The sequence below is a fragment of the Dryobates pubescens genome, chromosome 15 (assembly GCF_014839835.1).
Source record: "Dryobates pubescens isolate bDryPub1 chromosome 15, bDryPub1.pri, whole genome shotgun sequence".
NCBI lineage: Eukaryota > Metazoa > Chordata > Aves > Piciformes > Picidae > Dryobates > Dryobates pubescens.
This window is the reverse complement of record NC_071626.1, coordinates 2,581,994-2,833,193: the sequence shown is the minus strand read 5'-3', so window position 1 is coordinate 2,833,193 and position 251,200 is coordinate 2,581,994. Positions and strand designations below refer to the sequence as shown.

The window sequence follows — 251,200 nt, the reverse complement described above, 5'->3', positions numbered from 1 at the left end:
CCAGCATCTGGAATTCTTTCCTGTAAGCTGGCTCCTGTCCACTTTTGCTTGAGTATCTCAAGTGAGAAAGTGCTGAAGGGAAACTAAATGCTAAATGTGGAGTCCAGTGTAGTGAATATTTGTGCAGATGAAAGGAAATTGCCTCTGTTACAGGGAGACAAAGAGGATACAAGCATAAAGTTTAACTGAATTTTCTCCAGTCAGTCCAAAGGAGAGCTTTAATTTCCCTAGAAAGGACAAAAGAAAGAAAAAAGCATAGCCCCAGGGAAGGGAGGAAAAGACAGACATTATAAACCCATAAGACAGTATTTCCCCTTCTGAGAGGGACTTTTTTGGAGGCATTATGCTCAGAAGTCCATTATTACAAGATTTCTTGTGATTTATGACAAATCTGAGAGCTGACAGAAAATACTTGACATAAATCAGTTAATATTGCAGAAGGCCTTGGGGAACAAGCTAGCACAGGCTTTTGACTTGTAACTGCAGAGAAACTCCACTTCTTACAGCCAGACAGCTCATGAGCACAGCATCAGAGAGTGGCTCAGGTTGGAAGGGGTCTCAGAGATCATCTGCTCCAGCTCCACCACCATGGCCAGGGACACCTCTCAACTAGACTCAGCTGCTCAAGGTCTCATCCAACCTGGCCCTGAACACCTCCAAGGAGGGGCCATCCACAGCCTCCCTGGGCAACCTGTTCCAGAGTCTCACCACCCTTGTACTGAAGAGCTTCTTTCTTAGATCCAGTCTGAGCCTACTCTCCCTCAGCTTCAAACCATTCCCCCTTGTCCTGCCTCTAGACACTCTCATGAAAAGTCTCTCTGCAGCCTTCCTGTAGGATCCCTTCAGCTATTGAAGGCAGCTCTAAGGTCCCCACGGAGTCTTCTCTTCTCCAGGCTGAACATCCTCAGCTCCCTCAGCCTCTCCTTACAGCAGAGCTGCTCCAGCCCTTGGATCACCTTTGTGGCCTCCTCTGGACGCCAGCAGCTCTGTGTCCTTCTTGTGCTGAGGACACCAGAACTGGAGGCAGGATTGGAGGTGGGGTCTCAGCAGAGTAGTGAACATTATGGTTGTGATGTGGACACATGCAAACCAGTTGCTGGGTTTGGGGGGGGATGTTTGTGCTTTAGTCAGCTTTGCTTCCTTTTTTCCCTTTTTTTTTTCCTTTTTTTCCCCCCCTTTTTTCTTCTTTTTTTTTTCCTCCCCCCCCCCTTTTTTCCTTTTTCCTTTTTTCCCTTTTTTCCTTTTTTCCTTTCCCCCCCTTTTCCCCTTTTTTCCTTTTTTTCCCTTTTCCCCCCTTTTTTCCCTTTTTTCCTTTTTTTTTTGCTTTCCCCCCCCTTGCATCTTTTTTCTTTTTACTTTTTTGCTTTTCTTTTTTCCTTTTTCCCCTTTTTTCCTTTTTTCCTTTTTCCCCCTTTTTCCCTTTTTCCCCTTTTTTCCCTTTTCTTTCCTTCCCCCCCTTTTCCCCTTTTTTCCTATTTTCCCTTTTTTCCATTTTTCCCCCTTTTCTTTCCTTTTTCCCCGTTTTCCCCCTTTTTTCCCTTTTTTCCCTTTTCTTTCCTTTCCCCCCCTTTTCCCCTTTTTTCCTATTTTCCCTTTTTTCCATTTTTCCCCCTTTTCTTTCCTTTTTCCCCGTTTTCCCCCTTTTTTCCCTTTTCTTTCCTTTTTTCCCCTTTTCCCCCTTTTTTTCCTTTTCTTTCCTTTCCCCCCCTTTTTCCCTTTTTTCCTATTTTCCCTTTTTTCCATTTTTTCCCTTTTCTTTCCTTTTTCCCCCATTTTTCCCTTTTCTTTCCTTTTTCCCCCCTTTCCCCCTTTTCCCCCTTTTTTCCCTTTTCTTTCCTTTTTCCCCCCTTTCCCCCTTTCCCCCCTTTTTTCCCTTTTCTTTCCTTTTTTTCCCCTTTTTTTCCTTTTTTCTTTTAGCATCATCTCAGAATTTAACTGGGCAAAAGAAAGCCAAACTGTGCTCAATATCCCCTCCTGCTCTCCAAAGCAGAAGCAAGCACTGCTGCTCCCTGCATGCTAAAAGTCTGCTGTCAGCCTGCTCAGTGTCAGCCCCAGCAGGCATCGCTCTCCCCAAAGTGCAGAGCTTCTGTGCTTAGGAGGCCACAGACAAACCCACAGAATTATTCACTGAATAAAAAGCAAACCAACAACCAGGCCCAAACCACATCATCCCAAGATAGAAAATATAAATCACTCCCCTGAAGATGAAGACTGAGGACTAACCCTTCACAAATGCAACCTAATGAGTCACCGCTGGCCGCTCTCCAGGCTCTGTTTTGAACTCGGTTCTGCTTCTGCCTTCCTTTGCAGCCTGAGCTAATTTGATTATTTTCATTGTGCCTCTACTTCTGTTCATAAAGTGGATCCAAAAGAATGTGTTCCACTTCTCCATGCCTTTCACACAGTGAAGCTGGCTCAGATTTACCAACGCATTGCTGCAGCGACAGGGAGCGTGGTGTGTGTTAAATAAAGCAGCAGGTCAGAATGAGTAGAATAGAATAGGTTAGAATAGGTTAGAATAGAATAGAATAGAATAGAATAGAATAGAATAGAATAGAATAGAATAGAATAGACTAAACCAGGTTGGAAGAGACCCTCAAGAACATCATGTCCAACCCATCATCCAACACCACCAAACCATGAACTAAACCATGCAATCAAGCACCCTGTTAAGTCTCCTCCTAAACACCTCCAATGATGGTGACTCCACCACCTCCCTGGGCAGCACATTCCAATGGCCAATTACTCTTCCTAGGAAGAACTTTCTCCTCACCTCCAGCCTAAACTTCTCCTGGCACAGCTTGAGACTGTGTCCTCTTGTTCTGGTGCTGGTTGCCTGGGAGAAGAGACCAACCCCCACCTGGCTACAACCTCCTTTCAGGTAGTTGTAGACAGCAAGAATGTCTCTCCTGAGCCTCTTCTTCTCCAGGCTTAGCAACCCCAGCTCCCTTAGCCTCCCTTAGCCTCATTTAGATGCTAAAATACCTTCCAGGTTGTGGTCTCAAGTTGGTCCTGGCTGTCCCCTCCCTTGCAGGGTGCAGTGCTGTGGTTACACAAGGCTGCTGGAGCCCATGGCCAGACTGTGGCACGAAAAAGGGACCTGGGGGCACCCCACGTCCCTGCCAGGTTTGTTAGAAAGTCCCTCCCCAAAGCAGCAGGTTTCTAGAGGACATCAGAAATATTTCTGTGCCTATAGGGGGGCTGAGGGTATCACTCGCCTACAGGAGCAGTAGAAACTCATTCCCAGCACCCAGACCTGCAGGGGGGGGTGGGACATGGGGAGAATGTTGTTACCTCCTTGCACCCCTACGCACTTGGGAAATCCTCCCCTTGCCACCGGTCTCCAGCCTGGCTGCCAGAATGTTTCCCTGCTGAACTTCTGGCAGCTTACATGCAGGACTCTGTCCAACTCTCACAGGCACTCCAGCTGTTGGAAAGGTCTAAATTTATCAGCACATATCTCTCCAGATGTTTGGGGATCTCATCTCTCAGGAATGTATTTAGACATCCTTTTTTTTCCCAGTGCCAGAATTGCAAAGCTATAAAAAAATCTTCCCAGCCTTAGTAACTCCTGAATCATTCTGAATTTGCCTCTTAAGCCTTGCTTATCTCTCCTCATGCTCTCAGGGAAGAACATTAGCTGGGTCATTATTCAGTCATTCAATATCCCATCTCTGAGAAGGGCCAAGACCTGGTGAAGAGCCAAGAATGGTCCAAAGCCCAGAATGGAAAACTATGAAACGATTTGACCATAGTTAGAGGTAGTCCTCAGAGTTCTGTGTCTGTTCTGTGTCTTTAAAAAGGTTTTGCTCCTGGCTGTTGATACCAGACTCCTCATTCACATCCCACTACATGTGTGTGTTTTCTCCCCTTCAAACTCCTGGCTCTGCAGGTCAGCAGGTGCTGCTTTATGGTCTGTAGAGACACAGAGATCGGACATGGAGACAGGAGCCTCTCATCTCCCTCACTCTCTAAGTGCTGTGATGTTCCTGCATTGTCCATTCTCATGGGTTTTAATGGAGCTGGAATTACCCTAAACCTCTTCTTTCCTTCCTTCTTTCATTCCCTTTTCCCTGGCATTCAGTTGTGATGCTTTGTGCTCAGCCATGCACTGTACTGCCTCAAGCAGCCATACTGGGACTCATACACAGGTGTGGTTCAACCAGATCAAGCTTGGTTCTCCCTTTGATTCCACCTTCCCTTGGCCTTTAAGAAGGACTTTGAGGTGCTGGAGCATGTCCAGAAAAGGGCAGCAAGGCTGGTGGGGGGTCTTGAACACAAACCCTAGGAGAAGTGGCTGAGGGGACTGGGGTTGTTTAGTCTGGACAACAGGAGGCTGAGGGGAGACCTCATTGCTTTCTATAACTGCCTCAAAAGGAGGTTGTAGTGAAGTGATAGGATGAGAGGAAAGGGACTGAAGATACACCAGTGGAGCTTTACACTGGATATTAGGAAAAACTTTCTTCACCAAAATGATCATCAGGCACTGGAACAGGCTGCCCAGGGAAGTGGTGGAGTCACCATCCCTGGAGGTGACTCCAGGGATGCCTGGATGAGGAGCTTAGGGAATTGGCCTGACAGTTGTGTCAGGGAGATGGTAGGTCATGGCTGGACTTGATGGTCTTAAGGTCTTTTCCAACCAGGTGAGTCTATGAATCTCTTTGGTATGTCAGCATCTTTTCAACAGTGGGGATCCCTGGAGGTGTTTAAGAAGAGACTGGATAAGACACTTGGTGCCATGGTCTGGCTGATTAGTTAGGCTTGGGTGATCATCTGGACTTGATCTTGGAGATCTCTTCCAACCTGGTTGATTCTGTGATAAGCAGCCCTCTGGGTCCTGTCTAAGGAGGTATTTTCTACTATGGACAAAGTCTTGGGCCACAAGGAGCACTCATTCATTGCCTGTGTTCTGGTGGGCAGTGAGCCTAATCCCCTTGGCATCATAAAAGTCAAGCTAAAGGACTAGGCTTGAAAGGCTTAGTGGTGCTTCAGGCAGTAGGAATGCAATTTCCACTGGGACTGGGGCCACAAATAGACAGAAGTGTTGCAGATCTGAGTGTCCTGTCATCTGCTTTGGAGGCATCTTGCCATCTTCTTGTCCTCACTGTCCTGAATGACCTGTCTGTGCTCCCTGTGAGGGAACAGACAGCCTTAGGTGCCCAGGACTGGGACTGGAGTGCATTAGAGATCCAGGACATGAACAGGTAACTCCTTGTGATCAGTAGATCAAAGCAGCAGGCACCCTGCACATGTCCAAGGGTATTTCTTTAGACTCTGGTGCCCCTGCCATGCATGGGGCTCAGAGCTGCCCAAAGGAGTGGTTGTTTGTGTGATGGAAGCTGGTGAAGGGTCTAGAGAATGAGTCTTATGAGGAGAGGCTGAGAGAGCTGGGGCTGTTCAGTCTGGAGAAGAGGAGGCTGAGGGGAGAACTCATTGCTCTCTACAACTCCCTGAAAGGAGGGTGGAGTGAGGTGGGGGTTGGGCTCTGCTCCCTAGTATCAGGTGATGGAATGAGAGGAAATGGCCTGAAATTGTGCCAAGGGAGATTAGGGAAAATTTGTTTGCTGCTGGAGTGGTCAGGGATTGGCACAGGCTGCCCAGGGAGGTGGTGGAGTCCCCATCCCTGGAGGTGTTCAAGAGATGTGTGGACATGACAGTTTGTGCCATGGTTCAGTGGCCATGATGGTGTTGGGCTGAAGGTTGGACTTGATGATCTTAGAGGTTTTTTTCCAGCTGAAATAATTCCATGATTCTGTGATTTAAGGCTCACCATATCAGCCTGGCTCTAGCCTGCTGGATAAGAAGTGGCTGTGCAGAGTGAAGCTGGCTCAACTCCCTTTTCTCCTCTGAGAGGTCCTAGGAGCTGCCTCCTAAACCTAAAGGCATGTGGCCAGTGTGTCCTCTGGAACAATCTGTCATTTTGCTGGTATGTACTGCAAAATGTCTCCAGACCCCCTTGTTCTTGCTGGATACTGTGGAATTCAAAGCACACACAGCAGGGCCTGGAAATCTGAGCTGCCTTGAGGAGGATGGAGATCCCCCAGAGGACTCTTGGAGAGATCAAGCTTCATTCTGGCCATGCTGGTACTTCTTGTCTTCATTGCTGCCTGCAGCGTGGTTCAGAGGCACCAAAACTAGCTGTAAGCAAGAGCTTAATACAGGTTAATTTAGCTTAATTGCTCAATTTTCAATCAGAGCAAAAGCCATGAGGCCCCTGGCATCTTTAATGTAAGGCAGCTGGGAACAGGGTTACTCAGGCTGGCTCCCTGGCTGCTTTCCCTCTCTGCACATGTCCAACTCCATGGACACACTCAACAACCAGGGCTGTCATCTTTAACTACCTACAACAGATGATGTTTAAAAGCTCCCTAGTGATCCAAGCTTGAAAGCAGCCAAAGGGTGACTGGCCTGAATGAAGCCTCACGTGCCTGAGCTGCGTGAATCGGTAGCTCTGCTACGTTCTGTTGTCACAACAGACACAGCACACTCCACATTTGTGTGGAGCTAAGTGGTCTTCCACTTCTGAGGAGCTAATTAATGTGACCAGATGATATACTCCAGAGAATTTGCTGGATGTGTTTCAGAAGTACCAAGGAAGAGGAAAGGCTGAGAGCTGGGTTGGTTCAGCCTGGAGAAGAGAAGGTTTAGGGATGACCTTATTGCCATGGACCAGCACATAAAGGGTGGCTGTAGGAGGGTGGAGACTGCCTTTTTACCAGGAGTGCCATGGAGGAGACAAGAGGTGATGGGGACAAGTTCCTCCTGGGCAGATTCCCATTGGACCCCAGAAGAAAATGTTTCCCCATGAGAAGAGACACTGGAATCATCTCACAAGGGAAGTGGTAGAGTCCTCTCCGTTGGACAGTTTTAAGGCTCAGCTTGTGAGAGTGGTGGGCCAGCTCATGTCAACTGCACCATCAGCTAGAATGGTTGGACCAGATGCAGATGATCCTTGAGGTCCCTTCCAGCCTGCCATGCTGTGATTCCATGAACTTCCCAGTTGAAGGTGTATTTCCCACTGTAAAGTATGCCAGCACTCAGCGACACTCACGTCCTGTAACCTGCAGCACCTGAGTGCTCCTGGGCTAGCACAGAGCTCATGCTGGTGCCAAGTCTTTCTTCTCCCTAGTATCAGGTGCTAGAACAAGAGGAAATGGACTGAGCTGGTACCAGGGCCTGGGGGTTAGGTTGGATATTAGGAAATATTTCTTTGCTGCAAGAGTGGTCAGGGATTGGCACAGGCTGCCCAAGGAGGTGGTGGAGTCACCATCCCTGGAGGTGTTCAAGAAACCTGTGGCCGTGGCACTTTGGGACCTGGTTTGATGGCCATGGCGGTGTTGGGTTGATGGTTGGACTCAATGATCTTGGAGGCTTTTTCCAACCTTAACAATTCTATGTTTCTGTGGAAGAGCTGGATGCTGTGAGAGTCCCCAGGGCACTCAGCCTGCTCAGCAGCCCAGGGGTGAAGAGCATTATGGAAGGGTGATGCTGAGGGACTGAACCAAAGGGATGGCATAGCCCCACAAGCATCTATACTCTCATAAACTTGAGCTTCTGTAGACAGCTCCTGCTGGCAGATGCACCAGTTGAGACAGGAGCAAATGCTCCTTTGCCACAGGAGAAGGCACAGAGTGGAGCATGGCAGAGTGGTCTCTGTCTCCACACATGTATTAACTGCAGATGGCAGAGGACATCTCTCTTGGTCGCCCTGAACTCCAGCATTGGGCTTTTGTCTCACCTTACATCAGGGGTAAGGTGGAGCAATGCTGAGGATCATTCACCCTGCAGGACCTGGCTGTGGTAGGCCACTGCAGGAGAGGTGGTTCTCAGAGAGGAAAGATGTGGTGACCCTGCTGCTCTTGGTGGCTTTCCAGCATAAGACAGGATCTGGACCAGCTCCTGGTGCAGCTCAGAGTGCCATGGAGAGGCAAAAGCAGGCATCCTTGCCTAACCTCAGCTTCACTCTTATCCCACCACTGCAGCTGCCATTGGATGTGGGGCTGCACTTCAGCATCCTGCTCCCAGCTTTTGAGCTGGATGCCAGGGCTGAAAGGAGAGCCAGTGGGGGCCTGGGAGGGCTGTGCCCAGCCTCATCCCACTGCCAGCCATGGCTGGCTGCCTTGCAGTCCTGGCCATCTCTCAGTGCTGCAGCTGCTCTCCTTGCCTGCTGGGAGCATTTTGGAGGCTTTCTTCTGACTAGCTGCTGAAGTTGGCAGAGGTGGCATTCAGGAAGCAGACAGCAGGTTAATCCTTCTAATAATTCATAGCATGCAGGATGGAGTGGAGAACTGACACAGAAAGCATTGGGGTGCTCTGGTTTTTCATTGTCTTCATATCTGCATATCAATTACCCAGGAAAGGAGGGAAGGAGAAAGGGCAGAGGTTACATGGGAGCTAAGAAAACAGTGACAGCAACAATGCAGCACTTTTCTTTCTTTAGCAAGTCCTCTCCATCCCTTTCTCTCTTTTACTTTACTTTTTTTCCCTCTCCTGAATCACTTATAAATGAACATGGTCAGATTAGTTGGGCCCCCTTCCTTCCTGCTTGTCCAAAATAGATGGTGAAAAATAAAGGAAAAGGAAAATAAAAAGGAAAAGGAAAAGGAAAAGGAAAAAAGGAAAAGGAAAAGGAAAAGGAAAAGGGGAAGGGAAAGAGAAAGAGAAAGAAAAAGAGAACAAAAAAAAAGAAAAAGAAAAAGAAAAAGAAAAGGAAAGAAAAAGAAAAAGAAAAAGAAAAAGAAAAAGAAAAAGAAAAAGAAAAAGAAAAAGAAAAAGAAAAAGAAAAAGAAAAAAGGAAAAAGAAAGACAAAGAAAAAAGAAAAAGAAAACGATAAAAAGAAAAAGAAAAAGAAAAAGAAAAAGAAAAAGAAAAAGAAAAAGAAAAAGAAAAAGAAAAAAGAAAAAGAAAAGAAAAAGAAAAAGAAAAAGAAAAAAGAAAAAGAAAAAGAAAAAGAAAAAAGGAAAAAGGAAAAAGAAAAAAAGAAAAAGGAAAATGAAAAGGAAAATGAAAAGGAAAAGAGAAAAAGGAAAAGGAAAAGGGAAAGAAAAAGAGAAAGAGAAAGAAAGAGAGAAAAATAAAAAGGAAAAAGAAAAAGAAAAGGAAAAAAGAAAAAGAAGGAAAAGGAAAAGGAAAAGGAAAAGGAAAAGGAAAAGGAAAAGGAAAAGGAAAAGGAAAAGGAAAAGGAAAAGGAAAAGGAAAAGGAAAAGGAAAAGGAAAAGGAAAAGGAAAAGGAAAAGGAAGAATAAGGAGAAAAAGAAAAAAGAGAGACAAAGGAAAAATACCCAAACTCAAAATGCCTGGAGCCATGGCTTGTGGATAAGACCCATGCTCAATCAGTGATGTGGGGGGTTGAGCCATGGTTTGGAGAATAACATTCCCAGCTCACTCCTTGCTTCCAGAACAGCCTTTTAGAGGTGGTGTTGGCAACAGGGAGTCGGGCTGCTGTGTCCAGAATCTCATGCACCTGGGTCCAGGCCGGTGTGCTGCCAGGCGAGCCCCTGCAGCGCTGGGCTCGAGGGCTGACCTTCCTTTGCTAAAACAAATCCCTGCCAGAAGGGATTTTGGTGCTGTTGGTCAGAGATGTGTGGCAGCTACAGGACCTCCTGGACACGTGAAGCAGCCTTAATCTTTTCTTCCTCCCATGAATCCCAAGAGAGGGTTGTAAGTGGAAGCAATACCTGAAATTGTGGCAGGGAAGGTTTAGGTTGGATGTTAGGAACAATTTCCTTGCTGGAAGAGCTTTCAGGCATAGGAATAGGTTGCCCAGGGAGATGGTGAAGCCACCATGCCTGGAGGTGTTCAAGGGAGGTGTGGCCATGGCACTTTGGGCCATGGTTTAATGGCCATGGTGGTGCTGGGTTGATGGTTGGACTCAAAGATCTTTAAGTTCTTTTCCAAGAAAACCAAAACAATTCTATGTTTCCATACATGAGTGTGGTTGCTCTTTCACAACACAAAAGTTTGGACCAGTGGAGATTCTCTCACCCCTCTCTCCCCCACCAGCAACCTGCAGTGTGTGAGGTGCCTCCAGTCCTGCTCAGAGGTCAACCTGAAGATCCCTTGGTGAAAAAAAGCTAACAAACTAAAAATAAGCATACCTAGAGCTAAAGCACCTCAGTAATTGATTGTTCATCTGGAATTGCTGCCCTGCAGAGAGCACTTCCATCCCAGCACTCAGCTTCAGTTAGAATAGAATAGAATTAACCAGGTTGGAAGAGACCTTTGAGATCATTAAGTCCAACCTATCACCCAACACCATCTAATCAACTAAACCATGGCACCAAGCACCCCATCATCACCTCCAGTGATGGTGACTCCAGCACCTCCCTGGGCAGCACATTCCAATGGCCAATCTCTCTTTCTATGAAGATCTTCTTCCTAATATCCAGCCTAAAGCTCCCCTGGCACAGCTTGAGACTGTGTCCTCTTGTTCTGATGCTGGTTGCCTGGGAGAAGCTTTCCACCAGCTAACAATGCTCTGCTTGGGTATCACCTCTGTTCCCTGCACAGAACCAAGGGGGCCATGCCCACTCCATGGAGGAGCAGGGAGAGCATGGCACAGTGACACCACTTTAACCAGCAGGCACGTCTGAAGGGCTGCACTGGCCCCAGGCACCTCCTGTTAAACTGTAACAGGAGTCCTGCATACCTCCATGGATGCCACCAGAGAAAATGGTGATCTTTGGACAAGCCTCTAGTTAAAAAGTAAATCTGAATTTTTGAGCTTTTTATGACACAGGTCTAAGGCAGACAGCTCTGGCTAAGGCAGCAGGTGAGGTATTGCCCCCATGGTTTGCTCCTGAGATTGACTTCACACACTGGCTTGAAAACATCAATCTCAGCTCATCCCTACCCTTGGCAAGGGGCATGGGGGAAGAGATTTGCAGAGGATCCTCTCTCGCCACCCAGTTCAGGGGCCAGGATTTCACTCTGAAGGACTTCTGCTGCCTCTCCCCAGGGTTGGCATCACGCCCTTAGGGACCTCTGCCAAATCAGCAGGCTCTGATTCTTTCTCCAGTTTGCCTCCTCAGCATCTCTGAGGAGGGAGAGGCCATCTCCTAGGCCTGTCACTCCTGCCTATTGCCCTCCAACTTACTGGGGCATGTTCAGGGAACATCATCACTCTTCAAAGACTACTTAAGTATGATTGACAAATGATATCAGACAAAGCCAGGTGATGTTCACATTTCTGGGCCTTTCCATCTACCTGGGTACCTCCAACCACACTGCATGAGTGACAGCTAGAAATACCTCTTGCTTTTCCTTAGCCAGCAGTTATGAACCCAGAGGCTTCATGAACAAAGTCTGGGGAGAGAGAGGTGGACACTCTTCTCCTCATAACTATGTCATTTTCTCCTCTGGCCCTTCAAGATGCTCACACCTGGGGCTGGGGGGCAGTGAAAACAGCAGTGGCAACTGAAGCAAAACGCTTCCCTGTGGGTACCAAAGTCAGCCCTGAGAGATCAGAAAGGTGACAAAGATCAGCCTCCCTGCGCCTTGGAAGGCACAGAGATATCACCACCCTATGAGTCAGGTGTTTGGCTGCTGTGGGTGGATTATGGATTAAATACCCCTGGGGGAATGTTTTGATGATGGTACAGTGCTGAGCAGCCCTGAAGGTGCAGCCTTTCTGAAACACACTGCAGGAGGAAGCACAGTGGTCTTGAGATATCACCATGCTGTCTTGTAAAACAGGGTTGTTCTTAAGTTCTCCCAGTTCAAAGTGCAGAGAAAGAAGTAGGAAAGATTTAGTAATGCTTGCAACATGTTCACCTCCCGGGTTCAATTCAGGTAAGCGAAAAAGGTGGCTGCTGAGAAGGTCCCCACCCTTGCTCTCCTCATGTCCCTCTGCTGACACCTGGAAAGGTAACACTGTGGTGGTGAAAAACAGACGTACCTTGGTCTTGGCCGATTTTCTGAGCCCAAAGCTTGTGCTGAGGTTTGGTGCTGTCAAACAGTTATACTGCATGGGACCTATGAGCCAAGCCACGGATTGCCAAGTCCTGGGAAAGAAAGGAGAAGCCTGGAGAAGGATCCCAGGAGACCTTAGAGCTGCATTTCAGTATCGGAAGGGGACCCTCAGGAAGGCTGGGGAGTGACTGTTTAGAAGGGTTTGGAGTGATAGGACGAGGGGCAATGGCTTAAAACTGGAGCAGGGTAGATTTAGGTTGGACATCAGGAGGAAGTTCTTCACAACGAGGGTGGTGAGACACTGGAACAGACTGCCCAGAGATGTTGTTGAAGCCGCATCACTGAAGACAATCAAGGGCAGGCTTGATGGGACCCTGAGCAGCCTGCTCTGGCGGGGGAGGTCCCTGCTGGCTGCAGGGAGGTTGCACAAGATGATCTCTGAGGGTCCTTTCCAAGCGGATGCATTCTATGACTCTAATGAAAAAAAGCCCCCTTAGGGGCAGGTGTCTCCATCGCTTGGTCCTTCCGAGATGAGAAAGGAATCCACAGCACGAGAACCGTGGTCAGAGCTCTGAGCACCTCGGGTTTAGCTGCTCGGTTAAAGTCGAGCCATCCCGGGGAACGGCAGCGCCGTGCTCGGGAGCCAGGACCCACCGCGGGGGCGCGGATGTCTCTCCTGGGCATCATCCCGCCCGTCTCGGTGCCCTCCGCTGCAGTACCGCTGCTCGCCGCGCACCGGCAACCGTCCCCGGTGGGAGGGCAGAGTAGCGGCGGCGGCGGCGGCGGCGGCGGGGCGGGGCGCGGGGGAGGCGGGGGGGGGGGGGCCGGGCCGCGGCGGGGGCTGCGGCGCGGCGCGGGGCGGCGCGGGGCGCGTGTCGGCGGTGGCGGGGCGGCGCGCGCCCGCCCGCCGGTGCCGCGCGGGGCGCTGATGCCGCGCGGGGCCGGTTGCGCCGCGGGGCGGCGGGGAGCACGGGGCGGGCGGGAATGGGGAGCGGGATGTGGCCGCCGCTGCCGCGCCTGCCGCCGCTACTGCTGCTGCTGGTCTCCGCCGCCGCCGCTGCTGCAGGTGGGTTCGCGACCGTCCGCTGCTCCTTGGCTTCCGTTCTCCGCGGGTGGGCGAGGTAGGGACGGGGCTGCCTTCTGCTTGTGGTGTGTGCGCAGACACGCGTGTGCGCAGATGCGCGTATCTGTACGCGCGGCGTGTGCCAGTACCTCGCCGCGCGTATCTGTACGCACAGCGTTTGTGCACATCGCCCTGCCCGTGCAGCCGGTATCACGTACGCGGGTGCGCGCCGCGGGCACACGCGTGTCTGCGCACACGCACATACGATGTGCATGTGTGTACGTACGTGCTGGGTATGCCACTGTCCCCACACGCTGTCGGTGTAGGTACGCGGGTGCGGGTGCGCGGAGCGGGCAGGAGCACTGGCCGCGGCTGCGCACCCAGCCCCGCACCTCTCGTCACAGACAAAGAGGGGACCGGGACTCCGGTGGGGCGGCGGAGGGGAGCCCCACGGGAGCTGGGGATCTGGCTGCTCCTCGCCCAGGAGCTGTTCGGTGCACGGGAGGCGGAGGAAAGTCCGCGTTTGGGTGCCCCGAGCCGTCGGGGTGCGGAGGGCGGCGGGCAGGGTGGGTGAGGGTGGGTAAGGGTGGGCAGGGTTTTGAAAGCGCCTTCCCGCGGCATAAAGGCTGCGCTCAGATCACAGAATCGTAGAATTGTTAGGATTGGAAAGGACCTCAAGGCTCAGCCAGTTCCAACCCCCCTACCATGGGCAGGGACACCTCACACTGCAGCAGGTTGCTCACAGCCACATCCAGCCTGGCTGCAAACACCTCCAGGGATGAGGCTTCCACCACCTCCCTGCCGCAGCGGGGTCCTGCCGCCTCGCAGCAGACAATTGGGCATAAACAGTTTGCATAACGCTTCCTCGGCCGGTCAGAAGCTGGCTGCCAATTTTCTTCTCTAAAAAGGAAAAGAAAAGGAAAAAAAAATCCAAAAAATCCCAGATGGGAAACAAATATTTAATCAGGCACAAGACATAAATGAAACATCACAAGGCTGAGTGTTGCTAAAAGGCTTCAGCAGGAAGCATATGATTTTCCATGGATGTTTTACAGGTGAGTCATGGGCTTCACTACTTCACTACATGCTCTTACTCATCACAGAAGACCTCAGAGGGGTGGCATGTACGGTGTATGGTCTGGGTTGGGGCTGGTGGTGGTGGCTTAGTTGAGCAGATTCATTAAGAGCAAGAAAAGCACAGCACCTTTTCCAGGGCTGCGGCAGAGCAGTCGTGAGCTGACGGCGTGGAAATCTTTGTGCTCTGGCTTGTCCCTGTGCTGAGTCCCCCTGGCAGCCAGCGTTAGGTTAGGAAGCTGTCACTTTTCATAACTGCATCCCTCATGCAGCTCTTTCCAGTTCAAGTGAAAACAAACACCCTTTTCACAAGGGCTTTCCTCTCCCTCCTGCCTGCCCCTGCGCTGGGAAGTGGGGTCTGTGTGCCAGCAGTATTTCTCAAACCCCACTGAAGCCAGGGCCAGCCCCAGGTGAGGAAGGGACCCTCCGTGCTTGGTGCAAAGACAACTGCAGTCAGCGGCCGTGTGTGACCAGAGCCGTGAGCAGTTAATTACTTTGTTTTTACCATTCTATCGGTTTACTTTTCTCATCTCCCAGAGTCTCACATGGGAGCTTGGTAGCCAGCCTCTCCTGGCTGGGCTTAGGCAGAGCCTTGCATTCTCCTTCACGCCTGGGACAGCCATGCCAAGTCCTGCCACCAGTGCAGTCACCAGGAGACCTCCCACTGACCAGGTCCTCCTCCACTGCCTCCCCGGAGGCAATAATCAGTGGTGTGCAAAAAATCCAAAGGGACTTGATGAAGACAAGCAATAATCTTGGTCTGTCTCAGGGTGCTGACTGAGCCCTGCTCTTTTTCCCCTCCTCCCAAACCTGCTTTGCACTCCCACACCTGAGGGAAGCACAGTGGATGTGCATCTGTTTGTTCAGTGGCTAGCTGCACCGTGTTACACATAGCCCAAGAATCCAGGAAAGCAGCCAAAGACATAAAGGAGGCCAGCTGGTGGCAAGCCTGACTGATAACATGATAATAGCACTTACCTACCCCTCAGGAGAGCTGTGTTAATGTTTAGACTACGATTTGAAAGGGATGTTCAGGAGATGGAAGTGATATTATATCATTTTGGCAGTCAGCTTTGCTTTCCTAGAGTAAACATATTCTGCCTGGTTAATGGTGACCATCTCAGGCACGGTTTTACCTGGTCCCTGTAGAAAACAAACTTAACTGAGCTTTTCTTGCTCACCACAAACTTCCCAAGGCTGGGTGAGAACCAGAGACTGGGTTCAGGAGTGCTTTGTAATGGATGCGTGGCAGCTAATGGGCCACATCCGTTCTGAATAATTAGTGTAGAAAACGTGTATGGACCTTTGGTGGCAGAAATATTTCCTTTCCAGGGTGTTTCTTGAGGAGCAGAAAGAGTGGGGGGCACTGTCAGGCTCTGAAAGCTTTTGCCAGTGTGCAATATAGCTTAATTGCAGCTATGACACTGCAGGCAAAAGCTGAATAAACCCCAAATAAAGGATTTATTGGATGCTAAACTGAAATGACCTTTGGACATAGCAAGGATGCCAAGAAGAAGCCATACTAATTGGTGCACAAAGCTGGCTGTATGACTGGCCTGGTGATAAAGAAGACATTATGCACCTCAGATGGTTTGGCCTGCCAACATACAAATCATCACAGCTACTTGCTTCCTTTCTTCCTTTCTCCCTTTCTTTCTTTCTTCCTTTCTCCCTTTCTTTCTCTCTTTCTTTCTTTCTTTTTCTTTCTTTCTTTCTCCCTTTCTTTCTCTCTTTCTTTCTTTCTTTCTTTTTCTTTCTTTCTTTCTTTCTCTTTCTTTCTTTCTTTCTCTTTCTTTCTTTCTTTCTTTCTTTCTTTCTTCCTTTCTCCCTTTCTTTCTTTCTTTCTTTCTCCCTTTCTTTCTCTCTTTCTTTCTTTATCTTTCTTTCTTTCTTTCTTTCTTTCTTCCTTTCTCCCTTTCTTCCTTTCTTTCTCTCTTTCTGTCTCTTTCTTCCTTCCTTTCTTTCTTTCTTTCTTTTCTTTCTTTCTTTCTTTCTTTCTTTCTTTCTTTCTTTCTTTCTTTCTTTCTTTCTTTCTTTCTTTCTTTCTTTCTCTCTTTCTTTCTCTCTTTCTTTCTCTCTTTCTTTCTCCCTTTCTCCCTCTCTCCCTTTCTCTCTTTCTTTCTCTCTTTCTCTCTTTCTCTCTCTCTCTCTTTCTTTCTTTCTCCCCTTCTTTCTTTCTCTTTCTTTCTTTCTATTATTTGTAATGCTTTTTATGCTCAAATACAGCCTTGACCTAGTGTTACCTCCATTAATAACGAGGTGGAGAGCCTCTAATCAAGCATTCCTGCACCAGGAGGGTTACATTGCAGATGGTTTCACACCAAACCCCATGGTGATTTTTATTTTACTTTTGACACTTTTACTGTTGATTTTTAACTCAACAAAGCTTCCAGAGAATCTGGAACAGAACCCACAGCGCCTCAGCTGTGAGGCAGCTTGCCAGCATCATTTCAACCATGGATTTATTATTATTTCTTCTTTTTTTCCCCCCCTGCCTTCACACACATCAGGGACAGCCTTCCCAAACTGAAGCTATGCTTCCATTCAACCCTGACCTCAGCAACGGTTTGGGATTGTGAGGAGGTTTGGGGTAGGGATGGAAGGGTGGGAAAAGAGGTGAAGATTTGAGGTCACTAGTGGCAGGAGATACTCCTCTGTCTTGCAGCCCTGAGACCTGATCTGCTGCACGGTGAGTTGGGGTGCAGCAATGCTGTCCCCCACAGCCATCTCCTGGCATTCTGCCAGCATGGTGTCACCAGCAGCCCATCTTTCCTGAGCTTTTATCCCAGCCCTAGGACCACCTGGATCCCCTTGGAGACCTTGGGGAAGGGGTGGCATGGCCACAGTCACTGCTAACAAAACCTCAGCCCTGCTCTGCATCCCTCAGGGCAGGAAGGTGAGGCGGAAGCATCTCCTGCTGCCTGCTCTGCAGTTCTTGGTGTCCAGTGTCACTGCCAACAAAGCCTCAGCCTTGCTCTGCATCCCTCAGGGTGGGAAGGTGAGGTGGAAGCACCTCCTCCTGCCTGCTGCCTGCTGTGTTCTGTCACTCTTGGTGTCCACAGTCACTGTCCCCAAAGCCTCAGCTCTGCTCTGCAGCCCTCAGGGTGGGAAGGTGAGGTGGAAGCACCTCCTCCTGCCTGCTGCCTGCTGTGTTCTGTCACTCTTGGTGTCCACAGTCACTGTCCCCAAAGCCTCAGCTCTGCTCTGCAGCCCTCAGGGTGGGAAGGTGAGGTGGAAGCATCTCCTCCTGCCTGCTGCCTGCTGTGTTCTGTCACTCTTGGTGTCCACAGTCACTGTCCCCAAAGCCTCAGCTCTGCTCTGCAGCCCTCAGGGTGGGAAGGTGAGGTGGAAGCACCTTCTCCTGCCCACTGCCTGCTCTGTTCTGCAATTCTTGGTGTCCACAGTCACTGTCCCCAAAGTCTGGACCACCTGGATCCCCTTGGAAGCCTTGGGGAAAGGGTGGCATGGCCGCAGCCACTGCTAACAAAGCCTCAGCCCTGCTCTGCATCCTGCAGGGTGGGGAGGCAAGGTGGAAAGACCTCTCCTGCCTGCTTCCTGCTCTGCTGCACCTCTCTTGGTAGTGATTTTCCCAACTTTAGAGAAGCCCTGAGGGTTGGGTTGGTTTGGGTTTTTTTGCTTTTATAGACACAGTGAGCCTCACAGAGGGGAGAGCACATTGGAATGTGCTGCCCAGGGAGGTGGTGGGGTCAACATCCCTGGAGGTGTTTAAGAAGAGCCTGGATGAGGCACTTGGTGCCATGGTTTAGTTGATTAGATGGTGTTGGGTGATAGGTTGGACTTGATGATCTTGGAGGTCTCCTCCAACCTGGTTGTGATTCTGTGGCTCTGTGACTGTGATTCTGTGAGAGCTGAGCAGCAGTGCTGTGCTGTCCCTTGCTGGGTACCATCAGGATGTGCTCTCATCATCCCCCCCAAAGCACACCGTGGGGCACGTCTGCTGCCGCCGGGTCGGAGCGCGCCCACCCCGGGGGCCAGCTCCATCCCTGCCCTCTTTGCCTTGCAGGTGTGGGCAGCGCGGCGGGGGCAGGGCTGGGCAGCCCCTGCGAGAGGGCCTGCAACCCCCGGATGGGTAACCTGGCGCACGGGCGGGCGCTGCAGACAGAGACCGCCTGCGGGCGCGACGGCCCCGAAGCCTTCTGCGCCTACGCCGAGGATGCCCAGCGCCGCTGCGGGCGCCTGCTCTGCGGCCGCTGCAGCGGAGCCCAGGCCAGCCTGGCGCACCCGGCTGCTGCCATGGCCGACTCGCCCTTCCGTCTGCCCCGCACCTGGTGGCAGTCGGCCCGGGACACCCCCCGAGAGACCATCCAGCTGGACCTGGAAGCCGCCTTCTACTTCACTCACTTGATCCTGGTGTTCAAGTCCCCCCGGCCGGCAGCCATGGTGCTGGAGCGCTCCCAGGACTTCGGCCAGACGTGGAAGCCTTACAAATACTTCGCTGCTAACTGCTCGGCCACCTTTGGGCTGGAGGATGATGTGTGGCAGAGAGGAGCCCTTTGCACTTCCAGATATTCCAGCCCTTTCCCCTGCACTGGAGGAGAGGTAGGTGTGCTGGGGTGGGGAAGGGAAAGCCCTTGCTCCAGCCATGCTTTCCCTCTGCAGCCTTCACTCCAGTGTTCACGCTTCTTTACTGTGCTGCCAGCCTTTGTCATCACATCTGGTTCACGGGGGGAAGAACACAGTTCATTCCTGGGGGATGTAGGCATCACTCTGCCCCTTGTTTTGCTAAGCTCTTAATTGCCATCTTCTCTAAAAATGAGGAAGTCCTCTTTCCTCACCCAGTGAAGCTCCCCATACGACTACAAATCATAGAGTCATGGAGTTACTTCATCTGGAAAAGACCTCTAAGGTCATCAAGTTGACCTAACACCGCCATGGACATTAAACCGTGTCCCCAGGTGCCATGGGCACAGGTTTCTTGAACACCTCCAGGGATGGGGACTCCACCACCTCCCTGGGCAGCCTGTGCCAATCCCTGACCATTCTTGCAGCAAAGAAGTTTTTCCTAATCTCCAGCCCCTAAGCCTCCCCTGGCACAATTTCAGGCCATTTCCTCTTGTCCTGTCACCTGATACTAGAGAGGAGAGATAAAGCAGTCAGATGCTGCTGATTCCTTGGGAAAGCCAAAGGGAACATCACTCTTGATGGTCCTCTCCATTCCCTGCAGCCATGTGGTTTTGGGGTGATGCAGACTGGTCCAGTTTTGACCGAAAAGCAATGGTCACCAGATTCACTGCCTTCACTCAGAATTAAGTATACAACCATTCACTGACCACACTTTGGATTGTTCCCACCACCCACACTGGCCAGGTAATTAAGGAGCATTTTTTTCTCTTTCCTCTGTGCATAATTCTTCTCTGGTGAAATGAGCATGGAAAGAAAAAGGAAGGAGGAAAACATCACATTTGCTAAGAGAAAAAATAGATGTGAAAAATGATTTCCCCCAACAGCAGATAAGAAGCCATGCACTTGGAAGTGCTACCAATAGAACTCTATAGACTCTTTGGTGCCTAAGTCTGCCCTGGTGGTGCAGACCCTCGCCCGGGAGCCGTGGGGTCCTCCTTGGGAAGGTGTCCGGAGCGAGCAGCTCTTGGTCTCTAAGGACTGCTCCCTCTAGTGGCTCAATGGAACGAGCGCGCTTGGAAGCGGCATCCAAACCTCGCTCTGACCTAACACACGGAGAGCAGCAAATCTGAGCACAAGGGCAGAATTGTTTCGGTTGGGAAAGACCTCTAAGATCATCCAGTCCAACCGTCAACACCACCCTGGCCATGAAACCGTGACCCACAGTGCCATGGCCACAGGTTTCTGGAGCACCTCCAGGGATGGGGACTCCACCACCTCCCTGGGCAGCCTCTGCCAATCCCTGACCCCTCTTGCAGGAAAGAGTTTTTTCCTCATCGCCAACCTAACCCTTTCCTGGCACAATTTCATTTATATATGGATTTTCTGTGAGGGCAGATCTTATGATACCTTCCTCCTAGATGTCCTTGTCACTATTTAGTGCATTCATTAGCTGCAACAGCTTCTACATGGTCCATGCTACCTTCTACATGATCCATGCTACCTCCTACATGATCTATACTGCCTCCTACATGATCTGTGATATCTTCTACATGATCCATGCTATCTTCTACACTATCCATGCTACCTCCTGCATGATCTATGCTACCTCCTGCATGATCTGTGCTGCCTCCTACATGATCTGTTAGCTGCCTAATGCAAAGTGGTGTTTGTGCTCCAGCACACACATGGTTAGCAGTGGAATTAGGGAAACTGTTAGCTGATTCAGTTCTGTCATTGTACTTTCTGATGAGAGCTTACTTTGGGGTTCTTGGAGGACTTTGGAGACCAGCATTCATGCCTAAGAAAAATAACCTCCTCCTCAGACCCCTGTGCAGTCATCTGGGGTCACCTCTGTCATTTCTTTGCTTAGGAACCCCCGCTGCAGAAAGACTGAGAGCTATTTGTTCACCAGAGTGCATCTGGTGTCCTGCTCTAGGAGATTCTGCTCCATGATCTCATCAGCTCAGAAGCAAGGATCTTCAAACCTGCCAGATAGACCCAGGGTGGTTACTTCATTAGCCCAGCAAAGGGTTTAAATCAGGTGGCTGGCAAGAGAAGCTGCTGTCTTCCTCTCTTCTCCTGCTTCCCACCAAAAAGCTGCCTGAGCCTCCTTTCACAGTTCAATAGATTAAAAGGGCTTATAAGAAAGATGGAGAAAGACTTTTCACTCTTCTGACAGGACAGAGTTCCATGGTTTTAAACTGGAATGTATTTACATTGGATATAAGGAAGGTATTTCTTATGATGAGAGTGGTGAGACACTGGAACAGGATGCCCAGAGAAGCTGTGGGCTTAAGTAATCAAGGTCAGGTTAAATGAGGCTTTTATCAACCTGGTCTAGTGGAAGGTTTCTCTGCCCATGGCAGAGGTTGGACTTCCAACCCAACCCATGGTGTGGTTCTGATTCAGGGGTAATTACAAAGTGGGATCTGCTAAAGAAAGAAGGGATGTCCACAAGTGGGAATCTCTCTGCCAGCCTCTGTGTCTCACCACCTGAATCATGAGGCTGTGCCAGCTTGTGACACAGGGAAGGAACTGAAATCTTGGGCCAGCCCATGGGACGTGTCTGGGGTATTCACAGCATCATCCCCATGGTTGGAAAAGACCTTTAAGACCATCAAGTCCATCCATTACTTAGCTCCACCAGGGCCACTACCTCACCGTCTCCTTGGGCAGATTCCAGCTTGTGCTCTTCTCTTTCAGCTTTCCTAGGGACCTTTCTGAGGGATGAGGAACCCAGGGCATCACTTGGGGCACTATTTGCCTTGTTTGTGCTGAGTCCTGTGTAGGCAGCACCCCAGTGTAGTTCTCACTGCAGTCACCCACTGGAGTTCCTGCACAGCAGGATGGGGACCCTGCCTGCTGAGAACCTGTGCAGATACCAGCCTCGGGCTGGCTCCTCTGCAGTTTGGTGCAATGGATGGGGACAGCAGGATCAAGGATTTGTGTGTAGACAGCAGTGCCTGTCTCAAGAGAAAAAGGAATTTGGTGGTGGTTGGTGCATCTGCAGTAGCATGCTGCAAGAGCAAGCTGTTGCCAAGCTTGCTCCTTTGGGATCTCTTCTGGCATGGCTTTAGTCTGTGTTACTGCAACAGTGCTGTGAAAGTCAAAGTCATTTATTTATTCCAGGTTTTAAGCAAATGTTGAGACCAAGGGGCTGGAGCTTCTAAGTTTTTATTTGCAGGGCACACTTCAGTCCCCTGCACTTAAACACCATTTTTACCTGCACCAGCAGTAACAGCAGCTTTCTGGTGACCAGATGGCAAGGCTGCATGCTTAGCAAATATCACATCTAATTTATTACAGGGTGCCACATTCCAGCAATTACTTGCAACTGCCAATAGCAACATGTATCTCACCTAAAGAAACAGCAGAGTTTTGTGTTCTGTTTGCAGTTATGTTGTGCTTTACTCCCACTTCTGGTAGCACCTAATTTCAGACATATGGAAACAGTAATTCCCCTTGAAACGCTGGTTTCAAAGAAGTCCTCATCTGAAGTGTCCAGGGCTGAAGGGGATTGTTTAACTGCAGCTCAGTTGCCACAGCTCTCTTTAAGAGCACGAGCATAAATTCTGCAAGTGCTACTGGATGTCCTGGTTACATTTTTAGAGGGTTTGTTTTATTTCACTGTATTTTTAGCTGTGATACAACAACTGTAACCCATGACCCAAACTGCGTGCTGCGCCATCTGCCTACCAGTTTCCCCCACTTCAAACGTTTCAAAGCCCCACCTGCATTTCCAGGCACAAAGGAGTGAGGGCTTGCAGGGGTTTGCAGGGTGTTGGGACCTCTGTACACTGCTGGCAGCTTGGTCACTGCCACCTGTCACAGAAGCATAGAATTGGTTTGGTTGGAAAAGACCTCGAAGATGAATGAGTGCAACCATCAACCTAAGATCACCATGGCCATTAAATGGTGTCCTGAAGTGCCAGAGAATCATAGAATGGTTTGTGTTGGGAAGAACCTTAAAGATCATCCAGTACCAACCCCCTGCCATGAGCAGGGACCCTTTCCACCAGACCAGGTTGCTCAAGGACCCACATTTCGAGAACACCTCAAGGGATGGTGACCTTCCCCCTGGGAAGAGCAAGGTGCAAAGCTCAGTGGAGGCCTTAGGAGATGGTGGTCCACCCTAAACAGCACCAGAGCTTGGCACAGAGCTGTGGCTGGTTGGGCTGGTGGTTTCTGGTTTTAGCCCTCTGCAAAGAGCAAGTGATACTGATCCACCACTGTTTCTGATCATGATGGTGCCTGCCAGCCCTGTCTCAAGGCAGTGGTATGCAGAAGCTCGTAGTACTCAGGGGCTTATGGCCTCTTTGTTACTAATTACCGGTGTTAATTTGGAGCAAGGGTGTATCTGCTTCAGTTTTTATTGAGCAGGAAGATCAGGCTTTGTGCATTTCTTCTGCCCTCATCCTCTGGAGTCATTCCTTAGATGCCTGGCCCAACTCTTATGGCAAATATCCTCCCTCATCCCAACTTGCTGCGATGTTGACCTTGAGGAGATTTATGGCAGCACAGAAAGCAAGCTGCCAAGCCTCTGGGTTCATTTCAAAGATCCAGAGCTCAGTGCTGGGGAAGAAATGAGAGGTGCTGAAGCTGCTCGTTTCATCTTCTGCAGCAGAGCAGCTCTGAGCTTCCATTGGTGGTGGTGGGACCAGGGTAGTGGAGAGCAGCACCATGCTGCAGTCATCCAAGCTGGGTGTCTCCACAGTGCTGGGAGCCAGGTGCCAGGTCTGCTGATGGGGAGGGACATGGCAGGTATGTGCTCTTCTTTGCTACCTCTCCCTGATGCTGCAAAACCAGCAGACTCTGGTTATCCTCTGCTTTGGATGCATCTCAGTCCTCCACCTTGAAGCAGGTATGAGCTGGAAGATAACAGCCCAGTGGTGAGATTAGGAGGGCAAGAACAGATCTGAGCAGAACTGCAGAGGAAAGAGGCTGAAGGCTGCATGGCACAGCACTGGTGTCAGGAACACTGCACCAAAGCCCTGGGTTTGCTCTTAAAGGCTTTCTCAGTGGAAGTAAGCTTGAGCTGACAGGTCAGCACATGCTCAGAGGCTTTGTTGAGCTGAGTCCCATGCCAGAGCAGCCTGGCTGTGGTTTGACCTCATGCAAAGCAGCATCCTTTCAGCAGCCAGGAAAGCTGCAACTTCTCTGCAACAGTCCAGGAGCTGAACAAAACAACTGAGCCCCTCCTCAGCAGGGAGCAGAGGAAAAGAGGCAGATGGCAGGTGCCCACATCCTGCTCCCTGCTTCCTGTTCAGAAATCCACCCACAGGCTGGCACTGCTTCCAGGACCTCTCCCAGCTCAGCAGCTAGGGCCAAGCTGTTCCCCACCATGGAGCCTGTGCAGTTTGGGTGAAAGAGAGATGGGAAGGAGGAGGAAATCTCAGCACAGCCTGCCTGTATTTCCATCAAGCCTCAAGCCTGTGCCAGTTTGAGGGGTTAGGTTTGCAACACTGTGAAGGAGACAGAAAACTCCTTCCTTGTCAGGGAATCATTTGGGATCAGCTGCATGCAGAGGGGTCACTAAAGGCTTTCCTTGTGCTGAGTTTAGTAAGTTAACAGTTTCATAGCAGCAGCTTCTTCTGCACAGGCAGGAACCTCTAAATGCTGGCCTTACATCACCAGTGGTTTAAGAGAAAGGCTAGAGCCAAATTTTAGGCTGGATCATACAAGTGTGCTATGAATCCAGAGTATTCCCACTTTTCCAGGGTGTGACCCTTCAGCCAGATGATTGCAGGGGAAACATCATCTGATCTAAGTAAACAAGCTGCAGAAGTAAACTCTTTTGGCTCCATGCTCAGACAGAAAGGGCAATGGTATCAGTAGGCACAAAAGCCAGTCTTCCTTCCCTCCCACAGCTCAGCTCAGATTAATATTTCTTCTTTTCCACTCTAATCTTCCAGTTATCCTTGGCCAGAGACCACAGTTTGGGGCTCATCCCCCAGGGGCCCTGAGCAGATGTTAATTCCTTCCCCGTGAGCCAGGCTGACTGTCCACTCTGCAATGCAATTATCTCACTCACTTTACATCCCCATCTGTGGTCAATTCAGATTAGCTCGCCTGAGTGTCCCCATTTAGACAAGCTCCAGGATAAAAGGACTTACTGAAGCAGAGTCCCCTTGACAAGATTTTAGTAAATTGGTAACTTATTTGAGTGTTCATCTCTTCAGAATACTGCTAATAAATCATTTGGAGACCTCAGCTATTGTTGCTGTTTGCTATTAATAGGAGAGACCTATTTGCAGCCTGCCTATGTTGCAGCAACCAAGTCTAGCATGCTTTTAACTTGTGGAACACCACATGCCACTGTTTTGCTGTGGGCTGTGTGTGTAACTGAGCATTTTTATTGATCTCAGATGCCCTCTGGAGCAGAAAAGTCTTCAAGTGCTTTGCCTTGAACTGGCGCTGCAAGCAGCCTGCTCCCCCCCCCCCCCCCCCTTTAACATCAATCCTGCTGATTCTACCTGAAATGAGCTGTGCAGAGAAGAATTGTGTCCTGCTTCTCACAAGCCTGGCCCTGATGGACAGTGAGGAGTTGTAACACTTGCAGACACAAAGAGGATTTAATGATGCTCAGTGATTTTCATTTGGAGCCCTAATTCTGGGTTGTAGAAACACTCTTGAAGCCTAAAAAGCTTTTGCCCCTTTATTTTCCTCGCCTGTCTTCTATGCCTGTCTAAGCTTGATTTTGAAGCTTATCATTGATGCCCTTAACTGATGCTACATCTTCATTGCTCTGAGATCCTTCAAGGATCTCATGGATCACAGGAGATTTGTGGTCAGACATTTGCAGGGCTTGGCACTCTACAAAGAACCTAGGCAAGAATAACCTCAAACCCCCTTGGGATCTCAGCCCATTAGAAGGCTGCAAATGGCTTTTCTAATCACCCTGTGCCACTAATGTCTGCACAGAGAGATGAATCAAAGACCCAGGCTGGTGAGAAGGAAAGAAAGAAAGATCCTGGCTGGTGTTCAGCAGTGCTCAGGACATGTGAGGACATGGCTAGGGGAATATGTTTTCTAGTCCCATTTCTACACTTTGTAGAAGTGCATTTTGTAGGGGGGAAAAAAACCCCAACAACAACTCTTTAACAGCATCTTCCTGATCATTCTGTCTCTGGGGAAATGGGAATTGCCAGGCTTTGTGCAGGAACACCACATGCAAAGGGGAGTCTGTTCAGCTTTGGGCCAGGGATGATGAGGGTGACAGCCAGACTCAGCCCAGCTCTTTGCATTGCATCAGTGAACTGAGCAAACCTTGGGGGCCATTAGTTCATAAGCACATGAATAATGATTTCTAGGGGAATTGTTAATGAGATGCAGTCAGGCTGGAGTCAATGACATCATAGAATCATGGAATGCCTCAGGTTGGAGGGGTCCCTCAAAGGTCATCATGCCCAGGGCTTGAGAGGAGCAAAACACTTCTCCAGCCTGCCCATTGGCCCTCTACATGATTGACCCCACTGCAGCTAGCCCACAGGAAGGTCTCATTGTCTCCTTTTCTCCCTGGCTTTTCCAGTGCTTTGGGCACTTGGAGGTTGGTCCTCTGCTTGGCCAGCTCTTGCAATGCAGCCACCTCTGGGATGGAGGACAGCCAGTGTGTAACAGCGCCTATCGGCGGGGCCCTGTTCAGAACAGCAAGTTTCTAACCAGCGAGGATCAGGGCTTCTGGGTTGGCCTCCAACTATGGATAAGACAGATTCTTCCTCAGAGAGAGCTTGACCAGTCTGTCAAAGGGACTATATTGTGGGCTGCCAACAGCAGGAGGGAACGGGTCCCAGTGCTCCAGGAGACCCTTTCCAAACTTCTTATGTAGGAAGTGAAGAGCACTGTACCCACATGAAAGAAGAGCACTGTACCCACATGAAACAAGAGGAATCTGGGGAGGCAGAATTTAATGCTCTAAACTGGCATCTGGCCCTGTCAGTGGGGACAGTGCTTCCCTTGAGAAAAGTGCCCCAGGGTTTCAGTGGTGCAGCCAGAGCCCCTCTTCAGGCACTGCACCCCACTGCTTCATTTCGCTGCTCCTTTTGGGCACGAAGGGAGGACTGACTCACTAATTCAGCTCTCAGTTTGCTGGCTGGCAGGCTGGAACTGCCATGTTCCTCTTTGGGATTCCTGGGTGCAGCTGGTGACATGGGAAGTGTGTAACCTAAAGCAGGGAGCTGACACATCTCAGAAGGTTTTGGATCAAAAGCTCCCGGGGACTTAATCTGAAGATTAATCACCAGGCACAATGGCTGTCGCCGTCAGGCACCCCAAGTCCACCAACCTTCAGAATCCTGCACAAGTGGGGAAGCTCTCAAACTCTCCCTGGGCAACATTTCCAGGAAGAAAAGAAGTTAATGTCTGCAACAAACTTACTAGACAGAGCCTGCCCCTGGCTCTCTGTCACCGGTCTCTGCAGCAGCCCTCAGTGCTGTGGGCACCATAGGGGCTCCAAAGCAGGGGGAGGGGAGGGTGCTGTTTCTCATGGCCTTTCTGGACAGTGTGCATTTACACATCATTCAGACAGGTTGTTCTTTTCCCCCCAAATTAAATGTAGCCCGTGGTAGCTGGGTGGTTTAAGCAGCCAGTTGGACACAAATAGACACAAAAGACACAAAACCTTCTTAGACACAGACCCTTTTCCCTGGAGATAAGAGCAGCTGCAAAAAAATACTCCATGAAATCAAGTTACTCTTAGGCTGAAAGAAATCCCTTAGGGTCCTTGGTACTGCTGCAGCTCCTGAGATGCTTAACCTGCTGCCTTTTGCAGGCTTTTGCAGTGGTGCTTCATGCTCAGAAGCTGTCAAAGGGCTTATTCTGCAGCTCTGGAGAGGGAGCCAGCTTTCCCTACAGCCCTGCCTATGAACAGGCAAGTCCAGCTCTCTGTCTGGCTCTTTGGAGGTAGCTCCAGGTATTCTTGGTCCTCCATATACACAGCAGGTAGGGAAAAGGGCTGGGGTTGTTTAGCCTGGAGAAGAAGAGGCTCAGGGGAGACCTTATTGCTCTCTACAACTACCTGAAGGGAGGTTGTTTAAGGCTGGAGGTGAGGAGAAAGTTCTTCCCAGCAAGAGAGATTGGCCGTTGGAATGTGCTGCCCAGGGAGGTGGTGGAGTCACCATCCCTGGAGGTGTTCAAAAAGGGATTGGATGTGGCACTTGGAGCCATGGTTTAGTTAGTCATGAGGTGTTGGGTGATAGGTTGGACTTGATGATCTGTGATGTCTTTTCCAACCTGGTTGATTCTATGATTCTGTGGTTATAGCCAGGTGGGGGTTGGTCTCTTCTCCCAGGCAGCCCGCGACAGAAGGAGAGGACACAGTCTCAAACGGTGCCAGGGGAGGTTTAGGCTGGATGTTAGGAAGAAATTCTTCCCAGAAAGAGTGATCAGGCATTGGAATGTGCTGCCCAGAGAGGTTGTGGAGTCTCCGCCTCTGGAGTCCTTCAAGACCCATCTGGATGTGTTCCTGTGTGACCTGTGCTGGATTCTATGGTCCTGCTCTGGCAGTGGGGTTGGACTGGATGATCTTCGAGGATCCCTTCCAACCCCTAACATCCTATGATCCTGTGAGGAGGAAGCTTTCTGTGGATCACATGTTTGTCCAATGGTGTGAGCATCCCAGAGGGCCTCATTTTATCCCTGTGGAGATTTGCCTCTTGACAAAGGTCCAGGCCCTTGCAGCTGGGGCGGGGGGAGGCCGCAGCAGGCTGCGATGCGCTCGGGACTCCTGGAGAAGGTTTTGCTGGTGGCAAATCTTTCCTTGGGTTTTTTTTTCTGTTGACTTCCTCATGCAACTTTCTGACTTCAGAGCCTGTTTTGTTACTCTCAGCATCATTCATTAGCATTTTCCTTCCCACTGTGGAGAGATATATATAAAGATGTCCTTTCATAGCCTGTGGCATGTAAACAGGCTGGGGTTCTTCTGCATGTATTTATAAGTCGAGGTCATTGTGGAGCAGGCGGTCACTGGAGTGCACCACATCCATGGCTGCTGCTGCTGCTGCTGCTGGATACATGCACTCAGCTGCAGGACTGCCTCTCTGCAATGGCAAGAAGCAAAGGCAAAAAAAAGATGGGTGCAGTAATCACAGAATCACAGAATCGAATCATAGAATTGTCAGGGTGGGAAGGGACCTGAAGGCTCAGCCAGTTCCAACCCCCCTGCCATGAGCAGGGACACCTCATCAGGTTGCTCACAGCCACCTCCAGCCTGGCCTTCAAAACCTCCAGGGATGAGGCTTCCACCACTTCCCTGGGCAACCTGTGCCAGTGTCTCACCATCCTCATGGGGAAGAATTTCTTCCCAACGTCCAATCTGAATCTACCCATTTCTAGGTTTTGTTCCATTCCCCCCAGTCCTGTCACTCCCTGACACCCTAAAGTTGACAGAGCAAGAGCTGCAAGAGCTGCTTATGGATATTAGGAAAAAGCTCTTCACAGAAAGCATTCTCAGGCTGCACAGGGAGGTGGTGCAGTCACCATCCTTGGAGGTGTTCAAGAAACATAAGGACATCGCACTTTGAGACATGGTTTCCTGGCCAGGTGGCCTTAGGTTGATGGCTGGACTTGATGATCTAAGAGACCTTTCCAGTCAAAACAATTCTGCCATACTATGAAAGCTGCCATCCATGTGTCTGTAGGTGGCTGTGGGGTGTTAGGCAGCACAGGGGAGCAGACCCATAACAGCTTTATGGGGTTGGTGGAGCCCCAGTGATGTGCTGACTCCTGAAAAAGCCTGGGAGAAATCAGAGAGGTTGATGACTGAACAGGGAAGTCCTGCTGGGAAACACATCCTTGACCTCATTGACTCCAACTCAACCCAATCTGCCCAGCAGACAATTGCTGTTTGTCTGGGGTCCTGCATGTTAGAATGCCTGGTTTGTATTTCACTCCAAAGCAGAGCTACTAACGTCTGGGACAGAGGGCTGAGGACATTCACTGTGCTGGCAGTGCCAAGACCAGGCTTGCCCCGTTCCCTGGCACTGCTGCAGGGTGCAGCATGGCTGTGGGGCTGCTGGGCACAGTGGGAGTGAGACAGGACAGCCCCTGGGAATTACAGAGAGGCCTCATGTTTAGCATCACTGTTTTCAAGTAGAAATGTTTGCAGCATTTGGGAATCCTGGCTCCACTGAAATCAGCAGCACAACTCCCCCTGAATTCCACACAGACAAGTTTAACTCTCTCCATGGGAAGGCACTCAAGGGTTATTGACTCCCTTGCTGTGGCTGCCTTTGCTGGAGCTGCAAGCAGCAGTCAGGTGCATTAAGTGAGGCCAGACAAACAAGCAAAACTGGAAACCATGGAGCAAAGTCTGCAGATGGATTGAGCAGAAATTGCTCTGATTTCCTTCACTGCTCTCATCTGAATCAGGATGAGCAAAGTGCATCTCTGGGATGCACTTCATGGGACAGCAACAAATCCAAAGTGCCAGTTTTTATTCAACATTCTCAGCCTGGCATTCTTCATCCAGAGCCCTCAACACAGGACCTGATGGAGTGATTCCAGAGGAGGCCACAAAGATGATCCAAGGGCTGGAGCACCTCTGCTACAAGGACAGGCTGAGGGAGCTGGGGGTGTTCAGCCTGGAGAAGAGAAGGCTCCAGGGAGATCTAATAGCAGCCTTCCAGTACCTGAGGGGGGCTACAAGAAGGCTGCAGAGGGACTGTTTGCAAGGGTCTGGAGTGATAGAATGAGGGGCAATGGTTTGAAGTTAGAAGAGAGGAGATTTAGGTTGGGTGTTAGGAACAAGTTCTGTACCATGATGGTGGTGGAACACTGGAACAGGTTGCCCAGGGAGGTAGCTGAGGTCTCATCCCTGGAGATAGTCAAGGTCAGATTTTTGGCTGTTGTTTCCAACCCAGAGCATTCTGTGATTCTGTGATTCTATGAAGTGGATGTCTCCAGGTTGAATTTTCTTTCCATCTCTGAAAGCATCTTGTGTTCACAAAGCCCCTAACAAGTAAATGTGATCAGAGTGACACTGACAGAGTCTCACCAAACCCATCTGGACAAGTTCCTGTGTGGCCTGCCCTAGCTCTGGCAGGGGGCTTGGACTCAATGATCTCCACAGGTCCTTTTCCACCTCTCCCACTCTGTGGTTCTCTGATTCTCTGGTTTAAATTTGGATGAATAACAAACCTTAGGGAGAGATGCAGGTTGTGACAGTTGGCTTCACTTGGGTTTCTATCCATATCTGCTTGGTATTTTTATGTTAGGGATGAGGGAAGAAACAGAAAAAAATCTTTGTATGCTCCTGAAAGAGAGGTGGGAGGGGAAAAACCCTTCTGAAAGGTGTGGGGATTTATTAGACTCCACACTGCTGTTCAAGGGGCATATTGGTCACCAGCCCTGCTCCCTGACCACCTCCCCTGGTTAACCTTCTCCCTTATTGATGTCTTTTTGGCAGGAGATGCTAGAATACCTGTGGGAGGGAGAGTCTGCAGGATGGCAGCATGGGGCTGCAGTCTCAATGTGCTTGCCAGTGTGCAACACCTGGCACCAGCAAGCCCAAGCCCTGCTGTCACCACTGTGCTACTTGTGACCCTGCTTGGCAGGCTGACAGGCTGTGCAAAAGCACACTGCCATCATTCAGCTCCAAAATGAGCTCTAAATCTCCTTCCAGGCCAGGACAAAGCTTCCTCTGGCTGGATCCTGGCAGCTCTGGAGAAAAGCCAGGTCCTGGCCAAGAGCAATGCCAGCAGTGGTGGGGCTGGCAGAGGTGGCAGCCAGCAAGCAAAGCCTGCAGACAGGCAAGCTGGCACTGCTGGGCTCATTATTTCTGCAATCCCCGAGTCCTGGTGAAATAGAAGGGAAGCCTTCATCAGCTGTATCAGCTGCATCCCTCAGAGGGAGTGGCTTTAGGGAGAAGGCTCTGATCACTGTAAGCAGTGCTGGCAGGATTCATAGAATGCTTTGGGTTGGAAGGGACCTTAAGGATCATCCAGTTCCAACCCTCTGCCATGGGCACCTTCCACTAGCCCAGGTTGCTCAAGGCCTCATCCACCTCCAGGTGTTCAACACCACCCCCACTTTGCTCCAACCTCCTTTCAGGGAGCTGTAGAGAGCAAGGAGGTCTCCCCTCAGCCTCCTCTTCTCCACACTAAACACCCCCAGCTCCCTCAGCTACTCCTCACCAGCTCTGTTCCCCAGACCCTTCATCAGCTTGGTTGCCCTTCTCTGGACACTCTGCAGCCCCTCAATGTCCTTCTTGGAGTGAGGGACCCAAACCTGAACCCAGCATTGGAGGTGCAGCCTCACCAGTGCTGACACAGGGGCACTGTTGAACTGCTTGGAAAGTGTCACTGCAAGCTGACTGTACTGGTGACCAATTCGTGTGTCAGAAATGTGTCATTTTATTCCACAGGCAGTTCTGCAAGGTCTGTGCTGGCTCTGGTGTCTCACTGCAGCCCAACAGCTTTAAAATAAACCTCTTCAAGAAAGATACCTCTTCAAGAAAGATAAAAATCTACTTCAAGAGCAGATTTTTATCTACTGCTCTCAATTTCCAGCTTAAGCCAATATTTACCTGTTCAATAAGGCTGAAATTAAACTAAAGACTGACTGATAAGTATTTGTTGACACTTCAGAAGCCCTCCACTTCTCTTTCTTGCTTATCTCAGTTTTCTCCACTATCAGCTTGCTGTCACTAATTGCTACACCTAATTACTTTTCCACTAGAAAGCAGCCTGGCACTGATAGGAGCCAAATATTTGGAAGCCTGAGCTTTATTTGTTGGAAGAAAAAAACATCACCCCTTCTTGGAGAGGGCAATGAACCAAGAGTGCCCCAGCTCAGCATGGGCTGGTCCCTGCAGTGGGACACGCTGCAGAGCACTGCCACCAACTCTGCTTCAAGTTAATGGAGAAATGTCACTTGTTCACAGATTCATAGAATGGTTTCAGTTGGAAGGGACCTTGAAGCTCATCCAGTTCCAACCCCCCTGCCTTGGGCAGGGACACCTCCCACCAGCACAGCTTGCTCAAAGCCTCATCCAACCTGGCCTTGAACACCCCAGGGAGGAGGCATCCCCAGCCTCCCTGGGCAACCTGTTCCAGTGTCTCCCCACCCTCACTGGGAAGAACTTCTCTCTAATCATTTCCCTTGCTGCATTTCCCTGCCCAGGTCATCTATCGAGCCCTGTCACCGCCTCACACCGTGGAGGACCCCTACAGTGCCGAAGCCCAGGCACAGCTGAAGATCACCAACCTGAGAGTGCGGCTGCTGGAGCCGCAGGGCTGCCCCTGCCTGCCTGCCAGCCCTGCCCTGCGGCCCCCGCAGCCCCCAGTGCCCCTGCACTATGCCATCTACGACTTCATGGTGAAGGGCAGCTGCTTCTGCAACGGCCACGCCGACCACTGCGTCCCTGTCGCTGGATTCAAGCCTCTGAAGGCAGCTGGTGTTTTCCACGTGGTATGTACAGGGGTCCCAGCGTCCACCCCACGGCACAGGGGTGCTCTAGAGTCTGGTGCTGGTCCAGGCGTGCAGTGTGGTGCCCTGGTTTCCAAGCACAGTGAGCAAAAGCAGTGATTCACGTCAGGGAATCATAGATTGGTTCAGTTGGAGAAGACCTCTGAGATCACTGAGCCCAAGCAGTAACCAAACACCACCGTGGCCATTAAATCCTGTCCCCAGGTGCCATGGGCACAGGTTTCTTGAACACCTCCAGGGATGGGGACTCCACCACCTCCCTGGGCAGCCTCTGCCAAGCCCTGACCACTCTTGCAGCAAAGAAACTTCTCCTCATCTCCAACCTAACCCTCCCCTGGCACAATTTCAGTCTATTTCCTATCATTCTATCACCTGAGACTAGGGAGAAGAGACCAAGCCTCACCTCACTGCAACCTCCTTTCAGGGAGCTGTAGAGAGCAATGAGGTCTCCCCTCAGCCTCCTCTTCTCCAGACTGAACAAGCTCAGTTCCCTCAGCTGCTCCTCACCAGCCCTGTTCTCCAGACCCTTCTCAGGACCCCCTCCAGCACCTCAATGTCTTTTCTGTAGTGTGTCAGTATATTGCCCAGGGAGGTGGCAGAAGCCTCCTCCCTGCAGGTGTTTAAGGCCAGGCTGGATGTGGCTGTGAGCAACCTGATCTAGTGTGAGCTCTGAGCTCAAATCCCTTGGGAGTCACCAAGACTCTGTTGTCCTATGGCCCAGAGGAGCAAGAGCCACTAGCTTGTTGTGGAGGTGATGGGCACGGCAGCAGCAGCCAGCACCTTGGGTACCTGTGGCATAGCATGCCTGCTCCCTGCCAGTCCAGGGACACCCATTGTCCCCAGCACCTCTGGTCCTCTCTGCCCATACTGGCTGGCTCTGAACACGTTGGCTTGGCTGGCAGAGGAGCAGGGGAAAGCCAGGGCAGTCAAACAGATTTTGCTGAATAACGTTAGAAAGGGAAAGAGCATTCAAAAGCTCATACAGCAGTTCCTGGAGGTAAGGAGGTCTGGCATCCATCCAGCTCTTCAGGGAGCTCTCCTTTCACCTCAGTGATGATCTCAGACATGAGGCAGACAGCACACTTCCCTTCAAACAGACCCAGCCCTGCACATCTTGAAAGCACAGCGGTGTGAAGGCGTGCAGCACTGTGATTGATAGGACTCTTCTGAGCAGCATCTGCTTCCCACAGATGTTCCCTGAGCAGAACTCTTGGAAGGAAGCTGTTTGCTCAGGGTTCTTCTGGTGGGTTCAAATGGCTCGAGATCACAGCCCAGAGCACTGCTGAGAGCTGTAACAGAGCCTGCAGTCACATATGCATCCAGAATAGTTACAGCTGGTGGAAACCATGGTGTGCAGGTAACAAGTGGGGCTGTGGGAAGGAGCCAAGTGCCAAAACTGTACTGAAAATCAAAGCAAGAATTAAAAACAAGCCCCTGCACCTAGGGCAGGTCACACAGGAATGTGTCCAGGTGGGTTTTGAATGTCTCCATTGAAGCAGACTCCACAACCTCTCTGGGCAGCCTCCTTCAGTGTTTTGTCACCTTCACCATGAAAGAGTTCTGCACTATGTTACTGTGGAACCTTCTCTGCTCCAGCTTGCACCCATTGCTCCTTGTCCTATCATTGCACATCACTGAGCACAGCCTGGCTCTGTTCTTCTGGCACTGCCCTGCACATCTTTATAAACATTAATGAATATAAACAGCCCCTCAGGCTCCTCTGCTCCAAGCTGAAGAGCCCCAGCTCGCTCAACCTGTCCTCAGCAGGGAGATGTTCCACTGCCTTCAGCATCTTTGTAGCTCTGCACTGGACTCTTTCAAGCAGTTCCCTGAGGTCCTTCTGGAACTGAGGGGCCCAGAACTGGAGTCAGTATTCCAGACGTGGCCTCAGCAGGGCAGAGTAGAGAGGAAGGAGAACCTCTCTCAACCTACTGACCACAGCCCTTCTAATCCACCCCAGGATACCATTGGCTGTCTTGGCCACAAGGCACATTGCTGGCTCATGTTCATCCTTCTGTGCACCAGGACATTCAGGTCCCTCTCCTCTGTGCTGCTCTTTTCCAGGAGCTCTTTTGTTGTTGTTGTTGCTGGTTTGGGTTGGTTTGGGTTTTGTTTCATTTGTTTGGTTGGGTTGGTTTTCCTAGGCTTAACAGAAAACATGGTTCAGGAAGCTGACCAGTGGATGCATCTGCACCTGATTTCTGGCAGCTGCCTGACAATGAGGCACCAAACCCCAGATGTACCTCACCTGATTTTGGGGCATGCATTAGATGTAACCAAGTTAGCCAGCTGTGATGGCATAGCCTAAAACTACCACACCAGCTGCTCTCCCCAGGCAACCTGAAGGGGGGGAGGGGGATACAGTATGGTTGGGATCTTGTGTAGACTGAGTTGCCATGCTTTAAACACTTCTATATAGTTTGGCAGGGTGAATATTCCACCCCCACCTCCCACCCCCTCCCCACGTGGTCAAGCCGGTGGCTGTTATAAATTGTTATCATGCTCCCAACATCAAAAGATGCTGAAGGTCTTCTCCAGAAGCCCTGACAGAAGCCTGTTGTACAAGGAATTAGAAACAAAACAAAACAACACACACACACAAAAACTCCCTTCCAACCCAGGAGAAGGCCCCCACACCCTGGGCAGCAAGCTTTGTATTCTGCCAGCAGAATGAAGATAGGATATGAGAATTTTCTCATGCATAAATTTGGTTGTCTAAGTGCTTTGGGGGGAAGAATACCTCCCCCCATGTGCTGACAGCAGCCAGTGGGCACCGCTCCTAAAACTGGCAGAGTGGCTGAAGCACGGCACACGGTTTAAAAGCCATCCCTGGAGACTCAGCATGAGGGCTGTCCATTTTCCTTCAGGCTGACAGCCTGCCCATTTTCCATGGAAGTCTAAATAAATAAATAAATAATCCTAGAGAGAAAAAAAAAAAAGCCCATTGGAGCAGCTCTAAGGCAGAACCTCCATGAAAAGCAGCTTTTCCCCCTCCCAGCTGGTCAGCCTTGCTGGTATCATCAGGGTCTTCGGGACATTGATTTTGCTCTTCTAGCCTGCATTTGTGTTGGACTCCACAAAGCAGAGCTCTGGCAAGGCAAATCACTTCAAAACAGGTGACTGAGAGCATCTCTTTAGTTGGCCTCGATCCAGCATTTCTTTCTCACTGCCCGACGATAAAGAGGGGGAGAAGTGTTCTAGAGGATTTGACTAAAGGAGAACGAAACAAAACTGAGCTAAACCAAACCAAACCAAACCAAACCCAAAGCAAAACAACGAACCCGGTGTGTTTGCAGCGTGAAAGGAGGCACTGGAAGGCTGTAATTCAGCAACAAAAGGCTCTGGAAGGAAGCATGGCCTAGCGGCTCTCTTTGTATAGAGAAATCAGTCGCTCGTTTATCTTGCAGAAGGCGACTTTTGTAACGCTGTTTGCATTGTGCCTGAGGTCGTGCCGGGGCTGTTGTGCCGAGAAGGGAGGCAGTGTGAAAGTGCACTGGGATGTAAAGCCCCCACGACACAATGAGAAATGGTGTGAGGAGGCTGTGCTGCTGAACACGAGGCAAGAGCAGTGCGGAGGCTCGAAGGAGGTGAGCCGGGAGCTGTGTTTGTGTACTTAGCGCCGCTCCGGAGTGACACAAGCGGGCACGCCTCGCAGCTCAGTGCGAAGGGGAGGTGAATGAAATGGGAGGGGATAAAAGCGGCCTCTGTCCTTTGTTGATGCCTGGGAGTCACATGCTGCGGTCAGAAAGGTGCTGAGGTGCCAGAGAAATCCCCAAGGACAAGGCAGCCCGGGCTGGTGGAAGGTGTCCTTGTCCGTGGCAGGGGGGCTGGAACCAGAGGATCTTTAAGGCTCCTTCCAAACCAAACCATTCTGTGAATCTGTGACAGGTGCATCATTTCCTCACTCTGCCCTGGGACTTTCCCCAGCTTTGTTGCCCTTCTCAGGACACTCTCCAGCCCCTCAATGTCCTTCTTGGGGTGAGGGGCCCAAAACTGAACCCAGTATTGCAAGTGTGACCTCAAACCACTGTGAAATCAGAATTGTGCTGTTACCTCTTTAGCTTTCCAGGGAGTCCATTCATTTCCTTGCCCTCAGGTGCATCACACCTTTACAAGTGATCTATGGCAGGAGCAGCAGCAGCATCCCCTGCTCTGCCTTGGAATCTACCTAAACACCAGCTGGCTTTACTTGCACCATCTCCAAATGGGACTCTTTGGCAGTGCTGCTTGCCACAGCATCTCAAAGCCCACCAGCCTGCCAAAGCTGCAGCAGGTTTTCAGCTTAGAAAACCTCTTTCTTTGGAGTCCCCATACAGATTAATATGAACAAGGAGGCTCACAGCTATTCAGTGGTTCACTTATTAGCTCTGCCTGCAAAATGAATGGCTGCACATCCGGGTTTTTTTGGATACCCATCCTCTTCTGTTCTGTTTTTGCCCACCTCCCTATGTTCTGGCAACAGGACATGCCCTGTTGTGCAGGACTGGGGCTGTCAGTGCAGGCTCTTAGGCCTTGGGACTGTGAATGCTCCTCAGCAGGGAGTTCTGCCTCATTCTGTGCTGCTGTCTTGGGATGCTTAATCCTTTGAGGGTTTCTTAGGTGCTGCTGAGTTTCAGAGTTGCACATGATTCATTCTGAGCAGCCACAGGCTGATTGATTGAGTCCCCACTGATTCTTTGTGTAGCTTTGGCAAAGGGGAGAGCTGAATTTGAGGGGTGAGGCTGCGGGCTGTGGGCGCAGGCAGAGGGAGCATGCATCCCCCACTGTAATCCCAACAGTCCTCATGTCTGAGACATATCCCTCTTTGCAAACCTTCTCCCATGTCCTTCTTTCTTTGGCACCACCATCACCAAAGCACCAAGGGACACCTCATTTTGACCGTGGTATCTTCTGGCTCCCACAAGCTGCTCTCCCCTCCTGCATGTCCAGGATCTGGTGGCTGAGGAACAAGCTGAAGGATTTTTTCTGGCCACAGATGTGGTTCAGGCTACTTTGACCAGTTTAGCCCTAATCACTCAATGGCCAAAGAAAACCCTACCAAAAATGGCTTCTGAGACTTAGGGCTTTGTCAAGACCACAGCCAGTACAGGCTTAACCAAGTCCTATTTCCTTGCAGGTGGATGCTTTAAGATGTCTGTGAAGTAGCTCTGCACCCTTCACCAGCTTTGTTGCCCTTCTCTGGACACACTCCAGCACCTTTCTTGTAGTGAGGAGCCCCTCCTGCACATTTGCCATGTGAGATGTGGTGCTGAGGGCTTAGCACCAGACTTGGTAGCGTTAGAGAATGATTGGACTTGATGATCTTCAAGGTCTTTTCCAACCCAAATGGTTCAATGGTTATTCTATGATTCTGTGAGTATGGAGCCACACTGACAGGACCCAGTGAGGTCTCCATCTCATTGCTGAGACACCAAACCCTGCTCAGTTTGTTGCCTTCCTTTGTTTATAACTTGCCCCATGACTGGTGAAGGAAGGGCACCAGCATGGGTGGTGGGGCACCAGAGTGGTGAAGCAGCACTCAGTTTGCATTTCAGCAGGCACAGGATGCCCATCATGCCTTCAGCCTGGCCATGCATCACACATCTGGAGAGGCTTGCAGCTGAAAGGCTCACAGTGAAACTGCATTTAAAGGCAAAACATCGAGCAGAGTAAAGCTGCAAGCACAGGCAGCCACCAAAATAGCTGTGATAGGTAGCTGCCTGCCACGCTCCCCAGGAGAAGCCAGGGCCTTTGGCTTTGCCAGCAGAGTCATGCTGCTTTAGAGCTTGATTTCATTGCAGCCAGGGACTGCCGAGCTGCTCTTGCCCTCTGGCTACGTCCTGTTTGCTTTGTCTTTGCCAACAGTGTGAGTAATGCCAGCGGCTGCCGGGGCAGCTGGCACCAAGCCCGCTCTGCTGGCTTTTCAGCTCTAATTACCCCCTCCCTCTAGGCTGCCTAGCTGCTAAACTGTTGGCCTGCCATGAGCATAGCCACTCATGGTCCTTGTGCCATCCCTGGTTCTTCCTTTGTGGGGCAAAACTTTTGCCCAGGATGAGTAGATATCTATGGTTTAAGGGCTTGAATTGATTCCCCCCTCCTCCCCCCCCTTGTACTTATTTATGCTGATGACTGGGTGCTGAGCTTGTGGGTGCTGTTCCTGGAGCTCTGCAAAGTTGAGGGGGGAGAAAAAGAAAAAGGCTTTACAGAGGCTCCCAAGGCTGCTTTTGGTCTTGGCTTCTTTTACTTAATACCTTGTGGACATTTGTGCTGCAGCTGCAAGTTTTCTGCTAAAGATCATTTTAGATCTCAAAGGAAAAAAGTTGGGTATGGATCTTTGGCTATGATCATCCAATACTGTGACATGCAGCTCCACAAATACTGGTCTAACTGAAGGAGTCACTGCAGGAATGTTACCTCTGACTGAACTGGACATCATTGAATCATAGAATGGTAGGGGATGGAAGGGACCTCCAGAGATCATCCAATCCAATTCCCCTGCCAAAGCAGGATCATCTAGGGCAGGCCACCCAAGAATGTGTCCAGATGGCTCTTGAGATTCTCCAGAGGAGCCTCCACAACCTCTCTGGGCAGCCTGCTCCAGTGCTCTGCCACCCTCACAGCGAGGAAGTTTTACCTCATGTTGAGGTGGATCTTCCTGTGTTCCAGTTTGTGCCCTATCACAGGACATCACTGTAAAGAGACCATCTTCTTGACACCCGCCTTCAGATCATTATAGGCATTAATAAGATCTCCTCTCAGCCTTCTCTTCTCCAGATTAAGCATCCCCAGGTCTCTCAGCCTTTCCTCATGAGGTTGTTCTACTCCAGCCCTCCTTCTAGTCCATGCAGTAACACCTAGCTGGCGTGATCTCTCGTGTACACAGGCATTGCCCGTGCCCCAAAGACTCCTTGAGTGTTGCTGTGTGTGACCCTTGCTCTCTTTGCCCTGCCAGGTCCATGGGAAATGCATGTGCAAGCACAACACAGCAGGGCCCCACTGCCAGCACTGTGCCCCTCTCTACAACGACCAGCCTTGGCAGGCTGCCGACGGCAAAACCGGAGCCCCCCGGGAGTGTCGCTGTAAGTAGCCAGCTCTGGGCGCTGCCTCCAGAGCCTCTTTGGAGTGAAATGCTCCCTCCTCCTCTGCTTTCCTCCTGTGTTTCCAAGAGGCAGCAGATACTGAGGTGGTGGGCAGGCACTTGGGAAGCAGCTCAGTGAGTGGAGAGCCAATGCCCCGCTCCTGCCCAGCGCCCACCTGTGTCTGCGTGGTGGGGATGGTCCTATGTGCACAGCTCCTCGCTGGGCAATCCCCACCAGACCATGGTCCCTTCTGTGGGGCTCAGGTGCATCTCCTGTGCTGGAGGCAGACTGCAGCACCTTGAAGCCAGGGGCATCATCACTGTCCCCTCCAAGTGACAAAGATGTTTGTGGGAAGTATGGACTTTGGCAGGACCTGGTCCTGGGCTCTGCTCACACCCTGGGTGTTGGGGGTAAGAGGAACCAGGGACTCTGGGGAGGTTTGAGGACTGCTTCTGCAGCGCCAGGGAGCAATGATCAGGGTGATTATAGGCTGCAGGGGACTGCAGAGGACACAGAGTGGGCTGGTTCAACAACAGCAGCAGTCTAGCCAAAAGGACACTGAGGATCAACCACACCACCTCAGGAAGGTTTGCAGGCTTGCTGAGTGCTGTCCTGCCCTCTCAATGATGCTACCAACACAAGCTAGCATCAGGCTGCCTATGTGAGCTGCAGTGTGTGAGCTCCCCAAGGGAATGACAATGAATCCCTCTTCCCAACAGCAGCATTTGATGAGCAGAGTTTGGAGCAGACCTCACTTGTCCCCTGACTTCAGGCTGCCAGCCAGCACAGGGAAAGGAAGATGCTTGCCCTCTCTCACACACTTCCCCTCCACATGCCTTCTTCCCTCCATCACATGCTGAGAGCATCTCATAGAGCAGATGCTGCAGGAGGCACTGCTGACTTCTAAAGCAGGGTGAGAAGCATCCTGCCCCAGCAGGGCCACTGAATGTGAGAGGTCTCCCTGCATCATGTGCTGGAAATAAAAGAGTTAAAGAAATGAATTTTCCTTTCCTGTCCTCTCTAGAGGTTGGGAAGCATGAAAATGTGATGATGCTTCATGCATCTGAGTCACTAACAAGTTCCTTGGGCCAAGGCTTCCATTCCAAAACGTGGCTTGGGCTTTTGTGTCTGTCCTCCTTTTTTTTCCCCTGTAAAGCAACATCTTTCACTGCCCTAATGAGTCTTTCTCCTCCCTTTGGCATCACCTCAGCGTGCAAGTGCAATGGGCATGCTGACACTTGCCATTTTGACCTGGATGTGTGGCTGGCCTCGGGCAATCGCAGCGGTGGCATCTGTGACAACTGCCAGCACAACACGGAAGGGCAGCACTGCCAGCGCTGCAAGCCAGGCTTCTACCGGGACCTCAGGAAGCCCTTCTCTGCCCCAGACGCCTGCAAACGTGAGTGTGGAGGCTTGAAATGCCACCCCCCAACATGAAATTCCCTGATCCTGCCCCTGTGCTCAGCACTGGTTAGGTCACACCTTGGTCCTGTGTCCAGTTCTGGGCTCCTCAGGTTAGGAAAGATGTTGAGATGCTGGAAGGTGTCCAGAGAAGGGCTACAAAGCTGGGGAGGGGTCTGGAGCACAGCCCTGTGAGGAGAGGCTGAGGGAGCTGGGGTTGCTTAGCCTGCACAAGAGGAGGCTCAGGGGAGACCTTATTGCTGTCTACAACTACCTGAAGGGAGGTTGTAGCCAGGTGGGGGTTGGTCTCTTCTCCCGGGCAAGCAGCACCAGAACAAGAGGACACAGTCTCATGCTGTGCCAGGGGAGGTTCAGGCTGGATGTTAGGAAGAAGTTCTTCCCAGCAAGAGATTAGCCATTGGAATGTGCTGCCCAGGGAGGTGGTGGAGTCACCAACACTGGAGGTGTTTAGGAAGAGCCTGGATGAGGCACTTGGTGCCATGGTTCAGTGTTGGGTGATAGGTTGAACTGGATGATCTCAAAGGTCTTTTCCAACCTGGTTAATTCTCCTCTTCCTCTTCCCCTTCCCTTCCCTTCCCTTCCCCTTCCCTTCCCTTCCCTTCCCTTCCCTTCCCTTCCCTTCCCTTCCCTTCCCTTCCCTTCCCTTCCCTTCCCTTCCCTTCCCTTCCCTTCCCTTCCCTTCCCTTCCCTTCCCTTCCCTTCCCTTCCCTTCCCTTCCCTTCCCTTCCCTTCCCTTCCCTTCCCTTCCCTTCCCTTCCCTTCCCTTCCCTTCCCTTCCCTTCCCTTCCCTTCCCTTCCCTTCCCTTCCCTTCCCTTCCCTTCCCTTCCCTTCCCTTCCCTTCCCTTCCCTTCCCTTCCCTTCCCTTCCCTTCCCTTCCCTTCCCTTCCCTTCCCTTCCCTTCCCTTCCCTTCCCTTCCCTTCCCTTCCCTTCCCTTCCCTTCTCTTTTCTCTCCTCTTCTCTTCTCTTCTCTTTTCTCTCCTCTTCTCCTCATCTACCCTTCCTCCTATAGGGATGCTTTCCTTTCTGAGACTCTATTGCTAGAAACACAGAGATGATTTCTCTCTAGCTTCTTCAAACCCTCACCAATGCTGTCCTCTCAGGGACACCTTTACCATTTCATTCCCCATCTCCTTCTGCCAGGGCTGCTTCATGGTCCCAGCATCTTCCAGGGAATCCCAGCAGCTTGCAGGGCCATAGCAAATTGCTGTTAAATTAAATGATGTAAAAGCAATTGCAGCCTGTGCCTGGCACATTTCCCAGGATCATGCCATGGTCAGCAGGGAGGGACATGCATGGAGCCCTCTTAGTCCTTCTGGGGAGGCCACAGCCTTGCCTGCTCACTTCTGGCTCAAGGCACCATTATTGCTCAACCATGAGGTTGCACTGGAAACTGAAAAATACCAAAGTCAAGGTAAACAAAGGGAGTTGCTCAGCCATAATCTTTAAGGATACTTTAAAGATCCTTGTAGGCAAAGAGTGGAGATAATATTTGCTATGGGGTAGGTGTGTAGCTGATCAAACAAGATGTTCTGCCACCTCTATCAGCCCTCTGATGACTCTTTCCCCTCACCATTCCTCTGGGTCTTTTATCTTTGCATCCCTCATGAATTTTTCGGCCTCAGCCACAGTCCAATTGCAGACCATAAACTGAGGTTGATAATTGCTGAGTTTACTTACAACAATAAAACAATATAATATGTAATTATATAATACAATAATTATATATATAATAATAAAAAAGGAAAAGGAAAAGGAGAAAAAGAAGAAAAAGAAAAAGATAAAAAGAAAAAAAGAAAAAGAAAAAGGAAAAGGAAAAGGAAAGAAAAAGGAAAAGGAAAAGGGAAAGGAAAAGGAGAAAAAGAAAAAAGAAAAAGAGAAAAAGAAAAAAGAGGAAAAGAAAAAAAAGAAACAAAGAAAAAAAAAGAAAAAGGAAAAGGAAAAGGAAAGAAAAAGGAAAAGGGAAAGGAAAGAAAAAGGAAAAGGGAAAGGAAAGAAAAAGGAAAAGGGAAAGGAAAAGGAGAAAAAGAAAAAAGAAAAAGAGAAAAAGAAAAAAGAAAAAATAAAAAAGAAACAAAGAAAAAAGAAAAAGGAAAAGGAAAAGGAAAGAAAAAGGAAAAGGGAAAAGAAAGAAAAAGGAAAAGGGAAAGGAAAAGGAGAAAAAGAAAAAAGAAAAAGAGAAAAAGAAAAGAAAAAAAGAAAAGTAAAAAAGAAAGAGAAGAAAAAGATAAAAAGAAAAGAAAAAATAAAAGTAAAAAAGAAAGAAAAAGAAAATAAAAAAGGGAAAAAATGAAAGAAAAAGGAAAGAAAAAGAAAGGGGGAAAAAGAAAATAAATTAAAAAAAAAAGAAAGAAAAAGGAAAAAGAAAAAGGAAAAGAAAAAGAAAAAAGAGAAGGCATAAAAAGCTAAAGGGCTGGGTGTGAAACCCAGCTGAAACCCAAGTGAAACGGGATCAAATGTCTCACTGAGCAGCAGGGGTTTATCTCACTGACTGCAGGAGAACAGAAAAGTTTTTCAAGTGCTTGATATTTCCCCTGAAGGGGCTGAGGAATGCCAGAACTATCCACCACATCTAGCAGGGGGGGAGACAAAAGCCCCAGAGAGAGCATTGGGCTACACGTGTCAGGTGTAAAACACTTCACAGACTTCAGGGGAAAGGTATGCAAGGCTCGGTGAGTGCTGTTGAAAACTATGCTATTACAGCTCCCAGAGCTCACTGCCTGCAGCTACTTCTGCAGTTTGTGGAGAGCTTTCCTAATCTTTTAATTTTATATAATTATATAGAGGGGAGGGGGAGGGGAAATGAAAAGGCTGTGGAAAAATTGAGGATTACTTTGGGCAGAGATTTCGGATTGGTAGTTGGGCTCCCAAGGTAACTGCCAATATTAATCTATCCTTCAGCGTTCTGAAAGGGCACTGCAGCTGTTTTCATGTCCCTGAAACCACAAAAATGATGTGAGAGCAGAACTGAATGTATACACTTTGGCCACAGCAACCCCATGCAGGGCTGCAGGCTGGGGTCAGAGTGGCTGGAGAGCGGCCAGGCAGAAAGGGACCTGGGGGTAGTGGTTGATAGTAGGCTGAACATGAGCCACCAGTGTGCCCAGCTGGCCAAGAAGGCCAAGGGCATCCTGGCCTGCATCAGGATCAGTGTGGCCAGCAGGAGCAGGGAGGTCATTCTCCCCCTGTACACCACACTGGTTAGGTCACAGCTTGAGTCCTGTGTCCAGTTTTGGGCTTCTCAGGTTAGGAAAGATGTTGAGGTGCTGGAAAGTGTCCAGAGAAGGGCAACAAAGCTGGGGAGGGGTCTGGAGCACAGCCCTGGGAGGAGAGGCTGAGGGAGCTGGGGTTGCTTAGCCTGCACAAGAGGAGGCTCAGGGGAGACCTTCTTGCTCTCTACAATTCCCTGAAGGGAGGTTGTAGCCAGGTGGGGGTTGGTCTCTTCTCCCAGGCAACCAGCACCAGAACAAGAGGACACAGTCTCAAGCTGTGCCAGGGGAGGTTTGGGCTGGATGTTAGGAAGAAGTTCTTCACAGAAAGAGAGATTGGCCATTGGAATGTGCTGCCCAGGGAGGTGGTGGAGTCACCATCACTGGAGGTGTTTAGGAAGAGACTTGATGAGGCCCTTGGTGCCATGGTTTAGCTGATTAGATGGTATTGGGTGATAGGTTGGACTGGATGCTCTCTGAGGTCTCTTCCAACCTGGTTTATTCTATCCTATCTTATCCTATCCTATCCTATCCTATCCTATCCTATCCTATCCTATCCTATCCTATCCTATCCTATCCTATCCTATCCTAAATATATATATATGTGTGTGTGCCCCCCTGGGCAACCTGTTCCACTGGTTGGCACTGCTGATCTGTCAGTCTTGCAGCCAGCTTTGGTGCACTCACAGAGGCTTTCTCCCTCCGCTGTGCCCCCTGCAGCTTGCTCCTGCCACCCGCTGGGATCGGCCACACTGCCCCTGGGTCCCCGCACCTTCTGTGACCCCAGCACTGGAGACTGCCCCTGCAAGCCCGGGGTGGCAGGGCCCCGCTGTGACCACTGCCTGCCTGGCTACTGGGGCTTCGGGGACCACGGCTGCCGGCCCTGCCACTGCCCCCGCGGCTGCCACCCGCGCACCGGAGACTGCAGCAGGTGAGTTGGGGTCCCCCCCGCCCCCTCTTAGCCTCCCTGTGCCCCCCTGAGCGTTGTCCCAGGGAGGGCACTGCACTGGCCCTATTTGTATATGGCACATGGGCTGAAAAAGAGCCATCAGGGAAGAGATGTGGGGCTTGGTGTGGTGAGGAACTGGGGACAGAGAGGGAGCTGAGGCTGCAGTTCAGCTGGGTGCCTGGCACAGCCTGGCAGGGCACTGGTGATGGTGCAGCTCACATGGTGCCTGGCACAGCCTGGCAGGGCACTGGTGATGGTGCAGCTCACCTGGTGCCTGGCACAGCCTGGCAGGGCACTGGTGATGTTGGGTTATTTGCTCTCCATACTGGTGTTTTCCATAACCTTAACAGTTGCTTCCTCTCCATGAACTAAACATGAGCCTCAGGGACCTCTGCATGAGAGGAGACCCAAGGCTTGAGCCTTATTGTCCCTGCTGCAGCTCAGCTTGACTGTGGTGGCCTTAGAGTCAGGCTCTGACTTTCAGAAGAGAGCACATTTTAATAATGCCCCCCTCTCAGGATCTTGTGTGTTGAGGTTATTTTACCACACTGGGACTACTTAAAGCACACAAATCCCAAACCATGACCCACTGTGGAACACTCAACCTGTTCACATTGCAAACCGGCCCCTGTGCATTTGGCAGCTCCAAGATGCACGTTCACATCGTGCCCAGGAGATGGGTTGGTGGTGGCCCTGCCTCCCAGGCACCCCAGGAGGAAGCCTGACCCCGTGTCTTTTGCCCCAACAGCTCAGACGTGACCTGGCACAACGCAGCACCTCCTTTCCAGGCGGCGGTCAACGAGAGTGAGCCTGCCTGGGGCTGGGAGGACGAGCAGGGCTTCTCAGCACTTCGGCACTCAGGTGGGACAGCAGCTCTCTGTGTGCCTGCTTCCCTGCTCCATCCCTTCTGCCAGCACCCAGCACAGAGCCTGTCTTCTGCACTGCCTTGCAGTGAGCACCCTGGCAGTTGCAGGAGGGGATGGGAGTTCATGTCCTGTGTGACCAGCCACAAGCTGGAGGAACCTTGTGGCGCATCCACCATGGGTTTGATTGGGAGCCAGCAATGTGCTCTTGTGGCCAGACAGCCAGTGGTATCCTGGGGTGGATTAGAAGGGCTGTGGTCAGTAGGTTGAGAGAGGTTCTCCTCCCCCTCTACTCTGCCCTGCTGAGGCCACATCTGGAATATTGTGTCCAGTTCTGGGCCCCTCAGTTCCAGAAGGACCTCAGGGAACTGCTTGAAAAAGTCCAGCACAGAGCCACAAACATGCTGAAGGCAGTGGAACATCTCCCTGCTGAGGAGGTAAGGAGAAAGTTCTTCCCAGAGAGAGTTGTTGGCCATTGGAATGTGCTGCCCAGGGAGGTGGTGGAGTCCCTGTCCCTGGAGGTGTTCAAAAAAGGACTGGATGTGGCACTTGGAGCCATGGTTTAGTTGTCAGGAGGTGTTAGGGATTAGGTAATAGGTTGGACCTGATGATCTCTGAGGTCTTTTCCAACCTGGTTGATTCTCTGATTCTATGGTAATAGCCAGGTGGGGGTTGGTCTTTTCTCCCAGGCAGCCAGCAGCAGAAGGAGAGGCTCTATGAAGCCTGACCCCCACCTGACTACAACTTCCTTTTAAGTAGTTGAAGAGAGTGATAAGGTCCCTTCTAAGTCTCCTCTTCCCTGGGCTGAACACCCCCAACTCCCTCAGCCTTTCTTCATCAGCCTTTCCCTCCAGCCCTCTCCCCAGTCTCCTGGTTGCTCTCCTCTGGACCCGCTCCAGCACCTTAGTATCCTTCCTTGAAGTGAGTGGCCCAGAACTGCAGACACAGAACCTCCTTTACAGCAAGGAGGCTGTCCTCCTGTCCCTCTAGCCTGGACGAGATGGGTGCTGCATGAGGTGGCTGTGAGGCAGGTTGCCCCCCGAGGCACAGCATCCGACTGTCCTGCGTGCAAGCTGCCGCGCGTCATTTCCTGCGGCTGCAGAAAGCCTCCCTGATAACATCTCGAAGATACAATAATTGAGTTAATTGAGGGGAAAGCTCCATCATTTGTCTGGGCAACTCAATTTTAAACATAAATAAGTCTCTCATGTTATCCTTTGTTCTGAGATCACGGAAGTCATTAATCTGCCTTAACCTCTGCAACATTTCCTCCTTGAGTTTCGTCTGGTACATGATGGTGTGGAAAACACCACCGGGAGAGACACGCGTGTTGTTTGCATCCCAAGGCAAAATAATAAGGCCTTTGTTTCTCTTCAGATTGTAAACAAGGAGTAATTGCCCTTGGACTAAGATTGGATCTGAAAACAGGACTCTTTTTTTGGGGGGTGCACGGGCCTTGTGGACCACGTGGAAGCCTCTGGCAAGTCCCAGGCTCTGCCCGAGGAGGCTTCTGGCTTTTAAGTCTACAGCTCTTTGTTTCCTTCTCTTTCCCCAGGTAAATGTGAATGTAAAGAGCAAGTTTTAGGGAATCCCAAGGTCTTCTGTGGGATGAAGTACACCTATGGTGAGTTGTGGGTGAGGGGGAAGGGCTGCCAATGCAGGTGCTGCATGGCAGTGCAAGATGGGAGGTGGTGCTGCATGCAAGGCTCTGTCCCAGCAAGCCTGTGGGGTACTTAGTCTGGGGGCAGGTATTTGACCTTCCCCAAATGTATGGGTATAGGTATCATGGTGCCAAGGCAAGGTGGGTGAAGCATCTTGCTTTGTGCACAGAATCACTGAACAGTAGGGGTTGAAAGGGACCTCCAGAGATCATCTAGTCCAAGCTCTCTGCCAAAGCAGGATCACCTAGAACAGGTCACACAGGAATGTGTCCAGGCAGGTTTTGAAAGGAAACTCCACAACCTCTCTGGGCAGCCTGTTCCAGTGCTCCATCACCCTCACAGCAGAGTTCTTCCTCGTGTTGAGCTGGATTTCCAAAGCTGCTAAGGAAGCCAAGGTCTTTGCTGGACACTGGGTGAAAATGGACACTGGACCTCTCCCACTACCCACATGGCAGGTCCAGTGGCCATGGCCAAACCAACTGGCAGCACATGGAGATGTATGCACTCCCCTGGCAGCTGCACTGACTCCAGGCTCCCCAGCAAGATGCACCAGGCTAGCTCCACTGCAGCCAAGTCTTCAGTCTTCAGTGCTTCACTCAGACACCTGCATTAGACCAAAGAAAAAGAAAGCACTGTAAGCAGTTTGACTCTTCCTGGGTTTGTATTTGTGTCTTGCCAGTGATCAAGGCAAAGATCTTGTCAGCTCATGACAAGGGCTCCCACGCAGAAGTCACTGTGAAGATCAAGAAAGTCTTGAAATCAACAAAGCTGAAGATCCTTCGGGGCAAGAGGACACTCTACCCTGAATCATGGACTAACAGGGGCTGCACTTGTCCCATCCTCAACCCAGGTAGGTTTGACTCCCTGAGCAGCACACCCCCAGCACATCTACACAGATTTTGTTCCCACCCTTCCATCCCCTCAGGCCAATGAGCCGAGTTTGCATTAAGAAGTATTTGGCTTTTGCAGCATTTGGATCCCAACAGCACTCTCCATCTAATGGGAGGCTTGTAGAGAAACACTTGGTTCATTCTGTAGCCTTTCAGACACAGATTCTCATTAATGAAGCATAATTGCAGCCTTGCAGCTTGACCAGTCTCAGTTTCTTGCCAGAAGGAAGAAGGTGCACATCATTCCATGACTCCATGGCATATCTCTTCAAAGCTAATGCTGATTTGGAGCCATAAAAACACATCTCTGTCTAATTTGAGTTGTAGACTCTCAGAACTGTCTCAGTTGGAAAAGCCCTCTAAGATCATCAGGTCCAACCACCAACCTAAGGCCACCATGGCTGTTAAACTATGTCCCAGAGTGCCATATCCACACATTTCTTGAGCATCTCCAAGGACAGAGACTCAAGCACCTGAAACAGCCTGGAATTGTGCCAGGAGGGGGTTAGGTTGGATATTAAGAAAAAAAAAGCCTTTGCTGCAAGAGTGGTCAGGGACTGGCACAGGCTGCCCAGGGAGGTGGTGGAGTCCCCACCCCTGGAGGTGCTCAAGGAATGTGTGGCCATGGCACCTGGGGACATGGTTTAATGTCCGTGGTGGTGTTGAGTTGATGGTTGAGCTGGATGATCTTAGAGGTCTTTTCCAACCCAAACAACTGTGATTCTGTGATTCTATGTCTTTGCCTGCAAGGGAACATTGGCCATTATGAACAGGACACCAGCACTGGGCCACTCTGCACTGGGACATGCTGAACTGACCAATTTCCAGGCTCAGCTGTGTTCAGGGAGGAGTAAGGCAGGTAGCTGCCAAATGAAGGTAATAGCAGGTCCCAACCAAGCTATAAAAGCTTGTAACACAGCCTCCAGAGTTTAGCTTCCATTTGTATTTAGAAGCTAAGAAAATGGAGGTTTGTCTACTGCATCTCACTGACAGATGTGGCACAATCTTTCCATAGACACAGATTTGCAGCTAAATGAGAGAATCAATAGAGAATCACAGAATGGTTTGGTTTGGAATGGACCTTAAAGATCATTCAGTTCCAACCCCCCCTGCCATGTGCAGGAACACCTCCTGCTAGCCCAGGTTGCTCAAGGCCTTGTCCAACCTGGCCTGGGAACACCTCGAGGGAATGGGCATCCATGACCTCCCTGGGCAACCTGTTCCAGTGTCTCACCACCCTCACTGTAAATGTGATAAATAGACCTATAAATATTTCTTTGTATGTTGTGGTTTTTTCACTTGAGACTAAATATCCAGGCTGATCACTAGGGTCTCTTAAGCAGAAGGGGCTGTGCATTCTCACTGCTTTGCTGCTTTGCAGGCTTGGAGTACCTCGTGGCAGGACATGAGGATGTCCGAACGGGCAGACTCGTGGTCAACATGAAGAGCTTTGTCCATCAGTGGAAGTCAGATCTTGGAAGAAAGGTCCTGGAGATTCTGAAAAGAGACTGCAACTAGAGGTGTGCAGCTGCCTAGGGCATATCTGTAGGCACGAAAGGCAACAGCCTGCACAGAGAGAAGACCTCTAGGACGAAAACTGGAATGTAAGCAAATAGTGCCAAAAGGTGTAGCGAGGCACTCACAGTTGTAGGAGCTGTCTAATCGAATCCTTCCTGGCCAATGTTCATTCACTTGCCTGTAGCTTCCTTGCCAGGAGCTGGCATGAGCCTGGCTCATCCTTAGGCTGAGGGAGAGCAAGGGAAGGGCAGATGCTTGTCTCACCGCACTGCGATGGCAGAGCCACTCCTGTGAAGCCACTGATGGCCCCAGGCTAAATTGCCACCCTCGGGAGGGAGAGCTGAGAAGCGAAACACCACCGCCAGTGCCACCAGCGTGGATCCTGAGCCACCTTCAGAGGCTCCCAGAGGATGCTGTGGGGAAGGTGACAGCCACAGCATAAGGCAGGCACCGGCAGCAGCCTGGCAGCGGCGACCGCTCTTTAGAAACAGCCCCTGGGGTTAGGACGTGGCACCTGCCCAAGAGAACCAGTGCCACTTGCTTTTCACCTGCTCACCCCACCGAAGGCTTTTGGGGACTAAATTCCCTGCTGGTGCTGGTGAGGAGGGAGCTGCTGGAGTGAATCAAATCCCTCTTCCTTGGCACAAGCACGGTGCAGGGCAGGGGCCGGCTCTCCACCCACCGCATGGCTGCAGGGAAGAGCTCTGTAGGTGGTGCAGCATCTCTGAGCTTTTGTCTTTGAAGTGTTAAAATATGAACCTAGCCCTAGTGTAAATATTTCATTGTATAAAGCACTTTACTGCCTGCCACTTCACAGTGTGGGAAGTCTGATTGTGTTGGGGAAAGATGAGGCTGAAGGTGGCACCTGATACAAAACTCCTTGAAACAGAAGCACTCCTGAAGACCCCCGACCCTCCCTCCCTTAGGTGGACAGTGTGTATGGGATAAAGGGAATGGCCAGCCTGGCTCTGGCCACTCAGAGGATCTGAGGATGCAATCTGAAAGTTATTTGCACTGAAGTCTCAGCTTCAGACCAGAGCTTGGAGCCCATGGGCATGGCTCCAGCGAGACTTCGCAAACAGTCTGAGACGAAGGAGAAGAAAAAAGAAGGAGAAGAAAAAAGAAGAAGAAAAAGAAGAAGATGAAGAGATTTTGAGGTTAAAAACAAAGAAATGCAATTGCCAGAGGAGAACAACTCTGCCTGGAAGATGAGGAGTGGATGCTGAGAAGGGGAAGGCCTCGCATTCACGTATCACAACCCAGACGTTCACAGTGGGCCTGGAGTTTATTTGGGGGTTTGGTTTTGTTTGTTGTTGTTTGTGGGGTTTTTTTGGTTAGTATTTAAAACCTGAGCATTTTATTTGTTTTCTCATGGTATCATTTGCAATATCCATGGCCATTATGCTTCCTCTTTAACACCAGTATGGACTAGAGCACAGTTTACTGCAGGTGTTTTTTTCAGCACTAAAATCTCTTTTTTTTCTTCCCCCCCCCCCCCTTTCCTGTAAAGTATCTTTAAGCCACATTGCATAGAATGGGTTTTGTTCATGAGACTGAGGAGGGATTGAAACAAGAAAGGAAGAGCAGAAATGTCACAAGTCTACCAACCCACTTCTAAGTGTCTATTTTGTTCTTTCAAGGTCCTGTGGACTCAACACACACACAAAAAAAAAACCAACAAGAGAAAGAGTAAAACCAACAAAAAAAGATAAATGATGCTATTTTGGTAATTTGGTTTTGTATCTCCTGTATGTAATAAATATAAATATGATTTCAGCAACTTCTGTTTCTCTTCTTGCTGCCATCACTAAAAATTGCAATCTTCGTGCCCGCCCCGAGGAGCGCAGCAAAGGTGGTGCCGGGTGAGCAGGAGCTGCCACGGGAGTTAGTGTCCTCTCTGAGGGGGGAGGGGGGTGTTAAGATGAACTCTGTGGTGAAAAGTCAGGCAGCGTGGATGGCTCTCAGGAATCTCACTCCATGGATTCATAGAGTGCTTTGGGTTGAGAGGGACCTTAAAGATCAGCCAGTTCCAACCCGCTGCCAAGGGCAGGGACACCTCCCACCAGCCCAGGTTGCTCAAGAATAGAGTAGAGTAGAGTAGAGTAGAGTAGAGTAGAGTAGAGTAGAGTAGAGTAGAGTAGAGTAGAGTAGAGTAGAGTAGAAGTGGAGAGGAGAGGAGAGGAGAGGAGAGGAGAGGAGAGGAGAGGAGAGGAGAGGAGAGGAGAGGAGAGGAGAGGAGAGGAGAGGAGAGGGGAGGGGAGGGGAGGGGAGGGGAGGGGAGGGGAGGGGAGGGGAGAGGAGGGGAGAGGAGAGGAGAGGAGAGGAGAGGAGAGGAGAGGAGAGGAGAGGAGAGGAGAGGAGAGGAGAGGAGAGGAGAGGAGAGGAGAGGAGAGGAGAGGAGGGGAGGGGAGGGGAGGGGAGGGGAGGGGAGGGGAGAGGAGAGGAGAGGAGAGGAGAGGAGAGGAGAGGAGAGGAGAGGAGAGGAGAGGAGAGGAGAGGAGAGGAGAGGAGAGGAGAGGAGAGGAGAGGAGAGGAGAGGAGAGGAGAGGAGAGGAGAGGAGAGGAGAGGAGAGGAGAGGAGAGAGGAGAGGAGAGGAGAAGAAAGAGAAAAGAGAAGAGAAGAGAAGAGAAGAGAAGAGAAGAGAAGAGAAGAGAAGAGAAGAGAAGAGAAGAGAAGAGAAGAGAAGAGAAGAGAAAAAAGAGAAAAGAGAAGAGAAGAGAGAAGTAGAATAGAATAGAGTAGAATAGAACATAATTGAATTGAATTGAATTGAATTGAATTGAATTGAATTGAATTGAATTGAATTGAATTGAATTGAATTAACCAGGTTGGAAGAGACCTTTGAGATCATCCAGTCCAACCCATCACCCAACACCATCTAATCAACTCAACCATGGCACCAAGCACCCCATCCAGCCTCTTCCTAAGGTCTCATCCAACATGGCCTTGAACACCTCCAGGGAGAGGACATCCACAGCCTCCCTGGGCAACCTGTTCCAGGGTCTCACCACCCTCACTGGAAAGAATTCCTTCCTAATCTCCAGTCTATATCTCCTCCCCTTCAAGATTCAATCCACTCCCCCTCATCCTATCACCACAAGCCCTTGTTAAAGTCCCTTCCTTTCACCTCTCTCTTGGGAGCTTTGTAAGCTCTTCTCATAAGAAGGGGAATTAGACCTAAATATTTCAGAAGCTGGCCATGTCCTCGCATCCACACAGGCCTGGTGGCTGAGCTGCAGAGCAAGCCAGAGGTGGTGGAACTCAAGCTCCCTCCCTACCTTCGTAACACTAAAGGAGGAAAATAACAAAGGCTGTGGGAAAGGAGCACTGCAGCAAAAGGTCCATAAAAACACCACAGAGTGAAGTCAAGCATCAGAAATGAGTGGCCAGGGGGTCGAGGCGTAACCCACAGCGTGGGGAGCAGCTCCCTGGGCAGGTGGTTAATCAGTGACTGCCAGGGCACCACGCTGCAGCAGCACCCTTCTCCCCCATGCAGGAGAGGGCAGGAAAAGCCTCCTGTGGAGACTTTGGGAGGTTGAGAGCCTCCAGTATTTTTGCTTTAGAACTTTGCAGTTTTACCTGCTTGACATGTTTTCAGCATCACTCTATCTTAATGCCATTAAAACTGCCTTTGCCATGGCTAGCTGATTCCTGTGGCATCGTGAAGGCTCTGGAGGGTGTCAGTGGAGATGTCCACAGACCCAGCTGGCTCAAGCACCACAGGGATCCAGGACAGCTCTGGCAGTGGACACCACTTCTGGTACCTTGTCTGACCCTTGTCCTAGCCTTGGGTCTGGACACTGAGAGCAGCTGAGCTTTTGCAGGACAAGTCTGGCCACGAGTGATTTCTGTGAGGGGATTTTGGCTGGAAGGAGGAATGTCCCTTCCCAGAGGTCACCTCACAGTGAGAAGATGGCTGGGCAAAAGCTTGTGAGAAAAGCTTGTTTGGACAGCAACTCTGTGCCACCAAATGACTTCATGGAAGTAGCCTGCCTGCTCTCTGCTTAATCCCATGTTACACATAGGAGAATGTGAGGTCTTGTGCCTACCCATGTGAGGAGTTCATTTATTGCTTGATGACTCCAGGAACAGAAATGCCTTTGACCAGTCCTGCTGTGTGATAAATTCAGTGTCAGGAAAGCCAGCCTGGTTGTAATGAGTTGGCAGCAGCATCCACAAGAGAACTCTTCCTCCAAAAGCATCCCTCTGGCCTTACAGACAAGAGCTGTTGATGCAGGCAAAGTTGACAGCTTCACAGAGGCTCTCTGGATTGTGCTGCTCCTGGCAAGTGGAGAGCAGAGATGTGTGACAGGGCTTCAGGGAGCAAAGTGGTGGCAGTGCTGCCAGGAGCTGCAGCAGCCTCCTTAAAGGATCCCCTGTCACTCCAGGCCTTTGCAAACAGTCCCTCTGCAGCCTTCTTGTAGCCCCCTTCAGGTACTGGAAAGCTGCTATTAGGTCTCCCCAGAGCCTTCTCTTCTCCAGGCTGAACACCCCCAGCTCCCTCAGCCTGGAGCAGAGCTGCTCCAACCTTCTGATCACTTTTGTGGCCCTCCTCTGGACCTGCTCCATCAGGTCCATGTCCTTCCTGTGTTGAGGGCTCCAGGGAGTACTCCAGGTGAAGTCTCACCAGAGCCAAGTGGCAGAATCCCCTCTCTGGATCTGCTGGGAACACATCTTTGGATGCAGCCCAGGCTGTGATTTGCCTTCTGTTACCTTGCACACCCAACTGCTCCTCAGTAACCAGTGCCAATGGGCTGAGTGCTCCTGCAGCCCAGCCACATCCTGCCCCTCAGCAGCATCTTGCTGGGCAGCCCTATGGACTCTAGGAGCTCCTCCTCCACTTCCCAGGAGGTGCCATTGATGGGGACCTCCTCCATCCTTGACACCTGCCAGACAAGCTCCATCAGGCTGGAGAAGCAGCGTCCCAGGAGAAGGGCTGGGGACCGTGGCTGCTGCACGTGGGTGAGGCCCTTCTGGCCAAGCACCACTGGTCCCAGAGGAATGTGATCTTCCAGGCACAGTGGAAAATTACAGGCATGCTTGATAAATAAAGAGTTGCTCCAGCAGGCTGAATCTGCTGGGACAGGAGCTTGTTGCTGAAAATGACTGATGAACATCTGGTACTAGCCAGTGGCCTGGATGGAAAGCTGGGCTGGTGTGGGGTAAACACAACCACAGAGGGGAACAAATAGCTGCAGTGTATTTATGTGCATTTATTTATTTATTACTCTTTATTTTTAGTTACCATGTTGACTGCAGGATCAATGCTGGGTGGAATAAACATCTCAAACACGTCCGGTGGCTGCTGCCCCTGCATCCAGAGGAGCCCTCTCTCTGATGAGGCAGGAGGAGATCAGCTGCCTGAGGGCCTCCTGGTCTGATGTGTTGATTTTTTTTTGATGACAGCGTTTCCAAAGCATGCCCTCACCCAGGGGTCACAGCTTCTTGCCTCTCTTTTCCCACAGTTCAGCACAGAGACATCCTGAATGCCTTGAACTGCTCCAAGGGAGGGCAACGAGGCCCTGGCAAGGCTCACAGGCTGGGAAATGTTCTCTAGATGGGAAACTTGTTGGCAGTGACTGGCTTGAGAGCAGCCCTGAAGAAAAGGCCTTGGGGGTGCTGGTGGAGGAGAGGCTCAACAGGAGCCAGCAGTGAGCACTTGCAGCCCAGAGAGACAACCACATCCTGGGCTGCAGCAAGAGAAGTAGAGCCAGCAGGGCCAGGGAGGTGATGCTCACCCCTCTGCTCTGCTCTGGTGAGACCCAACCTGGAGCATTGGTCCAGTTCTGGAGCCTCTGTTACAGGAAGGGTCTGGAGGTGCTGGAAGGTGTCCAGAGAAGGGCCATGAGGATGAGCAGAGGGCTGGAGCTGCTCTGCTATGAGGACAGACTGAGGGAGTTGGGGCTGTTCAGTCTGGAGAAGGCTCCAAGGAGACCTAATTGTGGCCTTCCAGTATCTGAAGGAGGCTCCAAGAAAGCTGGGGAGGGACTTTTTAGGATGTCAGGGAGTGATAGGACTGGGGGGAATGGAGCAAGTTGGGTAAATTGAGATTGAATGTTTGGGAGAAGTTGTTCCCCATGAGGGTGGTGAGAGCCTGGCACAGGTTGCCCAGGGAGGTGGTGGAAGCCTCATCCCTGGAGGTGTTTGCAGCCAGGCTGGAGGTGGCTGTGAGCAACCTGCTGTGGTGTGAGGGCTCCCTGGCCATGGCAGGGAGGTTTGTCGTCTGTTCACATGTCCATACCTCCGGAGAAGCAGCAGCACATCCTGCCCCGTGACTTGGCCCCCGCCGCAGCCAACAGCTACAAAGGCAGGAGGTAAAAAACAACAACAAGAAAACAGAAGCCAAGTTATGCAGCGGCGGGGGGGAAGGGGAAAGAAGGGGAAAAAAGTATTTCCCCGGTGGCGGCTGGTGACCGGCAGCGACCCCCAAGGCACCGTAAATACAGCGCCGGGCAGCAGGGACAAACAGCCCTGCCTCGGGGCCTCCCGGAGCCCGGCAGCCGGTGGCAGAGCTCTGGCGACAGCGGTGGTGCCGCTGGGACGAGCCAGCACTCGCAGTCCTGTTTGGGGACATAAACAGGACACCCCACCTCGGGCTGATACCAATCAGCTGGACGGGGCGCAAGAGGGAAGAGGCCAGGTCCCTGCTGCGGACCGCTCGGCTCCCAAACGACAAAGCAGCACGGCGAGCGACGACAGCCACGGAGCAGCGAGAAGGGCTTGGAGGACAAAGGAGGAGAGGAGGAGGTGGCCGGGGGGGGCTCCTGCCACGGACCTCCCTTTGCCCTGTGTTGGTGACCGTTTGACACATTAGGAACGATAACGACCGAACTCAGTTCTGAGCTCAGAATCACAGAAACCACAGAGACATTCAGGTTGGAAAAGACCCTCAGGAGCACCAACTCCAACCCAGAACCCTCCTTGACAGAATCACAGAGACATTCAGGTAGGAAAAGACCCTCAGGAGCACCCAGTCCAACCCAGAACCCTCCTTGATAGAATCACAGAGACATTCAGCTAGGAAAAGACCCTCAGGAGCACCAAGTCCAACCCAGAACCCTCCTTGACAGAATCACAGAGACATTCAGGTAGGAAAAGACCCTCAGGAGCACCCAGTCCAACCCAGAACCCTCCTTGACAGAATCACAGAGACATTCAGGTGGGAAAGGACCCTCAGGAGCACCCAGTCCAACCCAGAACCCTCCTTGACAGAATCACAGAGACATTCAGGTTGGAAAGGACCCTCAGGATCACCAAATCCAACCCAGAACCCTACTCTGCAAGGGTCACCCCTAAATCATAGCCCCAAGCACCACATCCAAACCACTTCTCAACACATCCAGAGTTGGTGACTCAGCATCTCCCTGGTCAGCACACTCCAATGCCTGACAGCTGCTTCAAATGGGATAATGGCCACTGAGCATCAGGAGCTGGGCTGCCTAATGCCTGAAGGAAAAGCAGGAGAAGTGTTTGGGGGTTTTTTAATACCCACAGACCTATTAGGAAGCTGCCAGGGTCCTGCTTTCTGCAGTCCCCATTCATTTCCCTGCTGGGCTGGGAGATTGATGACAGCTTTGTCTGCCATTCCTGAGGCAGCCAGGTATTGTCACCTGCTGCCATGAGCCAGGGAGCAGCCCTGGGTTGTTCTCCACAAATGACTGCACCGCAGTCAGCTTTGGAAAACTCCTGCCTTTTGTACAGGGAAACAATGACTACATGAGAATGGGTTTAAATGCCAGCCTCAGGCAACAGGCATCACTGCTCATCCTGTATTCAAACAGCATCACAGCTTAAATCCTTAGGCTGCCCAGGGAGGTGGCTGAGATATTCAAGGTGAGGCTCTGGGCAACCTGGTCTAGTCGAGCACTCCCCTGCTTACTGCAGAGGGGGTTGGACTGGATGACCTTTGGAGGTCCTTCCAGCCCAGACCATTCTGGGATGCTGAAATCCTTGGACACCCAACAGATGCTGACACAGATGCAGAGGGCACCCCATACCTGCCACTTAAACCCCTCTGGGATCTGGAAAAAGTCAAAGATGCAGCAGTTGGCTCAACCAGGAGCAAGGGAGGAGTGACCAGCTGGCATCCTCATTCTCCTCCTGCCAGGCCTCTGTTTTCTTTAGCTGTGCAGAATACTTTTATTTATTTTTTTTTTGCTTCTCTCTGTAACGTCCAAAACAGAGAGCAAACAAACAGACCTGAAATAGCAACAGCCCAAAGAGAAAATACTATCAGGAGTTCCTGTTCACAAGGCTATCCTGGCATTGATCTGGGGCTGTTGACATATTTAACAGCCACCCTGCCCCTGCCAGCTGGATGCCAGCTTCGAGCTCCAGCCCACAACTGAGAGAACTTCTTGCTTCATGCTGCAATCTCTGCCCTGGTATTTTCCCTGCAGTGTTGAGCTAGCAGCACAGCATATTCCAAGGGCACATTATGCAAAGGCATCCCTGAAAAATAAACCTTTGTGGATAATCCATGAGTTTCCCTTGCCTGGGGAAGCAAAGGTTTTGCTTTCATGCTATGTTAAGGATATTTCTTCTTTTCTGAGTGAATCACAGAATGGCAGGGGTTGGAAGGAACCTCTGGGGATCATCCAGTCCAACCCCCTGCCAAGGCAGGGGCACCTAGAGAAGCTCACACAGGAACGTGTCCAGGCGATGTCTCCAGAGATGGAGACTCCACCACCTCCCTGGGCAGCCTGCTCCACCACCCTTAAATGAAAGAAGTTCCTCCTGATGTTTAGATGAAACTTCTGATCGAGTTTGTGCCTGTTACCCCTTCTCCTGTCACTGGGCACCACTGAGCAAAGCCTGGTCCCATCCTCCTGGCACCTACCCTTTCAGTATTGATCAGCATTGATGAGATGCCCCCTTAGGCTGCTTTTTTCCAGAGTAAAAAGCCCTAATTCTCTCAGCCTTTCCTCATCACAGAGATGTTCCAGTCCCAGGGAAAATGTGAATTTGGAGCCCACCACAGCCCAGTTCCTGCAGGGTTGGGGCAGGGAGGATCCCTGACTGTGAGACTGTGGAGGTCTGAGAGCCAGCAAGTCTCACCTATCAAAAACCAGTGATACCACAGGTCCCACTCACTGCAGCTGAGTAGGTTGCTCTTGATGCTCCTCAAGCTGCTGAGCACTGCCCTCCACCCCAACTGTCCCCTTGCTGCTCTTTGAACAAACAAGAGCAGCAAGGACTATTTTAACAATCATGAGCCATAAAGGTTACTGACTCATCCTTTCTCTTCCAGCTAAGGAAACGAATTGCTCACTTCTCTGGTCACATTACCCAAGAAAAGGCAAAGATTCCTGTCAAGGCATCCACTGTGCTGCCCATTTGAGAAGCAACCTTCAGGCTCCCAGCCAGCCCAACATTCCTGTGTGATACCACTAGAGATTGGGTTTGTTGCTGCACAGTCCTGTGCATACAGCACTTTCCACTGCAAACCCACCCAAACTGTGTGGCCTGGCTGATGACTCTGACCTTTTCCCATCGATGAAACACAATGTAAGTTATTCTTGAGGGAGCTGCTGCCTTCACATGCTGCTTGCTTTTCTTTTTCCCCTCCTTGATGCTGTCATGCAACCAGGATTACTTTATTAAGCAGGGGGGGAAATAGCAACAGTGGCCCTATTGTGGTCTATCTCTGGAAAGATTTGTTTTTACTGCAAGTGGTACACAATGAAGTCTCTCACAACAAGAGAGTGAGCAGAGATATCTGCCCACCCTTCCCATGCAGGGCAGAGCAGAGATAGCTGCCCACCCTTCCCATGCAGATAGCTGCCTTTCCCATGCAGATAGACACACACAGAGAATAGCACAGTTAAGAGTTGTTTTTTCCCCCCCTTGACTTCTCCTCCCTCGCATTCACAGCCTTGGAGCTCGCTGGTATCTTCAGCTGCTGATACGGTGGCAGCTCTCCCCAGGACAGACAGTGAATTGCAGGTCCCCGGGCAGTGCCTCTGCCTTCAAGACTGCCCTGGGAAGGTTTCCTTCCTCCAGCACTGGCCGCTGTCACAGCCCTGACACGGGAGCACCACACCAGGTCCTTACTGATGGTTATCTGCCGCATTCACAGCACCTCGGCACGCATTTCAAGGCCACCTTCACGGTGGGCAGCAGCCCTGCTGAGGGACCTCCCTGCAGGCAGTCCTCAGGGCAATGCTGGAGCTGAGGGTGAGCTGGGATGCTCTGGTTTTGCTGGGGGTGGGGGTGTCAGGGCAATCCTCCAAACCTATGACTGCAAAAAACGGCAACAGAGAAGGAGATGAAGAGATAACAGCGTCCAAGTGGGACAGAGATTATTGCTGTAGGCAGAAATGCTCCCCATGAGGCATGAGTACCATGCATGGGCATCCTGAGCTTCTGGCCACCTTCAAGTACTACAAGGTCACTATCAGGTCTCCCCACAGCCTTCTCTTATCCAGGCTGAACACCCACAGCTCCCTCAGCCTGTCCTTGTAGCAGAGGTGCTCCAAACCCCTGATCATTTTCATGGTCCTCCTCTGGACCTGCTCCATAGAATCATAGAATCAGCCAGGTTGGAAAAGACCTCAGAGGTCATCAAATCCAACCTATTAGCTAATACCTAACACCTCCTGACAACAAAACCATGGCTCCAAGTGCCACATCCAAGCCTTTTGTGAACACCTCCAGGGATGGAGACTCCACCACCTCCCAGGGCAGCGCATTCCAATGGCAGTCTTCCTGGGAAGAATTTTCTCCTCACCTCTAGCCTGAACTTCCCCTGGCACAGCTTGAGACTGTGTCCTCTTGTGCTGGTTGCCTGGGAGAAGAGACCAACCCCCACCTGGCTACAACCTCCCTTCAGGGAGCTGTAGAGAACAAGAAGGTCTCCCCTGAGCCTCCTCTTCTCCAGGCTAAGCAACCCCAGCTCCCTCAGCCTCTCCTCCTAGGGCTTGTGTTCAAAACCTCTCCCCAGCCTCATTGCCCTTCTCTGGATGGGTTCAAGTGTCTGAATGTCCTTCTTGAACTGAGGAGTGTCCTTCCTACACTCAGGGCTCCAGAGCTGGACGCAGTGCTCCAGGTGAGGTCTCACCAGAACAGAGTAAAGTGGCAGCAGTTTTGTTCGACATGAGTTGTGTGGAGAAGGCAGCCTGGGACACAGCTGTCCCCCAAGCCTCTTCATTCTGTGGCTTTGCCTCCAGCACAAGCTGCGCCCCCGGGGGCAGGGGCTGGGCGCTGCCCGCAGCCAGCCGGGCGCCAGCCAGGAGCGATGCTGGCAGTGAGAGCGGTGGCCTGGCTGGCACCTCGCCGGCATGGCTCCCGGGCACCCCAGGGCACTCCAGGCAATCCCAGGGCACCCTAGGGTACCCTAGGGCACCCCAGAGCACCCCAGGACAGAGCTCTGCTCCTTTGGCCGAGCGTGGCACCCAAGGGCTGCAGGTGGAATGGCACCATGCTCCCTGGCACTCCGTGGGGGGCATGGATGTGCAGCCACAGGCCTGCAATTTCCATTTAAACAATGCATAAACATTCCAGGCCAGAGAGCTTCTGTGAGCTTTATAACCTTGACTTCTTTTTTTTCCCTCCCCCCCCTTTTTTATTATCACCCCCTGGCTTGTTTCTTTTTCCCCCTTTACAACCAAACCAACCCCTAACAAATTAGTGATTTGAAAGTAAGCAATTAGCAAACTGCTCCTGCAGCTATGCAGTTCTCCTGCCACCCAGTTCCCCCCCCTACCAATGGAAGGGGAGGGGAGGGGGTGGGGGGGGTTAGGGAAGGAAGGGGGTGAGGGAAATCAACAATCAAGAACAAAGAAAAGAATTTGCTGCCTCATATTCATGGCTGCTGTTTGAGGACAGCATTTGTATTTTAAATGAATAGCTTGCTGAGGACAAAAAGGTCAGATCTGCGTTTTATGGTAGCGATAGGAGAGCAGAAGAAAGGCAGCAAGCTGCGGGCAGACAGGCGGAACAACACGCTCTGCTTGCTGGAGAGCCTGGCACCGGCGCCCAGCCATGCTGAGGCCACACGCTCAGGAGTCAGGGCAGGGGCATGGGCCTGCAGGGGGATGAGGACAGCATCACCTCCCAGTCACAGAATCACACAGGTTGGGGAAGACCCTCAGGATCACCAAGTCCAACCCAGCACCCTACGCTACAAGGCTCACCCCTAAACCATAGCCCCAAGCACCGCATCCAAGCCGCCTTGAAACACAGCCAGGGTTGTCCTTGGAATGTGCTGCCCAGGGAGGTGGTGGAGTCACTGTCCCTGGAGGGGTTCAAGAGGGGATTGGATGTGGCACTTGGTGCCATGGTCTAGTCGTGAGGTCTGTGGTAACCGTTTGGATTTGATGATCTCTGAGGTCTCTTCCAACCTTGGTGATACTGTGATACCACCTCCCTGGGCAGCACATTCCAATCCCTGACCACTCTTGCTGGGAAAGGTTTTTTCCTAATCTCCAGTCTAAACCTACCCAGTGGCAGCTTGAGAACATTCACACAGTATCACAGTATCACAGTAACTAAGGTTGGAAGAGACCCCAAGGATCATCAAGTCCAACCTGTTCCAACAGACCTCACAACTAGACCATGACCCTCTTGTTCTGTCACTAATTACCTGTGAGAAGAGACCAGCACCAACCTCTCCACAAGGTCCTTTCAGGGAGTTGTAGAGAGCCATGAGGTCTCCCCTCAGCTTCCTCTTTTCTGCACTAACCATCCCCAGCTCTTTCAGTCACCTTCCATCAGATTTATTCTTCAGGCCCTCAGAGCTTCCTTGCCCTTCTCTGCCCTGGCTCCAGCACCTCCACATCTCTCTTGTACTGAGGTGCCCCAAACTGGACCCAATGCTCAAGGTGTGGCCCCACCAGAGCTGAGTCCCAGGGGACAATCCCCTCCCTGCTGCTGCTGGACACAGCACTGCTGATCCCAGCCAGGATGCCTTTGGCTTTCTTGGCCACCTGGGCACACTGCTGGCTCCTATTCAGTAGCTTGTCCATCAGCACCCCCAGGTCCTTTTCTACCAGTCAAGCCAGTGTGGCACACAGAGTGGTCTGGGAATGATCAGATCAGCCCAGTGGTCCCCCTCAAGCCTTCTCCTTCCACATGGAATTGTTTCCATCAGCAAGTTTTCATCAGCAGGTTCTGCATGGGACAGCAATGTGCCCTTGTGGCCAAGAGAGCAAATGGGATCCTGGGGTGCAGCAAGAAAAGTGCAGCCAGTAGGGCTAGGGAGGTTCTGCTCCCCCTCTGCTCTGCCTTGCTGAGACCACAGCTGCAATCCTGTGTCCAGTGCTGGGCTCCCCAGTTCCAGAGAGACAGAGACCTGCTGGGGAGAGTCCAAGGGAGAGCCAGGAGGATGCTCAGGGGACTTGAGCATCTCCCCTGTGAAGAGAGACTGAGAGCCCTGGGGCTGTTCAGTGTGGAGAAGAGAAGGCTGAGAGGGATCCGATCAATGTCTATCAATAGCTGAGGGGTGGGGGTCAAGTGGAGGGGGCCAAGCTCTTTTGAGTGGTGTGCAAGGAACAACAGGTACAAGCTTGAACACAGAAGGTTTCACCTCAACAGGAGGAGAAACTTCTTTACTGTAAGGGTGCTGGAGCCCTGGAGCTGGCTGCCCAGAGAGGTTGTGGAGTCTCCTGCTCTGGAGGCTTTCCAAACCCTCCTGGATGCATTCCTGCGTGACCTGCCCTGGGTGACCCTGCTTTGGCAGGGGGGCTGGACCTGAGGATGTCTGGAGGTCCCTTCCAGACTCTAATGTGCTGTGACATCCTGAATGTGCTGTGTCCCTCCCAAAATAAGCAATGGAGCCTGCCAGCATCCAGCAAGAAAGCCTGAGGAGCGCAGCTACCTGGGAACGTGCCCTTTGCTACCCTCATGACTTCAAAGTGCCTCCAGTTAAATCTGAACTGACAAACCCTACCAAAACCTGATGCTGGGTCAAGTTATGCTGCACAGCTCCAGCCCTTACCCATGGGTACTGATCAATACCCTCAGGATAACTTAGCCTGCTGGCTCTCTAAGGTTTCAAGGTAAAAGATGAGCCAGTATGGGATTATTTTAGCCAGTAAGATGCAATGAGAATGAATTAGCCATACTACACCTGATATAGAGCTACCTAGATAGGAAAGACAAAGCCTCCAAAGGGGACCTGGGACCCCTGAGGTGGACATCCCCTCAGGGTATTCTCTGAGGTGAGCAGAGCCATTTCATAGCCAACTTCTAAAGAGCTGTTGCGAGGAGAGCTCTTGAAAGGAGCTGTTGAGGCTTGGCTTATCCAAGCACAAGGGCTTGGGCCACTATCCTGTCCCACAGCTACCCTGGGCTACAAGGACTGATTGGTTCCTTCCAGGGCTGTGTCTGTGAGGTACAGCTCACTGATGGGGTGCAAGAGGTATCATGGGCAAGAGGCATCATGCCTGGCACCTGCAGGCCATCTGGCCTGTGGTGGGTTGAAATTCCTCCCCCCCAACATTAACTTTGCCAGACTAACTCAGGTGGAAGCAAACTACCACATGCCCTCATCTGCATGGTTTGCCTCCAGGCTTCACCCAAACACATCCCCAGCCTCCTGGAGAGCCTCCTTGCTGCTTTGGGCTGTGGCACTGAGCTGTGCAACATCAGTGAGGACCAGGCCATCAGTGAAATCACACCAACCAGAGAGAGGGTGAAATCTGGAGCCTTGTCCCCACTACCCCTTTCTATTTCCACCAGCTGTCTTTCTGGAGCTCTTCCATGCCCCCTTCTCCTCCTCCTTGGGCTCCTTGGCTTTGCTGCTATCACCTCCTGCTCCCTGCACATCTCCTGGCTGCTTTCCCAGCTGCCTAGACTGGCCAGTGGGGTCTTGGCTCTTTTGCACCCTTTTAGGACCTTCCTTGGAGGACAGATGTCCCTCTTGCCCTAGCCTCACTGCAGCTTTGACTGCAGGGCAGACCTTTGGAGGGAAAAGTAGGCTGGCTTAAAGCTGGGTGACTGCTGAGCTCTGCTATTGACTGTAATAAGAAGGAGAATAACATTTCATTAAGTGCATGTTTCTGCCAGCTCAGCAAGCCTTTACCTGCAGTCGTGTGTGAAGCACAAATGGCCTGGAGCCATCACACCTGAAGGAAAAATTCCAGGCTGTTCAATAATGTATTAACATTTTTAGCATGCATTCAACATGTTTAATGCAGCAGGAGAAAAACACATGCTCTGGTCTTGGTGGCCTTGGGAATCCACAAGAGACAAGAAGGAAGGCTGCAGATCCCCAGCAGGGACATCCTGGCACACCTCCTCTTCTGAAATGTTCAAGGCAGGGCAGAAATCAGAAAATCAGCTGGAGAGGAAGGATGGCTGAGCACCTTTGGAGCCAGAGGGGGCCTGAAAGTACTCCTGGAAAGAGTGACTGTAAAGCTGTGAGCTGGATAAAACCAGTCCTCTGACTCTCTGACCCCCACACACCAGTGTTTCTGCCGCCCTGCCTCCCACATACCAGCACTTCTGCCACAGCCAGATTCATAGAATCATAGAATGATTTGGGTTGGAAAAGCCCTCAAAGATCTTTGAGCCCAACCATCAACCCATCAGCACCATGGCCATTAAACCCTGTCCCCAAGTGCCATGGCCATGCATTTCTTGAACACCTCCAGGGATGGTGACTCCACCACTTCCCTGAGCAACCTATTGCCCAGAGGCTCAGAGATGCCTGAGAACCACTCTTGGCTTCTCTCCAGGCATTATGGCTATGAAAAGGAGAAGCTAAAAAAGTATCTCTTTAAATAGGTGTTCCCATGGGACAGCTCAGTCCTTGTGCTGAGCACAGCTGGCACTGTGAGGCTGGTGAGACACTGGAACAGGTTTCCCAGGGAGGCTGTGGATGCCTCCTCCCTGGAAGTGTTCAAGGCCAGGTTGGATGAGGCCTTGAGCAACCTGGGCTGGAGGAAGGTGTCCCTGTCCATGGCAGGGGGGTTGGAACTGGATGACCTTTAAGGTCCCTTCCAACACAAACCATTTTGTGACTCTGTGAACTTCCCCTGGGAGGGGAGGGATGGGAAAAGGTGTCCTCACCCTGGACTGCCAGGATGTTAATGGAGTATTTTCAGCTCTGCTGATGCTGGACAGGATGCAGGACTGGGAAAGGCAATGATCCTTTCCTGCTTTGTCCTTCCATGGTGGCATCCAACATTGCATGCAGCATCCTGACTCAGGTGTCCCCAGCGCTGGCAGCCAAGCACAGCTGGGACACCTTGCTCTGGGCCTTCACACAGACCACTGCTGGCTGCAGGGAGCACCAAATGCACCTGCAGGAGAAAGGGAATGGCTGTCACAGCTTCAGCAGCATTTTCTGGGTGTCTGGGGGGACAGCTGGGCATGACCTGCAGGCAGAGTCTCCCTGCCCCTTCTGGTTGCTGGAGCCCCGCTAAAACCAGGTGGCATCACATCATGCAGTGCTGGGCTCCTGCCCCATCCCTGCCACAGGCTTCTGGAAGCAAAACAACTGTTGTGGCCTTGATTTCTTTTAGTTCCTCTTGTCCAGAAATTGCAGTTCAGTTCTGCCCTATCAGTAGGAGAGAGGTGCATGGCTGCAGTCCAACCACTGTGCAGCTTGCAAAGCCCACACGGTTCAGCCTTTTCTTTTTGCTTGCATCAAGCTTCCACCAGTCTGCAGCCCAAAGCTCTGCCTGAAACCTCCTGCAATACTCTGCACAAACTGTGCTGAAGCCCAGTGGAAGCATTCTGCCTGGCAGAAGCCAGGGAATGGGAGCAGGAATTCTTCAAAAACGCTAATAGTGACTCAAACCTGAACTATTTTTCCCCTTCTCTGGGAAAATCATTCTGCTTGAAATAGAGCAGGCTGTGAGGTGGTTGGGCTTGATGAGCTTGGAGGCCTTTTCCAACTGAAACACTTCTGTGATGCTCTGATTTTGTGGTAGAGAATGTTTTCAGCAGCCCCTGAGCCACAGGGCAGGAGGAAATTTTGTTCTGGTTTCTTTTTTGGGGAGGGGGCTGGCTTAGGAAACCCTCCCAGCCCTTGTGTGTAGGGGAACTCTCCACTGGGTGAAGGCAAAACACAAAGACTGTTGGACTCGAGGGTCATAGAACCAGAGAATCAAAAAGGTTGCAAAAGACCCCAGAGGTCTTGGAGATCTTTTCCAGCTGAAACAATTCTATGGTTCTCTGGTTGCACTTTCAGCCTCTGTGCTGCTGTGGAGATGGAGACACACACAACCTGCATCCATTTTCCTCCACACTGCATTAATGTGAATGAAATACATTTGCAGTGTGTAAATAGTGGACTTAGCCCAGCAGCCCTGCTTGCATGAATAAGTCTTTTAAGCTCCTCTGCCCTCTCTGACCCATGGCTGCATAGATATATAAAGAAAAGGCCTTATTATATTTGCAGTGGCTAAAATTAAAGGTCTGTGCTAAACCAAGTAAACTAAGCCTTCACACTTGGCCCCTATCACTTGCTGCTCCTTAAATCCCTTGGCTTAGGCTCTGCAACCTGGTGGGAGAGCACCATTCCTATTCTGGGAGGGTGTGGGAGCTGGAGGCATGGTTGCATGCTGACAATGGTGAGGGCTTTGTCAGATCCACAGCCCAAAGTCTCACAGCTGAGGTGCTGCAGCCCACTTGTTTGTGTAAAAAAACCAGAGAGTGTTTTATCCAGGGTTGGGGGTTGGGGGTTTTTTATGGGGGGGGGGGGAATTGGGTTTGGGGTTATTTTATGTGTGTGTGTGTCTTTTGCTTGGGTTTGGTTCTGGTTTGGTTTGGTTTAGAGTTACTGAGATGTTGTGAAAAGAGAAAAGCTGTGACAAATTTCCACAGGAAAACACTTGGAAGCCTGTCTGCTCTGAACAGAGTCAGCTGGGATAGGATTGTTTGGGGAGTTATCCTGGAAGAGGACAAGCCAGGCCAAAGCCCTTGCCAATTATTCATCCATCCATCCAAGGGAGGATGCTGTGGGGTTCTGGAAAGAAAAATAGAGAGGAGAGGAGAGGAGGAGGAAAGACTGCTCCACCCAAACACAAGCCCTAGGAGGAGAGGCTGAGGGAGCTGGGGTTGCTTAGCCTGGAGAAGAAGAGGCTCAGGGGAGACCTTCTTGCTCTCTACAACTACCTGAAGGGAGGTTGTAGCCAGGTGGGGGTTGATATCTTCTCCCAGGCAGGTAGCACCAGAACAAGAGGACACAGTCTCAAGCTGTGCCAGGGGAGGTTTAGGCTGGATGATAGGAAGAAATTCTTCATAGAGACAGTGATTGCCCATTGGAATGGGCTGCTCTTGGTGCATGGAATGGTGCTTGGTGCCATGATTGAGTTGATTAGGTGGTGTTGGGTGATAGGTTGGACTTGATCTCAAAGGTCTCTTCCAACCTGGTTAATTCTATTCTATTCTAGTCTATTCTAGTCTATTCTTCCCCTTGAATCCTTTATCCTTCCTGGCCCAGAGCCCCCAGTCCCCATCCCACATGCTGCAGAGCTCAGGCTTGCCCCTCACATGCTTCTCCCTTCCCTGAAAGGGTGATGGAAGTCCCACATCACTAGCACTTGCCTGCACCACCTACCTCACCTCTCTCTGGTCCCTCTCTCCCTTCCACTGTCCAGGCTTGCACCATCCTGGTTCTTTCTCCAGGAGAACAGTTTGGTTTCCTTTAAGGAGTAGGAGAAACTGCAGGGCTCAGACCTTCAGCCTTGCACTCAAGCCATCTGCAAAACTTTTAGGAGTCAGCATGAGGGGCTGAAGGACACAGTGGAGAAGGTGCTGGTGATGGGTGGGGTGAGCACTCTTGGAAAGCCTCTGAGAAACATGCAGCTCCACCAAGATGATCCTAGCACCCCTCTTCAAAGAGACTGAGATAACTAACAGCTAAGTGGAGCTCTTGGTGGGCTTGGCAGAAGGTAAGTAGGTGTCTGATCATAGATCATAGAATGGTCTAGGCTGGAAGGGACCTCCAAAGCTCATCCAGTCTCACCTCCTCACACTCAGCAGGGACATCCCCAACTAGATCAGGTTGCCCAGAGCCCTGTCCAGCCTCACCTTGAATATCTCCAGGGAAGGAGCCTCAACCACCTCCCTGGGCAACCTGTTGCAGTGTTCCACCACCCTCGTAGTGAAGAACTTCTTCCTGATACCCAATCTAAATCTGCCCTTCTCCAGTTTGAAGCCATTGCCCCTGGTCCTGTCACTGCAGGCCCTTGTAACCAGTCTCTCCCCATCCTTCCTTGCCACTCCCAGGTAGCAATCAGCATCTTTCTCTCCCGGTGCCTTTCAGCTGCTCCCAGAAAAAGAAAACTCCTCCCAGCTGGCAGACCTCAGGGTCTGCAGAGCCAGAGCACCTCCAGCTTGCTGTTGACACCTGGCTGGTGTCACCCTGTGACAACCCTGTGGCCACAAGCCTTGCCATGCCTTGGAGCAGCTCAGCTCCCCATCAGCACACAAACAATTCAGCTGGGGTTTTTTTTCTCTTCTATCATTCCAGTAATTCCTCAGGGGATGAGGTTGTCTTAGTGTGAGGGCAGACAAAGAGCCAGCGCTAACGCAGGGCTTCATCCTTTCCGCGCTCGCCCTCCTTGCAGCAGAAATATGCCTGCTGTGCTAATGGGATTATAAAAGATGGGTATCCAGGCACTGAGAATTAAGAGAATTTGGGTTCAAAATGCCAGGGAGTTTCCTTTTGAAAGGGCTGTGTAAACACAGGGATGATCAGCAGAGCGGGATCAAAACTTCCCCGGGACGGAGCCGGTACTTCGCCTTGCGCTGAAACGTTGCGGGCGGAGGGAAGGCTCCGTGCAGGCTGAGGAATAACTCCAAGAGGAGATAAGCTGCGAGGAGAGGCAGTTATCTGCATCATAAATCTGTCCTTACTCATTAGGAAACATCAGCAAATCTCTGCTGCAGATGCCAACATCGGGAAGGGTCGGGTACAGTGGGCTCTTTGTGAGGGAAGGGGCTCCCTCTGAGAACTGGCCCGCTGGTAATTAATTATCTCCGTGCCTTTGATCTATTTACTTTGCACATATTTCATCTGTTTTGGTTTGTTACTTGCATTTCAATCGTCCCTCACATTACAGAGCCATTCCTTCTGTTGGGAAAATTGCCTTTCCCTTTCCCATGGGAGCAGAGCAGTGAGCTAACTGCTGCTCAGAGATGACAGGTCCGGGGTTTTTTGGGGTGGGTTGGATTTTTTTTCCTTCTGTGAGCATGACTGCACTGATTTAAGGAATCTGCCTGTGTACAGCTGAGGAATTCAGCCTGCTCTTCTGAAGCCTCTCTGTGCATTTATAGCAAACTGCCAGCTCTTTGGGGAGCTTGCAAAAATATTGGCCTGTTCCCTCAGCTTTAAAGGCAAAGTGGCAGAGGAGTCGCTGTCAGTAAAGATCTGACTTCTGCTCCTCAAAAGCAAGAGAATAGAATAGAATAGAATAGAATAGAATAGAATAGAATAGAATAGAATAGGATAGGATAGGATAGGATAGGATAGGATAGGATAGGATAGGATAGAATTAATCAGGTTGGAAAATAACTTTGAGATCAAGTCCAACACCATCTAATCAACTAAACCATGGCACCAAGTGCCTCATCCAGTCTCCTCCTAAACACCTCGAGTGACAGTGATTCCACCACCTCCCTGGGCAGCACATTCCCATGGCCAATCTCTCCTTCTATGAAGAACTTCTTCCTAACATCCAGCCTAAACCTCCCCTGGTGCAAACACCTGGGCAAAGGCTTAACTGGTTTTAACACACTGATTACAGCAAGGCTGAGTGTTTATTTGATTGACCTCAGCTTTTCCCAACAACAGGTTTATTCACTATTATAGATATTATTCTATTCTATTCTATTCTATTCCATTCTATTCTATTCTATTCTATTCTATTCTTTGGTGCCATGGTTTGGTTGATTAGATGGTGTTGGATGATAGGTTGGACTTGATGATCTCAAAGTCTTTTCCAACCAGGTTAATTCTAATTCTAATTCTATTTCTATTTCTAATTGTAATATAGAATATATATATAATAACATACATAATTAATAGAATAGAATAGAATAGAATAGAATACTATAGTTAATAAAATAAGTTCTTCCCCATGAGGGTGGTGAGACACTGGCACAGGTTGCCCAGGGAGGTGGTGGAAGCCTCATCCCTGGAGGTGTTTAAGACCAGTCTGGATGTGGCTCTGAGCAACCTGATCTAGTGTGAGGTGTCCCTGCCCATAGCAGGGGGATTAGAACTGGATGATCCTTGAGGTCCCTTCCAACCTTGACTATTCTATCCTTCCCTTCCCTTCCCTTCCCTTCCCTTCCCTTCCCTTCCCTTCCCTTCCCTTCCCTTCCCTTCCCTTCCCTTCCCTTCCCTTCCCTTCCCTTCCCTTCCCTTCCCTTCCCTTCCCTTCCCTTCCCTTCCCTTCCCTTCCCTTCCCTTCCCTTCCCTTCCCTTCCCTTCCCTTCCCTTCCCTTCCCTTCCCTTCCCTTCCCTTCCCTTCCCTTCCCTTCCCTTCCCTTCCCTTCCCTTCCCTTCCCTTCCCTTCCCTTCCCTTCCCTTCCCTTCCCTTTTCTCTTCTCACCCTAATGCTAAACTACTCTGTTATATGTTTATATGTTATAGACAGATACACAATTCTCCTATTATTGCCTGTTGTCAACTTAACCTCAAAATCCAAGGACTGCTCTTTCATTTTTCCTCGATGACAGACAATAAACTCCTGCTGGAAGCACTGGGAGTCAAATATCCCATGCCTTTTAACTCCTTTCCCCCCTCCAAACTCCCTTGAAATCAGTGTGGAGGGGTTCTGTTTCCAGATTATTAGGGCTGGGACAGGCTGGGAAGCTTTCAATCCCTTCCTCCCCCAGGCTGCTGTTCTGGGTGTCTGGTGTTTTCTCTTTTCAAATGCATGTTGCCTCACTGTATGTGATGGTAAAAGTAGGCTGGAGGAGGATCTAGAGGATATTTGATGCACTTGTAGTTTCCTTCCTTGAAAACAGCACTGAAAAAGGCACAGCACAGCCTTTAGCCTGAACTACTAAAAATCAAACCAGGGCTAATTCTGCATCCCAAAGGGATGTCCAGTTTGAGCTTGCTAGAGCACTGCCCATTCCCATACCAATCAGGCCCTCACCTCAGACAAAATTAGCTCTGGGTTGACCTGCACTGGAAAGATTGAGCTCAAGTCAAGAAGAAGCTGAGGGTACAGTGCAGAAAATGAGTTTTGTCACCTTGTTGCTGCAGGGGAGGGACAGCAAGGCTCTGCTAAGGGGCTTGGAGTGCAGGGTCAGAGAGCACAGGGAGCAGAATGCTCATCCAAGCGTGCTGGGAACACCAAGGGGCTTCATGCTCTCTCCATGCCAGAGCAGGGGGGAAGGACTCATGCAGCCCAGAGGTCCATCACCAAATAGTGGTGAAACAGGAGAAACCCAGAACCAGCAACTTAAACTAGAGTCAGCCCTGGCTCAAAGCTCCCTTCTGACGTTCAGGATGCATGAAGCCAGATTTTGCAGCCCTGCACATCTCATCCATACAGAGGCACCTCTCCAGCAAACCTCCTAAGGCAGAGTGATCAGGGGAGGGTCATGAGAACTTGTGTTTCTTGAAACCTAAGCTGTATTTCACTGAATCACCGAGTGCATCAGGTTGGAAGAGACCCTCACAGGTGATCTTGTCTACCCCCTCTGCCATCAGCAGGGACATCTCCAACTAGATCAGGCTGCTCAGGGCCACATCAGGTTTGACCTTGCATGTCTCCAGGGCTGGGGCCTCCACCAGCTCTCTAGGCACCCTGCTCCAGTATCTCACCACTCTCATTGTGCAGAACTTCCTCCTAAGGTCCAACCTAAATCTACTCTGCTCCAGCTTCAAACCATTGCCTCTTGTCCAATCCCCACAGACCCTTCTGAACAGTCCCTCCCCAACCTTCCTGGAGGTCCCCTTCAGATATTGAAAAGCAGCTCTAAGGTCTCCCTGGAGCCTTCTCTTCTCCAGGCTAAACAGACCCAACTCTTTTAGCCTCCAGCCCTCTGATCATCTCTGTGGACCTCCTCTGGACCCTCTCCAGCAGGTCCATGTCATTCTTGAGCTGCCCAGTTCAAGAAAGACAGGGACTTACTGGAGAGGGCACAGAAAAGGGCTACACAGACACTGAGGGGTCTGGAACATCTCTGTGAAGAGGAAAGGCTGAGAGAATTGGGGCTTTTTACTCTGGAAAAGAGCAGCCTGAGGGGGATCTCATCAATGCTGATCAATACTGAAAGGGTGGCAGTCAGGAGGATGGGACCAGGCTTGGTTCAGTGGTGCCCAGTGACAGCACAAGGGGTAATGGGCACAAACTGGAGCAGAAGTTCCAGCTAAGCATGAGGAGGGATTTCTTTAAGGGTACTGGAGCACTGGAGCAGGCTGCCCTGGGAGGTGGTGGAGTCTCCATCTCTGGAGACATTCAAACACTGCCTGGGTGTGTTGCTGTGTGAGCTTCCCTAGGTGCTCCTGCCTTGGCAGGGGGCTGGGCTCAGTGATCTCCAGAGGTCCAACTCCTACCTTTCTGTGATGCTGTGGTTTGGTCTCCTGCCTTTGAGCACTGCTGTGGTTTAAACCTGAGCCTGCTTCTGTACTCCAGCTTCACACTGCCAGCAGCCACCTCTGGTGTTTGGTTCCCTTCGTGGTTCTTCTTGAAGGAGAGGCTGACACTGACTATTTTTGCCCTCCAAGGTGATACTGGGACAGAAACAACATTTGCTCTCTCCTTAGTTTTCAGTGGCTGAACAGCTGCCTGTGAGCTGCATCCTGAAGCAGATGTGTTTGTGTCTGAGCTAATCAAAGCATGAAGTATGCCCTGGATTGCATAAAGAGCATAGAAAAAGGATATTTTCACTAAAAGATATTTTGGGCTTGCTTTGAGCCACCATGATCCCCAAGCAGGAGGGAAGAAGAGTGGCATCCCACCAGCTCTCCCAGCTCTGGAGCTGAAGGTGGCAGCCAGCTTAGGGGTTGTCATCTCTGCCACTGCACCACCAGTCCCTCAGCAGTACCTTAGGAGGCAGCAGATTCCACAGCTCTAATCCTCTTTCCCCCTGGACCTATCTTTTGTGCCAGAGGATGGTGCAGAACAGCAACCAGAGGCTGGAGTGGCAGTGCACTCTGTATCTGATGTGGAAGGGCAGTGGTGGTGGCATTTTAAGACACTCTGCAAGAGGGAGCCATTGAATGACACTGTGGGAAGTATCCTGCAACCATTCACTAGTGGCTGATGCTTAGGGGAACACAAGTGCCTTGCCCAGCATCTCAGGAACACAAGCTGGGGCTTTAAAAGGATGAGATTTTCTCCTCCAGGCCCTAGCAATCAGGTTGGCAGCAGGTAACCTCTCAAAGCCCTGTGCCAGGCTGCCTTTTACAACTCTAGAGAGTAAGTGCACTACAAAAATCCTCAGCTGGTAGTGGTTGCCAGTCTCCTTTTGGCAGGACTTGGGCTCCCCAGCAGGGAGCAAGACCTGAGAGCTCCTTGTAAGTCACAGAGTCATAGAATTGTCAGGCTTGGAAGGGACCTCATGGATCATCTAGCTCCAACCCCCCTGCCATGGGCAGGGACACCTCTCTGGTGATAGTGCCCCACACCTGCCTTGGGGTAGCTCTGCTCTTTTACCATGAATATAGAATTACAGAATCATAGAACTATTTGGGTTGGAACTGACCTCTCAGGTCATCCAGTCCAACCTTCAACCCAACACCACCATGGTCATTAAACCATGTCCCAAAGTGCCATGGCCCCCTGAGAGACAGTCACTCCACCACCTCCTTGGGCAGTCTGTGCCAATCCCTGACCACTCTTGCAGCAAAGAAATTTCTCCTCATCCCCAACCTAACCCTCCCCTGGCACAACTTCAGGCCATTTCCCCTCCTTCTATCACCTGAGATTAGGGAGAAGAGACCAAGCCCCACCTGACTGGAACCTCTTTTCAGGGAGCTGTAGAGAGCAGTGAGGTCTCTCCTCTGCCTCTTGCCATGGTCTGCTTCCCACATCAGGAGACACATTTGTTTTTCCCTCTGAAGGGAGAATTCAAACCCCAGATTCCTAGCAGGAGCATACAGCTGTACAAAGCTGAGTCTCATCCCTCTGCTGACTTTGGGGCTCAGACTCATCACCTGGAATTGGTGGTTTTGCTGCAGGAGCTCCCCTTTTACACTCATTCTAAGGCATTACTTGCCAAAATCAATCCTTTGCGAAGTGAAAGGCAAAACTTTGGTTTGAGACAAGTCCCTCACTCCTCTCAGCCTTCTCTTTGCTTCTTGGTACGGGTAACTCCGGGCTGTGCAAGGTCTCTTCCTTCTGGAGCTATCTCAGACTGCCCTCTGATGGCAGCATTTTAAACCGTAGGTTTCCTTCTGCTCACCCAAGGTTTTGCCCTCTGATGGCAGCGTTTTAAACCGTAGGCTTCCTTCTGCTCACCCAAGGTTTTGCCGGCTGGGACTGAAGGTTCTGGTCTTGGAAGTGTGTCTTTGATGTAGGATGAAGTCTGTGGATGGTCTCCAAATCCTGCCAGGCTGGAGGACTAGGTGATCCCTGAGGTCCCTCCCAGCCTGGTATTCTATAAATCTACTCTCTGAATCTATGAAGATCACAGAATGTGTTGTGTTAGAAAGGATCCTCAGAGGTCAGCTTGTCCAGCTCCCCTGCAGCCAGCAGCGACATCCCCAGCTAGAGCAGGCTGCTCAGGGCCACATCAACTTTGACCTTGAATATATCTCCAAAGATGGGGCCTCAACCAGATCTCTGGGCAGCCTGTTCCAGTGTCTCACCACCCTCACTGCACAGAACTTCCTCCTGATGTTCAACCTAACTCTGCCCTGCTCCAGCTTCAAACCATTGCCTCTCATCCTAGCACTCCAAGCCCCTCTGAAGGGGGTCCCCTTCAGATATTTAAATGCAGCTCTAAGGTCTCTCCAAAGCCTTCTCTTCTCCAGGCTGAACTCTTTCAGCCTGTCCTTGTAGAAAAGGTGCTCCAGCCCTCTGATCATCTTCATGACCCTCTGATCATCTCCATGGCCCTCCTCTGGACCTGCTCCAGCAGGTCTCAAACCCAAGGGCCAGCTGCCAACAAGACTTTGTTGCAGCCACAGGTAAGCTCCAGAGTCCCAAGGCAACAAAACTCCTGGCCACCAGAATGATCCCAGAGAGCATCCTGGCTAACTGTGGATCCAGCTGTGGATGTGAGAGGGCTCTGCATGGGTCAACAACCCCAGACATGAGTGGAAATGACCAGAAAGGGAGGGTGCCCACAGACAGGGCAATTGGCAGCCTCCTCCCCAGCCCTTCAAAGCCCTTCTTGCCCACTTGGATCCTGGCTGCTCCTTCCCAGGGGACTCATCTTGCCCTGTGAATGGAGGGGGCCACACATGAAGGAGTTTCTCACCATGGCAGAGCAGGAGTGGGGAGGAATCCATCTAACCTGTGCATTACCAATGTTCATTCAATGTGCAAATGCTTTTGAAGGCCAGAAGTCACTTCAGACATGGAGTCTGCACCAGTGGTGGAGAAAACACTGGAGAGTGCAGTTGCCTGGTCACCTAAGCCTTCAGCATCCCTCCTGGAAGTGATTGCCTGGACACTCAGAACCTTGCAGTGGTGGCATTGACCCCTCACATCCCTCATCTCCCAGGGCTGTTTGTCTTGGGGCATTTTCACCAGAGATGGAGCCCTGCAGTGTGCCTGAGCTCTTCTGAGGCCATCCACTAGAGGACAGCAGGAGGGTGTCACATCACCAGCTCTTCATCACAGCCTGGGGACACGGTTTCATGGCCGTGGTGGTCTTAGGCTGATGGTTGGACTTGACAAGGTACTCTTCCAGTATGACACCACCCTCATTGTGAAGAACTTCCTCCTGATGTCCAACCTAAATCTCCCCTGCTCCAGCTTTGATCCATTGCCTCTCATCCTATCACTCCAAGCCCTTCTAATCAATCCCTCCCCAGCTTTCTTGTAGGCACCCTTGAGTTATGAAAATGCTGCTCTAATGCTGCTAATGCTGCTCTCCTTTGTCTCCATAATTCCTTCTTTTCCATTCTCTGCTGAGCATAAAGCAGATATGGGGCAAGCTGGAAAACCCCACTCAAAAATCTTCATTCAGGGCAGGCCAGTTCAATGCAGTGCAATTGCCACTCATAGTGAGCATGAGGACCTGCCTGTACTCCAAGTTAACCTCTCACCTGGGCCAGCTAGGCCCACATCTGTTGAAAAGGGTCTGCAGGAGGGCCACAAAGATAATCAGAGGGCTGGAGCACCCCTTCTACAAGGATAGGCTGAGGGAGCTGGGGATGTTCAGCCTGGAGAAGAGAAGGCTCTGGAGAGACCTTAGAGCAGCCTTCCAGTACCAGAAGGATGCAAGAAAAGTGGAGAGGGACAGTTTAGAAGGGCTTGGAGTGATAGGATGAGAGAAAATGGTTTGAAACTACAGCAGGGCAGATCTGGGTTGGACATTAGGAAAAAGATCCTCAGTGTGAGGGCAGTGAGGCTCTGGAATGGGTTGCCCAGAGAAGCTGTGGACACCTCATCCCTGCAAGTGTTTAATACCAGGCTGGATGAGGCTTTGATCAACCTGTTGTAGTGGGAGGTGTCCCTGCCCGTGGCAGGAGAGGTGGAACTAGATCATCTTTAAGGTCTCTTGCAGCTGAAGCTGTTCTGTGAGTCCATGAAATCTGCCTTTGTCCAGCCTCACCCAGCAGCACTTGGGTACATTCAACTTCCTCATGCATGCTGACTTCCAAGATAGCTGAGTCATTAGAGGTTTTCAGAGCCCCAAATGGAAACACAGCAGAAAGACACAGCAGAAAGACACAGCAGAAAGACAGTGTCCTTTGCCCATGAGCTAAGAGTGAAACCTCTGCTCCAGCGGTCCCAGGAGCCTGCAGGGATGAGGCCTTGGGCCACGTACCAGGGAGCAGCAGTGGACCCACAGGGGTCAGCTGATACCAGAAAGAAAAAGCAAAGTCAGGATTTCATAAAAGTTGGTTAGTGTTTAACAAGATTGCATGGGGGGGAGGGAAAAAAAAAAGGGAAAGGGAAAGGGAAAGGGAAAGGGAAAGGGAAAGGGAAAAAAGAAAACAAAGAAGAAGAAAAAAAATAAGAAGAAAAAGATGAAAAAGAAGAAGAAAAAGAAGAAGAAAAGGAAGAAGAAAAAGAAGAAACAGAAGAAACAGAAAAAGAAAAAGAGGAAAAGAAAAAGAAGAAAAAGAAGAAGAAAAAGAAGAAGAAAAAGAAGAAGAAAAAGAAGAAGAAAAAGAAGAAGAAAAAGAAGAAGAAAAAGAAGAAGAAAAAGAAGAAACAGAAAAAGAAAAAGAGAAAAATAAAAATAAAAAGATAAATTAAAAGAAAAAGAGAAATAAAAAGAGAAATAAAAAGAAAAAGATAAATTTAAAAAAAAAAAGAAAGAAAAAAGAAAGGGAAAAAGAAAAATACAAAGGAAAAGGAAGAGAAAGAAAAAAGATAAAATAAAAAGGAAAAAGAAAGAAAAACAGAAAGAAAAAGAAAAAAGAAAAAGACTAAAAATTAAAAATAAAAATAACAAAAAGTGAAGACAAATAAAAGAATAAAAATTAAAAGAAAGACAGAAAAAGAAAGAAAAAAATAGAATAAAAATGGACAGCAGCGAGACAATTTAACCAAAAAGAAAAGCAGAAGAGTCCGGACAGGTATTTTTCATTTTAGAAGGAGCTGTGTTAACTGAGGACACTGGCAACAAGAGCAGAGAAGAAAGGCCCAGAGGGGCACTTTCTGCAGCCACAGCGACTGCTCTGTTTGCCACACAGCAGCCTGCGTGTCTTTGCAGACGCCCACAGGCTCCTGCTGGGCTTTACCTTTCACTTTAAACGACAATCTCAAAGCTCTTCGCTGCTGTTCTCCTTCCAACCACAAGCTACCTACAGAGGTCCGCGCTGGAAGGCCCCAGCGCTTATCACCAGCGCCCATACGGTTGAAGGTCTGGATGCTGCAGCTCCCTGCGCAGCAGCAGGCCAGCAAGCCCGTGCCAGCCCCTCATGTCGTGCCCAAGACACCACAGCATCTATAATTAGAGCAGGAAATGCCTGTGGCACTGTGGTGAACATTACCAACAATTTCCTTTCTGCTGCTGCTTGCAAGATGTTGCTGCTGACATAGCCAAGGAATTATCAGGGAGTGAGGGCTGCAAAAGCTGCTCACAGTCTGCTGGGAGGATTGAGAGGCAGCAGGCATGGGATGAGAGCTTCAGACAGGATGGAAGAACAGATCCTTTCCTCAGGAAAGCACTCAGTGGGGTGGCCTGCCCGAGCAAGCTGTCCAACCTGCACCCTGGGAAGTTTTCAAGTCTCAGCTGGGAGAAATCCTGAAGCGACTTGGTCTGATCTCACAGCTGCTCCCGCTTTGAGTAGGAGGTTGGACCCAGTCCCTTCTGGCATGAAGTAACCTGTGGCTCTTGGATCCTATGATCTTCCACATGACAAAATCAAACACATCTGCTGCACAAGCCACTCCTCACAGGGAATATCCATTTGAACCTGGAGCAGCAGGATGCTTGAAATAAGGTTCAAGAAGGACCAGGCTCAGTGCTGCACTCCCAGATCAACGTTTCAAGGAGAGGCCCTGCCAAAAAGATGCACTTTGGTGAAAAGCCTGGGAAGTGAGAAAGATCTCCTTCCTTTGCAATTGAAGTCAATTAAAGCAATCAAAGAGGTTTGAAAGGTCATGCCTGCCGAGTGCCCTTCGCCACCAGCAGAGGTTTCACAATCTTCTTTACCCTCTTTCATTTGCAGCGTTTTCTTTCCTTGCATGAACCGCTCACTCCTGTGGTGGAGCACCCAAAGCCTCCCAGCAGCCCAAGACAGGAGAGAAGCAGCCTCTCATTAAACCCACAGCATTGCTGAGGCTTTGAGCTGAACAAACAGGGAAGAGGCTTTCCTCGAATTGCTTCAAGTTCCAGTACACTGAGGAGGTGCTTTGACCCACAGGAGGTGAGATATTGGCAGCACTGGATTTTCAGCTGTCCTTTAGAGCAAGAGGGAATGGCCATGGCATGGCATGAGGAAAAAAGTCTTACCCCAGCAAGAGTGGTCAGGCATTGGAATGGGCTGCCCAGGGAGAGGATGGGTGTTAAAGGTCGTTTAGATGTGGTGCTTGGGGAGATGGATTAGGGGTGAAGGTTTTAGAGTAAGGTCAATGGTTGGATTTAAGGATCCCAGGGGCCTTGTCCAACCTGAATGCCCCTGTGGTGTGATTTCTTCAAGAGACATCTTGAACTTCCCACTGCTCCCACAGAGCACATCAGAGTCACCAAGGAGCCCTGGCTCCTGGCTTTCTTGGCAGTGGGGAGCCACAAGCATTACATCAGGGCCTCCTCTGTGTCAACCAGAGTGCTTCACCTGTTTTGTAACTGCAGCTTCCACGAAACTTTGTCACACTGAGTGACTGCCCAGCAAACTGTCAGCATCAGGTAACTGGAAATGGTCCCAAAACCTAAGTTAGGCTCCAAAATCGATGCTTTCTCTTTACATCTTGCCCTGTGAACAACAAAAGGTGAAGGAAAGAGAAGATTCCCAAGAGTTTACAAATGTGAAGCATTCCAGCACCAGGGTTATTCAAATAGCATCAGGCATGGATTTGAAATGGAGCCAGGCTCTTCCTGGTGGTGTCCAGCGAGAGGACAAGAGGCAATGGGTGCAAGCTGGAGCAGAGGAGGTTCCATGTGAACATAAGGAGAAACTTTTTCACTGTGAGAGTGCTGGAGCCCTGGAGCAGGCTGCCCAGAGAGGCTGTGGAGTCTCCTTCTCTGGAGACATTCAAAACCCACCTGGATGTGACCTGCCCTAGGTGGGGGGTTGGACTGGAGGATCTTTCAAGGCTCCTTCCAATCCCTGACACTCTGTGATGGTTACAGGCAGGGAGCTGTGTGCCTTCACAAGTGTGTAAGGTGGTGGGAAGTGGCTTTAGATGTCCCACCTCCAGGGGCTGTCTCTGGAGGCTGGGGGAGCAAGCCTTGCCCCTGGATCTGGCCTTTCTTCCTCTTCTCTCCTCTTGTTTGCAGCCAAGGCTAGAATGAGCAGAGACCACCTGGTGAGCTCCTTCCATAGCGAATTCCAAGCTTTACTCCACTCCCCCTGCTCCTCCCTGTCATCTGGGGAGGGAACTTCCAGCCTCTGGAGAAAACATCAGCATGTTTCCCCACGTTCATTCTTCCCCTTTTTTCTTTCTGTGGGGGCATCCTGGAAGGCATTTTACACTTTGGGAAGCCAGATGTCACCCAGGAGAACTTACTGGTACTTGGCTCCATGAAGGTAAAGCAGCCTGAGAAGCTTGACAACCACAATAAATTACCACCATGCACTTCCTCTCCTATCCTGTGTGTCTAAATCATCAGCTTCAAACGCAGGCTCCTCACTGTAGGAACTTCCTCTTGCTACACATTTGTTCCATCCCTAAAGGAGCAGGATGCTGCTGCCAGGCTATCACATCTTGTGGGAGATGAACTCTCTTGGTTGCTTCACATCTTGTGAGAGATGAGAACTCTCTTGGTTGCTTCACATCTTGTGAGAGATGAGAACTCTCTTGGTTGCTTCCTCCTTGTGCTCTTCTGCTGTGGAGGTGCCTCTCACGCTTTCGTATGCCTACCCTGCAGTTCCCTACCTACCCTGTGAACCCTTGCTGTCCAGACACAGTACTGACATGCCAACAGCTTGGAGCTGCTAGGGGAGATCTGAAAGGCATTGGCAAGACCACCTGAGTGTGCATTTCCTCACAGACCTTCCAGGTGGGTTTAGAAGAGCCTGGATGGGAGGCATGCACAGAGGCACACCTGGCAGTGCCCCCTCTGCTCCAGGATCTGGTGGCATCTGTCCACACTTGGTATGCATTGAATCATAGAATCATGGAACTGTTGAGGTTGGAGGAGACCTTTGAGATCATTGAGTCCAACCACTCACCTAGAGCTCACAACCCCACCAGTGATGCTGACACTGCCACTAAACCATGCCCCTCAGCACCACCTCCATATGTCTTTTAAATGCCTCCAGGGATGGTGACTCCACCACCTCCCTGGGTAGCCTGTCCCAGTGCCTGAGAACCCTTATGTGCCCCCTCTTATGTGCCCCCTATTCTGGGGTTGTTTTCCCCTCTGTGTAATTTCCTCAGCAGGAGAGCAGCATATAAATTTCCTGTGCATGCTCCCAGCAATTTTTGCCCTTGAAAGCTCAGATTAGCAAGGTAGAGAGCTGGGGGCTGCTTGGGCTCCACACGGGAGCTGCAAACCCAGCACAGGGATCTGCAGGGAGGCAATGAAATGGCATTAGCTGGCCTGGAGTGTCACTTAGGAAATCTCTCCTCGTAACCTACCATAAGATGTGCAAGGAGTGGGAGTGATAGCAGCAGTGGATGGTGGCAGCTTTAGAATTCAAGTTGAAAAAAGGGAAAGGGAAAGGGAAAGGGAAAGGGAAAGGGAAAGGGAAAGGGAAAGGGAAAGGGAAAGGGAAAGGAAGAAAAAGAAAAGGAAGAAAAAGGAGAAGAGAAAAAGAAAAAAGAAAAAGGAAAAAGAAAAAGAAAAATTAAAAAAGAAAAAGATAAAGATAAAAAGAAGAAAAAGAGAAAGAAAAAGAGAAAGATAAAGAGAAAAAAGAGAAATCTAAAAAGAGAAAGGGAAATAAAAATAAAAAGAGAAAGAGAAAAAAGAGAAAGAAAAAGAGAAAGATAAAGAGAAAAAAGAGAAATCTAAAAAGAGAAAGAGAAATAAAAAGAAAAAGAGAAAGAGAAAAAAGAGAAAGAAAGAAAAAGAAAAAGAGAAAGAAAGATAAATAAAAAGCAAAAGAGAAAGAAAAAGAAAAAGAGAAAGAGAAGAAAAAGAGAAAGAGAGAAAAAAGAGAAAGAAAAAGAAAAAGAGAAAGAAAAATAAAAAGAGATAAAGAGAAATAAAAAGCAAAAGAAAAAGAAAAAGAAAGAGAAGAAAAAGAGAAAGAAAGAGAAAAAGAAAAAGAGAAAGAGAAGAAAAAGAAAAGAAAAAGAGAAAGAGGAAAAAAGAGAGAAAGAAAAAGATAAATAAAAAAAAAGAAAGAAAAGGGGGGGGGGGGGGGGGGAAGAGAAAGAAAAAGAGGAAGAAAAAAAGAGAAAGAACAAGGGGGTGTGTGCAAAAAAAGTGAGCAAGGCAGCCCCCAAACAGCCTCTCATTGTTTCCCAAGGCTGGTCTCTTGCATCTCGAAATAAAGTACTGGAGCAATATACTGTTCTCTAGGGGTGAATGTTACATTAATCAGAAGTGACAAGCATGAAAATCATTCTTTGTCGTCTTTAAATTGCTAATTTAAGATTGAAATCTAAAACGCTTGAGCGCTGATCGTTAACGCTGGTGCTCCAACCCCCCCCCCCCAAAAAAAAAAAAACATAACAAAAAAAGAAACCCAAGTCCAATCTTCTCTCCTCTGGGCCCAGCTCCACAATTGTTTCACATTTGGTTAAGAAAACAAATGCAAAGCCTGTAACTAAACCCTAATGTATGGTTTAAGTGTTTCCATTCACAGGCTGCCGCTCTTTCGGGGCTTTAAACTTCAAGGAATTGTTGCTAGAGTTTAATTGAAAAGCAGCCCTCCGCGGAGCGGTATTGCCATCCGCAGGCAGAAGTGCTGGAGTTCGACCCCGGCAGCAATAATTCCTCCCCCCACCAGATCCAAATAATTTCATTTTGCAGGTATTGCTTCCTCCGGTCGCAGAGGCAGTTCCACGAGCTGGGGTACCCAGCAAAATCGGAGACATTCAGGGACAGAACGCTCACTTAGTAAGATTATTGAGGTTGGAAACAAACCAAGCCGAGCCGAACACCTCTATTAAACAGTCTGAACTCAGTGCAATGATGACAGAGGCCAGAGAAAAAGCACGGGGGATAATAAACCATCGAATGTGTGGCTACAAAACTAACCACCACCACCCCACCCAAAAGAAAAGTACATGACAAAACGAAGGGGGACAAGTGTGTCGCCTTTCTGCCTCTTTAATGGAATTACAGATTGGGTTAGGGGCTAAATCAAGTCCAGTTTCTTTTGACAGCTGAAGTATTTGCAGGCTCAGCTCTGTTCACAGACAGAGCTCTCCCACTACGGACCTGCAGCTGAAATCCGATGAATTTTCAGCTTGGTCGGAGCAAACCCCCATCTACAACAATTTTAATCCAAACCCATCAGCAGATCTGGTTTCACCTGGCCCCTTGTGATACCTAAGGAGAAATGAGCACATCCCTGGTAGTCCGTGACGGTATTGGATGCTCCAAGGGATGCTGAGGCTGTGGGCAAAGCAAGCTGTGCCCTCATTCTTCCCTCCGAGGAGCCAGCTGGCTACAGTAGCTGTGATAGCCAGCATCTAGAGCGAGGAATGATTTATCACATCGCAGCACTGTGCTTTTCTTTGCTACTACAGTAAAGCAGGGCTTGAGCTATGCAGACATACTTACCACATCCATTGACCTCGATGGGAGATCCATAGCAAATCTCGGGGCAGAACTTGCCACACAAAAGACGTGTTAAAGACACAAGTACTGTCATGCAGAACAAGCTCAGAGGGCAGAAGAAAAGGACTCAGCATTTGGCCAAGAAGTGGGGTCATGCACTGAGGGTGCTTTGTATTCTGAGGAGGATGTGGGAAGATGGTTCTCCAGGCTCACGCAGAGCAAAGGCAGAGGAATATAGGAGCTTGGGGAAAGAGAAAATGCCAGATACACTGAGCACTCTCATCTGGCAGCTGGCCCCAGGATGGGAAGGTGCTTGCAAGCAGAGCTTCCTTCCTCATGACAGGAGTGTAAAACCGCCCCTGAATTAGGAGTTAATCAGAACATTGCTAAGAAATCTCCTCCTGGCGTCTAGACTCCAAGTCAGATCGAAGGATAACAAAAGGAGACGTTGTTCAAGTTGCTCCTTTGCCTCACCCCTTGTGTATAGTAGTAGAGTGGTCCCCAGATGAAGAAAACGCTGGCATGAAGGTTTTCACCAGGATCTGCTGGATGCAGAGCTGTAGAAGGCAGCTCCTGGGTTGGAAAATGAAGAACATTGCTCCCTGTTCACTCGTCCTTACAAGGAGCAGCAGCAAGATTTGGCTGATAGATTTTGTTGTTGTTGTTGTGGTTGCCTTAAATGCTGTCTCTTGGCACTTCCAACACACCTCTGGTTGGCTTCTCTGCAAGACTGGCAGGAAGAGGACGTGCCTGAGAACTGTTAGTAACAACATTTGTGCCAGAGCTGGGACTCAGAAGCTCCCCAGTAGCACAAGGGGAGCAAGCTGGGGGCCTAAAAATGAAAAGGAACCTTAGAGCCTCGGAACTTCCAGTCAAAATCACAGCAGCTGCCTAAACAACTGGTTCATTTCCACTTCTTTTCCAAGATACTTAAAAATAAGGAATAATAAGCAAAGCACCCCAAAGTGTCATCAAGCATTGTGGTGAATTTAGCATGGTCAATAGGCCTGCAAAGCCCTGGGCTCAAACACTTCCTTACTGTGAATCCATCGCAGCCAGGAGGATGGATTTACCTGAATACCGCCTGGCAAAGCCGAAGTGAAGTCAAAAGGGAGGGAGAGGAGCGGAATGAGCGTGGCATTAACCCTGCTAATGACAATTTCCCCTCGAATCAGCATGAAAATGAGTGCTTTCTGGGGTTTTGTTGTTTGGGGGTTTTTTCTTATGCAGAAAAGTAGGGAAATGCTTGGGGAAACATCCAGCGATTCCTTAAGCCATGTGTTAAGTTTTGCTGTGGTTTTAAACCCCCAGATCAGTGGAAGACTCAGGAATCCTCCCAGATTTTCATCCTATTTGTGAAACATAGGGGTTTGGAAAAGACATCTGCTAGGTTTGGACACCGTTGAGGTTTAATGAAATGAGTTAGAGGAGAGCAGATTTAGACTGGCTGTTAGGGACAAGTTTTGTTCTATGAGGGACAACTGGAATAGGTTGCCCAGGGAGGTGGTTGGGGCCCCATCCCTGGAGATATTCAAGGTGAGGCTCAAAAGCGCTCTGGGCAGCCTGATTTGGTTGGGGATGGCCCTGCTGAGTGCAGAGGGGATTGGACTGGATGAGCTTTGGAGGTCCCTTCCAACCCAGACCATTCTGTGATTCTATAATTCTATGATTGTATGATTATGATTTTATGGTTCTATGATTCTATGTTTCTATGATTCTGATTCTATGATTCTGTGATTCTATGATTCTGAGTTTATGACTCTATGATTATGATTCTATGATTCTTTGATTCTATGATTCTGTGATTCCATGATTCCATGAGTGTGGGTGCTTGGTGCTGTGGGTTAGTTGTTTGGGTGGTGTTGGATTGGTTGATGGGTTGGACGTGATGATCTTGAAGGTCTCTTCCAACCTGGTTTATTCTATGTATGTATATTCTATGTATGTATCCAGTACACCAAGCAGACACTCAAACCTAAGTATCTGCACACAGGCTGAGTGCAGGATCCTACTGCATAAGGATGTTTGTCATCACTGAAGGACCTGTGCTAGGGAGAGGTGCCTAGCCCCACAGGCAGCTCCAGGGAGGTTTGGTTCTTTTGCAGAATCTCCACCACACCAGTCAGATGAATTGGTGCCCAAAGCCATCTTTAGGGCCTATATGTAGACAACTAAACATGCCTGCATACCTGTTAGAGCCAGTGGAAGTCCAAGGCTTGGTTAAGCTGCTTAGATGTTGGTGTCTAAAGCAATGTGAGAACCTTTCTGGTATCTGAGACACCTCCCTGGAGCTAGCAGATATGGCACAGGACATATGGGAACTGATGCCTTTCCAGAAGGGTAGCCTGGAAGCAGGCAGGACATCCCAAGCCTCAAGTGGCATTAGATGTTCACACAATTGATTGAGCTTTCAGTCAGTGTGTTCAAAGGAGTCTAGAGATTGATTCTCTTAACTGGACATCAGCTGTGTGCTTGAGGTCTTCCTAAGGAGACCTCCAATGCTCAGTTCTCGCTCGGTGACATTTTGAGAGGCTCCACGTTGCCTGGGGCTGCTTCTCCAGACAGTCCCCTATGTTGCATGCCAGGTTGGCCAGCCCTGGCTGAACGCCTCACACATCAGAAGTACCTCAGCAGTAACTGATGCAAGACCTCCCCACCCTCACCCACCTCCCACCAGCTCTGCTGGGAAGGAAAACATCTAGCTTGCATGTAGACACCCACATCTACGTGGTCTTCATCTTGAACTGGACTGCTGCTCAGAAGCTTCACAGAGAAAAATGTGTGTCATTTTCAGGGTGACTCATGGAATTTCTGTTTGAGTCCTGAGATAAGCAAAAGTCTGGCTTGTTTGTGTCAAGAAACCTGGCAACACTACAGATGCACAACAGAGGCTGTTGCGTGAAGGTAAGCATGCAAATGGTTTTAGACAGAATCATAGCATCACAGGATCCCTTTGGTTGGAAAAGACCTTGAAGATCATCAAGTCCAACCACTCTCTAACTCTACCAAGTCTGGTGCTCAACCATGTCCCTTAGATTGTGTCTTTAGCTGCAGAGAGGAGAGATTTCCAAGATGCCCAAGATGCTGTGCTAAAATGCTCTCACTGTTTTAGGGGGGGGGAAATGGTATTTATCATCGAGGGCTGGACTGGAAACTGTCAAGCTGCTCATATGACTATATGTAACTTTGTGATTTATTACTGCTCCACTCATCCCATCTCTTTCTGTGCCTCAGATGTGCAATTAACTCCACATTGTCAGCTCCATCTGCTCATGCCTGCAGAGGACATGTCTGTAAAAGCAAAAGTACCATATCCAATGGCAATTTATTTACCTTTAACTATTTTCTGCTCAAGGTCTTTGGACTTTTCCTAGGCATCAGCCTATAACTGTAACACTAATAGTGCCTGGATCTCCAGGAGGAGAAGTTTTATAGAGGAGCAGCTGGAACTCCAAACCTGGTGCAAGCAGTGTGGGTGCAAGCAGCTTGAGACAAGGCAGTGACAAACATGACCTCACATCTGAGCAGTGTGGTTGCCAGGGTGACATTATACCCTGCAAGCACCATGGGCACACAGGGGCACCCTCCTAACTGGGGGGGGGCTGCAAACAAGTAACAAGGTTCACATCAGCCACAGCAAGAAGTGGCTGCTTGCTTGAAACTCACTTTTCATTTCATAGATTCATGGAATGGGTTGGGTTGGAAGGGACCTTGAAGATCATCCAGTTCCAACCCCCCCTGCCATGGGCAGGGACACCTCCCACCAGCCCAGGTTGCTCAAGACCTCATCCAACCTGGCCTTGAATGCCTCAGAGGAGGAGGCATCCACAACCTCCCTGGGCAACCTGTGCCAGTGTCTCCCCACCATCACTGGAAAGAATTTCTTCCAAATTTCTTCCTAATATCCAAGTGGGTTTTTTTCTTCCTAATATCCAAATTTTCTTCCTAATCTCCAGCCTGAATCTGCCCTCCTCAAGCTTCAATCCATTCCCTCTCATTCTATCACTACAAGCCCTTGTAAAAAGTTCTTTCTTGTAGGCTCCTTTCAGGTACTTCTTTTGCTCAAGTAAGGCTTTCTCTCTGCCTCTCCCTTTTCACCAGTTCTGGACTCTCAGACCACAAAACCAGACCCAAACTTAGTAAATATATCCTGTTCAATATCTTTATTGAAGATCTGGACAAGGGGATTGAGTCCATCATCAGTACGTTTGCAGATGACACCAGGCTGGGGGCAGGAGAGCTCTGCAGAGGGACCTTGCCAGGCTGCACAGATGGGCACCAAGGGCATGAGATTGAACACATCTAAGTGCCAGGTTCTACACACTGGCCACAACAACCCCAGGCAGTGCTACAGACTGGGGTCAGGGTGGCTGGAGAGCAACCAGGCAGAAAGGGACCTGGGGGTACTGGTGGACAGCAGCTGAACATGAGCCAGCAGTGTGCACAGGGGGGGCAAGAAGGCCAAGGGCATCCTGGCCTGCATCAGGAACAGTGTGGCCAGCAGGAGCAGGGAGGTCATTGTGCCCTGTGCTCAGCACTGGTTAGGCCACACCTTGAGTCCTGTGTCCAGCTCCTCAGTTTGGGAAAGATGTTGAGATGCTGGAAGGTGTCCAGAGAAGGGCAACAAAGCTGGGGAGGGGTCTGGAGCACAGCCCTGTGAGGAGAGGCTGAGGGAGCTGGGGTTGCTTAGCCTGGAGAAGAGGAGGCTCAGGGGAGCCCTTCTTGCTCTCTCCAACTCCCTGAAGGGAGGTTGGAGCCAGGTGGGGGGTGGTCTCTTCTCCCAGGCAAGCAGCACCAGAACAAGAGGACACAGTCTCAAGCTGTGCCAGGGGAGGTTTAGGCTGGAGGTGAGGAGAACGTTCTTCCTAGAAAGAGTAATTTGCCATTGGAATGTGCTGCCCAGGGAGGTGGTGGAGTCACCATCACTGGAGGTGTTCAAGAGGGGATTGGATGTGGCACTTGGTGCCATGGTATTAGTAGTCATGAGGTCTGTGGTGACAGGTTGGAATTGATGATCTTTGAGGTCTCTTCCAACCTTGGTGATTCTGTGCTTCTGTGGTTAGGAGAGGAAGGAGGACTGTGAGAAAGGTTACAGGAAGGTGAAGGATTTTCAGCTGGATGTCTCTAAGGGCACACACGGAGCTGGATAGAAATGGTAAGAGCAGCACACAGCAATTCAGTCATTTACCTGCTATGCCAGAGCCAAATCCCAATTCCAAATCAATGGATTAGGCAACGTGGCAGGAACAGAGATTAAAGGTGGCCCTAACTCAATAAAGTTATTAAGTGACCTTAGTGAAAATCAGCATGGGGAACCCACCCACCTCCCCCCCAAAAAAAACCACAACCCCCTCCCCTCCAGCTTTATCTATTCTGTCTAAAATCAGATCATGCAGAGGCAGCAGAGATTTTGAGAGATAGGTGGTGTCTGGTGAAAAAACAGCAAGGAGTAGCACTGTGCCTTAGAGAGATCTTTGGGTACCAAGAGATAAAACCAGCCTAAAGAGGTAAGAATTTGTGAGGATCAAATTTGCTCTGGGAATGGTGGCTGAAAGTGGCCATTTAGGGGACAAAGGGGGTTGGTGAGAAGGCCTCAGGCTGTGTCTGAATGAGCAATGGGCTCTGCAGTGGGGCTGAAATGTATGCATGGCTGAGAGCTACCATTTGCCACTTACACTGATGGCCTTCCTGTGAGCAACGCAGGATCAAAGTCTCTCCTGGATGCTCAGGGGGAAAAAAAACCAACAGGATTTAGGATTGCTTCTCAGTGCCCTGAATGGGAATACCCTGAGCCTCACCTCAACTTCATCCACCCAGACCTCCGGTGAGTGCAGAGCAATCAGGAGCTTGGGGGTCTCCCTCCCCTAGAGACTTAGAGGGGCTGAGGAGCTCAGGTGAAAGCAGGCAGGGTGGTGACTCAGTCTGGTCCTGAGAGCAGATCCAAAATACATCGAAGTGACAGACAGGCATGCACAGAGAACTTGATTTAGACGCCAGAAGAGGATCCCAGCCACATACCGCTACGGGAGGCTCAGTTTGCCAACCAGGACTGAAGAAGAAAGCGCTGCTGTTAAAAATGGAGGCAGTAACTTGACAAAAAGGAATGGTGGTTTGAAAACTGTGAAAGCTGTCTTTAAAAACACAGGAGAGGGATGTGCCAGCATGTGGAATCCCTCTGCACGAACAGGTTTTGCAAATATTTTTCACTAGGCAACAGCATTGGAAGTCGAAAAAAAAAGCTGCAAGTTGGAATCAAAGAGAGAAGCCTGGCGAGTTTATGGTCTCTGTATACTCTTCTTTACGAGCTTCTGAAAGCACCATGATAAAAGTGACACCACAGGGAGAAAAAAAAAGTTGAATTGTGCCTCTTGGCCACATCCTGCTCATGCTGCCTCAGCAGTGTCATTAGAAACAGCATGGGCTGGGAAGCACGGCCAGGAGATCGCTGAGGCAACTGGGGGCCGAGAGGTTTCAAGTTTTAAACTGAAACACATTTTCTACCATGAGAGAAACACAGAAACAGATGTGCAGGATTTTGATGCTGTCATGAAAACATCCTGATGCAGAAATGGATCCAAAATGAGAGTGGGGGGGATCTGAAGGGCTCCTGCTCTGCAGCTAACCACCCTCACTTATCGTGGCTGAGAAGCACCACACATGCACCATGCCCATGTGCTGCAGCCCTGGCTGAGAAGCAAGCAGCACACACACCCCATGCCCATCTTCTGCAGGTGCACCATGCCCATGTGCTGCAGCCCTGGCTGAGAAGCAAGCACCACACACCCCATGCCCATGTTCTACAGGTGCACCATGCCCATGTGCTGCAGCCCTGGCTGAGAAGCAAGCACCACACACACCCCATGCCCATCCTCTGCAGGTGCACCATGCCCATGTGCTGCAGCCCTGGCTGAGAAGCAAGCACCACACACACCCCATGCCCATCCTCTGCAGGTGCACCATGCCCATGTGCTGCAGCCCTGGCTGAGAAGCAAGCACCACACACACCCCATGCCCATCTTCTGCAGGTGCACCATGCCCATGTGCTGCAGTCCTGGCTGAGAAGCAAGCACCACACACCCCATGCTCATGTCCTACAGGTGCACCATGCCCATGTGCTGCAGTCCTGGCTGAGAAGCAAGCACCACACACCCCATGCTCATGTCCTGCAGGTGCACCATGCCCATGTGCTGCAGTCCTGGCTGAGAAGCAAGCACCACACACCCCATGCTCATGTCCTACAGGTGCACCATGCCCATGTGCTGCAGTCCTGGCTGAGAAGCAAGCACCACACACCCCATGCTCATGTCCTGCAGGTGCACCATGCCCATGTGCTGCAGCCCTGGCTGAGAAGCAAGCACCACACACCCCATGCCCATCTTCTGCAGGTGCACCATGCCCATGTGCTGCAGTCCTGGCTGAGAAGCAAGCACCACACACCCCATGCTCATGTCCTGCAGGTGCACCATGCCCATGTGCTGCAGTCCTGGCTGAGAAGCAAGCACCACACACACCATTTTGCACTCATTAGCAGCACTGTGCACCAAGGGCAGGTTCACAGCCAGCCTGCTTGAGTGTGGATGCAAAAAGTGATGTTGGCCCACCCAGGAAGTTTTCACCAGGTACCTATTGCTCCAAGCACCGGCAGCCTGTGCACAGCTGCCCAGTACATCCCAGGGCAGAGCAGAAGGCATGGCCAGGTCTAAGTTCAGGAAAGCAGCTAAAGAGAGCTGTCTGCATTTCAGCAATGTTAGTTTCAAAAGGACTAAAGACACCTCACTCACGTTCACAAGCCAGGGCATCTGCAGGATGTGAGTTTACAACTTTTTGCCTGTTTAAAATACTCTAATGAAACTCGAGACTGAAAAGTACTCAATAGGTAGGTAACAGGGCCCTGAGAAGAGGGTGGGTGTGTGTGCGTGTACAAACTGCCCTGCGTAAGTTTCAGCAAACACACGGAGGGATGTGAAGGAGTTTCGCCGGCAGAGACGCCCTGGACACTGTGTCCGACCACAGCTACGTCCCGGCACAGACTCCGGCAGAGATGCCCTGGACAACGTGCCCAACCACAGCCACGTCTCGGCACAGATCCCGGCACCCTGGACACTGTGTCCGACCACAGCCACGTCTCGGCAGACAGGGCAGCGGCGAGGCCAGACATGGCTGCTGGTAGCACCTGCGAGCCCGGGGTGCCGCCGGGCCCGGCCAGCCCAGGGCAGCTGTGCTGAGTCCGCCTGGGGAAATGCGAGCGCAGGTCGTAACCCCGGCCGAGCACGGGCGATGCCGCAGAAGACCGAGCACGAGTGAAATGTGAGAAGGAAAACAAGGAAACCCTCCGCGGCGATGCCAGAGTCCTCTTTTCTCACCGGCAGGTACAGACCCGCCTCTGCACAAACAGGTGCCCTGCGGGCACTGGCCGGGGACAGAGGCAGCTCCTCGGTGCCTCGGGAACCGGCGCCCAGCGCCCGCCGGCGCCGCCTGCCTCAGCCTCCCTCCGGGGGCAGCGGCCCCGCAGCGCCTCCGTCGCTCCCCGCCCGGTTTCCTGCGCCCGGCCCCGCGGGACCAGCCCGCTCGGACTGGCGGCGGTGGGCGGGGGAGGCCCGGGGGAGGTGGGAGGAGACGTGGGAAGGACTTGGGTTGCCACTACAAATCTGGTGACAGAGCCGCCGCCGGCACATGGCGATCGGCGCTTCCCATCCCGCGCTCGGCAGGTGGGTGTGGGGTGGCGACACGGCCCGGCCCGGGGCGGCCGTGTTGGGGGGTACCTAGCAGCGGTTCCCCGCCGGCTCAAAGCCTCTTTTCCTCCGCTTCCCGCCCGCCTGGGGGCGGCGGAGGGGCGAGCGGCGCGGGGATCCCCGCGCCGGGGGGGGGGCTGGGGGGTGACGGTGTTTGGCCTCTGCGCGGCGCTGACGTCGCGGAGGGGCCGCTCCGAGGCGGCTGCAGCTCGGGGCGCCCAAGATGGCGGCAGCGGCGGGTGACGGGTGCGTGCGGGGGCGGCAGCGCAGCCACGGCTCTGCCACCCCTCCGACCGGGAGACTCCTGCGGGGGGCAGGTGCCCGGCGGAGGGGGCCGGGGCGGCGGGGGGCGGTGGTACAGCCTTTCCCCGGGGGAGGGGTGGCGTCGCGGTGCCCGCGGAGGAGCACCTGAGGAGAGGGCGCTTGTTGCCACGGGGGGCGAGCCGGGCACGGCGTGGGGCCGGGGAAGCCGCTGGGGCGGGAGTGAGGGGGGTTTGGCCGTCCTAACTGCTCCGGCGAGGATCGGGGTCTTTCGAGACCGTCCTTCCCCGCCGGCTGCGGGCGGGAGACGTCCCGCCGCCTCCCCGCCGCGCTGGGCAGCCCGCCGGTGCCCTCAGCCTTCCTTCCCGGAGGGGGTCGGAAAGGCGTTGAGGTGAGGCAGAGCGAGAGGAGGTGGCGGTGAGCTGCGCCAGGGGGGGCAAGCCACTCGGGTCTCCTACGTGCCGCTTCTTGTCGGCGAGAGGCGGAGAGTTGGCCATGTCGCGGGGCTCGGCGGAGCGCTGGACCTGCCTGCGGAGTCAGCCGAGGGAGCCCAGCTGCGGCCGCTGCGCTCGCAGGGGGCCGGAGCGGGGAGCCCCGCGGTGCCCGAGGAGCTGTCAGCAGTCGGAGAGCGTTGTTGTCGTAAAAGGGAAGAACTGTCAAGTGTAAATCCAGACTAACAAGAATCGCGATGGTTTTTACTTTATCTTTCCGTGAAAGTGCTTCAATCTGAACGGTTTGTTTACCTCGAAGTCTCAACTGCCGGAAACGTGCGGTTATTTGCAGTAAGGAAACGTTGTTGCCGGTGTCTCGGGTGCCCTGGTGGCTTCAAGGCAGCGTCTCTCTTTCGGTAGCCAAAAGAGAAGTTAAAGGGATGCTCTGTGGCTCCAGAGAAAGGAGGCGGGGAGGAGAAGGATTTCTTCTCAAAGGCTGTGCTGTTACAAAGCAGCTCACAAAAATTCTCTTTGAGATGCTGCTTTCCTTTGTAAGTCATAGAATCATAGAATCGTGTGGTGGTTGGAAGGGACCTCAAGGATCATCTAGTTCCAACCCCCTTGCCGTGGGCAGGGACACCTCACACTAGATCAGGTTGCTCAGAGCCACATCCAGCCTGGCCTTAAAAACCTCCAGGGATGAGGCTTCCACCACCTCCCTAATGTTACGCCTGGCAGGACGGTAGGGCAGCTTGAAGTTCATCACATCGGTGTCTTCTTGGGTTGAGGAGAAAAATGGTGTAAGAAAGCAGTACATCTGCCTTCTAAAACTTAAGAGTTGCTCAGGTACCTACAGTTTCTCTCTTTTTTTTTTCCCCCCCTCAGATTTTGAACAGGTACTCTGCAAATCAGTTGGTAAACTGGATGCGTTTCTGTGTGATCCTGCTCTGGCAGGGGGAGGTTGAACTGGCTGATCTTTCAAGGTCCCTTCCAACCCCCAGCGTTCTGTGATTCTGTGACATGTTCATCTGATTTAAAAGCCACAGTGCTCATGGCACACACACACACACACACACACACACACACACACACACACACACAAGCACACTGCAAAAGTATATACAGATCTGTTAGTAAAAAACTATGTGCTGCATTTCTAGTCTGGCACTTGAGGTGATAAACTTGGATTAATTTGGTTTGCTTTTTCATTTACATGCCAAGCAATTAATTATGAAAGTAGTGACTAAGGGGGAGTGTGTGTGTGGAATATTTCCTTTTGTTTATATTTAGAGTTGCAATTGACAAAATTATCAGCTTGTGAAGATGAATCTTAGTTTCTTGCTTACGTGGAACACAAATGGAAGGAAAGAAAATAATCTGTTTTCTTTGTTGCTTTTTTGGGCACTGAGTACTTTGCCAGCTCGTGGACTCAGCCTAAAATACACATTTTTGACAGCTATTCGTTGGTGGAACTAAAGAAATGAGCACATCCATTAAGGTTGAAGTATTAAGGTTCAGTGAAAAAAAAAAAACCCCAAACTTCTTCAGTTCTACCTTGTGAAGCTTTGGCACAAAATAAGACTTTTCTGTCTCGCTGTTTCCCCAGATAGAGTGCCTGCAGTAAGTGCTGTTCTGTGTCTTAGAGCTTGCTGTTTTGCTGACTACTTCTGTGCTGAGAACACAGTGGGGGCTTGATCTCTGAAGTGCTGGTCGGCTCATTCACAAGTTTCTTTGTGTGTGTGCACAGAACTGAACCTCGGGAGAGAAGAATGCCGAAAGTAGCGCTGAATAACATTTCTTTAAGGAATGTTCACGTCGGAGCTCTTACTCGGAGGTTTTTTCCCGACCTTAATGACTCTCTGATTCGTGCCATTTTACTCCACTGGCAGCTTTCTAGCAGGCGTGGGAATGAGTTTAGGTTTCTCTTTTACCATTATGTGTCACTTAACTCCTGTTTCCCCCCGAGCTATTTATTCTGTCTTGCCAATTCTTGCTTCTGAGGGAAACTTCCACGATTTTGTGACTCAGTGTAGTCTCAGCACTCCGCATCCTGCAGCGTTCACCCTGCCGCTGTGCTGCTGGAAGTTTTCTTGCTCTCGGTTCCCTCCTCATAGCTTTTCCACAGCCTTTCCAGAGACTTCTGTCTTGTCTTCTTTTTTTTTGACCAAACCACATTTTGATTTCTTCACGTTTTCTTCAAAGAAAGACTTCTCCCCCCACGCCAAGAGGTTTCCTTCCCCTCCCCCTCTCCAGCCTGTCGCATCGGGGTAGGTAGGTGGGGAAGCGCCGTGCTGGCTTGGTTGCTGGTGGGGGAGCCGGGCTTTAGGGGTTTTTTCCCTCCCTTCAAGGCGCCGATCTTGTGCTTTCGTAGAATCCTGTTGCTTTTGCATGAGGAGCCTGATTGTGCAACCCTGGTTTTTACACAGTGGTCTGCCTGAAACCAGCAGCCTGCTTTTGTCCTCAGTCCAGTATCTGCTTACATTGAAGTCCTGCCCTTGAGAATATGATTTCCAGTGGAGAGAAAACACAATTTCTGATCATGGAATAATTAGAAAGAAGGGGAAATAAGGAACAGTGTTTACACAGTGACTTTAACACAACCAGAAAGGGTTTGACCTGAGTCCTCTGAGCGTGGCAGCATTGCTGGATGTGGCAGCCCGGTGGGAGAAGGCAGGGTTTAGTGTTCACTTCTGGCCTGCTGGCGAGGACTAATATGGTGTTACACAGGAGAATCTATTTCCCTTAGCCCAAACCCACAAAGATGAGTTTTGCCTCTCAAAAATCCTGCCTTAAAAATCCATAGTGAGTTCTTGCAGCACACTTTACAGAGGTCTTACTTTAATAGTCCAGGGAGAATTAAAGGTAACATAGAACTGACTCTGAAATTGATGTGAATTTTATCAGTGTTAGTGTTCTGGTTTTTCCAAACCAGTCTGCTCACACAGCTGAGTTTTGGGGACAAGTTGTCAGACTAGGAGAAGACTTGGGATAGCACAAGTGGTCTTACTGACACAGTACAAAAAGCAAACTCAGTTTGCACAGTTGTGTAAAAGACTCTCATTAGCAGCCTGCAAATAGGCTGCAAGCTGAAAAAACTTCCATCTGCCTTCCAGTACCTGAAAAGCTGCAGAGGGACTTTTCCTAAGGGTGTCTAGCAATAGGACAAGGGGGAGTGGTTTTAAGTGGAGGGAGAGTAGGTTCAGACTGGATCTTAGGAAGAAGTTCTTCAGTATGAAGGTGGTGAGACCTTGGAATCAGAGAGGTTGTGGCTGCCCCCTCCCTGGGGGTGTTCAAGGCCAGGTTGGATGAGGCCCTGAGCAGTGAAGTCTAATTGAGAGGCATCCTTGACCCTGGCAGGGATGTTGGAGCAGGTGATCTCTGAGGTCCTTCCAACATCAGCCATTCTATGACTTCTGTAGCATGGTTTACATACCTGCAAAACACGGAGTCCATGATGCTGAGAGTGTACAGCCTGGGCTGGGTCCACAGCTGCATGCATAGCCTGGAGATCTGACAGCCCCCTGCAACTCCTCGGGTGAATGAACCATTTCCTCTGGCAAGTGCTGCCCATAGTGGTGCTGCTGCTGCTGCTTTGTGCTGTTTAAACCCTTCCAGTCAATGGCATGGTGGGCACAGCACCCCAGATCAAATACAGTCACTTCCTGGTGCATTGTTTGTCTCAGCTACAGCTAGAAAGGTGGTAAAAACGATGCCTAAATCACTGTCTCTTTAATTTTTTTGTGTGTCAGAGCCTGCCTGTTTGTTTTAGATAAATTGCATCTTACAGGAGAAAGCAAACACAGCAGCTTTGAACAAATAAATGCCACCATACAAGCTCAGGAAGGGAGGTTAACCAGATTTTTAAGTTGCTTTGGGGAGATGTGGATTAGGAAGACCAAAACAGAGGGTTTCATAAAGCTGGCAGCAGCTGGGGAAGATAACTTCGTGGCAGTGCTGCCTTAGGAAGGAATCAGTTCTGCTTTTCCAGCTCACCCTTTGTCTTTCAGAGGTGTTAGGATGACACCTTAAAATGTACTTGTTAAAGACACATTATTAAAGCAAGCTTTGGCACTAGAGGCTTGCCTGAGCACCAAGGGGCAGTGATTTAATTAGAGGTGCGGCTTAATTAAGGGTTTGAGTTTCATAAAGCCTCATTTGTCTGAACTGTTGGCGCTGTGTAAACAAACGTGAGGCGAACTTTGCACTTGTGCACCTGTGTGCTGAGGGATGGAATGAACTGGGGGGGATTTTGGAATCCTAGAGTCACAGAATGGGTTGGGTTGGAAGGAATCTTCCAAGACCATGTAGTCAAAAGCTCTCCATGGGCAGGGATGTCTTCCACTAGGTCAGGTTGCTTAAAGCCCTGTCCAGCCTGGCCTTGAACACTTCCAATCACAGAACTGTTTTGGTTGGAAAAGACTCCAACATCAAGTCCAACTGTTAACCTAACACCACCATGGCCACTGAACCATGTCCTGAAGGGCCATCTCTACCTGTTTCATGAACACCTCCAAGGGCAGTGACTCCACCACCCCCCTGGGCAGCCTGTTTCAGTGCCTGGAAAACAGTAACAAAAGATCTGCATGTTGGTGGCCCTCCACCCAGAGTGTTGCTCACCAGCATGTTCCTGACTTTTCCACTGCTGTGGAACTGTGGTAGGGCATCCACAGCATCTCTGGGCAAACTGTCCCATGCTAAGTTGTGTTTGTATCCAAACTCCCTAACCCTGCCTGCTAACTACATCAGTCCTGCTTTGGGCCTGGTTTGTTACTCTCTCAATCTAGAGTGTAACTTGTATGCTTCAGCTCAGCCAGAAGGTACTGGGAAGATAAACAGTGGTATTCAGACCATCTAGTCTGGAAGTCAAGCTGCTGTTGATGATGTTGATTGTGGCTCCACACCACTGACTGCCTTTATGTGTTTGGTGGGACTTAGTTGGATGGTGATCATGATCTTAACCTCAAGTATGCATTTGGTATGCTGGCAGCTGTAGAAGTGTTACAGTTGGGTATTTACAAATGCATAGCATGGTTTGAGTTGGAAGGGATCTTAAAGATCATCTAGTTCCAAACCCCCTCCCGTGGGCAGGGACACCTTCCTGTAGACCAGGTTGTTCAAGGCCTCATCCAACCTGGCCCTGAATACCCCCAAGAAGGGGGCATCCGTGACCTGCCTGGGCAACCTGTTCCAGTGTCTCCCCACTTTCACTCAAGAGTTTCTTTCTAATCTCCAGTCTAAATCTCCCCTCTTGCAGCTTCAATACATTCCCTCTTGTCCTATCACTACAAGCCCTTGTAAAAAGCCCCTCTCCATCTTTCTTCTAGCCTTCTTCAGGTACTGGAAGGCTGCTCTGAGGTCTCTCTGGAGCTATCTCTTCTTCACACGTGGCCCAGCTCTCTCAGCTGGTCCCCACAGGGGAGGTTCTCCAGCCCTCAGATCATCCTTGTGTCCTCTGGCCCTATTCCAGCAGTTCCATGTCCTTTGGCGGGGGCACCAGATCTGGATGCAGTGCTGCAGGGGGGGTCTCAGCAGGGCAGAGCAGAGGGGCAGAATCCCCTCCCTTGTCCAGCCTTTCACACTGCTTTTGAGGCAGCCCAGGTCACGGTTGGGTTTTTTGTCACCTGACCCCTCTCGTGTTTGCTTTTCAGTTGCAGACCGAAGCACCATGGGCAGCAGAGAGCTTGGACGATGAGTTCTGCCAGAGCGCCTCTGCAGGGTGAGCTGTGAGGATGGACAAGTGCAAGCACATAGGGCGCCTGCGCCTGGCCCAGGACCACTCCATCCTCAACCCCCAGAAATGGCACTGCGCGGACTGCAACACCACGGAGTCGGTCTGGGCCTGCCTCAGCTGCTCCCACGTGGCCTGCGGGAGGTACATCGAAGAGCACGCACTGAAGCACTTTCAGGAGAGCGGTCACCCAGTGGCGCTGGAGGTCAACGAGCTGTACGTGTTCTGCTACCTCTGCGACGACTACGTCCTGAACGACAACACCACCGGCGACCTGAAGCTGCTGCGCAGCACGCTGAGCGCCATCAAGAGCCAGAACTACCAGTGCACCACCCGCAGCGGCAGGACCCTGCGCTCCGCGGGCGACGACTCTTACCTCTCCCACGGCGGCGCCCAGGCCTTGCTGCGCAAGGAGGATCGCATGTTCACGGCGCTCTGGCACCGGCGCCGCGCCTTCCTGGGCAAGGTGTTCCGCTCGTGGCTCGAGCTGACGCCTTCCGGCAAGAGGATCTTGGAAGAGGAGAGGCGTCGGGAGGAGGAGGAGGAAAGAAGGGCGAGAGCCAGGGAGAGGAGGCAAGAGCGGAAGCGCGAGTTGCAGGCAGAGCTGGAGAAGATGCCTCCCAGGAAGAGCAGTCGTTTGCAGGAGCAGCTCAGGCTGTCCTCGGGAGCGGCGCTCGGCCTGCAGAGCCCGCCGCGCGGCGCGGGGGCCGGGGCCGACGCTCCTACCTCGGACGAAGTCAGGTTGACGACAGCGGGCGACTCTCCGGTGAAACGCAGGCCCACGGTGACTCCTGGGGTCACGGGACTGAGGAACCTGGGCAACACCTGCTACATGAATTCCATCCTGCAGGTGCTGAGTCACTTGCTTATCTTCCGAGAGTGCTTCCTGAAGCTCGACCTCAACCAAACTCAGGAGCTGCTGGCGACGGCGACCAACGGCAAGACAAGAGCTTCAGCCAGGCACCTGCCCGCAGCCGCCTCGGCGCCGCATGGGAGCGGGAACCCAGAGAAAGTCAAGGGGTCCTCCTCTGTGAGGCGGCCTAGTTTCTCCTCTGGATTAAGTGGAGGAGCATCCAAGAGCAGAAATATGGAACTTATTCAGCCCAGGGAGCCCAGTTCAAAGCATATTTCTCTCTGTCATGAGCTGCACACTCTGTTCCAAGTCATGTGGTCTGGCAAATGGGCTCTGGTGTCTCCTTTTGCCATGCTTCATTCCGTGTGGAGACTAATTCCAGCCTTCAGAGGGTATGCCCAGCAAGATGCTCAGGAATTTCTCTGTGAACTGTTGGATAAAGTGCAGCAGGAACTGGAGACTACGGGGGCTAGGTACCCAGCTCTCATCCCTGCTTCTCAGAGGAAGCTTATAAAACAGGTTTTGAATGTGGTTAACAACATTTTTCATGGCCAGCTGTTGAGTCAGGTATGGTTTTACAGCTCTGGTTGGGTTTCCTTTTTGAGGTGTGTGACAGTATGTAATTGGTGGGTTTGTGCAGGCCAGCGATGAGCATACTTCAAAGGCTAAGTTCCTGGGGGAGGATGGGGAGGGTACAGTCCCCACGGTTTCAAAAGGAAGGTAATTTGTGTGCTGCTGAGGCTCTGACTACCAGAGGCTGCCCGATGAAAGTGTTGCCTTTGGTATTTTAAAGCAAGTCCTTTGCAAGTCCTGAGAAACCTCTGACGGTGCTCCTGAGCACCAGCTGATTTGCAGGGATGGAGCATTTACAGTTCTAAGCATCTAGCTTATCCCTGCAGTGATACCAGACAAAAGGAGTTAAGGAAGGTGTTAATCTCCTCTGAGTGGAAGCATTAGCTGATAGGTGCCAAGCAGGAAATCATTTCATTGAATGGCTTGAATTTGAAATTCATTGCTGCAGAGTGGGTGCCTGTCCTGCTGCTGTTGTACAGGAATCCTCTTAAGGCACAAAGATAGGGAAGGCTCTGTCAACACAGGAACCCAATTTGTGGGGTGGAGGCAACAGCTGTTTTCCTCTTTTTTCCCCTGCCTATTCCTTTTTTCTTCTCCTTTTTTTCTGGGCTTCCTGTTAAGTACTTCAGTATGTCCGTGTCCTGCCATGCATATCCCAGCTGTGTGTGTGCAGATGACAACTGCAGCCCAGGAGGCAAATCACCTCCTAGGGTGCAGCCAGAGGAGTGTGGCCAGCAGGGTGAGAGAGGGAATTCTGCCCCTTGACTCTGCTCTGCTGAGACGTTACCTCCAATCCTGCCTCCAGTTCTGGGGTCCCCAGCAGAAGGACACAGAGCTGGTGGAGTGAGTCCAGAGGAGGCCACAAAGGTGATCCAAGGGCTGGAGCAGCTCTGCCCTGAGGACAGGCTGAGACAGCTGGGGGTGTTCAGCCTGGAGAAGAGAAGGCTCCAGAAGGACCTTAGAGTTGCTTTCCAGCAGCTGAAGGGATCCTGCAGGAAGGCTGCAGAGGGACTTTTCATAAGGGAAATAGGACAAGGGGGAATGGTTTGAAGCTGAGGGAGAGCAGGTTCAGACTGAATCTTAAGAAGCAGCTCTTCAGTATGAGGGTGGTGAGACTCTGGAATAGATTGCCCAGGGAGGTTGTGGATGCCTCCTCCCTGGGTGTGTTCAAGGCCAGGCTGGATGAGGCCTTGAGCAGAGAAGTGTAGCTGAGAGCTGTCTCTGCCTGTGGAGGAAACTTTGGAGTAGATGATCTCTGAGGTCCCTTCCAACTTGAGCCATTCTATGGTTCTGTGAGCTGCCTGAGCTAACAAATCTTGGGGACTGTTGCATTGATCTGAAAACTGACCAGACTGCAGCAGGAGCAGAGGTTGACAAAGTCCCTGCCCTCTGGAATTGGCCTTTAGGTTTTACTGAGGGACTGCAGAGGCATTTCATCAGTGTCATGAATTTAATGTGTGAAGGTTTGGAGGTTGAGCTGAAAGTAGCAGCAGGGATGTTCAGTGCAAGAACATTCCTGTTGGCTCATTTCCTTGCCTCTGGGTAACCTATCTTGTATCAGGGTTGTGCTAATTTAAGTGTCCAGTATATGATGTCACTAAGCTTTCTCTGGCAGTCACATTCCTCTCCAAAACAACAACTTTGTTAGTGAAACAAAGTCAGTGCTTGCGTCCCAAGGCCTGCTTGCACTCCAGCCTCTCTAACAGGACTCCTTTCTTTCTGGCAGAACTCTCAAGGCAGCTACTTCCCTCTCCTCAGCAAGATTCCTGCACCATGGTTTTGCCAGGTGTTTGCCAGGAGCAGCAGCCTGGAAAAGGGCAAGAAAAGATCCATGCAGGGCTGAGGAAAACCAGGAAGGATTTCTTGCTCTGCCCTTCCCTCTTTGACAGCACTAGCTGGTAAAGCAAGGAGTGTACCCTTTGTCCTTGTAGCTCTACCTACCTACAAGTTACCACAGTATTACACTTCCTCTCTGGCAGGTACTTGGACCTCTAGCCTGCTGCCTCCTTTGAGAACAGGGTGGGATTTTAGTCTGTTTAATCAAATATGGCTTCCTTCAGTGAATAAAGGGAGTTGAGAAGCTTGCTGTCTGGTTTAGGCTCACCAGTGAAGCTGTTACATTTGCTGTCCCTTTGTACTGAATACACCAGCTGGAGATATTTGGTTCCCTGAGATACTCAAGTGCTGTGAAGGCAATCTTCCTGACCTTCAAATGTCAGGAGTACTATGGAGCTCCTCTTGATAGAGTACACAGGGGATCACTTACAATGCAGGTCAGCTCTGTGTTTACTTGGGTTTCGTGTTACTTTCACATGTGCAATAAACCATTTCCCCTCTTCCTGTGGCTACTCTTAACCTGAAGGGAAGTCCTAAGCCCCAGTTTGCCATCAGGCTGGCTGCCTGGTTCAGCACTAGGGTATAAAAGGAGAGAATTTGATGGCTGAGAATCTTTCACAGGTTACTTTTTGATGACTGGAGAAAGCTTTAGGTGATGTCAAAACATTTGCATGGTTTAGGAGTTTGGTTTAGTGTGTTTTCAGATCACTTAAAGTCAGTTTGCCTCATCTACTACTTGAAGGCATAGAATTGTCAGGGTTGGAAGGGACCTCAAGGCTCAGCCACTTCCAACCCCCCTGCCATGGGCAGGGACACCTCACACTACAGCAGGTTGCTCACAGCCACCTCCAGCCTGGCTGCAAACACCTCCAGGCAGGAGGCTTCCACCACCTCCCTGGGCAACCTGTGCCAGGCTCTCACCACCCTCATGGGGAACAACTTCTTCCTAATATCCAATCTTAATCTACTCACTTCTAGTTTTGCTCCATTCCCCCCACTCCTATCACTGCCTGACACCCTGAAAAGTCCCTCCCCAGCTTTCCTGTAGCCCCCTGCAGATACTGGAAGGCCACAGTTAGGTCTCCTTGGAGCCTTCTCTTCTCCAGACTGCACAACCCCAAGTCCCTCAGTCTGTCCTCATAGGAGAGGTGCTCCAGCCCTCTGCTCATCCTTGTGGCCCTTAGTCTTTTTTTGTTTGATGGAATACAGGACTGTGTAATGAGTAACTCCAGGAACACCCTGAGGGGATTGCCTGAGTGGATTGCCTGAGTGGATTGTATGAGTGGATTGCCTGAGTGGATTGCCTGAGTGGATTGCCTCTTCTGCACTTTTGAATTGATTTCCTTTTTTTTAAATTGAATCCAGTATCCTTTGTAGAATTACAGCTTTTTACTCTGCCATGCAGGCTGCCTAGAGCCTCCTTCTCTGGAGGCTTGCCAGCCCCATCTGGACCAGTTCCTGTGTGACCTGCCCTAGGTGATCCTGCTTTGGCAGGGAGGTTGGACTGCATCTCTGGAGGTCCCTTCCAACCCCTATCACTCTGTGATTCTGTTACACCTGCAGCTGGTTTGGCTCCTTCAGTGCTTGTAGTCATGTGGAAGTACCCTCTGTCTACTCAGCCCTTCAGTGCTTGTACTCTTGTGGAGGGTACCCTCTGTCTACTCAGCCCTTCAGTGCTTGTACTCTTGTGGAGGGTACCCTCTGTCTACTCAGCCCTTCAGACCTCAAAGATCATCAAGTCCAACCTGTCACCACAGACCTCACGACGAAGCCATGGCACCAAGTGCCATGTCCAGCCCCCTCTTGAGCCCCTCCAGGCCACTCCAAGAGCTCCAGAAGGTTAGGTGCTGCCTTGAGGAGTATTTGACTTGTGGTTTTTAAGTGGTCAAATAGCACAGCATGCACCATGATTTATTTTACTGTTTTTTTACCTACTTTCATTTCCCACCTTGCCCATTTGAAGCACAGAAAGGGGTAGGTACAGCTTGGAAAAAGGCAAACCCTCCAGGAACTGAAATAGCAAATTTCAGCTGGCAAATTTCAGGCCTGCTCTGGGAAAGTTGTGTCCCCCGTGTTCACAGGAGCTCTGCTGTGTGCATGGAGTTGTTTGTCAGCATGGTTTGTGCTGGGGAGGAAGGGAGGCAGGGAAACTACTTTGAAGTATTTGTGAAAGCTGATAATTGTGGCTGAACAGCCAGGCTGATGTAGGAGGAGGCAGCTTCTCCTGCTCTGCTCTTCTGAGACCCCACCCCCAGCACTGCATCCAGTTCTGGTGCCCTCATCACAAGAAGGGCATCAGACTGTTGGGAGCAGGTCCAGAGGAGGGCCACAAAGGTGATCAGGGGGCTGGAGCACCACCCCTGTGGGGACAGGGCTGAGGGGGTTGGGGCTGCTCAGCCTAGAGAAGGGGAGGCTCTGGGGAGACCTTAGAGCAGCCTGCCAGTACCTGAAGGGGGGCTACAGGAGAGCTGGGGAGGGACTTCTTACAAGGGCTTGTTGTGCTAAGATGAGAGAGAATGGATTGAAGCTGGAAGAGGGGAGATTTAGGCTGGAGATGAGGAAGAAATTCTTTGCAGTGAGGGTGGTGAGACACTGGCACAGGCTGCCCAGGGAGGCTGTGGATGTCCCCTCCCTGGAGGTGTTGAAGGCCAGGCTGGATGAGGCCCTGAGCAACCTGGGCTGGTGGGAGGTGTCCCTGTCCAGGGGGTTTGGAACTGGCTGATCTTTAAGGTCCCTTCCACCCCAAAACTGCTCTCTGATTGTGTGCTGGGTGGTGATGTTTCTTTCCCCATGAATACATTTCTGTTAGAGTGCCTGGCAGGAGCTCACCTGTGGGATCTTTAGGCATACTTAAACCACCCCCAGACTGTTTGATTACTTCCTGATCATGTTTGAGGTGCAATCAGAGCAAAGTGCCACCCCCAGCCCTGCTCAGCATGGCAGAAGGAGAGTCTGCAGTGCTCAGAGAAGTGAATACCCCAAGAGAAATGGATACCCCAAGAGCTAGAGAGTGAAGCAAGTTCTCCCCAACCTAGAGTGTAAACTGTTTACACTTTTGGGAGGCAGTGCCTCTCCTTGTAAGCCTTGCCTCATTTCCTTGCTCAGTCAGTGTGTCTCAGGAAGGTGCTGCCTGAGAGAAGTGGCAGTGTGCAGGCTCTGGGTGAAGCATTTCAGTTGTGGATAGTGTGCTTGGTTAAAGTTTGGGGGAGAAAGCTGAGGGTGACTCTCAAGCAGTGCTGGGTATTAAATCTTACCCTAAAGAGACTTGAGAATGATGAGGGCTTGAAGAAGGAGGTGGTGGAGTCACTGTCCCTGGAGGTGTTCAAGAGGGGATTGGATGTGGCACTTGGTTGCCATGGTCTAGTAGCCATGAGGTGTTGGGTGACAGGTTGGACTGGATGATCTCTGAGGTCTTTTCCAACCTTATTGGTTCTGTGATTCTGTGCCCTCAACACTGATCCAGTTCTGTCTTTGATTCTGGACTCTCTGCTTTCCTGTGCTACCTGAGTCACAAGATGTTTGCCAGATTGTTTTGCAGCTAGATGGAGGTGACATTGGAAGTTCATTTATTACTTCACAGGCCCCAGGGTGCTGTGGTGATGCTTCTGTTACACAGGGCCAGGTCATTTTTGCTCACCACTACAAAGTTCCTTTTGTGACTGAAGCAATGCAGTGTGGACTGGCATGGGATGCTAGAAATCCCCCTTCTGCTTGGATTGCTGGGGGAAGATGAAGTGATTGCTCTTTCTGGACCTGCCTCTTCAACAGTGAAAGCACAGAACAAGGGATTGGCCATCTTACTGCCCTTACAAACCAAGCCAGAGGTGGGAACAGCTGTCTTCCTTCCATGTGAGCACAGGGAACATAGGCAAAGCAGCTGGTGATGGAGCTGGCTGCTTCTGCAGCAATGTCTTAACTCTTTTCTCTGGCTGTGTTTAGGCTGAATGCCACCAGAGGCAGTGGCTGTCCATCAAATTACTGTGGGCACAGTGATGCTTGTCTGAGTGGCCTCCATGCTTAGCTTGCATCAAGCCATTTGATCCAGCTCCTTGCAGCCTGGCCTTTGGCCCATGATGGAGTACTGAGTTTTGAACCAAGCAATTGTTCATAGTCCCCAGGGTTCAAGGCATGAGAGGGTGGTCAGGGCAGAGCATAAAGGTAGAGATTTCAGACTGGCTAAAGCCAGCCACTGACTTTGCTCTCATGCAAACTTCTCATGCAGCTTTGATACCAATGACATCAATAAGGCTTCCTAAAAGAGTAATTGTGGCATCCAGTGGGGAGTTGAATTCAAATGTTGTACCATGCAGCAACAGCATGTGAAACAGAGCCCTGGGAAAGCACACAACCCCCAGCTGCAGCAGGCTCCCTTCCCTTGGTGCTCATCCCATGGAAAGGCACACTGGACAGAAGCAGAAAGCTTTTGCCAGCCCTTCTGAGTTCAAGGCTGAGTCTCCTGTTGTTTTGGTGAACATCTGGTTCAATTTGTGTGCAGTTTATACCATGGGAGGGCTTCCCACTGGGGAGGGGAAAAGCCACTCTGGGTTGCATTGTGTGAATGGTGGTGGAGCATGAGAGAAGGGAGCCCTGTCTTGGGCAGAAAGGGAACCCTGTGCTGATGGACAGGCCAGTGCAGATGGATTCCACAGCAGGGCAGGGATCCTCCTGCTTGTTGAGTAATCCAACTGCAGTGAGCTCAGGCCTGGCTAAGAAAAATGCTTCCCTTTTTATATTGCAGCCCTGCTTTACCACTGAGTGAGGCTGAGCACAGGAACAGTTAGCACACAGTGGCTGACAGGAGACAGGGATCTACTGGAGAGTCCAGCTGAGAGGAAGGACCTGCAACAGCTGTGGTCTAAAGAGACCTGAGGCTGTTTAGCCTGGAGAAGAGAAGGCTGAGAGGGGGTCTTATGAATGTCTGAGGGGTGGGTGTTAAGAAGAAGGGGCCAGGCTCTCCTTGGTGGTGCCCAGTGACAAGGAACAAAGGGTACAAGCTGGAACTCAGGAGGTTCCACCTCAATGTGAGGAGAAACTTCTTCACTGTGAGAGTGCTGGAGCCCTGGAGCAGGCTGCCCAGAGAGGCTGTGGAGTCTGCCTCAGGAGAGATTCCTAACCCACTTGGATGCACTCCTGTGTGACCTGCCTTAGGTGATCCTGCCCTTGGCAGGGGGTTTGGACTGGATGATCTCCAGAGGTCCCTTCTAACCCCTACAAACATGTGGGGTTCCTGTAAGGCTGCTGGCAAGTGTGCAAATCCCAGACAACTCCTGGGAGGTTAACTCTGCTGCAGCACCCTGGTGAGGACTGCCCTGGAGCTGAAGTGCAGCTCTGTATCAGCGCAGGCTTTTGTCAACACAGACCAGCTTTGCTCACAGCTGCATGGCAGGGTGATGCCTGGATGTGCTGCTGTGTGACCTGCCCTAGGTGGTCCTTCTTTGGCAGGGGGGGTTGGACTGGATGATCTCCAGAGGTTCCCTTCCAGCCCCTCCCCTTCTGTCATTCTGGGACTATTGCACCAGTTTGGCTTTTTCTGAGAGGCAGAGCTGGAGGCTGGACCAAGGATTTGTTTCTGATTCTTTGGGGTAGTGTGAGCCAGGTGGGGAAAGATCTTCCAACACCCTGGATGATTAGTGTTCCACATGAAATGTAACCCTCAGGACTCCTCAGACTCATTGGTGCTGAGCTCATGTATGTGTTTCATCCTGAGCCTGCTGCTCTGCAGCGTGCATCCATGTGCAACAGATTCTGAGCCCAGCTCCTCAATGAAACGAGCTGCTGGCTTGCAGAGAATCAGCCATTTGTACAGCAGAAGTCTATTAGTCATTCTGTGTTTATGCTGGGGTTAGCTTGAACTGTGGCCAGATGTAGCATTCTGTCTCCTGAGCCTGGATTCCAGCTCTGAGTTACTAACAGTTTGTGGCTTTGAAAGGTTGCCAGATGTTAGCACTTGGGGAGAAAAAAAAAGGCAGCTCCTGTCAGTGTGAATTAAAGCAGAAGATTCTCCTCTTCTCTGCCATGGAAGTTCAAAGGTGAGGTTTCTAAGAACAAGGCAGGAGGGGTTTCTTCTTCTTGGTCATTAAAGGCAATTAACAGCTTGCCTAACTGAGGCCGCTGCTAAACGTGTCTGCTGGTGCGCCAAGAGCCATGAGGTGGCTCACAGGATGTGTAGAGGGTGGCTCACAGATCATTATGTAGGAGGCAGCATGGATCATGTGGAAGCTGTTGCAGCTCATGAGTGCACTAAACAATGGCAAGAACATCGAGGGAGAAGCTGGCCTCAGATCCTCATGAAAATCCCTACATAAATGAAACTGTGGCAGGGGAGGTTTAGGTTTGGAGGTCAAGAACAACTTCTCTGCTGCAGGAGTGGTCAGGCATTGGCACAGGCTGCCCAGTGGAGTCCCCATCCCTGCAGGTGGTCAAGGAATGTGTGGCCATGGCACTTTGGGACATGGCTGAATGGCCAGGCTGGTGTTGGACTGGATGATTAGAGGTCTTTTCCAACCTTAATGATGCTATGATCCTTTAATAGCTTTGGTGAAGTAAGCTTGTACAGTCTAAAGAGACTTTTCCCTCCTGCCTATGCTCAGCTGCTGGTGGAAGTTACTCCTGCACATGGCTCATGGAAGGGTGGAGGTCCTTTGGAGGAAGACTCCAATGATGTGGTGAACTCCTCCCAGAGCAACTTGAGCTGGCTTTTAGAGGAGTGCCTTGCAAAGCAGCACCTCCTGTGTTGCCATCCCAGCACAAAGAGCCACTGCTTCTGACTTCCTTTCCTGCATATTGAATGTTGCCATGAACTGGTTGTCCCCTGCTCTTTTATCTGCCCTTTCCAGGCTGACTTCACTTCTTGACATGTTATTTGTGTTGCCTGGCTGCTTGTCCTTTCCCTGGTGTGACACTGGACCCACTGAAGAAGCAAGAAATGCTTTTTCCCTGTTACTTTTTTTCCCTTTGAAGAAGTGTGCTTCCTAATGCAGGCTTCCCTGGGAGACTTACAGAGTAAGGAGGCTAGGGCTTTAGAATCCCCAGCTGTTGAGTTTATGCCTTTGTTTGTTTTGCTTTTCAATTAACCTCAGCTCAGGCCTCTCTCTTCCATCTGGAGTTTTCCTTTTGGAGTATTTCTTTCAGGAGAAGAGAGTCCCCAGGCTCCCATCAGCTGCTTTCCCTTGGACCCTCCCAGGCAGAGCTTTTCTTTCTCAGTTGTAGAAAAGGAGGATGCTTCATCTGCCAGTCAAGGATTTACCTGTGAAGCTCTCCAGGAGATGTTTGGGGAAGGTCTGGAGGCTGCAGATTGACTTAAGGCACAGATCAAGTGAACCACTGACTGAAAGTAGAACCATAGAATTATTAACGCTGGCAAAGACCTTTAAGATCATCTAGTCCAATCTTCAAGCCACTAAACTAGGCCCTGAAGTGCCATGCCTACACAGTTTGTGACCACCAGCAGGGATGCAGACTCCAGCATCTCCCTGGACAGCCTCTTCCAGTGCCCAACTACTCTTTCAGGAAAGAATTTGCTCCTAATCTCCCCCCTGAACATTCCCTGGCACAACTTCAGGTCATTTCCTCTCATCCTTTTGCCTGTTCCTTGGGAGGAGAGACTGACCTCCACCTGGATCCAGTCTCCACTCAGGGAGTTGCAGAGAGCAATGAGGTTTCTCTTCAGCCTTCTTTTAGCCAGGCTAACCCCAGTTCCCCCAGCTGCTCCTCACAGACCCACTCCCCATAGCCTTAAGCAGCTTTGTTGCCCTTCCCCAGAGCCCCCTCAGCACCCCAACGTCCTTCTTGAAGGGAGAGCACCAAAACTGAACCCTGTACACTACAGGACACCATGAAACAAACCCAGCTTTGAAGCTGAGTTAAGCCTGAGAGCACTTCACCCATTTGTGCTGAAAGCATTGGATGTGCTGCCTCAGGGGCCAGGAGGTGGCTGTGCCATTTCTCTGCTGCGTTTGACTCTCCTGGCCGTGGCTGCAAGCGAACAGGAGCTGCCGTGGCTTTGGCTCTGGTTTAGAGCTCTCTCACGGCGAACCTTCAGCAAAGTGAAGTTCCTGAGTGTCAGCCCCTGCTGAAATGCTGTTTTCCAGGTTACCTGCCTTGCCTGTGACAACAAATCCAACACTGTGGAACCTTTCTGGGACCTGTCCCTGGAGTTTCCTGAGAGGTATCACTGCAACGGCAAGGAGATGTCGTCTCAGTATCCCTGCCTGCTGACAGAGATGCTGGCCAAGTTTACAGAAACTGAAGCTCTGGAAGGAAAGATTTATGCATGTGATCAGTGCAACAGTGAGTAAAGGCAGTATGTACTCATGCATACGTTCTCTGGCTACAACTGGGGGCGGGCTGACAGGGCAAGGGTGGGAGGATGACACGACAAGTGTGTTGCAAACCAAGTCCCTGCTTCCTGGGGTGCTCACTTGACAGCTGTTCTGAACAGCTAGCTGGGAGATGGAACAGTTCAGAGGATGTTTGCAAGTGTCACAAAGCACAGCAGCATTCAGGTTGGAAAGGACCCTCAGGATCAGCAAATCCAACCCAGAACCCTGCTCTGCAAAGCTCACCCCTAAACCATAGCCCCAAGCACCGCAGCCAAACCACCTTGAAACACAGCCAGGGATGGAGACTCAACCACCTCCCTGGGCAGCCCACAAAGGCTTAGGTAAGGTCTGTTCACACACTAAAGGGAGTTCTGAGCCTCCCAGCTGAAGAAGTCAGCTGGCTGGAGTTAGGGTGACCGACCCAAGCGACCACTGTCTGCTTGCAGCACAGACTGAGGCCTCTGCAGGCACCTCCTCCCGCGGGAGGCACAGGGAGCGGCTCTCGGGGCCCGGCGGCGCGGCGGCCGGCCGCTGGGGTGACAGAGGAGGTGGTTGCCAAGGTTTGTGTTGTGTAACTGTGTGTTTGGCCTCAGCAAAACGAAGGAAGTTTTCTTCTAAACCCGTTATACTCACAGAAGCTCAGAAGCAGCTCATGGTGTGTCGCCTACCTCAGGTCCTCAGGTTGCACCTCAAGCGGTTCCGGTGAGTAGCGCAGGGGCCCAGCCCGGTGCTCTTTGTTGGGGGGTGGCTCTCAGCATCACTTTCATTCACCAGTGTGAGGAGAAACAGTTACTAGAAAGCTCTGTTTCTTGAGTGATTTAAGCATTTAACCAGGAGTAGATATTTAAAGTGCATTAGAATAGAATTAACTAGGTTGGAAAAGACCTCTGAGATCATTGAGTCCAACCTCTCACCCAACACCATCTGATTAACTAAACCATGGCACCAAGTGCCTCATCCAGGCTCTTCCTAAACACCTCCAGTGATGGTGACTCCACCACCTCCCTGGGCAGCACATTCCCATGGCCAATCTCTCTTTCTGTGAAGAACTTCTTCCTAACATCCAGCCTGAACCTCCCCTGGCACAGCTTGAGACTGTGTCCTCTTGTTCTGGTGCTGGTTGCCTGGGAGAAGAGAGCAACCCCCACCTGGCTACAACCTCCCTTCAGGTAGTTGTAGAGAGCAAGAAGGTCTCCCCTGAGCCTCCTCTCCTTCAGGCTAAGCAACCCCAGCTCCCTCAGCCTCTCCTCTAGTGGCTTTGCAGAAGAGGCCACAGTACTGCATTGGAAACCACTACACTGCTTTGCTTGTCCCTGCAGAACTGGGGCCGGGGGGGTGGGACTGGCTGATCTGCAGAGGTCTCTTCCAAACCTCACCCTGCTGGGATCCTGTGATAGATTTAAACTTTTATCTTTTGATCCCCAAGAATAGACTCCAAAAGAATGGATTGAAGCTTGAGGAGGGGAGATTGAGACTGGAGATTAGGAAGAAATGCTTTCCAGCGAGGGTGGGGAGGCACTGGCACAGGTTGCCCAGGGAGGTTGTGGATGTCCTCTCCCTGAAGGTGTTCAAGGCCAGGGTGGATGAGGTCTTGAGCAACCTGAGCTGGTGTGAGGTGTCCCTGCCTATGGCACAGGGGTTGGACCTGGATGATCTTGAAGGTCCCAGCCCAAACCATTGCATGAATCTATGGAATCACAGAGTGAGAGAATCATAGAATGATTTGGGCTAGAAGGGCATCTATGAAAAGATCGAGTCCAACCCCTGCTGCCAGAGCAGGATCACCTAGGACAGGTCACACAGGAACAGGTCCAGATGGGTGTTCAAAGCCAGGCTGGATGAGGCCTGGAGCAACCTGGTCTAGTGCAAGGTGTCCCTGCCCATGGCAGAGGGGGTTGGGAGCTGGTTGATCTTTAAGGTCCCTTCCAAGCCAACCCATTCTGTGGATCTGTGCATATGTGGGAACCGAGACAGGCCTGCAGCTGGGTATTGCAGAAGATGACAGCGGTAGATACCACAGACATGTTGTGAAAGGCCTTGAGGTAAAGCAGAAGTGAAAGAGGAAGCCTAGAGAGAAGCCAAGAGAAGCAAGGCAGCATGCAGGGGGAGCCTGTGTGGGGCGGTGCCCGGGGTGAGGGGCAGGCTGTGAGCGGCTCGGCTTCGCAGGTGGTCGGGACGCAATCACCGCGAGAAGATCGGCGTGCACGTCAGCTTCGAGCAGAGGCTCAACATGGAGCCCTACTGCTGCAGGGAGTCCCTCAAGTCCCTCCTGCCTGACTGCTTCATCTACGACCTCTCTGCTGTGGTGATGCACCACGGCAAGGGCTTTGGCTCGGGGCACTACACGGCCTACTGCTACAACTCAGAGGCAGGTAGGAAGCGGCTGGGAGGTGAGGGAGCCTGGGGGGAAGGGCTGCCAGCAGTTCCCGACTGCTGCCTGCCCTCTCGGGACCAAAAGGGCATCACTTGCAGCTGAGCTGCCTGCCATGAGAGCTGCAGCTCTGTAGGCCAGGGGAATTAACTTTCTGTCTTGGGCTTGTTAAATGGCCTCTGGCTGTCTGATCTCCTCCTGTAAAGCTGAGGAAGCTAAGCTGGGCTTTGAAAACCGAGAGGCAAATACACAAGGTGAGCTGTGGGCCAGTGCATAGCTATGGCACTTTGGGACATGGTTTAAGGGCCTGTTTGGTGTTGGGTTGATGGCTGGACTGGATGATTAGAGGTCTTTTCCAACCTTAATGATGCTATGATCCTTTAATAGCTTTGGTGAAGTAAGCTTGTACAGTCTAAAGAGACTTTTCCCTCCTGCCTATGCTCAGCTGCTGGTGGAAGTTACTCCTGCACATGGCTCATGGAAGGGTGGAGGTCCTTTGGAGGAAGACTCCAATGATGTGGTGAACTCCTCCCAGAGCAACTTGAGCTGGCTTTTAGAGGAGTGCCTTGCAAAGCAGCACCTCCTGTGTTGCCATCCCAGCACAAAAGAGCCACTGCTTCTGACTTCCTTTCCTAAATATTGAATGTTGATCTTGGAGGTCTTCCCCAGCCCCCCCAGATCTCTGCTCTCTAAGTGAGTCAGAGCACTCTCTATTCTCTCCCTCACAGACTGTAATTCTGTAACTGAATCACAGAATCCTTTCACTTGGAACAGACCTCTTAAGATCATCAACTCCAGCCACTCTCTACCTCTGCCAAGGCTGGTGCTAAACCATGGCCCTCAGCACCACAGCTCTGCCTCTTCAACAGCTCCAGCCATGGGGATCCAGCCACCTCCCTGGGCAGCCTGTGCCAGTGTTTGAGAAGCCTTTCAATCAAGAAGTTTCTTCTGATATCCAACTTCAACCTCTCCTGGTCAGCTTGAGGCCACTTCCCTTGTCCTATCACTTGTTACTTGGGAGAACAACTCCCACCCCTTTGGATATTAGGAACAATTTCTTCACTGCAAGAGTGGTCAGGGATGGGAGCAGGCTGCCCAGGGAGGTGGTGGAGTCCCCATCCCTGGAGGTGCTCAAGAATCATAGAACCAATAAGGTTGGAAAAGACCTGAGAGATCATCAAGTCCAATCTACCCCCCAACACCTCATGACTTAACTAAACCATGGCTTCCAGTGCCACATCCAGTCCCTGTCACTCCACCACCTCCCTGGGCAGCACATTCCAGGGGCCAATCTCTCTTGCTGGGAAGAACTTTCTCCTCACCTCCAGCCTAAACTTCCCCTGGCACAGCTTGAGACTGTGTCCTCTTGTTCTGGTGCTGGCTGCCTGGAAATAGAGACCAACCCCCAGCTGGCTACAGCCTCCCTTCAGGGAGTTGGAGAGAGCAAGAAGGTCTCCCCTGAGCCTCCTCTTCTGCAGGCTAAGCAACCCCAGCTCCCTCAGCCTCTCCTCCCAGGGCTGTGCTCCAGACCCCTCCCCAGCTTTGTTGTCCTTCTCTGGACACCTTCTAAGTCTCTCAATGTCCTTCTTAAACTGAGGGGCCCAGAACTGAGGCACTTCAGGGTATAGTTTAGTGGTCAGGGTAGTTAGGTTATAGTTGGACTTGAAGGTCTTCTCCAGCTTTATGATTCTATGATTCACTTCAACCTCCTTTCAGGGAGCTGTGGAGAGCAATGAGGTCTCCCCTCAGCCTCCTCTTCTCCAGGCTGAGCAAGCCCAGCTCGCACAGCCAACTACAGCACTCATGAAGCGGGACCAAACACTGCAATTCACGATCCATTAACACAACTGCTCCACAGCAATGCCCTCACAGCTCTCTGTCTCTGTGCCTCTCTCTTCACTGCAGGCTTTTGGGTCCACTGCAACGACTCCAAACTCAACATGTGCACTATGGAAGAGGTCTGCAACGCTCAAGCCTACATCCTGTTCTACAGCCAACGGCTGCCTCAGGCCAAGGGCTGGGGCAAAACCCCAGCTCCTAGCACAGCTGCCAGCCAGCAGCAGCAGCAGCCAGAATTGCCTGAGTGGGCCCTGGGCAGCAGCAGCAGCAGCAGCAGCAGCAGCAGCAGCTAATCCAAAGCCACTTCTGGAGGGTCAGAACTCTCTCTTTTTAAAAAGAAAGGACAACTTTTGGGCTTCATTTTAACTTTGTCTACAAAGGTTTTCTATCCTCTTTGTGTGTGTGTGTGTTAGGTTCAAGTCCTCTTTCCACTTGTTAGGCACAGTTTTTATGGGCAGTGACTTTCTCCACCCCTACAATTTCCACACAGCTATTTTTTTATGGAAAAAAAGAAGAAAAGGGAAAAAAAGAAACAAGGTTGCTGTTTGCATTTAACTTTTACCTCAGGCTGGGGTTTTTCTTGGGTTTCTAATCTTAGGGAAAAGTGACTTAAAATGGGCAAGGGGTTCATTTTCCCTCTCTGTGCTTGTGTCCCTTTCTAGTCTAGTTCTAAGGAGAGAAGGATTCTCACTGTGCAGAAATTGCTACTAGGTCTTAGGATGTTAAGGTGCAGCAGCACAGGGATGGTCCTACCCCTCCAGCAGTGGCTGAGCCCTGCTGGAGGAGGCTTTCTGGACCTGCTTGATGACTGAAGGCAGGTTCTTCTGCAAGCTTCAGTGGAACTACACTAAAGATACCTTGAGAGAATGTCTTGGAATCTGGGGAAGTGAGATGAAAATCAGGATGTGTGCTGGAAGGCAGAGGAGTGTTCAGTAGCACAAGAATGTATCTTTACTCCCAAGACTTCCATGTTCTTAGCCTTAACAACTCAAGTGCCAAACCCAGAGGACTGGCTCTGGCAGCTAGGGGCTTTCTTCATGCCAATAAGTTAAAGCTTCCTTCAAAACCAACCAACAAAGCAGCAAACAAACCCCCAGCAAGCACCTCAGCCACACTAACCCACCCCACTCTGAGTGCCATCACCTCCTCTCTTGCATGGGACAAGCAGCTCTGGCCAGCCTTCTCTGCCTTGGTAACCTCGAAGCCAGACCACTGAGGAGGTGCAACACGTGGATGAAAGCCCTTTCCAGCTGCCTTGCTTCCTCAGCTCCAGCTGCTGTACTGCCTCCTGCTGGCACCAGTGCAGCTGTGCCTTCAGGAGCGTCTCCCAAGCAGGAATTCTCAGCCTCTCTCCACCTGCAGTTGATTAGTGCCAAGGGAATGGTAATTGTGAAGTTACTTTTGCATAAGGCCTATGCAAGTTGTTACCTCATCTTCTGCAAAGTTTATACCTCAATAAAATGCCTTGGTGTGGACAGAAGGCTCTGTGTGTGTGTGCTGCAGGTGCTTCCTACTTCAGCATTACTGCCTTGCTTTCCTTGGAAATTAAACTCAGTCCACAACTTCTGCTGGGAAATAACAGCACTGGACCCAGCCCCCCAGCTCTGTCTCACCAAGGCTGGGGAGGGACTTCTCAGGATCTCAGGCAGTGATAGGACTAGGGGGAATGGAATGCAGCTGGAGGTGGGGAGATTCAGACTGGGTGTGAGGAAGAAGTTCTTCACCATGAGAGTGGGGAAGCCCTGGAATGGGTTGTCCAGGGAGGTGGTTGAGGCCCTGTCCCTGGAGGTGTTTAAGCCCAGGCTGGATGAGGCTCTGGCCAGCCTGATCTAGTGTGGGGTGTCCCTGCCCATGCAGGGGGGTTGGAACTGGATGATCCTTGTGGTCCCTTCCAGCCCTGACTGATACTGTGATTGTCTGTTCAGCCTGAAGAAAAGGCTCTGGGGAGGCCTCAAAGAGGCCTTCTAGTACCTGAAGGAGTCTAAGAAAGCTGGGGAGGGAGTTTCTACAAGGGCTTGTAGTGAGAGGATGTGAGGGAATGGAATGCAGCTGGAAGAGGGGAGATTTGTGCTGGAGATTAGGAAGAAATTCTTTGCAGTGAGGGTGGGGAGACTCTGGAACAGGTTGCCCAGGGAGGCTGTGGCTGCTTCCTCCCTGCAGGAGTTCAAGGCCAGGCTGGATGAGGCCTTGAGCAACCTGGGCTGGTGGGAGGTGTCCCTGCCCACGGCAGGGGGGTTGGAACTGGATGAGCTCTAAGGTCCCAACCCAAACCATTCCATGAAGCTCTGGGTAAAGTTGGAAGTGCAAAATGCTGGCACATGATTAACTCCCCAAAGCCTCTCTCTCCTCATCCTTCCTGCAAGGAAAAAACAAAAGCTGTTTGGAAGGAACAGAACTTGGCAAAGCTTCTCCCATCTCCAAACAGCAGCTGTAAAATTCCAGTGAACAAATTCCAGTCGTGCTTACACATCATTAAGCTTCCCTGATACCAGCTTGGGTTTGTAATCTGAATGTTACTGGGAGCTGCTGATGGCAACAACATGCTGAAGCTGCAAGCCACAGGAGCAGCATGGAAATAAACCTGGTGTGAAGGAGCAGCTGGAAGGTAGATGGATCCCCTGGGGCTGCCAAGGCTGGCTCAGAACAAAGCAGGTCCAGCACTGGCTTCATGGAAGCTGCTGTGCTGCAGGGATTTTGGGGCCAATGGTAACTCAGTTTTCATAGCTTCACAGAAGAGTTTGGGCTGGAAGGGACCTTAAAAGCATCCAGTTCCAACCCCCCCTGCCATGGCCAGGGACACCTCACACTAGTCCAGGGTGCTCAAGACCTCATCCAACCTGGCCTTGAACCACGGGGAGGGCATCCCCAACTCCCTGGGCAAGCTGCTCCAGGGTCTCACCTCCCTCACTGGGAAGGACTTTGTCTAAATCTCTCCCAGCTTCAGTCCGTCCAAGCAGAATCACAGAATGGCTCAGGTTGGAAGGGACCTTGGAGGTCATCTCCTCCAGCCTCCCCTCTGTGGGCAGGGATGCTCCTCCACTAGACTCAGCTGCTCAAGGCCTCATCCAACATGGCCTTGAACACTCCCAGGGAGGAGGCATGCACAGGCTCCCTGGGTAAGCTGTTCCAGAAGTCAATAAAGATAAAAGCTCTGCAACTGTTAGAAGGCTATCAAGTGCCACTGAGCTACACAAGCTGTCTTTCTAGAGAGAAGAGCCTGGAAGGGGTAGATGAGAGAACAAGAACTGAAGCAGTTTTGTCTTCCTGAAGTTGTTCCCCAGGAGGGTGGTGAGAGCCTGGCACAGGCTGCCCAGGGAGGTGGTGGAAGCCTCATCCCTGGAGGTGTTTGCAGCCAGGCTGGAGGTGGCTGTGAGCAACCTGCTGTGGTGTGAGGTGTCCCTGCCCATGGCTGGGGGGTTGGGACTGGCTGAGCCTTGAGGTCCTTTCCAACCCTAACACTTCTCTGACTCCTTGTTTCTGTCAGAACCTGCAGTAAGCAGACTTGTTACACAGCCAAGGGGAGCTGGAAGGCAGCCACTCCACCAGAACCTGCTTGCACCATGTCACAAAGTGCAGCAGCAGCAGAATGCTGTTGCTGTAGATCATCATCTAGATCATCAGCAGCCTCTGCACCCAGCAGTCCTTGCCACAGATTGCTTCAGGTGCCAGGTTTCACTTAGCAAGGCCTTCCAGTAGCTGCAGTCTGTTTGGAAGCAGAGCCACATGCCCACACAGCTGCATGAATCACTTCAGAGTCATTGCTGGGATGCCAAGGCTCTCCAACAGCAACAACAGAAGCACACATCCAAGGCTACCTCACTTCTGCAAGTTGAACCAGAACCAAGTTCAAACAATATTTACAATCAGAGGGAAAAAACCCAAAACACAAGAGAGAAGCACCCAGCTCTGTTAGTTTTAAGCTGTAGGCAGCACAGGACACTGCTCCCCTCTGTAAGGGCCAAAATGCAGCTTATGGCCAGAGTGGGACAAGAAGAGGTGTTTGTAACTGCACAGGAACTCCTCTGTAGGTAAGGAGGGAGCTGCCTCTGGTGAAGGCAGCTCTGAAAGCAGCTCTCACTTTCCTTACCACAAGCTCCATGCAGAGTTCTAGTCAGGAGGTAAAGCTCCAGGGGCTGGAAGCTATCTGGGCCTGAGGAGCCAGGGGATTTCATGTCCCCTCACAAATCCTCTTCAGCCACCAGATTCAGGGCAGAATTCACTGAGAAGACACACAATGACCTGGCCCAAGAGAACATCAAATCCTCCTGATCAGCCAAAATGATCACAGAATGGGAGGGGTTGGAAGGGACCTCTGAAGACTGAGTCCCCCCTCCCTGCCAGAGCAGGATCACCTGAAGCAGATCACACAGGAACACATCCAGGTGGGCAGTGAAAGTCTCCAGAGACTCCACTACCTCTCTGGAGAGCCTGTGCCAGGGCTCTGCCACCCTCACAATAAAGAAGTTCCTTGTGATGTTTTCCTTGTCCCCACAACCTGTCCACTGGGATGTGGACTGTAAGGAGAATGGGAATCACATCAAGAACAACTTTACTGCATGCAACACAGGATGCCAATGGCAAAGAAGCTGTAGGGATGCACAGCAACGTTCACAGCTGACTTCAGCTCCCAGTTGCAGCTGCTGAGAAGAGCCAGAGGCCCCCAAAGGTGTCTGACATGTTGCACTGCAGCTGGTGTCACCTGAAGATGGGCACACTCCACACCACACAGCTTTACTGAAGCTGTCACATTTGCTCCTGCAAAGAGCTGATGACTTCTCAGCCTGCTCCCCCAGCACTGCTTAATTAGCTCTGAGAGGCCAAGTTGTAGATGAATGGACAGACAGGTCCTGCTTCACAGACTGCACTGGCTTGGAGGGGACCCTCAAAGGTCATCTCATCCAGCCCCCCCTACAGCCAGCAGGGACACCTCCAACTCGATCAGGCTGCCCAGGGCCACATCAAGTGAACATCTCCAGGGATGGGGCCTCTACCACCTCTGGGCAACCTCTTCCAGTATTTCACTGCTGTCATTGTGCAGAACTTCCTCCTGGTGTCCAACCTAACTCTGCCCTGCTCTGGTTTCAAACCATTGCCTCTCATCCTATCACTGCAAGAACTGAACTGAATTCAATTCAATTCCTATCACTGCAAACCCTTCTGAACAGTCCCTTCCCAGCCCTCCTGCAGGTGCCCTTCAGATCCTGAAATGCACCTCCAAGGTTTCAGCCTGGAGAAGAGAAGGCTCCAGGGAGGAGACCCAGCTCTCTCTGCCTGTCTCCACAGCAGAGGTGCTCCAGCCCTCTGCTCCTCTTCATGGCCTTCCTCTGGACCTGCTCCAGCAGCTCCACGTCTCTCTCGTGCTGTGGGTCCATAGCTGGAGGCAGGGTGAGGTCTCACCAGAGCAGGGCAGAGGAGCAGAGCCACCTCTCTGGAGCTGCTGGCCACACTTTCAAGACAAGAAATGGCAAATCAAGTTTGTAAAATATTTAATAGAGCAGTTTCCCAGCAGAGTCCTGACCAGGATGGTAACCAGGCTTCTAAAAAGGATCTATTTGGTTTTTGGTTTTAGGTGTTGAGATCTGAAAATCTGTCTTTATTCTTTACAAAATGGATTCCCAGGGAAGTTTAAAAGGCAATTACCACAGAGGGCTTGGGTGCAGAGCTCAGGTGGAAGTCATTCCAAGCAATTCCAGTAGGAATCTGGGAAAGATATAAATATTGGGGGGGGGGGGGGGGGGGGGGAGGGAAAAAAAGCCTCTTTTCCTCATCAATGTTCAGCCCCACATGGCTAACTCATTCCAAACTGAACACTGAGCTGCTTGGTGGTGGCTTGTTGGTTCTTTTTAGCATGGATTTCCCTGAACACAAAAACCCCAAACCCCAACCAACAAAGAAGGTAACTTCGGAAGGATTTCTAAAGGCCTGAAAGCTTTGGTGGTGGTGGTGGTGGTTAGTTACATTAGAAGACTTGCCTGGGGTGAAATCCCTTCCTTTCCAAAGATGGAAAGTTTTGCCATCAGTCCACTGTTAAAACAGAGAGAGAGGTTGCAAATTAATTCTGGGAGAGTATCTTCCAACCAAGCCTAAAGAGGAGGAGAGGTGCCGAGGCGCGGCTCCGAGCTTAGTAGTCGTCTCCTCTGCTGACCACCTCCTTGCAGGTCGGGCGTAAGAGTATAGTGTGCTCAAACTGTGCTGTGTAGGAGCCTTTGATGTCACACAAGGGAGGGTATGGATCCACTATGCCCAGGTCACAGAGGTTCTTCAGTGCCATCAGGTATTTGCTCTCCCCCAGGCGGTCCAGCCAGCGGCGGCAGAAGGCCAGAGTACCGAAGTTCTCGTTGATGACGTTCAGCAGGTGCTTTGCCCTTGGGAGCCTGGGGAGGGAGAAGCACCACATCATGTCTGAGAGGAAAGAGCTAACCCCCAGCAAGCATTCCCTGCAGGAACAGGGCACACCACTGAAAGGCACACTGCAGGGAGCAGAATGCTTCCAGTTGTTAGAAACTCTTTACTGACGCCGGCACAGGTCGCCCAGGGAGGCTGTGGCTGTCCCCTCCCTGGAGGCGTTCAAGGCCAAGCTGGATGAAGCCTTCAGCAACCTGGGCTGGTGGAAGCTGTCTCTGCCCATGGCAGGGGGGTTGGAACTGGATGATCTTTAAGGTCCCAACCCATGGAATGACAGAATGATTTGGGCTGGAATGGGACCTGTGAAGATTGAGTCCAACCCCTGCTGCCAAAGCAGGATCCCCTGGCACAGGTCACACAGGAACATGTCCAGATGGGTGCTCAAGGCCAGGCTGGATGAGGCCTGGAGCAACCTGGGCTGGTGTGAGGTGTCCCTGCCCATGGCAGGGGGTTGGAACTGGCTGATCTTTAGGGTCCCTTCCAACCCACACCATTCTTGAGCCCTAGGAGGGGGTAGCTCTGGCACCACAAGCCAGCAGGAGACAGGAACACAATCCAACCTTATTGGCACGTGCCCAACATCAAAGTTCTTCATGTAATGGGAACACTCCATGTCATCGTGGACAACACCTTTCCCTGTGCTCCCAAAGGTTTCTATGGCATACACTTCACCTTCCTGAGGAGAGAGGAAAAACAGGGAACAGGTTAACAGCAGGAAAACAAAGAGACCCTGAGGCCAGTCTGACCCCATGGTCTCAGTGTAACCACTGCTCAATGCACTGAAATGTGAACAGCAATGATCACCAACACAACAGAGAGAAAAACTCAAGGTGGAGGCTTCAGACAGGAAAGTGAGAAACAACTCCAGCTGTTTACTGTCTGCAGGAAAGGAATTGGGGGTGCTGCTGGATGAGAAGCTGGACATGAGCCAGCAGTGTGCACCTGCAGCCCAGAAGGCCAATGGCAGCCTGGGCTGCAGCAGAATCGTGGCTGGCAAGTCAAGAGAAGTCATTCTGCTCCTCTGCCCTGCTCTGGTGAGACCTCACCTGGAGTGTGTCCAGCCATGGGACCCCCAGCACAGGGGAGTCCTGGACCTGATGGAGCAGGTCCAGAGGAAGGCCACAAGGATGATCAGAACCTCTCCTATCAAAACAGGCTGGGAGAGCTTGGGCTGTTCAGCCCAGGGAAGAGAAGGCCCTGGGGAGACCTTAGAGCTGCTGCATTTCAGTATCTGAAGGGGGCCTGCAGGAAGGCTGGGGAGGGACTGTTCAGCAGGGCTTGCAGTGATAGGATGAGGGGCAATGGTTTTGAAGCTGGAGCAGGGCAGAGTTAGGCTGGACATCAGAAGGAAGCTCTGCACAATGAGAGTGGTGAGACACTGGAACAGGCTCCCAGAGAGGTGGTGGAGGCCCCACTTCTTGTGGCCCTGGGCAGCTTGATCTAGGTGGAGGTGTCCCTGCTGACTGCAGAGGGGTTGGAGAAGGTGACCTCTGAAGGCTCCTTCCAAGCCAGTGCACTCTGTGAATTTGAGCACCACTGTCTTTGCTTCAAGCCACAAATCCCAGCATGTTTCTAGGCACCCTTTCTCAAAGTCACTGCAGGTCAAACATTCTCAAAGCACATCTCTAACATCACCTAAGAAACTGCATCCTGCTGCAGACCTTTGCTGATGAAGTCATTCTCCTCTGCTGCTCAGAAAGAAGTCCTTGGAAAGGAACAGTTTAGGCAGCAAATGTCCCTGGGAGGGCAGGGAAAGCTGCAAGATACCCAAGCATGACTGCTTGGAATGATGTGGTGGGATCTCCAAGCCCAACTCTTTTCTTCTGCACTGATGGGCAAGGAATTGGGAGAGGGGAAAATAAAACCCACCCCAATACTCAGAAGTAATTGGACAAAAGGATACACAGAAAGGCACAGCTCCCTGGGAAAATCCATCAGGCTGTGGTCACTGATCCCATTAGAGACTCAGAATGACTTCACAGCCCACTGCCTCCATTTCAGTGATGCACCACTTCCAGACACACCCTGGAGTAACCAAAAGGTGGGACTGAATCCTTACCATGTCAAAGATAAAAAGCAACAGCCACCCAAGCCCTTAAAAAAGCAGAGAGAGCTGGATGGGAAAGCTCAGAAGCCTCCCTGAAGCTGTTGATTGCAGACCTCCTGAAGTGCCCAATCCCTGCCAGGATTTTCTGCTACCAGCTGCTAGTACAAACCCTGACCCTGCTCCTTGCCACTCCACAAGATGAGTTGCTTCAGGAGATGAAGGTGAGCTCTGTCTGCAAGGGCATTATCACAGCTCCAGCCAAGGCCATCCTGAAAATGCCTTGATGGAAACTCTCTCTGCCAAGCCTTCTCTGTAGGACTACTGTGTGCAGTTCTGGGCCCCTCAGTCCAGGAAAGATGTTGAGCTCCTGGAAGGTGTCCAGAGAAGGGCAACAAAGCTGGGGAGGGGTCTGGAGCACAGCCCTGGGAGGAGAGGCTGAGGGAGCTGGGGTTGCTTAGCCTGGAGAAGAGGAGGCTCAGGGGAGACCTTCTTGCTGTCTACAGCTCCCTGAAGGGAGGTTGTAGCCAGGTGGGGGTTGGTCTCTTCTCCCAGGCACCCAGCAGCAGAACAAGAGGACACAGTCTCAAGCTGTGCCAGGGGAGGTTCAGGCTGGATGTTAGGAAGAAATTCTTCCCAGCAAGAGAGATTGGCCATTGGGATGTGCTGCCCAGGGAGGTGGTGGAGTCACCATCCCTGGAGGTGTTTAAGAAGAGCCTGGATGAGGCCCTTGGTGCCATGGGTTAGTTAGATGGTGTTGGGTGAGAGGTTGGACTTGATGATCTCCAAGGTCTTTTCCAACCTGGTTAATTCTATTCTAAGGGGGCATCAAACATCAGTGGACAGCAGAACCTGGGCTTTTCAGTTTACTCTTCAGTAAGTTCTGGAGATGCAACTTGAAGAGGTTTTGGAATGAAGCTGCAGTATCTCCAGGTGATTGTTTGATAGGAATCAGCACCAGTGCAGAGTCCATGAAACATCCTCAGCTTGTGCCAGGGGAGGTTCAGGTTAGACATGAGGTAAAATTTCTTCCCAGGAAGGGTTCTGGAACAGGCTGCCCAGGGTGGGTGCTGGAGTCACCAGCCCTGGAGGTGTTTAAAGCTCCATGGATGTGGTGCTGAAGGATGTGGTTGGGTGGCAGTGGTGGGATTGAGAGCTCCAGGTGAGTGGCTGGACTTGATGACCTCCAAGGTCTCTTGAGTTTTATATTAAGCTACTTTGGAAGTCACCACTCAAAAAGAAGAAGGCAGATGAGCAGCAGTCACAGGCTCCAAAGTCCAGATGCCTCTGAAGATTCAACTAACAGAAGTTCAAGACAACCAAACAACCCCAAAGCCCACACACAATGCCACCACAACTGATAAAAGAAGTCACTTTACACCCACTTTTTTCCAGCAGGAGGCTCATCAGAGGCTGTCTTCCTCTCCTTGGATTGCAGCTTGCTGCTATAATTAGCACAGTACAGTAGGAGCTTGGCTGTGCTCCACGTTCTTCAGCAGCAGAACTCACTGTGAGGGTTGCGTCCCAAGTAACCTACAGGAGCTGCAGAAGCTCAAAGTCTTCTCCTCAGTGGTCAATTAGAACATCCTCAGAGCTCTGAGATCTTTCAGGAAGATGTGCTTTAAGGTTTATGCTTCAGTTACAAAATGGAGTTTCACTCTAGGAAGACACTGCTGGATGATAAACAAGACCTAAGCACTCACTAAGCTAAACCAAGCAGCTCTTCCTGCCTTCCTTTTCCCCTTCTTCAATCCCTTTGGACACTCCTGCAGGTAAGATGACAGCCTGAAGTGAGTCTTTCTGCTCACAACATTGCCAAGGTGAGCAATGATGATGAGAAAAGCTTTGGGTGATGAGAATGAGCCTACCTCAAAGCTCAGAGCTGCCCAGACCACTCAGTTCCCTGCTCAGCTCTCTAAAGCCTTACTCTGATAGGCTTACAAGGGATCACTGGTGCTCAGGGAATGAAAGGCAAAAGCTTCTGATCTCATTAGCAGCCTTTGAAATAAGCCTTCTGATCTTGTTAGCACACAGGCCCACAGCAGAATGGGGGCTAAAGATCAGCTGACAGATTTTAATGCTGCCTCTCTGCTCTGCCCTGGTGGAGGCCACAGCTGCAGCATTGTGTCCAGTTCTGGGCTCCCTGGGTCAAGGACAGGGACTTGCTGGAGAGGGTACAGCAAAGGGCTGCAGAGATGCTGAGGGGACTGCAACAGCTCTGTGATGAGGAGAGGCTGAGAGAAGTGGGGCTGTTCAGTGTGGAAAAGAGCAGCCTGAGGGGGAGCTCAGCAATGCTGATCAGTACTTGAAGGGTGGCAGTCAGGAAGAGGGGAGCAGGCTTTGTTCAGTGGTGACAGGACAAGGGGTAATGGGCACAAACCTGAACATCAGAAGTTCCTTCTGAACATCAGGAGGAACTTCAAGAATTTAAGGGTGACAGAGCACTGGAACAGGCTGCCTGGAGAGGTAGTGGAGTCTCCATCTGTGGAAGCATCCCAAAGCTGCCTGAATGTGTTCCTGTGTCACCTGCCCTAAGTGGTCCTGCTTTGCAGGATGGTTGGACTCAATGATCTCCAGAGGTCCCTCCCAACCCCTACCACTCTGTGATTTCCACTTGGTAGCTTGTCACATCATGTCACCATCTCTGGAAGTGTTTAAGAAGAGCCTGGATGAGGCACTTGGTGCCATGGTTTAGTTGATTAGATGGTGTTGGATGAGAGGTTGGACTGGATGATCTCAAAGGTCTTTTCCAACCTGGTTAATTCTATTCTAGATGCCAAATGTACAGCAGTTTCTCTTCCCCTGCTCCAAAACACCACTCAAACATCACCTTTCATCTACCCTCTGATGTTATACACCAGAAACATGCTGCATTAGTCTGTAGCTGCAAAGAGAAACTGCACCAGAAGCTTCTCAAGAAAGGTATCAGATGTAACTGTGCTTGCAAAAAGTCACCCACAGCTACAACAGGATAGAAATGTTACTGACACCCTCAGAAGTCCTTCCCCAGCTTTCTTGTAGCCCCCTTCAGATCCTGGAAGGCCACAATTAGGTCTCCCTGGAGCCTTCTCTTCTCCACACTGAACAGCCCCAACTCCCTCAGTCTGTCCTCATAGGAGAGCAGCTCCAGCCCTCTGCTCCTCCTCGTGGCCCTGCTCTGGACACCTTCCAGCACCTCCAGATCCTTCCCAGAACAGAGGCTCCAGAACTGGACACAGAGCTCCAGCTGTGGTTTCTCACCAGAGTGGAGCAGAGAGGGAGAATCCTCTCCCTGGCCCTGCTGGCTCTGCTTCTCTTGCTGCAGCCCAGGCTCTGGTTGTCTCTCTGGTCTGCAAGTGCTCACTGCTGGCTCCTGTTGAGCTTCTCCTCCCCCAGCACCCCCAGGTCCTGCTCTTCAGGGCTGCTCTCAAGCCAGTCCCTGCCCAGCCCACACGCCAGGAAACACTCTTGTAGTGCCAGTTTGGGGTGGGAGGGGGGGAGATGCCAGGGCTTCCTTTACCTCCATCTTGGTGGCCTCTCCTCCTTTCACAATGGGCACTGTTTTGCCAGCATGTATCCTGTAGGGCCCGATGGAGTGTCCGTTCAGATTGCGGATGGGCTTCACTGTGGGAGAGAACAGCAGCGTCACAGGCAGCTCCCTCACCCCCACCCCCTTCACAGCAGTTTGCTTTCTCAGCCCATGCAACGAGCAGCAGGGACTCCTCACAGCCCCCAGGAACCCACCTTGACAGATGCACCCATCCTGCACAAACTCCAGCCCAGCAGCTACTTTTGTAGGTCACAGCAAAACTTTGTTACTCGTAGAAGGGTTTGGGCTGGCAGGGACCCTAAAGATCATCCAGATCCAACCCCCCTGCCATGGGCAAGGACACCTCCCACCAGCCCAGGCTGCTCAAGGCCTCATCCAGCCTGGACTTGCACACCTCCAGGGAGGAGGCATCCACAAGCTCCCTGGGCAACCTGTTCCAGGGTCTCCCCACCCTCACTGGAAAGAATTTCTTCCCAGTATCTGGTCTGAAGCTGCCCTCCTCACACTTCAATCCATTGCCTCTTATCCTGTGACTGCAAGCCCTTGCAAAATGCCCCCTTCAGGTACTGGGAGGATGCTCTAAGGTCTCCCTGGAGCCTTCTCTTCTCCAGGCTGAAGAACCCCAGCTCCCTCAGCCTGTCCCTGTAGGGGAGGTGCTCTAGCCCTCTGCTCATCTTCGTGGCCTCCTCCAGACCTGCTCCAGCAGTTCAATGTCCTTCTTGTGCTGGGGATCAACAAGGCCAAGAGCAGCAAAGACTGATTAATGAAACCAAGCAGCAGGGCTCAAATGAAGTGCACATTTTGACACAACTGTTTAGCCTTCATCTAGTCTGTCAAAGAAGACTTGGAAGGATTTATGGCCTCAAGCTGTGCCAAGGGTTGGATAGTAGGAAAGATTTCTTCACAGAAGCAGTTCTCAAGCACTGAAACTGGCTGCCCAGGGAGGCTGAGCCTGGAGGTGGCTGGGATGTGGTGCTTGGTGACATGGTTTAGTGGCAGTGCTTCAGCAGTAGTGGTGGGATTGTGAGCTCTAGGCAAGCACTTAGGTCTCTTCCCACCTCAATGATTCTATGCTTCTATGATAGGCCAAGAGCATTCCTCCAGAGGAACCAAACAGAATACAATTAACCAGGCTGGAAAAGACCTTAGAGATGGAGTCCAACCTCTCACCCAACACCATCTAAACCATGGCACCAAGTGCCTCATCCAGGCTCTTAAAACACTTCCAGTGATGGTGACTCCACCACCTCCCTGGGCAGCACATCCCAATGGCCAATCTCTCTTGCTCGGAAGAGCTTCTCAACATCCAGCCTAAACCTCCCCTGGCACAGCTTGAGACTGTGTCCTCTTGTTCTGGTGCTGGGTGCCTGGGAGAAGAGAGCAACCCCCACCTGGCTACAACCTCCCTTCAGGGAGCTGTAGAGAGCAATGAGGTCTCCCCTGAGCCTCCTCTTCTGCAGGCTAAGCAACCCCAGCTCCCTCAGCCTCTCCTCACAGGGCTGTGCTCCAGACCCCTGCCCAGCTTTGTTGCCCTTCTCTGGCCACCTTCCAGCACCTCAACATCTTTCCTGAATGAGAAGCCAGCCAGACACACATTTATACATATGGTGTAAGGAGCTCTTTGTACAAACAGACACAGACACACCCCACCAGCACAAGCACCCCTGTCCAAAGAAGAGGACTTGCCTTGGTATGTTTTGCCATCGATTTCAACCTCGTAGGACTCCATCACTTCTTGGATGGCCTCCCCCACGTCACAGAGGCGTACATCTATTCCAGCACACTGCAAGCCAAGCCCAAGCATCAGTGGAAGACAAACAGCAAAGGGCCAGTGGAAAAAAGGCTTGACAGCCACCACACAATGCCCATACCTTTATTCCAGTATTAGTGGCATCCTTTACAGCTTGCAATAGCCTGTCGTATTTGGGGTTGAACGTGACTGTAAAAGCACAGTCAATAATATGACCTGAAAGCAGCAGAGGTTCATTAGCTTTGGTAAGGCTTTGCAGCTGAGGGATGCTCTCCAGGTTTGACTGGATGGAAATGAAAACAAGCAAACAACTGACCGCTGATGTGCGTCCCAAAGTCTATCTTGCAGATGTCGTCGTACTGCAGGACGGTCGGGTCCCCGGCGTTGGGAGTGTAGTGGGCAGCACAGTTGTTCAGGGAGCACCCAGTAGGGAATGCAAGGCCTGCATTCAAACCATTCTCCTTGATCAGCTTCCGGGAGCAGTCTTCTAGTTTTTCACTGAAAAGCCAGAGGAGGGGAAAAACCAAACCAAAGGGCAAGAGAACATGACAGGGGTCATTAACGTGCCTGACGAGGACTTCAAGTCAAGCAGTGCAAGAACACCGCCTCAGAAACAGCAAGCAGGTCTTTGGATATGAAATCTGGAATCACCTGGATGCTAATTAGGAGACTCTAGACTGGAAATAGAAGGCAGTCTTCAACTGTGTGTCATCTCCTGTACTCTTTCCTGGAGCACAACTGAGTACGTCACAGGTGCTTTGACTCTAAGTTTAGGAGAGCCATCCTGTCACCAGCTACACTTCACTCTCCCTGAGCAGCACAGGCAGGAAACTAAAGGCATTCTTTACAGTTACTGAGATGAAAGGAGACAGAGTGGGGGGGAAGCAAAAAGAGAGGGGAAAGGAGACAGAAGGGGGGAAAGCAAAAAGAGAGGGGAAAGGAGACAGAAGGGGGGAAAGCAAAAGAGAGGGGAAAGGAGACAGAAGGGGGGGAAAGCAAAAGAGAGGGGAAAGGAGACAGAAGGGGGGGAAAGCAAAAGAGAGGGGAAAGGAGACAGAAGGGGGGAAAGCAAAAGAGAGGGGAAAGGAGACAGAAGGGGGGAAAGCAAAAGAGAGGGGAAAGGAGACAGAAGGGGGGGAAAGCAAAAGAGAGGGGAAAGGAGACAGAAGTGGGGAAAGCAAAAGAGAGGGGAAAGGAGACAGAAGGGGGGGAAAGCAAAAGAGATGAAAGGAGAGAGAAGGGGGGAAAGCAAAAGAGAGGGGAAAGGAGACAGAAGGGGGGAAAGCAAAAGAGAGGGGAAAGGAGACAGAAGGGGGGAAAAGGCACCAGTGTAGTCCTCACTTAATAAAAGCAGTTCTAATTAAAAAAGGACAATAATACTTCTTTCTTTTTTGATTTAAGCACTAGCTGTGATAAAATAAACCCTTCTGAGCCTAATATTCTTGTTGGTTTTTGTCTACTCTCAGGCTGTTAGGTACTTGGAAAGCTGCAGATCCCTGCCCCCTAGGGCTCGTTGCTGTAGCGCTGAGGGCACGATGTGAACTGCAGCACACAGCACTGCACCATCCTCTGGTTAGAGTTAGGAAAGCTGCTCACTCAGAGTGATCTGGGAGATGAAGAGAGCTCCTTTTAACAGGCAAGTCCCTACAGCCTGAGGTAGTCCTGGAAGAAAAGCCATGTTTGGGGAGAATTATTGCTCAAAACTCAAACAGTGAAGCTGTGTCATTCACTGTGACAGTGTTCTCCCTACAACCAGGAGAGGAAATGGCCTGAAATTGTGCCAGGGGAGGGTTAGGCTGGAGAGGAGGAAAAATGTCTTGGCTGCAAGAGTGGTCAGGGATTGGCAGAGGCTGCCCAGGGAGGTGGTGGAATCCCCATCCCTGGAGGGGTTCAAGAAACCTGTGGCCATGGCACCCAGGGATGGGGTTAATGGCCACGGTGGTCACAGGCTAATGGTTGGAGTCAACGATCCTGGGACATCTTTTGCAACCCAAACCATTCTCTGATTTGTCTCCACCAGACTAGTGGTTTTTAAAGCAACTGTCTGTCTGCCCCTTTCCCTGTGCTGTGTGGCTTCTACCCCTGATCCTTGCAGAGTTACCTCAGGGACCAGCTCTGAGTAGCTTTCTTACTATCCTACTCTTGCCAGCAGTCCTCAGTCATACCAGGCTGAAAGCACCTGATTTTGGAAGCTAAACTATCCTGGGTCAGTAGACATCCACTCTAGATAAACAACAGGACAGAAAAGGAGACAACAGCATAGAAGTCAGGAGAGTCAGTTCAGGTCAATGATTTCTTTCAGCTTCACCTGAAACTCACCATTGCCCCTCATCAATTTGCTCAGTTATTTCTTATCAGCTGGGAAGAACAAGCATTGTGTTTCTCCAGGAACATCAGACAGTGAAGACTAAGCACAAACAAAACCTTCCTGCCCTGGACTGACTACACAGCCATGCTGTGCCCAGGGCACCTGAACTGCTTGTCCACACAGCATTTCACTGGCAATTCTGAAGGCCAGAACATCAAGGCCAGGCTGGATGTGGCTCTGAGTAACCTGACCTAGTGTGAGGCGTCCCTGCCCAAGGCAGGGGGGTTGGAACTAGGTAATCCTTGAGGTCCCTTCCAACCCTAACAACTCTATACTGTTACTGCTGCTCCTCTCAGCACTGCTGCAGAGCTTATGTCCAAGAGTAGCCAAAGCACTCAACATTCAAATCAAGCATGTGCTCAAAATAAGTAAACAGCTGAAAGCTCAGATTGAAATCCAGCTCAGTATGATCCCAGGCCTTGTCAGGCTGCATAAGCTAAGAGTATGTTACAAGGGGAAACTCAGAGGCAGTAATTTGGGATATTGGTTGTGTACATTAAACAGAGATCCCCCCAATGCCTGCGACATGGTGAAAGCAGCACACAAAAGGTGAGACTCCATCTGTCCCCCCTCCTAGAGAATGAAGGCAAATGCAGAGCAGAGGTCTTTAAAGAGATCTGTGTCCTCACCAGATTTCTATCATTGTCATTCCAGGTTTTATCCAGCTCATAACATATTTCCTCACTTGTCTGTGTGCTTCTGCAGCCTCCCGAAAATCATTCCAGATTTCCTCACTGGCTTGGTCCAGTGCCTTCTTTTCTTCACTAGTTGTTCTCCAAGCAGCAGTTCTCCTTCAAAAGCAAGGGAGGCATGTCATGAGAAGCTCCTAGCATCGCAGCACTCAATGCAGCTTCTGCCTAAAGCCTGCCACAGGCTGGTGAACCGCTCAGGCCCACGCTCCCCGGTGCGCCAGGGAAGAGCCTGATTTGTAACGGAGCAAATCGAGGTCATTAAAGACACAAAATAACCAGCACCACAGACTGGCACCTGGCAAGGGCAAGAACACTGCAGACAAAACCCAAAGCAAACCATCTGTACATAGAAATTAAACTCAGTCAAACCACAAGCCATATTATTCCATGCCCACTTCCACCAGCCTTACCCCCTCACCCTCCCAGAGCAGCTGTGTGCTCGAAGGGCACAAAAGGCTTCCCCAGCAGACAGATGTATAGAATCCATATCAGTGCCTGCAATTCTACCTTGTGCTGGGCACAGCACATCACTGCAACATGCTCTGCTCAAGCAAAAAGGGCATGATCTCATTCAGGCAGTGCTCTTCCTGTCTGGAGCAGAATCTCAGCACTCCAGTGCAGCTGTTCGGCCCAGAAACTCGTCCTGGCACAGGTTGGACTTGATGATCTCTGAGGTCTTTTCCAACCTCATTGATTCTATGACAATAAACTCCTTCAAAACGTTAAAGGCTTGCAGTTCCAGTACTACATCTGCTGATGCTCAGAGTATTTAGGTAATAACACCCAACAGAGTGCACAGAAACTATGACACATGGCAGGAAGCTGATTTCTGAATTTGCTGGAGGAGGAATTAACTTGGGTTCCACTTTGGCTCTCTGGTAGGTTGACAAAACAACAGCAAGAAGAAGCTTCAACAAAAGAATATATAAGATCAGTGCTGAACAGATTTTATTATGCAAGAAACCACACAAGACAGATTCCAAGAGAGCAAACACTCCAGCCACTGCCAGAATTGGAACTAAAAGACAACCCTTCTGACACCAAAGGGGAGCTACCCTTCAAATGGTGAAGCTGAAGCCCTGTAGGAATGCCAAAAAATCCTTAGTGGTAACTCCAAGAACCTTCTGCCTGCTATGCAGGACCAATACACAGCTGCAGACCCTGGTAGGGAAGGCAGGAAAGGGACAATGGACAAGATTTACAGGAGAGTTGGAGTCTGGATAATGGGAAGAAATTCTTTCCAGTGAGGGTGGTGAGACACTGCAACAGGTTGCTGAGGGAGCTTGGGGATGCCCCTCCCTGGAGGTGTTCAAGGACAGGCTGGACAAGGCCTTGAGCACCTTAGTCTAGTGAGAGGTGTCCCTGCCCATGGCAGGGAGGTTGGAACTGGATGATCCTGAAGGTCTCTTCCAACCCAAACTGTTCTATAAATCCATGAGGACAGCCCACAGACACTGAACTACACCAGTCTCCACACTCAAACATCTGCTTCTACCTTTGAGTGAATTGAGTCTAAAGAAACCACTAAAGATTACTTCTTGAAACCCAGGTGTAGCTACTTACCTGTTTCATAGACATGGACCTTGGCTCTAAGAATCTACTCCACAGCCAAAACCTGGGTACAAGTGAGCCAAGAGACCATGCCCTGCAATTTTGCTGCTTTTTGAACTGGTTTTACAGTGTTAAGAGGCCTGAAGCAGAGTTGGAAAGCTAGAGAAGCTATCCTACACAGTTTTTCTCAGGATGGTCACAGGATCCATATGTTGAGACCCTTTTGCTTGTTTTCCTTGAACCTGCTGCTCCTTCTCAGATCAAGTAACAGTGCAAAGGAGAACCCCCAAGCTTAATCCCCTGAGCAGCTTTCTGGCTGCAGCAGCAAACATCCCAGCTGTATCCCAGCCTTCCCACTGGTGAATGCAATCCAAAAACCCAAAGAAAGGGCAAGAAGCAGCAACCCCCTTACTGCACTTGGACTACCGCCAGCACAGCAGTCCCAGCACAAGAGATGGAAAAGGTGTGCTGCATCCAAACAGCAGGGAAGGGGGACTGGAGGACTGGCTCTGGATTCCAACAGAGCAGTCTGGAGCTGCTGACAGAGTCTGGGCAGCTGCTCTGTCGTCACTCACAGACTCAAGTACAAACTCCTGCAAGCTGGCAGGAAGCTTTCCTCACTCCATCTACTGTAATGCAGCATATGGCCACTGCATGCAGGACAGCTGGGGGACAAAGTGGCCTCTAGAGTTAAAAACACTGTATCAGACCCAAAGCATTCTGCTGCCAAAGCTGCACCACTGCCACCTGGGAGCTCAGGAAAGGAGGAGACAAGAAGTCCTGCTTGGGCCTAAGCACTTCAGGACACATGAAAGGTCAACTGATCAGATAAAAGGTCACATCACATAAAAGACACATCAAGTCTTCCAACACCTACAGGACCTAACAAGCTTTTCTGAGGACAGAGTCCTAGTGTGCTGGCCAGAATGTGTCAGCTTGAGAAGTTCACCTCCTGCTCCAAAACATTTGTTCCACTTGGGAGGTGGGGGTTGGTCTGTTCTCCCCAGTACTGAGTGATAGAAGGAGAGGCAACAGCTTGAAATTGTGCCAGGGGAGGTTTAGGTTGGAGAGGACTACAAATTTCATACCTGAGAATGAAAAGGCTTCCTCAAAAGCTTCCTCATGAGGCCATGGTACCTGTGAGTATCTGAACACAACCTACAGGAGGTACTAGACTCTTCTCTGTGTTGCTGACTCTGAGAAACAGGCATTGACTCTAAACAACCAAGAGATGTTTCAAAGTAGTTTGATTCTGGGGGGGGGGAACCAGCCACTGAAAGCTAAATAATGTTTTCAGAACTCTATAAATATTTCTGCTTCCCTCTCCCTTTTGGTTTCAACTACTTTGGTCACAGTTTTGATTCAAAATTCCCTGGGAAGTTTTCAGTAATACTTCAGCTTTTCACTCAGACTGACAGGTAATTCAAACTAGTTCCACACACACACCCCCCACCTCCCCTGCACCCCCTGATGTAAAGCAGGACCTTCCACACCACTTCATGCAGGAAAAGCAATCAGGAAACTCAGTCAAGTTGGTACATCCCAGTTTCTAGCAGAGCATAAGGGAATTGGACCTTATGAAAACATTAGGATCATAAGAATGGCTCAGGATGGAAGGGACCTCAGGGATCTTCTATTCCAAACCCCCTGCCATGGGCAGGGATACTCTCAACTACATGCAGCTGCTCAAGGCCTCATCCAGCCAGGCCCTGAACACCTCCAGGGAGGAGGCATTGACAACCTCCTTGGGCAATCTATTCCTGGGTCCCACCACCCTCACACTGAAGAGCTTATTCCTACAATCCAGGCTGAACCTACTCTCTTTCAGCTTAAAACCATTCCACCTTGTTCTGTCTGTAGACACCCTTATGAAAAGTCTCTCTGCAGCCTTCCTGTAGGGTCCCTTCAGCTGCTGGAAGGCAGGTACAGGGTCCCCTCAGAGTCTTCTCTTCTCCAGGCTGAACATCCCCAGCTCCCTCAGCCTACCCTCATAGCAGAGGTGTTCCAGCCCTTGGATCATCTTTGTGGCCTCCTCTGGATGCACTCCAACAGTTCTCTGTCCTTCTTATGCTGGGGACACCAGAACTGGATGCTGTGTTTGAGGTTAGGTCTCACAAGAGCACAGTCCAGGGGCAGAATCCCCTCCCCTGCCCTGTTGGCCACACTCCTCTTGACGGAGCCCAGCACACAATTTGCCTTCTGGGCTGCAGGAGGGCACTGCTGGCTCCTGTTGAGTTTCTCATCAGTCAATACACTCAAGCCTCTTTCTCCTCACCCCACTCTGCAACCAGCCTGGATTTCTGTCTGGCACTGGCCCAACCCAGAAGCAGGACCTTGCACTTTGACTTGCTGCACTTCATGCAGTTGGCACTGGCCCACTCAAGCCTGTCAAGATCCTTCTGGATGGATGCCTGCTCTCAAGTGAGTCCAGCACACCACACAGCTTGGTGCTTGCTGAAGGTGCACTGGATGGCACTGACAAAGATGTTAAAACATCAGTGGCCCCAGTACAGGTCCCTGAGACTGCAAGTCCCTATTCCAGTACCCCACTATCTATCCATGCTCAGCAGAACTGCACAAGATTCCCATGTCACTGTGATTTAGAAAAGCAGTTTATAATTATAGATAGATTCATGCACACAGAGAGATGCACAGTGCAAAATAAACTGGCACATGCTCTGAGACTGACATGTCTCTAGCAGAAAATAAATACCAAGCTGACACCTAAATGCCTCCAAAACTGCTACATAACAGAGCCCTCATCCCCTTGAATTTCCAACCTGCCCTCAGTCCCAGTTCAGACTGCATTTTTCTTGCAAGCTGCCTGTTGAAATACTGTTGGTCCCCTGGGTCTCAAGATCCCTTGCACCAGGACAATTCTGTTCATACAGGCTACACTTCATTATAATGCAGGGAAGAAGGAATATTTTTGGCCTGAAGACTTCTATTCATGAAGTTCTTAGATGATGCAGTTTGGGGGTGACTGAGGGGGTGGGAGAGAGAAGCACATTAAAACTCACTCAGTCCATTTAGTTGCCTGTTAAAGAGTTTTGCACTTCAGCACATCCAGCTGCTAACATTTAGGTTTATAAGCTCCAGAAAACTCACCCATCTTGTGTTGGTGGATATTCACATTCTTCTCCCTTTGGGAATATGTTGCTAGGAAATAGATCACATATTGGAATAGAAGGTGGATCTGTCTGGACTTTAGCTGTTGAGTACAAGTGAGGAGAGTTTTACATGTGGTACACTGCAAATATTTAGTATCTCATCTTCAAGCATAAAAGTTAAACAGCACAAAGTATTTAAGATACTCTGACTAGAAGTTGGGCTTCTACCAAGACCACATCATATCACAATGCCCTCATCTGGCTTTATATGGCTCAGACATTCAGGGATACCCAAATGAAAATAACTCAGGAGAGACAGCCTACAAACCCAAGCTGCACCCCAAAGGTTGCTCCAGTTGCCCAGAACAGCTCTTACAGATGGTTCCAGCAAACACTCATTCAGCCCATCCCTATTTTTGTGCTTGATACCTACGTCCTTTCTTCTTTTTCTTCTTCTTCTTCTTTTTCCCTGTTGCTCCATCTCCTTCACCCTCTCCATCTACAGGAAAGAAAGTGCTCAGGTGAACATAAAACAACCTTAAAGAACCAAAGCATTCTGAATGAGGCACAAGACCATCTGGACTATCTTGGAACACTCCCCTCAGAGCAGAATGAATTAAATGATGACAGCCAGAAGCTGCCAGGAAGCCCTCAGCATTCTCAATCCCCACACCAAACACAGACCTAAAGAAAGTAGTTTCTGAAGCTGGTGACTTAAACATATCACCAAACAGAGGGGAAAAAAACCCCACCCCAAAACAACAAACACAAAAGCAGCTCAGGGCAAGAATTTTCACAAAGTCCTACTGCAAATTCCTCTGTTCTCAATTCACCCAAAGAGATGCCTGGGCTTGGGGGAGGCTGCTCAGAGAGGACTGTATTAGACACAATAGCTAACAAGAAGCTAGGAACTTCTGCTTCAAAGTCAGCTTTTGCTGTTTCAGCTAAAGAACTTGGTGCATCTGGGTAGGGAAAAAAACCCCCAAACAAGCAAAGGTGATAGCACTTAGGTTCAGGATTAATTTAATCTGGAGACAAAAGGGAAAGTCACAACCAGCACTGTCTGTGGGAGGTACCAGTGGGAGGTTTTCACTGAGCATGCAGCATGTAAGCACCAAGGGCTGGCCACACCACTTTACAGTCACACTGGGGAGCTCACAACAACTTCGTGTCTGGTGACAGCTGAAGCTTGGTTACTTCATCCACAAGCAAGTCCTTATGTAATGTGATACCATCTAACTAAACCTGCTGGATCTTCCCACAAGCTCGTTTCAAAGTGAGCAACTACTGGTGATCTGCATTTGGAATGCTTGGTTTTAATCAGCAATTGATAGCAAAAGTGAAAGAACCTTTAGAATCAAGTCAAAGCATTTGCCATGTGGGATGCATTTATGCAGAAACTTGTATTTGCTCCTTCATTTAAAAACCAAGCCACTGACCAGTTGTTCCAGCCTCCAAGCTCCTCATGATGGTCAGGGTCATCCACACTGGTATGGGGCAGTGACTGCTACAATCCTGCAGCTGGAGCAGATCTCAGTGACGTGTCACCCTCCCTCCCCAGTCCCCAGCTCATTTTGGCATTAAGTGTCTTACTTGAAATGCTGAAGAACTGCAAGCATAACTTTTATTACAAGTGTAACTACTAGCAGTCTAACTACAGCCCAGTCTACCAGATTCTCCATCAAGCCATATTTCACAGGCAGCCAAAAATCCTTAACAGTGCTATAGATGGCTTTAAAATGTGGTCTGCCACATCTCTCCTGACCTTGAGCTGTGCTCAAGCCATTCACCAAAAGCCAATTGAATCAGATTTGACTCCAGTTTCCTTCACTCTGTGATTTGGGTGTTTTTTTTCCCCCCCTGTTTTATTTTTAAACATCAGGCCTAAAGTGCAAAAGAAGTGCAGCATTTAAAGGTTGCCACTGCTGCTATCTGCTTATTGTGGCACTTTCATACATCACTGCACGTGAGCCTGCCAACTGCGAGCCCAACCAACCCAGCCTACGCCTTCGTGTCCTTGAGGGCTGCTGCAGCCTAACTGTGCTGCCAGAAACATAACCACTGCCATCTGACCAATACCCGCTTTGTCTCCAGGTTATTGAGCTGGTAGTGAAAGCAATTTAAGGTCCCTGCAAAAGTGGAGCCCACTCTGTGCCATTTTGGCACAGCTGTTCAATAACTTAGCTTAATAGAGTGCAGAAATGCTACCCATCAGCATCTTTGAGCACTGCAAGGGAGAGCTGAAGAGCACTTCCTCACCTCTCCTGGATTTTAAAAGGTATACAGCCTCATTTCTGAGACCACTCAGCTTATCAAGGGTAGATATTTTCTTGGTTTTTAATCTAATGTAGCACCAAGTCCTAAGGAACTACACAATCAAGAGGCCAAGTAGTGAGGAGCTGTACAAGCAGGAACACACAGTTGCCTTCCAAAAAGCTCGCAGCAATTCATTTGCTCCTCAAAAAGCATTGTTTTCCTCTAACAACACATACAAATCTAACATGTGGGAAAGAAGATTACTCTTACTAAAGAGACAGCACCTTTTAAATGCTTTTTGATACTGCAATGCTTTGGAGACTGCAATTATTAACACCACAAAAAGCATAAACCCAGCACCTGATCTGCAACTAACAGTATTGTTTCTCCTGAGACAGAGCTAGAACTACTCCAGTAATGCTCAAAGAATGTTTTCCACTGTATGAAGTCTTCACTGTTCCCCTCAACACTTCTTACTTCAGTTGCAGCCATGCTAAAGCACAATATTGCATGAAGAGCTTTCAGCTCCTTAACCTGAAGTACAACTTAAACCAACTAATCCATCCGAAAGATCCTTCTACAGAGGGTAACTGCATCAAAGTGGGTGCCACGTAGAGACTGATGGTCTTCAAAGATCAATTGATTTGCAATTTTACATCTCAGGACACATTTCATTTAAAAAAAAAACCCAACCCAACCCTTCAGTATCTGATTTATTAAATTAAATTCTGGAATGATGAACTCCAGCAACAGACAGCTAAGGAGATCTCGAAGCAGGACTGCAGGATCCATTTTCAGGGTGCTGAGCCTGCTTCAAATGGGAATTCACAAGAAGGAAACTCAATTACTAACTTGGGAAATATACACTCCTGAATGTCCCTTTTTATAGAGAGCCACTCACCAAAACAAAGGACAGGCAGCAATTTTTTCCTCCCCCTTAATATGCCCACAGGAAAGATGCAGCCAGCCTGGGTCTCAATATCAGACACTTCCAAGGCACTCCCTTAGACCATCAAGGGCAACAAAGCTGGGGAGGGGTCTGGAGCACAGCCCTGGGAGGAGAGGCTGAGGGAGCTGGGGTTGCTTAGCCTGGAGAAGAGGAGGCTCAGGGGAGACCTTCTTGCTGTCTGGAACTACCTGAAGGGAGGTTGTAGCCAGGTGGGGGTTGGTCTCTTCTCCCAGGCAGGTAGCACCAGAACAAGAGGACACAGTCTCAAGCTGTGCCAGGGGAGGTTCAGGCTGGAGGTGAGGAAGAAATTCTTCCCAGCAAGAGAGATTGGCCATTGGGATGTGCTGCCCAGGGAGGTGGTGGAGTCACCACCCCTGGAGGTGTTTAAGAGGAGCCTGGATGGGGTGCTTGGTGCCATGGTTTAGTTGATTAGGTGGTGCTGGGTGATAGGTTGGACTCAATGGTCTCAAAGGTCTTTTCCAACCTGGTTAATTCTATTCTATTCTATGAGCTGAATAGCTCAAGCAACTCACAAGGTATGTGCCTTGCTTGTGTATTAATCTCTCCCCAGTTCAGCTTTAATGAAAACATTCAGGGTTATATATGAGCAGCTTTCAAGTCCCTGCCAAGGACTCTAACACCTTCTATTAATTAAAAATCTCCAGTAATTTCTTTTCTGCACTCTTTCCTATTCTAAGCCAAGAATCAGAGACATCACTTGGAAAATTTATACCAGCCAGGGTAATGCAAGGGAGGATGATTTATAGCTTACTTTATCTTAACCAAACATTGCCTTGCAGTAGTAAGAACCTTGAAAGCAAGAAGTTTTAACAGACTGGCTATCCTTGTTGTTTTATATCTATGCACCACAGCCAAATCGTTGCCAAGAAGGAAAAATACACAACTGCATCTCAAATAAAAACACCACCACCAAAACCCAAACCCAAAATGCATCTGCAGAGGTTGGGGAAAACAGGGAGTCTGGGAGGAAGGTGAAACAGGAAACATCAGAAGATAAAGTTACACTTGCCTTCATCATCATCATCTTTTTCTTTCTCCTCCAGTGCTTGCTTATCCAACTGTTTGGCTACATCATCAAGAGCACCTTCCATTTCTTTATCTGTTTCTTGTCCTGCTTGTAAAAGTAAAGCATGACTTAGAGCAAAAGGACAGCTCCACAACGGTGAAGAAATAGCCTCCCAAACTTTCTATATATATATAAAAACACTATCCTGTGCTCACCCCACGGGCACCACAGCACACCATGCCTTGTTTTGTAAAGCAGACCTAATATGTAAGCTTGTGGGGCACTCCAGTGCCAACTGTTACTGCAACTCGTGTGTAAAGGCAGCATTAGCCAGACATTTCTCACTACTTTCCCCCCCGCCGCCCAGGGTAAACTAAATCTCCTTGCCATAGCAGCAGCCTGCTCCTGTGAGATAATATGGGCGTGAGATAGATAATTATAAACGCACAGCATTCTCGTCATTAACTGCCAGCCTGCTAAAGCAAACCTAAACCTTGCACTATTTGCCCAGACATGCTCCGGCTCTCGCAGAGAACTTGGAAGGGGTACAGAGGCTCCATCATGCGGGATGACTCTTACAGCGGCAGCCTTTACGCCTTTCCCCCCTCAGGGCATAGGATGGGGGATGAGGGAAAGGGTGGCTTCTCCTGTGCTTGTCCGAGAAGGGAGGGTTGCCCTCGCCCCTGCTCCCGTGCTGCTGAACGGCAGCAGCATCCTCCCGGCACTCGCCAGCCCCCTCCCCGCCGAGGGGATCTCCCTCAGCCCCCACGGCCGGCACGGGCCGGGACAGCGGCCTCGGCGGCGCCCACCGCCCTCCCCGCGCCCCGCACGGCGCGACCCTTCAGACACCCATAGCCGCCCGCTGCCGCGCACAAGGCCCGGTCCGCTCTACCGGATCGCGGCCCCCCCCCGCCACCCCGCCGGCCTGTCAGCGGAGGGTCCCGGCGCGGCCCCTACCCGCGGGCCCCGCTTTGCCCTTCTTCTTCTTCTTGCGCTTCTTCTTAGCGCCATCCTCCGTGCCAAGCCCTGCCGCGCCGCCCTCCGCGCCGTCCTTGTCTTCAGGCTCCGGCGGCAGCTCGCCGTTAAGGTGCTTCTCCTCCTCCTCGGCGGCAGCGCCGCCCGCCTGCCCCACGGCCGCCATGTCGCCGCGGCCGCGCCGCCTGCCACACACGGGGAGAGGCAGGGAGAGAGAGAGCGAGCGAGGGAGGAGCGGCGGGGCCGGCCCTCCGCTCTATGGTGAGCGCGGGGCACGCCGGGAAGGCTGGAGGACTCCGCTGGCGGGCCGGGGGAGGGAGGCCCCCACGCGCAGTGCGCTTCCGGCACGCACGCGCTTCCGCACTCGCCCGCGCGGGCTGGAAGGTTGCGCGGAGCCTGTGGCGGGGCTGAGAGGCACCGGGGGACTGTGGGGGAGACTGGAGTGCTCTGTGGGAGCCTGAAGGGCTGAGAGGGGTCTGTGGGGAGTCTGAGCCCTCCTGCCTGCCGCTGCTTGGCAGCCTGCTCCCAGCGTGGCCCTGCTGTCCTCTGCAGCCTGGCCCCACGTCACCGACCTGTGGCGTGGGACATCTGTGTTGTCCCTTTGTTGTTGTCACCTTCTGTCCTCCTCTGGCCCCGCTACAGTCAGCAGGGACATCTCCAGTGATCAGACTGCCCAGAGCCACATCGAGTGTGACCTCGAATGTCTCCAGGGATGGGGCCTCGACCACATCTCTGGGCAAGCTGTTCCAGTATTTCACCAGCCTCATCGTGCAGAACCTCCTCCTGATACCCAACCTAAATCTGTCCTGCAGCAGTTTCAAACTACTGCTCCTTGTACTGTCACCACAGACCCTTGTAAACAGTCCATCCCCAGCCTTCCTGTAGGTCCCCTTCAGATACTGAAATGCTGCTATTAGGTCTCCTTGGAGCCTTCTCCAGGCTGAACAGCCCCAGCTCTCCCAGCCTGTCCCCATAGCAGAGCAGCTCCAACCCTCTGATCATCTTTGTGGCCCCCTTCAGAACTCCAGCAGTTCCATGCCCTGGTGTTGGGGGCTTCAGAGCTGGACACATTACTCTTAAGTGAGGTGTCATCAGAGCAGAAGGGCAGAATCACCTCTGGATCTGCTGCTATAAATGTATCTGTACAGCTGGAGGTGATGCTGCACTTCCAGCGCTGTTACTGGCTCCAGGAGCTCTCCCTTAGCTCTGTTCGTTACAGAGTGAGACACATTCTGTAGCACTGCCCTTACCAGCTCAGATCTCTTTGTCCTTCTGTTCCTGCCAGCCAGCTGTTCTAGCATTTAATGCACATTCTATTCATGAATGCTGCTGCCTTTTCCAATTTCATGCTATACTAGGCAGCATGATGAGAAGACTGCATCAACCAGGCTACAGACCAGAAGAGAGAGGTGAAACCCATGTCTCCTTTCCTGTCTAGCACACACCAGCTTGATTACAGCCTGTCAGTCCTAATCCAAACATCCTGGCATGCATCAGCTAGGGTCACAACATCAACATCCTTTGCAGGACATCCTTCTTCTAAAGAGAAATAAATTTGATCTGCTTTAGTGCTGCAAGTGCCCTTGAGAGGCACAGACTGCTGCCTGTGCACTCAGCCTGGGACACAGCAAACACTTTTCAGCCTCCTGAAGCTCATCATTAAACTTGCTTTTAAGTGGCAAGATTCCATTCTCTGGACAACCACCTCAAGAAGCCTCCGTATGTGTCTGTGTTAAGGAACTACTGCAGCAAGTGTGCATGCAGACATGTGTGTGTTAGGATGTAGAATCATAGAATTGTCAGGGTTGGAAGGGACCTGCAGGATCAGCCAGTCCCAACCCCCCTGCCATGGGCAGGGACACCTCACACTACAGCAGGTTGCTCACAGCCACCTCCAGCCTGGCTGCAAACACGTCCAGGGGTGAGGCTTCCACCACCTCCCTGGGCAACCTGTGCCAGGCTCTCACCACCCTCACGGGGAAGAACTTCTTCCTAACATCCAATCTGAATCTACCCATTTCTAGTTTTGCTCCATCCCCCCCAGTCCTATCACTCCCTGGCACCCTCAAAAGTCCCTCCCCAGCTTTCTTGTAGCCCCCTGCAGGTATTGGAAGGCCACAATTAGGTCTCCTTGGAGCCTTCTCTCCTCCAGACTGCACAACCCCAACTCTCTCAGTCTGTCTCCATAGCAGAGCAGCTCCAGCCCTCTGCTCCTCCTCGTGGCCCTTCTCTGGACACCTTCCAGCATCCCCAGATCCTACCTGTTATAGGGCCTCCAGAACTGGACACAATACTGCAGGTGGGGTCTCAGTAGAGCAGAGTACAGGGGGAGAATCACCCTCCTCACCCTGCTGGCTCTGCTTCTCTTGCTGCAGCCCAGGCTCTGGTTGGCTTTCTGGGCTGCAAGTGCATGCCACTCAGAGGCACGACTGTGAGAGTCTTCCTGGCACACTTCTTGTGCTTGTGTACAGTCTTGCTAGGGGCTGGATAGCTGCACAGAGTCAAGGGTGCCCTCAGTGGTGTCTTTCAAATAGATGTTGTATATTTATGCTAAAGTCACAACCCCCCTTTTTGAAATGAAAGCCTATTTACATGCTCACTGAGTTTGAGCTGCAGGTGCCAGCAGGCTTCTTCAGATACCAAACTCAGACATTGCCTGTCCTCAGAAGCAATGGTAGGTCCTATCTCCTGGAAACCCTGGAGTGAAATCAACCTCAGTTACCAAAACCTGAGAGTTTGATCTTCAGTTTTGCACTCAGCTTCATGTCATTTAGCCCACTGACCCATGAGTGTATGCCCATCCATACAGGGGGGGTTCCTGTCTTATTTGAAGCAGATTCTGAAGGCCTCTCACAGAAAGGAATTCCTCAGCTTCACTCTTAGTATAAAAAACCCCACAATCAGTTTCTTTCTCACAGCTTGCTGACAGAACTATTTTCCTCTGGGGTGCTCCACTCCATTTTAGGGAGCAGGGGAACCAATGTCTGCAGCTGCAGTGCTGGAGGCAGGATCTGGGTATTTCTTTCATCAGGGATTTTCTTTTCTATCCAGGATATTCTTCTGCTTCCCCTTCACACCTTCTCCAGGCTTAAAGTGGAAACTTTCATTTTGTTGTGGAGGAAAACTAGAATGAAAGAGAGGGCCAAGAAGATACCAGAGCTGTCCTCATATTTCACTACAGACCTTCCCCTCCCTGGCTTGGCTCCCAGATAACAGCATGACACCAGGAGTGGTGGAAGCAGGGAAGCTTCTGTCAACTAGTTTTTCAGGGAAGACACAAAAAGGAGTCCCAAGGTAGATGTGGCCAAGGCAGAAGGAGAGAGATGAGAGAGGCACATGACCAGAACTGGCTCCCTGCCATGCAGTGTGGGCAGAGGGAGATAAGTGGAAAGGTGACAGTGTCCTGTGCCTAGCCATAGCTCCTCGAGGTGCAGCACCTAATGTGTCAGCATTTCATGAGTGTAAGATATTTACCAGACAAACCTTGAGCAGTTAGTTAAAGGATGCCACATAACACCCTTCTGCTGCTGCTTTGGCATGGGCTGAACAGCAGCATATTGCTATCCTGGGATGCATCAGGAGGAGTGTGGCCAGCAGGACGAGAGAGGAGATTCTCCTCCTTTACTCTGCTCTGCTGAGACCCCACCTCGAATATTGCATCTAATTCTGGTGTCCTCAGCAGAAGAAGGACACAGAGCTCTTGGACTGAGCCCAGAGGAGGGTCACAAAGGTGATCCAAGGGCTGGAGCAGCTCTGCTCTGAGGACAGGCTGAGGGAGCTGGGGCTGTTCAGCCTGAAGAAGAGAAGACTCCAGGGAGGACCTTCTAGCTGCCTTCTAATACCTGAAGGGATGCTACAGGAAGGCTGCAGAGAGACTTCTCCTGAGGGTGTCTAGAGACAGGACAAGAGGGAATGGTCTGAAGCTGAAGAGAGAGCAAGGTTAGGCTGGATCTTAGGAAGAACTTCTTCAGCACAAGGGCACCAACAGGACAAGGGCACTGCCATCCTGTCCATAGGTGTTGGAGGCAGCCAAGCTAACATGTCTCTCTTCTGTGTTCCTCAGCTGTTACTACTCTCACTTGAGGATACAGGTTTGTTTTTCCCTTCTCAGCCCTGCTGTACAGGTGAGCACACAGAAAGGCATGAAGATGGTTTCCTCAGTGATGAAACAACAAGGAAAAGATCTGGTTTTGCAACAAGTGTCTTGTCATTCCCTCTGTAAAACCACTGTGAAGGACTCCAACCCAAACATCTTTGATCCCAGAGGCTGTTAAGGGCTCAGCAGTGAACATGTTGAATAAGTCTGTGGCTGCCAACACGTTACAAGATCTTGGAGACAGGTTGCAGCTCCTTGCTAGGTATGAGACTGGTTTTCTTCATGCACTTGTGAATGTGGCAGCTGTAGCTAGACAGAGCTCACTGAGGGGTTAATAACTGTAAATGGCACCAGGAGTTCCTGGCATACAAAAAGGTGAGATCCAGGAGAAGCCAAGCCTCAGAGGAGGTGAAGAGTGGGGCTCCAGGTTCCAAATGTGAAACCCCTGCCATCAGGAAAGAACAGCACTGGGAAAGCTTTCCTCTCCCAGCCTGCACAGCAAAGGAAAGAAGAACACCTGAGACAGCAGACCAAGGACATCTCTAGGAGGTAAAAGTGAGGCTGTGCTATGTACCTGTGCTGGTTTACTGCAGGCCAACATGCTCCACTTTACAGCTCCTCATCCTGCAGCTGGCTGCAAAGCATTGTTTTAGGGCATGATGAAATAGCTTTGCAGCTGAAGCAAGAGGTACAAACACTTAGAAGAACAAAGCCAGTGAAACTGGGCAACGTTTCAAACCATTTATCAAAGCATTTTTAGTCTCCTCTCTCAAGGTGAGCGATGGAGTCAGAACACATTGCGCCAGTCAAAGCCCTCTGCAGCCAGAGCACTTCCTCCAGCAAGTGTCACTAAAGCCTCAATGCAGAACCATAGGCTGGGCTCAAACCTGTCCCAGCTCTCTAAGGGGTACTGCAGTCTCCCTTTGTAAAAACAGTGACTAAATAAATCTTTCTTTGGGGTTGTGTCTTGCAAGCTGTCTGGCCCTTGCAGGTGTGATCAGAAGCACTGCACTCTGCTCTGTTCCTCTCTAGCTCCTGATGTGTACAATGGTGCTGGCCAGTCACTCATCACCACCAGCTTCTTGCTCTCATCCAGCATCTCACCCATGGAAAAAATACAGGCTGGGAGCAGAGTGGGTTGAGAGTAGCTCTGAAGAAAGAGACCTGGGGGTGTCGATTGAGGAGAAGCTCCCCAGGAGCCAGCAGTGCCCTCAAGCAGCCCAGCAGGCAGCTGTGTGCTGGGCTGCAGCCAGAGCAGTGTGGCCAGCAGGGCAAGAGAGTGGATTCTGCCCCTTTGCTCTGCTGAGATCCTACCTCAAATTCTGCCTCCAGTTCTGGTGTCCCCAGCAGAAGAAGGACACAGAGCTGTTGGAGTCCAGAGAAGGCCACAAAGGTGATCCAAGGGCTGAAGCAGCTCTGCTTTGAGGACCAGCTGAGGGAGCTGGGGATGTTCAGCCTGAAGAGGAGAAGACTCTGGGAGAACCTTCTAGCTGCCTTCCAGTACCTGAAGGGATGCTACAGGAAGGCTGCAGAAGGACTTCTCATAAGGGTGTCTGGAGACAGGACAAGGGGGAATGGTTTGAAGCTGAGGGAGAGTAGGATTAGGGTATTAGGAAGAAGTTCTTCAGTAGGAGGGTGGTGAGACTCTGGAGCAGGCTGCCCAGGGAGGCTGGGGACTCCCCCTTGCTGGGGGTTTTCAAGGCCAGGCTGGATGAGGCCTTGAGCAGCCAAGTGTGGTTGAGAGGTGTCCCTGCCCATGGCAGGGAGGTTTGGGCAGGTGATCTCTGAGGTCCCTTCCAAGCTAAGCCAGTCTCTGATGATTTGTGAGGAAAGAGCTAAGAGGAGCAGGCAGCTGGGCTGGCTGGTGCTTAGCAGAGGTGCTTAGAATCATGCAGCACCTGAACAGCTGCTCTGAATTCCTGAATTCACTAAAGCATGGGTTAGCTCAGGAGGGGAATAATTGTTAAGCAATAACCCCCACTGCTTTTTGGATAGCATCTGGTTTAAATACCCAGTCCTCCCCTGATTATCTCTGATCAGCTGCCAACAAGGTTTGCTACACAGCCACTGCAGCTCCACTGCTGTTTGCTAGCAGAACACAGGGTAAATAACTGCTTGGGGCTATTATTTTAAGCCTTCCCCTGCTGGAAACCCTCTGATCACATATGTTTCACTCCATAACTCTGGCTGTGAATGGGAGCATGAATGCACTACCTGAAAAGCTCTTCAGAAGGCATGAAACCAGCTCTGCCTTAAAATGTGGACAAAGTTGATGAGCTGAAGGGAAGAACTGCTTACTCTGCACCTCCCTTTGGATTTCCTTAGGAACACTGACATATGGGGAAGGGAAAAAAAGAGGGCATTTATGCAATTTCTTCCTGATCTTGGCCATGGAGTTGGTCAGGTGCCACCAGGACTGCAGAACTGAAATTGCTTGGCTGGGTGAAGGTTAAAAGTGCTGCAGAGACACCCAGCTTCCTAGTGTGGCGTTTATGGAGCTCCACAAACAAATCCATAGGCACTGAAGGGAATGCTGCCTGCTTCTCTCTCTTGCTGGGAATGTGGAATCCAGCTGCTTCTGCTGGAAACAAAGCAACAGCACTCCTGAAAGACTTTGTGTGGAGCTGCAGGCTCTTGATGTCTCTGAGCTATTAAGTTTGCAGGAGTATTGATTTGACCTTTAGCTCTTGTGCTGGTAGGCAGCCTCTTTAGGCTGTTGTCTCAGGGAGCTCCACCTTGTAACACACTTCCCAGGGAGGGGATTCTGCATAAATGCACAACATCTGTTTGAAAGACACCACTGAGGGCACCCTTGACTCTGTGCAGCTTTCCAGCCCCTAGCAAGACTGTACACAAGCACAGAACTGTGCCAGGAAGATTCTCACAGTCCTACATCTGAGTGGTGTGCACTTGCAGCCCAGAGACCCAACCACATCCTGGGCTGCAGCAAGAGAAACAGAGCCAGCAGGGCCAGGGAGATGATTCTCCCCCTCTGCTCTGCTCTGCTGAGACCCCACCTGGAGTATTGTGTCCAGTTCTGGAGCCTCTGTTACAGGAAGGATCTGGAGGTGCTGGAAGGTGTCCAGAGAAGGGCCATGAGGATGAGCAGAGGGCTGGAGCTGCTCTGCTGTGGAGACAGACTGAGGGAGTTGGGGTTGTTCAGTCTGGAGAAGAGAAGGCTCCAAGGAGACCTAATTGTGGCCTTCCAGTATCTGCAGGGGGCTACAAGAAAGCTGGGGAGGAACATTTTAGGGTGTCAGGGAGTGATAAGACTTGGGGGGGGATGGAGCAAAACTAGAAATGGGTAGATTGAGATTGGCTGTTAGGAAGAAGTTGTTCCCCAGGAGGGTGGTGAGAGCCTGGCACAGGCTGCCCAGGGAGGTGGTGGAAGCCTCATCCCTGGAGGTTTTTGCAGCCAGGCTGGATGTGGCTGTGAGCAGGAGGGTTGGAAATGGCTGATCCTTGAGGTCCCTTCCAACCCTGACTGATACTATGATACTAAGAATTTCTTCCTCCCAATCTCCAGTCTCAAGTCTCCCCTCTTCCAGCTTCAATCCATTGCCTCTCATCCTATCTCTACAAGCCCTTGTAAAAAGTCCCTCCCCAGCTTCCTTGTAGCCCCCTTCAGGTACTCCAGGTGAGGCCTCACAAGAGCAGGGTAGAGGAGCACAATCACCTCCCTTTGAATGCACTAAGAGGTGGCAATGGCATCACAATGACACCATTTGACACCAGTTTAATTTGAATGATTAGAACAGGGACTTGACTCTCTGGGCTGTGTTGCAGCCCTAAGAGCTCATGGCTGTCTCACAGGCCAAAAGCTTGCTGAAGGAGTGGATATGCAAAGTGGCTTTTTAATTAAAGACTCCTAGATCAAAGAGAGCTGCTTGGATTGCTCAGATTTTTCACTGAGGTACCCCAGGAAAAACAGGTTTTGTGTTTCTGCTTGCTTACAGCCACACTGTAAGAGGGATGTTTAAGCAGGAAGGAGTTCTGGTGAGTAATCAGGAGGAAGAAATGGTCAGAGAATAGAAGTGGCCTGGGGCTGGCAAGTGTGGCAACCACTTACAGCACAAGTAATATTCACAGATTGCATTGGGGTGGAAGGGACCATCAGAGGTCATCTTGTCCAACCCCTTTGCAGTGAGCAGGGACACTGCCAACTAAATCAGGCTGCCCAGGGCCAGAGTCTGATCTTGAATGTCTCCAAGGATGGAGTCTCAACCACATCCCTGGGCAGCTTGCACCAACCTTTCACCACTCTAATTGTAAAGAACTTCCTCTTGATGGCCAACCTCGATTTGCCCTGCTCCAGTTCATTGTCTCTTGTCCTATCCCCACAGACCCTTCTGAACAGTCCCTCTCCAGCCTTTCTGTAGGTCCCCTTCCAATACTGAAACAGAAGAAAAGCCAAGTTGCCTGGGACTGCTGTAGCTCAGAAGTTCAGTAAATCAGAGGCACATCTGCCCTGCTGGAAGCATCCTGGAAGAGGGTTTTTTTTGAGCTTGGGATTATAAACCAGCCACTTCTCCTTTCTCCTTTGGACATGTGCAGTAACAGGACTGATCCAATTCCTGTGGAAGGCCAGGAAAAGTTTCTGACTGCTTTGTAGCTACCAGAGCTGGGCCTATCTGATGGGAAGAACCCACAGGAAGGCTGGGAAGGGACTGTTTAGACTGCTGGAGGGTCGGGCTTCCCCAGGTGGAAGGATTGGTTTGTCACAACTGCCACAGGGCTGCCTCTTAGGAAGGCCCTTCAGAGGCAGGATTGGCTCTGCCAACTCTGGAATTGATGATCTTCCCCATAAAATACACTCCCAAAGTTTATTTCCTTTTAAGTGGGCTAAGTGCAATGCCAGAGTCATCAGTGAAGAACTTCTGGAGATTAAACTCCAGTGGATTGATGCCAGCATCCACCTCTTGCAGGGCTGGCCCAAAGGACAGTTATTTAATGTACTTAGCTTCCTATTTCTGCCTCTTTAATTCTGGCTCATTTCCTTTGTTATTTAATGTTCACTTGGTGATTTTCAATCCCTGCCACCTTGCATCCCTTATGTACTCTACAGGTGCAGCTACAGCACCCTCAGAAACGAAGGTTAAGTGTTAACATTTAACCACATTAAGAATGGCTCTGAATATGGTTAAATGAAATACCAATTCTCTGTGATTTATCTAGAATTCTCTGGTCTAACAGAGAGAAGACTAAGTGCACTGACAACCCACTCCAAGGTAAGTACAATTCATTCTGCTGCAGCTGGCTGAGGGGTACTGAATGAAGCCCCTGGACATGAGCCAGCAATGGGCACTTGCAGCCCAGAAGGCCAATGGCAGCCTGGGCTGCATCAAAGGAAGCATGGCCAGAGATGGAGAGAAGTGATTCTGCCACTGCTCTGCTGAGATCTCACCTGCAGTGCTGTGTCCAGCTCTGGGGCCCTCAACACAAGGAGGACGTGGACCTGATGGAGGAGGTCCAGAGAAGGGCCACAAAGATGATCAGGGGGCTGGAGCACCTCTGCTACGAGGCCAGGCTGAGGGAGCTTGGGCTGTTCAGCCTGGAAGGTGTCCAGAGAAGGGCAACAAAGCTGGGGAGGGAGCCCTGGGAGGAGAGGCTGAGGGAGCTGGGGTTGCTTAGCCTGGAGAAGAGGAGGCTCAGGGGAGACCTCATTGCTGTCTACCTGAAGGGAGGTTGTAGCCAGGTGGGGGCTGATCTCTTCTCCCAGGCACCCAGCACCAGAACAAGAGGACACAGTCTCAAGCTGCACCAGGGGAAGTTTAGGCTGGAGGTGAGGAGAAAGTTCTTCCCAGGAAGAGTAATTTGCCATTGGGATGTGCTGCCCAGGGAGGTGGTGGAGTCACTGTGCCTGGAGGTGTTCAGAAAGGGATTGGATGTGGCACTTGGAGCCATGGTTTGGTTAGTCAGGAGGTGCTGGGTGATAGGTTGGACTGGATGATCTCTGAAGTCTTTTCCAACCTCATTGATTCTCTGATGGTGTAGAAGTAAGAGGAGAATGCAGGGTTGTTTGTGTGGTCTTTTACTTGATCTGTGCTGTGAAAGTGTACAGCCAGCTATATACAGTATATACAACAAAGAATCATTTATCTACACCAGAATGCCATTAGTTTGGCTGAAAGAATCTCACCTGGTTGAGGTTCTTTTGGTTTTTTGCAGTTCTTTGATTTTAGAGCTTCAAAAGTTGAGGTAAAAGTAAGCAGGGGTGTGGGGCCAGCCAGCCAGCAGCCTGACCCAGAGCCCCAGCACGAAGCAAGACTGAATTACATATTCTTAACTGATCTGGAACTCACCATACCTATCCTAAAACTCTTAAAAATGTGCTCAACTCCAAGTTTCAACTTCACCTGACACCTGTCTGTGACCCAAATGACTGTTCTGAATTAAGATAGGGAGCTGGGAGAGGGAAAAGTCACTTCTATCCAGCCTGCTGTCTGCAAATCCTGCCCCTAATCTGGGGGGTGGGGAGGGCTAATGCAATTCTGCACTCTTAGGGAGGTGCCAAACTGTTGTGGCTTTAACAGGTTTGTATCACTTGAAGATAAACCCAACCAAACCAAAAATGGACCTGCTCCAGAATTCCTTCTCCCTCTCAGTCCTGAGGCCCCTACACACTTGCCTGATCAGCAGAAGTACTGCCTGGGCTATCCACTTGAATGCTAAGCTCCTCAGAAAGTTTCTTTAACCTCTCTTCTAAGAGAATGTTTTTTTTTATCTCCTCATTGTAGTTGTACTTCAGATCTTCAATTTCTTCAAAAAAAGAAGGGGCAAAGCTGTCCAGTTCTTTTCTCAGCTTTGTTGTTTCTTCCTGTTAGAAGAGAATACAACGAATAAGGTTGGAGAAGACCTTTGAGAGCATCAAGTCCAACCTATCACCCAACACCATCTGATCAACTAAACCATGGCTCCAAGCACCCCATCCAGTCTCCTCCTAAACACCTCCAGTGATGGTGACTCCACCACCTCCCTGGGCAGCACATCCCAGTGGCCAATCTCTCTTGCTGGGAAGGATTTCTTCCTAACATCCAGCCTGAACCTCCCCTGGCACAGCTTGAGACTGTGTCCTCTTGTTCTGGAGCTGGGTGCCTGGGAGAAGAGACCAACCCCCACCTGGCTACAACCTCCCTTCAGGGAGTTGGAGAGAGCAAGAAGGTCTCCCCTGAGCCTCCTCTTCTCCAGGCTAAGCAACCCCAGCTCCCTCAGCCTCTCCTCCCAGGGCTGTGCTCCAGACCCCTCCCCAGCTTTGTTGCCCTTCTCTGGACACCTTCCAGCATCTCAACATCTTTCCTAAACTGAGGAGCCCAGAGCTGGACACAGGACTCAAGGTGTGGACTGACCAGTGCTGAGCACAGGGCACAATGACCTCCCTGCTCCTGCTGGCCACACTGTTCCTGATGCAGGCCAGGATGCCATTGGCCTTCTTGGCCAGCTGGGCACACTGCTGGCTCATGTTCAGCCTACTCTCAACCAGTACCCCCAGGTCCCTCTCTGCCTGGCTGCTCTCCAGCCACTCTGACCCCAGCCTGTAGCACCATTAAAGAGAGTGAAGGAATTACCACCTTTAATCCAGAACTTAGGAGATAAAGAGCAAGGAAAGCTTTTCTGGGTGAGGGGGTTACCTTTTTAAAGAGGCTAAATGCTGAGCAAATGATCAACTTCACTAGGGGCAGAAAAACCTCCCCAGGGCACCCTGGTCTAGTTGGGGATGTCCCTGCTGACTGCAGGGAGGTTGGACTGGATGAGCTTTGGAGGTCCCTGCTGGCCTGGACCACTCTATGATTCTAACTACCACCAAAGCAGGCTTCATGAAGCTGCTGTTTAGAAACTGACTGTTTCTTCCTAACTCTGCTTTTGCTCATTCTCCTGCCTGCAGTGATCCTTACACCTCACCTTTAGTTGCTGGTTTTCCAACTCTGAGGCTTTCAAGAGGGTCTGGAGCTCAGCTACTTTTGTCACTAACTTCTCATTTTGCTCCTTCTCTGTCATGCCATTACATCCTGCAAGAAAAAAACCCTATGAACAGTCTTGTCAAGAGGAATTTTGCATTTCCAGAGAGCTGAAACAGGGAAGTGTGCAACCCAGCTGGGATCAAAATCCACCACAAATTCATCCTGGGCAAATCAGTGCAGTACTCCCATGGCCACTCTGCTGGCACACTTCTGAGCAGCACAGCCACAAAGCAATCAAATGCAGGCAATTAGGAGATGGCACAGGATTAGCATCTTGTTAATTGTATTCATGATTTTAAGAGGTTTAATTGTTCCCTCCCCCCTCCCCCAGTTACATGGCAAGGTGCTACCCCAGTGCTCTGCTTTTGCTCTGGGACTGATGCCTCTCAAGTCTTCAATCACTCTCAGAGCAGGGCTTGGGAAATGGACTCTCACTGGCTGCCAGCTTGGGTTACACATGACATTTTCTTTCAAGAATTCACTGCAGATCTTTTTCAGAGCTTTCACAGAATCACAGGAGGGTAGGGGTTGGAAGGGACCTCTGGAGATCATCCTATCCAACCCCCCTGCCAGAGCAGGATCACCTAGGCCAGCCCACACAGGAACACAGCCAGGTGAGTCTTGAAGAGGAGACTCCACAACCTCTGTGGGCAGCCTGCTCCAGGGCCCCAGCACCCTCACAGCAAAGAAGTTTCTCCTGATGTTGAGGTGGAACTTCCTGGGTTCCAGCTTGTGTCCACTGCCTCTTGTCCTATCACTGGGCACCACTGAAGAGAGCCTGCCCCCTTCTTCTTGACACCAACCCTTCAGAGAGTTGTGAACATTCCTCAGGTGTTCATAACATCTGATGAGGTCATGGAGAGGGTGCAGAAAAGAGCAGCAAAGATGCTGAGAGGACTGGAATATCTCTGTGATGAGGAGAGGCTGAAGGGCTGTTCAGTGTGGAAAAGAGCAGCCTGAGGGGGATCTCAGCAGTGCTGATCAGTACTTCAAGAGTGGGGGTCAGGAGGATGGGACCAGGCTTTGTTCAGTGGTGCCCAGTGACAGGACAAAGGGCACATCAGAAGTTCCATCTAAACATCAGGAGGAACTTCTGTACTTTAAGGGTGCTGGAGCCCTGGAGCAGGCTGCCTGGAGAGGTAGTGGAGTCTCCATCTCTGGAGACATTCCAAACCCACCTGGACACATTCCTGTGTGAGCTTCTCTAGGTGCCCCTTCCTTGGCAGGGGGGTTGGACTGGATGACCTGCAGAGGTCCCTTCCAACCCCTGCCATCCTGGACTTTGTACTATTTCTCTGGCACTGATATAATCCAATGCATTTTGTGGGTTGATGATTTCCTGCATCACATGCTAAGTAAAAAGCAGAGCATTAGGGACTGAAAATGGTTACCAGCAGCAGGACCTTCACTTGCATCTGTGTCTGTGTGGTGCTTCTGCTCCTCCAGCTGCTGAGCCAGCTCTGCTTTCTCTTTCTGTAACTGATGATTAGTTAATCTGGAAGATAAACCCATTTCAGAATAACATCTTAAGGGAATACAAAATGCAGAACTGAAACCAGCAGTGGCCACTCCCTGATCTTTCTTCTTGCATGTCCCAGTGCCTGAGGTGTTGATTAATGTGAAAGAAGTTACCTTAAAAGCTGAAGCTTCTTGATCAGGCTTTGCTCTGTGCTTGCATCTTCTGGAAGGTGTTTGAGAAGCTCAAGCTTAAAAGGAAAATGAAGATAATTTTTACTGTTGAAAAGAGTTTCTATGGAGGCTGCAGCTCAGATGGAGTCCTTTTAGAGTCAGGATGAAGGAAAGAAGAATGAAAATAATACTAAGGATGTAACCCAGGTTATCACAGAGAAGTACCTAAGTGTTCATCTACTGAGTTTCCACAACTAGAGACTGATGAAATGTATGAATCTCTTTTCAGTGGTGCTCAGTGGTAGGACCAGGGGCAATGGCACTTCAAGTGAAGACCATCAATTGATACTATGTGGTGAAGGCCAGCTGGCTAAACCACATATAATTATGGCCAAGTAGGACTGAAAAAAAGCCTGGAAATTAGAGGAAAAAAATCCCCCCAGACTCTACCAATATCAGTATGAGAAAGAAATGAATCTGAAATAATCTGTTCTTAGAACCATGTGGCTAAATCAGCCCCTGGCTTGGACAGCAGCACTCTGTGCTGGGTTAGGAACTGGCTGGAGGGCCGAGCCCAGAGAGTGGTGGTGAATGGTGCCACAGCCAGCTGGCAGCCAGGCACCAGTGGTGTGCCCCAGGGATCAGTGCTGGGCCCCAGCCTGTTCAGTGTCTTTACTGATGATCTGGATGAGGGGATTGAGTCCATCAGCAGTAAATTTGCAGATGACACCAAGCTGGGAGCAGGAGTTGATCTGTTAGAGGGTGGAAGGCTCTGCAGAGGGACCTGGACAGATGGGCAGAGTCCAGCAGGATGGCATTCAACAAGTCCAAGGGCCAGGTGCTGTAGTTTGGTCACAACAACCCCAGGCAGTGCTATAGGCTGGGGTCAGAGTGGCTGAGAGCAGCCAGGCAGAGAGGGACCTGGAGGTGCTGGTCGATAGTAGGCTGAACATGAGCCAGCAGTGTGCCCAGGGGGCCAAGAAGGCCAATGGCATCCTGGCCTGCATCAGGAACAGTGTGGCCAGCAGGAGCAGGGAGGTCATTCTGCCCTGTGCTCAGCGCTGGTTAGGCCACACCTTGAGTCCTGTGTCCAGTTCTGGGCTCCTCCGGTTAGGAAGGACACTGAGACACTTGAATATGTCCAGAGAAGGGCATTGAGGCTGGGGAGAGGCCTTGAGCACAGCCCTGGGAGGAGAGGCTGAAGGAGCTGGGGATATTTAGCCTGGAGAAGAGAAGGCTCAGGGGAGACCTTCTTGCTCTCTACAACTCCCTGAAGGGAGGTTGTAGCCAGGTGGGGGTTGGTCTCTTCCCCCAGGCATCCAGCACCAGAACAAGAGGACACAGCCTCAAGCTGTGCCAGGGGAAGTTTAGGCTGGAGCTGAGGAGAAAGTTCCTCCCAGAGAGAGTTGTTGGCCATTGGAATGTGCTGCCCAGGGAGGTGGTGGAGTCACCATCCCTGGAGGTGTTGAAGAGGGGATTGGATGTGGCACTTGGTGCCATGGTTTAGTAGTCATGAGGTGTTGGGTGACAGGTTGGACTTGATCTTTGAGGTCTTTTCCAACCTATTGATTCTCTAAGTGTCAGTTCCTTAGGCCTACATTTGCCTTACCTCCTTTTTAAGGCCTTCTAAGGTTTTGTCAGTGTCGTGCACACGTTTGGTCGTTTCCTGAAGCAGCCTTTTAAGGTCAGCAATGCTTTGAGTTTTTTTAGCAATATCCACTTCCATTTCCTTCATTTTTGTTTCCTGCATCCTGCTAGAAATTTTATTTAGAGGAAAAAAACAACAAACCAACAAAGATCAAAGCAAAGCTTAGACTTTTGCAGAAATGGAGAGGAAAAGTATCTTCAGAGGATTAAACGCCATGAAACAAAGCTTAAAAACCATCTGAAATCCTTCTATGGAAAAGAGGAAATAAACCCCTGAGAATTCCAATCTGTTTGCTGGCATTTAAAGAGGCATTAACACTTGTGTTTGTGTTTCTCTCTGTTACTTCTTTCTTGTGAGACCCCACCTCCAGTCCTGCCTCCAGTTCTGGTGTCCCCAGCAGAAGGACACAGAGCTGCTGGAGAGAGTCCAGGAGGCCACAAAGGTGATCCAAAGGCTGGAGCACCTCTGCTATGAGGACAGGCTGAGGGTGCTGGGGGTGTTCAGCCTGGAGAAGGGAAGACTCTGGGGGGACCTTCTAGCTGCCTTCCAATCCCTGAAAGGATCCTACAGGAAAGCTGCAGAGGGACTTCTCATAAGGGTGTCTGGAGACAGACAAGGGGGAATGGTTTGAAGCTGAGGGAGAGCAGGGTTAGATAGGATGTTAGGAAGAAGTTCTTCAGTATGAGGGTGGTGAGACTCTGGAACAGGCTGCCCAGGGAGGTTGTGGATGCCTTTTCCCTGGGGGTGTTCAAGGCCAGGCTGGATGAGGCCTTGAGCAACCAAGTCTAGATGAGAGACATCCCTGCCCGTGACAGGGAGGTTGGAGTAGATGATCTTTGAGGTCCCTTCCAACCTCAGCCATTATATGATTCTATGATTCTCCATTCCTACCTGGTGACAATGGACTTCCAGTTTTTGCTGTCAGCTCCATCAAGTTGCCTCTCAGCCAAATGTAGCCTCTGCAGGGTTTCCTCCAGTTGCTCTGTGAGCTTCTCATTTAAGATCTCCAGGTTACTCTTTGCTATTCGGAGCTTCTCTCCATTGTCAGCTTCCTGTTGTGCAGCAAAACCAAAGGCAGGTGCAACACTTAAGCTCACATGAAGCACAAGGCTATCTGAAGTGATGGTGAGACAGATCAGTGCTGATTGAGAGGAACACCCAAGATCACTAGCACAACTTGCAACTTTCCTCCAGGGGTGCTCCTTATCTTAGACTGCATCAACAGGAGTGTGGGCAGCAGGGCAAGAGAGGGGATTCTGTCCCTTGACTCTGCTCTGCTGAGACCCCACCTCCAATCTGTTCTGGACACCAGTTCTGGTGTCCCCAGCAGAAAGAGGACACAGAGCTGTTGGAGTGAGTCCAGAGGAGGCCACAAAGATGATCCAAGGGCTGGAGCAGCTCTGCTGTGAGCACAGGTTGAGGGAGAGGGGGTTGTTCAGCCTGGAGAAGAGAATACTCTGGGGAGACCTAGTAGCTGCCTTCCAATACCTGAAGGGATGCTACAGGAAGGCTGCAGAGGGACTTTTCTGAGGGTGTCTAGCAACAGGACAAAGGGGAATGGTTTGAAGCTGAGGGAGAGTAGGTTCAGAGGCATCCCTGCCCATGGCAAGGAGGTTGGAGTAGATGATCTCTAAGGTCCATTTGCTCAAATAGAATAGAATAGAATAAACCAGGTTGGAAGAGACCCTCAAGATCATCGCATCCAACCTATCACCCAACCCACCTAGTCAACTAAACCATGCAACCAAGCACCCTCTCAGGTCTCCTCCCTTCCAACCTGAGCCATTCTATGGTTCCATGACTGGACAGTCTTCTCTCCACACACAGTTTACAATCCTATAGCTCACTGGTCCCACAGCTTGCACATTTCCCCTTGGCCTGCTCCTTGGCCACCTTCTCTCCACACAGAGTTAACAACTTGCTGGTGGCAATATCAGTGCTTAGTGAAGTGGTCTGCTCCAGATCAACCCTTCTTAAACAGAAGAAAAAGACCCAAGGAACAAGAGAAAAAGAGGACACTCAGCCCACCCAGGAGCTGCAGGGAATGAAGGGAAGCATTCCAAGGCCCATACCTTCTTCAGCTCTTTCCGCAGCCTCTCGTTTTCAGCTATGACTTTCTCCATGCCTTTGGTTTTCAGCTCATGCCTCACACTCAGCTGCTCCCCCAGGTCCAGTTTCATTTTCTCCAGCTCAGACTAAACATCAAACAGTTGGTTAAAACATCTCTGCATTGCTCAGGAGGGAAAAAAACCTGAGAGTGCCATCTGTAAAGCAGGGCCCAGCAGAGTGAATATTTCATCACACATTTAAAGGTAGCCTTAAGGTGCAGAGAATCTCTACAGGAACCCTGTGAGGTGGTGTCACAGAATGGCAGGGGTTGGAAGGGACCTCTGGAGATCAGCCAGTCCTACCCCCCTGGCCAAGGCAGGGGCACCTAGAGGAGGTCACACAGGACCACATCCAGGCAGGTTTGGGATGCCTCCAGAGATGGAGACTCCACCACCTCTCTGGGCAGCCTGCTCCAGGGCTCCAGCAGCCTTACATTAGAAAAGTTTCTTCTCATGTTTAGATGGAACTTCTGATGTTCAAGTTTGGAGAAGAGGAGGCTCAGGGGAGACCTTCTTGCTGTCTAAAACTCCTTGAAGGGAGGCTGCAGCCAGGTGGGGGTTGGTCTCTTCTCCCAGGCACCCAGCACCAGAACAAGAGGACACAGTCTCAAGCTGTGCCAGGGGAGGTTCAGGCTGGATGTTAGGAAGAAGTTCTTCATAGAAAGAGAGATTGGCCATTGGGATGTGCTGCCCAGGGAGGTGGTGGAGTCACCGTCACTGGAGGTGTTTAGGGAGAGCCTGGTGCCATGGTTTAGTTGATCAGATGGTGTTGGCTGATAGGTTGGACTTGATGATCTCAAAGCTCTTTTCCAGCCTGGTTAATTCTGTATTCTGTAAATACCAGGCTGGCTGCTCCATTTCCCTGCCAACTTCCATCTAAACACAGTTACTGGCCATAAACCATTACCTTTAGCCTCTCATTTTCCTGTTCAAGACCAAGTAATTTCTCATGAGAAACCACAGCTGGAGTTTTTTTCAGCTCTTCATTTTCTCTCTGAACTTTCTCTACAACCTTTTTCATCAAGCCAACTGTTTTTTCCAATTCTGGGATTGTCTTTCCACTTCTACCAGCCTAGAGAAAGAGGGGAGAAAAACATCAAACAGTTCATGTTAATATCCTGAGATACTCCAAATCTGATTTATCACTGATTTTCCCATTTCAATTTATACAGATAAAAAGAGATGGTAGAACTTTTTTGTGACTTGAACCCTGAAGTTTCTTGTTTAAAGGAGGCAAAGAAGGGCCCTTGGCAGCAACCAGACTTCAGCTGGATTCCAGTGACAGAAAAGCTGTACTTTAAAGCAGGAGTAAATCTTCCTCAGTCCCAAGGCTGATGACACCAAACTGGGAGGAGTAGCTGATGCACCATCAGGCTGTGCTGCCATCCTAAGAGATCTGGACAGGCTGGAGGGATGGGCAAAGGGGAGCCTCATGAAGTTCAATAAGCACAAGTGAAGAGTCCTGCAGCTGAGGAGGAATAACCCAAGGCACCAGCACAGAGCAGGGGTCGGCCTGCTGGAAAGTGGCTCCATGGAGAAGGACCTCGGAGTCCTGGTGGACAGTAGGTTCTCCATAGGACAGCAATGTGCCCTTGTGGCCAAGAGTTGCTCAGGGAGGTTGTGGATGCTCCAACCCTGGAGGTGTTCAAGGCCAGGTTGGATGAGTTCTTGAGCAACCTGTTATAATGGGAGGTGTCCCTGCCCATGGCAGGGGGGTTGCAACTGGATGACCTTCAAGGTCGCCTCCAACCCAACCCAACCCAACCCAGTCTATGAACCTTTGTGTCTGAAAAGGAAGACTCAGAATTTGCTGCCTCCTTAGAATCTTGGCATGAAAAGAGTTTTACAAACTGGATTTCCTCATCCCAAACCTCCCCCTGCCTAGGAGTGACTCTGTGGCAAATGCTGTTGCAGGACTCACCCCTCTAATGTTGCCCAGCTTTCGTTCAGCTTCTGCCTTCTCCTTTTTGAGAAGCTCACACATTTCTTTTAAGTCACCTACTTGGTCCTAAAAATACAAAACACATTTCAAATTGAGGCTGACAGCAACAAAACTGCAGGGAGTTTCCTTTGGGAGGTGTAAAGGGAAAGCAGCTTCCCCTCACAATGACCTTTTTCATCATTCCTAGCAGCCATTCGGTCTTCTTGGCTTCCACACAAGCCTGAACAGCTGACAGAAAGGATTCCTAGTCCTTTCCCAGTCCTCTTCCAGCAACCCCCTACCCTGTGCCAGGGTCAAAATAAAGGGATTAAAGGTAAAAAGATGTTACCTTTAACCTTGGCAAATCTTTATTGGCCTGTTCTAGCTGGAACCTCAGCTCAACGTTTTCAGTTGACAACCTCAAGTTTTCCTTGAGCAGCTCTTGTTCTCTTCTGCACTGATCATCTGAGGCTATTCCTGATGTCTGGAGGAAAAACACAGAGGGGATGAAAAGTTATGATTGAGTGGTGATGCACTAATCATTGTATCAGTTGTGGATGATGAAAAGCACCAGAGGATTAGGGCTGTTGGCAGAAATGCAATGGGTGACAGAGCTGTCACCCAATTTTGATCTAATCTGCTCTGACTTTAACTCCTCTCTCAGCATTTTCTAAGCTTGCTTAACCTTTAAGAGGAGTTTACAAAGGAGCATAAACCTGTGGGGAAAAAAAAGTTGGTGAACTAAAACTAACTCTCAGAGTAGAGCAGAAGTAAATAAATCCAATTAGGTGGAAAGAAAGAAATCAAATAAATCAACCTAGGTAGAAGCAAAAAAGAAACAGCTCAAACTGGGCAGAAATCAATCAAACCAGGGAGAACTGAATCTCAGAGTCTAAAAGACAAAACCTCTACAATATGAGGAAGAATTTCCTTCCTGCAAGAGTGGTCAGGGATTGGAACAGGCTGCCCAGGGAGGTGGTGGAGTCCCCATCCCTGGAGGTGTTCAGAAAGTGAGTAGATGTGGCACCTGGGACATGGTCTAGTGGTCATGGAGGTGTTGGGTAGAAGGTTGGACTTGATGTTCTTAGAGATCTTTTCCAACCTTAATGAGTCCATGATTAAAACCACCTAATGTAGCTTTTCTTTCCAGTGAGGGTGGTGAGACTCTGGAACAGGTTACCCAGGGAGGCTGTGGATGTCCATTCCCTGGAGGTGTTCCAGGCCAGGTTGGATAAGGCCTTGAGCAACCTGGGCTGGTGGGAGGTGTCCCTGCCCATGGCAGGGGGATTGGAACTGGATGATCTTTGAGGTCCCTTCCAACCCAAACCCTTCTATGATTCTATGACTGTTTGTAAACTTTGTAGATCAAAACTGTAGAACTGGCAGCAGCTCCTTTGGGAGCTGGCAAGCATCAAGCATAAGGTCAGCTTTATGGATCACTTGGTGACTACTTCAGTAGCCCTGCAGATGACACACAGGAAACCACCACTGCACTATCAAGAGCAAGCTATTTCATTTCTACACCATTTACACACCAAACAGAAATGCTAGAGGACAGCTACAGCATCCAACCTTGGGCATTTCACCCAATTCCGGGGTCATTTCATCCCCCTCTGTAGCACTCTGGTGAGTCTGATGTTCATCCTCTGCAGTGTGTTGATTCATTTCACTATTCCCATTTAATGTTTCTGCTTCTTCAGCAGCAGCTTGATCAGAAGGTTCCCCTGAACCAGGCTGATTGCAGCTGATTCTGTCAGGGTCAGGCAGCTCCAGGCTTTCTTCTTCATCCACATTTGACTGCCGGAGTATTTCTTGCTTCTTCTCCTCCACTTCAAGCTCCTCACCAAGCTTTTGGGGTGTATTCCTTTCTTTTTCCATGCAGTTCTCTTCATCAGCTTCAGCTCTGGTTTGGGGTTTCAGTCCTTCCCTAGCAATGTCTGTGTCCCTGCACGTCTCACTAGCCCCAGGAGACACCTCTGGGCTTGCATCCACAGCAGCTTCATGGCCTTCCTTATGCCTGATGCACGTTTGCACGTCTGCTTCCTCACCTACCTCACTGCCACTGGGGATGCTAGGATTATTTTGAGGTTTGATTCCATCTCTATTTGAGAGAGGCTTCTTCTGAAGGAATTTCAAATACTTTTGTTTGGTGGCACTGATAGGAACAGACTTGGGCAGCTCATTTTGGTCACTGGTACTCTGGTTCAGGTAGAAGACAGAATGAGGCATGAAAGAAAAGCAGGAGATGGTAAAACAATACAAGGAAAGCAGAAGAAATTCAACCAAGGAAAGCAGAAGGTGGTAAAGCAACCCCAAAAGGTGGAGGAGGAAACAAAGCGACCCCAAAAGGAGGAGGAGGAAACAAACCCACCCCAAAAGGAGGGGGAAACAAACCCACCCCAAAAGGAGGGGGAGGAAACAAACTGACCCCAAAAGGAGGAGAAGGAAACAAACCCACCCCAAAAGGAGGAGAAGGAAACAAACCCACCTCAAAAGGAGGAGAAGGAAACAAACCCACCCCAAAAGGAGGGGGAGGAAACAAACCGACCCCAAAAGGAGGAGAAGGAAACAAACCCACCTCAAAAGGAGGAGAAGGAAACAAACCAAAATAAGGAGGAGAAAATAAACCAACCCAAGCAAAGCAAAGACAGAGAAACAAACCAAGAAATCCAAGAAAGCTAGAATGTACTGTTAAATACAGTTATTGAAGGATGACAATAAACCAATAGTGGAGTTTTTGCAATACAGTGAACCTTGTGAAACCACACAAGAAAGAGGTGGACCTGCTGGAGAGGGTCCAGAGGAGGGTGATGAAGATGATCAGAGGGTGAAGCACCTCCCCTATGGGGACAGGCTGAGAGACTTGGGGTTGTTGAGCCTGGAGAGGAGAAGGCTCCAGGGAGACCTTAGAGCAGCCTTTTAGTACCTGAAGGAGGCTACAGGAGAGCTGGAGAGGGACTTTATACAAGGACTTGTAGTGATAGGATGAGAGGCAATGGCTTTGAGCTGGAAGAGGGGAGGTTTAGCATGGAGATTAGGAAGAAATTCTTTGCAGTGAGGGTGGTGAGACACTGGCACAGGTTGCCCAGGGAGGCTGTGGCTGCCTCCTCCCTGGAGGTGCTCAAGGCCAGGTTGGAGCAACCTGGGCTGGTGGGAGGTGCCCCTGCCCAGGGCAGGGGGGTGGAACTGGAAGATCTTTGAAAGCTGCCTTCCAACCCAAGCCATTCCACAAATCCCTGAATGCCTCTGGGCAAGGTGGTTGCATGCTCAGCTCACCGAGGGCCTGGAATAGGTCTCTCTTGAGCGTTGTCTTTCTAACACATGAAGCTTCTCCTGCAGGTACTGGTTTTTGAAGTGCAGCTCTTCCACAACAGAATCTCTGGGGATTGCCTGCTGGGTTCTACATGAAAAAAACAACAAAAGAAATGGCTGTTAATGCAGATTCTCCCTTGGGGAATAAAACCTGAACTTCTGGGTTCCTGGGCCAGTTATTCTCAAGCAATCTTAGCCAAACATTAGCCAGAGATGATATTCAAGGTCCCTTCCAACCCAAACCCTTCTATGAATCTATGGATCTACACTATTTCAGCTAACCCCCACGAATCAAGAGGACTTTGGCAAAAGGAATCTCCTCTTTTGAGATGTGCAGAGCTTCCCTTGGGTACTCCACCTGTTCTGAGAGAGGATACACTGATAAAGAAGAGATCAAAAGAGATCTGGATGGGCTGGAGAGCTGGGCATAGGGGAACCTATGAAGTTCAACAAGGACAAGTGCAAAGGCCTGCAGCTGGGGAGGAGTAACACCAGGCACCAGCACAAACTAGGGGTTGTCCTGCTGGAAAGCAGCCTCACAGAGAAGGACCTTGGAGTCCTGTGACAGAAGGAGAGGACACAGTCTTAAGCTGTGCCAGGGGAGGTTTAGGCTGGATGTTAGGAAGAAGTTCTTCACAGAAAGAGAGATTGGCCATGGGAATGTGCTGCCCAGGGAGGTGGTGGAGTCACCATCACTGGAGGTGTTTAGGAAGAGCCTGGATGAGGCACTTAGTGCCATGGGTTAGTTGATCAGATGGTGTTGGCTGATAGGTTGGGGACCGGATGATCTCAAAGGTCTTCTCCAACCTGGTTAATTCTGTGTTCTGTAAGCTCAAAGAAGGAGTTTAGAAACTCCTGGGCTTGTGTTTGCCTTACTGAATCAGTTGGGCTAACAGAGCCTCTCTCTTTCCACAGATCTTTTTACAGCTGCTTTCCAAATGCCTCTCACCTCATGTGAGCAACTTCATTTTCTAGCTCCAGGTTCCGTCTCCTCAGCTCTTCCAGCTCCTTTTCAGTCTCTGAGGCTCTGACTCCAACCACACGGTCCACAGTGACACCAGTAGCTTTCAGCTTCTTCTGCAGAGCAACTTTCTCTCTCTCAGTCCTGCCACATCCAGTAAAACATAAATATTTACACTTTAAACAAGTTTCAGTACAAGCCACAAACTCACATGTAACACTTCATTGGCTAACTTGCTTTCTGCAGGAGGCTCTTCCTCTCTCAAAGAATCCACCTTTGCTGTTTGCTCACTGAACCTTCCAATTGAATCCATTCTAAGCTGCATTTGCAGCCAGCACAGCTTTACCATAACAAAAACCCCACAAAAGCTAACAACAAATTGAAAACCAAGCCTTGAAAAAACAAGAATAATAAAGTCAAGTTTCATGGTTTGGGCTGGAAAGGGCCTTAAAGATCACCTAGTTGAAACTGCCCTGCCATGGGCAAGGACACCTCCCACCAGCTCAGGTTGCTCAAGGCCTCATCCAACCTGGCCTTGAACACCTCCAGGGAGGGGACAGCCACAGCCTCCCTGGGCAACCTGTGCCAGTGTCTCCCCACCCTCACTGGGAAGAATTTCTTCCTCATCTCCAGTCTAAATCTGCTCTCTTCCAGCTTCAATCCATTGCCTCTCATCCTATCACTACAAAGCCATTGTGAAATGTCCCTCCCCAGCTTTCTTGTAGCCCCCCTTCAGGTTTGGATCCTACAAGGGAAAGAATATACATAGAATATACATAGAATAAACCAGGTTGGAAGAGACCTTCAAGATCATCGTGTCCAACCCATCAACCAATCCAACACCACCCAAACAACTAACCCATGGCACCAAAGGATACTGGAGGAGCAGCTTGACTGTTGAAAATTAACTAATCCTTTAAATCTCAGTGTCAAATTACAGACATCACTTGTAGAAGCATCACAAATGTATCACATGGCAAACACCTCTGAGTTCCCTCATGGCATCTATCAGCATCTGTCTGATGAGGAGAGGCTGAGAGAATTGGGGCTGTTTGGTGTGGAAAAGAGCAGCCTGAGGGGGATCTCAGCAATGCTGATCAGTTCTTCAAGAGTGGGGGTCAGGAGGATGGGACCAGGATTTTGCAGTGGTGCCCAGTGACAGGACAAGGGGTAATGGGCACAAACCTGAACATCAGAAGCTCCATCTAAACATGAGGAGGAACTTCTCCATGGGTGCTGCCCAGAGAAGTGGTGGAGTCTCCATCTCTGGAGACATTCCAAACCCACCTGGATGTGTTCCTGTGTGAGCTTCTCTAGGTGCCCCTTCCTTGGCAGGGGGATTGGACAGGATGATCTCCAGAGGTCCCTCCCAACTCCTCCCATTCTGTGATACTGTGATCAGTCTGTAGCTCAACCTATTCAAACCAACTTACTTGGTATAAATTTCCTTCAGTGTATTCAGCTGCTTGGCTAAAGCATCTGCATCTTTCTCCTTTTCCTTTAGCTTGTTCCTCAAGCCTTCCATTCTGGTTTGCCATTTTTTACCTTCTTCCCATCGAATTATTTCCTCTTTGGAGGTCTGTGAAGCACAGAAATTATCTAGGTTAGGTTGTGGGGTTTGTTTCTTGAAGCAAAACAAGCAAGCAACAGAGCTGTAACAAAGAGCATGGAAAACAAGGAGTTAAGAGACCTCAAATTGCTGGGGAGGGGAGGGAGCTGGGGAAGGGAGGGTGAGGGAGCTGGGGGAGGGGGGGTGAGGGAGCTGGGGGAGGGAGGGTGAACTGCCCAGATCTAGGCTGATGATGCCTTTCAAAGCCACAGGCTCAGTATTTCATACCTTATCTTCTCTTACACCTTTTTTTCCTGTTTCTTCACACTTCTCCAGTTCACTCTCCAACTTTTTGACTTTTTTTTGAAGCCCATCTATGAGGTTTTGTTCCTCAGCCTTGCTCTGAAAAAGTGCAACCTTGTAATCACTTCCAAGTCTCGTTAACCATTTGAAGTGAGAAGTTCAATCCTCATTACAGCTGTGTATTTTGCCTTCAAGGCTTCATCCCAACCTGGCCTTGAACACCTCCAGGGAGGAGCCATCCACACCTACTCAGGGCAACCTGTTCCAGAGTCTCAGCCCCTTGCACTGAAGAACTTCTTCCTAAGATCCAGTCTGAACCTACTCTCCCTCAGCTTCAAACCATTCCCCCTTGTCCTATTGCTAGACACCCTTAGGCAAAGTCCCTCTGCAGCCTTCCTGTAGGATACCTTCAGGTATTGGAAGGCAGCTAGAAGGTCCTCCCTGGAGTCTTCTCTTCTCCAAGTTGAACACCCCCAACTCCCTCAGCCTGTGCTCACAGCAGAGCTGCTCCAGCCCTTGGATCACCTTTGTGGCCTTCTCTGGACTCACTCCAACAGCTCTGTGTCCTTCTTCTGCTGGGGACACCAGAACTGGAGGCAGGATTGGAGGTGGGGTCTGCAGAGCAGTCAAGGGGCAGAATTCCCTTTCTTGCCCTGCTGGCCACACTCCTCTGGCTGCAGCCCAGCACACAGCTGCCTGCTGGGCTGCATGAGGGCACTGCTGGCTCCTGAGGAGCTTCTCCTCAATCGACACCCCCAGGTCTCTTTCTTCAGAGCTACTCTCAACCCACTCTGCTCCCAGCCTGGAGCTGTGCATGGGATTGGCCCAACCCAGATGCTGGACCTTGCACTTTGACTTGTTGAAACTGAAGCAGTTGTCACTGGCCCACTTCTCAAACCCACATTTGTGTAGATATTAATAAATATAACCTAAGTACTGGAATACCCCCTGCATACTAAACTGAGCAATGAGCAGCAAATAGCTGAAATGATAAAACATTTATCAGACAATTCCACTTCAAATCCTTTCCTTCTAGAAGGGGAAACAAGGACAGGCAGGAAAACCATCACAAAATTCCACCTGCCAGAGAACTCTGAAAGTGGTAATCCAAATCCCCAGACTCTTTCAAGCTTATTTTAAAGAGCAAATATTTTTCTCAGTCTCTTGCTTTTATTTGAGGCATGCTTCCAGCAGCAGAAGTTATACATCAGTATCACAGTATCACCAAGGTTGGAAGAGACCTGGAGGATCATCAAGGTAACAGCTCACACAGAAAACAGCTGAGGAGCAAATAGAAGTTTTTAGATCAAGTGTAAGTCTCAATGCTTGCCAAAAGTACTTAGTTTTTGCCCCAAAGCTCAGCACATCCATGAAGAAACTTGACCAGGATCAAGCAGATTTTTCCACACCACTCCTACCTGAATGCTGTTGTTGAGCCTCCTGATCTGTTTCTTCAGTTCTTTGTTTTCTTTGTCCATTTCGTTCTTTTCTCCCAACATTTTAGCCAATGCTTTTTGTTTCCTCTGAAGTTCTTGGCTCAGCTCATCCTTTTCATCAGACAATGAACTTTCCCTGATTTTACTTGTTTTCAGGTTATCTGTCAGCTGTGTGATCTGGTTATTCAACTCCTCTATCTGTGTCTAGAAGAAAGCAAACAAGCAGAACAGCACAGCTTCAAAGTCAAGACTCTCAGCCACACAACGATGAGATGCTATGCCCTGCTACTCACCAGAAGCCCCTTGGTTTGTCTGTCAACAAGCTCCTGGACAGTGATCTGTGCCTGTTTCTGTGAGGCAGCAGCGATGATCTGCTGTTCTGCATTAGCAGTCATCTCTGCCCGGAGCTCCAGAATGGCTCTGCTCAAAGCCTGAAGAGAATAAATGCAAAGGCTTCTCAGTGATGAAGCTACAGCTATGAGCCAACACTGCCAACCACCACAACCATAGAAGGGTTTGGGTTGGAAGGAACCTTAAAGATCATCTAGTACCAATGCTCTTGCCATGGGCAGGGACAATGCCCAACTAGCCCAGCTTGCTCAAGGCCTCATCCAACCTGGCCTTGAACTCCCCCAGGGAGGAGGAATCCACAACCTCCTCGGGCAACCTGTTCCAGAGTCTCACCACCCTTGTACTGAAGAACTTCTTCCTAAGATCTGGTCTAAACCTACTCTCCTTCCAACCATTCCCCCTTGTCCTGCCCCTGACACCCTTATGAAAAGTCCCTCTGCAGCCTTCCTGCAGGATCCCTTCAGGTACTGGAAGGCAGCTACAAGGTCCCTCTGGAGTCTCCTCCAAGCTGAGTAACCCCTCAGCCTATGCTCACATCAGAGGTGTTCCACCCCTGAAGGCCATGCTTGCAATCCTGTTCTGCCTCTTGCTGCACTACACATCAAATCCACAAACATGAAACACCATTCACAACTGATGTGACACAGGGAGTCATTTTTCTTGACCAACCTTCTGCTGCTTCTCTTTTATGGCCAACTGGCTCTTCAGCTGTTCCACCAGGTTCTTCAGTGTTGTTGTGGGTGCTCTGTTGTTTGCTTCTTTTTGGACCTCTAGTTCAGCTTTTGCATTTGCCAATTCCTTCTCCACCTGAGACAACACATTCCTCAATTCATTTGCTTCTTCTTTCAGTTGTTCCACATCAGCTGCATGCTTTTGCTGAAGACTAATTAGAAAAAAACCCAAAAGAAACATGAATGGGGGGCACTGCAACAATCAGCTTAGTACATGCCCAATAAATGAAGGCCATGATGTTGTATTTTTTATTACTGTTGAAGCAGATGACACACAGATGTGGAAAGAGCAGGAGGGGGAAAGAAAAAAAGGCTGACTCAATAAACAAGGACTCCATTTAAGAAAATAATTGCTCAGGAAGATGAGGAAAGTAAGATTGGAGTGTGGTCCTGTCTAATTTCTGGCCCTCAGAGGAACAGAAAGCAGCACAGTTTCCTTATTTCAAACAAGGTTTACATTTTCATGAAATCAATCTTGGGAAGAAGGTAGTCCAAGTGGATGGAGAAAGAGGACAGAGAAGAAAGAGGGAGAAAGAGGACAGAGAAAGAGAGGGAGAAAGAGGACAGAGAAAGAGAGGGAGAAAGAGGACAGAGAAAGAGAGGGAGAAAGAGGACAGAGAAAGAGAGGGAGAAAGAGGACAGAGAAAGAGAGGGAGAAAGAGGACAGAGAAAGAGAGGGAGAAAGAGGACAGAGAAAGAGAGGGAGAAAGAGGACAGAGAAAGAGAGGGAGAAAGAGGACAGAGAAAGAGAGGGAGAAAGAGGACAGAGAAAGAGAGGGAGAAAGAGGACAGAGAGGGAGAAAGAGGAAAGAGAAAGAGAGGGAGAAAGAGGAAAGAGAAAGAGAGGGAGAAAGAGGAAAGAGAAAGAGAGGGAGAAAGAGGAAAGAGAAAGAGGGAAAAGGAGGAAAGAGAAAGAGGGAAAAGGAGGAAAGAGAAAGAGGGAAAAGGAGGAAAGAGAAAGAGGGAAAAGGAGGAAAGAGAAAGAGGGAAAAGGAGGAAAGAGAAAGAGGGAAAGAAGAGAAAAGTAAAAGAAGAAATGAGAAAAAATGAGAGGAAAAAAGGAGGAAAATTAAAGAAAAAAAAGAAACAAACTTAAGCAAGGAAGTATCTCAGTAGATTAAAGACAATTCTCACACTAAGACCCCTTGAATAGATTCTCCTTTTGTAGTAAGGGTGGTGAGACACTGGAAGAAGTTGTCCAGAGAGGCTGTGGATGCCCCCTCCCTGGAGGTGTTCAAGGCCAGGTTGGATGAGGCCTTGAGCAGCCTGGGCTGGTGGGAGGTGTCCCTGCCCATGGCAGGGGGGTTGGAACTCGATGATCTTGAAGGTCCCTTCCTACCCAACCCATTCTATGTATCCTTGAATGTCACAAAGGCATTTTTCCAAGCCACAGTTTTTGTATCTCAGCCCTGATGAAGGGCTGAAGATTGAAACTGATAGAGAACGAAGCAGCAGAGCAACCCTTTCAGTTCATGTTGCCAGAGCAGTGCTGGAGCAGCGATACAGAAGTGCCCTGACCCAACCCCCTCCCGACTTACCTTAACAGGCTGGAAACTTACCGGGCTTTGATGATCTCAAACTCTTTGCTTTTCATGACAGTGATTTCTTTTTGCTTCTCCAAATCAGCTGAGGTTTTCTTCAGTTTCTCAACAAGGGAAGCAAGAGCACTGTCCTGTTCTGCTACAGTCTGCTCCATCTCAGCTAAACGCAGGAGATGGTGGCTGTTGGAAAGTGCTAAAGAAGTCTTTTGTGCTAACTCCTGTGAGACAGAACAAAGGCATGTGGATACATTTGAAGCTGTAAAACCCAAAGGTAAGTGTGACTGATGTGCTTCAAACTCAGTCTTGAATATAACCAAGCATTAATATCTTCCATGCATCCTGGCCTGGCCAGCAGGACCAGGGCAGCGATTGTGCCCCCTGCTGTACACGGCACTGCGAGGCCACACCTTGAATTCAGGGTTCAGTTCTGGGCCCCTCACTTCAAGAAGGGTATTGAGAGGCTGCCTGTGTCCAGAGAAGGGCAATAAAGCTGGGGAAGGGTCTGGAGAACAGGGCTGGGGAGGAGCAGCTGAGGGAACTGGGGGTGTTTAGTGTGGAGAAGAGGAGGCTGAGGGCAGACCTCATTGCTCTCTGCAACTCCCTGAGAGGAGGTAGAAGCCAGGTGGGGATTGGTCTCTTCTCCCTAGTCTCAGGTAATAAAATGAGAGGAAATGGCCTGAAATTGTGCCAGGGGAGGGTTAGGTTGGAGATGAGGAAACTATTATTTGCTGCAAGAGTGGTCAGGGATTGGCACAGGCTGCCCAGGGAGGTGGTGGAGTCCCCATCCCTGGAGGTGTTCCAGAAACCTGTGGCCATGGCACTTGGGGACAGGATTCAGTGGCCATGGTAGGGTTGGATTGATGGTTGGACTCAATGATCTTGGAGGTCTTTTTCCAACCCAAACAATTCTATGATTCTACGAAAGGAGCTTGGTGCAGCACAGAGTAACCAGGTTCAGCCCAGGTTTCACTCCATGATCATGTACCAAGAGTAAAGTTAGGTTGAAATGCTTTAGTTTGACATAGCCAGAGATGGAATGACAAGAACAAAACCCCAGATATTGCTCTCCCTCCTAGAAGCCTCCCTGAATTAAAAATGCTCCTGCACACTGAGCCCCAGCTTTAATCCAAATGACTTTGGGGCTATTTTACACTTGAGTTCTAATCCTTACTCTTGTGACTTCTCTCCAGAATGGTCCAGAAATCCTCTGTCAACCACCCAGGTGCCTTCCTTGCCATCATTTAGTAATTCCTGTTGACTTCCCCTTCTTCTCAGCAAGAGTTTGGGAAAAGCTTCCCCAATCCCACAGCTACCCCAAACTCACCTCTTTGAATTTATGAAAGGAATTGTCAGCATGTGAATGTAACTTCTGGTAGAGAGCACTGAGTTCTTCCTCATGCTTCTTTGTTAGTTCCTCTTGTTCCTGTTAAAAATTAGAGCAGAACTTTACTGATGCACACTTCCAAGAGCCCAAGAAACAGCAACTTCATGTTGGCTGCTCAGGATTTTTCATAGAATCAATAAGGTTGGAAGACACCTCAAAGATCATCAAGTCCAACCTAGAATCATAGAATCAATAAGGTTGGAAGAGACCTCAAAGATCATCAAGTCCAACCTGTCACCCAACACCTCCTGACTACTGAACCATGGCTTCAAGTGCCACATCCAATCCCCTCTTGAACACCTCCATGGATGGTGACTCCACCACCTCCCTGGGCAGCCCATTCCAATGGCTAACTCCTGTCTCTGGGAAGAACTTTCTCCTCACCTCCAGCCTAAACTTCCCCTGGCACAGCTTGAGGCTGTGTCCTCTTGTTCTGGTGCTGGTTGCCATTTTTTCCCTCCAGTTCTGGCAATGTTAATTTTTTAACTGATTAATTTTCAATCACTTTTATCACCACAGGGAAAACCCCCAACCTACCATTGCAGTTTCAAGCTAAGTTTTCCTGCAGTTCCAGCAGATGTTCAAATTATTTTCTTCTTGCTATAATCAGTGATTTTTTAAAATTTTATTTAAAAAATATTTTGAACACCAAAAAAAACCCAAACCCAACCCCCCAGCCACCTTCTCCTAATGCCTAATGTAGGAATCACAGGGCTGGAGAACCTCCCCTAAGGGGACAGGCTGAATCAGTTGGGGCTGTTCAGCCTGGAGAAAAGAAGGCTCCAGGGAGACCTTAGAGCTGCATTTTAATATCTGGAGGGGACCTACAGGAAGCCTGGGGAGGGACTGTTCAGAAGGGCTTGTGGCAATAGGATGAGGGGCAATGGTTTGAAACTGGAGGCCCTATTACAAGAGGGATCTGGAGGTGCTGGAAGGTGTCCAGAGAAGGGCCACAAGGGTGAGCAGAGGGCTGGAGCACCTCTCCTGTGAGGACAGACTGAAGGAGTTGGGGCTGTTCAGTCTGGAGAAGAGAAGGCTCTGAGGTGACCTTATTGTGGCCTTCCAGTATCTGAAGGGGGCTACAACAAGGCTGGGGAGGGACTGCTCAGGATCTCAGGTAGTGATAGGACTAGGGGGAATGGAATGAAGCTGGAGGTGGGGAGATTCAGGCTGGAGGGGAGGAGGAAGTTCTTCACCATGAGAGTGGTGAAGTCCTGGAATGGGTTGTCCAGGGAGGTGGTTGAGGCCTCATCCCTGGAGGTGTTTAAGAGCAGGCTGGATGAGGCTCTGGTCAGCCTGATCTAGTGTGGGGTGTCCCTGCCCATGGTAGGGGGGTTGGAACTAGATGATCCTTGTGGTCCCTTCCAACCCTGATTGATTCTATACTATACTATGAGATGGAGGCTGGACATCAGGAGGAAGTTCTGCCCAATGAGAGTGGTGAAATACTGGAACAGGTTGCCCAGAGATCTGGTTGAGACCCTGTCCCTGAAGACATTCAAAATAAGACTTGATGTCAGGGCAGCCTGATCTGGTTGGAGGTGTCCCTGCTGACTGCAGAGGGGTTGGACAAGATGACCTTTGAGTGTCCCTTCCAAGCCAGTGCAATCTGTGAATATACAATGGACTGAGCTCACTCCTCACAGCCAAACCATAAACTGTTCCTGTCACATTGCTGATTCCCAGACAGACATCATGTGCATCACCTCTGGACTGAGCAAGCAGCCTACTGAGGGCTAAAAAAATTCTACATGAACTTTCTACATCAAACAAATTAACAAACTTCCTGTATTCAGCTACCTCTGAGGCTAGAGACTTGTGCAGGTTTCACAAACTGATTTGGGTTGGAAGGGACCTTAAAGATCACCCAGTTCCAATCCCCTGCCATAGGTAGGGACATCTCCTCCTAGCCCAGATTGCTCAAGGCCTCATCCAACCTGGCCTTGAACACCTTCAGGGAGGGCTAAACAAGCACCAAACCCAACTTTAACATGGGAGAAAGGTTGTGCATAAAAGGATTCAGTACCTCTCTTGCTTTAGCAAGCATACATTGGTATTTCTTTAACACTTCATCCTTGTGATTTAATCTTGCTTGCAGGCTTGCAATGACTTGATGAGCACTCCTCATGGCCTGATGGTACTCTGAATCATCTTCTGGTTTCCCCAGCTCAGCCAGCATTTGCTCTCTCTCTGCTGCTGCAGGTATTCGAAGCCTTAGTTCATTTATGACTTTGTCTCTGGACAAAACATTCTGCTCAGCCTTCCACAGAGCAGCTTCCTTCTCTCTCAGTTTCTGCAACAAAAAAGGCCAATTTTGCATTTTCAGAATTCCCACACTGCAAAAAGTTCTTACCTTTTAAGGAGCATTTCACAGTCTACACTAAACCCATTCCATCACAAAAATGTATCTAAGTGGACATACAAACATAAATCCACAACCTCCCTGGGTAGCCTGTTCCAGACTCTCACCAGGATCTCAGCAGAGCACAGGGGCAGAATCCTCTCTCTTCCCTGCTGGCCACACTCCTCTGGCTGCAGCTCAGCACACAGCTGCTGCTGGGCTGCATGAAGGCACTGCTGGCTCTTGAGGAGCTTCTCCTCTATCAACACCCCCAAGTCTCTTTCTTCAGAGCTACTCTCAACCCACTCTGCTCCCAGCCTGGAGCTGTGCATGGGATTGGCCCAAAGCAGATGCTGGACCTTGCACATTTGACTTGTTGAACCTCATGCAGCTGTCCCTGGCCCACTTCTCAAGTCTGTCAAGATCCTTCTGGATGGATCCCTGCCCTCAAGTGAGTCCAGTGCACCACACAGCTTGGTGTCATCAGCAAACTGTGATTCCATTTTTGACATTTTATCTGTGTTAAATACTTCTAAGGGAGGGACATTTATAAAAGGCTATTCACTACATACAAACCCCTGAAGTGCACAGAAACACAAAATTTGTCCTTTTCTGTTAACTGATACACTGAGTTACCTCTTCCAGTGATCTGCAGGCTGCCCTGGTTTCCAGGATTGTTCGAGTCTGTTCTTGAATCTTTCTTAAAGCCAACTCAAGCTGTTGGGAGAGTGGCAAAGCAGGGTCTGGAACTGATCCTGTGGCCTCTTCTAACTGCAGAGAAAAATTCATACTCAGGTGACCTAACAGCTCTGAAAAGGGTGCTGCTGAGCCTGTCTTTGGTTAGTTCAGTGCAGGTACCTTCAGAGCCGTGCTCAGCATTTCATGCTGCTGCTGCTCATGCAGATCTAGCTGGCGCTGGAGTTCCACCTCCCTCTGGTCCCAAGCCAGCTGCCTTTCTTCGTGGAACTGCAACACAAGTTTGAAGAAGGTATTTGGGAAGTTATACCCAACTTAAACAGCAAAAAAAGAGGAAGATACACAAGTGTCAAAGACTCAAATGTGACATTAAAAAGAATTATGGAGCCAAGATAGAAATGTCTGTGTCAAAAACTTACTGGGAAGGACCTTCCTTTTGAGAAGCAGTGAAATAAGGGATAGGCTGCTTCACAGAATCACTATGGTTGGGAAAGACCTCTAAGATCAGCAAGTCCAACCCTGCCAGGGCCACCACAACACCATCTCCTTGAGCACCTTATCCAGATGGCTTTTGGATACCTCTGGGAATGGTGATTCAACCACTTCCCTGTTTCAGCCTTTGAGAACCTTTCTGGTAGAGAAGTTTAGCCTCATGTCAAACCAAAGCTCCTAAGTCCCTACCAGCATGCAGAAAGACATACCTTGTTCTGCTGCACAATTTCTTCTTCCAGATTATTGATTGTACTCTCATATTCAGAGATGATGTTATGCAAGTACTTCACCTCTTCCTTCTGCTTGACTACCTCTCGGTTGAGTTTAAGCTCCTGCAGATGGAGTTCCTCCATCTTCATATGCCACTCAATCACCTACAAGTGAATGACACACAGAAAGACCATTTGCCAAGGCCACAGGCCATCTAGAAGGAATCATAGAATTGTTTGGGTTGGAAAAAACCTCCAAGATCATTGAGGCCAACCATCAATCCAACCCCCTCCATGGCCATCAAACCACGTCCCCAAGTGCCATGGCCAAAGGTTTCTCCAGGGGTGGGGACTCCACCACCCCCCTGGGCAGCCTGTGCCAATCCCTGACCACTCTTGCAGCAAAGAAATTGTTCCTAATCTCCAACCTAAATCTCCCCTGGCACAATTTCAGGCCATTTCCTCTCCTTCTATCATCTGATACGAGGGAGAAGAGACCAACCCCCACCTCACTGCAACCTCCTTTCAGGTAGTTGTAGAGAGCAGTGAGGTCTCCTCTCAGCCTCTTCTTCTCCACTTTGAACAACCACAGCTCCCTCAGCAGCTACACTTTGCCTTTGAGGCAGTTTGTCATTTATCAGACCAACAGAACAAAGATATTCTGCCTTTTTAAGCTTTTTCCCTTCTGTGGATTGAGGCCTTGCAAGAGTATGGAACTGCAAGAGGAACGTCTGAAAAGTCCAGCAGACAACTGGAGAGGCAACAGATTTCCCCAGCACTGAGAGAAGTGGCATCATAGAATGGTTTGAATTGGCAAGGACCTTGAAAATCATCTGGTTCCAAGTCCCCTTCCATGGGTAGGGACACCTCCCACCAGCCCAGGTTGCTCAAGGCCTCATTCAACCTGGCCTTGAACACCTCCAAGGAGGCCACATCCACAACCTCCCTGAGCAACCTGTTCCAGTGTCTCCCCACCCTCCCTGGAAAGCTAATTCCAAGCTGTGAAGCAGCAAACCTTTTGAGCTCCTCTGGTGTCCTTCAGTGCACTGACTAATTCTTCCAAGCCTTTCAGTTTTAACTCCAGCTCCAGTGCTCTGTTTTCTGCGTTCCTTCGCTCCTCTTGGGCCTGCTGAACTTCCTCCAGCACCTTCAGCTTGTCATTCTGCAGCTGAATCATTGTTTTAGAGAACTTCTCTTGCTGCGCTAAAGGCAAAGCGCCGCTGAACTGTCGCCTCAGAGCCTGAACCGTCTGCTGCAGATATTTGGCCCTGTTCCTTCCTTCCAGCCTGGCAAAGTACAAGGCTTGCTCCCTCTCATCAAGCTTCTGCTCTAAACGCAGGTTCTGGATCTCCATCTTCTGGAGTTTCAGTTGGAGTGTCCCCACTTTGCCTGCAGCAACAGATTCACTACCTTGCAGGGCTAGGATATGTTGATGCAGTTTTGCAGTCGTTGCTCTTTCATCAGACTGTGCCTGAGAGGAAGGTCACAGAACAAATGGATTTGTCACTTGGAACATGGTCATGCACTGTGCATGTCCACAGGAACATCTCCTCTCTGTTTCATACACATGCATGCATTGTGCATGGAACCATGAACATCTCTGGAACATCTTTGATGGCTCTGCATTGTGTGTGCAAATAGAAGCAAGCCACTATTGTTTGTATTTCATTGATGCATTGTTTATGTACATCAGAGAATGGCCTAGTTAGGAAGGGACCTCAGAGATCATCTATTTCAACCTCCCTGCCACGGCCTCCCAAACGAGACTTGGTTGCTAAAGGCCTCATCCAACCTGGGCTTGAACACCCCCAGGGAGGGGGCAGCCACAACCTCCCTGGGGAACCTATTCCAGAGTTTCACCACCCTTGTACTGAAGAGCTTCCAAAAACCCACTCTAAACCTACTCTCCCTCAGCTTAAAACCATTCCCCCTTGTCCTGCTGCTCGACACCCTTATGGAAAGTCCCTCTGCAGCCTTCCTGTAGGATCCCTTCAGCTACTGGAAGGCTGCTTTAAGGTCCCTCAAGACAACCCCAGCTCCCTCAGCCTATCCTTAGAGCACAGATGTTCCAGCTTTTGGATCACATTTGTGGCACTCTGGACTGACTCCAATGATTTCATGTCCTCCTGATGGAGACACCAGAACTGGAGGCAGGATTGGAGGTGAGGTCTCAGCAGAGCAGAGTCAAGGGGCAGAATTCCCTCTCTTGCCCTGCTGGCCACACTCACCTTGATGGAGCCCAGGACACAATTTGCCTTCTGGATTGCATGAGGGCACTGCTGGGTCCTGTTGAGCTTCTCATCAATCAACAACCCCAAGACTCTTTCTCCAGAACTGCTTCCACCCCACTCTGCACCCAGCCTGTATCCCAAGAGATTCTTTCTGCTAGTGACAAAGCAATGTAAGGTCTACTGCAGGTCTTCAAAAGTTACAAGCTTTGTAAAAGATAATCAGAATTTGCTGATATTTGACCATGAGCTATGAATAAAATAGGAACAAATACTGCCTAAGTAACAGAAAAAAGCTCAGGATCTGCAAGGGCTGTACAGACAGGAATGGGAGAAATGGAGAAGGGGATAATTATGGCATCTAAAACTCTTCAAAGGGTGTGCTCACAACAAGGACCAGCTTGCTAAGATCCTTCTGAAATGCCTTTGTAATTCCCTAATTCCAAGTAAAATGATTTCTTTTCACTCCAGGGAATAAAAGCAAAAACCCCAACATAATCCAAAATGCTGTTTAATGGTGGCTGGATTTTACCTGGTAGTCCAAAATTTGCATTCTAAGAGATTCCACTTCCTTATCTCTGTGCTGCTGGCGTGCCTCCAGAGCTTCCACTTGCATTTTGGCTATATCAGAGAGTTCTCTTAACCTTGCAGAGAAAACAAGAGTATTGTGTCACCCCACACCACTGAGTATCTTCCCAGACTAAGACAAGATGTTGATTATATTTGACACCTTTGCTCTTTTCAGCAAACTCTTCTCTACTCTTCAGGGTCCTTGTTATGGTAATTCTTCTACACTGCCTCTCAGAGTCTTCACAGGACATCTTCCTGCAAGTTATCTACAGGTCTGATAGCAGTAACTGACTCCAGGAACACAATGCCATGGTTTCTACTAGAGCTAAGCATCTCCATCCCCTATTTCTCTCCCACTTTAGGACATTTAGTAAACTGCAGAAGAAAAAGGCTTGGGGGTGTTGATGGAGGAGAAGCTCAACAGGAGCCAGCAGTATCCTCATGCAGAAGGTTGGAAGAGATGATCTCTGAGGTCCCTTCCAACCCAAACCATTCTGTGACTATGATAAATGCTCCCAATGTTTCATCCTCAATTCCCTTCTCTGCTTCCTCAAATCTAATCCCTCATTCTCACTGAAAACATCCTCAGAGTTGCTGCTGTTCCAGGAACACAGCAGGATTTACGTTAGTTACTCAAAGACAAATGTCCCTCTCAGCAGATGGCTTTTCAGTTTATGCACCCAAAGCCCATCTCACAATTTTTAGTCAGTAACAGTTCCCCCCCTGCAGTTTAATCCTTGAGGTATCTATGCCTCTGAAAACAAGCCCTGAGATTGCCAGGCATTTAAAGGAGGCTGTGGCACAGAAACAACACCAACTTTAATCAGGCTGTTTCTAAAACCCTAACAGTAAGTATTTCAGAGCACACTCACCCACATCTACCCAGGCCAGCACTTCAATTCCTTGCTCAAGTCACAAGAAGCAAATGACTTTCTTTATGGCCATGAACTGAAAAAAGCTTCATTTTTCCCAATTTCAATTCCAAATTTGGCATGTATGACCAAGCAAAATAAATCAGGTGCTAGGTCATAGCTAAGTAGTGTATTCCATAAGCCTAAGATGTTCTGCATGCTTCCAAACATGCTGCACCAGAAACCTGCCACTTCAGCACTTACTTTGACACTTCAACCTTGAGCTCCATCTCATGCTTCTCCAGCTCCATGATTTTTTGCTTGTCTGCATCACTCACTGCCTTACTCACACTCTTGGACAGTTCATCTCTCAATTCCTGTTCCACTTTCTGTGCCTCCAGGTTGATTTTGGTGAGCTTAAAAAAGAGAAACACAACAAACCAAACCCACAATCAACCACAAAAGCAAACCCAAACCAAATGGCATCCTAAGCACACAACTGCTCCCAAGCCTGCAAAGCAAAAAGCACCTCCAAAAGTACCATTTTAAGTCACTACAATACAGAATTCATCAGGTTGGAAAAGACCTTCAAGATCATCAAATCCAACCTATCACCCAACACCATCTAATCAACTAAACCATGACACTAAGGGCATCATCCAGGCTCATTTTAAACACTTCCAGTGATGGTGACTCCACCACCCCCCTGGGCAGCACATTCCAACAGCCAATTACTCCTTCTGGGAAGAATTTCTTCCTAACATCCAGCCTAAACCTCCCCTGGTGCACCTTGAGGCTGTGTTCTCTCATTCTGTCACAGGTTGCCTGGGAGAAGAGACCAACCCCCAACAAAAAACTATTCAGCTTTGGTCAGAACCCAATCTCCTTCCTCCCTCTTTAAATGCCCTGCTTGCAGCACCCACAAATGGGCTGGGAAGATGTGGCAAATAAAATCTGCACAGCTTTACCTCAGCAAACTTGGTTTCCAAGTCAAGATTACGTTCCTCCAGCTGCTTCAGAGTCTTGCCCAGGTGCTCATACATGCGCTGGGAGTGTTCTGCTCTCTGCCTTTCGTTCAGCTCCTTCATTTCCAGCATTGTGATCTTCTTTGATATGGACAAAATCTCGCTGTTGGTTATTGCTTTCGTGGCCTTGTCCATGGCATTGTCACCCCCTACACCAACAGAGAAAGGTATGCCAATCATGGCACACATAACCTGCTTGACTGTGAAAACTACCTGCCCCATGAAACAGAACCTGAGTTTTGCTTTATCTTTCTTGGGTGACTTCATCAGACTTCCACTATTACTATTTTGGGGTTGCTCAGCCTAGAGAAGAGAAGACTCCAGGGTGACCTTCTAGCTGCCTTGCAATACCTGAAGGGATGCTACAGGAAAGCTGCAGAGGGACTTTTCTTAAGGGTGTCTAGAGACCAAGGGGGAATGGTTTGAAGCTGAGGGAGAGTAGGTTGAGACTGGATCCTTGGAAGCTGTTTTTCAGTATGAGGGTGGTGAGACTTTGGAATAGGTTGCCCAGGGAGGCTGTGGATGCCTCCTCCCTTGAGTTGTTCAAATGCAGGTTGGATGAGGCTTTGAGCAGCTGGGACTAGCTGACAGTTGTCCCTGCCCATGGCAGGGAGGCTGGAGTAGACAACTTCTGAGGTCCCTTCCAACTTAAGCCATTCTATAATTTGTGTGTATATATAAACCTATATACAGAACACTTCTCTATATTCAACTGCCAGCCTGAAGGTGTGCTTATCTTGCCTTATTACATATCAGAGAAGTACCTAATTTAAATACAACATCACAGAATCATGGAATTGTTTGGCTTGGAAAAGGCCTCCCAGATCATCTCAGAGGTCTTTTCCAACCCCAATGACTCTGTGACTACTTTTCCACAGGACATACCACTTGATTTTTCATGCTGTAACAGAACTTCCATACTTGCCCAGTTTAGCCATCTGCTCCCAAGCCTGTTCCACAGTGTGAAGCTTCTCCTTTGTGATCTCCAGCTCCTTACTCAATGAGTTCATCTGCGACCTCAAGGACTCGTTCTCACGCTGGGTGACAAGAACAGGACAAGGAACAATTTAACTGCAGCAGAGCTGATGTTTGACATGAGCATTTCATTCAACATTTAAACTACACATACCTGTGCACACCCCATAATCTACACATATGAGAACAGAAGGGCTCAAAGTTTCCTCTTAAGTGCAAAAATGCTACTCTTGCCTCTCTGTGTTGTATCTTAGTGCCATGGTGTCTCACCATGAATGTTGGTCATCACTCACTGTGGCTCCTCCAGTGCTCAGAATTAAAATGAAAGCAAAATTAAATGCAATTGAAATGTAAAAGTCTCTTTTTGTCCCACTAAATACCTCATTAATTAAATACCTCATTAAGAATGGGAAAGGAAGGTTGTTTTAACAGGGCTTGGAGTGGTAAGACAAGGGAGGATGGATTGAAACTGGAAGAAAGGAGATGGAGAGTGGAGATTAGGAAGAAATTCTTTCCAGTGAGAGTGGAGAGACACTGGAACAGGTTGCCCAGAGAGAGGCTGTGGATGCCCCCTCCCCAGAGGTGTTCAAGGCCAGATTGGATGAGACCTTGAGCAGCTTGGGCTGGTGGAAGATGTCCCTGCCCATGGATGGTCTTGAAGGACCCCTCCCACTTAAACCATTCTACAATTCTATGACAATTTGACAGCAGGACTGACTCCAACATCTCATACAATCATAGACATGTTCTGTTTGGAGGAGTCCTTTAAGATCATCAAGTCCAACCTTCAGCCTATGATCACCATGGCCATTAAACCATACCCTGGAGTGCCATGTCCATGCACTTCCTGAATGCCTCCAGGGATGGGGACTCCAGAAGCAGCCTGTTCCAATCCCTGACCACTCTTGCAGGAAAGAAACTGTTCCTCATTTCCAACCTAAACCTGCCCTGGCACAAACTGAGGCAGTTCCAGCACTGGGACTTACCTTCTATCTTTCCATCAAATGAAACACAACAATGCAGACTGAATGTATAAAGAAGTTTTCCCCTTCCTTTAGGGTTGAAACACAAGACAAATACTACCTCCATGTGATCCATATTCGTTGTCCTTTGGACCAGCAAGTTGTCCTTTTGCAGCATGTCTCTGTATTTGGCAGTTAGGGCATTGTACTGCTTATTAGCCAGCTCCAGCTCAGACAGGGGGACACTGCCATCCAAAGCTTTTTGCAGAGCTGCAATCTTGAAGCTGGCCATTTCCTATGAAAATAATCAACAGCCAGAGTTACTTCATGGAATCACACAATGGCCTAGGTTAGAAGGGACCTCAGAGATCCACCCTCCTGCCATGGGCCCAACCTGGCCTTGAACAACCTCAGGGAGGAGGCATGTGCAGCCTCCCTGAGCCTCACCACCCTCACACTGAAGAACTTCTTCCTGAGATCCAGTCTAAACCTACTCTCTCTCAGCTTAAATCCATTCCCTTTTGTCCTACTGCTAGGCACCCTTATGAAAAGTCTCTCTCCAGCCTTCCTGTAGGATTCCTTCAGGTATTGAGAGGCTGCTAGAAGGTCCTCCTGGAGTCTTCTCTAGGCTGAACACCCCAGCTCCCGCAGCCTCTCCTCATAGAAGAGGTGCTCCATCCCTTGGATCATCTTTGTGGCTCCCCTCTGGACTCCTAATGTCCAACCTAAACCTCCCCTGGTGTAACTTGATGCCAATTCCTGTTTTCATATCAGTTGTACTAGGAAAGAAACCAACCTCCACCTTGCTCCAACCTCCTCTCTGGGAGCTGTAGAGAGCAATGAGGTCTCCCCTCAGCCTCCTTTTCTCCACACCAAACACCCCTAGTTCCCTCAGCTGCTCCTCCCCAGCCCTGCTCTCCAGACCCTTCCCCAGCTTTGTTGCCTTTCTCTGGACAGGCTCCAGCCCCTCAAGGTCCTTCTTGAAGTGAGTGGCCCCAAACTGAACCCAGCATTCAAGTCCCCAAATGGACTGAAGCCAGCCTCTGAGGTACTTATTTGAATACAGAATATTTGGACAGAATTTCTCCCAGCATTAAACAGGCATTTAGGTAACAAATTGAAGAAATTAGTCCTGCTCCCATTACAAAAACCAACCCCAGCTGTACTGATTGCCAGCTTGTGGAAACACCAAGGCAGCAGGCTGCTGCTATAAACTCTACCTTGAATCGCTGCAGGTTCCCAATCCTGCCCATAACTGCAGCCTCCATTTGGGTTATCTCAGCCTTGAGTTTCTCATTTTCCTTCCTGAGATGCCTTTCTGCTTCAAGCACAGTGGTGTACCTCCTGGTCAGGGACCTCTCATTAACTTGTAGAACAGTGATCTTCCTGTTAGTTTCTGCCAGGGCTTTCTTTGTTTCATCAGGATCCAGCTGAAGTGCACTGAGTAAATTCTGTGAAAGAGATTTTGTTTTGTAAGTCAGACTCTGGTGGGGGAGGTTTAGGCTAGGCCTTTAAAGTTCTGTCACAGGCTTTGAGCAGAAAAGCAGCAAAATACAAATAAATCACAGTTGGGTGTAAAAAGGAAAACTAAAGATAATTCCAAACAGTTTCATTGGAGAAATGATCTGCTACAAGACTGGCTGTACCAAACCAGTCTTTCTTCTACTGGGGGCTTCTCTTCTCTGCTCACTTTGCTTGGGAGAGATTGATCTGCTTTTGCTGACCTTGGCTGTATTACTTTGGAGAGCAGCCAGGCAGAAAGGGACCTGGGGGCACTGGCTGTCAGCAGCTGAACATGAGCCAGCAGTGTGCCCAGATGGCCAAGAAGGCAAATGGCATCTTGGCCTGCATCAGAAATAGTGTGGCCAGCAGGAGGAGGGAGGTGATTCAACCCCTGTACTCAGCACTGGTTAGGCCACATCTTGAGTCCTGTGTCCAGTTCTGGGTCCCTCAATTCAAGAAGGATATTGAGAGACTTGAAGGTGTCCAGAGAAAGGCAATTAGGCTGGGGAGGGGTCTGGAGCACAGCCCTGGGAGGAGAGGCTGAGGGAGCTGGGGTTGCTTAGCCTGGAGAAGAGGAGGCTCAGGGGAGAACTTCTGCTCTCTACAACTCCCTGAAGGGATGTTGTAGCCAGGTGGGGGTTGGTCTCTTCTCCCAGGCAGCCAGCACCAGAACAAGAGGACACAGTCTCAAGCTGCACCAGGGAAGGTTTAGGCTGGAGATGAGGAGGAAGTTCTTCCCAGAAAGAATAACCATTGGAATGTGCTGCCCAGAGAGGTGGTGGAATCACCATCCCTGGAGGTGTTCAAAAAGGGACTGGATGTGGCACTTGGAGCCATGGTTTAGTTGTCAGGAGGTGTTGGGTGACAGGGTGGACTTGATGATCTCTGAGGTGTTTTCCAACCTTATTGATTCTATGATGCTATGATTTTGGGCCAGTCTAACCACTGCTTTCTCTCTGCTCCTTGCTCCCTTTCGGACAGAGGGTGGTGGGGATCAGAGGGACAGTTTCCCTCTGACCAGAGGGATTTTTGTGTTGTTTGTTAATTGTAAATGTATGTAAATCCTGTACATTTTGTACACATTCATTGCATTCCATTGTAGATTGTAGTTTTGCCTGTAAATACATCTTCAAGTTGCTTCCAGCAGAGCTGGTCTGGCAAAGTTAATGTTGGGAGGAGGGGAATTACAACCCACCACATCTTGGAATCATAGAATTATGAAAGTTGGAAAAGAACTCTAAGATCATCAAGTCCAACCACCAACCCAACACCTCCATGGCCAAACCATGGCCCAAAGTGCCATGGCTACAGGTTTCTTGAACACCTCCCAGGGATGGGGACTCCACCACCTCCCAGGGCAGCCTGTGCCAATCCCTGACCACTCTTGCAGCAAAGAAATTGTTCCCAATCTCCAACCTAAGCACAATTTCATTGATCATTCACAGCCATTAATTCAGAGCAATGCTGAAGGTGAAAATGTTCACCTGATCCCAACCCAAAGTCCATCCTGCCATGTAACTATGTGTGGATGCAAACTGTTAGTTACATTCCATTAAGAACTCAATCAACCAATCAATTCTCTTCTGATTTGAATTCAGCAACATATTTCCCAGCTGGTAATTTATAATATTTTATAAACCCCTCAGTTCTGTGCCTTAAAAGTCTCTCTGAAACATGAAAGCAACAGAATCACTTACAGAATATGCCTTTAGTTTGGTAGCATCCTGTTCTTTTTGCTCTTCTAGCTTTTTCTTTTCCTCTTGCAGCTTTTCTGATTCCTTCTGCCAGCTTTCCTTGTGACTAAAACACAGCAATTAGATATTTTCATATAGATTGAGGGAATAAGGCAAAGTGCAAGCTCCTGCATCTGGGTTGGGGCATTCCTTGATGTCAGTCCTGGCTGGGGGATGATGAGATTGAGAGCAGGAAAGGACTTGGGGGTGCTGGTGGAGGAGAAGCAGGACATGAGCCAGCAATGGGCACTTGCAGCCCAGCAGGCCAATGGCATTCAGAACCCACCTGGGTGTACTGCTGTGTGTCCTGCCCTAGCTGATCCTGCTTTGGCAGGGGGGTTGGGCTGGATAATTTCTCAAGCTCCCTTCCAACCCCTACCGCTCTGTGATTCTATGACAGATGGAGTACCTACCCAAGAGCAGCAGCTTTGATGACACTAACCAAACAGCAGCAAAGCTTGTATTCAAAGTTCCTACCCATTTAGATGGTTGAACTCAGAGGAGGGAACAATACCTTTGATATTCTTTATACAGCAAGCCTTGCTGATGACGAAGCACTGCAAATTTTCTCTTGTAGCCTTCTACTGCCTCTTCAAATTGCTGCAGTAACTGCTCTTTATTTTCCAGTTCCTAAAGAAAAAGATTGATTGATACAGATTTTAAACACAAAAAGAAACAGGTTTCAAATGTGAAAGGATTAATTGAAATCCCTTGGGTTTTCCAGGGAGATGCTTTCATGAGAGAGGGCAGGCTGCAGAGGAGGGCAGCAAAGCTGGGGAGAGGTCTGGAGCAAAAGCCCTGTGAGGAGAGGCTGAGGGAGCTGGGGCTGCTTAGCCTGGAGAAGAGGAGGCTCAGGGGAGACCTTCTTGCTCTCTACAACTCCCTGAAGGGAGGTTGTAGCCAGGTGGGGGTTGGTCTCTTCTCCCAGGCACCCAGCACCAGAACAAGAGGACACAGTCTCAAGCCGTGCCAGGGGAGGTTTAGGCTGGATGTTAGAAGAGGTTATTCCCAGCAAGAGAGATTGGCCATTGGGATGTGCTGCCCATGGAGGTGGTGGAGTCACCAACCCTGGATGTGTTTCAAGGTGGCTTGGATGTGGTGCTTGGGGCTATGGTTTAGTGGTGAACCTTGTAGAGCAGGGTTCTGGGCTGGACTTAGTGATCCTGAGGGCCTTTTCCAACCTGTGTGATTCTGTGAAATGAATTACCTGTACAAGATGGATTAGATATTCATTCAGAGAATTGATGACATTCAGACTTGAAGGAGCCATTCCCTCTGGGAGAGTCACTGTTTGGCAGACAGCACTGGCACCTTCTGCCCGACGTAAGGAGCTTATTTCATGGGTCAGTTGTTTAATCTAAAGAAAAGGAACAAACAAACCAACAAAATCATAAAGAAGTAGCTCTTGCTATTCAATTACAATGGAATTGAATTCAATTTAAAAGACCCAACAACTAATGGCTGTTGGGAACAAGTCCTGCACCACGAGGATGGGGGAACACTGGAACAGGTTGCCTACGGAGGCAGCCGAGGCCAAATCCCTGGGGATATTTAAGGTCAGGTTTGACAAAGGCTCTGAGCAACCTGACCTAGTGGAGGATGCCCCTGCTCACTGCAGGGGGGTTGGACTAGGTGACTTTTGGAGGTCCCTTCCAACCCAAACCATTCTATGAGGTGTTAGGTATTAGGCAATAGGTTGGACTTGATGATCAACCTTTGTTGATTCTATGACTCTATGCAAACAAATTGTTTTTCCTGTGCCACACAGGTTTGTTATTAACAACCTAACTGACTTGGACCTGTATCCTAAAGGATTCCTTTTAAAAAGATGAGGTTTTGGAAAGAATCATGGCAGTTACTATTTGGTAGGTTACTCTAAACAAGTCTTTGCCCTTCTACTTAACTTCTCAAAAGCTCTCTGCTTCTCTGAGATCACAGAATCATAGAATGGCTTAGATTGGAAGGGATCTTGGAGGTCATCTACTCCAACTTCCCTCCTATGGGCAGGGACACCTCTCAGCTAGACCAAGTTGCTCAAGAACTCATCCAACTTCACACTGAACACCTCCAGGGAGGAGGCATCCACAGCCTCTGTGGGCAACCTGTTCCAGAGTCTCACCAGCCTTGTATTGAAGAACTTCTTCCTAAGATCCAGTCTAAACTTACTCTCCCTCAGCTTCAAACCGTTCCCCCTTGCCCTGTCTAGATTCTAGGCACTCTGCTCAAAGCCTGCAGTATTCATGGGGTTGTTGTGACTTAAGTGCAGAACCCAGCACCCAGCTTTGTTAAACCTTGTTGAGCTGACCTCTGCCCATTGATTCAGCCTGGCCAAGTCCCTGTGCTGAGGCTCCCTAGCCTCAAGCAGATCAGCTCTCCCACCCATCTTAGTGTCATCTGCAAACTTACTGAGGGTGCCCCAATCCCTTCATCCAGACCATTGATAAAGATATTAAAGAGAACTGAGCCCTGGGGAACACCACTGGTGACCAGCCACCAGCTGGAGTTAACTCCATTTCCCCACCCACTCTTTGGCCCTGGCCATGTTCCAAAACTAAAGTTAACATTTAGAAGAGGAAGACTTTAATTGAAAATGGACAAACTGGTAAAGCCAACACATGAATCTGATCACCATTTGTATCATTAAACTGTTCCCTGAAGCACCTTATAGACTGTGTGGGTTTGATACCTTTTCATTTGCACTTGCCAGCTGGTTAGAGGAATTTGCGGCCTCCTTCTGAGCCTCTTTCAGCTCTTGCCTCAGCTCTGCATTTCGTCCTGTAAGTTGGTCGACCTGAGCTTTCAAGTGCACTCCCACATCACACACCCCCTCTGAATTCCTGGATTCCATGGCCTGATCAATTCACAAAACAGAGAAGTTAAAAAAAAAACCAACAAGGGGCAGAAAAGCTTTATTTTTCATAAGCACCTGGAGCCCTCCAGTTTAGAGTAGTGCAATCAGCAACAAGCATCAGGTCCTCATGCTTTGAAATCTGCTTCTCCATTTCCTGATGCTGTGTTTGCCAGAGACACAGACTGAAATTCTTTTTTGTTGGTTGGTTGTTTGGGGTTTTGTTTTCGTTTCTTTCCTGTGAAGATGTTTGAATAAAGAGGTTTTTCATTTAAACACCTCCTACAGGTAGAAGGCAGGCAAATGAAAGCTTGCCTCAACACGGTGGCTGGGACAATAAATCTGCCAAAGACTTTTTGTGTTCTGCAGCTGAAGATTTATTGTTTTATAATATCATAGTATCAGTCAGGGGTGGAAGGGACCACAAGGATCATCCAGTTCCAACCCCCCTGCCATGGGCAGGGACACCCCACACTAGATCAGGCTGGCCACAGCCTCATCCATATAGGGGTTTTTTTTTTTGGCTATCTCTCTTCATTTTTAATTTGCATTTTGAAAGAGGTAGCACACTATGGACTCCTCCTTGTAACTAAGCAAGCTAGCATTTCATTAAGCAACAGGCCAGTAAGTGAGGAGGAAGGAAGAAAAGGCTGTAAGTCCTATAAAGCTAAGTAACACTTGGAAAAGCAAGCTCACATTAACCAAACGATCCAGGGTGGGGATTACTAATGCTGTCTCTCCTCCCTTCACACCAGGATCCTTCTGCACTTCCTTCACAGCTTGCAGTATTTCTTTCATTCCTTGCTCCAGGTGTTTGTTCTCTTCTGACAGCTCTTTCACTGTAACAGAAAGGGTAAATGTGTCTAAAAGCACTGAAAGACTGAATTACCATCTTTACATTAAAGCAGCCTAGGATGTTTTATTATAATGCTTCTTGATTTGATACATAAAGAGAATGTTCCTATCATGTATAGAGATTACCAACCAGGAAGTGAAAGGCAGAGCTGCTAGGGACATCCAGAGAGGGTGTTTACCTGGAGAAATACCAAGAGAACTGTCACAGAATGGTAAGGGCTGAAAGGGACCTCTGGAGATCATTGAGACCAGCCCCCCAGCCAAAGCAGGATCACCCAGGGCAGGTTACACAGGAGCACATCCAGATAGGTCTTGAAAGTCTCCAGAGAAGGAAACTCCACAACCTCTGTGGGCAGCCTGCTCCAGGCCTCCAGCACCCTCACACCAAAGAAATTTCTCCTCAGGTTGAGGTGGAACTTCCCAGGTTCCATTTTGTGTCCATTGACCCTCATCCTACCACTGGGCACCACTGAAAAGAGCCTGGCCCCTTCCTCTCGGCACTCCTCCCTCAGAGACTTCTAGATATTCATAAGATCCCTTCTCAGCCTTCTCTTCTCCAGGCTAAGCAGCTCCAGGGCTCTCAGCCTTTCCTCATCTCACAGATGTTGCAGTCCCTTCAGCATCCTCATAGCCTCTGCTGGACTCTCTCCAGCAGGTCTCTGTCTCTCTTGAACTGGGGAGCCCAGAACTGGACACAGTATTCCAGATGTGGTCTCACCAGGGCTGAGCAGAGGAGGAGGAGAACCTCTCTTGACCTGCTGGCCACACTTTTCCTGATGCACCCCAGGATGCCATTGGCCTTTTTGGCCACAAGGGCACATTGCTGTCCCATGGAGAAGCTGCTGTCCACTAAGACTCCAAGGTCTTTCTCTCTTTCCAGCAGGATGACCCCTAGCCTGTGTTATTCCTCCCCAGACAGCATTCCTGCCCAAAACAATACTGAAAGGCTTCATAGGAAGACATTGTACTGTATTAAATCTTCCAGTTTTCAGTGTTTCCTGCCACTTTTTTCACTTCTTCAGTAGCCTGTCTGCCTGCCTTTCACACATGCAGAAATGTGACCACCTTGGAAATGTTTGGCTGTAACAGGGAAATGATTGGGACCACACAACAACTAAATCAGCAACTTATCTGCAAGTATAATATTCCCCAGTTGGAAAACAGTGAGTTTGCAACTCACATTTAGATTGCAGTTTGGCCATGTCAATCCTGTTCTTCTCCAAATCTCTCTCTCTCACACTTAATTCACTTGCAAGATCTTCATTCTAAAGAAACAGGCAAAGAAAACACACAGAAAATGGTAACTGAGGCTTTTTCACCAAGACTCTGTGGTTAAATGGGAATAAATGCTTGCAAATCTTGTTCACCAGGGGAATTCCACAGAGTCTAAAGCAAAGTGACATGCTCTACAGAATTCAACAGCCAGAGAACCTCACCTTCACAGCAAGACAAAAATAACATGCTTTTTATTTTGGAAGAGAAATGCAGGAAGTTTGTGCACTTGCTTTATCCCAGGATCATTTGGGCTGGAAAAGACCTTTAAGATCATCAAGTCCAACCTTTCTTTAACAGTACCACATCTGGGGCTAAACCATGACCCTCAGCACCACCCTTTTAAACCCTTTCTAGGGATGGGGATTCAACTACCTCCCTGGGGAGCTTGTTCCAATCTTTGAGAACCCTTTCAGTGAAGGCATTTCTCCTGAAGTCCAACTTAAACCTCCCCTGGTGCAACTTGAGACCTGGGGTGTTCCTGGCCAAAGGAAAATGCCCAGAGCTGCTGGCTCTGCTCACTTCTGCCCTTCCCCATGTCTCAGGAGAGAAGGCAGTGAGCATCACATCTCTCTTTGGGTCTCAAACATCCAGGTGTTCCCCAGTCTCTGAAAGGTTTAATCCTGATGCTTATGTGGGTCACACACCAGTATCTGAGGTGGAGCCATGGAGCAGGGAGAAGATAACCTCTCTAGGGTAGATGCCTCAGCTCCCTAGGGTTTTAGGACAGCTACAGACAGAAGACAGAGCCACCCTGTGCTGGCTGTCCCAGGAAGAGGAAGTTGCCCTGGGGCAGGCAAAGCAGACCTGCCAGTATCAGCATTTGGGAAGGGAGCAGCTTCCTTCCCCTGCTTCCAGGAAGGAGGGCTGGCAGGCAGGGTAGGTCCTGCAGGCCCTTCAGATATTCTAAGGGCATTTCGTTGCTTCAAGTGACTTTGGTGAGGGAGCTGCACCCCAGACAGGGCCATGTCAGCTGCTGGCAGGCCCTCAGCTGGCTGGAAGGAGAGAAGATGCAGTAGCCACCCTGGGTGGTCTGAGGTATGGAGTACCCACAGCACCTACCTTTGCTTTTAATTCAGCAATATCATGTCTGTGCATGAAATCCAACTTCTTATCCCTTTCCTCCTCTTCAGTCAAGCCATCAGGCAGCTGCACACCCACACCACTCAATCCTAATTGCAAGTAAATGTTCAAGCAAGAGTTTATTAGGAAATTCTTAATTAGCCTGTGAGTTTTTAATTGGTCTGAAAGCAAGGGAATATATTCCACTTAGGATAGCTGAGCTCCACTTTTCTGCCTGCAAAGGAAGGAGCTGCAAACCTTCCCTTTTGAGCACAGGATGCTTCCCTGGGTGGCTCAGAATTGAAATGTCAAGACTTCTTTGAAACACACAGAATAGATTTAGTGTAAAAGGATTGTATAGATTTACTGGAAATCATGGCAAGATCATAGAAACATAGAATCAATAAGGTTGGAAAAGACCTCAGAGATCATCAAGCCAAACCTATCACTCAACACCTCCTGACTAACTAAACCATGGCACCAAGTGCCACACCCAATCCCCTCTTGAACACCTCCAGGGATGGGGACTCCACCTGGGCAGCACATTCCAATGGCCAATCTCTCTTGCTGGGAAGAACTTCCTCCTCACCTCCAGCCTAAACTTCCCTTGGCACAGCTTGAGACTGTGTCCTCTTGTTCTGGTGCTGGTTGTTTGGGAAAGGAGACCAACCCCCACCTGGCTACAACCACCCTTCAGGGAGTTGCAGAGAGCAAGAAGGTCTCCCCTGAGCCTCCTCATCTCCAGGCTAAGCAACCCCAGCTCCCTCAGCCTCTCCTCCCAGGGCTGTGCACCAGACCTCTCCCCAGCTTTGTTGCCCTTCTCTGGACACCTTCAAGTGTCTCAATGTCCTCAAATTGAGGAGCCCAGAACTGGACACAGGGCTCAAGGTGTGGCCTAACCAGTGCTGACTCTGGGGGCAGAATGACCTCCCAGCTCCTGCTGGCCACACTATTATTATCATTATTATCATCCTGCATGTGAGATCCACAAGTCAAGGACACAACTCTCAGTGATGCATTACAAGCCACCACATCTCCAAAAGCTACTGGGCTGTAAGACTATGGAGATGCAAAAATCACTCCCCTCTTCCTACAGATCGAGTGAAATGTCTTTGGCCTTGCAGTTTAGACCTGTAATATGTTCTACCTACTCATAGCAGTTAGTTCAGCCAGCAAGCTCTGGAAAGGACAACTTAGAATGCAAAGGTCCTACCTGTTGTTGCAACTTTCCTCCCTTTCTCCTGAGCCAACTTCCGAACCTGTTTTTTCAGTTCAATTCTTTCCTCTTCCAGCCTCTCAATCTGCAAAGGATTAGTCACAGGTCAGGGCTTCATTTTGCTCAAACACATTCATGTTCTGTAGCAAAAAATAAATGGGGTTTTCACTTGCCTCTTGCAGAAGAACCTGGTTTTCAGCTCTGTATTGCTGCTGCTTCAGTGTTTTGCTGTTCCTGAATTCATTTAAATCAATCATGGTCTTTGGCTCAAGACCTGAAACACAGTGTATGGTGTCTAAGTATTCATGCAAGAGGAACATTCATTGTTGTTAGAATGGTGTTAATTGAAATTAGAACATGACTAGTAGGAGGTGTCCATCCCCATGGTAGGGGAGGGTTGGACCTAGATGATCCTTAAGGTGCTTTCCAACCCAAACCATTCCACAAATCAATGAATTAAAAATCAATGTTGGTAGTTAAATACAGATGAGTATTCTATATGTATATTTATACATACACAAAAATCCTGGAGTGGCTTAGGTTGGAAGGGACCTCAGAGATCATCTACTCTGAGCCTCCTGCCATGGGCAGGGACACCTCTCAACTAGACTCAGCTGCTCAAGACCTCCTCCAACCTGGCCTTCAGCACCCCAGGGAGGCATAAACAACCTCCTTGGGCAACATGCTCCAGAGGCTCACCAGCCTCATACTGAAAAACATCTTCCTAAGATCCAGTCTCAACCTAGTCTCCCTCAGCTTCAAATCCCTTGTCCTATTGCTAGACACCCTGATGAAAACTCTCTCTGCAGCCTTCCTGCAGGATTCCTGGTACTGGAAGGCAGCTCTGAGATCCCCTTGGAGTCTTCTCTTCTCCAGGCTGAACAACCTCAGCTCCCTCAGCCTCTCCTCACAGCAGAGCTGCTCCAGCCCTTAGATCTCCTTTGTGGCCTCCTCTGGACTCTCTCCAACAACTCTGTGGAACAACTCTGGAAAAGACCTGAGAGGTCATCAAGTCCAACCTGTCACCAACACCTCATGACTACTAAACCAGGGCTCCAAGTGCCACATCCAATCCCCTCTTGAACACATCCAGTGATGGTGACTCCACCACCTCCCTGGGCAGCACATTCCAATGGCCAATCTCTCTTGCTGGGAAGAATTTCTTCCTCACCTCCAGCCTAAACCTCCCCTGGCACAGCTTGAGACTGTGTCCTCTTGTTCTAGTGCTGGTTGCCTGGGAGAAGAGACCAACCCCCTCCTGGCTACAACCTCTCTTCAGGTAGTTGCAACGAGGTCTCCCCTGAGCCTCCTCTTCTCCAGGCTAAGCAACCCCAGCTCCCTCAGCCTCTCCTCCCAGGGCTGTGCTCAAGGCCTCTCCCCAGCCTCATTGCCCTTCTCTGGCCACATTCAAGAGTCTCAATGTCCTTTTCTCCTACTTTCCTCACTCAGTGCAACCTGGAAGCCATGTTCAGTCAGATCCATTCACCTTCAGCCAGGCAGTTTGTCCTAAGCAGCTAAAAATACTTGCAGATATGAGCAGAACATACAACATCATTTCCAAGTGGTTAGCAGCTATCCATGGCAATGTTACTTCAATTCCTTCCCAACAAATTAACTGAGGACAGAATGGATGTCTCGTACCTAAACGCTCCCTGAGTTCTTCATTTTCATCAAGCAAATCATTTATTTTAAGTTCAAGTTTATTGACTTCCTGAATCAATGTTTCAATCTCATGATCTTGTACTTTGATTTGCCTTTTTAAAGCTTTTATTTCAGCAACAGCCTCTTCCAAACCATATATTCCCTGTAAAAACCCAAATGGAAAGTGAAAGAAAACAAAACACAACAACAACACAAGAAAAAAACCCAACTGATAGGAGATGTAAGAAAAGAAATGATGAGTCTGGCACCCTTAAACAGGTGAGGAAAGAGGGGGAAGGAAAGAAAGGATGAAGCTGTCTTTCATCATTAAGCAAGTGAGGAAAGAGGGAAGAAATTAAAGGATGAAGTTGCCTTTTACCATTAAACAGGGGAGAAGAGAGGGAAGAAAATAAAGGATGAAGCTGCCTTTTATCATTAAACAGGGGAGAAAAGAGGGAAGAAAATAAAGGATGAAGCTGCCTTTTACCATTAAACAGGGGAGAAAAGAGGGAAGAAATGATGAATCTGTCCTTCATCATTCAATAGGTGAGAAAAGAGGTAAGAAATGATGAATCTGTCCTTCATCATTAAATAGGTGAGAAAACGAGGTAAGAAATGATGAATCTGTCTTTCATCCTTAAACAGGTGAGAAAAGAGGTTTTTTCACCTTGTGTTCTGCACTACCCATAGGAAGTTGCTGGACTTTGAGCCTTTTGACTCAAAACTGAGCCCTCTTGCTGCATGATTCTTCAGAGACTCTTTTGAGTGCACAATTACACTTCAACAGACTTCAGAAGCCCAAGTGATTGTTACAGCTGAGATGGGAAAGTTGCTAAGTGTGGCTCACAAAGGGCATGCATGGGAAAGGAAAAAACCCCAACCCATTAGCATCAAAAAATCATTAGCTTCATTTCTAATCAGAACACACATAAAGACCAAAAGGATCTAAAAAATCTGACAAAGTAAGCTGTCCACTCTGACTAATTGGTTACCTGTTCGTAGTCTCTCATTCGCTTCAGGGTCTCAACAAGCTCTTTATCCTTTTCTCTAGCATCTGCTTCAGCTAACTCTGCTGATTTCTCAGCCTCCTTCGTCCTCTCTTCTAGCATTTTCAGTTTTTCTTGCATGTCCTCAATATGATTCTGCTGAGCAAGAGATGAGTGACCTGGAAAAACAAACCCAAACAACAAAAGACCTTGATCTGGGTACAGTTCAGCTAGGCAGCTCTTGCTGTCAGCCACGCGTGAGTCCTGTGTCCAGCTCTGGGCCCCTCGAGACAAGGGAGGTGTTGAGATGCTGGAGGGTGTCCAGAGAAGGGAGATGAAACTGGTGAGGGGTCAGGAGCACAGCCCTGTGAGGAGAGGCTGAGGGAGCTGGGGGTGCTTGGCCTAGAGAAGAGGAGGCTCAGGGGAGACCTCATTGCTGTCTACAACTACCTGAAGGGAAGTTGTAGGCTGGTGGGGGTCAGTCTGTTCTCCCCGGCAACCAGCAACAGAATGAGAGGACACAGCCTCAAGCTGTGCCAGGGAAGGTTCAGGCTGGATGTTAGGAAGAAATTCTTCCCAGAGAGATTGGCCATTGGGATGTGCTGCCCAGGGAGGTGGTGGAGTCACCACCCCCGGAGATCTTCAGGAAAAGCCTGGATGAGGCACTCAGTGCCGTGGTCTAGTTGATTGGATAGGGCTGGGGGATAGGTTGGTCTGGATGATCCTGGAGGTCTCTTCCAGCCTGGCTGATTCTATGATCAAGTAAGAAACTCTTCACCTGATGTTATTCATAGACACATTGAATAGTTTGGTTGGAAGGGAGCTCCAAAGGTCATCTAGTCCAAACCCCCTGCAGTCAGCAGGGACGTTCTCCCTTAGATCAGGTTGTTCAGAGCCTTGTTAAGCCTGATTTTGAATATCTCCAGGGATGGAGCCTCAATCACCTCCCTGGGCAACCTGTTCCAGTGTTCCACCATCCTCTTGGTGCAGAACTTCTTCCTAACAGCCAAGCTAAATCTCCTCCTCTCTAATTTCAAACCATTGCCCCTCATCTTTTCACTGCAGGTCTTTGCAAACAGTCCCTTTGCAGCCCTCATGTAGCCCCCTTCAGGTACTGGCAGGCTGCTTTTAGGTGTTAGGCTGAGCAACCCCAGCTCCCTCAGCTTGTCCTTGTAGGAGAGGTGCTCCAGCCCCCTGATCATTTTTGTGGTCCTCCTCTGGACCCACTCCAGCAGGTCCATGTCCTTGCTTTGTTGAGGGTTCCAGAGCTGGATGCAGTACTCCAGGTAAGGTCTTGCATCTAAACTGCTACCTAAATAAAGTTACTGGTCATAAATAAATGGAAAGTCTTTAGAAAATGTTTACTAAAATGGGAATGAACAGAAGAATTAGAGACTAATATTACTCAAATGCTGTGAAATTCCACCCCCCCCAATGTTTCTAGGAATAAAGAATGCACAGAAGATTGTGGGTTTCTTATTTCTCTTTCTATAGGCATGACAGGAATGGATGTCTCTAGAGAAGAGAATGTCCTTATAGACATTGAAATGGTCACACTACCTTTATCTTTCTGGAGATCATTTTTTAACCCCTCCATCACAAATGCACTTTGCTCCATTTCTCTGGTGTACTGTTCAACCTGCTCAGTGAGCAACCTGATCTGAGCATCTCTGTCTTGCACACCCTGCACAAAAACACACACACACACACGAAAAAGAGAGCCTCCATTAAATTATTCTTCTTTACTAACAGGCAAGCTACCAACAGGAACCACCACACAGGAAATGAAGGAATTCAAAGCAGCTAAAACAACAAATGAAGGAATCCAAAGTGGCTAAAGCAGCAAATTAAGAACTCCAAAGTGGCTAAAGCAGCAAATGAAGTGGCTAATGAAACATGTTACAGAACATCCAATATGCTGTACTTACAACATAGAGATCAGATATTATCTAGAAGTTGAGGATAGAAAGGCAGAGCAGGAAAAACAAAAGAAAGAGTAAAAATAGAGCATTCAAACAGACACACACAGAGACTAAAAGCAGTAATTCAGTAGATGAATTTTGAAGGGAGCCTCTCTAGGAGGCTCCTGAAAAGATTCAGGCTTCTCACAGCTTCCTCCTCCAGCTTTTCAGAAGCCACATCACCATCATGTTTTGTTTTGCTTGCATGGACATCCAGAAACACAGAGTGACTGGGAAAGTTTCATAGAATCAATAAGGTTGGAAAAGACTTTAGAGGTCATCAAGTCCAACCTGTCACCCAAGACCTCATGACTACTAAACCATGGCTCCAAGTGCCACATCCAATCCCCTCTTGAACACCTCCAGGGACGGTGACTCCACCACCTCCCTGGGCAGCACATTCCAATAGCTAACTACTCTCTCTGGGAAGAACTTTCTCCTCACCTCCAGCATAAACTTCCCCTGGCACAGTTTGAGACTGTGTCCTCTTGTTCTGGTGCTGCTTGCCTGGGAGAAGAGACCAACCCCCTCCTGGCTACAACCTCCCTTCGGGTAGTTGTAGAGAGCAAGAAGGTCTCCCCAGAGCCTCCTCTTCTCCAGTAACTTCTACTGGGCTGTTCCTGTGCATCCCTGAACTTCAGAGCTCTCAGAGAGACATTAATGTTATTTTTTCCCCCATTTATCAAATAAAATAAGGAAAACCATGAAACTTCTGTATCTCACCTTACTTCTCATTCTACAAGGGCTCATACATGTCACAGCACATTTATTTACAAACCTTGAAGCAAGACAGGAAATCATCCTGCTGTCATTTGCTATACTTTCTACAGTGTCAGCATTCCTACTGGGCTGTGGGATTTAGATATTTATTCTTTTTCAGTTTTTCAAGGGTTTTTTTTTGCATGAGTGTGAGAGAGGTTTAAATTCTATCTAGCTTTTCCATGGGCTGAAAAAAAGGCTTGACAGTATGGCATTAGGTGAGACACAGGAAGACAGAAAAATAGACAGCAGATAAGAATCTTCCTTGACTAACAGCTTTGAAGGAAAGAAACTAAGCTATCATAGAATGATGGAATTGTTAGGGTTGGAAGGGACTTCAAGGATCAGCCAGTTCCAAATCCCCTGCCATGGGCAGGGACACCTCACACTACAGCAGGTTGCTCACAGCCACATCCAGCCTGCCCTTAAAAACCTCCAGGGATGAGGCTTCCACCACCTCCCTGGGCAACCTGCGCCAGGCTCTCACCACCCTCATGGAGAACAACTTCTTCCTAACAGCCAATCTCCATCTACCCAGTTCTTTTTTTTTTTTCCATCCCCCCAGTCCTATCACTCCCTGGGCACCCCAGCTTTCTTGTAGCCCACTTCAGACTCTGGAAGGCCACAGTTAGGTCTCCTCAGAGCCTTCTCCTCTCCAGACTGAACAGCCCCAACTCCCTCAGTCTGTCTTCATAGGAGAGGTGCTCCAGCCCTCTGATCATTTTAAAACCATCAAATCATGGATGCTTAGATATTCAAGCAACCACTCCACTAATAGATGAAGTAAATATGGCAGTAACAAAAGCCTCTACCCAGAGCCCAGCTCATACACACAACAAGAGAAGTTTCCTCTGTGTAGTTTCTGTTATGCTAATTCTGCAGTAGAAGGAATGAACTTGTCTCATAATTCTCAAGCAATATTTGGCATATACTAGGAAGAATAAATTATACATCTTCTGCTGTTGGCCAGCTATGAAGACTAAAGAATTATTTGTTCAGTAGCATATTTAGTGATTGATAATTTTCAGGTGTGTGATGTGACCATACCTGCTGAAGGGCCATGATACTGTTTCTGTCTACATCAAGTTGGGCCATTTTCATTTTCTCTTTCAAGTTCAACACCATTTGCTGATACTCTAGCAGTTCATCATCTTTTGCAGCTAAGATTTTCTGAAAAGAAGACAAAATACCATCAGAACTCTTGAAATAGTTCCTAAAAAACACCAAAAAGGACAAAAAAAAGGTAGGAATATGTACCTTCCACTCTTCAACTTTTTCATTCACAGCTGCCATGAGTGGATCATCTTCCTCATTCCTTGCCTTCAGCTCATCTGAAAGCTCCTGAACCTAAAAATGAGATCTGGATGAGCATCATCCCAGAATATATCTACAAAACCACTCCATCAAACAGGTATCATTTCATAGATTCATAGAATGGTTTGGGTTGGAAGGGACCTTAAAGATCATCTAGCTCCAACCCTGCTGCCTTGGGCAGGAACACCTCCCACCAGCCCAGGTTGCTCAAAGCCTCATCCAGCATAGCCTTCAACACATCATAGAATCATAGAACCAATAAGGTTGGAAAAGACCTCAGAAATCAAGTCCAACCTATCACCCAACACCTCATCACTAACTAAACCATGGCTTCAAGTGCCACATCCAATCCCTTTTTGAACACCTCCAGGGACGGTGACTCCACCACCTCTCTGGCAGCACATTCCAGTGGCCAATCTCTCTTGCTGGGAAGAACTTTCTCCTCACCTCGAGCCTACATCCAGGGAGAGGGCATCCACAACCTCCCTGGGCAGCCTGTTCCAGTGTCTCCCCACCCTCACTGGCAAGAATTTCTTCCCAACATCCAGTTTAATTGACCTAGTCTAGTTTATCTACTTCACCTAACTTCACAACTAGAATTACAGCAGGGAGGGAAGGTCATGACTCTTAAGAACAGAGCATGACTAACATTTTGCACAAAAACCTTGTGATCTGCAGTCAAGCTTTAAAACTTCCACCAAAAGAGATGATTCTTTTCAGAGAGCACTTCAGGAGTTCTCTGTGCTTTTCACTGGGTATGTTGCATGTGTTTTAATATAAGCTCAGTCATGAAAATGCAGTATAAACCTAACAAGAAGAAAAAACACCCAAACATTCAATAACATGAGTCAGTTCTTACCTGAAATTTGTATTGCTCTTTCTCTTTTCTTAACTGGTCCATAACCATGTCAGACTGCTGCACAATGAGTTTCATTTTGTTGTATTCATCAGTCATCTTCTCCATTTCTTGCACCGATTCCTCCAGATTCTTCCTCATTTCCTGGTTCTGGATGTCCAGCTTCTCATTAGCTTCAGTCAAATTCTGTGGGATTAAAGAAAGAGCTGCTTGTTAGAAGTGCACACCTTAATACCTGAATAAGCACAAACTGAGAGCTACCTCAAATGTAAGACTTGAAAGTCTTCCATGAAATGAGAACAGTAGTGTTCCACCTGTAGATGATCCATTTCAACAAAGCCTAACAGCAAGCCAAAGACACATCTCCCATTAGCAGTAGCTTCAATACCTCAGCCAGATACACACATGCAAAACACTTGCATAACAGATCCCAAATGACAGAATGGTAGGGGTTGGAATGGACCTATGGGGATCATCTAGTTCAACCCTACTGCTAAAGCAGATTCACCTACAGCAAGCTGCATAGAAATACACCCAGGCAGGTTTTAAATATCTCCAGAGGAGAAGCATGTGGCCTTGAACAGCCCAGGGAAGGGGCATCCACAACCTCTCTGGATTCCACAGACTCATGACCCTCAGAACTAAAGAACTTCTTCCTAAGTGTGGTGCTTCCCATTCTAAACCCCTCAGATTTGAAACCATTCTTTCTCTCTTGTCCTGTCTCTAGACACCCTCATGAAAAGTCCCTCTGCAGCCTTCCTGTAGGATCTCTTCAGCTATTGAAGGCAGTTCTAAGGTCCCTCTGGAGTCTTCTCTTCTCCAGGCTGAACAGCCCCAGCTCCCTCAGCCTCTCCTCATATCAGAGGTGCTCCAGCCCTTGGATCATCTTTGTGGCCCTCCTCTGGACTCACTCCAATGGTTTCATGTCTGTCTTATGCTGTGGATACCAGAACTGGAGGTGGGGGGGCTCAGCTGAGCAGAGTAAAGGGGTAGAGTTCCCTCTTTTGCCCTGCTGGCCACACTCCTCTGGATGGTGCCCAGCACACAATTTGCCTTCTGGGCTGCATGAGGGCACTGCCAGCTCATGGGGAGCTTCACCTCAATCAACACCCCCAAGTCTCTGTCTTTAGAGCTACTCTCAACCCACTCTGCACCCAGGCTGTAGCTTTGTGCCAAACGCTGCTGTCAGCAGCAGTTCAATAAATACTCAATGGCAGGCATGGGTTTTGTTACCTGAATTTCATCCAGATACTGGGCAAGCTCAAAGTTCTTTTTGGACAGCTGTGATCTGTAATCAGAATCCTCTCCTCTTCGTGCCAGAATTGCCTCTTTCTGGGAATCTATTTCCCTCTGATAGTCAGCCACATCCTGGCGCAGCTGCTCGTTCTGCACGGGAAGCAAGCCAAGCTTCAATCTCTTTGCAAGAGTTGAAGGCAAAGTTATTGCTCTTCTGCTAAGCTAACACAACAAGCTAATCAAAACTCCTCCAAATTCCCACAATCTGCTTTTAAAGACAACTTAGGAGCCTCACCTTTCTCGTGATGCGTTTTTTCTCCAGATTAAAGAGGAGAGAACAAGAGCAAGAAAACAAAGCATGAAAAGCATTAGAAATGGTCTCTGCTTTAGGTAGGCTAAACAGGAATAGAGACAAAATGTTTGAACACAGAGTTTTCTATATACCTGTGCATGTACAGCCTTGGAGGTGTTTAAGCCCAGGCTGGATGAGGCTCTGGCCAGCCTGATCTAGTGTGGGGTGTCCCTGCCCATGGCAGGGGGGTTGGAACTGGATGATCCTTGTGGTCCCTTCCAACCCTGACTGGTACTATGATAGCATGATCATCTTCACAGCCTTTGTTGGACTCTCTCCAGTGGATTCCTTCCCCTCTTGAAGTGGGGAGCCCAGAACTGGATACAGTATTCCAGGTGTGAATGATTGGAAAAATTCCAGTAATCAAAAAGTGTTAAGTCAGTCTTTACCTTTACTGCCAAACTAAATGTTGGTAGTTTTATTTTAAACACTCAATCTGAGCAAAAGCAGCAGGCATAAATCAAATCCTATCTACTAGCCAAATCCACTTGCCAAGAGCATTTCAGAAAACCAGTAAAGATTCACAACACAAAAGCCAAACAAAATTATGGCACTGCAGGAGGTTGTGAATTCAGATGTTGACTCCTCCTAACCTCAATCAGCTATTTATTGATTCATGGAATGGCTTGGGTTGGAAGGGACCTTCTGTATCATCTAGTTCAAACCCCCCCTGCCATGGGCAGGGACACCTCCCACTAGACCAGGTTGCTCCAGGAAGGATTGCTCACTGGAGCAGATGTACTATGCATTTAGCTAAATGTGAATCAAACGACAGATTTCCTTTCTACCAGTAAGAAGGAAATGTTCCAGGACAGAATCCTGCCTCACCAACTATTACAACTGCAGAAAGCTGCTTAATACATTTAGAAATAAAGTTAAAAACACAGTCAAGGCAGCAAGCCTTTACTCACCTCCCTCCTTAATTTGATGTTTTCATTTTCAGCATCCTCATTCCGAAGAGCAAGCTGGAAAAAGATGGAAAACTTTGACATGGATCCCTAACAGGGTAAACTATGGGAAAGATGAAACCCAGGAAACAAACAGACCATGAATGCACAGCAGTCCTATTTTATCAGGGATTTATAAGGCCAGGAGCTCTTTTCAGAACACCTATTAGAGATGTCAGGCTGAGGTCCTTCTTACCTGTTCATTCACTTTCTTCTCTTTCTCCAGTTCTTTTTCTGTGTCGGTTAATTGTCTCTCTTTTTGTTCCAGTTGCTTTTCCAGCTGGTGGATCTCATCACGCAGAAAACGAGTGTCACGACCACCAGCAGATCTCTGTGCCACCTTAAGATGAAGAGAAGAGAAGAGAAGAGAAGAGAAGAGAAGAGAAGAGAAGAGAAGAGAAGAGAAGAGAAGAGAAGAGAAGAGAAGAGAAGAGAAGAGAAGAGAAGAGAAGAGAAGAGAAGAGAAGAGAAGAGAAGAGAAGAGAAGAGAAGAGAAGAGAAGAGAAGAGAAGAGAAGAGAAGAGAAGAGAAGAGAAGAGAAGAGAAAATTAACCAGGTTGGAAAAGACCACTGAGATCATCAAGTCCAACCTATCATCCAACACTATCTACCAACACCATCTAATCAACTAAACCATGGCACCAAGCACCCCATCCAGCCTCTTCTTAAATACCTCCAGCGATGGTGACTCCACCACCTCCCTGGGCAGCACATTCCAATGGCCAATCAATAGTATTGTAAGTAATAGAATCACAGAATTTAGGGTTGGAAGGGCCCTCAAGGATCACCTAGTTCCAACCCCCTTGCCAGGGGAAGGACACCTCACACTAGATCAGGTTGCTCAGAGCCACATCCAGCCTGGCCTTACAAACCTCCAGGGTTTACAAGGTTGTGGATGCTCCCTCCCTGTTCAAGGCCAGGTTGGATGAGGCCTGGAGCAACGTGGTGTAGTGGAAGGTATCCCTGCCAATGGCAGGGGGGTTGGAACTGGATGATCTTTGAGGTCCCTTCCAACCCAAACCATTCCATGAAGCTACAAAACATAGGACAGCTGTTAAAAATAGAACCAAAAACGCAAAGCAGATGGTAAGACTCACACTCATCATGTTCAGGAAAAGGAACAGGAAGGGATCATTACCTCCTTTCAACAGAAAACACAAATCTCAAACAATAACTCAGTTTATTCAGCTATAAAAATCCATTGTGTATAGAGCTCTGAAGCTGGTGAATAGCCCAAAGCCAACAAAAAATGATTAGCTGATGCAGGGCTATTGCATCTCTCTGCTAGAACGAGATGCTAGGTCAGAAAAATGCAGTTTAACATAACCAAACAGCAGTCTGTGAACTAAGAAAGTTTTAAAACATACCTTCAGTTCATTTTCAAGCTTCATCAGTTTTGTTTTAAACTGATTTTCTGTTAAAATAGAACAGAAATAGCTAAGTTAGACTGGGGAAGGCTCCAGGGAGACCCCAGAACAGTCTTCCAGTGCCTGAAGGGGGCTACAAGAAGGCTGGGGAGGGACTTTTCACAAGGGCTTGGAGAGATAGGATGAGAGGTAATGGATTGAACCTGGAAGATTTAGACTGGAGACTAGGAAGAAATTCTTTCCAGTGAGGGTGATGAGACACTGGAACAGGTTGCCCAGGGAGGTTGTGGATACCCCCTCCCTAGAGGTGTTCAAGGATAGGTTGGATGAGGCCTTGAACAACCTGGGCTAGTGGGAGATGTCCCTGCCCATGGCAGGGGAGTTGAAACTAGATGATCCTTAAGGTCCTTTCCAACCCAAACCATTCCATCAATCTATGAAATTATTCCACAATGCAGAAGTACACAAAAAAGCAATGGTTAACCTAAGCCTTTAAACATTTGGCTTCACTGAAACAACTGACTCCAGGGCAGTTTTCATTTTATCCAACTCTCTAAACTTAAAAACCATGTACAAAAGACCAAACATTTAACAAGCCATAAATTAGCTTGCTTACCACATTTGGCCTGTTCTTCCCCAGCTTTTTCAACTTCTTCTAGTGCCAACTCTACCTCTTCAGCTTTCATCTGGGGAAAAAAAACAACAAAGTATAGTAAAGAAAGAAGAATTATTGACTAATAACATAAATTAAGATTGTTACTGCTGGGACATGGCCTTGAGCAACTTGGTCTAGTGAAAAGTGTCCCTGCTCACAGCAGGGGGGTAGAACTAGATGCTCTTTAAAGCCCCTTCCAACCCAAAGCACTCTATGAATGCCTTCTATGAATCTATGAGACACAAGAAACTATGAGAGATTTACAGGATCAGTTTTAGGATGGCAGTTTTGCTTCATTTCTAGCAACATTTTTATTTGGTCTAAGACATCTAGCACAAACCCCTGCATTAATGTTAAAATCATTACCAATAGTTTTTGAGGTACTCATTTCACAGAATCACAGAATGTCAGGGGTTGGAAGGGACCTCTGGAGATCATCCAGTCCAGTCTCCCTGCCAAAGCAGGATCACACAGGTCTCACAGGAACACATTCATGTGGGTTTTGAATGCCTCCAGGAAAGGAGACCCCACCACCTCTTTGGGAGTCCTGTTCCAGTGCTGCTGCACCCTCACAGTAAAGAAGTTTCTTATGTTGAGGTGAACCTCCTGTGTCTCAGCTTATACCCAGTGTTCCTTGTCACTAGGCACCGCTGAAGAGAGCCTGGCAGCTTCATCTTGACACCCACCCCTCAGATATTTATAGGCATTTGCATTTCTGGTCTGTAAAACTAAATGTTCCTTAACATTTCTAATGTTAACTAATGTTCCTCTGCATTAGCCCTACTCACTTCCCACTGCCATTGCCATGATTTCACCAGCTTCAAGCAGATACTCTGGTGCCAACAACTGTGTAGCATCTAAATACTCCTAGGAGCAACAAGTGCATTTAAAGAGAAGGAAAAGAAAAAGAGCAATGATGCTTTTATTCAACCAAAATGCATCTCTTAAATGCTATAAAGGGAAGCTTAGTACCTTCAGCAGTGACTGAGTAATTTTGAACAGCTGTATTAGCTGTTCTGGAGTTTCCATCTTTAAGTCTTTTCCATCCACCTAAGAAAAGAGACAGTACTGGTTTTACACAAGTATCAATGAAATCCACAAAATAAATAACCTTTGTATGTGAAGGACAAGAGACAGTTCAGGGAGGAATGAACAACAAAACCCTCATGTTCTGTTTTTCCCCTTGAATACCTTGGACATGGTCTCCAGCAGTTTTTCTGCTAGCTTCTCTTGGTTAGGCAGAGCATCTGGATCAACCTTCATAAGTCTCTTCCAATCTAAAATGGGTGCCATGTTGAGCTTACAGTTTATTATCCTGGACACAAAATGAGAATCATCAGACATGATCAGTGCTACTGACTTCTATATCAAATGATTTAAAGGAGGCTGGCCCCTGAACCACACAGGATGATTCCAGTAATTGTGTTGGTTTTGTAACTCTAACTGACACTGTGTTCACGTTTTGTTCTACTGTGGACAAGGAGGTTGCAGCAGAAGCTTTCTTTTCTTTTAGTTAGAAATCACATCATGCTTCCTCAATGCATTTGTGACACAGTGAAGACCAGCACACGTGTGAAACCTCCACTCTCACATCCTTCTTTTCCTCCCCACCCCTCAATGCAAAGAATTTGCAGCTATCTTTCTTCAAGGCACAGCCTGAAACTACCACAATGAACAATCTCAGCTGGAAGCTGGTTGAACCTTGTACGTTGGAACTCGTTGGAGGTCTTGTAGGACACTCATCTCCAAGGCATTACTTCAAGTATTTCAAACAACCAACACTTGCTCCAGATTGACACAATAAGCATCCATTTCTTGACATTCATTTCTAAGATACTAAACTCTTGTATTCAGTACCATTTCCAGTTGATTAGAATACTTGATGAAAGAGTGGAAAGATCACTTGAACTGATAAAAGAGTGGAAAGAATACTGGAATTGACAAAAGACAGTAGACAACCTGGGAAATGACAAAAACCTGATCACAAAGTGGTGCAGTTTTGGTCCACTCCTTACTTACTGGTTGCTCTGGGCCACATTGATGTCCCATACGTTTGAAAGTCAATGCAGCACCTGAAAAAGGCAGAAAGGATTGTAAACATTAGATTGTTCCATCCTTTGGAGTTCTCTCCAGCCTTGATTATCAATGTTTCAAAAAAATAAGATTCTGGCAACTTTAAAACAGAACATTTTTGAATCTACTTATTGCCCCACCACACTGCTGGCTCATCTTCAGCCAGCACCCCCAGGTCTTTCTCAGATGGGCAGTTTCCAGCCACTCTGCCCAAAGGCTGGAGCATTCAGGGGGTTGTGACCCAAGTGCAAGACCCAGCACTTGGCTTTGTTCTATCTCATACCAATGACCTCTGCTCATCGATGCAGCCTGGCCAGACCCTTCTGCAGAGGCTTCCTACCCTCCAGCAGATCAACACTCCTATCCAATTTAGTGTCATGTCTAAACTTACTAAGGGTGCCTCGATCCCTTCACCATCGTTGATAAAGATGTTAAAGAGAACTTGCCCCAGCACTCAGCCCTGGGGAACCTCACTGGTGACTGGCCACCAACTGGAGTTAGCTCCATTCTCCATCACTCCTTGGGCCTGGCCATTAGCCAGTTCTTAACCCAGCAAAGTGTCCACCCATCCAAGGCACCAACAGCCAGTTTCTGCAGGAGGGTGCTGTGGGAAACGGTGTCAAAGGCTTTACTGAAGTCGAGATAAGCAAGGTTAAGCTGCTGCTGATTTTCAAACCGCACTACCCAGACTAAATCTCACCCAGCAGCCCTGCAGAGACCTTGAATACAAAGCAGCACCCACAATGGGAACTTGCACAACGTTCCTGTTTTGTTCCAATTTCTGCAGTCCAGCCCCAAGAACGATGAGCTGACAGCCCACGATGCCTCCCGGATGCTGCTAAGAGCCAATTTTGCCTCTTTTTCACCGCTCTCAGCTGGTAAAATTCCCCTATTTTGCCTTACTTGTCCCCCTCCACTAACAAATTCCCTTATTAAGCGTCCACCTTCACGGCAGGGCACAGCTGGGGAGGCAACAGAGGAGGGCAGGCACAAGGGGCTGGGATCTGCTGGGGCCAAGCCTCCGTCGGGGCGCTTCAGGCTGGGAGCCGCGGCCCCGCCGCCGCCTCCGGCCCCGCCGCCCGCCCGCTGTCCGCACTGCTGCCGGGGGAGCCCCGCTGCGCTTCTGGCCTCTCTTCCCAGAGCGCCTCAGGCCCCTCTGAGCTCACCGCTGCCCGCGGACGGCGCCGGCCGCTGCTAGGCGACGCCATCAAACTCTCCCACCGGCTCCGCTCCCGACGACCCCGGTGGGAGCGGGGAAAGCCAGGCCTCCCGCGGCACGAAAGGACCCACGGCGCCGGCCCGGCTCTCCCAGCCCTATGCCGCGGGAAGGCGGCCCAGAGCCCGTCCGGGCAGCGCCGCCTGGGCAGGGGAACGGCAGCTCCCGGCGGGTCCCGGGACGCGCGGCCCCGGCGCTTCCCGGCAGCCTCTGCGGGGGCGGCGCGCGGGGCGCGTGCGCGGTGGCCGGCGGCGGCGGGCGAGCCGTGGGCGGCGGTGCCGGTGGCGATCGGGCCGTGTGCGCCGTGGCCTCAGGTAGGGCGGGCAGCGGCGAGACCACAGGCCGGATCGGGGGCGGGGAGGGGGGTTGGCCGCTCGGGTTTCTCCCTGTCCTCCCCGCGCCTGCTGCCGCGCGCGGTAGCTTCACGGTAGCGTGGGGGTGGTCGTCCGCCTGCCAGGCCGCACCCGTGAGCCCTCCGCGCTCCGCCGAGGGCCTCGGTCTCTGCCCGCGCTCCCCGGGCCCGCTGCCTGCCTCAGGCTTGCTGGCGGCGGCCGCTCGCCCGGTCCCGTCCGCCCCTCGCCCGAGGCTTGCCCCTGGGCAGCGGTGCCCGCAGTGCCGGCTGGCTGGAGGGCTGCAGCGCTGCCCGGGCACACCGCTGCCTGACGTGTGAGAGTGTAAGAGTGGGGGCTCAGCGGGAGCTTGCAGAGCAGTACAGGGAGACAACGACGTCTATAAGCTGTTCGGTGCCTTTCAGGATAAAGATCACGCCTGTAAACTTTGGATCCTTTTTGTCCTGGCGGCCAGCGAGGAAGTCTGAGCGCTGGCAGTGGTCTGATGGCCCCAAACAAGTTTGAGATCCTGCGTTTTAGCTGAACAGGTGTGGAAACATCTGTTCAGATGAAAGGGAGAACCAGCGACCATTTGAGGAACGTGCATTTATTCATCAGCTATGGAGAGCTGAAGAGGATTTGGGTGTTTTTAAAGGGAAGGGAAAGGTGATCCTAAAGGCATCTTGAGAGCTTTGCCTTTTTCTGGCTCATCCATTGCTTTCTTTTTCCTTGCTGTCAATTAGCATTGATAAGGAAGGCTGACAAGGCACAAGATACTTGGCACTGGTTGTAGTTATGTAACTTGTTTAGCTCGTGGCATAACTCTTAGTTCTTGGTGGAGAGACTTTCTCTGCCTCAGCCAGAGATGGGTTAATTGCAGCGCTGTGCTGGGTACCGCAAGCTGATTGTTTAATTAGGGAAGGGGAAGAGAGGGGATTGTACTTTGTGAAAGGGAAATAAACCCCAAACTTCCTGATGGTTAAGTGAAAAACAGTGATTTCTTAGCAGGAGGGCTTTTTAGAGGTGAAGCAGGCAATCCACAGAGAATAATGCTGCTGCCTTAGTGCGAGATGAGCTGTCAGGAAATTGATCCTCCTGTGACATAGAAAATGAAATCATCCATTGATGCCAAGATGCTTCTGAGTAAGGAAGTCTTTTATCCTCTTCATCAGGTTAACAAGCTGGTAAAGCTATTTGATGTGCTTTGTTTAGTGTGCTTCAGCGTTTTCTGAGTGTTTTTCCATCTTCTTTGGAGTGGTGTTCTGTTACAGAATCAACAGAAAATGATAACTGCATGGACTAGTAGTGAAGCCACATTTAGGTAGGAGTTGTGTGGTGCAGGGAGTGAGGTGTATTGATGCAGAACTCAAAGGTGCAGGGAGTGAGGTATATTGATGCAGAACTCAAAGGTGCAGGGAGTGAGGTATATTGATGCAGAGCTCAAAGGGATTTTGAAGTGGGCGTGAAAACTCCTGGAGGTGTTCAAGAGGGGAATTGGACGTGGCACTTGGTGCCATGGTCTAGTCATAAGGTCTGTGGTGAGAGGTTGGACTTGATGATCTTTGAGGTCTCTTCCAACCTTGGTGATACTGTGAAAACTTCCAAAAGTGAAAAAGAAAAGGACTGAAAAGGAAGGCAGTATTAGCAGAAAATGAGAAAAGCTTTAAAATAGAGAAGGGCTGAGAGCAAATGACTTAGTTTTGCTTTTCTTCTGCATCACATCTAATTGTATAAGTCGGTCCCCTTTCAGTGGGAATGCCTGCTTGTACAGTCCTGGAGGTGAAGAGCATTTTGGCTCCATGGTACACAGCTTGACTTACCCTGAGGGAAGAGCGAGGCACCCATGGTTCAAGCACAGCTTTGACAACAGGAAGCATTTCAAAGATTCTAACCCCAAACCTTGCAAAATGAATAAAAACCAACCCCACCTTCCTGGAATGTTGCTACAAACACTGCAAGAAGTGGCATACAGCCTGAGCATACTGAATGAGGACATGCAGAGCAGAATCTAGAGGCTGTCCTCTCAGCTGATGCCACCCATGTAGCTTTTGTTCCTTTATTTATTTTCTTTTCTCATTTTTCTTAGAGTTAACAAACATGGAGTTTCTGCTGTGGCATTTCTAGACCACTGAGAGCATTTTAGAGATAGTCTTTGAGCATCAGTGTCTTGTGAGGAAGCTGGTCATCTTTATTTATGGAGTTCCAACAACTCTGAAAGGTATTACTTTGTTACTGGGTGAATGTAGAAAACCCAAAACAACAAAAGAAAGCCCCCAAAGCCTGAAGGTTTTTTGCTTTAAAGTGTGAGATTCTGAAGGTCATCTGAAGCTGTAAAATACCTTCAAATATTTATCATACTCAGGGGGGTTGTATTCCAGCTGGCTGTTGCACCAGTTGCATGGAGCAAGTTGAAGATAATCACAGAATGATTTGGGTTGGAAGGGACCTTCAAGATCATCTGGTTCCAACCCCCTTGCCACAGACAGGGACATCTTAGTGTGGCCAGCAGGAGCAGGGAAATCATTCTGCCCTGTGCTCAGCGCTGGTTAGGCCACACCTTGAGTCCTGTGTCCAGTTCTGGACCCCTCAGTTTAAGAAGGATGTTGAGATGCTGGAAGGTGTCCAGAGAAGGGCAACAAAGCTGGGGAGGGGTCTGGGGCACAGCCCTGTGAGGAGAAGCTGAGGGAGCTGGGGTTGCTTAGCCTGGAGAAGAGGAGGCTCAGAGGAGAACTTACTGCTGTCTACAACTCCCTGAAGGGAGGTCGTAGCCAGGTGGGGGTTGGTCTCTTCTCCCAGGCAACCAGCCCCAGAACAAGAGGACACAGTCTCAAGCTGTGCCAGGGGAGATTTAGGCTGGATGTTAGGAAGAAGTTCATCCCAGCAAGAGAGATTGGCCATTGGGATGTGCTGCCCAGGGAGGTGGTGAAGTCACCATCACTGGAGGTGTTTAAAAAGAGACTGGCTGAGGCACTTAGTTGGTTTAATTGATTAGATGGTGTTGGGTGATAGGTTGGACTTAGTGATCCCAAAGGTCTTTTCCAAGCTGGTTTATTCTGTATCTTTCTCAAGGCTCCATCCAACCTGGCCTTGATAAACCACCAGCTAAACCAGTGTGGGTTTAGGTTGCTTTGTCCCTTGTTTGTAGCAAAGTGCCTTACATGTCCTGACTGTTAGGCTGCTTGGTTGCCAGCAAGCTCTTCCCAGACTTTCTCCTGGGAAGTCTCTCATCTGGGCTGCAACATGTGTTCTCATTCCATGTCAGAGCTGCAATTCCTCATCTGGCTGATCTCTCAGAGCTGTGTAGGGAGAAGGCTGGGGGGCATTGCCTTGCTGGGGAATGAAGAGGATTTCAGATGAATTCCATTCCTCTTGATCCTGTAGTATTTGCAGAGGAAATTTGCCGCAATAAAGCTTTCCTTGTTACATTTATTCTGCTCTAGGATATCAGCAAGATGAAAGAGGAATCCAGACATGTTTTGCATTCTTCTATCTTCCCAAATACTGCTTGGCTTCTCCCATATGAGATTCAAAGGCAATCATTTCAATAGTAACTGTGAATGTCTCTGTTGGTTCATTGGAGTAGCACCTCAAGTGTCATTATTAAGAGAAGGCAACTTTAAATGCTGTGTTGGGAAGGAACAGCAGAAACAAAATGATGATCTCTTTCTGTCTTTAAACAATCATATCAAGAAACAATAGCCATTTTAGCCTAAAATAAAAGTCCAGGAAGAGCAGCAAGCAAGCAAAGCAAACCAGGAGATTGGCAGAGCCTCAAGAGCTGAATTAAAATGCCATTTTAAGGGACTGGACTGCTGGGTTTGGTAACCCCCTGTGTGCTTCTCTGCTGATACTCATCAATTCAGCCACCACTTGTTGCTCACCTATCTAAAAATAACTCTTGGGAGTGATTTATATATGTGCATAATTTGCTTCTTAGTTTGTTTTCAAAGCTTTTCAAGAGGCTGCCTGATCCTTATGCAAATTGCCTGGTTTGTGCCTTTTTTTCCCCCTACTTTCCAGCAGCCTGATTAATTAGAAGAAAATGAAGTTGCATGAGATTTACATAATAGTTATGCTTCACATTGCACACACAAGGCACTGATTATCAAATTGACACTGTGGGGTTGCAGTTGCCCTACTGATGCTTACATCATCCTCTCCAGAGAACACTTTGATGATGGCTGAACATGCAAACATCCTGGCAGGACTGAAAACTGTCATGTGGGTTTTTACGATGCACAGACATTCAATACAGCCTGAATGAAAGTATTCACTGTCTCAAATGTGAAGTTAAAGAAAAATAAAGAGATCAGTCCATAGGTTGTGGATGAGAAGCTCAACATGAGCCTGCAGTGAGCACTTGCAGCCCAGAAAGCAAATCACATCCTGGGCTGCAGCAAGAGAAGCAGAGCCAGCAGCTCAAGGGAGGTGATTCTCCCCTTCTGCTCTGCTCTGCTCTGGTGAGACCACACCTGGAGCACTGTGTCCAGTTCTGGAGGCCCTATTACAGGAAGGATCTGGAGGTGCTGGAAGGTGTCCAGAGAAGGGCCATGAGGATGAGCAGAGGGCTGGAGCTGCTCTGCTCTGAGGACAGATTGAGGGAGTTGGGGCTGTTAAGTCTGGAGAAGGCTCCGAGGAGACCTCATTGTGGCCTTCCAGTATCTGCAGGGGGCTACAAGAAAGCTGGGGAGGGACTTTTGAGGGTGTCAGGGGGTGATAGGACTGGGGGGGATGGAGCAAAACTATAAATGGGTAGATTGAGATTGGATGTGAGGAAGAAGTTGTTCCCCATGAGGGTGGTGAGACACTGGCACAGGTTGCTCAGGGAGGTGGTGGAAGCCTCATCCCTGGAGGCTTTTAAGGCCAGGCTGGATGTGGCTGTGAGCAACCTGCTGCAGTGTGAGGTGTCCCTGCCCATGGCAGGGGGGTTGGGACTGGCTGAGCCTTGAGGTCCCTTCCAACCCTGACAATTCTATGATTCTGTGATTGTAACAACTGATGTTCCATTATGGATAGTGCCATGGTTCTCAAACTCTGTTACTGCTACTTCCTCCTGTCTTTTTATTCTAGGGAATTGCAGAGTGTCTTGCACAGGCCATCATCTTTGAAGAAGGGTTGATCAGAAGTTGTTAATTCCTTCCAGGCTGTCTTTAGTGCCAGTACCCAGTAGAAGCATAAAAATAAATGCATGCTTGGAGCTTCTAAAGTTAGGTAGTGAGCTGTGTCTGACCAGCACAAATAGATTTCCTCCTGCAAGGCTCTGTTTCTGATGTAAGGTGGCAGATAACTTGGTTATTAGGTGCTAGCTTCTAACTAATTATGGAGTGCTAAACAGCACTGTTGGAATAAATTCATCCTCCCTAATTTTTCCTCAATTCATGTGGGCAGAAGATGGTTTCCACACTTCCAAGTCTCCCAGCTGAGGAGACTTTTTAATTTAGAACCTAATGACACATTTTTTTGTTGTTACTGTGTGTGCAGACTACTTTCTTTTTCAGTGTGTGTTGTTCAACCATCTGTAGTGTCATGGATTTGGTAGTGGCTGTAGGGAGATGCTTTGCTTCCCTGCTTTTCTCAAAGGGAGCTGGGCTTTCTCTTGGGCTTTTTTGTGGTTGTTCTTGGGTTTGGTTTGTTCTATCTTTTGTCTGTAATTCTTGAAGAAGACTGGTTGAGCTGGTAGAGGGTTCTCAAGAGGTTAGAAGAGGAAATCTGCATGCCTTGCAAACCAAACCTGCTTGAGAGCTCTGCTTCTTGTCTGCCCTTTCCACTGAATGTCTCTGCAGCAGACCAGTGGAATGCAACATGCAGATTTCTGTGCCAAACAGCTTGAGAAACATCAGACTAACAAGCAGGTGGGCATTGTTTCTCCAAACCCAGCTCTCACAGTCCTGCAGTTCCTGTCTCACAAGGCTTCTCTTGCTGCTTTTTGTCTTCAGCTGTGTGCTCTTTATGATGTGGTTAGATACTGTTGTAAATTAAACCATCCAACAGAAGCCTGGGTACTGGAGTTTGTGCATGTCCTGATTCCACCCATTCTCATGGGGCACTGTGGCTGTTCCCTAGACCAGGAGCTGGCAGTGGTGCAGCCCAAGGGCTAGCTGAGCTGTCTGGTGGGCAGCCATACAGGTTGTCAAGGCAGCAGGTAGGCGAGATGAAAAAATACCTGGAGGGCTGATCAATCTGTTTACATGTGTTGGAGCAGTCAGTGATGTGGTTCTCCACCCCAGCAGGCCAAGAGGTTAGTCAGCCTTTGACAGGTTTTTATCCCTACATCAGCCTCTGGGAGTGGTGAGGCACTGCCACTTGCAAGACCATACTTGGTTGGATAGCAGATTTCAACATGTCTGTTGGGCAAGAAGGGGAACCTGTCCAACTCATTTGAGCAGCCAAATCATACCAGTGCCTCAGCAGCCTCTTGCACAGCTGTGATCTGTGAGGTTCTCAGTCTTGCACAGTCCTTATATGGCTTCTTACTTGCAAACCTCAAACATGACAGATTAGCTGGTGTGAGAAGAGTATTGGCTGTCAAACAGCAATTACTGTCTCCCTCTGAGATTAATGGCAGACACTTAGTTATTCCTGGCTCACCAACTACAGATGAGCTTTTGTAAGCCTCCTACTGCAGTCTTGCATTTTCAGCACATTGATCTTCATTCCAGATCCAAAGCTTGTAGTTTGGTAGTGGACCCAGCTGTAGCAGCAGGTAGGAAGGAGAAGTTCTGATGGTGAGCCTTCCTAAAAATCTGACTTCTTATACAGAACTAACCAGGTTGGAAAAGGCCTTTGAGATCATCAGGTCCAACCTATCACCCAGCACCATCCAGTACAGGATACAGAATTAACCAGGTTGGAAAAGGCCTTTGAGATCATCAGGTCCAACCTATCACCCAGCACCATCTAGTACAGGATACAGAATTAACCAGGTTGGAAAAGGCCTTTGAGATCATCAGGTCCAACCTATCACCCAGCACCATCTAGCACAGGATACAGAATTAACCAGGTTGGAAAAGGCCTTTGAGATCATCAGGTCCAACCTATCACCCAGCACCATCTAGTACAGGATACAGAATTAACCAGGTTGGAGACTGCACAGCCACATTTATGGTTCAGTTCAGCAGAGCATTAACTGCCTTGGTGGTAAATAACTTCAGAAAGAAATAACAGAGTTCAAGCAGAGCCTTGTGTGACTGGCTGCTAAACCCAGGAAGATGCAGTTTGCTGCCCATGTTTGTTCCTTACAGTAAGTTAATAAGTAATACTAGTCAGTTGATCAACATAACAATATTAATAAGCTGTTCAGAATTGCCTGGAGTGCCTGTGGCTCTTGAAAACCCAAACTACAGCCATGTGTTTCCAGTCGTACCTGTGATGGAAATGTGCACATAAAGGAGAGGGTGAATTGTAAATACAGAAACTGTGATTCATAGAATGGTTTGGGTTGGAAGGACCTTAAAGATCATCCAGTTCCAACCCCTCTGCTATGGGCAGGGGCACTTCCCACTAGACCAGGACTCATCCAGCCTGGCCTTGAAGACTTCTGGGGAGGGGGCATCCACAAGCTCCCTGGGCAACCTGTTCCAGTGTCTCCCCACCCTCACTGAAAAGAATTTCTTCCTAATCTCCAGTCTGATTCTCCAAAGCCATTGCCCCTTGTGCTGTCACTACAAGCCCTTGTAGCTCTCAAGCAGATTTCTCTCTTGGTGAGCTAACTACTTCAACCTGATTTTAAAGGTGGCTAAAACTCTTAATTTCTTTCTGCCTCAGAGTTCCCTTTCATTCAGATGAAAGCAGCATTTTCTCAGCAGTTGGCATGCAGGTAAATGTAGCTGCCAGAGAACAGCACAATCAGTAATGACATAAAATTACAGCTCTGGGTCCTAAGAAGGACTAGAAATTGAAAGAGAGGCTTGTGAAAGCCTCTGAATTACCTGGGATTAAAGGATTAGTAGCTGCCTTGACATCTATTCTGTGTAGGCAAAAGTGAAAACCTGCAAAGTCTAATTGAAGAGCAAGCAATAAAGGTTGGTTTCATAGAATTGTTAGGGTTGGAAGGGACCTCAAGGCTCATCCAGTTCCAAATCCCCTGCCATGGGCAGGGACACCTCACACTACAGCAGGTTGCTCACAGCCACATCCAGCCTGGCCTTAAAAGCCTCCAGGGATGAGGCTTCCACCACCTCCCTGGGCAACCTGTGCCAGTCTCACACCACCCTCATGGGGAACAACTTCTTCCTAACATCCAATCTGAATCTCCCCACTTTTCCATTCCTCCCAGTCCTGTCTCTCCCTGACACCCTCAAAAGTCCCTCCCCAGCTTTCTTGGAGCCCCCTGCAGATACTGGAAGGCCACAATGAGGTCTCCTTGGAGCCTTCTCTTCTCCAGGCTGAACAACCCCAACACTCTCAGTCTGTCCTCATAGCAGAGCAGCTCCAGCCCTCTGCTCATCCTCATGGCTCTTCTCTGGACACCTTCCAGCACCTCCAGATCCTTCCTGTAACAGAGGCTCCAGTGAGCTCCAGGTGGGGTCTCACCAGAGCAGAGCAGAGGGAGAGAATCCCCTCCCTCGCCCTGCTGGCTCTGCTTCTCTTGCTGCAGCCCTCAAAGCTGAGTCAGTATTCAGCTCTCTGTAGTTTTCCAGTATCTTTAATCCCAACAATTGGCAGTAATCTGTCAGCTAGTGCTCCAAGGGAATGCCTGTAGTTACCTTTCTATTCTTCCAAGGCTAAAGAGTGTTTTCAAACCTGGTGCATAGTAGTTAAAGCTTTTGATCAGGTCACCCATGCAATGCTAGTGAAGAAATCATCAGTGGCCTAGGAAGGTTTGTGGAAGATGTGCAGAAATAATGCAAGCCAAAGTTCATTTGTGTCTTTCTTTTTTTGCAGGCTTTGTTTTCTTTGCTCAGGAATCTGATCCACATTCAGTGCCATTGCAGCAACTGGGCAAAAGTGAGGCCAAAAAATGGCTTTGTCATAAACTCCTCTGAAGAATGCAAATGAGCCAAGTGTGAGCTTCAATGGTAGGTTTAACTCTTTGTTATCACTAATGCCCTTCTTTACCTCTTCTTGAGCACCTGTGTTTATGAAATTCTTTTCCCTTTCCTGTTTATTCTTCAGAATACTTTAAACCACTCTTCCCCCCCCCCCCCCCAGCCAGTTGCTTTTGAACTATTTTGAGAGCCACCTTTAAACCCATGAATAATTAACATTTTGGCAACTTAGTATTCAGTGTCACTATGTTAAATTATTCAGGCTTCTAAGAGGACTGGAGTTTTCCAGCTTGCATAGCTCTCTGCTAAAAACTGCACCACAATTCATTCCCAGCCTTCTTTAGTTAGGAAAACAGGGAATGTGGCAGCTTTTGTGAGGGCTTTTTGAGGGGAGCATCTTCAAGGGGGGCATCTTTCAGGGGAGCATCTTTCAGGGGAGCAACTTTAAGGGAAGCATCTTTCAGGGGAGCATCTTTAAGGATGGCATCTTTAAGGGCAGTATCTTTAAGGGGAGTGTCTTTAAGGATGGCATCTTTAAGGGAAGCATCTTTAAGGGGAGATCTTTAAGGAGAGCATCTTTAAGGAAGGCATTTTAAGCAGAGCATCTCTAAGGAGAGATCTTTAAGGGGAGCATCTCTAAAGAGAGATCTTTAAGGGGAGCATCTTTAAGGGGAGAAGCTTTAAGGAGAGATCTTTAAGGGGAGCATCTTTAAGGGAAGCATCTTTAAGGAGAGCATCTTTAAGGAAAGATCTTTAAGGAAAGATCTTTAAGGGGAGCATCTTTAAGGAGAGCATCTTTAAGGAGAGCATCTTTAAAGGAAGCATCTTTAAGGAGAGCATCTTTAAGGAAAGATCTTTAAGGGGAGCATCTTTAAGGGGAGCATCTTTAAGGGGAGCATCTTTAAGGGGAGCATCTTTAAGGAGAGCATCTTTAAGGGGAGCATCTTTAAGGAAAGATCTTTAAGGAAAGATCTTTAAGGGGAGCATCTTTAAGGAGAGCATCTTTAAGGGGAGCATCTTTAAAGGAAGCATCTTTAAGGAGAGCATCTTTAAGGAAAGATCTTTAAGGAGAGCATCTTTAAGGGGAGCATCTTTAAGGAAAGATCTTTAAGGGGAGCATCTTTAAGGAGATATCTTCAAGGGGAGTATTTTGTTTCAACACTGAAATTCCTAAGGTGGGTGAGAACTGAGGAGAGCTAGGTGGTGTCATTAACTTTTCAAGTATTTAATGTCTTAATTTAACTTTATTCATCAAATGTAGTTTTTAAGCACTGAAGTTTCTGCCTCTCTATTTCAGCTTTTGTCCATGAAAACTCTCGGAGAAGATGGCTGATGTTAGCCTGAAGGAAGCAGCACTAATAGTTGGCGTGGTGGCAGCCTGCTACTGGAACAGCCTCTTCTGTGGCTTTGTTTTTGATGATGTTTCAGCAATTTTGGACAATAAAGATCTGCATCCTTCCACTCCATTAAAAAATCTGTTTCAGAATGACTTCTGGGGCACGCCAATGTCTGAGGTAACCTTTCTGAGATGCTGAGGCATTTGGGAAACTCTGCAAGAAACTTTGCAGAAGGGTTTTTACTTCTCCCTAACGTGGTTTGAACAGAAGAGTTTGTTTCTGATGACACTTGGTAATGGTAGTGTTTTGTACTGTAGCATCAAGGACAGGTGTTGCTTATATTCTTTCCCTCTGTTCAATAAAGCAGCTTGTAAGAAAATGAAGTCATGTGTTGAGCTTCAAGAGACTGTGTTATCTAATTCCCATATCAAAATTGGACAACTGACCATCACACCTTGAGTACTGTGGCCAGTTCTGGGCCCCTCAATTTAAGAAGGATGTTGAGACACTTGAATGTGTCCAGAGAAGGGCAATGAGGCTGGGGAGAAGTCTTGAGCACAGCCCTGTGAGTAGAGGCTGAAGGAGTTGGGGTTGTTTAGCCTGGAGAAAAGGAGGCTCAGGGGAGACCTTATTGCTCTCTACAGCTACCTGAAGGGAGGTTGTAGGCAGGTGGGGGTTGGTCTCTTCTCCCAGGCACCCAGCACCAGAACAAGAGGACACAGTCTGAAGCTGCTCCAGGGAAAGTTTATGCTGGAGGTGAGGAGAAAGTCTTCCCAGAAAGAGTAATTGGCCATGGGAATGTGCTGCCCAGGGAGGTGGTGGAGTCACCATCCCTGGAGGTGTTCAAAAAGGGATTGGATGTGGCACTTGAAGCCATGGTTTAGTTAGTCATGAGGTGTTGGGTGATAGGTTGGACTTGATGATCTCTGAGGTCTTTTCCTTATTGACTCTATGATTTTCCCTAACACAAGACACTGACATGTGTTTCTAACTGCTGGAAGGAAAGCTGATGCTCAAACAGCAAAGTTAGAGAATGGGTCTTTTTAGTGTATTTCTGTGAATCCAAAGGTGCTGGTTAGTAGCCCATGTGGAGTGGCTGTGCTTTTGTCTGAAAAGCTGCACTGGCATTAAAGTTGTTCATACACATCATTGGATGGCAGTGGCTACAGGAGTTAGGAGCTTTTCAGTGGTGAGGAAGGTTTGGGGGTGAGGAAGTTTTGGGCTGGAGTAACTAGCAGCAGAGATAGACTGAAAAGATGTGGATAATGCATTTAGCTGAGCACCCCAGGTTTTACTGTATAAAATACTGACCCAAATACTGCAATGGCAGAGTAATCAAAATGCTTGATCAATTCATTAATACTGTGTGGAAGTAGGAAAAATGGAATCATACAAAGGTAGGGGTTGGAAGGGACCTCTGACTATCGAGTCCAACCCCCCTGCCAAAGCAGGGTCACCTAGGGCAGGCCCAGGTGGGTTTGCAATCCCTGCAGAGAAGGAGACTCCACAACCTCTCTGGGCAGCCTGCTCCAGGGCTCCAGCACCCTCACAGCAAAGCAGTTTCTCCTCCTGGTGAGGTGGCACTTCCTGTGTTCCTGTTTGTGTGTATTGCCTCTTGTCCTAACCCCAGACGCAGTCAGAATTAACTTCTCTGCCTAACGTTTTCGTTTTCCATTGGATTTTCATTTCACACAATCACAGGATGGTTTGGGTTGGAAGGGACCTTATAGATCATCCAGTTTCAGCCCCCACGAGCAGGGACACCTTCCACTAGATCAGATTGCTCAAAGCCTCATCCAGCCTGGCCTTGAACACCTCCAGGGAGGGGAACATCCATGACTAGATTTGTCTTGGGGTTTTCTTAACTCTTACTGCCTTTTTAGGTATTTTGAAGGTAGGTGCCTGAGAATAGAGGGCAGGAATCTTTTCAGAAAGAGATTTTTGGGGAGTAAAACCAAATCCCTTTAGAAGTTGCTGCTGACTGACTGATTTCTCTCTTTCCTTTCCTTTTAGGAGAGGAGCCATAAATCTTACCGTCCCCTCACGGTCCTCACCTTTCGCTTGAACTACCTGTTCAGCGAGTTAAATGCAGTTTCTTACCACTTCCTAAACCTGGTCTTTCATGGGGTGGTTTGCATAGTCTTCCTCAAGGTCTGCAAGCTCTTTCTGGACAACAGGAGCAGCGTCATTGCGTCCTTGCTCTTTGCGGTGCACCCAATACATACGGAAGCGGTAGGTGTAGCTCTGACGCGCCGAGTTCCTTCCAGCTGCATGAACTGAGCTCCAATGGAAGGGTGGTTTGAATCTGTTTATATATTGTAACTCCAAAAAAACCCCCAAACAGCCCCAAACAGGGTGAGGGTTTTTATTTGTATTTGCAGTTTTGATTTGTGTTCACTCTGCCCTTTGCAGTGTGTGGTGGTGGGGGGGATGGATTGTAACCCTTGGAGCTGTTTGGTGCTCCATGCAGCTGCTGAAAAATGGTGCAAGAGGTGACTGAGAGGAGGTCTTGTTACTGTTTATAAATACCTTAAGAGTGGGTGCCAGGGAAGGGGCCAGGCTCTTTTCAGTGGTGTCCTGTGCTAGGAAAAGGGGCAGTGGACACAAACTGAAACACAGGAAGTTCCACCTCACCACGAGGAGAAACTTCTTTGCTGTGAGGGTGCTGGAGCAGGCCGCCCAGAGAGGTTGTGGAGACTCCTTCCCTGGAGTCATTTCAGCTATGATGATTTTTCTACACTTGGACTGTCAGATTCCTCCTGGGATAACGGCTGCACAGTGGCTTTCAGTGCTGTGCAGCAGAGCTCGCAAGAAATCTTGTGCAAATCTTACAAACCGCTGTGTACTGAAAGCTCTCTTGTGTAAGGCAAGGTGCCAGAGGTGTGCGGTAGTTGTGTGTGATGCCCGGCAGCGGCCACAGGAGGGCGCCCGAGCACCGTGGGAGTGCAGCGACTTGGCGCTGAACTTCAAACCCGCAGGGACTGAGACTTAAGTGCAGCTGTAGTGGAATCCCCCTGCTGTTGGACTTCATGTGGCCCGCAGGAGCAGGGAGGCCATTCTGCCCTGGACTCAGCACTGGTGTAGGCCACACCTTCAGTACTGTGTCCAGTTCTGGGCTCCTCAGTTTCAGAAGGACACTTCTGTATCATTTGATGGTACCTTTGGTCTCTTCTGTAATTAAAATGCATCTAATTTTAAGTCTTTCCAGCTAGTCTCTTAAGTACAGCATTTCTCAGTTGTCTTGAGTAGTGATAGAGATCAGCACATCAACCACAGGTGGCCAGCTGAATTCAGTGCTGATTGAGCTGGAAGCTTGGTTTATAGATCTTGTGTATGCATCTTGTGAGAGCATCTGCCATGAATCATTGCAGGGCTGCAACAGTCACTAAAATCATCTTGGGTTTGCTTCTTTTCTTCAGGTCACTGGAGTCGTGGGCAGAGCAGAGCTTTTGTCATCCATCTTTTTTCTAGCTGCCTTTTTGTCATACACAAAATCTAAAGGACCAGATAACACCATAGGTAAATAATTGTCTAATACAGGCATGAGTTAATTTCTGTCTCACTGACTATTGAGCTCTTAAAATGCTCATATTGGTGCTGTGGGTAAAGCCAAGCCAGCTATTAAGCTGCTGATCCAGCCCCAGCAGGATGGGGAGAAGAATCAGGCTTGTGGGTTGATATCCAGACAGTTTAGCAGAACAGAAAAGGAAGATGATCTTCTTCTTATTATTATTAGACAGTTTAATAGGACAGAAGAGGAAGATGATATTATTGTTATTAGTTTAATAGGACAGAAGAGGAAGGTGATCTTCTTATTTGTTTAGTAGGACAGAAAAGGAAGGTGATGATCTTATTATTATTATTAGACAGTTTAATAGGACAGAAAAGGAAGATTATAATGATTCTTGTTATTATTAATACTATTAGTATTACTATTATTGGTACTACTACTGTTATTACTATTATTGTTGCTACTACTATAACTATTATTGTTACTCCTGTTATTATTACTGCTGCTATTATTATTACTGCTACTACTGTTATTACTACTACTCTTATTGCATTGTATTTATTATCATTACTACTGAACTAGACAATAAAGCCCAGGGGGTGCACAACACATTTTCTTACCACTCACCAACTGACACCCAGCTAACTATGGAGCAGCAGCAGCAGCTCCCAGCCCCATTTCCCCTCGCCTTTAGGTCCTGTGTATGATGTCATATGGTGTGGAGGGTGGGTTTGGAGTCAGTGATCTTCAGAGGTCCCTTCCAGCCCCTGCCATTCTGTGGTGCTGTAACACAGCATGTTCAGACATGAAGAGCCCAAGCCTTCACTTCTGGGGTTAATGTACTTCATATATCTTTGGCTTTGCTGTCAGATGGAGCATTTTCAGTGATGTCTCCTTGATTTGCAGTGTGGACTCCAATTGCAGTGACTGTGCTTCTGGTAGCTGTTGCAACCCTGTGCAAAGAACAAGGAATAACAGTGGTGGGCATATGCTGTGTCTATGAAGTTTTTATTGCTCAAGGGGTAAGCTGCTGAAATGTTTGAATTTTTCCTCAGGAATCCTGTAATGAGATGAATTTCTCCTCAGGAATCCTGTAGTGAGATGAATTCCTCCTCAGGAATTCTGTACTAAGATGAATTCCTCCTCAGGAATCCTGTAATGAGGTGAATTTCTCCTCAGGAATTCTGTACTAAGATGAATTCCTCCTCAGGAATCCTGTAATGAGGTGAATTTCTCCTCAGGAATTCTGTACTAAGATGAATTTCTCCTCAGGAATTCTGTAGTGAGGTGAATTCCTCCTCAGGAATCCTGTAGTGAGATGAATTCCTCCTCAGGAATCCTGTACAGAGATGAATTTCTCCTCAGGAATTCTGTACTGAGATGAATTTCTCCTCAGGAATTCTGTAGTGAGGTGAATTCCTCCTCAGGAATCCTGTAATGAGATGAATTTTTCCTCAGGAATCCTGTACTGAGATGAATTCCTCCTCAGGAATTCTGTACTGAGATGAATTTCTCCTCAGGAATTCTGTACTGAGATGAATTTTTCCTCAGGGATCCTGTAGTGAGATGAATTTCTCCTCAGGGATCCTGTAGTGAGATGAATTTCTCCTCAGGGATCCTGTAGTGAGAGGAATTTCTCCCCAGGAATCCTGTAGTGAGAGGAATTTCTCCTCAGGGATCCTGTAGTGAGATGAATTTTTCCTCAGGAATTCTGTAGTGAGATGAATTTGTCCTCAGGGATCTTGTAATGAGACCTGAAGCAGTTGGAAATGTCCTATTTCAGCACTGATTTTTGCCACTGGAGGTGTTGGGTTGATGGTTGGACTCTCTGATCTCAAGAGATCTTTCCTAACCAAAACAATTCTGTGATTCTATGATTGGGGGTTGTCATGAAGGCTCTGAGGAGCTTGAGTTCTGTAGCTATGGGGGGGAAAACCAAGAGAGAAAAGCTTGAGTGCTCCTGTTCATCTGAGGGATGCATGAGTGCCCTCTCTACTTACAACCCCTTTCTTCTTTTGCAGTACACCTTGCCAGTGCTGCTGGACACAGCTGTACAGATTCTTCGAGGGAAGGGCAGTATTCCTTTCTCCATGCTCCAGACACTCTTGAAGCTCATAGTCCTAATGTTCAGCACACTGCTGCTTGTAGTTGTCAGAGTCCAGGTTATCCAGTCTCAGCTTCCAGTGTTTACAAGGTAATAGTCAAATGTCTCTTTATTTATAGGCACTGCTAAGTAAAATGTGGCTTAATGTCCTTCTGGCCAACAGGGCCAATGGCATTCCAAGGTCTCAAGAACAGTGTTGCCAGCAGGACAAAGGAAGTTCCCTCCCTCTGTACTCTGCCCTGATGAGGCCACATCTGCAGTATTGTGTCCAGTTCTGGGCTGCTCAGTTCAAGAAGGACAGGGACTTGCTGGAGAGGATACAGCAAAGGGCTACAAAGATGCTGAGGGGACTGGAACATCTCTGTGATGAGGAAAGGCTGAGAGAATTGGGGTTGTTAAGTCTGGAAAAGAGCAGCCTGAGGGGGATCTCATCAATGCTGATCAATACTTAAAGGCTGGGGTTTAGGAGGATGGGACCAGGCTTTGTTCAGTGGTGCCCAGTGACAGGACAAAGGGCACAAACTTGAACATCAGAAGTTCCACCTAAACATGAGGAGGAACCTCTGTAATCTAAGGGTGTGTGAGCCCTGGAGCAGGCTGCCCAAAGAGGTGGTGGAGTCTCCATCTCTGGAGACATAACAAACCCACCTGGGTGTGTTCCTGTGTCACCTTCTGGAGGTGAATTTGCCTTGGCAGGGGGGTTGGACTGGATGATCTTCAAGTGTCCCTTCCAACCCCTGCCATTCTGTGACATTGTAGTGATGTCTGAATGAATAAAAGCTTCAGTGTTTGTCAAGTGAAAACTGACAAGCAGTGAGTGTAGAAATCCCATGTTTGGGTGACATTGGTCAATGCTATCATCCAGCACTTGCTGACAAGAGTGTCCCAAACACTCAGTTATCTGAGTAGGCCTTAATTGGTTTTTAAGCTTCTGGTTGTTAGTTTGTCTTAGTGATTCAGAAACTGATTATCTTACTAAAACATTGTTATTGGCTCCTTGTTGGACCCTTGACTGAGTACTCCAAACATCTTAATATTTCCTCTTCTACATAGAAAGTATTTCCTGTGCAGAGAGCATTGCCTTGAAGATCAGCAAAGGCTTGAAGAGAAGTGTATCTGAATAATGTTAGAGGTGAAAACTTATCTTGAGCAATGGAAAAATGCAAGAACTAAATGTTTTCCCTGAACACTGAGTCCAACCTTGGGAGTTAATCATCCTCTTTCTTCAGGCTGATGTGGATGAAGAAGCTGGTTTGGGATATTCACTTGGAGGAGCATCCATCCTGGGCTAAGATGAGTTGTGGGGCATGGCTCCCAGGTTTCACACCTGGCAGGCACTGGAGGATCAGGATGTTGTAGATGTCTGGGAGTTCTGCCCATGAGTCTGAAGTTTGCTGGTTTCTGAGCACAATGTGGATCAAGACCAAGTCTTTTCTTCCCCCTTTAAGCTGCTCCTTCTCCTTTGCTGTAGGTTTGATAACCCAGCTGCTGTTAGTCCATCCCCAGCAAGACAGCTGACTTTCAACTACCTCCTCCCTGTGAATGCTTGGCTCCTCTTCAACCCCTCAGAATTATGCTGTGACTGGACAATGGGAACTATTCCTCTGGTGGAGTCAGTGTTGGATGTTAGAAACGTTGCCACCCTTACCTTCTTTGGCTTCCTGGGATCTTTGGTTGTCTTCAGTCTCCGCTATCCTGGGGATTCCTCCAAGACTGTGTTGATGGTATGAATGCTGCAGGGCTTGGCTCTCTGCAGTTCTGGTTTGTGTAAGTGGGTGAGGCTGGCTGCTCACAGGCTGGCATGCATCTTCTTTGGGGCTGGAATGCAAAGATGCCCACAGTCTTTTTCTTCTGTAGTTTTATATAGTCTAAGGGCAAACTAAGTTTTATATAGTCTAAGGGCAAACTAAGATTGTCAGCCAAGCTCCCTCCCTCCTTTTTTTATTCCCCTTCCCTCCCTCCCTTTTTCTGATCCCCCTCCTTCCCTTTTTTGATTTCCCTCCCTCCCTTTTTTATTCCCCTCCTTTCCTCCCTCCCTTTTTTATTCCCCTCCTTCCCTCCCTCCCTTTTTTTATACCCCTCCTTCCCTCCCTTTTTTATTCCCCTCCTTCCCTCCCTTTTTTATTCCCCTCCTTCCCTCCCTTTTTTATTCCCCTCCTTCCCTCCCTTTTTTATTGGCCTCCTTTCCTCCCTCCCTCCTTTTTATATTCCCCTCCCTTTTTCCCTCCCTTTTTTTATTCCCCTCCTTCCCTCTCTCCCTCCCTCCCTCCCTCCCTTTTTTATTCCCCTCCCCCCTTTTTTATTCCCCTCCTTCCCTCCCTCCCTCCTGTTTTTATTCCCCTCCTTCCCTCCCTCCCTCCTTTTTTTGTTCCACTCCTTCCCTCCCTCCTTTCCCCCCCACCTCCCCCCCAAGTACTGGGTTCAGTTTTGGGACCTCTCAGTCCAACCTTGGTTGCTAATTCGTTTGCCTCCCTTTTTCTAGGCACTCTGCTTAATAGTGCTGCCATTCATTCCTGCATCAAACCTCTTCTTCCCTGTTGGGTTTGTGGTGGCAGAACGGGTGCTTTATGTTCCTAGCATGGGATTCTGCATTTTGGTAGCACATGGATGGAAGAAGTTAGCCAACAAAAGGTAAGGCCCATGACTGCTTTAACTCAGATGTCCTCACTTCATAGGGGAGAACCATAGAGGAAAGCCCAAGGTCTTTCTCCATGGAGCTTCTCTAGCAGGACTGTATTGGTGCCTGGGGTTGTTCCTCCCCAGCTGCAGGTCTGTTCCAGCATAAAGCAGAATTCTTTGTGTGCTTACAACAAATCTTTCTTTCATTGTACAGTGTGCTAAGAAAACTCTCCTGGGTCTGTTTGACTGTGGTGCTCTTCACTCATGCCTTAAAAACACTGCACAGGAACTGGGATTGGGAGTCAGAGTACACCCTGTTTATGTCAGCTCTGAAGGTAATGTCTTCTGCTTGAGAAGGATAAGGGAAGGTTGGTGTTGCTGGGCTTCTCAGGAAGCTGTAGAATAGCATGATAAACATGGAGGGAAATCACAGATTACAACAGATTGGAAGGGACCCTCAAAGGTCATCTTGTCCAGCACCCCTGCAGTCAGCAGGGACACCTCCAACTAGATCAGGTTGTTCAGAGTTCCATCAAGTCTGACCATGAATGTCTCCAGGGATGGGCTCTCAACCACATCCCTGGGCAGCCTGTTCCAGTATCTCACCATTCTGACTGTAAAGAACTTCCTCCTAATGTTCAGCCTCAGTCTCCCCTGCTCCAGTTTCAAACCATTGTCCTTCATCCCATCACTGCAAGCCCTTCCACACAGTCCCTCCCCAGCCTTCCTTTAGGCACTTTTCAGACACCAAAACCTCATTAGAAGGTCTTCCTGGAGCCTTCCCTTCTCCAGGCTGAACAGACCCAACTCCCTCAGCCTGTCCTTGTAGCAGAGGTGCTCCAGCCCTCTGATCATCTGTGGCCCTCCATCAGGTCCATATCTTTCTTGTGTTGAGGTCCCACAGCTGGACACTTCACTCCAGGTGAGGTCTCACCAGAGCAGAGGGACAGAGCCTCCTCTCTCCCTCTGCTGGCCACACAGATCCCCAAGTTTTGCTTGCTCTGCCACTTTGAGTTCCCTGTTGGCAGCAGTGCCATCTGATCAGTTGCTCTGGGGAGCACTTTAAAAAGTATTTTGAATCACAGATGGGAATTAATGTGCAAGAAACAATGATCACTTTGTCTTGTCTTAGAGCAGCTGAGTGCCTTCTCTTCTCTGGAGGAAAGCACAATATGCTCCAGTACAACACAAAACAAATCACCCAAATTTCTGCTGCACAGAAGAATTTCTGCAGTGTGCATATGGCCTGCTAGGAAGAGTTTGTACAACAGCCCATCATGGGTTTTCAAACATTTTGGTGTTTCTAGGGCCAAAGAACTAAAACAAAGAGATGTTCAGCACCAAGCTCAGTGTCATCGTTCTGGAAGCAAGGTTGTGTTGTTCTTTGCATGAAATCTGGCCTGTGCAGTGCATTTTTCCATCTTTAAGACATGGTGGAAAGCAGCTGTTGTGTAATTTCAGCTTAATACCTTATGACTGGGTGCCTTTTTTTTGTGTGCTGGTTGTAGGTGAATAAGAACAATGCAAAGCTGTGGAACAACGTGGGCCATGCCCTAGAAAATGAAAAGAACTTTGAGAGAGCTCTGCAGTTCTTCATACAAGCCACACAAGTGCAGCCAGGTAGCAGCTTGGACTAGATCTCCTTGAATGGCTTCTACCCACTCCAAGTATAGAATCATAGAAGTGTTTGGGTTGGAAAAGATCTCCATGATCCTCCAGTCCAACCATCAACCTAACACCACCATGGCCACAGGCATGGTGGTCAAGAAATGAACACCACCTCCCTGGGCAACCTAGTTCAATTCCTGTCCACTCTTACAGCAAAGAAATTGTTCCTGATCTCCAACCTAGCCCTCCCCTAGCCCAACTTCAGGCCATTTCCTCTCCTGCTATCACCTGAGAGTAGGGAGAAGAGCCCAACCCTCACCTCACTCCAGTCTCCCTTCAAGGAGTTGTAGAGAGCAATGTGGTCTCCCCTCAGCACTCTCTTCTCCAGATGAAACAATCCCAACTCCCTCAGCTGCTCCTCATAAGATTTGGGTTTTTTCTCTAGACCCTTCACCACTTTGTTGCCTTCCTCTGGAAGGTGTTGGGTAGAAGGTTGGGCACTTGAAAGCGGTCAGGGAGGGGTTGGGTAGCAGGTTGGGCACTTGAAAGTGGTCAGGGAGGGGTTGGGTAGCAGGTTGAATTTCTGATCTTAGAGGTTTTTATCCCCAACCTTAATGATTAGGTGTGTGCTCTGAGGGACATGATGTAGCACCAGAGTCAGATAATGGTTGGACTCAATGACCTTAAAGGTCTTCTGTCATTGCTTTCTTGTTTGCAGATGATATTGGTGCCCACATGAATGTAGGAAGAACTTACAAGAACTTAAACAAGACTAAAGAAGCTGAGGAATCCTACATGATTGCTAAATCACTGATGCCACAGGTAACTGCTGACTTCATTTGGTCAACCACCACAGACCTAGACTCCTGCTATTTGTCCTGCTCTACCCTTTCAAGTTGTTGGCATTTTTTCCTCAGCCTGTGTTTAAAAGGGGAGGTTGTGCATAGTCATGGCTGAGTTAATACATCTCTGCTGGACTGCAGCAAGAGAAGTGTGGCCAGCAGGGTAAGGGAGGTGATTCTCCTCCTCTGCTCCACTCTGCTGAGACCCCACCTGGAGCTCTGTGTCCAGTTCTGGAGCCTCTATTACAGGAAGGATCTGGAGGTGCTGGAAGGTGTCCAGAGAAGGGCCATGAGGATGAGCAGAGGGCTGGAGCTGCTCTGCTGTGAGGACAGACTGAGAGAGTTGGGGTTGTTCAGTCTGGAGAAGAGAAGGCTCCAAGGGGACCTTCTTGTGGCCTTGGAGCAGGGGGCTCCAAGAAAGCTGGGGAGGGACTTTTGAGGGTGTCAGGGAGTGATAGGATGGCAGGGGGGAGGGGGGGGACTGGAGCAGAGGTAGAAGTGGGTAGATTGAGATTGGATGTTAGGAAGAAGTTCTTCCCCATGAGGGTGGTGAGACACTGGGTTGCCCAGGAAGGTGGTGGAAGCCTTCTCCCTAGAGGTTTTGAAGGCCAGGGTGGATGTGGCTGTGAGCAGCCTGATGTAGTGTGAGGTGTCTGTGGTGGGCTAAAGTTTGCCATCCACATTAACTAAACACAAGCAGCTCAGTTGGAAGCAAATGGAAGCTGTATTTACAAGCAAGAACTACACTCCACAATGGAATACAGTAGGTACAAAATACACAGCATTTACAACATTGTACAGGGATTTACAGTTGGAAAACAGCACAGAACCCCCTCTGGCTTTCCCAGAGAGCAGGGGAGCTGCTTCACTCCCCTCAAAGCCCTCCTGCTTCCCCCTGTAACTGAAGAAAGGAGGAGATGGAAGGAATGTGAGTTCAGAGAAGCACTGTTAGCATGCTTATCTGTTTCCTCAAGGCCAGCCAGAAAAGCAGGTTCTCCCCCCAGCAGAGCAGCCAGACCAGAGGAAGCATAGAAGGAATGCACATGAAATGGGAAGGATGTTATGGAACAGCTGCCCAATAAATCTGTTCAGGATAGTCTTCTGTTTGCCTTTTTCACACCCACTAGTGAATTATTCCTATTTTTCTGCTTTTGTGCTCAAAATCTGCAGCTACATTTTAAAGGCATAGCCTAAAAACTGCCACAGTGTCCCTGCCCAAGGCAAGACTAGGAATGGGGAGATTGAGATTGGATGTGAGGAAGAAGTTCCCCAGGAGGGTGGTGAGAGCCTGGCCCAGGTTGCCCAGGGAGGTGGAAGCCTCATCCCTGGAGGTGTTTGCAGCCAGGCTGGATGTGGCTGTGAGCAACCTGCTGCAGTGTGAGGTGTCCCTGCCCATGGCAGTGGGGTTGGAACTGGCTGAGCCTTGAGGTCCCTTCCAACCCTAACAACTCATAGAATCAATAAGGTTGGAAAAGACCTCAAGGAGCATCAAGTCCAACCTCTCACCCAAGACCTCAATGGTTCTATGAATGCCTTTCATCTTGTCACTCATTTTGGTACATCCCTTCTATTTGACAGATCATTCCAGGCAAAAAGTATGCAGCAAGGGTTGCTCCTAACCATCTGAATGTTTACATCAACCTGGCAAACTTGATCCGCACCAACGAGTCGCGGCTGGAGGAAGCCGATCAGCTCTATCGCCAGGCCATCAGCATGAGGCCAGACTTCAAGCAGGCTTACATCAGCAGGTATCTCTCCAGCACTGCAGAGGCTGCTCATTCTGGACTGCATCTCTGTGGTGGCTTGAAGGCTGGGGTCAGAGTGGCTGGAGAGCTGCTGAACAGCAAGGGACCGGGGGGTGCTGATTGACAGCTGCCTGAACATGAGCCAGCAGTGTGCCCAGCTGGCCAAGAGGGCCAAGGGCATCCTGGCCTGCATCAGGAACAGTGTGGCCAGCAGGAGCAGGTTAGTCATTGTGCCCCTGTACTCTGCATTGGTTAGGCCACAGCTTGAGTCCTGTGTCCAGTTCTGGGCCCCTCAGTTTAAGAAGGACATTGAGAGACTTGAAGGTGTCCAGAGAAGGGCAACAAGGCTGGGGAGAGGCCTTGAGCACAGCCCTGTGAGGAGAGGCTGAGGGAGCTGGGGTTGTTTTGCCTGGAGAAGAGGAGGCTCAGGGGAGACCTCATTTCTGTCTACAATACCTGAAGGAAGGGTGTAGCCAGGAAGGAGTTGGTCACTTCTCTCAGGCAACCAGCACCAGAACAAGAGGACACAGTCTCAAGCTGCACCAGGGGAAGTTTAGCTGGAGGTGAGGAGAAAGTTCTTCACTGAGAGTGTCATTAGCCATTGGAATGTGCTGCCCAGGGAGGTGGTGGAGTCACCATCCCTGGAGGTGTTCAAGAGGGGATTGGATGTAGCACTTGATGCCATGGTCTAATCAGGAGGCCTGTGGTGACAGGTTGGACTCTATGATCTTTGCAGTCTCTTCCAACCTTGGTGGTACTGTGAGACTGAGTGAAGCTTCCCATGCAGCATTAACTCAGCCAGACTAACTCAGGTGGAAGCAAATGAAGCTGTGTTTGCAAGCAAAAGCTACACTCTGCAATGGAATGCTGTGAATAGGTGCAAAATATACAGGAGTTACAATATTAGACAGGTATTTACAATTAGCAAGTAACATGGAAAGCCCCCTGGTCCCAGAAGAGGCCAGGCAAGCTGCTCCACTGCCCCCCAAACCTCCTCCTCCCTCCCCTTTGGAGCAAAGGGAGAATAGAATAGAATTAACCAGGTAGGAAAAGACCTTTGAGATCATCCAGTCCAACCTCTCACCCAGCACCATCTAATCAACTAAACCATGGCACCAAGTGCCTCAGCCAGGCTCTTCCTAAACACCTCCAGGGATGGTGACTCCACCACCTCCCTGGGCAGCACATTCCAATGGCCAATCTCTCTTGCTGGGAAGAATTTCTTCCTCACCTCTAGCCTAAACCTCCCCTGGCACACCTTGAGACTGTGTCCTCTTGTTCTGGTGCTGGGAGAAGAGACCAACCCCCACCTGGCTACAACCTCCCTTCAGGGAGTTGGAGAGAGCAAGAAGGTCTCCCCTGAGCCTCCTCTTCTCCAGGCTAAGCAACCCCAGCTCCCTCAGCCTCTCCTCCCAGGGCTGTGCTCCAGACCCCTCCCCAGCTCTGTTGCCCTTCTCTGGACACCTTCCAGCAACTCAACATCTTTCCTAAACTGAGGGGTCCAGAACTGGACACAGGACTCAAGGTGTGGCCTAACCAGTGCTGAGTGCAAGGCAGAATGATTTCCCTGCTCCTGCTGGCCACACTGTTCCTGTTCAGCCTGGGAAAGAGTAGGCTTCAGGAAGACCTTAACTACATTCTGTATCTGAAGGGGACCTGCAGGAAGGCTGGGGAGGGACTGTTCAGAAGGGCCTGTGGTGACAGTACAAGGGACAATGGTTTGAACCTGGGGCAGGGAAGGTTTAGGTTGGACACCAGGAGAAAGTTCTTCACAATGAGGGTGGTGAGACACTGGAACAGGTTGCTCAGAGATGAATGTCTCCAGGGACAGGGCCTCAGCCACAAGATCAGACTCAATGTAGCCCTGGGCAGCCTGATCTAGTTGTGGATGTCCCTGCTGGCTGCAGGGGGGTTGCACAAGATGCCCTTTGAGGGTCCCTTCCTGACCTGGTGCAATCTGTGAATCTGTTCACTCTAATTCTTCCACAGGGGAGAACTGCTTCTGAAAATGAACAAACCTCTGAAAGCTAAGGAAGCTTACCTCAGAGCTCTGGAGCTGGACAGAACCAATGCAGACCTGTGGTACAACCTGGCAATAGTCTACATTGAGCTGAAGGATCCAGCAGAAGCCCTGAAGAACTTCAACAGAGCTCTGGAGCTCAACCCAACACACAAACTGGCCCTGTTCAACTCAGCACTGCTGATGCAGGAGTCTGGTTGGTGGCTTGTCCCTTCTGTACCTTCTCTGTCTTTGCTTTTATGGGATCCAGGCTAGTGTGTTTTGTTGCCTTTTCATTTTTCAGGGAGCTGGTTTGTGTCTGGGAAGCAGAAGTGCACAGCATCATCAACAGTGTGAGGTTCAATGAGGCCAGTTGTTGAGTGCTGCACTTTGCTGGTCTTGACTGCCTGCACCACTGAGAGCACTCCCTTCCAGAACTCTTCAGAGCCTTGGCTTAAAATAACTTTTTCTTTTCCTCCCCCAGAGGTCCTCCTGGAAGGAGAGTCCCCAAATCCATTGTTCCAGCAGGCTGGGCCCTTGGCCTCATTTCCAGCAGGACTTGATTTACAATTGTCTCCCTTTTTGTTCTTGTACAAACATTGGCTTTTGGCCCTAAAGTCTCATTTTGCTGCCAGTTTTTTTTCCTCCTCCTCCTCAATACCTGGCTAACCACACACACACTGTTGACTTTCTCAGCCTCAGACAACAAGCTCTAGCTCTCTGCAGAACTTCAGCCTCCTCCTTTCCTTATTCACCCAGCAGAGATTCTGGTAGAGTTGTTTTGCAATAGGTCACCTCCAGAGATCCCTTTCAGCCCCTGCATTTATTGATCTTGGATGCAGAGAGCCAAACCTCTGTACTTCTGATGAGCATCAGCAGTGTCTGGCAGGAGGAGCATCTCCATTTCCCCCTCCCTGCAGGCCAGGTTGGAAGAGACACTGTGGGCCATGGGGTGCTGCTAGGTTGATGCTTGGACTCAGTGGTCTTGGAGGTCTTTCCCAAGCCAAACAACTCTGATTCCATGAGTTTGTATTGCTGGTCAATGCCAGGGAGGCTGCAACTAGATGGTCTCAAGGTCCTTTCCAACCCAAGCCACTCTGACTGGCTGAATCTACTGGAGTTACCCTTTCAAGGCAGGGCTCTCATTTTCTGGCTAAGTCAGCCACCTCAGGAATTTCCAATCCTTCTGTCAGGCAGGACAGCCAAGTTCCCTTCCCTAACCTCTGTCCTTCAGCAGGAGTTTGAGAGCAGGAGCAGGCTGCATCACCTCCTATCAGCAGCTACTGAAGGTCATCTAAGAGTGAGCTGCACTACTTCTGTCTTTGCCCTGCTTTTCTCCACTCCCCTGCCCTGGCTGGGCAATGCACACAGAGGATGCTCTCAACAGCTACAAGCAGCACTTTCACTTCACCTATTTCCACCAGGGCCACTCTTGGCAATACTGAAGAACTTCACTGCCAACAACCTGGCTGAGGGTACAGAGGGCAGTGCCAGCAAGTTTGCTGATGACACCAGACTGGGAGCAGTGGCTGACACCCCTCAGGCTGTGCTGCCATTCAGTGAGAGCTGCACAGGCTGGAGAGTTGGGCAGGGAGAAACTGAGTGAAGTGCAGAGTCCTGGAGCAGGCTGCCCAGAGAGGTTGAGGAGTCTCCTCCTCTGGAGACTTGCCAAAGCCACCTGGATGCCTTCCTGTGTGACCCACTCTAATACTTACTAAGTAAATAATTAATAGAGGTTGAGCAGGGTCAAGGAAAAGTAAAGGCAGAGTGGTAGTGGGAGAAGTATCCTGAGGGGAAGAGCTTTCCAAATGTGAGATGATCTCCTAAGGAAACCTCTTCTGGCTTGTGACTTGGTGCTCAAAGGCAGGCTGAAAACAGTGACAAAACACTGGGTGGGGAGCAGAGAGTCCATCTGCTGCTAAATCAGGGATTCCCCCCCCTTTATGTAACACCCACAAGTGGTGTTAGACATTGTATTTGGGAGGAGACCACCACTAATTCACAAGAAAATAAACTAAACCTAAGTCCTTCTAAAAGTCCCAAGGTACAGAAGTGGTTTGCAGGCTTTTTTCTTCCTCACATTTTCCTCTTGGGCTCATGAAAGGAAGGTAGTTCAGTAACCTGACTGGAATGGTTGAGGCAGCTCTCTGGATAAAGATACTGCCACCCCCAGGAGAAGTTTCAATTCAGGTGCTGTCAGTGAGAGCTCTTAAGACTGAAATCCTTGGCTTTTAGTTTGCTTGTCCTCTGTCTGGATAAAGTCATTTTAGTGCAGGTGGCCTCTCAATGTTGCTTTGCTCCATTCCATGAGCTCTCTACCTAACCTGGGGCCACCAGGCCTTTGTCCCCCACCTCATCTTCCCAAAGCAGCTCCTGGTCCCTCTGCACCATCCTCCCCCCTGCCTAAGCAGCTCCTGCTTCACCACCCATCCCAGAGCCAGGGACAGACCCCCAACCAGCCAAGATACCACCCAGGGGAGCTCAGCCCCACGAGGAGCCCCAGCCAGTGCCCATGGAGGATATTGGAGCAGTCATCAATGTTGGCCCTAACAACCGGGGGGCCACCAGGCCCCCCGGCCTTTGTTGTCACCACCACCAACACCCAGTGTGCGCCAGGGGCACTCACCAGGGAGGAGAGGAGGATCCTCAGCCCAGATGGGCTCAGCTTGGGGCTGCTGCCTCTCCTGGAGGGGATTAAATAGGGCAGTGGGTGGGGAGGGCCAAGTGGCCACACCTGGGGTGGGAGGAGACTCCAGCAGAGCCCAGGTGCTGTGGGTTTGAAGGGAAAATGGGGTGAGTGGGGTGGCAGAGGGGCAGAGCTGGTGGGGAAGGAGAGCTGGTGGTGGAAGGAGAGGGTGTTACAATAACTTTCTTCCCCATAAATCTTTCATGGTGCACAACTGCAGCTCCTGCTTGGCAGAAAGAAGAGCCCCAGCAATGCTTCACAACATAAAGCACAGTGGTGGCTAGTGCAGTGACAGCTTTCCAGCATCAAAACTCTGCTTGGTGGGAAAATCTCTGCTCTGCAGAGCAAGAGAAGAAGCTTCAACAGCAAAAAAATGTTCTGCAAGAGAGAATTTTGCCCCTGGATAGCGGCAGCCAAGAGCAGGATGAGTGAGGGCCTGAGAGCCCTGGGGGCTTTTAGTTTGGAGAGGAGAAGCCTGAGAGGGGATTTAATAAATGTTTATGTATATATCTGAGGGCTGAGGGGCCAGAGGGAGGGGACAGGGACAGAGACAGGCTCTGCTCAGTTGACCACTCTTGCAGCAAAGAAATATTTCCTCATCTCCAACCTAACCTTTCCCTAGCACAATTCCAGGCCATTTGCTCTCTTATCACCTGATCCTAGGGAGAATGGACCACCTCCACCTCACTGCAACCTCCTTTCATGGACCTGTAGAGAGCAATGAGGTCTCCCCTCATTTACCTCTTTACCACACTAAGCATCCCCAGCTCCCTCAGCTGCTCCTCCCCAGCCCTCTTCTCCAGACCCTTCCCCAGCTTTGTTGCCCTTCTCTGGACCTGCTCCAGTCCCTCAATGTCCTTCTTGGAGTAAGGGGCCCAGGACTGAACCCAGTACTTAAGCTGTGGCCTCACCAGTGCCCAGTGCAGGGCATGGTCACCTCCCTGGTCCTGCTGGCCACACCATTGCCACTATGCTGTTGGCCTTCTTGGCCACCTGGGCACACTGCTGGCTCAAGTACAGCTGGCTGTCAAGCAGCACCCCCAGGTCCTTTCCTGCTGGGCAATTTCCATGCACCCTGCCCCAGGCCTGGAGCATTGCTGGGGTTGTTGTGGCCCGAGTGCAGGAGCCAAGCCTTGGCTTTGTTCACACCCCACTGAGCCCAGCCCGTGGATGCAGTCACTGTGTGAGCAAGGTCAATGGTTCTGTGGTTCTATCTGTTCTGCCCTTACACAGCCATGCTGAGAGGCAGCATTTAAAGCCCTCTCTCTGTCACAGTTGTGCTTCAAGATGTTACATTTGCTGCTTTGTAGTAGGAATGAACATTTTAGAGGCCTGCTCTGAAGCTCCTTCAGAGCAGAGCGAGGGCTGAAATCTCTTTCCTGTCCTTTCAGGTGATGCTCAGCTCAGACCTGAGGCCAAGCAGAGGCTGCTGCATTATGTGAAAGAGGAGCCCCAGGATGCAAATGGCTACTTCAATTTGGGGATGCTGGCCATGGATGACAAGAAGGACACAGAAGCAGAAGCCTGGATGAAGAAAGCCATCAGGCTGCAGCCCAACTTCCGCAGCGCGCTCTTCAACCTGGCGCTGCTCTATTCGCAGACAGCGAAGGAGCTGATGGCTCTGCCTGTCCTGGAAGACCTCCTCAGATACTACCCAGATCATACCAAAGGTTTGATTTTGAAAGGAGACATCCTGATGAACCAAAAGAAGGACATTGCTGGGGCCAAAAGGTGTTTTGAGAGGATTTTGGAGCTGGATCCCACCAACGTCCAAGGCAAACATAATCTCTGTGTGGTGTACTTTGAGGAAAGAGACTTGGTGAAAGCAGAGAGGTGTTTGGTTGAAACACTGGCCCTGGCACCTCAGGAGGAGTACATCCAACGTCACCTAAGCATAGTCAGAAGTAAAATTGCCTCCTCCAGTGCTGCAGAACAACCAGCACTTCCAGCAGGTGGGACTGGGACAGGGACTGCAGCTGCAGCAGCAGAAGGGAAAAAAACCTCCTTTCAAGACTTGAACAAAGTCAAAAGCGAGCAGAAAGGTAGCCCAGCAACAGCTGAGGACAGTAAAGGACACTCCAAAAGCAAGAAACGAACAGAGAAAGTCAGTGTGGACAAAGAGAGCCCCAAAAAGTCCTCAGAAGAAATCAGAGATATTGAGAAAAAGAGAGTGGCTGCTCTGAAAAGGCTGGAGGAGATTGAGAGGATATTGAATGGTGAATAGTCTTCAGCAGCTGCCAGCAGGAGCAGGGCAGGAGGCTGCTTCTGATTAGGAGTCTGTGCTCCAGCTGGAAAGTGGTCTGAGAAATAACTGACTGCATATCACTGAGCAGGCAGCAAGAGGCATTGCAGTGCTTGGTGTGAGGAAAGTGCAGGGTTTCAACAGGATTCATACAGTGGCTGGGTTGGAAGGGACCCCAAAGACCATCCAGTTCCATCCCCCTGCCATGGGCAGGGACACCTCCCACCAGCCCAGGTTGCTCAAGGCCTCATCCAGCCTGGCCTTGAACACCTCCAGGGAGGGAACATCCACAGCCTCCCTGGGCAACCTGTGCCAGTGTCTCCCCACCCTCACTGCAAAGAATTTCTTCCTCATCTCCAGTCTAAATCTTCCCTCTTCCAGTTTCAATCCATTCCTTCTTGTCCTGCCACTCCAAACCCTTGTCAAAAGTCCCTCCCCAGCTTTCCTGTAGCCCCAGTCAGGTTCTGGAAGGCCATTGCAATGTCACCCTGGAGCCTTCCCTTCTCCAGGATGAACAGCCCCAGCTCCCTCAGCTTGTCCCCACAGCAGAGCTGCTCCAGCCCTTGGCTCATTCTTGTGGCCCTCCTCTGGACTCACTCCACCAGCTCTGTGTCCTTCTGCTGGGGAGCCAGAACTGGAGGCAGGATTGGAGGTGGGGTGTCAGCAGAGCAGAGTCAAGGGGCAGAATCCCCTCTCTAGCACCACTGGCCACACTCCTCTTGACAGTGTTAACATTATCAGCATTTCATGGATTGGGGTTGGGCATTAGGAGGAAGCTCTTCACAGTGAGAGTGGTGAAGCACTGGAACAGAGTAGGTGGAGGCCCCATCCCTTCAGATAGTCCAGATCAAGCTTGATGTGGCCTTGAGCAACCTGCTCCAGTTGAAGATGCCCCTGCTGACTGCAGTGGGGTTGGCCAAGGTGACTTTTGAGGGTCCCTTCCAATCTGATACACTCTGTGATTTCAGTTTACACATCATCCCTTGACACCTTTGTAGACAACACCCAGCCCTTTTCTTTACAGTGTTTGGTTGCAGAACTTACCAGAGAGTCATCCAACTGCCCCTGGTGGTAGACTGGGAGGGGAAAACACCACACTTAGGTCTTCAGTTGTGTGCTAAAGATGGAGCTACAGATGTTGAAAGGATGGAATGAAAGGTGGAGCTGAGTGTTCTAGATGGAACTGAGTGTCCTAAAGGTGGAGCTGAGTGTTCTAGATGGAACTGAGTGTCCTAAAGGTGGAACTGAGTGTCCTAAAGGTGGAGCTGAGTGTTCTAGATGGAACTGAGTGTCCTAAAGGTGGAACTGAGTGTCCTAAAGGTGGAGCTGAGTGTTCTAGATGGAACTGAGTGTCCTAAGGGTGGAGCTGAGTGTCCTAAAGGTGGAGCTGAGTGTTCTAGATGGAACTGAGTGTCCTAAAGGTGGAACTGAGTGTTCTAGATGGAACTGAGTGTCCTAAGGGTGGAGCTGAGTGTCCTAAAGGTGGAGCTGAGTGTTCTAGATGGAACTGAGTGTCCTAAGGGTGGAGCTGAGTGTTCTAGATGGAGCTGAGTGTCCTAAAGGTGGACCTGAGTGTTCTAGATGGAACTGAGTGTCCTAAAGGTGGAACAAGCTATCTTCTAAAGCTGGATGCAAACCCCTGTTAATTGTTTGTTACTCACAGTCCTGGTTTGTAGTTTGACCTGCTAGAATCTGGTGGTGCTGTCAAGATCTTCCTGCTTTTGTTTTAAAGGATTTGTGTGGGTTTGGGTTTTTTTTTCACCTTCACCTGTCATTCCTCTGGTTACTTTAAAAACTGATGTCCAAAAGGCTGCTTTTCTCACTCTTTTGGTTCCCCCTTCTCTCACCCCCCAGTGCATTGGATGCTGATCCAGGCACTCTTGGCACAGTAACCAGTATGCTATGCAGTGGTCCTTACTCACTTTGTATCTGGATTGAGCCCTTGGTGTAGTAAAGTCTTTGTTTCTAGCAAAGTAGCTTTACTCTTTCTGTCAAGATCACAGTTTCTCTTCCCATGCCTTCTTACACCACCACTACAAGCAGCTTGCTGAAATGAGGGTGATAATACATAGAATAAACCAGGTTGGAAGAGACCTTCAAGATCACCGCGTCCAACCCATCAACCAATCCAACACCACCCAAACAACTAACCCACGGCACCAAGCACCCCATCAAGTCTCCTCCTGAAAACCTCCAGTGATGGCGACTCCACCACCTCCCCAGGCAGCCCATTCCAATGGGCAATCACTCTTTCTGTATAGAACTTCTTCCTAACATCCAGCCTGAACCTCCCCTGGCGCAGCCTGAGACTGTGTCCTCTTGTTCTGGTACTGCTTGCCTGGGAGAAGAGACCAACATCCGTCTGTCTACAACCTCCCTTCAGGTAGTTGTAGAGAGTAATAAGGTCACCCCTGAGCCTCCTCTTCTCCAGGCTAAGCAACCCCAGCTCCCTCAGCCTCTCCTCGTAGGGCTTATGTTCCAAACCCCTCACCAACTTTGTTGCCCTTCTCTGGACTCGTTCCAGCAAGTCAACCTCCTTCCTAAACTGAGGGGCCCAGAACTGGACACAGTACTCGAGGTGCGGCCTAACCAGTGCAGTGTACAGGGGCAGAATGACCTCCCTGCTCCTGTTGGCCACACTGTTCCTGATGCAGGCCAGGATGCCATTGGCCCTCTTAGCTGCCTGGGCACACTGCAGGCTCATGTTCAGTCTACCGTCGACCAGCACCCCCAGGTCCCTCTCAGCCTGACTGCTTTCCAGCCACTCTGACCCCAGCCTGTAGCTCTGCATGGGGTTGCTGTGGCCAATGTGCAGAACCCGGCACTTGGATGTGTTCAATCTCCTGCCCTTGGACTCTGCCCATCTGCCCAGCCTGTCGAGGTCCCTCTGCAGAGCCTCTCTACCCTCCAGCAGATCAACTCCTGCCCCCAGCTTGGTGTCGTCAGCAAATTTACTGATGATGGACTCGATGCCCTCGTCCAGATCATCAATAAAGATGTTAAAGAGCATGGGGCCCAGTACTGATCCCTGGGGCACACCACTGGTGCCTGGCTGCCAGCTGGATGTGGCACCATTCACCACCACTCTCTGGGCTCGGCCCTCCAGCCAGTTCCTAACCCATCGCAGTGTGCTCCCATCCAAGCCATGGGCTGACAGCTTGGCCAGGAGTTTAATATAATAATGAATATAATAATGAAGCCACTGGATAAGCACAAGTGCAGCTGGGGAGGAGCAAGCCCATGCACCAGTACAGGTTAGGGATCCTCCTGCTGGAAAGCAGCTCCATGGAGAAGGACCTTAGAGGCCTTGTGGACAGCAAGTTACCCAATGTGTCCTTGTGGCCAAGAAGGCCAATGGCATCCTGGGGTGCATCAAGGAAAGGCTGGCCAGCAGGTCTAGGGAGGTTCTCCTGTGTGAGAATACTGTGTCCAGTTTGGGGTTACTCAGTTCAAGAGGGACAGGGATCTGCTGGCAAGAGTCCAGTGGAGGCTGTGAGGATGGTGAAAGGATGTGAGTGTCTCACCTGTGAAGAAAGGCTGAGAGACCTGGGGCTCCTTAGCCTGGAGAAGAGAAGGCTGAGAGGAGATCTGATCAATGTGTAAGGGTTGGTGTCAAGAAGCAGGGGCCAGGCTCTTTTCAGCGGTGTCCTGTGCTAGGACAAGGGGCAATGGACACAAACTGGAACCCAGGAAGTTTCACTTCAACATGAAGAGAAACTTCTTTGGTGTGAGGGTGCTGGAGCCCTGGAGCAGGCTGCCCAGAGAGGCTGTGGAGTCTCCTCTGGAGATTTTCCAAAGCCACCTGGGTGCTTTCCTGTGTGACCTGCCCTGGGTGATGCAGCTTTGGCAGGGGGGTTGGTCTGGATGATCTCTGCAGGTCCCTTCAAACCTCTAATGCTCTGTGGTTCAGTGAGTGTGGCTCCAGCAGAGAGCATGTGAAGCATGGGTTAAATGTGGAACCATTCCCACACCAGGCTGCAGTCTCTGCACTGTCTGTAGCAAACTTGCTGCCCAGTGACAGGGCAAGGGGAAATGGGCACAAACTTGAACACCAGAAGTTCCATCTAAACATCAGGAGGAACTTCCTTAAGGCTGCTGGAGGCCTGGAGCAGGCTGCCCAGAGAGGTGGTGGAGCCTCCTTCTCTGGAGCCTTCCCAAACCCACCTGGATGTGTTCCTGTGTGGCCTGCTCTGGGTGACCCTGCTTTGGCAGGGGGGGTGGGCTGGATGCTCTGCAGGGGTCCCTTCCATCCCCTGCCATTCTATGCCTCTCTGACTGCAGCCATGGTTAAGCCAGGGAAGTGTGGATGCCCTCCTTGCAGCCACTGCTGGTCTGCTCCTTTGCCACAGGTGTGTGGGTTTTATGAAACACTTTGACTACTCAAATGTTTCCTTCTCCACATTCTGATCTCTGACACAGAATGAAAACCTTTCCCAGTTCCACTCTTGCTTTTATCCTCCTGCAGTGCCTTTATTTATCCCTTTCAATCTACCACCTAAACCAAATTTTTGTCCTTAATGGTGAGAAGGAAAGAAAAGAGAGGAAGAAAAAGAGAGGCAAGAGCTGGGCTGAGGAATAATTTAATGAAGCATTAAACCTGGCTCTTGCTTTTCATCTTGTCTCTCATTTCATGCTGTGGAGCTGCTGTTTAAACTTAATCCTCTCTGCTCAACTTTCTGCCTTGGGCAGGGAGCCAGCTCCTGAGATGTGCCACTTATCTCTGGGAGAGATCTGCCCTGCTTGAAGGCCTTGCATGGACCTCTTCCTTGTCATGGATCATTTGCAGAGGTTGCCACAACAATTGCATGGCAATAAGTGGAGTGCAGGGAGGGAAGGGGTTGGAGGGGGTAAAACATGGGGGTTTAAAAGGCATGATTTAAAAGCTCCAGGCAAGAGCAGGTATGTGGTGTGCTGCTGCTCTTCATACACATGGCTTAAGTGCTGCTTCTAGTGAAGAATCTGCTGGCCACAGCTTGAAAGTTGCTGTCTGACCCTCTCTGGATAGATTGGGGGCTTGGAGGTTAAACAGTTGGGGTGTGACCTTTGGAGAAGCTTTAACTTGCAGGTTAAGAAGGACATGGATCTAATGGAGAGGGTCCAGGGGAGGCCACAAAGATGAGCAGAGGGCTGCAGGACCTCTCCTGTGAGGACAGACTGGGAAAGTTGGGGTTCTTGAGCCTGGAGAAGAGAAGGCTCTGGAGAGACCTTAGAGCAGCCTTCCAGTACCTGAAAGGGGTTACAGGAAAGCTGGGGAGGGACTTTTCACAAGGGCTTGGAGTGTAAGATGAGGGGGAATGGATTGAAGCTTGAGGAGGAGAGATTGAGACTGGAGGTGAGGTAGAAATTCTTTGCAGTGAGGGTGGGGAGACACTGGCACAGGTTGCCCAGGGAGGCTGTGGCTGTCCCCTCCCTGGAGGTGTTCAAGGCCAGGCTGGTGAAGAGCTTCTTCCTACCATCTAAACCATCTTGCAGGTTTTAGGTGAGGTTGTGAGTTCTCTGTCCTCTCTCCACTGTTACCAGGAATGTGGAGCCTTGAAGGACTGCAGGTGGAAGTGAGCATTAAAGCCCAGCATGCTGTGGAGGTTCTCTCTACCTCCCCAGCATCTGTGCTTGTTCCTGAGGTGCATTGTCAGGGCATTGTCTTTTTCCATACACGGAGGGAGGTGTTTTTAATTGGATGTGTATTCATCCAGGCACAATGAGAGGAGGTGGGGGAGGAAGATGCAACAATGGCAGGATGTCTCACCCAAAAGTAGAAGGCATAAATCTTCATTTTCAGCATACCCCCTTGAGCATGTACTCACCTTCACTTGGCTGTGTTGCACCCAGCCCCCTGCCCTCGGCTCTGGGGAGGCCACACCTCGAGTCCTGGCTTCAGTCTGGGGCCACTCACTCCAAGAAGGACACTGAGCTGCTGGGGGGTGTCCAGAGAAGGGCAACAAAGCTGGGGAGGGGGCTGGAGCACAGCCCTGGGAGGACAGGCTGAGGGAGCTGGGGTTGCTTAGCCTGCAGAAGAGGAGGCTCAGGGGAGACCTTCTTGCTGTCTACAACTCCCTGAAGGGAGGCTGTAGCCAGGTGGGGGTTGGACTCTTCTCCCAGGCCACCAGCACCAGAACAAGAGGACACAGTCTCAAGCTGTGCCAGGGGAGGTTCAGGCTGGATGTTAGGAAGAAATTCTTCCCAGCAAGAGAGATTGGCCATTGGGATGTGCTGCCCAGGGAGGTGGTGGAGTCCCCATCCCTGGAGGTGTTTAGGAAGAGCCTGGATGAGGCCCTTGGTGCCATGGGTTAGTTGATCAGATGGTGTTGGGGGAGAGGTTGGACTGGATGATCTCAGAGGTCTTTTCCAACCTGGTTAAGTCTATTCTATTCTGTATCACACCCAGCTGGTCTACAGATAAGGATGAACTGAAGACAGCAGTGCTCTATACTTCCATCCTGCATTCAGTCTTCCTTCTGATCCTAGTAGCAGTTGTGCTACAGTTTAGGGCAGTAAGAAAATAAATCTTAGGCACCAATCCAGTTCTCCCTGGGACAGGATCAGCTGCAGTGCTCTGTACAGCACCACTAGAAGATGTGGCCTCTGGCCTGAGAAGCTTATCATCGTGGAAGTATGTGATGATCTCACCTTGGAAATAAATAAGAATGGCAACAGTCTTCATGGCCTTGCTTCTTACCAGCCCTCCAGGGCAGGAGTTTAGTTCTTGGGAATTTATTGCTTGTCTGCAGCTGCATAATTAGAGGGAAAAACACTGATTTGCTTTTGATCAGCACCCTGGATGCTCCAGTCCCTTCAGCATCCTCAGAGCCTCCACTGGAGCCTCTCCAGCAGTTCCTTGTCTCTCTTGAACTGCACAGCCCAGAACTGGATGCAATACTCCAGCTGTGGCCTCTCCAGGGCAGAGTAGAGAGGGAGGAGAAGAGAGGAGGCACAAATGCCAAGTGATCCTGGATAGAAGCATTCCCAGAGGGAAGGAGCAACAAGCAGCCCCAGAAGGCCTTGTTGCACAGTGGTCAGTGGTGGTGTTCCTAGAAAGAATCACAGGATGTTAGGGCTTGGAAGGGACCTTGGAAGATCATCCAGTCCAATCCCCCTGCCAGAGCAGGACCATAGGATCACAGGATGTTAGGGCTTGGAAGGGACCTTGGAAGATCATCCAGTCCAAACCCCCTGCCACAGCAGGACCATAGGATCACAGGATGTTAGGGCTTGGAAGGGACCTTGAAAGATCATCTAGTCCAAACCCCCTGCCAGAGCAGGACCATAGGATCACAGGATGTTAGGGCTTGGAAGGGACCTTGGAAGATCATCCAGTCCAAACCCCCTCTGCCAGAGCAGGAGCACAGAATCCAGCACAGGTCTCACAGGAACACATCCAGATGGAGCTTGAAAGGCTCCAGAGAAGGAGACTCCACAACCTCTCTGGGCAGCCTGCCCCAGGGCTCTGTGACCCTCACAGTGAAGAAGTTCCTCCTCAGGTTGAGGTGGAACCTCCTGTGCTGGAGTTTCCATCCATTGCCCCTTGTCCTATCCCAGGGTGCAAGTGAGCAGAGCCTGTCCCTGTCCCTGTCCCTGTCCCCTCCCTCTGGCCCCTCAGCCCTCAGATATATACATAAACATTTATTAAATCCCCTCTCAGGCTTCTCCTCTCCAAACTAAAAGCTCCCAGGGCTCTCAGCCCCTCCTCACAGGGCAGTGCTGCAGTCCCTCACTCATCCTGCTCTTGGCTGCTGCTATCCAGGGGCAAAATTCACTCTTGCAGAACATTTTTTTGCTGTTGAAGCTTCTTCTCTTGCTCTGCAGAGCAGAGATTTTCCCACCAAGCAGAGTTTTGATGCTGGAAAGCTGTCACTGCACTAGCCACCACTGTGCTTTATGTTGTGAAGCATTGCTGGGGCTCTTCTTTCTGCCAAGCAGGAGCTGCAGTTGTGCACCATGAAAGATTTATTGCAACACCCTCTCCTTCCACCACCAGCTCTCCTTCCCCACCAGCTCTGCCCCTTTGCCACCCCACTCACCCCATTTTCCCCTCAAACCCACAGCACCTGGGCTCTGCTGGAGTCTCCTCCCACCCCAGGTGTGGCCACTTGGCCCTCCCCACCCACTCCCCTATTTAATCCCCTCCAGGAGAGGCAGCAGCCCTAAGCTGAGCCCATCTGGGCTGAGGATCCTCCTCTCTTCCCTGGTGAGTGCCCCTGGTGCACACTGGGTGTTGGTGGTGGTGACAACAAAGGCCGGGGGGCCTGGTGGCCCCCCGGTTGTTAGGGCCAACATTGATGACTGCTCCGATATCCTCCACGGGCACTGGCTGGGGCTCCTCGTGGGGCTGAGCTCCCCTGGGTGGTATCTTGGCTGGTTGGGGGTCTGTCCCTGGCTCTGGGATGGGTGGCGGTGGAGCAGGGGCAGGGGCTGTTGAGGCCGGGGGGAGGATGCTGTAGAGGGAGCAGGAGCGGCTGGGGCAGGGGACGGGACGGTGCCTAGCGGCGCGTTCCCACTCCCAGCCCCTGGCCCGGGGTAACGCTCTGTGGGAGCCAAGCCGGCAGCGCTCTCTCGAGTCGCCGCCTGGTGGACAAGCGGCGGAATTGCACCCTGCGTGCCCTGAGGAGAAATGCATTCGGTAGCTACTCTGATTGGGTCCGAAGTGCAAATACCAAATCACTTATGGGACGTATTTCACAATGGTGCACTAAAGGATCTCTTTAAAACAGTGATTAATGGGTTATTGATGATGTTATTAATAAAAATAATAATTATGTAATCCATATTAATAACCTCTTCATCACAGACCTTGAGACCATCTAGTTGCAGCCTCCCTGGCATTGACCAGCAATACAAACTCATGGAATCAGAGTTGTTTGGATTGGAAAAGACCTCCAAGACCACTGAGTCCAAGCATCAACCTAGCAGCACCCCATGGCCCACGGTGCCTCTTCCAACCTGGCCTGCAGGGAGGGGGAAATGGAGATGCTCCTCCTGCCAGACACTGCTGATGCTCATCAGAAGTACAGAGGTTTGGCTCTCTGCATCCAAGATCAATAAATGCAGGGGCTGGAAGGGATCTCTGGAGGTGACCTATTGCAAAACAACTCTACCAGAATCTCTGCTGGGTGAATAAGGAAAGGAGGAGGCTGAAGTTCTGCAGAGAGCTAGAGCTTGTTGTCTGAGGCTGAGAAAGTCAACAGTGTGTGTGTGGTTAGCCAGGTATTGAGGAGGAAAAAAACTGGCAGCAAAATGAACCTTTAGGCCAAAAGCCAATGTTTGTACAAGAACAAAAAGGGAGACAATTGTAAATCAAGTCCTGCTGGAAATGAGGCCAAGGGCCCAGCCTGCTGGAACAATGGATTTGGGGACTCTCCTTCCAGGAGGACCTCTGGGGGAGGAAAAGAAAAAGTTATTTTAAGCCAAGGCTCTGAAGAGTTCTGGAAGGGAGTGCTCTCAGTGGTGCAGGCAGTCAAGACCAGCAAAGTGTTGTGATCCAGGAGGTTGATTCTCATTTTTTGCTTCCTTCAAGCCCTCTCAGCTGTGGGATTAGAGAATTGCTGTCCCAGGCTCCAGGGATCCCATTTCTATCCCAGGCTCCAGGCTTAGGGTAGAGTGCCTGGGAAGCTGCCCAGCAGAAAAGGAGCTGGGGTGCTGGTTGGCAGCCAACTATTCTGGAGGCAGCAGTGTGCCCAGGTGGCCAAGAAGGCTCCCAGCCTCCTGGCCTGGATCTGCAATGGTGTGGCCAGCAGGAGGGAAGTGATGGTGCTCCTGTGCTGGGCACTGGCGTGGCTGCACCTTCAGTTCTGGGTTCAGTTTGGGGCTCTCAGCTCAAGAAGGACATTGAGGAGCTGCAGCAGGTGCAGAGCAGGGCAATGAAGCTGGGGAAGGGCCTGGAGAACAGGGCTTGGAGGAGCAGCTGAGGGAGCTGGGGGTGTTCAGTGTGGAGAAGAGGAGGCTGAGGGGAGACCTCATTGCTCTCTGTGGTTCCCTGAAAAGAGGTTGCAGTGAGGTTGGGGTTGGTCTCCTCTCCTTAGTCTCAGGTGATTAGGAGAGGAAATGGCCTGAAATTGTGCCAGGGAAAGGTTAGGTTGGAGAGGAGGAAAAATATCTTTGATACAAGACTGGTCAGGGATTGGCACAGGCTGCCCAGGGAGGTGGTGGAGTCCCCATGCCTGGAGGTGTTCAAGAAGCCTGTGGCCATGGCACCTGGGGATGTGGTTTGAAGGCCATGCTGGGGTTGGGGTGATGGCTGGGCTGGATCTTAGAGCTCTTTTCAAACCCAAACAGTTTGAGTTTGCATTCCTGTGGGGACTTCCTCCCTTTCCTTTTCTTCAAATCCACTGGAAGGATCCAGCCTTGCACCACACATGAGTCAAGGAAATGTTCAGTGTTGGTGGGGTTGGGGCAGGTCTCTACCAATCTGTTAGCAGAGATTTGCTTTGCATGCAGAAGGTCAGGGCTGAGAAGGAGCCTCTTGATTTGGGGCTGCTCTCAGGCTCCATTTCCAGGGCTGTTTTTCATGCCCTGCTTTTGAGAAGGTTCAGCTGAGAGCAGCAGGGATTTAGTTTAGAGCTCCATGAAGACCTAAGCTGTGAGGCCTGAAGGGGAATTCCCTTGACACTGAAACCATTCCCATCACATCTGAGAACTTGCATCCCTCCCTCTTGGGTGCTGCTTTATCTAATCTTGATGGGAAGTGACAGTTTTGTTGTTGTGTAAGTCTCTCCTGTACCCCCAGAGGAGAGCCTGTTCCTCTGGAATGTTCCTGTTTGGGTTGGGTTTTGTTAAGCTTTGTTTTGCTGGCTGCACCAGTTTGTTTTGTGAGGGGAGAGGAGCAGTCATCACTTTTTAACCCACCTGACAGATGACCACAAGGCTTTTGCTTGTTAAAGCTCTCAGACTTCTGGCCTGCAACAGCTAATTCCTTAATTGCTCCACTTTGAACTCGCAGCCCAGATGCAGCTCATGCAATGAAAGGGTCTTGATGAGACTTATCCCAAGTGTAGGACAGATGAGGCTAGATGCTGGGGGGGAGGGGAAATGTTTCCCTCCTCCTTTATTTTTTGGGTCACTGCTATTCCAGAGTAGGATTTTTGTTGCTTTCTTCTGTGATGTGGATCTGATGAGGAAAGCTGGGAGGTTGCTTTTCCTCTAGGGGGGGGAAAGGTCTGTTCAAATGGATGCTTAGAACTTGTATCACTTACCTCTAGCTTCAGAAATAATGTATAGGAAATATTATAAATATAATAGACATGATATAAAATACATTGAAAATATACATGTAAGGTGTGTATAGTCTATATGAGAATATGTATATTAGAGATCTCTTTACATATAGACATGTTGGATATCTCTTAATGTAAAACTGAAGGTCAGGATGCCATCCAGAGGGACCTAGGCATGCTGGAGAAGTGGGCTCAGGACCCCCTCATGAGGCTCAATAAGGCAAAGTGCAAGGTTCTGCAGCTGGGTCAAG

The 251,200-nt window shown here is 49.7% G+C and overlaps 5 protein-coding genes across 5 annotated transcripts; 3 read left to right on the top strand and 2 right to left on the bottom strand.

The window, feature by feature from the left end:
- Positions 1-12,913: 12,913 nt before the first annotated feature.
- On the top strand, positions 12,914-51,055 carry NTN4 (netrin 4). The gene is made up of 10 exons (XM_054167729.1): positions 12,914-12,977; positions 18,073-18,608; positions 32,748-33,035; positions 39,985-40,111; positions 41,322-41,510; positions 45,462-45,672; positions 46,439-46,551; positions 48,109-48,177; positions 48,894-49,064; positions 50,486-51,055. Exons 2-10 carry the CDS (start codon positions 18,135-18,137, stop codon positions 50,620-50,622), a joined length of 1,779 nt encoding a protein of 592 aa, XP_054023704.1. The 5' UTR covers positions 12,914-12,977; positions 18,073-18,134; the 3' UTR covers positions 50,623-51,055.
- Positions 51,056-100,082: 49,027 nt separating this feature from the next.
- Positions 100,083-116,615, top strand: USP44 (ubiquitin specific peptidase 44). The gene is made up of 6 exons (XM_054168041.1): positions 100,083-101,575; positions 111,508-111,706; positions 112,332-112,440; positions 113,905-114,110; positions 116,015-116,212; positions 116,611-116,615. The coding sequence occupies exons 1-6, from the start codon at positions 100,157-100,159 to the stop codon at positions 116,613-116,615; spliced, it is 2,136 nt and encodes a 711-aa protein (XP_054024016.1). The 5' UTR covers positions 100,083-100,156.
- Positions 116,616-121,698: 5,083 nt separating this feature from the next.
- METAP2 (methionyl aminopeptidase 2) lies at positions 121,699-142,864 on the bottom strand. The gene is made up of 11 exons (XM_054167960.1): positions 142,587-142,864; positions 141,633-141,734; positions 137,831-137,896; positions 137,396-137,498; positions 132,674-132,835; positions 129,993-130,174; positions 129,798-129,892; positions 129,613-129,709; positions 127,897-128,000; positions 122,914-123,029; positions 121,699-122,322 (listed from the first exon to the last, which is right to left on the bottom strand). Exons 1-11 carry the CDS (start codon positions 142,768-142,770, stop codon positions 122,070-122,072), a joined length of 1,464 nt encoding a protein of 487 aa, XP_054023935.1. The 5' UTR covers positions 142,771-142,864; the 3' UTR covers positions 121,699-122,069.
- Positions 142,865-152,713: 9,849 nt separating this feature from the next.
- Positions 152,714-209,836, bottom strand: CEP290 (centrosomal protein 290). The gene is made up of 55 exons (XM_054167692.1): positions 209,684-209,836; positions 208,464-208,516; positions 207,636-207,759; positions 207,417-207,494; positions 206,406-206,475; positions 205,790-205,836; positions 204,619-204,762; positions 204,387-204,440; positions 203,121-203,273; positions 201,891-202,073; positions 200,975-201,064; positions 200,765-200,887; positions 198,558-198,681; positions 197,004-197,176; positions 196,012-196,174; positions 194,544-194,644; positions 194,368-194,455; positions 193,155-193,264; positions 192,001-192,085; positions 190,662-190,804; positions 189,804-189,968; positions 188,325-188,474; positions 187,632-187,747; positions 187,082-187,184; positions 185,102-185,332; positions 184,003-184,176; positions 182,870-182,981; positions 181,888-182,093; positions 181,184-181,335; positions 180,031-180,142; positions 178,286-178,741; positions 177,271-177,435; positions 176,732-176,839; positions 176,510-176,644; positions 175,559-175,825; positions 173,473-173,571; positions 172,167-172,366; positions 170,546-170,759; positions 169,819-169,956; positions 169,508-169,729; positions 168,075-168,188; positions 167,671-167,816; positions 166,226-166,381; positions 165,241-165,364; positions 162,314-162,448; positions 161,965-162,051; positions 160,951-161,115; positions 160,008-160,130; positions 158,827-158,987; positions 157,897-158,041; positions 156,291-156,364; positions 156,068-156,153; positions 155,557-155,564; positions 154,600-154,680; positions 152,714-153,517 (listed from the first exon to the last, which is right to left on the bottom strand). The coding sequence occupies exons 3-55, from the start codon at positions 207,735-207,737 to the stop codon at positions 153,317-153,319; spliced, it is 7,362 nt and encodes a 2,453-aa protein (XP_054023667.1). The 5' UTR covers positions 207,738-207,759; positions 208,464-208,516; positions 209,684-209,836; the 3' UTR covers positions 152,714-153,316.
- Positions 209,837-209,996: 160 nt separating this feature from the next.
- On the top strand, positions 209,997-240,356 carry TMTC3 (transmembrane O-mannosyltransferase targeting cadherins 3). Its single transcript, XM_054167955.1, has 15 exons — positions 209,997-210,047; positions 218,946-219,079; positions 220,347-220,563; positions 222,400-222,618; positions 223,806-223,905; positions 224,804-224,919; positions 225,919-226,091; positions 227,473-227,725; positions 228,484-228,632; positions 228,835-228,955; positions 230,129-230,240; positions 230,947-231,050; positions 232,649-232,818; positions 234,805-235,031; positions 238,892-240,356. The coding sequence occupies exons 3-15, from the start codon at positions 220,375-220,377 to the stop codon at positions 239,722-239,724; spliced, it is 2,766 nt and encodes a 921-aa protein (XP_054023930.1). The 5' UTR covers positions 209,997-210,047; positions 218,946-219,079; positions 220,347-220,374; the 3' UTR covers positions 239,725-240,356.
- The last annotated feature ends 10,844 nt before the right edge of the window (positions 240,357-251,200 follow it).

What these genes read in the sequence shown, in the direction of transcription:
- USP44 (XM_054168041.1), top strand. Translation starts at nt 100,157, where the DNA reads ATGGACAAGTGCAAGCACATAGGGCGCCTGCGCCTGGCCCAGGACCAC. An exon ending in TGCATGTGATCAGTGCAACA is followed by an intron (nt 111,707 to 112,331) that starts GTGAGTAAAGGC and finishes GTTTGGCCTCAG; the next exon opens with CAAAACGAAGGAAGTTTTCT. An exon ending in TTGCACCTCAAGCGGTTCCG is followed by an intron (nt 112,441 to 113,904) that starts GTGAGTAGCGCA and finishes TCGGCTTCGCAG; the next exon opens with GTGGTCGGGACGCAATCACC.
- CEP290 (XM_054167692.1), bottom strand. Translation starts at nt 207,737, where the DNA reads ATGGCACCCATTTTAGATTGGAAGAGACTTATGAAGGTTGATCCAGAT. An exon ending in TTTGAGATCATCAAAGCCCG is followed by an intron (nt 170,760 to 172,166) that starts GTAAGTTTCCAG and finishes TTTTCTAATTAG; the next exon opens with TCTTCAGCAAAAGCATGCAG. An exon ending in TGGAAGTCCATTGTCACCAG is followed by an intron (nt 158,042 to 158,826) that starts GTAGGAATGGAG and finishes TAAAATTTCTAG; the next exon opens with CAGGATGCAGGAAACAAAAA.
- METAP2 (XM_054167960.1), bottom strand. Translation starts at nt 142,770, where the DNA reads ATGGCGGCCGTGGGGCAGGCGGGCGGCGCTGCCGCCGAGGAGGAGGAG. An exon ending in CCACTAATACTGGAATAAAG is followed by an intron (nt 129,710 to 129,797) that starts GTATGGGCATTG and finishes CTTGGCTTGCAG; the next exon opens with TGTGCTGGAATAGATGTACG. An exon ending in CGATGGCAAAACATACCAAG is followed by an intron (nt 128,001 to 129,612) that starts GCAAGTCCTCTT and finishes TCTCTCCCACAG; the next exon opens with TGAAGCCCATCCGCAATCTG.
- NTN4 (XM_054167729.1), top strand. Translation starts at nt 18,135, where the DNA reads ATGGGTAACCTGGCGCACGGGCGGGCGCTGCAGACAGAGACCGCCTGC. An exon ending in AGCCCCCCGGGAGTGTCGCT is followed by an intron (nt 40,112 to 41,321) that starts GTAAGTAGCCAG and finishes GCATCACCTCAG; the next exon opens with CGTGCAAGTGCAATGGGCAT. An exon ending in TTGTCCCATCCTCAACCCAG is followed by an intron (nt 49,065 to 50,485) that starts GTAGGTTTGACT and finishes GCTGCTTTGCAG; the next exon opens with GCTTGGAGTACCTCGTGGCA.
- TMTC3 (XM_054167955.1), top strand. Translation starts at nt 220,375, where the DNA reads ATGGCTGATGTTAGCCTGAAGGAAGCAGCACTAATAGTTGGCGTGGTG. An exon ending in AAGCAGGCTTACATCAGCAG is followed by an intron (nt 232,819 to 234,804) that starts GTATCTCTCCAG and finishes ATTCTTCCACAG; the next exon opens with GGGAGAACTGCTTCTGAAAA. An exon ending in ACTGCTGATGCAGGAGTCTG is followed by an intron (nt 235,032 to 238,891) that starts GTTGGTGGCTTG and finishes CTGTCCTTTCAG; the next exon opens with GTGATGCTCAGCTCAGACCT.